This window comes from Brienomyrus brachyistius, chromosome 15 (genome assembly GCF_023856365.1).
Source record: "Brienomyrus brachyistius isolate T26 chromosome 15, BBRACH_0.4, whole genome shotgun sequence".
Lineage (NCBI taxonomy): Eukaryota > Metazoa > Chordata > Actinopteri > Osteoglossiformes > Mormyridae > Brienomyrus > Brienomyrus brachyistius.
This window is the reverse complement of record NC_064547.1, coordinates 6694721-6983078: the sequence shown is the minus strand read 5'-3', so window position 1 is coordinate 6983078 and position 288358 is coordinate 6694721. Positions and strand designations below refer to the sequence as shown.

The 288358-nt window shown below is 41.8% G+C and overlaps 5 protein-coding genes and 2 long non-coding RNA genes across 13 annotated transcripts in view; 4 read left to right on the top strand and 3 right to left on the bottom strand.

The window, feature by feature from the left end:
- LOC125708726 (catenin delta-2-like) overlaps positions 1-28509 on the bottom strand; it is a 260750-nt gene extending 232241 nt beyond the window's left edge. For both annotated transcript variants that reach the window (XM_048976476.1, XM_048976477.1), the window contains exon 1: positions 28263-28509. The gene's annotated coding sequence lies outside the window, so the exon portion shown is untranslated. The remainder of the gene's footprint in view (positions 1-28262) is intronic.
- Positions 7717-12428, top strand: LOC125708742 (uncharacterized). The gene is made up of 3 exons (XR_007382536.1): positions 7717-7817; positions 8748-8819; positions 12412-12428. It is a non-coding gene; the product is annotated as an uncharacterized LOC125708742 (long non-coding RNA).
- Positions 28510-37239: 8730 nt separating the features above from the next.
- LOC125709339 (DNA-directed RNA polymerases I, II, and III subunit RPABC1-like) lies at positions 37240-38357 on the top strand. The gene is made up of 3 exons (XM_048977659.1): positions 37240-37249; positions 37476-37670; positions 38152-38357. Exons 1-3 carry the CDS (start codon positions 37240-37242, stop codon positions 38187-38189), a joined length of 243 nt encoding a protein of 80 aa, XP_048833616.1. The 3' UTR covers positions 38190-38357.
- An 8103-nt stretch (positions 38358-46460) lies between these two features.
- Positions 46461-53302, top strand: LOC125708554 (uncharacterized). Of its 3 annotated transcripts, none has more exons than XR_007382498.1 (5): positions 46461-47468; positions 49404-49543; positions 49746-49826; positions 51078-51200; positions 51281-53302. It is a non-coding gene; the product is annotated as an uncharacterized LOC125708554 (long non-coding RNA). The 3 variants fall into 3 exon arrangements; XR_007382500.1 differs by having other exon boundaries at positions 46462-47030; XR_007382499.1 differs by having other exon boundaries at positions 46462-47382.
- A 145-nt stretch (positions 53303-53447) lies between these two features.
- Positions 53448-223614, bottom strand: zc2hc1a (zinc finger, C2HC-type containing 1A). 2 transcript variants are annotated; one of them, XM_048976163.1, is made up of 11 exons: positions 223611-223614; positions 63575-63609; positions 62609-62682; positions 61867-61983; positions 61659-61694; positions 59871-60012; positions 58938-59089; positions 58729-58834; positions 56181-56286; positions 55589-55699; positions 53448-54551 (listed from the first exon to the last, which is right to left on the bottom strand). In XM_048976163.1, exons 2-11 carry the CDS (start codon positions 63588-63590, stop codon positions 54413-54415), a joined length of 999 nt encoding a protein of 332 aa, XP_048832120.1. In that variant the 5' UTR covers positions 63591-63609; positions 223611-223614; the 3' UTR covers positions 53448-54412. The 2 variants fall into 2 exon arrangements, with proteins under 2 accessions (XP_048832120.1, XP_048832121.1); XM_048976164.1 differs by lacking the exons at positions 63575-63609; positions 223611-223614 and adding an exon at positions 71630-71747.
- On the bottom strand, positions 148946-261649 carry LOC125708550 (rootletin-like). Of its 3 annotated transcripts, XM_048976160.1 has the most exons (24): positions 261383-261649; positions 260849-261016; positions 258782-258931; positions 244473-244640; positions 243762-243881; positions 213973-214152; positions 210155-210238; positions 209568-209735; positions 208848-208931; positions 204263-204493; positions 202546-202776; positions 201457-201582; positions 200659-200943; positions 198627-198873; positions 187660-187849; positions 185295-185418; positions 175525-175683; positions 168908-168970; positions 166843-166952; positions 165251-165325; positions 160104-160197; positions 159073-159143; positions 154511-154613; positions 148946-151063 (listed from the first exon to the last, which is right to left on the bottom strand). In XM_048976160.1, exons 2-24 carry the CDS (start codon positions 261014-261016, stop codon positions 150899-150901), a joined length of 3396 nt encoding a protein of 1131 aa, XP_048832117.1. In that variant the 5' UTR covers positions 261383-261649; the 3' UTR covers positions 148946-150898. The 3 variants fall into 3 exon arrangements, with proteins under 3 accessions (XP_048832117.1, XP_048832118.1, XP_048832119.1); XM_048976161.1 differs by lacking the exon at positions 148946-151063 and adding an exon at positions 152171-152848 and having other exon boundaries at positions 260849-261649; XM_048976162.1 differs by lacking the exons at positions 148946-151063; positions 154511-154613; positions 159073-159143; positions 160104-160197 and adding an exon at positions 163439-163762 and having other exon boundaries at positions 260849-261648.
- Positions 261650-261700: 51 nt separating this feature from the next.
- pex2 (peroxisomal biogenesis factor 2) lies at positions 261701-269486 on the top strand. The gene is made up of 2 exons (XM_048976165.1): positions 261701-261765; positions 268416-269486. The coding sequence occupies exons 1-2, from the start codon at positions 261762-261764 to the stop codon at positions 269309-269311; spliced, it is 900 nt and encodes a 299-aa protein (XP_048832122.1). The 5' UTR covers positions 261701-261761; the 3' UTR covers positions 269312-269486.
- Positions 269487-288358: the final 18872 nt, after the last annotated feature.

The window sequence follows — 288358 nt, the reverse complement described above, 5'->3', positions numbered from 1 at the left end:
ACACAAAACACCCAACCTTCTGTACAGTTAGATTGGGGTAATTATTGTACTTGATTTTAACTCAGATAACCTTTCAGTAGTGTGCAGAAACATATATTTACACAGTATGAATCCCTCTGCGTATTGGATAAAAACAGTGTATCAAGCAAACGAATCAACAAACAGCAGAGAAAATCAATAGCATTTAAGGCAGGTTGTGCTTATATATTTGTAAACAGCAATCTCTAAAGGCATAAAAAAAATCAAATAGACCACCTGTAGAGCCAGTATTTGGTTTACTGCCTTAATAAAAACTATGCAATGTCTCAACACTAAATGGAATATTATTCCACAGTTGTTTGCAAAGACAAATAACCTGAATGATTAAGAATTTCTCTCCCCGCTCCTCCCTCCCCCAGTCCAGTCTATCCTGGTTTTCACATTCTCGGTTCCCCCCCCGATCCTCTCTCCCACACCCCAAAGTATCCCGTGTTTTACATTCCAGGTTCCCCCCAGCCTCCCATCCTGCCTCCCATTGCTTGGTCTATCCCATTTTTTACATTTTTATGCCCCCCCCATGCTCAATGCGCCGTGTGTCGTGACACATTACTTCAAGGACCGTCATTGAAACGATCTCCTATTTGTGTCACAGTGGCCCTTGTGTGGCACAACTAGCCCGATGGCCTTATTCACACCCCGCATTGATGAGTCCTGGTCGCTCGACACCCTGTCAGTGGATCGCGGTGTTTCCCTCTCATACTCAGCAGGGACTCTCCACGCTGGACCGTGAGCACCCCACAAGCCTTGCTGTTTTGGAGAAACTCTGACCCAGTCGTCTGGCTATAACGATTTCGCCCTTGTCATAGACTTTACCGCCGTCCATCGCTTATACATTCAGCATGGTAACGACGACGGCAAATGTTAGCTTACCGTTTGCACCATCTTTACGAGCTAGTCAACATTATTCGGTTCACATGGGCATACATGTGTCATAATGCTTTAGCTCATTGATTATTTATATATATATATATATATATATATATATATATATATATATATATAATTATATGCATTTATTTGATTATTACTTGTTAGCTCTTCACAGTTAGCAAACTTAGTAAATAACTAATTAATCCTTCTTCAGTTAAATACTAATCTGTTCTACCACCCAAATTAGAAAGCTGAATCATGGTTAGGAACTTTGAGTAATTGTTATCTTAAAAAAATTACTTTGTATAGGTTCCTGCCCAAGCTAAAGCGACTACGTGCAGGGACAGTATCACAGAGTGACACTGCATCCACATCTATACCACATGTTGAAAATACTTCAGGTTGTAACCATTAATAGATCACATGTTGTGACACATTCACTAGAATTTAGCAGCAGTACTCCCAAGCTTAAATTAATTAGAGGTCACTCTGATTGAGAAGCAGAATTCACAAAGGGCTGGGAAATCAGGCCTGAAAACGACTGATCTACTTTGGGTATTTCTGTATTCTTACTGTTCACAATCTCAAGCTGAGGACTTAACAGAAGACAAAGCAGAATCTGATTCCCCAATGCTTTGAGTTTATTCTTCTTGCGGTTCTTGTTAAAGTAAATAAATATTGAATATGTCCTGGATGCTTGTTAATTTATTGGATGAGTAACTAGCTGATAGACATTTGTATCTGGGGATAGCTATCAACAGACAGTGATTAAAAAGATAAGGATTTGGCTTTATCTGGTTACTTACCAACTGAACGGAATGTTCCAATGGCTTATTCACAGATCGATTATCTAATTCGATAATTTATCCCCATCTGCATCTGTCGTACTTAAGGGAAGACGATGACAGCAGAGGCAGCCCATTGGCTGATCGACTCGATAATTGATTAACTAGTTAAGCCAGTGTTAATCTTATTTATATGGAATTTGCAACTACTTCGATTTTCAGTGATCCAGGGCAACTTCAGCATGTCAATTTGGCTACTGTAGACAGATTAATCTTTGTGACAGATCCTGAGAAAGGTAGAGGATACGGCAGTAGCCACAATTTAGCATAAGATAAACAAAATGTGAGCCTTTGAACTCAACAGGCTGGCAGGAAGATTAAGAGGAGAGGAGATTAGAAGCTATCTGTAGAGTAGCATAGCTAGCCGGCATGCAACTCCAGCTTCTGATACTCTTAGCTGGCATGAGCAGCAGTTCAGGCCAGTTGTAGGTAGCTTCAGGCCCCATAGGATCCAGGGTAACATCTCCTGCTTTGTGACAGACACCTGAAATGTCGGGAGGGGTGGAGCTTATTCTCTGTGCAAAAGCAGCAGTGACCCAGGGAAGACCAACCCCAAGGTCTAGTTGACTTTTGCTTTCTTTAAAGGGACGGTACAAAATAAAATGTTAAGGAAGAGATTCCAGCAGTGCAGCTCACTTAATTGTGATTGGTTATTGAGAAACATCAGATGTGTTTGACGCAAATGTGGCATTGTCATAAGTATCCATCCACGTTACAAACCTGCTTATGCAGTACAGGGACGTGAGCCTAGAACCTATCCAAGCCAAAGCAAGCGGCAGAGCAAACTCCAGTCCACCCAGAGTAGGAATTAACTAATACAATACTGTAATAGTGCAAATATAAATTACTGCTTAAATGGTTGATGCCCACAGGTTCTTGAGACAGTGTATTGTTTAAAAACTGCCGTAACTGTTATTCAATAAAGGGCCCATTGTAAATGAAGGTAGATGATTTTTTTGATGGACTATGAAAAGTAATTATGTATGGTGAGACTTTAAAAAAGCTGCCCCATTGAAAGATTCACAAGGCAGCGCATAAAGCGGCAGGCGAATTACAAAGTTGCACATTACCCAACACGTTTGTGTGAGATTCATTTAAAAAACGCTGCAAAGTATTAATTAGCACTCACCATTCTTAATTAAATGTCACGGAATCGCTTTAAAATTTGTTCATAAATTACATGAACAATTACGTAGCAGGTCAACAGATTCCAAAATATGCAATTCAAATGGCCCACTTATTATTATGTTCTATTGAGCTAGTAAAAGTGGCCTGGACACTAATGATCCACCAGATTCCCAGATGTCCGAGCACTAAGGGGGCTGCAAAATGCGTGTTTCAGGTTTTACTTCGCAGGTTTAATGGGACTCACAAAAGCCACCTCAACTCCACATAAGCAAGCAAAGCTTAGGGTTCCAGGGTTTTTGGGTTAGGCTTAGGAGACCGGAACCACTGCAACAATGTGGACGGCGAGTCCCTGGCTTTGCTGCCTTGTCCCCAGTAAAGTGCTCAGTGACTGCTCTAGGGTGGGTTGTACTTCATAACAGGGTTGGGGCCATTCAGAAATGCAGTCCTCAATTCCAATTCAAATCAGGACATGGAATCAGAGTTGGAATTTAAATTTGCCAGAAATTCAAATTCAGTTCCAATTCTGTTCCCCATAGTTTTTTTTCCAATCCCAACTCCTGTTCCATTTCCTGATTTGGACTGGAACTGATGAATGCATTCCAGAATGGCCCTAACCCTGCTTCAAAACTTGTTAGCCATTTAATGTGAAACAATTGTATATCCAGTAGGGCTAGAGCCCAATCAAGTAACTCCTGGAAAGATGTACAAAAACTCATCTAAGCAGTTGTTGGTCTGTATCATATTTTCTATAGTTATAGCATCCATCCATCCATCCATCCATCCATCAAACCACTTGTCTTGGTCAGGGTCACATGGGGGCCTGGAGCTAAGGCAGGGGTGCACCTTGGATGGGAAGCCAGTTCATCACAGGGTACACAGACAACAAGCATCCAGTCATTCGCTGCAAGCAATTTCGAGATGACAGTTTACCTAACAGCACATCCTCTGACTGCGGCCATATTTGAAATACGGTGATATATCAAAACCACATCAAGAGCTGTATGCCTATGCATATGTACACACACATATATCTGCAGAAAAAAAAAAACGTAAATGTGAAAAAAAAACAAAAGTAAAACGAGATTCATCACATCAGTTTGACACAGACAGGCATCCTTACAGTGTCTTATTAGGGGCAACATTGGAAATAACATAAGCATCTCTCCATTTCTGTTGCCGGCTAACTGGCTCCAAAATTAATATTTCTGCTTAGAGAACCGTCTGGAAACTTCCGCTAATGGGCTTACTATGCCAATTTAACGCAGACTTAATTGCCGCACCACCGTCGTGACGCTTGTGTTTTATGGGCCTCCTTCCTGGCTGCTTTAGCCGCAAGGGAGACTGTAATTCTCACACACTGCGCCATCAGTTATTTAGAGGGTAGTAACTCCTCCGGACAAAAAGCTACAGCAGTGGGATACCTGATTGAAAATGGTGCGTTAAAAACAGCAGGAGCCCCCTGGTGGGGGACTCGTTTTATGCGACACGTTGCTCCCGAAGCAGCAGGTTTACAAAAATAAACTATCACTGTATCTAGGAAAAAAAAAAAATAATAATAAGAAAGAAAGCAAACAAGCCAGCATCACATGAACACATTCAGGGAACCAGAAGGCGGGCAGGTTTTGACAGATTTTTTATAAAATGAAGACAGAAGGTGAGGCTCCTTCTAGAAGGTTCTGGTATATTATATATAGCAGCTGCCATGAGCACAGCAGACAGGGCTGCACTACCTCGGAGAGCGGCGGGTCCCTGCAGGGACTGACAGTGATCCGCGTCCGGCGGATTGTGCCCCATGTCCCAGTCTGCCCGAACTCCCCCCTCCGATCCCGAGGCCGCTGGTAGTGTGGACTGACCACCTGCTCCGCTGACAGTTCCCGCTCTCTCTCTGCCGACAAGGAGCGGCCCGGAAAGCATTCTTCGGAATGTCAAAGTCGCCGGAGCACGCTGTCAGGGCCATTGCTAGATTCCCCTGTCCCCCCAGGCCCCCCTCCCGCAGCCTCGATACTCTGGAGAATACCATGTCTGCCATTTCCAGTGGCAGAAATCCTCCCCCTGCCCCCCTGCTGCCTCAAGCCGCCCCCAAAAAAAGTCCATCTAATTCCCCTCCTCGCCTCCTCCATCGCTGGAACCTTCTAGAAGGAATTCCACCTCGTTGTCACATGTTTATTCCAACGCACCAGGATGACGGTATTCAAGATCTAGCAACTGTCCGTCTGTATAAAGCGAGAATAACAGAAGCTGCAGGTGTAAAAACACTACTCCGAATTTCAGAAATCGCTATAAAAGAGGAGCTCCCAGTAGCAGCATGTGTGCATCTGGGGCTATAAACCTGAAAGTCTCTGTTCCTTTTCCTGTTTTGTGTTTCCATTTTTACATATTTACTGCCATTATATACTCAGGAACACTTTTCTTAAGGCCAGGTTTTTAATGATTTATAAAAAAATAATAATACACTCATAAAGCATTATGAACAAATATTTATAAAAAGGCATAACACATTATAGCCATGTGTATTATGCATTATGAATGCTTTATGAAGCTCTGAACTATAATGCACCTTTATAATGCACTATAGATACCTTTATAATGCACTTTAGATATCTTTATTATATAGTCAGTATAAACACTAAGGATGTTTTCTACTGCATTATGAAGGTATCAACATGTATATGTATGTGTGTGTTACGCCTTCTTATAAATATTTATAGCCATGTTTATAATGCTTTATGAATGCATCATAACACATTATGAATGTTTATAAATTACTAAAAACATGGCCTTAAGTAAAGCGTCACCATAAGTTCATTAATCTAGTAAAATAACCTAATGCAGGTTTGATCTCCATAGTTTTATTCTTAACATAAAGGAGGCATTCACAAATACATTGATAGACAAATTACTCTTCGTTCTGGTGGAACATTCTCGAAATGGAATAATGGAGAATATTCTTTTATTGAAAATGTATTTGTTTTACTTCTGCCTTGGAATGCTTAGACTGCAATCCACTGTGAGCATTTCACAACAGAAACAAAGGACTGTTTGAGCAAACACAATACAGCCCGAAAAATATTAACAGATGACACATTGACCATTTTAAAAAAGCAATCTGTTTGTTTCAATGCCACCTCTAAATACAACCCCCCCCCACCCCACACACACAAAGAACACATTTGGTTAAATAAATAAAAAAATGGGTCACAGAATAGTCAGAGCCACACAAAAATGTGACCTTAGAATAGGCCAGGCCATTTCTCTCTGACGGTGCATTCAGTCGTGTCCTTGCCACCGTGAATAGATTCCCTCAGCTAGCTGCACTGTTTGTATGATGAACGAAATGCCCGGTTACGCTTTTGTGGCCCGTTCAGGCCCAGCTATCTGCGGGAACAAGGCTAAGCACGGACGCATCCGCCAGACCGTTCCAGAGAACTCGAAACTGCGCAGCCAAGAATCCACAGGGCGAAGGACGTGTTCGCAAAAATGAAGCGAATAGCTTAGTCATTTATGACACATAACGTAAAGAGAATAAACCGTTCAAACACTTGTCACCAAATGCACAGAATGCCTACAATGCTGCCTGGGATAAGCTCCAGATTCCCCTGCAAGCAGGAGGAGCTTCTAGAAGGTGCATGGACGGATGAATGGATGGTTGGATGGAGTAATTACATTTTAGGCCGGTATAACCTTCACTGTGCTACCATAAAATGGAAGGAAAATTGAAGCTCTTTTAAATTACATAAGACTTGTTGGGCTCAAGGTACAAGGGGGTAAAAAAAAACTCTTGTATTTTGCTTGGTTATGGTTAGGGCTGGGTAGGGGTTAAGGTTCTCATAGTTAGCGTTAGCATTTTTCTCATAGAAATGAATGAGCTTGCCCGAGATGTGTGTGTGTCTGTGTGTGTGTGTGTGTGTGGTTATATGAAAGTCACTGTTTCCTCAAACTGGCCGAGCTCTCCTCTGCAGTGGCCACACGACGGGCAGTTTGGAAAAGAAAAAACAATAGCACCTCCTCCGAAGCGGAAAGAGCCAAACCAGTGACAGGCCTTCATTTCCATTCCCCGACTCGGCACCTGGGAGCTCGTGTTTTGTCGGAGCTGAGGAAACACGCTGCCCTCAGATCCATGTCACGGACTCTGCCAGTCCTGCTTTTCCCACCTGAGACGTGATGGACTGTCCCCCTCTCGTCATTTAACCTGTCAAAGCAATAACCCCCCCACTCCACCCCACCCAGAGCTACACTGAAGCTGTGCTTTGTTGTGCTTCTGAAAAATCTGATAAAATTCCCGGAAGCTATTCAAGCCATTTGTGTCCCAGGTCAACTATGATCAAACGTATCTTCACTGTCCTACATCAGTAGCCGTATGTCTAGAACTGTAAGATTAACCGGCAATTTCTCACCAGGTTGACATCCAATACTAGCAATGTTACATGCAACTTAACCTCAAAAACACACATAACGCAATTCCCACAAAAATTCTTGAATTAAAGAATATAAGAGCAATTTCCAGCAATATTAAATATAACAAAAGACTTTCCGAAATTATTATATAGTTATTTGTAAAATATCTACTTCTGCTCTATGAGATGAGGCTAGGTAAGGACCTGCAGATTTGTAGAGTATGTTCATAATGCCTGTTTTCTCTAACAATCATGTGTCCCATCGATCTAGAATGCTATTTCTAGAGTATTTGTGGTTTAATGGGCACATTATCCTGTCAGTGCACTTTCCGTTTTTGCTGGTGTAAAGACTGAAGACACACAGCACATCTTGAATATCTATACAGCACCAGGAAATGGAGCCCTTACGAATAGGAGATCCAGCTGGAAGGTGGTGATGAGGTCGATGTCAGCCTGAAAGTCAGGTCCCCCACGCCCCTGCCCCTCTGTAATAGGATGGTCAGCACAACAGGGTGCCTGGAGGTTTGCAGGTGGGATCCAGGTGATCACCGCCCTCCTCCAAGCTCGCTACGTCAACACAGCAAAAGCCACAACACGAAAATAAGTGGGCGGCCGACAGCGTAAACATTCAAGGAGGCGTTTGCCAGCGTTCTGCCCTCCCGTTGGCCATTATGCGTTGGCAGGGAAACCTGCAGTGAGACTGATTGGCTGTCCCACATTGGGAGAAAACAAAATAAAAGTCTCCACCTTTACACATATTCTTTGCTGCTCTCTTCAATTACAAGCCCGCTCCTGCTTTGAAATCTTTGAAACCTTTTCAAGGCATAATCATCATCATTTACATACTCTATACTGAACGCATAATTATGCTGATTCTCACTGACCTACAGAAAATGATGTGAAAATATCACCACATTAGTATTTAAATTACTATTTACAGAAAATACTGTCACAAAGCAGCAAGGTTACAGAAATATTTCCATTTTCGTAAGGAAAACAATAAGAAATTATTACTTTAAGATTCCAATAATAATCACACAGAAATAAAGAAAGATCATTTATTATAAACTACAGTCCAGCAATGTTTTCTAAAACATCCAGCCATATGGTTTGGGGTTTTCAGCTTTTTAAAATTACCCTCTAAAGTCCAGCAAACATGAGCTGCTACAAAGATAGATGGATGTAATTTAAAACTACATAAAATATAATATTACCTGTGAATAATACATACATCTATACACACACACACACACACACACACATATATATATATATATAATCTCAGCTGTCTTGGGAGAAAAGGGATAAGCTGCTGTAACAGATGAGAAAAGCAGCCGTTTCATACTTAATTGCATTTCTTTTTTGACACTCAATTCAACTCATATTATGTTTTTAAAGCACGAGTATGCCAATACTTCATTATCCATTCTCGTTCCCTAATAATTATATTTTTCATATTTCCTCTCATAAGAAATCAAAGTGGACGACAGAAGGCAACTGTGCAAATAGAGAAGCAAGAATCGGGAAGGATAATTCCTTAAAGGTACTAAATCGCAATCCCCGGAAAGATAACAGGAAAGACAAAGAACACATTACGGCAGCATCTACTAAGTCAGTGACAAAGAAAACAAATACGGAAAAATAAGGAGTGTTTTCCAGAAGGTCCCAGAATCTACAAAGATGCTGCAGCCTCAGGTGGCCATGCTGAGGGACTTTAAATGATCACATGATGACTGATGGAACAAGGATCAAGCAGATCTGGAAGCAATACACAGAAGTCCTTTATAGCAAAAACATCAACAACCAAGATATGTTTAATGAGGTCAGATGCATGGAGGCAATACGAGGTCATATTAGCCTTGAGTTCAGTGCCAAAAACAAAGACCATGAGGATCGATGGAATTCCAACAGAAACATTACAAACGATTAAAAAAGACCAAATTATGCAAAGTTATGATGGCTATGCTATTATGCTTATGTTGAAAACAACTAAATGTCTTGCTGTTTCAAGAGATCAGTTGATATTCTAACCCAAAGAAAACAGGGTGATTGAGTGACGCACTGACAGAGTGTACAACCTACCTCGCAATTTCCCTCATCTCACATGCCAGCAAGATTATACTTGACATGACATATCAAGTCCGAAACACTTAGGGCCTGCAAGGAAGGTACCCCCAAGCTCACTCATGTAATGTACCCTCCCAAACATATGGGGGACCTCTCGCCTTTTCTTTAGAGCAGTTCTGTGGGGTATTGCTGTGGTACATGGCTCTTTAAGGAGTTTACGTTCAAAAGGAAGGGGCTGAACAAGGAAGAGGGAAGTAAAAAGTAGGAGAGTTTCAGAATTTGTGTAGGAGAGAAATCTGGAGATTCCTTATTTGTTATACTTGTTCTCTGCTGTTTTCTGTTTCTTTATTTAGTTTATCATTTGTACCATCATCATTGTTCATTGTACCCGTTGTTATCATTGGATCCCTTAACTTTCCACAACTATTCATCCATAACAAACTCTACCGGGACAATATGCCATCCATTCCTTTCAACGTTCAAAGACTGTTTATTTAATAGTTCCAATTAAGAGACTCCCCAGAAACCTACCTAGACTGTCGACAGATGGACTGGGTATTTGAATGTCTGATTTGAATATTTGTTTACTGTGTTAACTGAGTTCGGTTAGCGTCTTCTGTGTATGACTGTATCGTTCTACATATTGGAGTATTAATTTATATTCAGCTTCCAACCTTTACTGTATATAAAACTTGACTGTATAGCTTGTCCCTGCATTTAGTGCCTTGATTTAGACTAACCTGTGTATATATTGCTGCCTGGTATGAATACTCATAAAAGCCAATGCATGTCTCATTTAATGCTAATTCAATATAAAGTAAAGCTGTAAAGAGGAAGAGAACTGCTGGAAGTAAAAGCTGGATTCAGCAAAGTGAGCAATGGCCTAGAAATGTCCAATAAAACGCTGAGGATAACCAAGAAATGTCTAATAGAATGTGGGGGATTCCCAAGAAATGTCCAATAGAATGCTGGGGACGGCCAAGAAACGTCCAATAGAATGCTGGGGCTGGCCAAGAAACGTCCAATAGAATGCTGGGGATGACCAAGAAATGTCCAATAGAATGCTGGGGACAGCCAGTAGAATATTCTCTGGAAAGTGGTTGTACCACAGCATTTTCCATGTGAAGAATTCTTACAGTGAAGGGAACACATGAAAGAACAGTGGGGACTTGAAATAGAGAAACTGATTGATTCCGTACTGGTAAAGAAGTTAGACAAGGATGCACACCGTCACCGTCCCTATTCAGCTTACACACAGCGTACAAAAGGCACGAAAGTGGACTGGAAATAAACAACTGTGGATTCAGGGTACCTCCGGATTGCTGATATGGACATGAAGTAGATCTGAAGACAATGATATAAAAAGTAAAACAGGATAAAAAAGCTGAAAACAAATAAAAGCACAGGAATTGCAGCCAACATTAATGTTGATATTGCTAAAAATTAGGTTAGAGAGCATTTTTAGTACTTGCAGCAATGATCAGCAGCAAAGGAATCAGAAGTTAAGAAATACTGTGCGGGGTGGTACTTATCAAGGGTGCATGGAGCGTGCTAGAAAAAATAAATTTGCCAGGACTCAAAGATGTAATAAGAAATTTAGTTTGGGATCGTTTATAATTTGGCACTTCTTCTGACGCTGTATGGATGTGAAAGCTGGACCATGAAGTGGCAGGACATGATGATCACTGACGCTGGCGACGACGTTTAAGAATACCGTGAACCGCAGAGAAAACAAGCAAGTGGATTCCTAACCAAATCAGGCCTGAGTTTTCACTGGAAGTACAAACAGCCAAGACTGCAGCTGTTATTTTTCATATTATGAGAAAATCCAGTGCATTGGAGACAATCATTAGGACTACGTCTATACTGGTGTTTCCCAATCTGGTCCTCAGGGACCCACAGACAGTCCACCTTTTTGCTCCCTCCCAGCTCCCAAATGTGGACTGTCAGATAGGGAGCTCAGAGGGAACGAAAATACGTCCCCGAGACCCGGATTGCGAAACACTGGTCTATACGGTTGACTAAAGTCAACATGAACTCAACAGCATATAATGAAGAAGACAAGGGAGAAGATGGTCACTGTTCAAATCAGAAGTAATGAAACATCAGCGTGCCAAATGCGAAACTACGACGTCAACAAAGCAAGCTGCCATGAGCAAGACGCATCCCAAAGGACCTGGATATATCATACAATCACTCTAAACAAATAATCTAGATTTGATTTCATATGTTTTCCCGCAATAATAACAGCTGAAACACTGATCACACTCTGAAGGAGATCCACAGAGTACACTCTCTCTTTCCCATGCTAGAAGAGCAATAGGAGAAAGAATAGTCAGATTATCCATAGTTTGAAAAATTAAAAATGCATTCACAGCCCATTCGCCTCGGTTTGATGGCTTCTTAAATTACTATCTGGAGTCCAAGTGGCTCCCCTGATGCCCAGCAACCTCCCGCAGAGTAGATGAAGCTCATTACAGCGACCTATTACAGCAGATGTAGCGATGATCAACAGGACATTCCCCGGGTTTCACCGATGCCACCTCCTGCCTCTCCCATGCCTGATATGAATACAATGCTGCATGTTTCCGTGGGTCTTCACATTTCATTCCATTCATTGTGCTACTGTATGCGCCTTATTTGTGTGGAAATGGGTTCATAGGTATGAAGAGGCGTCTTATTTCCATTGTGTGCCACTCATGGTTTAAACACATGTTCAGCTGTAGGTTCTCTCGTTGTTCGGTGACTGGCTTTTGCTGTTCATACTGCTGTCACAGATCAGAGCAATGGTATTCTCATTTGAATAATACTTACACCAGGTTCTTGAGAAATGTCCCTTAATATTTGCACTTTATCCTACAGTTTTAATTTCTTAAGTTTAGCACTTTCAGTACTTTCCATACTAAGGCTGAAGTGATCGACGATCCTGTCTGTGACACTCTACTGTGACTCACTACTGTGACTCTCTACGCCCCGTATTCCTGTTTCTGATGCACTGAGCATGTTAATGGCACGAGAATTTGCCTCGGGATTAATAAGGTTTTTTCTTATCTTATCTTCTTTATCAGAAACACCAGGAATACAGGAATATAGAAGTGCTCGGGTCATAAATCCCCTTCCGCACCATCAAACAGCAGCTTCTATCGAAGATTATAAAGGAGATAAGTCATTAATGTTTCTGAACTTGATGAAAATGACTCTCTGCCTTCAACAGTTACCAGAGCCACCTTGAAAATAGTCACACCTCATACAGGAAGCCTTTTTCCAAGACATTTATTATGTAAAATGAATACTTACACACAGAAAAGCTCTCCGTACGCCACCATTACGTGACAAACTAGCATGAAATTGAATCACTGGAAATGGCACAGACAGGTTTTCCAAGAAACAAGACTCCATTAAAATGTTCCCCCCCTTAAGAGTACAAGACTCCTGTGGTCAAACAGATGAGACTGCCATGGATATGTGAAAATGTCTGAGAAGTTTGTTAAAAGTTTGCCAAGCTCTTCATGCATATCCTCTTATCACACAAAAGGAGATCTTTTCCAGTGAGTATTTGGGCCATCAGAAATTTACCCATTTGACATTAAACTTACCACATACAGAGCGCGGTAATGAGAAAATTACCCTAATCCACTCATGCCAAGCACACGAAATGTCATTAGACACATGCAACTACATCACAACCATTGCACCATCTCCCAAAAGTAGGACAATGTACTACCTAGCGAAATACCGGATCACAATGTCCTTTGATTTCTGCACTGTTTGTGAGCTTGAAAAATCTGGGAAGCGCTGTGTCTGTAACCGACAGATGCTAACTGTCACTCCACTGTGTTCTCAGCGAATGATAGGTAGGGGACAGTCTATAGACAGTGGAGCCATGACTCATTAAGCAGACAAAATTCTAAATGAACGCAAAAACTGTTTTGTTTGCTTAAACAAATAATACACTGGCTTCAAAAAATCAGGGTGAGGGGGGCTTTAAATTTGCCCAGGACTCTCCATTTCATCATTAATAATCAGGTAACTAGATAATTACTCACTAAAGAAAACTGAATAGTTAATCAATAAATTTAGCCTTAGCCTTGACCTTTGACTGATGTTCTAAGTTCAAAGCCTTGATTCATTCATTTTGATTTAAGTAGATCAGTAAAACAAAATCTGTTTTCCCAGGCAGCTGCCGACGTGTTCAGAAGCAATGATGTCAATGACAACTGATGTGCTCAGATTGGCAGATAATATCCCAGTGTCGCTATTTAAAGTTCTTTAGTCTTATAGTGGTATATTAATAGGAAATAGTCAAGACGTTGAGAACTGACAACAGAACATCCACCTGCCAGAATATCTTGTGTCAACAATCACAATTATAATAATTACAATTACATGAGGCTCTGTGTGATTCTTTACTTTTTGGTATCATATTTTAAATTGCAATTGTACAAATACAATATAAATACAAGAAAATCAACATTTTGACGGGGCTTTCAAATCACTGTAATACAGATTTTTTTTTCTTGACTCATGTTCCTACTGACATCAAGATGAATAAAGATTTAGCGTATCCTTAACATGCTCCAGTCTCAAAAAGATGCTTTAATACTAGCTAATCAATAATATTTTGTTATAACAATGCCATGGTAATAAGGGATATACTGTAATAGGTTCTCCTCCATCATTCACATTTTCATGCCAACTAGACGATTCAATGACACTTGAATTAACAGATAGCAAAAGCACAGGAACACAAGAAATGTTCACCTGCATAACTGCCGACAAAACCACAAAGCATGGAAGGAGGAGCGTAATGTTAACTGCCTGCAAAAAAATCTATTTGTCAAAGAATGTCATAAGAATGGGCTTTAATGCAGTGCAGAATGTGATTCTGGGTATCCTTCAGGTCAAATGGGGTCTAATGTGCCTATAAACATACCCAGCTATCAACACAGTGTTTCTGTCCATCTATCCTTAATGTTTCTATAGTAGTTTTTTGCAAACGAATATTGTGATCAAAATATCCTCAGTAGTAGCTTTTTTTTGGCAGCTCCCTGCCAGACAATCCACATTTTTGCAGCTGAGGAGGAGCAAAAAATGGACTGTCTGTGGGTCCCCGAGGACCGGATTGGGAAACGCTGCTTCTGAAGACTGGGGTAAAGTCTTGACGCAGGCCATTGCCAGCAGGCTCACCACATTGCAGTGAAAAGTTGGATGACAACCACAGAAAACAAGAAAATCTCAAGATATAACAGATGATCACATTTCTACCTGAGGTGTCTGAATGAATCTTATTGTCTTTCAGTGAAGTAAGAGAAAAAAACTGGATGCTTAAATGTGCATTTAATATTGCAAATTTTGGTTTGGATTAATTCAAAAAGTCAATTACTGTTTTTCAAGGTTTAGCCATTACAAAGCAACTAAGTGCATCTAAAAGTTATATTCATCAATGCAGAATGTTTTTCATATTTAATTTCTTTCTGCTTATTGTATATGCTGTCATTTTGAAAATTTATATCTGTTTAGAAGAAAAATAAAAAAAGAACAGTCAAACTGCAACAGACATCAGCCATGATGGGAGTTTCACAATACATAAATCTTAACATCGCATAAAACACGCTGTAAAATAAATCTCACTATCATCCCGTTACTATTATCTTACTTGCAGTCTACGCCACAGTGTCTGCAGTGTATCATTTGTGTTTCACTAAGTGACAGAGCGAATCAGGAAATCAGGATGACGAATTCCACAGCTAACAAAAAAAACTCCAACTTATCAGTCAAATTGCCTGTTGGGTTTATAAAATTGTGTTTATTCATACTCCATCAATATACCCCACTACAAATCACACTTACTCCACTAGTGGTTACGTGAACTGTAATCAGGGAACCTCCACACCATACATCCATGTTCAGACTGCACTGTCATGTACAGAACAGCTGCTCGCTAGATAAGCTGGGTGGTAGCTACCTTTTTGTCAGTTTTCCCCTGATAACGCCGTTCTTGTAGAAGGTAAGGTCACCCACCTCACAACACATCGGCTTCTCACCATTGTGGGTGATATATTACGGTGAAACGGGACAGGATTTCATCCACGTGAAATATAACAAGCTTGTCTCTGTTTTTGTTTTTCCTTCTTGTGACTGCATGTGTAACCTTTCCTAATGCATAGTTACAAGGCACGTTTACATGTAAATAACAAATGTTAGAGCAACAGAAAATCTGATATTTATAGCAAATTAAACAAGCGTACAATTCACTTAGCTTCCCAACAATAAAAAAATAACTGTAAAAAAAATCTGCAACAATCTTTTTTACTCAATATGTATCACATGATTCATAAATACAATTAGTCATATCACATTAAGTGTAACCTCTGATATTGCCGCATGACCACGATGAAACCAAACACATCCACAAATATGCAAATTTTTCTCAATTTACCCCCAAAGCTATAAATCATGTACAGCAGCACAACATCCTGCTCCAGACATAAATGACTCCCCATGCTTTGCATTAGCACACAAACATCCCATGAAATGTTTTAACAAAGTATATTATCTATTTGTCCTGAGCTGTGGAGAACCATAATCAGGTCCTGCATTATCTTCAAGGTCACCCCATTTCTGCTGCTGAAAAGATTGTGTTGTACCCCTGAGAATGAAGCAAGGAGTATTCCCGCCTTATCACCATGTGAACACGTCCCTCCAGACAAAAGGGACAACAGCCCAGAGAGGTCTCTATGGACAGAACGTCGCCACGGTGATAACGAACGGGCCTACTGCCACAATGACGACACTGTCCGGCAAGGCCGGAAAACAATGAACCGTCATTCACTGCGTTTCTGGAAGAAGCACGAAGATCGACAAAAGCTCTGTACCCCTAAATAGTACGAAGCAATTTACATAAGGTGTGAAGGTGGCTCTTTTTCCAGTATCTCCTAATGCGTTTGGTAGGAAAGTCTGCAATTGGCTGCGTGGCTCCTAAAGGGGAAAATGTGTCATTCAGTGTGCTGGGGTACTATGTCTGTAATCAGAAGGTCACCAGTTCAAATCACAAGAGCTGTAGAGTGATTTCACCATTGCCTCTATTACATATGTTTAATACGCCATGTATAATACAGGACATTGGTTCAAATCTCAGGGTCTACAGAGTGGTTTTAGCATTGGGCCCTTAACCACTAATAGCTCCAGGAGTTGACTCGGCTTTCTCAAAGATGTACGCCACTTTGGATAAAAGCCTCTGCTAAATAAATAAAACTTGAAGTCACATCATCTAGCAGAGAACACCAGAGCACCCAAACCTTGCAGCGATTAAGGGACTCCCAAAATAACTTCCTCAAAGGAGGTCTGGGCGTGACACAAATGATAGAGAATAATTATGCGAGGCTTGCTGTGATCAAACGGCCCCGCTGCTCATTAACTTTCTTCTCTTAAGGCTGTTTTTCTTCCCCTCATTTCTTCTCTTGCAATTTTTCCAAATGCACCTTATTGTTCACTTCCAGAGCTGAGGCCCCCCTCTTTGCTAACGTCAGGCTTTGCGCTGAATTTCGTGATAATTCACCACACTGCAAGTTCCCCTTTAAATACTTCTCACGAATCACTGATTTTAAAAAGAACTGAAAAATAACACATATGCATATATGTAAGCTGTCTCCCACCATGAAGATACAAATTAAAAGCCAATTTTTTTCAAGATTCAGCTGAAATTAAAGCTATTGGTTGAAATGAAACCATAGTGAAAGGTGTAACTAAAAGCAGGAGCATGACTACAACGAAAAGTTTTCTATTCATACAAGAATCGGTTATAAATTTTGCAGCGGTGAAGCATAACAATGAATTCTAAGTATATCATGTAAATGAAACCTTTGATTATATAATTTAGGACTATATAGTCTTTGTAGAGCTTGAGAGATTGGGTATCATTCAAGATAAAACTGGCCTGGATCAGACTTTCATGTGCATCTTCAGAGAAGTGTTAGACTACAAAAGCACGATGGGGTTAACTGTTCTTAAGAGGCTCAGTTCATCACTGACCTCCACATGTGTAATAGAGGCAGAGAGGAGATGAAGGAGGATAGAACTGGGATTCATTGGGATTGTTCACTGCGGATCCCTCCAAAGGAATGAATTGAAAGTGTGGCTCCGACCGAGGATTCACAAGCTAGTTTCATGAGTTTAACAGTTTTTTATTTAATCTTATAGATGCACGACATACAGGTTAACTTGTCGGTATTGGCTAATGTTCATTTCAAATCAAGATATTGGTCCAGACCTGGTCGAAATTTAGACTTTAGTCAAAAGTCTTTGGTCGAAATTTTGTCAATATTCAAAGTTAGCCGCACCAGGGCTAATGGTATAGGTCTAACGACTAAAACAACGGAAATGACTGAATCGGACAATCTGCCATTTTCCAGCATGGAGGACGAGGGATTTTAGTGGCTCATTCACCACTTAAAGTTTCGCTACAGTCTGCCACGTTGGCACTACTTGCTGATGTATCACTGGCATTACATGTCCTTGCTGTACACAATCATGGCATCTTAAGAAGTTACATTACCGACATCAGTTTCACTACATCTTTGTGGAGCCCAGAAGTTAGCCGATTATCAGTATTTTATATTATATGACTTTTACCTATATATTGGTAATATTAGACAAAAATGTACCAGTTCTCAGTATTAGTCATAATTTCCATATTCCACAACTTAATCCTCGACTGGACAGGAGCTAAACTCACCTAGTTTTCCTGGTGTCCCTCAAAGTCCAAACTCACTTCACAAGCTCGAGAGCGACAGCACACACACACACACGTAAATATCTGGCAAACTGGCCCAGATGATTATGATAATGGGTTATGATACAGAGATTACAGGAGAAACACTGGTTAATGAACTAGGTTTTGGACCAGAAGTTTCCAGCTGAAATATCAGTGTCTGTATGCTTGAGAAAATCCATTCCAGCAAGCAGCTTGCTAGTCTCCAGAACAGTGTCCAACATATATGACCTAATTTGAATGTTCACAGGTTATGTAAGCGCCCACGGGGCAAACAAATTTTCTGAGCAAATATGTAGTATCTTAATTTCCTAAGCCAGTGTTTCCCAATCCGGTCCTTGGGGACCCACAGACAGTCCACATTTTTGCTCCCTCCCAGCTCCAGGAATGAAGCAAAAATGTCTGCACTGTCTAGCAGGGAGCTCAAAGGAAGCAAAAACATGAACCAACTGTGGGTCGCAAAGGACTGGACTGGCAAACACTGTCCCAAGCAACCACCATACGAAATCCTCATCCTCATTCTCTCCCTTTCTCCATCCTGACCTCCGTCACAAGTCACACTCAATTCGGCTCTGTCTCTGGCCGGCTGGTTCGCACTGTACCTGTTCAGGACATCTGGGTATCAATAGCTCACAGTTCTGCCTCCATGGCCAGATGGGGGCGCCATAATATACAGTGCAAGCTGCCCTGGGGAGGGGGCTGAAGATACCGGGGGCACATATACTGTATCCCATCTCCTCTGCAGAGAGGACCATCTCAGTGCTAGAAAAGCTGTTCTTTTCTTAAGTATGAAAATTAAGGAACAGATTACCTCAGGTGAGCTGATGATCAAGATGGAAAAAAACTTATATTGCAATATTATGCCTTTTTTGGCTCGATTTAAGTAGCTCCAACACACCCACTGAGATTCTATTTTTCATTTTCAACTACTACAAAGAAATCCAGCATGATACATTAGCCTGCCGTTCAAGGAAGTCATGAATCAACAGAACCCAGAACAACATTCTTTAATAATGCGGCCCCTAATTAGCATTTCTCAAAAAAAGAAGATTGTTTTCTATAGCGCGTTCCGCCTCCCCTGAACGCTCCAACGTTACCCGTGGCGAAGAGAGAGACCCCTGCCTGCCAGATCATATGGCAGAGGGGCGTCCGGCGGGGAACAATCGGCGAAGGAGAGCGAGGGAGCTACACGATGTCTGCCCTCCATGAGCTGCCTGTTCCCCAGCCTCATCCAGCCCTGGCGAACACCATGACCTTTACGTCAGAGGGCAGCACGGCGCAGGGAGGACGATCTGTCTCATCCAAAGGCAGGTGACAACTGTTGGGGATCATTAATCAGTCATTCATATTACAGCAGTCGGTACTTTTTTTACAGCTAAATTTTTTTTATCATAAGTGAACACTGTGATTTTACTAATTAATGCTCTGTGAATTCCGACTGATTCCAAAGTCGCTGCCGCACCGAACATTAATTCACGGGGGAAGTTTTTTTTTTTAAAAAAAAAAAGAAAAGAAAAGAAAGAAAAAGCATAATTACAAAGGCACTGACATCATGTTCTGCAGAAATTTCCAGAAGCTGCTCTGAGCCGCCCTCAGCTGGAACAACCTAATTTCCGTGGGATAAACTCCAGCTGCCAATCAGGGAGGGTAATTGTGAGACAATCTTGACACCAGGCCTCACGCCGTTTTGGGATTCATGGGAAATTAGAAATTGCGTTCTAAAAATAGCGCACGACATAATGAATAATGCATTCTTTTATATTATAAAAGTTAAAATTGACTATTTACAGATTAGCATACTTTTATAGGGTTTATAAAAAGACTAATGTTTAGTGGTACAACTCTATTCAAGGAGCTACAAATTGAACACATTCATTTTTAAATGAAACATTACAGTTTCCGTTTATTTTACACTGTTATGAAGAATATTTCCTGAAACCTGGCTTTATAATAGTACTTATTGTTGTTTTCTGCTTTTCTGTGTCGCATAAAACTTACGTATCAGACAAGTTTTGTACATTGCAGCAGATGTGGGGGGGGGGTTGGCCCAAAGCAACGCAAACATAAATTCATTAGCTAGCTTGGCAAGGCGGGAAACTCTGGGCAGGAAACAGGTAATGGGTATTTGGACTGGTTTCAGCTCTGTGGTCCAGATTAGCAACATGGGAGCAAAAGAGAAAATGTTAATATGTGTAAACTGCTGAGTCTAAAGGGACAGGCGCGGCCTAATTCAAAGGGCCTCATTTATATATACCAGAGGCTAATTGTAATGCAAACGAGGGCATAGACGGAAAGTACACACATCAGCGGACACGTCGCACATTGTTTGTAAGCATGCAAAGTGGCCCGTTAGTGCACATGGCTTGAAACAAAAAAAAAGTGAACATGAAAATAGCCTCAATAATTGTCTGTATCCACTCAAACGGGCTAACATAGTCCAGGGAGACAAAACAGATTAGCCCTAATCCCTTATACTGCCATATCAACAAAAGGATTCTCTGCAAAACTACGTGTCTAGACTAGAACAAAAAGGAATGTTTTTCTGCCTCTGCGCTTAATTAATAATGTTGATTCACAAACATGGAAGGTTAACACGTCAGATACGAAACAACATACGTAAATCTGTTTACCATACATGTTACAAGCTTAGCATGGCAAAAAATATGGATAGCCAAATAGTTCAGAGTCTGTTGAGGTGTTTTTCGTCTCTCCTCTGAGTTTTGTTGACATTGCCACAATGTCGTTTGTCTTCTTCAGCATTAACGGCTGATATGTCTTAGTGATGCTCTCCGCGATGTGGTTCAATCGAACATAAAGAAAGTACGTTGGGAAAGGTGTTATAAAACAATTAACGAAAGTAAATAAGGAACCCCACAAATGACAGGAGGCCATTCAAAACACACTGCCAGTTTCAATTCCTCAGCATTCACATAAAATTAAATGCCAGGAAAAGAAGAAAGCAAAAGATTGTGCACAGCTCTCTGAAGTAGCTCTCAGAAATGCTTTTCATTGCTATTATGAAGATAACGACGTACAGCCGGTTCATTATGCATTGTCTCAAAGGACGGCAGAATAACAATATCCAATTTACTGAGCTAATTTTAAGTCAGACAAAGCCATATTGTTTTTAACTCCAAAAACAAAAGCTTAGGATCTAGCAGGGCCACAGACAGGCTTGAAGGTTTCATGTTTCAGAGCGCTCCATTATTGTTGCTGAAAATTCACTCTTCGCCATCCAGCTCATTCCGTAGAACAGAGAGAGGGGCTGAGCGCTGCGGCTCCGTGGAGAGCTACCAGGAAAACTGGCAGAAGTGAGCCTCAGAGTCGCTACCGGCGCCCACCCCACCCCCTGCCGAATTGATGCCATTGCGGTTAAGTGCTTAATTGCGCACTGGCCAACCTCCATTCAGCCACTGGCTCACTCTCTCTGCTAACTGCTGAGGCTCACTGATAGTGGGGATGAATATAACAGACCTGCCTCGCTAAGGAAGCGTAAGAACACATTCTGCTCCTCGTTATTACATCCATTAAGGTTCTACAAAGGATCGTAACATTAAAAAAAAAAACATAAAATGTCAACAGAAAAGCCTACCTTCAAATCCGATAATGTCAATGTTTTATCTCAGACCGTAACAATCATAATACTAAAAACAATACAATAGACAGTAGTTTGCACATTTATACCTAATTCCAAGATACTCCTTTATTTAACACAGCAAAGTATCCACATGTCTTAACCAGTATCTTTCTGCTGACAGCAGACTTGGGACTTAGTGAGCGATGACCTTTAGTTATCGACGGCCGAATTCATCCTCTGGAAGTGTCGAGGATGCTGGACATGATGAACAACGTGCAAACCGATCAGATACACAGATCGTGTAAAAACAAAAACCACACCAGTAAAATTCACCTTTTTTACATGGACGGTGATACATTCGGAAATTAATCTAAAGGCAAATAACAACTGCCCATAAAGTAGATCAGCTACAATGAAGAACATGGCAGCATTACCAAGTAACCTTTGAAACATCTCTCTTTACAGCCTGAATAAACTTACTGAAAATTATTGCAGTAAAGGATTTGTATTAAAACAGCTGTTCACAACACAATTGTTATGTCGTTCCTCTGGCAGGTCATTTCTGTAAAGGAGCTTGCAGGAACTTGAGATGCATGGAGGGGAAAATACCGCGGTGAACGAACATAAATGGTCTGAGTTATTTGCCTATGTTCCTCCAGCACACATCCAGGATTGCTTTGCACACATCCAGGATTGCTTTGCACACATCCAGCATTGCTTTGCACACATCCAGGATTGCTTACATCTACACCATCCACAGCATGGAAGCAAATCTGTAGTGATCTCTCTGCCTGAGATACCTCCTACCTGCTCCAGAATGCACTTCATTTAGGCTGCTGTAGGTCCCACCCCTCGACTTGCAAGTGAATGTGTTCATGGTGCAGCCCTACTCCCATGGTGCATTCGGCTCCTAGCGTTTGTGTGGATTTTGTCGTCTGTCAATCACTATGTGCCGGGCCAACATCTACACTCTCAACTGCCTATATTTAGTATCTCCACAGTCCTGAATTCCCTCTGGTGTGATTTAATTAAAATAAAAAAAAAACGCAAACTTCACCACGTCTGTCATTACATTACTGACACCTGACGGCTTCTAATTTTTCGGAGACAGAGGTTGGTACGTAGTAATCCTTTCTTTGTCCTTACTCACCTACTATACCTTACAGAAAAATGTATTCTATCTTGTCTTATTTTGTTGTTAAACTCCTGCCAGGACAAAAACTGTACTGTACTGTACATGCAAATTTACTGTGAACTGTTACTGTACAATGTACAAACTGTACAAAAATGGCCTGTACAACCTTGATGGATAGAGATCTTATTCCAACCGTTTTTAAATCTTGCATAAAGTAGGATGTAAAGAATTTAATCCTGCAAACTGTCATCTGTTTTACATGGCAATGCATCAAATTGGATAAGACCCTTCACCCTTCGACACCCTTCGAATGGCAATCCAAGCCCCGTCTCATGTCGTAACTCTCTAAATCTCAATTAACTTCACTATCTGCTATTTTTCACTCAGCTTTGCGAGGTTTTTTTCGACCTCATGCTATTTGGCAACTGCACGAAAAGACAAATGAGGGCATTTATTTTTTGAACTTCCTTTCAAACTTCTTTCAACTTGCCTCATATCAGGGGAAAGCTGTCTCAAAAGTACTCTCCATCTGAACCCCTGCAACTGTTGGCCTATCGTTGCCAATATCTGGTAACTTGCCAAGAAAGGAATGCCTTCCGGAGCAACGTTACCAACTACAACAAAGGGAACGCAGGGAATTTGACGGGGAACAGCTTGGAACTCGAGAAGCACCTATGTTCTCATTAAGGACCTCTTAATGAGAACATAGGAACATTAAGGAACATTGGGAAAAAAAGGAATTTTTATCTTCAGGTCAATTGTGTTTGAGTGGCAAAAAAAAATGACTACACAGGCTAATTACTACAGTTTACTAAACCTGGTATTACAATTGCACTTTATAGAAGGTGGCAAGATTAACGTGCACAAACACGAGAGTAGTGTAGCCTTCCACACACCAGACAAGAGACACGTCCAAAAATCCATTCATCGTAAAACTCTAATATTAAGCAGAATGACATGAATTATTAACGTGCAGAGAAATTATGATCACCTGGGCTTTTAAACCTGGGCCTCCCAGGATGGTCAATTAGCTTACAGGGACATTGATAGGCAAACCGATTATTAATCTCTATTATGAAAGTGACGACAGTTACAAACAGTGCGGCCACCAGTGATGTATAGCTATCACTGGATCCACACTGGCACTGACGCCTCCCTCCATTTGGTAAAATGCACCATTTCAATAATTAATGATAATTACAGCCAGACGCAACATGTTGCGATTTTGTCACCGATCTGCCGATCTGATGCCCTAGACCTGTGTCCATCATACCGCATCAACGACAACTATCAGGGGGTACGAGCATTCATGAAATCTGTCTGCTGCTCGCCTGTTCAGAAAACAGTCCCCGTCGGCCCTGGCCTGGGATCTCACTGTCATGGAGCTGCAGGCTGAGTACTCTGGTGGTCGTTTTTGATCTACCAGAGTTGTTAAGTCCTTGACTCTACTAATCATTCCTCATTCTGGGGTGAATTACCCTTTGCCTATGGTACTGACATCATTAGTCGAGTTTAAGAACTAGAAAGCTGTCAAGAATCCCACTGGTCCACTGGGACCATAACCAAGGCAGCCAGGCACAGGGAGATCTTCACGACGGAGTCCAGTGAAAACTATAAACCAAGGAATTAAGAAAGATGTTAAGCTGTTAGGCAGAGAGAGTAAAAAATGATTACACTTCTTAGTTTGCGAGCGGAGAGTTTAGGGGTAAACATCACAGCAGAGATAAGTATTACACAAATCTCTGTGGCATCCATTAATTGGAAAATAATGTGTATTTTCAAAAAAGTTAATAATAATGATTTAGTGCTTACAACTGAAAATCAAAGGAAATCATTAATTTGCCCAGTAATTTCTGAAGTCACGCAAGAGGTCTGATTTTCTGCAGTCCGTGTGAAGAACCACTGGGACCATGACAACAGTCACTATAAGCAGACTTGCAGCATCACATCTGAACCATGTGTTCCTCTTTATCAGCTGAGGGCAGGTGTAATGTCAGGCATCGACACACAGAGAACCGCAACAATGACATCACAACAATGACTGACCTCTGTATTGGAAGCCTAGAGAGAATCCTTAAACTCGCCCAGCCTCAGAACCGTAGATGCTGCAGGTATCTAGGCCTACAGGGTGTGGCCGGTACCCACTCCCTTCATTTAACGGATCACCTGCCAAAGTCAGCCGCCCCGAGAAAGTCCTGCACTGAATCACATCAAATAATGCCACGGCGCTGGGAGCAATTAAAAGGAGAACGAAATTACGTTACAGCACAAGTCCCCAACCCTTGATGGAGGCACTTCCAGACTCTTTCACGGTGGGATGCACAGCATCTGAGAAGAAATATTTGCCTACAGAAACTGTCGCAATGTCCTTAACGTCGGAATCCAAAACATTATGCCATCACGCAGGTATTTACATCAAGGCCTATGAGGGTGTTGCACATTTTGCTAAACCTGGCAAATGAGTGCATGCAAGAGAGAAAAAAAAATGCATCCAGGACACTGTTTGGACGTGTGAAAAAGCAGCGATGTCTGCAGCAGACGAGGCTCGCATCCGTCGAAAGCCCGATCTAATGCATTTATCGGTATGATCACATCGCCAGGCCTGATCGCCGACGATTTCCCCGTTTGCCCAAGGCTCTCGTCCATTCCCCATCCCCTGCGCATTTGTGTGACCAAATGTGCTTCTCACGAGGTGGCGGGAGTCTTTTAATAGCAAATCTCTCACAGTCGGGGAGCATCGTTCATCGCCGCGCTCCTGGAAGCGCTAGACACTCTCTCCAGCGTTAGCTCCTGTCAGCAGCCACTTTCAATCAATAGCTCATCCCCCTAATGCCAGATACCTTCAAATACCTTCCAGCCGAGACCGGCTACATTCTCCCAGCTGGCCCTTAACTCTACATGATGCGTTCCATGAGAAAACGACACCTTTCCAGTTAACAGCCACACATCGAAAAAAGGTCAATATTTCAAATTACTTAAGGACTACATTAAATGAGCTTTATATTGAACTTGAACTTCCTAGCTTTCACTTATCAGTCCTCACTCTGAATTTATGTGTCAGCTGTTATCTGTACAAGATTTAAAACATTTACGTTCAAATGATACGATTAACTTTGGTCGTTTATATCGAGAAGTGTCACTTCGGTTACCGTTTGTAAGAGGTGGGGTACAACTGTCAAGGGAGGACCGAGAATTCTGCAAGGCGTCCACAAGCTGGCTAAACGCCTCAAAATCCAATTCAGCTGGAGCTCATCCGGGATAACAAAGGGGACCGAGAGCTTAGCCAGCCTGAAAAACACCTGACGCACGGGAACAGCGCTGGGGACTAGACGTGAGTCTATCAGAGCCTCCGGTACCCTTATCCATCTCCATGATGCCGGACGTCAAGTGGTGGAGTGGTCAGTATCATTTCACGTCTCTGGTGTATGTAGGCCATGCAGCTGCAGGAGCTGCTAGTGACTACATCCCCCCCAGACTCAGATCCAAGCCAAATATATTAGGCTTTCGCCTGAATAAAAAATGCCAGGTCAACTGCACCTTGAATACACAACGTGGAAAACCTCAAATTGTGCACTGACTTTGCGTCTGTCTACCTTAAGAAACCAAGTCTGGCTTGATCCCCAGGATTATTTCACACAAAGGTCACAGAAGATGCCTGTATTGTGAGTTAGCTGCGTCACTCTGAGATGTGAGAAAAATGAATGAGATCTGTCAGTCTAGGCTTGGACTCCGCTTGTGTTTGCAAATATGTCCTTCCTGAATAATAAATTCATTTACGAAGCACGTCTGAACCGTGCCAACGTATTGAACGGCTCCCAGAACTTCCAGTTGGCTGGTCGGCGCTCCTGTATTTTCATTTTGTGAGGAGCCGGCAGTGTCTAGCAGTGGGAATTTATTTTGCCACACCAAACACGAGAGAGAGAGAGAGAGAGAGAGAGAGAGAGAGAGAGAGAGGGGGGGGGGGGATAGGGAAAGAGAGAGGGAGAGAGGGGAGAGAGGGTGAGAAAGAGAGAGGAGGAAGAGGAGAGAGAGAGGGGGAAGAGAGGGAGAGAAAGAGAGAGGGGGAGAGAGTGGGGGAGAGATCTGAACCACACAAGAAACAAATGCCAACATCTCTGAATTCAACATTCAACGCTTGACTAACTATGAATTTTAAATAGCCACTTAAACAAACTGTGACCAGTATAGAAGGTACAGCGTGTGATCTGCGCTTCAAGAAAGACCGAAATCATTTACAGCAGAAGGTGTGATTATAAAGAAACCCGAACAGACCAGCTTTCAGCTATACAAGTAATCAAATGAATACGTACACTCTTCAGTTTATAGCAGATCTGATTCGCAACCTCCACTCCTTTAAACAGTCGCCCATGTGGGGAAAACATTTTACTGCATAAAGTGTTTAAGGAGCAGGTTGCTCAGAAACTCGAAACTTGCGTCTTGAGCATTTTTAAATACCTGACCAAAGTGTTCATTGTGAAAGCCGCGACGCTCACCTCCACGCCCTCACTCGTCAGAGGAGCCAAACGGTATCATCTACAAATTGTCACCTATTGTATTAAAAGAAAGCGGCAGTACCGCAGGTACAAACTCATGAATATGAGCTTATAGTGGGACTTTAATGCATCAATTTCCAATAAAAAGAAAAATGTGCATTTAAACAATATTCTGCATATTTCTGCGAAGTCAACAAAGATGGACTTCCAGTCATATCTATTTATAATCTATACAGTGTCAATGCAGTTATTTTATGTCAGGCGACTTTTGTCAAATATATAAAATATTTAAATACTGAAGCCCCCAAACTCTGGTGACAAATTTAAGCCTGCTACTTTAAAACAGACGCCCGGACATTATAAGGCGATAAAAATAGCGCTTCTAAATATCATGCCGTAAAATATGTACCCCTTCCTACTAATATATTAGCGAAGCTTCATCTTTGCCAATATGCATGTACGCACAGTGCAACCAATCCTCACTTTTACAAAAAAAAAAAAAAACGGCAGCTCGTTATTTATAGGCAACCGGCCATTATCCGTGTTCGATGCACCCGTATAAAAAAGGACCGAAGGGTCCAAAAAAAACCCATCGCCGAGCCGAAATTTGGGTCACAAGGCAGGGAAAGTCATCGGCGTTTCTTGCGACACTAGACCCCCGCCTTGAACGGAGGGAGTCAGAGGCTCCGGATCCCGAGAAGCAGCTGCCCTGCCTTATCAATGCATCCGATCCTACTTCAAATGCGGCCATTAAAAAGAGGGGAAAATGCACACTATCCAACATGGGCAGGAAAGGGAGCAGGTATGGTTGCTGTGCATAAGCGATGCGAAACGGCCGCCCTGCCCGGACCAAGCATGCACGTCGCTCCGCTATCCCAGCACCCATGCAGCAGCAGCAGCAGCAGTCTCCCCCTGGAATAGTACCGGCGTGACATTGCACTCACCGATTGCCGTCCCGCACCCTCCCCTGCGCTTTCCCGGTCAGATACTCAGCAGCAGAAACGACACGCTTTCATGCCCGGCGTGGAGATGCGCAGATGAGGAGGCATCAGCTGGACGGCGGCTGGGAGAGCGAAAGCGGCATCAACCGGACAGGGGTTGAGATAGAGAGAGAGCAGGGCGGGCTGGCACGGAAGAGAGATGGGGATCGCTGCACGGATAGAGAAGCGGCGGCGGCGCTGCTTGTGGCTCTTCTCCGCTCCTCTATACTAGCATCTCGGCACCTGCTCTGCGATTTTTTTCTTTCATTGTGTTACTGAGAAAGCGCAGACCGACATCTGCTGGCAGAACGGGGCAACGACGATTCTTCGTTCCGCTACCGCGGGATCCTCCGCTACAATCCCAGTATGAAGACCAAGTCCTTACAGGATTAACATCAAGTAAAAATAGGCAGGTCCCGTGAAAAGTCATCTGTCATTTTGTAAAGATTGTGGGAAGCGTCCACATATTTATTTTGTGGCATAAAGTTTTCACAGTGGGTTCAGTCTGTGCTGTTTTAGGTGGGCTGGCACCCTATCCGGGGTGGGTTCTGTACTTTCAGGGATAAAGTATGCTTTGGATATTCGGTTATGTAAAATTAACGAGTGTTATATCACCAAAAGCTGAACACTGTACTACATAAATGGTGCCACCAGTGGGCAAACATCATAACTAGGGTGACCACCTAATCCATGTCAGGAGGGACACTATGAGCTACTTCAGATTTTATAAGATACTTTAAAACTAAAAGGCTCTTGTGCTTGGCTAAATTGTCCAGTTCATCTTGTGCTTTTACTGGTTTATTTCCTTGACTGAAAGATGCATCCAGCTGTTTCATATTAATAGTAGCGACACATGCATGATAGGGGCGGCATGGTGGTGCAGTGGTTAGCACTGTTGCCTCACACCTCTGGGACCCGGGTTCGAGTCTCCGCCTGGGTCACATGTGTGTGGAGTTTGCATGTTCTCCCCATGTCGTCGTGGGGTTTCCTCCGGGTACTCCGGTTTCCCCCCACAATCCAAAAACATGCTGAGGCTAATTGGAGTCGCTAAATTGCCCATAGGTGTGCATGTGTGAGTGAATGATGTGTGAGTGTGCCCTGCGATGGGCTGGCCCCCCATCCTGGGTTGTTCCCTGCCTCGTGCCCATTGCTTCCGGGATAGGCTCCGGACCCCCCGCGACCCAATAGGATAAGCGGTTTGGAAAATGGATGGATGGATGGATGGACACATGCATGATTATAGGAGACTGACCAATCAGCACGCAGCAAGAACTCAGTGCTTGAATGAAATCCAGGCCCTTTTAATTGAGTAGGTTCAATTGGTATTTTACAAATCCTGTCATAGCTCCCTCCAGACATGGATTAGTTGGTCACCCTAATCACATAACCTTCTGTAGCTTCTTATCCAGTACAAGATGACAGTGAGTCTATAGGCTATCCGGAAGGTATAGGGCAGGGAACACCCGTCTGTCACACAGTTCACAATCACAGTCATATTATGCTTGATTTAAAGTTACTCCAGTTAACTGTGTATTTACAAACTTTAGTCAATCATATGAAAACTTGGGAATTACATGTAAACTCCGCATAGAATGAGCTGGAAGCAGAGGCACAGTGACAGGACAGCTAATGGCCTGGGGTCCCGAACTGGAAGGGGGCCCCCAGAGGGGGGATTTCATAGCACATTTCATCGACAGGTCTGATTTATTTGCGTATTCTGTTTATACAAAAGTGAAAATAAAGGTCTTGCGTTTATGAAATTCGTTTTCTTGGTATTATAAATGTACACTTCACTGTAAAATTCCATCCATCCATCCATTCATTTTCCAAACCGTTTATCCTACTGGGTCGCGGGGGGGGTCCGGAGCCTATCCCGGAAGCAATGGGCACGAGGCAGGGAACAACCCAGGATGGGGGGTCAGCCCATCGCAGGGCACACTCACACACCATGCACTCATACATGCACACCTACGGGCAATTTAGCAAGTCCAATTAGCCTCAGCATGTTTTTGGACTGTGGGGGGAAACCGGAGTACCCGGAGGAAACCCCACGACGACACGGGGAGAACATGCAAACTCCGCACACATGTGACCCAGGCAGAGACTCGAACCCGGGTACTGTAAAGGTAATAAATGCTACCATGCTGGGGGAGGGGGAGTCGAGGGACCCTGTGGAGTATTTTGCCTAGGGCCCCCGGAGTGCCTACCATCGCCTCTGGCTGAAGGTAGTTCTCAAACGTCCAACACCGGCAATATGAGCTTGCAGTGCTGCTCATCAAGCCACCATGAACCATTTCTGTTTGGTATTGCACAGAATTATGGTCTTTCCATTGAAAGGTTCCTGTGCTGGCTCTGATTGAGTCAAACACCCATCAGTCTTGACCCTATCATGCTTGATTGTTGATATGAGGTGCTTCCTATAGGCGGCTCACAAGGTTTCTGCCAGACTTAAGACAACCCGGACTAACCTGAAAGTTTGTTTTATCTATAGGTGCTTATGTTGTCATATAGATGTTTTTCAATAACCTCAGCATGGGAGTCTTTGTTCTTTCCTGAGCAGAAGTTTCCATCCTGTTACTCTGAAATTTGCCCCAATTTTCCCAGCGACTTTCAGATGGTGAACTTATGCACAATGACCTATTCAAACAACCCAGGACGTGGGAGATGTATTCACATGTTGGATCAAAGGCCATTCTGTTCCCTTCTGTTCAGTTTTTTTTTAGGCATTTTTATGCAGCAGGTCATGGAATTACTGTGGGGGTATAAGGCTGGTCAATAAAACCAAAAGTATACTTTATAAATGCCAGCAATAATCCCGGAATCAATATTTCCAGATGGTCACATGTGACCAAGTATAACTTTAAGTCAGAAATGGTATTTGTGTGTGTTGTTGTGCAGCTTTTGAAAATTATTTTTGCCTTTCACTTCTCTGCAGGTGCATAAATGTGAAAGTATGTTTTTTGCTCGTTTCTTTCCGCAGGAGGGCTCCGGAGCTTTCATCCGATAGCAGAAGCCTTCTGTGACTTCCTTTTATTTCATTAACTTTCCAGGAGTTTGTGGAAAGCAATGCCACGTACATTCTGTTTCATTTTTAACCCCGGTGGGGCTCCTGTTATTCCTTTACACCTTTAAATAATGTGGGCAGTAGCTACATGCTTCTAGTTGGACAGGTTTCAGACTAATATTTAATGAAGCTTCTGGTCTGAATCTGGTTTAACTCTCACACATTTTTCCTCCAGGTACTCCGGTTTCCTCCCACAGTCCAAAAACATACTGAGGCTAACTGGAGTTGCTAAATTGCCCATAGGTGACGTGAATGGTGTGCGAGTGTGCCCTGCGATGGGCTGGCCCCCATCCTGGGTTGTTCCCTGCCTCGTGTCCATTGCTTCCGGGATAGGCTCCGGACCCCCCGCGACCCAGTAGGATAAGCAGTTTGGAAAATGGATGGATGGATGGATGGATATCAAACTAATGTAAAACAGCTGGACACAATCGGGGAAGCACGCGTGGTCGATTGGGGGAGCATGGTACACAGGGGGGCTGCAGATCTGGGCAGGACACTCAACATCTGAACTGCAATCTACCTCTGGGTTATTGCACTTTTGAGTTTGCATAGATCAAATCTGAGGACCAAATTGCCCCCAAAGTGCGGTAAAACCTGAAATTTCCCTACTTTTGTGGCCGTCTTTTGGTCCCCATTTGGATAACCTCAGTTTTATAAAAAATCTATGAATGCAATCAAAAACTTAAAATGCCACAAGTCTCATATTTTGTTTGGTTACTTACGGTTAAGGTTAGAGATGGGTAGAGGTTAAGGGTGTTGTGATTGAGATTAAGGTTTTTCCCATAGAAGTGAATGGAAGGTCCCCTTTTAAATAGGTACACCAACTTGTGTGTGTGTGTGTGTGTATATATGCATTTACTAAATATATTCTTCATGCTTGCTTTTATACTTTATCCTTCTCCCCTTGCCTTGAAATTTGTTTTAGTTTAGATCAGCTTTAGTTTTTTTGTTTAGTTCTATGTGTATTAAGAGTGCATACTGTACAAGTGCAATTCTTTGTATGCATGCATACTTAGCTAATAAAACTGATTCTGATTCTGAGTATAAACAGGTCTGTGAAGATTCCAGAAAGTCACTTACAATCGTAATATACAAATATGTGCAGTGACCTATGACAAATTGTCACTTGTCTCTCCTGCACTGCGTTGTTGTGTACACAGTCTGCCTCTTTGATTGTGAATTGATTTCTTAATAGTTTGACTACCTTGATACATTGTTGACTTGTGTATATAGTTTATTTCTTTTGTACATTATTCACCTCCTGCATGTGCTGTTTGTTTCATATTTGTAATTGCATCAGCTTTGAACGTTACTAATTGTAAACTTGTTGTTTGTAAAATAATGGTACAAAAAATATTCATAAGGTCATAATTTCCATTTCAAAGTTCTAACCCAAGCTGTGCATGATTCCTTTAACAGTGACAGTGTTTTAAAAGTTTCAAAAAGCCTTTGTATGCTTTCGGGGTGAGCAGATAGTGAGTATCTTTTATATAAAGTTATCTACAGTATAAACAGACCGATGAAAGGTCCTTGCTTGTTCTCTTTTATTTTAACATTTGTGTTTTTCATCTCACAGATTTAATGAAGAGACATAACAAAAATAGGGGTAAACTTTACTCGAGGGGGCATAAGTAACTTAGCAACTCAGTTGCTACTCAAGTACAAATCCTGAACAAGTACAACTGCATGAAATACATGAACCATTATGACTGCTTAATGATGCACGGACATGAGATCATTATATGACTAACACTTAGTTTTTGGTTGATTAATACATTATGTAAGAGTGTAATGCTACATTATTTGTGCCTCCGGTAATATGCTACCAAAACAGGAAAGTAAGAAATGTGTAGTAAAACTAATTTCTTCTGAACTACAGGCAACCTCGTTTGTAATTTTAAAGTCAAAAGGCAAAAAAAACATAAAAGAACTTATTATTCATGCGAATATTACAAATAATTGTCCATAAGTGGAAATGCATGAGAAATGTTTTTGACCTTAAAGAATATATTGAGCTGATATAATTACAGAAGTACAGTAACTAATATAGTAACTGCCCGAGATAAAACATCTCTTGATTGATTAATGAATTATCATGACAACAGTATGTAACTAAGACTTAGTTTGTGGTTAATTAATGCATAAGTAATAGCATAATATGTACTATATTATTTGTGCCCCATCAAGTAAACTGTGTGGCTGGGAAGATGTATGTCAGAATGTTTCTGTTCTCAAAGGAGTATTTGTGAGATGTGTAACACTGGGATGCGTGAGTGGGCACTGTGCTTTACACCACGCCTGCCTGGCACTGCATGTTCAGTCCTTGCATTTTCCCCCAGTACGACTTCTCTCACTGTCCAAAATCACAGAGATGATCGAATCAGTGTCTGCAAACCGTCCTTGTGGTATGAATGCGTGGGGTCCTGAGAAAGGCAGGCTTCCCTTCTGGGGTGTCCTCCGTGCTGCCTGAGATCCAGACACATTTCTCCGTCCTGAATGAATGGTTTTGGAAGATTGATGGATGGATTTGGGCATGTGGAAAAAAATTGCAAGGTGCAGAAGATAAGCAGACAGAAGAGCTATGAATGCGTAAGTCACTGGTAACTGTTAGACAGCTCGAAAATGAGCACAGATCCCCTAATCCTGTGTCATGGAATCATCCCACGCGTCACATGGGGCCAGGCGGTGTGACTTCACACTCTCCCAAGAAGGAGGCAGGTTCTCCAGCTTCCCATGAGTCTATCATCAGTGGGGGTCGCTGCCTGAGATGGGGGGCTGCCCAGGGAGGTCCCTGCTGCCTGTGGGACTTGGTGGGTCACCCACAGTGCACGTCACCTTCTCCTGTCCATCCAGACTGTGAGGATCACCCTGGCTTCCTCCTCCTGCCAGTTTAGGGTCGCCGTCCGAGTCCAGGAATCGCTCACAGGAGTCCGTGCGGCCCAGAGGCTCGCCTTAAACGAGCACGATTCTGACGTTAATCCGACTGCATTACCAGCACAGCCAACAGGAGGCACTGCATCACATTACAACAAACACTCCCCATGTTGTTCTAGGGCTTCTTTGGTAAATTACACTGCTTGGGGTTAGCAGATGGCTGCACCAGTACAATGAGCAGGACATGATGAGTCACTCCAGCACCCCTTCAGCATCTGCCGCTGACCTGCATATCCCATTTCCCATCATCAATCAAAGAGCCTGACCAATGTGCATTATTAGTGTCATCGGAATGTGACACTTCATACCCACTGAAAAATGGCAGGTTACGTGGCAGGATGTAAGCGGGACATTTGCCCTTAAATCTCACCACATGGATCTGTGTTAGTGACGCAACTGTGGATCTGGGAGGTGGGTTGACTCGAGTCACCAGATCCGACCAGAAAGACGAAGATGTAGAAGACCACGAGCATCTCCACGATGCGGGCCTGGTGCGGGTAGTCGACCAGCGAGGACAGCGTGACAGTGGTCCCAGTCTACTAGCAGCTTGTGGACTTTTGCCCGTTTTAGATGTTAATTCTCCAATAAAATAGTTTGACTTGGTCCAATGTATTTTTAATACAAACAATTACCACACAAAGCTGCTAGTAGACCGTGGGAAAATAATTTTTACATTTTCTTGCTGTGGTGTACTGGCTGTTTAATATGCTACATCTACATTTTTTTAGTACAATAATCAGTTTTTTTTTCACTCTTTATACTGCCGTCTTGTAGCCAACTTTGAATACTGCAGTTTGAAAACAATTAAATGATTTCTTCCCGAAATTGCAGTACCTACTTTTGTCCACGAGATGGCAGCAAGAAAAGTTAAAAATTATTTTCCCACGGTCTACTAGCAGCTTTGTGTGGTAATTGTTTGTATTAAAAATACATTGGACCAAGTCAAATTATTTTAATAAAGAATTAACATCAAAAAGCTGCTAGTAGACCGTGGGAAAATAATTTTTAACTTTTCTTGCTTCCATCTCGTGGCCAAAAGTAGGTACTGCAGTTTGAAAACAAATGATTTCTTCCCGAAATTGCAATACCTACTTTTGGCCACGAGATGGCAGCAAGAAAAGTTAAAAATTATTTTCCCACGGTCTATTAGCAGCTTTGTGTGGTAATTGTTTGTATTAAAAATACATTGGACCAAGTCAAATTATTTTAATAAAGAATTAACATCAAAAAGCTGCTAGTAGACCGTGGGAAAATAATTTTTTACTTTTCTTGCTGCCATCTCGTGGCCAAAAGTAGGTACTGCAATTTCGAGAAGAAATCATTTAATTGTTTTCAAACTGCAGTATTCAAATTTTACCACAAGGCGGCAGTATGAAAAGTGAATAAAAACGAGATTGCAATACCTACGTTCGAACACAAGATGGCAGCACAATAATTTTTCTATTTGCTTGCTGCCATCTTGTGTTCGAACGTAGGTATTGCAGTTTGAAAAAAAAAAAAAACGAAATTGCAATACCTACGTTCGAACACAAGATGGCAGCAAGCAAATAGGAAATTATTGTGCTGCCATCTTGTGTTCGAACGTAGGTATTGCAATCTCGTTTTTATTCACTTTTTATACTGCCGCCTTGTGGTAAAATTTGAATACTGCAGTTTGAAAACAATTAAATGATTTCTTCTCGAAATTGCAGTACCTACTTTTGGCCACGAGATGGCAGCAAGAAAAGTAAAAAATTATTTTCCCACGGTCTACTAGCAGCTTTTTGATGTTAATTCTTTATTAAAATAATTTGACTTGGTCCAATGTATTTTTAATACAAACAATTACCACACAAAGCTGCTAGTAGACCGTGGGAAAATAATTTTTACATTTTCTTGCTGCCATCTCGTGGCCAAAAGTAGGTATTGCAATTTCGGGAAGAAATCATTTGTTTTCAAACGGCAGTAGCTACTTTTGGCCACGAGATGGCAGCAAGAAAAGTAAAAAATTATTTTCCCACGGTCTACTAGCAGCTTTTTGATGTTAATTCTTTATTAAAATAATTTGACTTGGTCCAATGTATTTTTAATACAAACAATTACCACACAAAGCTGCTAGTAGACCGTGGGAAAATAATTTTTAACTTTTCTTGCTGCCATCTCGTGGACAAAAGTAGGTATTGCAATTTCGGGAAGAAATCATTTGTTTTCAAACTGCAGTACCTACTTTTGGCCACGAGATGGAAGCAAGAAAAGTTAAAAATAATTTTCCCACGGTCTACTAGCAGCTTTTTGATGTTAATTCTTCATTAAAATAATTTAACTTAGTTCAATGTATTTTTAATATAAACAATTACCACACAAAGCTGCTAGTAGACCGTGGGAAAATAATTTTTACATTTTCTTGCTGCCATCTCGTGGACAAAAGTAGGTACTGCAATTTCGGGAAGAAATCATTTAATTAAAGAGTGAAAAAAACGAAATACTAGCAGCTTTGTGTGGTAATTGTTTGTATTAAAAATACCTTGGGCCAAGCCAAAACAAAATATTAAGATTAATAAAAATATATCTTTTACAAGCTCATTGTTTCGCACCACTAAACCAGGAAAAGATCAGGTTAGGCTCACCTGATGCCTTCCATGGCAGAGAGGGTGTCAGTCATGCCCAGAAATCCAAATAGGTACTTTTCTCAAATTAGATGTATAAACTTTGAAATGCATACCATACCCGTACTGTAAATTCGACATTGAACACTAAAGTAACCCGTTATTGAAATGATATTAAAACTATTGCGTTAAATTGTTAAACTATACGTAATCTAATACAGCTAAAGCATCAGTGACTGATTTCTCGGTCGTCTCTTAAATACACCAATGGAAAATGTCACTTCTGTGTCCGGCATCTTATTACTGTTTTGCTTTCCTCCGGTTCTTGCTATAGTAGGAGAATAGAAAGTAGGCCGCCATGGTTTTTGGTGGTTGAAATATAAAAATAAGACTCACCTGAACGTGTACCAGTGTAATAATTCATTTTGCTTTTTGTAACAAATATGAATCATATGCAAAAGTATTAACACGTATAAAGGCCACATGTATAACTTTTCTATTATTAAATTAGTTTAAGTAAAAAGTATTATATCTAGAAATACGTTGACTCTGCTGTTAGAAGCTGCAGAATATGACTCTCGATCATAATAACAGATTTTGTCTCTGTGGTTCAGCTGTGCCATGACCGTGGATACCTGGTGACCCAGGATGAATTGGACCAGACCCTGGATGAGTTCAAGGGCCAGGTTGGTGACAAACCCAGCGAGGGCCTGCCCCGGCGCACAGACCTCACTGTGCTGGTCGCCCACAACGACGACCCCACAGACCAGATGTTTGTTTTCTTCCCTGGTATGTCAGCCACTGCATTGCATCCTGTGACATGGGCTGTCTGTCGACTTGCCAAAACATTCATTATGTTTATGGTGCTAAAACAACCTTTGCAGACTTCCTGAAATTCACAGGCAAATTTCTTCCTGCACTCCTTTGTTCTATGGTGATTCTCATTAACAGAGAAAGGCAATTTACATCTTCTTAATTCCACAGGGTATTATTTGTATATCTCATACTTTCCAAGCTTTTTCAGTCTTATGCTAGGGGCTACAACATATTGATATTTTGAGCTATGTTAGATATTCAGCCCTTCCACTTTCTAAACTCTCACTCTCCCTGGAACAAGTTGTAGTGCCAGGAGTCGAACTCGCGATCTCTTGGTCCAGAGGCAAGCGTCTTAACCACTAGACCAGCCACACTTTTATGGTGCAGGGCTGTCACCCACAACTGGTAAATGATAAACCAAAGATCTAAGACAGTTCTATTATATCTCCCGCAGAAGAGCCCAAGGTGGGCATTAAGACCATCAAGATGTAAGAGGAGAATATCACACGAGCTATTATCGTGGTGCAGATGGGAATGACGCCTTCGGCAAAGCAGGTACACAGGCTCTGCTCTGAAACATACGTCTCATCTACTCTCCACAAGGATGCAAGATGCATCTCTAGTAGACATGGCTCCCAAATACATCCTGGAACAGTTTCTCCAACAGAAGCTTCTTACCAACATCACAGAGCACGAGGTAAGGGGGTGACGCACACTGCACCCGCAGTGACGTTTATATAGACACATTCTTTTCGATTTAGTGTCTGCCCTGATTGTTCAGGCTCACGCAGTTGGTTTTTGTGTGGCGAGAATTAGAATGAACAATGGTATGTGGATTGGGTAGCACATGAATAGACGATAAAGGGGGCAGGTTTTCATTCTTGGGACTGGTCTCCGATTAGTCCAGTCCTGTGCCGACTGACACTTAACTGGTTCCACTCAGTGAGGGCTGAATGAGTTTTAAAAAGAACAGCAGTTGTGTACCAGTGTCCCTCCCCTTGAAAGTTTCATGTTTATCATTCACTTTGCTTTGAGAATTGTAAAGGGAGAAGGATTCCATTGCTGAAGTTTACTGCTGTCTGAACATTGACAAAGAAAACACTCAGCATATTTTTTTTTCTGGAAGTTAAACAGGCTTTTATTGGAAAAGAACGCAGTTTGAAATTTAACAGTATTGCCGCTCTTCAATCCCCAATTCATACAGCTGTTGTCGGCTCTCTCTCTCTTTGGACTAGGATGTATTGGAACAGGCTCAACTCCTGGGCTGGAAGAAAACAAAGGAAATGCTTTAAATGATGGAACAATTATAGAGAAAAAAAGTGAGACAGTGACGGCTTGGAACTGCTGTGAAAACGCACCATTCATGACACACATGTGTGCAATTAGAATTGCATTTATACAGTATATAACATATCACTGTATATTTTTAGTCATGAATGAAATACGTGGAATAAATCACCATAAACAAACCTGGTCACATGACTCGCCCCCCTCCCCCACCACTGACAGCCAAACCTCCTTCTCAGAGAATCTTTTTTTCAAACTGATGGCGACTGAGTACATTCAGAATATGTGGGACGCACGGCATTATTCAGCATTTCAGTTTTCAGCTCATGATACGTTCCCCCATTCCAAAACCGGTCGTCCGTGTGGCACCCAAGACAGGCTTCACAGCCAACACCCCCTCCAAGACAAAGTGAATTTGACTTGCCAAGTCGATGCCTGCCTCAGAAGATGGCGCTCTAGGTGGCCGTCTAGGTCTCCTAATGGGCTGACTGGCACTGTCCCATCCAGTGGGTAGCCAGGAATTGTTCGATGGGGGGGGGTGCATACCATGCATATCCAACCTTTCGCTTTCTGGTTCCCAGTGCACCCAACTGTGGCACAGCCCACAGGTTTTAATCAATAAACTGTCTACATTTTAAATGATAATAATGTGCATAAGGCTCCGGACCCTCTGCGACCCAGAAGGATAAGCGGTTTGGAAAATGGATGGATGGATGGATGGATAATGTGCACCCTTGTGAAAAAATAGTGTACTGAAGTGCATCAACAGTGTGATCACTCGAAGTGCAATAAAAATGCATTCTCTTTACACATATTTTTTTAAATACATTGACATTATACTTTGTACTTTTAGAAAATATATTTTGCATTTAAACATAATTAAGTACACTGAAGCACACTTGAATAAAAGTATGTCTGCAATCAAATACACTTTAGTACACATTTGTATAAATTGCAGTAATGGGCGTTGTTAGGTCCGATCACTCTGGGCTATAACCCCAAGCAGAGGGGCGTTGCTAGAGATCCTGGGCCTCATGAAGGCATATTGTATTGGCCCATAATCTTCCATCAAAAAAGAAAAAAAAAGTCAAGCACCAGGTAAACTTGACTTAATCCTCTGACCTTGTTAATAGCTAGAATCTCCCCTGATTCCGTTCTAGGTGCATAGCTAGAAAGTCTGCCCCCCCCACAGAATGTCACTTAATTCCCTTGACCCCACCCCTGAACCTGTTCTGCCTGGGACTATCCAAAATAAGCAGTTTGAAGATGGATAGATACCTCACTGTTATGGGTACATCATGAGTGGTTTTGTCTGCTTTGGGGAATGCATCATGTCAGTATTGTGATATGTTGCTGAACCTTGATGGGAAATCAGATGTCTACAGAGAAGCAGAAGGACAGAATGTGACTGATATTGTTAGGCTTCACCTTTCATGAATCACAAGTAGGATCAAGTTTATCTTAAGATTTTTCTCCTGCAAGATCTCATATCAAAAAAATTGTAAAAATGTATGATAATCTTCTGCAAAAATATCTAAAATGTTAGTCCAAAGCACGCACAATCTTTGAAAATCAATCAATATTGGTTCTTGAAGCACCCTGAGAGAGTACATATAGAATTGGCACACACTGATTCACGCTTCATGTCTGAGGATAATGCGATCCCTGCATTTGCACACCTCCAGCCCTAGATGGAGTAATGAGTGACTTAAAAGGTTCCTGACAGAGACAGGATGTCGACCTGGACCTTTCAACAATCCGTTCAAGGCCTGCATCAGTTTCATTTTTAGGGATGGCGTATCTTTCACTGGTAACGTGCTCAGCCAGTTCAGGTGACAAAAAGAAAAATTGCACATCTTGCCTGGACAAGACCGCACTGGAGGAAGAGAAGGACACGGTCGATAGGCTTTGCTTTGTTATCCTTTCACTTTTATGTAAGAGTATAGTGTGCAGATACTGTAAATAAACCATATGGCATGTGTTAACAATAAATGTCCTCTACAGGGCTACGGTATTTCCTTATGAGGGAAAGACACATTCAGGAACAGGTCCTCATAAAATTCACACGAGGTCATTCTGGGGATCTTTCTTCAGAAATGTAACAAAACCAAATTATGTCACGTCTCCATCAGTTGAAAGCGAAACACACTCTGTATATGGTTTGCAAATTCCACAAATAACAAAAACGCAAGAGATACATGTTGAAATATCAGCGCCAGTCAAACGCATAGCACTAAGGTGCCTTTTGACTAATTGTCAGATATCATCCGAAAGTATGATCCACAGAATAATGGAAAGCCTGAATTAGCCCGTTCAACACCCACAGCAGTTAAACAATCACAGCAGTTAATTTGTGAAAACAGGTTTAAAACCAAACAAGATTAAATCTATTCAGATATATAAATACAGGCCAGAAGTTTCTCAAGCAGACAAATTCATTTTGAACACCCATCCAAAAAAGTATAGATCTGTAATATATATATATATACACATACATACATACATCACTAAGCAATTTAGAGTCAGTTCTGCTGCTTGCCTTGTATTATATTTGTTTTTTACTTTTATTAAGTTTTATTCAATATTTATATTTGTGTAGGGATTCATCTGAGCCTGACTCTAATGATTTTAGTGTCAAGATGCTTGTGTCAAGGCAGGCATATGATACATAAAGGACTTTGGCAGAATTTGGTGTCCTACGTTTACACACCCAAATTATTGGCATCGGGAAACTAAACAGCTCATGGGCACTTTCCACATTCAAGAAACGTTCCATACATCACGTCACTAGCACTTTTTTTTTATATAAAAAAATGACACCATATTTGGCTGATAGTCGATCTGCTGTGTCTGTGCTTTGCATTGCAATCGTCTGTCACATGACAAAAGTTCAGTCCGATGAAGTGGAGGGAACATCAGATGCAGGCAATGCCGCAAAATAAGTAATGAAGATGGGGTGTGTTTCTATGTGTGTATGTGACGGTATTATTTGTAAAGGGATAAGTAGTTTAACGCCAAATCTATTATGGGAAGAATTATACAATAATACCATGATTATTGCTTCCCACGGAAACCTCAGAACAAATATGGCCAAAGTATGAAAACCATTAGGAAAAGTAATTTTCCCATCATTAAATTGGGTTCTGTTTCCGTTTTATTTTTTTATTTTATTTTTCTAATTTTATAATAACAATATACTTGTTCTCTGGAGATGCCCATAGAGCCAGAAATCTTTCACTTACAAAGCTCTCATATGACTCCTCTTATTAGCTGCTAGCCTGCATTATCATCCTGTTTGAATTAGTCTTTATTAGCTTTCCATGAAGAACATGACATAAACTTGCACACAGGATTCGTTGATTTTTATTTTCAAGCAGCTTAAAGGACCTCATCTTAGAGGATCTCCAGCTCAGAAGAAGAGTCTCTGTTACTGTTGATTCACCAGGAAACACTTTCAATTGTACTGCTGATATTTAAGTGTATTTACACTACAAAGTGCATATGAAACAGCCAAATAAAATATCTGCGCAATAATAATGCCTCACTTCAAGTTTATGGACGCACAGGCTATCGAACTGATTGATGATAGAGGATAAAACTAAAAACACCTTTGTCTAAATGTCTAACTCTGCGGAAATCTGGTATGCTAGCTAATTTAACACAGAGAGACGTAAACTGAATAATTGCAGATCAAAAGTGGTGGTCAAGCTGACTTAAAAAGGAAGGTATTTTTAATTATATAATAATTATACAGTAATTATATTCATTGTTTATATATAAACAATATCATGCTCGAAGAATATCTTGGGGCACTTGATTAATTCTGTAACGATATTGCAGATCTATTGGTTTCATAACAAAATTCCATTGACAAGCAATGTTTAATGTATATAACATATTTTTTGACTGACTCGTTCACTTCTGAACCATTTCGCAATTAATTCCAATTGTAGTCATTAGCTTTCAAAGGGATACTTAACACAAATATTCCTTCCATATCTGCGTTTCCAATGCAAGATTATTACTGGGGTCTATATAAACAATGTACTTTTCAGTTACAACAGATCGATTACAATAATTTTTTACAGTTGACTAGCATTTTTCTGCTGTGTAGATTTCATAGGCCAAGAATTCAGTCTTTTGAGGTAGAATGTTTTCAACAGAAAATTTAGTCAGTTTTTTTACAAACAGGAAATTCCATGATAAAGCTACTGCATGATCAACGGCTCGTTTTACTGGGTCTAAAATGAATAGATCTGTTATCAAAACAGGTATAAAATATCATAATTTATATGAAATGTTTTCTTCTAAATCGCATAATTTTTGTCTCCAGTTTTTAATGTTATAATTAACACGACACACAACCTAAGTGATCTAGACATCAAGGAACATCTGCTGCTGTTGTTTGCTTATTGTGATAAAGAATTTCTTTGATATAAAATATTCAACAATTTTTCCATGTGATCTGCATTTCATGTGAACATTATTACATGTACTTTGAAAAAATCTACCAAAGTACAGCTCTGGAAGAAATTAAATAGTCACTCTGTATTGATTAAAAATCCACATTTTATAATCCTGGATTAATCCTGGTTTTGCTGGCAGAAGGCTACATTGTGAGGGAGGCTGCATCCTGACTCAAAATTTTTACGACAACAATACACAGGAAAATGGTGAAACAGGAGACACTGGGAACGACCAGAACCCAGCCAGGTAGAGGGGGCGGGGCGGACTTCTAATGCCTGAGAAAACCTGCAATTTATTCAACAATGCTTCACAAATCAGGATATGACATCAAGTCTTCAAAAGGAATGGGAAAAATTAAGTGTAGGTGTGAAGTGCACTGCCAGGACAGTTAGCACCGCGAGATAAAGCAAGGATGAAATCCTTCGTTAATGAATGGCTGGGAAGAGCCAGGCTGGAGTTTGCAAAAAAAAAGTATATTTTACACAAATGCATTCTCATGAAGTGAGAAATAAGTGAAATCAAAAATGTTGCCGTGGTCTCTAAATATTTTCCAGCTGTACATTCCCCTCATTCTGAAATATCCTAAATCTCCATCCTAATACCTGCGGAATATTTTGGAGGTGGAATGTACAGTAGTGCCAAGTCGTGATTCTAGCGAATTTTAAAAAAATGTTGATATCTCACTGATCTTCCAGAGATCTGCACTCCTTCCTGCCACCCCAATCCTCATCAGCAGGTTCACTCATTGTCCCAGACGTCAAACTCTGGGCACTACAGTCTTTTCCCACACCGAACCCAAACTCTGGAACTCTCCTCCCCCTCTTATCCATCAAGTAGGCTCTACAACGCAGTTTCTAACCTTTTAGGCTGGTTACCTGAAAGCACGTGACTGACTTCTTTGTCAAGCTGGATTTTATTGGTGTTACTTAGTTGATGTTGTTTGTTTTCTCTGTCAGGTGACCTTCAAGTGTCCTGAAATGTGCCTTGAAATAGGTATTGAATTATTATTAATAATAAAAGTATGCTGTTGCACAATATTCCTTTACATATGACACATATAAAAAATATTTAAGAAAACATATCCAGTGTGAGGTTGTCCCATTTTGACATAAGTGTCTATGTCATTAATGCATTCTGAATCTGGCGGTATAAGGTAAGTCACACTACACTTAAATGTATTTTACTTTAGCTAGTTTAGTTTTAGTTAGTAAGAGTGACACACTTGAAAAGATTATATCATAATTGCCCCGAACGACACTAAAACGTGTTTTCACTGCTAATAATGCTGAGCATTCAATCGACAACCCATTTTTTCCCTCTAATAGTATATCAATGAATCATATTTTTTTTCTAACCTAAAGACAAGAGCAATCTTGCTCAGTGAGTCATTCAGGTATTTGTTAACTGAACCTCAAGCCAAACTAAACCCTCAGACAAACCAAAGTAACTATGACACTTTTTTCCAGATCGCACACTTTTCTTACCCTGGCATGATTAACGACCGAATGAAATTAGATATTTGGGGAAAGGTTTGGAGGTTCTCAGTTTGTATTTAGTTGCCAAATCTCATACTGTACACAAGGGGAAAAAAAGTACGATGAATTTTAATTTCTCGGGCCTGTTGTGACCATTAATTATGGTTTTGTTCTTTCGTGTTAATAATTTATTATTATTTTTTTAACTTAGGCATCACTTCAATATATTATTAGTTATTCTTAATTAATATAAATACTAAATAAATACTATTTATTAATTACTCTGAAATGTAATTAGAGGAAGAATTTTGGAAATGTATTATTTTTAATGCTAAAAGCATAGCATTGAATATAGAGAGAATAAAAAAAAACATGGTAGAAGAATCTATGCAAGGTTACAGGAAAATGTCACAGAATGGAATGTCGTACGTTCTGATTAAAGGGGCCCACATTCAGATAACAAACATCTGGAAAAAGCACACAGCTATGCTGATAGGCTCCAAACTCCACATCTGAACGGAACGATTTCACTTTAGCACTAGGAAACTCTCATAACCTTACAGATTAAACTAAGCCGGAAGCCACTGCAAAGCAAGTGTCACACTGTATGAACTCACTTGGGCTACTCCGTACAGTCTACGCATAAACTACACGTTCTTCTTATTATTCGCAAACAAACAAATAAATAAAATTCTATTGCTTCACTGAGATTTTGGGAAGAAGACAGCAGGATGCTTATATTCACATTTTTCCACGCGTGGTTCCTCAGACTCCAGGAGCGCCGAGTTTGAGCAGCGACTTGACGTAGCTCTAAATCATCAATATCATGCGATAAAAATCAACAGATTTCAGTGCACGTAATAATATAACTGTGGGTCCATAGAAGTGACATAAATATGTCAATGGAGATAATAATTGCACAAGGAGACACTGTTCTACAACGTTTACATAATGCAATCTTTTATTTCAGGTCGTATTTAATTATGTGTGAAACCTTGAGTACCTATTAAATCTTGTAGACTAACTGCACAAATATACTTGGTCATATACAAATCTCAATGTGTTAATATGTTTTTCTGCCTAGGCCTACTTAAATGAATCATTGAATCGATAAATCCTCTAAAGATGAATTATTATTATTTATAAGTCATATAGGGTTCTACACAAGTAACATATATTATTTTTAAGCGTTATTACATTGGTATACAATTACAAAAAATTGCTACACTTAGCAAGATTCACATATTGGCCAAACAAGTCAATATGGTTTAAATGTTTTAAAACTCAAAACACCCAGGTTTTTAATTTGTAAATTCATTTTTAAAAAATTATTTCAATTCCAACTTGGAACTCAAATAGTCCACGATCGATTTCGGTAATAAGTTTATCTCCTGTTTACATACATTCACACTATATTATATGATACGGTTAACTTCATTATAACACCTGGGTTCAGTTACGACTTGTTTCTTAACGTTAAGTGGATATTTTAACATTTCACAAGACCCGAGCTAAGAAAGATTAGGAAATCCTTGCGACACTTAGAATTACCCGCATTGACCCTCTTATATATTCGGGATATGATTACATGGAACATCATGTTCAATGGACGGCAAATGGGAACCTTTTAAGGTATTGAGATGAATGATTTCTGCTACATGAACCCATCGCTGGGGAACCACGCTTAAACGCTTCCTGAGTATCTACTAATCACGTTCATATCACCGTTATTGTAAAACGCATGTTTCGTAAGTTTGATTTAAAACATTCCCCAGTCGAAGGACGTTGTTCTCAGCAAGCTACAGGAACATGTTGCAGATGTGATCCCGGGACGAGAAAGTGAAACCGACTGCGCTCAGTGACGGAAGTCAAAGAAGTCGCTGGAACAGCGACTCCTGGGCACAAACTGCGAAAACCTGGATTTTTTTAAAAATTCTCAGAACTGTCCAAAAAATAATAATAAAAAAAAAATCGAGAAAAGACGGTTTTGTAACAAATCCTTACAACAATTCATACATTAATGGACATCGCTCTAACCAGTGGGCGTGGGAATGGGAGTTTCTGGTTCAGTCAATTAGGAAACATGACTTGAAAATGACAAATGGTAAGTATGCCGAATAAATGGGTTACAGCGAGGAAGTTAAAAATAGTGACGTACCTTTACCGACGCACCTCGTGAAGATATTTATTGAAAACGATTTAAAAAATGTGAATAGAGAATTTAAATCATGGATAATGTTGTTATAGACCTACCGTGGTGGGTTTGCGCTTCCATTGATCGCGGGAGTTAAGCCGGTGTAGCGCAGGTTGGCGTGCGGAGTCTATAATGGCACTGCAGAAATGGCTATATATATACATCATAGGGGGATTCCCGGATTTTCCTAATGGATTTCCTTGCAGTCATAAGGAAACTTAAGAGAATTTACAAGAAATGCGGCCTCATTTGGAAACCAAAGGTACACATACGCAATGAGCGAGACGGCGTTATGGAAAGATACTGTTGATTGTAGTGGTGGTGGCGGCGAAGTAGGAGATGATGATGGTAACTGATTTATTTTTACATAAATTACAACGTAATGTTGTCAAAACTGTCATTTTAATGTTACCCAGCACTGTGAATAACAGGCCTTGGGATAAAGCAGAATTGAGAAAGTTTGCCTGCTACAAATGAATAATGAAGTTACTAAAAGAAATAAAATTAAAATAATATAAAATCAGGAAGAGGCGTATATGCTACCGTGATTCTGTGCACACAGTGTCTCTTGGATGATGACAGTACTAGATGTTTTACATTATTACCACACCTTTGCAGTCCTATCCCTGCTGAATGAGCAATTCAAGCCCCCGGTCAATTTTAGCAGTTTTTTCCTTTTTCCTTCTTGGTTCTTTCGATAGGTTTTCTGACGTGCTTTAACAGTGCAGAATGACAGAGTGCAAAACCAAGCATATGGGGGCGCTATATTGAACTGCAGTTATATTAAACACGTGTGTAACCTGCTCAGTGTAAAGCTCTAAAATGTTTTATCATGGTGCCCGTTTTTGCAGTGAATACTGCGTTTTTTTTAATACCTGGAAAATTACATTTCCCTTATATTTAGGAGACTGGGGTGTCTTGGAGCAGCGGTTAGTACTGGTGCCTCACACCTTTGTGACCAGGGTTTGAGTCTCTGCGGAGGCTCCGTGTGTGGAGTTTGCATGTTCTCCCAATGTCATCTAAAATCAGCAGGAGTACAACTGAATTGGAGTTACAAAATTGCCTATAAGTGTACCCTGCAATGAGTTGGGGCCCCATTCTGAGTTGTCTGGCACTCCAAATGACCCAAAACAGGCACACAAAAGAGATTGATTAAGGGGGCTTCTGTTTCCATACTTTAATGAGATGTGAGTTAATAATTCTCTTTTGTTTTCCTTTATGAGCTGATTCAGTTTAGCTCTCTTTGTTGAGGGGGAAGGCTGATATTTTTATAGTTAATTGTACTGTCATTCTTAGCTGTTAATTCAGCTGCTAAAACATTGGCCAGTTGGTCAATAGATAACAGGACGGGCATCGAATTTGCAGTTCTTCATTGGTCACTAATACTCCAGGATCAGTAATGAAAAATATACATGTGCATACAAATCTCAGCACAAGAAACCAAATGAGATTCTGAGAAGCACGTGGGCAAGAAACATATACAGATAGAGATTCTACATATAAAAATAAAGAAGTTTGCCATCAGTCACAGGGTCCGGTGACTCATTGGATATCGAATTCATAAATGACAATGACTCATTTGCGCTTTGGGACCAATGAAGGAAACCTACATTTGGTTATCTTCCTCATAATCACCTTCGCACCTCAGTGCCAAAAATATCCATTCATTTTTATCGTCAATGGAATCAGGATTTCTAAATGATTATATAGGAATCATAATTGGAATAATTATATTGTCATATGTATATGGTGCTAGAAATATCTCCAAAAATACTTAGACAATACAAATCTGTTTGGTAAATATTCCTCAGACATGTATCTGAGTATTTTATAAAATGGTATGTGTTTAAATGTGTGCATGGCTTAGAATGTTATTCATTCCGCATTTAGCAGCATATAAAAAAGGTGAATAGTGTATGAAAGCAAGTACTGGGTTAAGTATTTCATGAGGAACTGGACTGGGATAAAATGATCTTCTGAGAACATGGAAAGCTACAGTAATCCTCTACAAAGTCTGGCAATGTCCTGAATGACTAAAGCATGCTTTCTTCAAGTTAAAATGCCAGCCCATTTAAAGTCGTCGCTAGCTTGTCCCTCTCACTCCAAATAACAATCGTAGCATTATTCCTGTATTGTCAGAAATTGTATTTGTAAGATATAATGTTGTGTTTTTGGTAAAAAAAAAAAAATTCTGCCAACATCGGTCCTTTGGTAGTTTACTGTAATTATGTGTATTATGGAAAAGGGTTGAGCTATATACTGATGTCTCATTTTCCATTTAAGCTTTCCAACAGATTTTTTTGAGGACTTATGTGTTGACACTTATTCTGCGGCCTCTTGTTTATTCCTGTGAAAATACACAGTCAATGAATCCCTATACAGAGGATTATAACAATATTATTTATCCCGTTCTACAAAAAGTTGTAAGTATGATGGATGTCCGTATACTCATTTTAGATGAAATTTACAATATAATTCAAGCAGAACAATAATGTATAGTGATTAATTTGTTGTTTGTACTGTATCGTGCCATAAAATGCTAGTTAACAGTTCAATGAATAATTTCACAAAACAATTACGGTTTGGCACATGACAACTGAATAATACTTATTATATTGTTCTTAGGAAAATATAATTGCAAATGATTTACAGAACGTGACCTGCAAGACAAAACAAACAACTGCACATGAGTGTGAAGAAAACAATGTAAGTAAGCATTTGTGTACATCATGTGCTTAAAACAAAAGATACAAAAAGAGCCTTCGTGGCCTCAGATATGCATTGCATTTTTCATAAATCCTGGCAAGTTACTTTTCAATTTATTTGAAACTTAAATGGTATTATCTTGATATGTATACAAGTAATTTACTACTGTATAAAATTAGATTTTTTTTGTACAGTAGGAAATTACTTATATACATACCATGAGGGAAGAAGGGACTGGAAGATCGACAGGAGGATCAGTGCAGCGTCAGCAGTTATGTGGAAAGTGTAGTGGTCTATTGTGGTAAACAGTGAGCTGAGCTGGAAGGTAAAGCTATCGATTTACTGGTTGATCTACGTTCCTACCCTCACATATGGTCACGAGCTCTGGGTAGTGACCGAATGAGATTGCGGTTACAAACAGCAGAAATGAGTTTCCTCCTCTGGGTGGCTGGGCTCAGCCTTAGAGGGGTTGAGGGAGTCAGACATTTATGAGGGGCTCAGAGTAGAGCCGCTGCTCCTCCCCATCGAACGGAGCCAGTTGAGGTGGTTCAGGCACCTGCTTAGGATGCCTCATGGATGGTTCCCTGGGGAGGTGTTTCAGGCAAGTCCAACAGGGAAGAGACCCGTAGACATATAATCAAGGTTATCTCTCTCGACTGGCCTGGAACACCTTGGTGTTCCCCCAGAGGAGCTGGAGGAGGTGGCTGGTGAGAGGAGGTGGTCTGGGCATCCCTGCTTAGACTGTTGCCCCCACGACCTGACCCCGGATAAATGGCAGAAAATGGATGAATGAATGAATCAATCAATGAAACAGGATTATGAAATTTCACTAGTAGAGATTGTGCAGTAGACTTTTTTAAAGTGACGAACATCACAATTCTAAAAGCGTAGGTTAAAAACATTGTGTTTTTGTGCGTTTTTGTTTCGTTGCTACCTCCTACCTTTCATGTGAATTGGAGTAGCATAGCAGCATAGCATCAAAGGCAACGCTTGTGTCTTTAAATCTGACTCTGCCTATGCAAAGCCTGCATTTACCCCCACCTGCATTCCAGATACTCATTGTTTATGTGAATTAATGACTCTGAATTGTCTGCATTGACTGAATAAGCACATGATGTCCCACAGCAAACCTTGCCTAAGACTGAAAGCTTCCGGGGACTGGCTCCAAAGCAGATGGATGTGCTATTCATGTGTGAATTAAACTTATTTCCTGACAAACGTTTACGTTCATGTGTGTTTCGCCCCTTTTAGGAAAGAAGTTCCATTCTTAAAATGGTTTCTACCATCAAACTAAACCTAAATAATAAGAAAGTAACCTGTTATCTAAAGAAACTCATTAGTCTTATAAACAATTCCCTTGGATGTGACGTAAAGGTAAGAACTTTTCATTAAGAATCAAATTGAGAAAAAAAACAGAGATCAAAGCTAATCACCCACTGACTGTTCCTTCTAAGGATGAAAACGGAACACATTCTGAATGTGCCCACCTCCCAGGACAGCGTTTGCCAAAGAGAAGAGACTGCAAATTTTGTAGACTCTGCCGAGCGCAACGTGTCATTAACGCGACGCGCTTATGCTACGCCAAGCTGAAGGAGAAGAAAGGCTGAGAGCTGAGCTTGGGGCGTGTGGATTCAAGGGCAAACCGCTCTCTTTGGCTGATGGGGTTCCTGCTACCCAGGAGCTTTCAGACAGGAGCAAAGGAAATGAGCTCAAGTGACAGGATTCTGCAAAAAGCTCTGCGGGCTACAACCACTGCATTTTGCATTTTTGTGCGTCTAATCATATTATCCTAACCACAGACATCAAACATGACATGTGCTCTGCTACCCTATGCAGCTAACTCACCGAAACATGACAATAGAGATTTCGACCTTCTAACAGCATGGAGAGAGGTAACGAGTGCAGGTCATGGGCAGCGATGACTTGCATCGGAGGTGGCCTTTGGACTGTTGTAGGTATGACATCTTGTGGTTGCAACCTGTAATGTGATCCGGGCATATCCAGTTATGCCACGCTTCAGGTGGTGTGAGGCTTCATCGGTTTTTAGGCATCGAAGGGAATGAGGCCTTCAGAGGAACGGCTCTTACAAGCTTCCTTCCGCATAAAAAAAAAAAAAAGAAGAGAAAAACCTTGTTGCTTATCCCCTGCAACCAGGTGTTTGTTTAGTTTCGTTTTTAAATACCTGCCTGTAAATGGACATAACTCTTCTCCCAACTACAGTTATGTGTATCACGATATTTTATCATGTTTGAAACTACATAGTCAATTGTATCCAGTTGTAGAATCACTATCAAGTATACGATACTTTGATATAAATGTATATATAAAGTATATGCTGAATTCATATAATGGCCTTATCTCACAGTCAAGGTGACTGCATCTGTGACAGTACATTTTGTTTAGCCAGCAAATTAACAGCTGTTTTTATGAAGGACATTTCGCATGATCTGCATAAATATTAGAGGGTTATGTGACGCCGTTTGGAACGACTCTCACTGTTTATCCTTAGTACTTCGGGCACCCTGTGCAGCTTATAATGGCGCCTTTAGCTAAGCACCTTACAAACACAGTATTGTATCCTAAGCTAAACTAACGGGGGATGGTGCTCTTACTTTCCTGATTTCCCCAACGTGTGCTTCTGTAACTATGTAACTCAGGCACATAGATCAGGGTGGCTGAGCAACAGAACAGGGGGACAAACAGAGTCAACTATGGATCTTTGGACTGGTAATGAGGTTAGTGGTGATGAAGAACGCCAAGGGAGAGGCAGTTCAGGTCAATTTTGAGTTGTACTATAATAAGCTAATACTTTATTTAGTCAAGATGATGAATTAGGATCTGCAGTGACATATTACAAGTCTAAAGCGGATTCCAAGGAAGGAAAATTATAGTAATTTCCAGCAAAACAACAGAATCCAACTAAATCCATTCCAACAAAGTGAGAGCTGGCAGGTGACTTCTCACTAATTTACCAGAATGGAATAAATGACTAATTCATACTTTTATTGTAGACAGGAACATTCTGCTGATTATTTCATAAACACACCATGTGTTCAAATTATCCTTTGATGGTATTATAGTAAATCGTGATGTTTTCATTGCTCCACTCCCTGCTTGGTGAATTTTATCTTCATGATTTCACTACACCGGAATAACGTTGCTTTTGAAAACACTTTCAGAAACTGTGGCATGTTTCACTGGTAGGAAAAATTTGTAACTGCCTTAGCCTACTTCAAATCATACATTATTTCCTATGTAGTAGTTTTCCATGCTTCATGTGCAGTCAAACAGGATCAGCTTAACAATCATCTGTAATTCTTTAATCTTTTTATCTCTGCTAAAGAAAGGTGACAGCAAAATCTCTGAATCTGTCATTCATAACAGTTAATGGCTACTGCGTGAGGACAAAAGAACCTACTGGAACTATCAGCTGAACTGTGCAAAACTGTAGCCAATAAAGTTCTTACTGTGCTGAAGACTTCTTATTTACCGATCTGAAAAGGAAATGTTTTGGAGATGAACACCAAGGAAATGATGTAAAGAGCAGAAGCTTCTTAATTTGGGTGGGGTTTCATTTTTTGGGCATGCTTAGTAAAAAAAAAAAAAAAAACATCTTAGGGATTGGATGTCATACAGTTTAATAAACAGTGAAGAACTTATGTTAGAGTGTCATATTGTAAAGCGGTATTACAGCCTTTAAAGACATGAACATACTAAAAACACCTAAAATGCAGTCTATTCTGAAAAGATGAATTACATAGATACACATGTAGTACTTGATGTGAAACGTAGAGATTTATTAAGGTTAAAAACCCAAAACATCTCATTCCTATTCAGTGAACATCTACTGTACCAGATAATACCCATGGATTTTTAGTGAATCCAAATCAGAGAAGACGACCCATTATATATAATGAAACCATTATGGGTTTCTGACATGCTGCAATTTACAGAATTTTGTGAAAGTGAGACCAAGAAAGTTCAGAAACTATTATTTACATATACTTACGAAAAAAAAAAAAAAAACAGCATTTTGTACAAAGTGCACACGTTTAAATAAAATTGAGCACAGAAATATCGGTAGGTCCCTACAATAAAAAAAGAATAACTTAAAAACCTATCTGAAAATTGGGTGAAATAGCTTGGTTTGTAGAACTTATAAAAATACTCATTCAAATAAAGGAAAAACAACTCCCATGAAGATGTAGATAGTGGGCTGTTTTTGGGAAGAAATATCTGTTCAACAGTGAAACCATGATAACATTGCGGTAAAATCCTGCCTTTTCACGGTTAAATGCAGCAGGGCTATTTCGAGCTAACGGAAACACTTCCTTCCACTAATTCCAAGCCATTTCCACATCAATAGCACTGCATAACAAATAAAGGTAGCTTAGAAGAATATACATCCTTAAACAATGGTATATTTAAGGGCAGTTCTCTTCCAAGTAACAAAGTCTAATTATATTGCACTTAAAAAACACATCGGTGAGAGACGAAAGGGACTTAAGTGTATGTCATTCTCGCGTGTAATGGGTGGTCGTGTTTTGTTGGTATATAACAGCTGTGGTCATCTTGGACCTCGCTGCCTACACGCACATCCTCCTGACCCCACACTCACAACAGAACCTAGCGCTCTCCACTGGGTACCTGGTCCCACACTCATGGCAGAACTTCGTCAACTGTCCGACGGGGTGGTCCACCTCCACGCTGCCTTTTTGGTCATCCCTGCCAAGGGAAATAATGAGAACAAAAGAGAATTTAAAAGACCTAATTACACTAATATGCTGCTATTGCAGTAACAACCTTGCCACTCCAAAAATTGGTGATTGACTTGGCATGAATGACAAACTTAATATTATATAAAATGTAATACACACACAGATTTTGTGTGTGTATATATATAAATGTTTATATTCATATCATAAACAGCCAAACATAATAAGACTTTTCCTATTTTAGTTTTTTTTATTGCAGTAACAGATTATTATAAAATAGAGTTTCTACAGATATTTTTCAGTCCCCACAAGGTTAAAAAAAACAAACAAAACTGGTTTTTAATCACATTGTGGGGACATTTGGTGGGGCATATAACATATACAATCCCCCCCCCACACACACACAAACTTGTAGAAATTCAAGATGTACAGGAGTACAGGATGTACTTGTGACGATTTATTCAAAATATTTCATTTAAAATGCACAGAGGAAACGTAGCATATCCACAAAATATTAGCAATTAAATATAGAAGAAAACATTCAAACTTCCACTGCTCACAAATCCTTATGGACATTCAAAACAAGGAAATTAACACATCATATCTTTCTGAGGACAATGCCTTGGAGCCATCCTGGCAAAGATTGCAATCAAACCAAACTTACAAATAAGGAGGGGTACCCTCAGAGTACAAACCATGCCTCAAAATGCCAAAAACTTTCCTGTGTACCTCCATCAAACCGTTCTTGAAAGCCAACAGGGAAAGAGGCCTAATTTCTATTTGCAGAGGCCTAACCTTGACACGTAGTTATGGACATTGTAGAGGCCTAAACTCGGCACGTAGCTATCCAAGTTGTAGAGGCCAAAGCTCGACACGTAGCTATACACGCTGTAGAGGCCTAAGCTCGACACGTAGCTATGGACATTGTAGAGGCCAAAGCTCGACACGTAGCTATGGACATTGTAGAGGCCTAAGCTCGACACGTAGCTATGGACATTGTAGAGGCCTGAGCTCGACACATACCTATCCGCGTTGTAGAGGCCTTACCTCGACGTGTAGCTATCCGCGTTGTAGACCTTCCGCCTGTTGGGCCCAGCAGTTGAACTTGTGTTTTTCAAAGATCCTGGAGATGTTGGTGTCCTGGATTTCATATTAAGCCTATCCAGAGATCAAAGATGAAATAATTCTTGGGTGGGAGGCATCTTGTAACACTCATGAGCTTCCCTCACTGGGCATCCCATTGCTTTTGGACTATGACAAACATTTGCTTTGGCCCTAATGTCAAAGACAATATGATAGAGGTTTCTTCAACAAAACAGACACATCCTGTCAGACCATCAATCAAAATTTCATTAAACTTAAATTAGAAAAAAAACAAGCTACCATAACAATTATCGTTACCTTGATTTGCGTGAGCAAGAGAAGGTTAAAAATAATACCGCAAACTCTGGCCAACTTTTTTCCAAGACATTATCAGGAAAAAAAATGTAAACATCTTCTCCAGCAATTAGGACTAAAGCAGTGTGGAACCAAAGCTTGAATTTACAAAGCTAAAATACAAACATCAAACACCTTCAGAACCATGCGCTCAACATCAGAGACCCGCACAGACTGTTGACCCTGGCGCTGATCATCTTACCCAGACGGAGGGCTGGTGAGGCCTGAGGTGTTGGTCCGATTGGAGGAGTACCCAGAAGTGGTGCTTTTCACAGAGGCGGCAGAGGGAGATTTGCTGACAGGAATCCCTGTTCAGAACAAAGCAACTTTAAAACCGTTTCCCTCAGCACAACTTGAGCCAAGTGCTAGGTTCATATTTGAGGGTGCATTCCTAAGCATATTCAACAGAAATACCAAACTGCCAATAGTAAATAACATTCTTTGCAGACAGGATTTCAGCAACCAATTGGAAGAATGTCAGAAAAATATTTAAGCTACAGTACAAATCAGGTCTGTAACCTGGGGGGGGGGGAGGTGTCCAGCAACCTTATCAATAGGTTCCTTGCTGTACATTGCAAGGGGGGAAGAAGGCCCATCTGTAGATTTTGCCGACTATGGGACCTGGACAATATTTCTTTTTTTTTTTGGGGGGGGGGGGGGGGTTCAGTTACATAATTTTACCACCTGGCTAAGTGCCCGATCCAGGTTAAGTTACACATTTAGGAAACTCTCACTCAGCATCATTAACTGACTCAAATAATACAGACATCAAATTGTTAACACAGAATAGGGAAAACCTGTTCTTCAATACTAAGTCAATACAAATCTTGAGGTTTCTTGGAAACACGGTCATACGCACATTTACAGGAAGCTCTACAGGGTCTGGGTTACTGGCTGCCCACAGTAAATCTCAGACGAAATACACCTCTGAGGCTGGGTTCAGTGTGTCCTGTGGATCAGGGCACTGCTCCATTAGGACACTATTGCCAGTAGAGGAAACCGCATCATGAAAGGTACAGTAATGAGCTATATATATATACTGCATTAGTGATGGAGAGAAGCCCAGCCACACCAGGAGAGCCGGACTGCCAGAACGTTCCACCACAGGAAAGGGACACGCGAGCCAGTCTCTGCACAGGCGCACACACACACACACACACACACACACACACACACACACACACACACACACACACACACACACACACCTTGCCAGACTGCACCACGCCCATCAACATTTGCCTGTGCTGCCAGACTCAGGAACTGCTGAGGCAGGTGCCACAGGTTACATCACAGTCAAGAGGGTTCTTCACCAAATGTCTGTAATCACCGCAGCCAGAGTAATACTCCCCAGATCCAGCCAAGCATATGCCAGGGACTGGCCAGAGTGCCCCCTGCCAACAGCCACCCTAGATCTGAAGCAAGTCTGGTCCATGTGCGGTCAGCTCAGAGTGCGGTCAGCTCAGAGTGCGGTCAGCTCAGAGTGCGGTCAGCTCAGAGAATAACTCAGAGTGTGCAAAAGGCTTAAACAGTCAAAGAAAGACAAGTTTAAATAACCTTCATGTTGGCGTAAAACTACATGTCTGACAAATTGTGCCAGCTTAGCAATTTTTGACCCCCACTATTTGCAGCAACTGTCCAATATATCAATGTATTTCTATGACTGGACAACTACCCACCTTGTTTGGCTAATCAGTACCCCATTGAGTTATTTAACTAATTTATTATTAATGTATTTATTATGCTACTATGAATTTGCACATGTTCTAATGTTAAATTGTATTTTTTTCCTGAGCATATATACACTTACTACCCAGAAAAATAGCCTCAAACATTTTGTCTGACTTTGGAAGCCTTTTACACAGTACTGTACCTATGTTCTCAGTAGTCATTTACTGATTCAAATTCATTTTAACATTTAAGCTATGTAACCAAAAAAAAAAAATCCACAAACCTGAGCAAATCTTATTTGCAAAATAAAAGATTTATGTAGATATTTATATATAGTATAACAGATCATACAAGAAGTACCCTTCAAATTCATTTATGCAAGTGTACAGATGCACGCATGCATAATTATATGTGAGAAATTGAAAAGTAAACAGTGTAACAGTTCATGTGGTTATGTTAATGTTCTGCAAGGATAATTAAGAACCGTTCTGTGAATACCATATTCAAAGCAATTAGGCCACTACGACAAGTGAATTCCATCGCCAGAGCATATTCTTTCAGGGCTGCTGCTTCATTTTAAAAATTAAATCAATTGTTCTTCCCATACCGTCTTAAAGACTTCAACAAAAAAAAAAAAAACAGCATTTTTGTGTGGGAGAGTGCGAGCGTATCAGGTGGGATACGTAGCACTGTACGGCAGCTGCACAGGGCCACACTCAGCCCAAGAGAGCATGAGTCACACTATCGCATGGTTCAAAAATGCAAAGAAAATCTAGGAAGCAAAATGTTCCAAATGGGGGAGTCCCTGGGAGCCACCAGGCCATTCCAGGAGTATACATTTCACAATCATCGGTGGCACTGCTCTCCAGCTGAGATGTTCTAAAGAGAAAACAGTCCCACGTTTGTTCAGAACTGCCAGATCTAGAATTTTTTTAATGATCTACGGGAAGCTCATCTATGCAGTTAATTGTTCAACTGAGTAACTGGTCGATTACTGAACTCTTGATATGTTTATTCATCTTTACAATACAGCCCCTGGGGGTAACAGAGCTAGTCAGTGGGGTTCAGGCCAGGCTCACCTGCAGACGACCCCGAAGCGGAACGCTGGGGTAGGCGGGAGGAGGCGGAAGCTGGGATGGCCGACGTTGCTGGGGAGTTCACCTTCTTTACTGGGGGGGGCTTGTACTGTTGGACATAATAATGAGAAATAAGGGCATCCCTAAGGCAGAATTAGTCAGAACCCAGAGAGAAGCCCAACCTCTTCCCAAGGCACTGGAATGACACAGACCTGAGACCGGGTCGGAGGCTTGGCCTTGCTGTCCGTAGCCACCACCTTGCCCTTGTTGGGCATCCGCGCCGCCTGCTCCTTGCAGAACTTGATGTGCCTGTCAGCCGCATTCTCACTGAACCGCCTCTGGCAGTATGGGCACTGGATGTAGTCTGGAGCGTCACGAGCGAGTGAAGGAGAACACATCCGCCATCACAACCATCTCTCCACGGTTAAATGTTACATGGATAGTGACACGTGCTGGCTTCAGGAACCGTTAGGCCTGCTGAACCGTGTGCGTGTGTGTGTGTGTGCGTGTGTGTGGGGGGGGGGCTTTCAACTGAGTTACAACCTGGTGAGGTTTACTCTCTAAGAGGAGGGGTCATCCGTGCACTACACGTCTCACAGCACAATGTGTCGGATTTATGCTTGGATACTTTTCAGGGCCAGAGCCAGAAATAAATTTTGGGGTTAGGGTCTGGCAGTTTCTGAGCTGGGTTCAGGCTCATTGTTTTACTACCTAACTATGTGCCTGGTCGAGAACAAACTAATTACTGGGGAGTGGTGCCTAGAACTTCTAGAAAATTCTGGATTCATCCCTCAGCATACAACTGGTCCTGTTTAATCAGAAATCAGGATGTGTAAACAAGATAAAACTGGAACCCCGTTCAGCAGAGGGACCAGCAGAAGATAAACAAAAGTAAAATTTGAGAATTAAATATTTTATTTTTACATTTCATAGACATTGTGTGTGTAATATATTGGCAAGAAATGTGGGTGTTAATACAGCTGTGTTTCTGCTGTCCCTCTCCCCAGACTTGCTGATTATTCCAACATACCTACATCCTAACCCTAACCCGCAAACGACCACCTCGATGAAATAACATAGTGGCAGCACTGGCAGGGAGACAAGCTCGCGGAGAGCAGCCAGCCAGGCTCAGCGTCTCGGCTCACCGGGGTCGTAAGACGGGGGTGGGGGCGGCGGTAGAGGGCCACCCTCCTTCATGACTTGGGTCAAGCCTTTGGCCGCACGGATTGTGGCGATGAACTCCTGGTGCTTCCGGCGCCAGTTTGACTGCTTCTTGGGTGGCTCGGCCTAAAGGGTGGCAGACGGACAGAGTAAAGCGGACGAACGGAGGCGCATATCGGGGAGCGGGCTGACCAAGGGCATACCGCGGACCCTGAATGAGGAACACCGACCGCCAAATTAAATATTAAAATGAAGTCAATCAGCTTATGGATTATAATGGACAAAACTGTGGAAAACAAACAATGGTTATTTCCCAAGGGGTGATGTCATTGAGAAACCTGCACTTCAAAACCCAATCAGCTACAGTACGGGGCATCGAATTACATGATTTTTAGTGCTGTGAGATCAATGAGGAGAGTCAATTCTAACATCCCCTCATATAACCAATCATCCTCAAACAGCTTATCTTACAGAGGGTCACAGCTGGGAGGCTGGTTCTTATCCCATGCAGGGATAAATAAAGTTATTGTATTTAACACTATAATAGTTCGAGCATTTCAAGCAGCACCAAGATCACAAAAGCAGAAACTGCTACAGTCCAGTCAATATAACTGGCATTTTATCCATCAGAGCCTGGTCGGCTGTTTTGGGGGAAAAGAACAAAAGAGAAAAAGAAAACATGCTTCTAGTTAATTGATAGAGGCTGTTACATACAGGGAATAAATCTCTCTGACACTCACAGCACTGGAAAAACATCACGTAATATACTGCCTCAAATAATACCTTTAACTATGAACTTTCAGAAATCGATCCCTATATCTGTCTGGTACATGGAGAGAGGTATGAACCAACAGAAGAAAAGCACTCTGGATAAAATAGAGGAGAGAGAAAACTCACCAGCATTAACTTTAAGCTAATGCAGCAAAATTCTGACACAAAATATTAGTCAATCTTATCCTTGTTTAACAGCTGAAAACAAAATAGTAACAGGCAAATCAGAGCTACTTACTTAAACAGTTAGCAATTTCTAAACCACATGCTTTTGAATTTCCTAGAAGTAAGGATATTTGGAAATCCATGACTCACAGTCAGTTGGACACAAAAGGGTAAAATTGTCATAACCAGGGCTATAACAAGTTTTATTTGTCAATTAACCAAAACATTGACTATGTTGAACAAGAAAAGTTATACATAACTTTACAGAATTTATGTCTGAATGATAAGTTCAGGAAGCTATAACTGATAAACGTTCGACAGTGGTTTATAAACACTTCAAAAACATTGTAGCACACTAGATTCATTCGCCCCAATGATGCTTATTTTATTTTTCTTACATAACATGTTTATATTCTCTGGTTTAGTAGAATGATAAAACACTACCGTTCGTTTCTTTCAATCGCCACTATGTTTAATTTTAGCCCACTTTGATGAGTATCAAGAGCATTAGATGGCAATGTGCTTCTAGAAGAGGTTAATATCTTTGTGGCGCTTATTTGATATTGCTGGAACATGACTGGCAAATATTGATAAAATATTTAAAAAAATGGAATTTCAAGACAACATTTGAATAATTCTTAGATTTAATAAAGCAAAGCTTATAAAAAAGACAATACATTTTAAAAGTGATCAAGGAGTTCCCATATGCAAGAGATTTTTCTAAAGAACACCCATTTTTAAAGAAAGAAGACAAAAATTCACTGAATTTAAAAGTACGGACACAGAAAAAAATGTATACTTGAGACCAAAACGAAAAAGGTGTCGTTTCAACTTACTTTATCAGACTTAGAAGTGCTGGATGTACTGTGTAACTGAAATACAATCAGAAGTGGTTTAACATTTTTCTTTTTAATAATTTTTTAAACATTAGGGAGGAAGGGTTTAAAAGATTCAGCCCCCTATGAAGATACTTCATTCATACATCCCATGTAATGGGGTCATCTAAAAAGAAAACCCCATTCAGAGAGAGAGCCTCAATCTGACCTTTGGTTTGAGAGGTTTCATAGTGGGAATGTCTGTTCCCTCCGCTCTCTGTCTGCTGGAGTCAAACACCTTCCTCTTTTTAATGGAGGCTTTTTGGCAGATGGGTGTGTGTTTTTTCTACAGAAAGGAAAAGGAAAAAAAACTGAAATGTAAACAGCAATTACACAAGTCAAAGTAAGCCTTGACCCATTTTCTCTGTGTACAGAGATAGTTTAGAAAAAACCAAGTCGGCTGCATGTTTTTATAAATAAGCTGCTTCTGCCTCACCGTGTGAGCACTGGAAGTCGACAGGATCGTTACCTTGATAACTCCACGAAAGCAGATAAGCTTAAATCTTTAGCATAAACATGCACATTTATACAGCACTAACACTCAACCAAAACAATAAATTACATCAACAACATGCAAACCATGCTTTTATCCATCTAATCTCTGCTTATCATGGTTAAGGAAAGGAACACTGTACGTATCCCTGCACTTCCTTGTGCACTGTGAAAGACACCAAGTCATATCCACCGCCAGCGAAACCACTCACACATTAAGAGCAAAAGGAATCACCAGGTCACCTAAAGCTGTGGCTGGACCGTGGAAGGAAATCAGGGGTAACAACACAACCACAGAAAGAACCAGCAAACAGTGCCTGACCACAGCAACTGTAAGAGCTCAAAATCCAATCATATTTAACACACGTACTTCAATTCATCCAATACACAAGATAAACAGGAAGCACATTTTTACTTACAAGCACTTTTGCAAAAAAGCGCCTTCCACATATTTTGCAAGGAATGAGATCCTCATTGGAAGGAGTTTCAGAACCTGCAAATATGAAAGCATAAAATGGCAACTCATTGAATGCTCAGTCAGCTTAAATAAGAAAAGGAGGGAGAGTGATTACAGATTTAACATGTTCAGACCAAGATACCCGAGAAGTACCTCTAGGGATAAATCATTAAATAATGCTCAATTATGCAACAAATAAGAACAGCAACTGCCAAAAAGAAAACACGAAGGAAGTTCAACACAGCATGTTAAGTAGAGGAGATGGTCTCATGAAGGTCTGCAGTGTTGATGTACACGGGGTTTACATTGCTTCCCTGTTACAACCTTAAGTCAACCTACAGAACCTAAAATCTAAAGTAATTAAGACTCTGGCTAGAGCTAAAAGCAGCACACCCCAAGTAAGGTAATTACATTCCAGGGCATACAGACACAGGAGCTGCCGGCCGTCTACCTGAGAGAATAGCAGCCACCGCCCTCTAGCAATCATCAAACCAATGAAATGCTTCAGAATTCACTTCTGCCTATGAACGTACTTCACATTCAGACAGTCAACATATAAGACCATGTATTAATACAAATTAAATGCGAATTAATGTGAAATGTGTCTTTAAATATGTAGGGGCTGAAAAGGGTGCATCCCATCACCACCTGTCCCAGTTCCGTAAATTTAAACTGTAATCATTTACAGGATAAACCAAATATGTAGACTAATAACATAAATACTGAGAATATAAACACAACAACGGGGCGGGGGATTACAGCACGTAGGGGGTGGGGAGATTATTCTTCGGCCATCTAGCGGCTTAATAAAAGAAAGACGGTGCAGAGCCAAGCCCGAAAACCTAGTCAGCACCAGCAACAACGCCGTTACGTCTTCGGCACTGCTATAGTCGGAAATATAAATGAATAAATGTTGCGGGTTCCTCACCATCGAAGTCCTCCATGTTTTTTTCTGTTATACAGACGCCGCTACTGTAGCAACTAGCGGGGCTTGTCCCGCAAGAAGCCGCACCTTGATGTATCCGTGAATCTGATTGGCTGTTTTCTCCTCGCCGGAGAGCCTATCGCTGCACGCTATACTCTTTAAACGGCAGGTGGGGCGTGGGTGTAGATCTGTCTGTGACATGCGGTCGGCTCACCTCGCGGGGCGTGCACTGCAGCGCAAGGTGCATGAGATCCACATGTTGGCATGTCATTCTGCGGTGTGGCACTAAATAACTAGAAAGGTGTCTCAAATAGGAATGACAATGACCTTAGTAAATTTGCTCTATATCCTGAAAATTAAAACTCACATCCCGCATAAAATAGACATCTGCATTATGATGCCGCCCCCCCCCCCCCAACTTTCAATCTGGAAGCTTTATCTGGACACGATACTAGCAGCCTGTTCTCCCTTGAAAGGGGGCTTTCACGCGGGAACTCGTATAGCTTGAGCACATCTGTAAACCCACAGCAGCTTTGTGACAAGCAGACCACTATCAAATGGTGAATTTGTTCACTGCATATTTGTAATTTTAATAGCTCTCTGGAGTAGAGAGAGGACAATGATGGCTGTATATTCGGCGCTGGATATGAAGGGGGAATTTGGCAAATGTGGAAATGATGTCATATGTCAAACTGCACAAAACATAATATGATACTGTTAAGCTTTTCCCACCTCACGGCTTATATTTGGCTATTTTCATAGCCTTTTCAAACTACTGGAAAAGCTAGGAAAATATGCAAATTATGACAAAACAGAGCGAAACGAGCAGCTATAGTAGGCATATAGGCCTAAATATATGAATTTCTAACCATATCGTTTCCACAAGCTCTTTATCTGTCGTTCTTATCTGTCAATTTTAAGATCATCCGTGGTTCCTTTAATACTTTATACCCCATATCTCATGACACATACTGCATGAAGTACATTATTTGAAATGCTGTCATTTAAGGCGTGTTACATGCATCAAAACAAAATCTGCACATAGAAACTTGATTGCAAATATATAACACGAAAAACACGGAAAATATAAAATATATAAAATTTATAAATGATCGAAATTTACCAGTTTTGTAATGTATTGCTATATTGGATAATTAGCATGTGACAGTACGTGTTAATGTTTCCTTTAGACAATTTATATGTATATACACTTATAGATGTATATTGCAAATATTTACGTTAATTTAATTATTTCCAAAGATTAACGTTGGGCGTGTAAGTAACAGGATTGATCGGGACCCCCACCCCCATCGTGGGAAAAAAATCTGGAATCCCTTCGTGACATCATAGCTGGAATGGCTGGCGCTGGGAGTTAATGAGACTCCCGCTTCAGTTAAGAAAATGGGCGTTTTTCCCTTTTCTTTAAAGCATATTTTAAATCGTGATTTAAAATAAAAGCTTTCGACATAGCACTAAAGGTAAGCAGCGCACGTACAAATGTAACGCTTGCGAGATTGCTTGTGTTAAACATCCTACTGGCGTGCGATCGTCAGGCTCAAGAGCCTCCGGTTTTTATCTGATCAGAGCCTATGTCCGCTACCTACACCAAAACGCGTTTCTCTGCGTCTCTGTATGTCTGCCTGTTTAATTTCGCGTCGATTTATACAGTTTCCTTTGACATAAATCCACAACAGCAGCAACCGACACTTAGCAAGAATAACAGTCGCCCGCAGTGCTTGCCACTGCTTTTTTATTTGCGTGATTTTTTTTTTCGTGAATCAAATGTTTTACCATCAAGGTGTAATTTAGATAAAATTTTACGAATAACTAATTCGCCTGTATGACACCATGCAAAAGGATAGATCTAGATAGGCTTAGCTGTGTTGCAGCGATATTCTGCGAATCCTGAGCTGCAACAGCTGGTACAATTTATTCAAATGCAATTATTCGTGTGGCCTTTCGGCAAGAGATGAAAACATTTGGCAAAATACGTCTTTATTGTTGTTATTCATTAATGCCCGTAAATGCCGGACGCTGTATTACAATGACATTTTAACAAGTCTGAGATTAGGGCTAATAGAATTAGCTACAATCTTAGTGTAACTATGTAGCTTGTGAGAGTCTAGTCCGCAGAAGCAAATGAAGCAGAAACAATGTTTGGCCTTCTTTGAAAGGTGTTGAAACAGAGTAGTTGGTTTTGTTACGCATCAAAAATAGTCAGTTTTAGTATTGTTATCATGACTGTTTTCTTCATTGATGAGATATTTTGGAGCAAAATTTGCAGAAGGACATGAAACACTTTCGTGGCATTCCCGTAGAGAATAAACCCAGCGTATGTGTGCACCTTTCTGGGTGTGTATTTCAGTGTCATTTTTAGGTCAACCCGGTAAAAAGGTTTGGCAAGCCCACGAGACAATCTAAGACAGAGGGTGGAAGTTTAGACATGTTGCCCAGAACAGACAATACTTTATAGATGTTAGTACAAATCGTTATTGTATTGCTTCCCTTGGCTGAACCTCTGTGATATATAGCTAGTAGAATGCAGAGTCGCTGTTGCTTTAATGGTTTGAAAATTTTAATTTAGTTGTCTGGTGGTTTGAAGTGTGTGAAATTTGGAAGGTGCAGAAGGGCTAATGCTGATGTCCATGGTGAGATCTTCTAGATAAATGCATAGCAGCCTTTATTCTGCTTGTAGACCAGGGCCAAAGTCTTGAACCGACCAGTTAATCTTGAAATATTAAATTATTTTAATTTTTATTGTACGGTTCTTCTAATATAAGCTCTTGGATTACAGTTTTGAAGCATCTTTCATTTCTTTCCTTGTGTTCACAAACACACCTGCCCTAAATTTAGTTTCTCTTTTGAGAGGGAAAATGCTTTTTTTTGTAATATGGTGATGAACATTTTCCTTTGAAATGTCAGACCTGATAGCAAACCAGGCAGTCTGACAAGACAGAGGTCTCTAATCTCATTTGGTCTCTTAATCGGACCAGTGTTAAAGCTCTTGCAGGCAAAGCAGCCCTTGTGACGTTCCATAGAGGTTCCCTTTCAGTAAAGGGTTTGCCTGTGCATATTTAGCAAATTTAACAAATGACATTCACCTGATGTTTTCAGGCAAACTGACATTATGACTTGTGGTATGTGTGTGTGTGGCTGGTACACATTATGCAACGAGGGCCTGGTGTGGATCGGCCTTGACACAGTGCTGGGCGGAAGGCTCATTTGGTTCTCACATGGTGAAACCACTGCCCTCTCTTCCCCTTTTTAACCTTCCGGGAGCAACGTGTGAACCTGATCACAGATGGAAATGACTATGCATGTTTTAGCCTGGATGCCATTCTCATAACTCCAGGGGTGTCCATGGTGAAAAACAGAAGTGTTCCTAAACCGAATATTGCCACATTCTGATTTTGCAAATTGCTCCACCCCGCAGGCTGTTTAACAATTATCACTCTTTCCTTGTTTGGAGATCTCATTTGGTTTGTGGGCTGAGAACGATCTGTCCTGTCTCTTTGTTGACAAGTAATAAATTTATTGTTTGCTGTTTTGTTTTATTTATTTTCGCCAGAGATACATGGCAACCACCAGCTGACCATCCCCAACAAAGTCTGCATGTACACAAACGTTTCAGTTTATTTACAGTTTCTGCTCTAGTCCACTTGTAGTTAGTCAGTTGTGTGTTGTGAGACGTGCGGTTTTTCCTCCAAATCTTGTGTGTTTTCCCTTTTTCCTGGAGATGTGAGAGGCAGTTCTGCCACACAGCGGTTTTCTTTCCCAGCTACACCATCTCCAAACGTTTGCCAGGCCTGAAATTTCATACACAGAAATTTTGGAATGGTAGCTTTTTCCTTAAAAAAATCAAAGCTGGATTGGAACAGATCAGAAGAGTAGGAAAGAATCAGATCATGTGTTTTCAGAATTAGTCATTTGTAGAGACATTGTGTGAAGGTGTAGGACAAGTAGGAGCATTGGTCTGATGGAGTGGAAAGGTGCACCCTTCTGTTAACGTGCACTGCCTTCATTATATTTTTACTCAACAGTGGTAGGTTTATGCATGTTTAGCAACATAAACACGTTGGTCACAGTGCAAGAAAAACAGATAAACAGAATAGAAATATTAATGTGAAAGACACTTAAAAAAATACTATTTGACAGATTAACTATGATATGCTGAGGCTTGGAGGAAATACATAGAAAATTTTTCTCAATACCATTTAAAAATGTCTGCACACAGTTTGTCGCACAGCGTGCCAATGAGCATGAATGAAGCCTTCTTAGAAAAATGTCATACCCTGGAAATTTGAATCACCTGTCCTGAGACATGTTTGAAACCCCAAATGCAATAGAACGTGCATGTCCACAATAACCTGCCATAGTTTTCCAAGCTAATTTATAGTGACAAACCCTATAAAAGTGCGACATTACAGAACCACACCTCTATCATAGATTCATATTCATATCTATGGACTTCTAACTATGCGGCGACAGTTCATTAGACTTTGTATGAAACAATGAACTATTCTTAGTGTGTTTACAGCCTGTTTTGAAGCTATCTAGTTCGTCAGCGTTTTCCAGCTGAATGACAACACGTTGAGGGTAACAGCTGAGCGACCCTGAGGCAGGGCAATGTCGTTTGCCAAAAATAGCACCCGGGACTTTGCATTGTGGGAAACAGAAGCATATGCATGGACTTAAGGACACACTTCCAGAAGATTTGCGAATGGGTAGTAGTTATTTGTAAGTTACTAGCACCAGGGCTGAGCTTTTAACATGGTGCTGGAGGATCTCTATAAAATGTGTAAGTGTGTGTGTGTGTTGGCTCACTGTTGGCTCATTCTGGAAGGCCACTTGAAGCTGGGCTTTCTTTGCGATCGCTTTTGTTAAAGTTCCGCACTCTTTGGTACATAGAGATAAGACACTGGTTTCTCTGTAGGATTTTTTCAATATGCTATGTTGAATAGCATTTATTGATTAAACCATTTTGTCTTTTGGTTTTGGAAATCTGTATACTCTACTGTGCATGATCTCTGTACTGAAATGGGATTGGCTTTATGGTTCGAGAATTGCACATTTTACTTTTAACGCTTACCTGTAGTAACTTTTAACCATAAATACAAAATAATTACTGAAAGCTGCTCTTGCCATGTTACCATTTTTCAGGCTTTTATCGCTTAAAACTTATAGGTGCATCAGATTATGTTCTATAATGGTTAAAAAAAACCACAAATGAAAAGAGGTCATCTTTGTCTTCCCAGACGCCTCCAGTCTCACCTACAGCTGTTACTGTCTCATAATGAAGGTTGTGTTTGCTTGTAATTATGGTGCTGAGAGGAATCTGCCACAGTCTGGGTACCACTTTCTGTCTGGGGAAAGCACTTCTCTCCAGGCTGATTTAGTGGAATTTGCAGCTATACGACTCCATGCCATGTCCTTGAAACACAAATTAGGCAGGAAACTCTTTTCTGGGTATTTTGTTCTGTGGATGTTTTTTTATTTTACTCTGTTGTTCACAAATGGAGTAAACTAGTTTGGATTTTTATGCACAGTTTAATTAATTGAATAGAGGAGGAATGTAAAGTGTGTGTTCATGGGTTGTGTTTTTAGTAAATCATGGTGGGGCTTGCTCCAGTCGAGGAAATATGCCGAACTATGTGACCTGGGAATGTGAGGGCGGAAAGGGGTCCTTGTTTAGCGTCTAGGCTTAACCGGCTGTGGGGTGGGAATGAGCAGATGAGTTGCCTGTTTTGGGGAAACGGGGTTTGTCTTTTAGCCAAGAGTCAGTACAAATGTTTTATATTGGTGATTACCCTCATTTTGATTGGATGTCTTTAAAATTACCCTTAGTGTGTGATTGTGTGTGTGTGTGTGTGTGTGTATTGCAGTAGTCTGACATCCCATTCGGGGGTGTCCCCAGCCTGTCTGGGATAGGCTCCAGGATGACCAAGAGCCTGTACCAAAAATGGACACATCAAGTGGAGTGGAACAGGCTTGCACTGTTACAGTGTCAATCTGAATACACTGCTGTGTAATCCATCCATTTATCCTGGTCAGGGTTGACAGATCTGTGATGTAGTGCAGTAAATACAGCCTGCTACTCAATTGTCATAAAAAAAAATATTCAAAGCATTATACTGCAAGCTTGGCCAAGCCAATCCCCCATATCCCTTGATAACCCCAGTTGCTTGCCAGTGTTTATATCCTGGCTCTCTGTCCGTTTCCAAGGAATTTATGGCTTTTCTTTTTCAGTGAGAAATGTCTCCCTCTGCGGTCAGACGAGGGAAGCATTTTAAACACTTTCGGCATCTTAAATAGTTAACATTTTTAAATGTCTTGTCCTGTTCATACAAACAGCTGTATTAAACCTGAATATGTCTCATTTAATTTAAAAGTCCATGCAACATTTCTCCCCAGATTCCCCACACTCAACACACCCATCTTATAATGGGGAGTGGTGGCTTAATGACTAGGGAAGCACACTTGTAATTGAAAGATTGTAGGTTCGAATCCCTGACCAGCAAGGCACCACTGAGGTACCCTGAGCAAGGTACTGCTCCCCGGGCGCTGAATTAGCTGCCCCCTGCTACGTCACATATTGTCACATTTTGTATTGTGGTGTATCAACAATGACCACTGATCGCTAAATTCTAAATAATGATTTTTCACCTGCCATATGATTATGTTTGTACAGTGGTCTTTAAATGCTTGCATGATGTCATTCTTTGAGTCCATTTCTGTACCTTAAATTAGACTAAAACGCACTTTTACCTAGGGTACAATTGGCAGTCCCTTGAGGGTAAGTAATTGTACCCTCAGTGGTACAAATTGATACTTTTCCTCTGACATTGTATACCTCAGAAATATGCTTTAAAATGGCACTGAAACATAATATATACCCTATATACCTATACCTGTATAAACCTTTAAAGACAGACTCCTTATAATGCGCTCAATGCCCGCTCTGCAGGCCCTGCTATGTTGAAACGTGTCAGCGATGACTGATGTGGAATCGACCTATGAGGACTTCATCGCTTCGGGCAGAAGTGGCAGGCGCAACGCCCTGCATGACATCCGCGGCGACCCGGGCGACCCGGACCACGGCGGCGTGTCGGAGACGCTCTCTAAGATCGACATCAATAAAACAGGTGGGCGACCGACAAACGCACCGGCGATCCGCTTCCTGCACCGGGGCGACGTTATGCGGGAATGACCTGGCAGCCTCGGCGCATATTGGCATCTGGTGATTTCATAACACGCTATTAATCATCGTATCTTTGCGATCGTATATTTTACAGTCGGTGTCGCGGACGCCTGCCAGCGCGCACGCGGGATTCCCGTGAGAGCCCTGCGCTAATTGCTTTCGCAATTACAAAACTGTAAGAATGTTGCGGAGGAACCCTCACAACTTTGTGAAACGGTTCCACCCATGCCGTACGCGTCGTTCTCACCTCCCGTCTTTCCCTTTCCTCCTTCGGGTAGATCACGTATGCACGCGCACACTAATGCCTATGTGTGGATTTGATTGGCAGGTATACCTGTTAGTCAGAGGTGGTATGTCTATATAAATCAGTCAAGTTATTAACTTGCCTGATCTGTATTTGAAACGTTCGTTGTTATGCAGCTGGATATTTATGCTAGTACAAGGCTGTAGATCCTTTGAAGTAAAATTGCTTAATTAGTTTATTTATTTGGTTGTATTTTGGAAGGGTTATAGATTGGCCTAACCGCATAAAATCATGTAAATCTATTATTATGTGTAACATGTACCACAAATGCAGCGTTTAAAAACTCCAGGACCTGGTGCATAACAAAGGGGAAAAATGATCCAATGACCAAAGATTACACTTTCAGTATAAAAGCGAATATCCAGATACATGCAAGGAATATAAAAGCTCAGTTGATGAATAAGTGTTAGTGAGTCAGTCCATGTTGAAAGAAGCCAGTGATGACAGAGATATGGAATTTGCGGTAAGGCCTTAAGTGTTACTCTTCCTGTTGGGGTGCCATTGAAACGTGCAGAGACTGTTATAGCCAAACACAGCAAAATATGACCAGTCCTACCTTTGCAGGGCAACAATTAAAAACCACTTCTCCGGCGTCTTTTTTAAGTAGACTTTCTGTCCGAAAATCCAAGCAATTTCGAGAATGTAGTTGGATTCACTGCATGTCTTTGGATTGCAATGGAAACCTGGCATAGCCAGAAGATTCCTGCATGACACAAAGAGATGGAGTGGGGGAGGAAGTCGACCCAACACTCGTGCTGTGAAGCAACACTCCCTGAGAACACCCGGAAATCTGGAAAATTCTGGATAAATAGCTATGAGTTCCAGAAATATAAATGAACTAAATTACATAATGAAGGAAATGGAGGGATTCGTATTTTACCAGTTCCAGACTTCCTGCTCTGGAATTTGCCCCAAAAGGTATCGGAATATGATGCATTGCATATGATTGACATTTAAAAATGAGTTTGAGGTAAATAAGAATGACGAGAAGAGCTAGCCAGCTGGCTGCTTGTAAATATGTGATTTGTTGAGTCACAGCTAGAGCGGAGAACAGACTTGTTTTGTTTGCACATAGTGGATCTTTTAAGTACACACTTCAGGAATTTCAGATAAATGAATTGTTTGATGCTATAACTATAGTTTGACAGGGATAATGACTTTTGACCCTTAAAAACTGTTTGCTGGTCATTTGAAATGTCTTCCCATTATCTGACACATTCATTTAGAAGTCAGTATACTCCTTTGACTCCTCTGCAGTGGAATAATTTATGTTCTGAATGTACAGTAGGTACCTGTTTCACAATGCACACCACTCCTCAATATTGCCAGAGAACTGTCCTACCTATGTGTGGTCATTCTTTATTTGCAGTGACATCCTTCTTGCTGGCTGTCCTTGCTGGTGTTGTGAGGCTAACGCCGAAAGGAAAATTTCTCATGTTTCCTAACTTTGTTTTATTCTAATATGTCATATCCTGTTTTTTTTTTTTTTTTCTTTTCCCAGGTGAAGGCGATGATTCTGAGCAGTGTCCTGGCCCTGCCACAGATCCAGCACAGGAGTCCAAAGAGGGCAAAGCAGCAATTAACAACAACCAGGCCTGAGTCCCAGAGAGGGTGCCGGGTGCTGAATGGCCCTGGAGTCAACCACCGAAAGAGGGAACGCACACAACACTCTGAAGGGAGCTTTGAGAGGAGGAAGGGGTGCCTGGGTTTCCTGTGGCACCAGAAAGCACGGGCTTTAAGCATACGATCCGTTTTGGGCAGAAATGAGTGTGTCTTTAATAATGGGTGAGGGAGGGGTCACCAACCTCGTAGGCAGCGACGTTGAAATGCAGCCCAGTGTCATCTCAGTAGCTGAGGTAGGGAACATCAACATCCAGGTTTGATCCAAGTTGTTCCTGTTGACGGATCAGCTTCCGGGGTGGGGGGGTGGGGGAGGAGGGGGCTCATTGTACATTTTGGTGCTGGTGAGAACGCAGGTATTTGAGAAATCGTCCACGGTGACAGCGCTTTTGTAAAAAAAATTAAGCTTGACCTGCATACTTAAATGTTCCTCACAGCACCCAACCTCCCACATTTCTAAGGAGCCGACTATTAAACCTACAAAGGGTCACTTTATAATTTTGTTGTATTTTGTAGAATATGGCCAGTGTTCTTCGGTAACAGCAATGGGGCCATATGGAGCAGACGGTCAACTGCCAAGCGTGTAAGGCCAAAAACACTTTATTTTTTTTCTTTTCATATTTCTTTTTTTTATAAATCGTTTCAAGTGAACATACTCGTATTGGACATACTGTAATGTCAAAGGAACAACGCCCCGGGTTAGTATCCATCATGTTTACGTACTGTCTTGTTCCAGAAACTGCCACTGTTTCCCTCTGTTATGAGTTGCGCTGTTTGTATCAGGGATAGCTCATCGTTTTTGAATCTTGTGTAGCTGTATGTTGTGATTTGATTGTGATACATGATTAACTTTTAAGACCGCACTTTACTCAGTCGCAAGCTATGCTGCATCTCATGACATCAAAGCAGAATCTTAAGAGACAAGCCCATTTCTACTGGCTGTGATGTTAGTGGACACGTGAATCAAAGAGAATCTCGAAATTCACCCATATTAAATTCCCTGCTGAAATTGATTCATGGCATCAAAGACCTTGTATTGGATGGTAGCTGTGAAGATTAATTATTTTTGCATACTTCAAGAAAGACTATGCATGTCACCTTCATTAAAATTACGCAAGAACCAACAGGCACAGCAGTTGATGAACGATCATTAAATGGGTGGATGACTGATTATCCTTATTATGCAATACTTTTGCGTTACGCGAGTGTGAATGTCTGGCATTTTTGTTACCTAAATTCCCCCAACTTTTAGTGCTGGAATTCCTTGATCTGAAAAGTATTTATTAATTTACTCATACTGTCTGCTTGTAAAAAAACGGCATATTTTCTGTTTATTGACCCAGTATTAATATACTGTATAGTGATGTTTATAAAAGCACATGGATTTTTTTATTTTAGTTACTAGCTTCCTAAACTATTAATTTGCGTTTGGTTTGAACAAATATTCATTCATTTAAAAGTTTGTGTTTGCTGTACATATGTGGAGAAAATGTTATTCCCCCCCCCCCATTTACAGAATAAAATAAATTCAGTGATTAAATGTACATTGGTTTCCAAAATGTACAGTTGTTCACTCCAGTTTTTGTATTTTTTTTTCTTGGTTTTTGAAATATGTTCTCCAGCCTTAAGTTGTATTATTGTGTTCAATATAATGTTTGTTACCAAACAAAGAACTATCTTGTTAATCTAAAACTGAAGTTAAAGAAATGAATAGAAAGAATACTGTGGAAAATGTCTCCTCTTTGTGGTGATTTTGAGTATTACTTTCTTAGTCTGCCTGTTCAGGCAGCTTATTCTATGAATAACGTTTTTTTCCCCCATGTGCTTATTTACCCTCACATATGGCCTGAAATATACTTTACCACACAATGCATCATTATGTTCACAAAAATGTATTTTGAGTGACATCGTATTCAACAATTTATAAAATAACACCTTGAGGGCTCTTTACATTAACCTTCTTAAATCGGGGAAACCCAAAATATGTATAAATAAGGATTTACATGAGCGCATATGCTTTCACTTATGCATTGAGTATTATTTTATCCATCAGTGTAGCTCAGAGGGTTAGGATGCTGTGATCAGAAGGTTGTTGGTTCAGATCCTGGGCTGGGCTAGTGAGTAGCGATTTCAATGTTCGCACATTGAGCAAGGCTGTTAATCGTGATTGCTACCGGATACTAGCTGACCCAGCTTTCTCAAATGTATACGTTGCTTCGGATAGAAGTGCTAAAAAAATAACGTGTGCTGCAGTTCTACGCATTAACAGCACGCAGCTGGAATGGCGCTACAGAGACCGATGAGGAATTAAGCTGCATGGTCCCTAAAGTATCACAACCACAAATGCCTCTGTCCATATGTGTTTACGAAATTCCTGGCCTCTAGTCACTGGAAGTCAATCCATTCCTTTTTTGTGAACCTTTGGTGATCGCTAATTCACAATTGGCTGCTCGTGTTCTGGGCGGCTCGAGATGAAGTACCGTCATGGTATTGGCTGTCAGTCTCGCTTGTTTCCACTCTGTTGTTTCGCCCTCCCTAGTTATTTCTCAAATATTTCAGCACAATGAGCCAATATAGAAACTTAGTTGCACTATGTCTATTGCGAGCCAAGGATTTCTGTAAGAACTAAACGCAAACAGGATGACAGGTCCTACAATGATATACCGCTATACACAGAAGCCATTCTAGGGACTCTAGGGGCCCAAGGCAAAAAAAACACTACCATGGGGCCCCCCCAGCTCACCCTCCTCTGACATGGCAAAATATATTGTTTTATTTTAGTGTGAAGTCCAAGTTTAAAACATATGCAAAGAGAATTTAAGACACAAAAATCTTTCATTTTCATGTTTGTAAAAACAGAATACACAAACAAAGCTAATTCGTCATTGCAAAGTACTATGCAATCGACTGCCCTCAGGGGCCCCCTTCTACCTTGGGGGCCCCAAGCAATTGCATATGATGACATGGGCACATTTTTTTAGATATTAACATGTAAAAGCATATTGGAAAATCAGGTTTTGGCCTATATGTTAAGCTCCCCAGTCTTTTAGGATCATATCACAAGGGCAGTCAAGAATTCGTATCTTTCTCTTGATGTTGCCGGATCAATGGATTTTGAATTTTTAAAGTTGTCTTTTGAAAATCAAACCAATACTCGGGTCAGCGTTTCTGAAGGTACTTGTCATGTGTCATAAAAAACACTCTCCGTAGTCCAGGCAGAATTACAAAATTGCAGCTGCTTTCATTCAGACAGAATTAATAAAGATGTTTATAAAATCCCCAAAGTGCACAAATAAAGTCAGATCCTTCTTGATTCCTATAAACAAATGATGTAATCTATTTCAAATATGTGCAACAGTTTCACAAACACTGTAAAATTATTTTAAACTATAAAAAAGTGATGAGGGTTTTTGTAAAATGTATACCGTTAAGCTTAGAATAAATTTGAAGTCCATTAATGTTTAAACATTTAGTATCCAAAGCAGGTGCTGGTGCCAGTGCAGGTCTGACAGAGGGGCCCAAGATTTCCATGGTAGACGCGTGGAACAGTGACACGCACATCTGGGCAATGTGGACTCAAAACAAAACTCACCCCATAACTCGATATTATTAGGCGAATATATTGAATGTATTTTCTATAAAGTAGCCTACATGTTTCATTTTAAGTCAAAGCCACATGTGAGATGTCACCAACATTTTTAAACACGAAATGTGAATACAAGCTTTCCTTTCCTGTGTGTAAACATACAGCAATAACTATTCAGTACTGACATATTCAGCATTACACACAGAAGTCTCAAAAAAAAAAAAGCGAACAATAAATTATGCTTATATGGGTCCGATAAAACACTCTCCACATAAAGCCCTTTCACTTCACTATGTTTACAAACCGCTTTTTAAAAGACATTGACGTTGTCTTCAGTGTTTGTGAACAAAAAACTAAAATTTTAATCTAAAACCTATTCGGCAACTGGCTCCAAAAACAAGCCCGACAAGCACAGAAACTGCGCTTAATAATGGGAAAGTCCCTTATTTTGACTTATTACTCTTCAACAAAATAAAACAAATATCGCAAATTACGATTTTTTCAACCAGTGAAAAGTTTGTCATTGTTTTAAAACAGAATGAAGTAGCAATGATTCTTCACACTTCCTTTTCTCCATCTGTTTAATAGAGCCTGACAATTTTAACGTACAATAAAAGTATATTGATAAAAAACATATTGTGTCATCATATATCTCACTTTGAAAGTATATCGATATACCATAAAAATTCAATATACTACCCAGCCTTTGGTGAAGGTAAAAATGAAGCGTTGGATGAGCAGACATTCCATAGCTGACAGAGATTGGCACATTGGCTTGTTTGTATTAGGAAAAAGACCTTTATTAAAAAATAAAATTGAAATAAAAATGTCCTTAGTGGGTTGTGCTTGGGGGGCATAATGGCTCATTTAGGGGGCATGGCCCGCGAATGCCACCCAGTGGCACCAACTCTGGTTCAAAACAATGTACAGTGACACAAATAGCACATTGCAAATATTCATGCCATCAAGGAGACCACTAGACATAAGTACAGCTAGGCTGAGCTTATACTGTAGTGAATATCCAGCTAATAGTGCAAGCAGTTGTTGGGTTTGAGTTGAGATTTGAGTCTCCGCCTGGGTTACATGTGTGTGGAGTTTGCATGTTCTCCCCATGTCGTCGTGGGGTTTCCTCCGGGTACTCCGGTTTCCCTCCACAGTCAAAAAACATGCTGAGGCTAATTGGAGTTATTAAATTGCCCATAGGTGTGCCTGTGTGAGTGAATGGAATGTGAATGTGCCCATGATGGGCTGGCCCCCCATCCTGGGTTGTTCCCTGCCTCGTGCCCATTGCTTCTGGGATAGGCTCCGGACCCCCCGCGACCAAGTAGGATAAGTGGTTTGGAAAATCAATGGATGGATGGATAGTTTTCGGTGTGGTTTAATTAATTTTTATTTTAAAAATGTAAATCTTTTTAGTTGTTATATATTTTACTTTAGGTTTTAGTAATGTTATTTCTAGAGATTGAATGAAAGTTCTTGGACTTTCTTAGCTTCTACAGAGTGTTGCAACATAATAATGCTATTGGCTCTATCTATTGTTCAAGTGCAGTGCACAAGAGGGTCAAAAATAAACAAATCATTACTTTGGCTAAATTGTATAGCAATATTATAGTTATGGTAACAACAGTAATGCAAACGAAATTTGTTTTTATGTTATTTAAGTTGGTTTGAGAAGCAATATTTTTTGTTAAAGTTCTTGTTTATTTGTACTTGGTTACCTGGGGCATAGACACTAGAAGTAAGAACATTCACAATCGTCGCACTACAGCACACCCACTTTCACGTAAAGTAAAAACCAGTCCTGAGCATATCTGAGGGCAGCAGTTCAATTAGCAAAACAAAGGCAGTGTGTGGCCTTAGGGATTGCCTGCTCTAATATGTTTTTGTTTAGTAGCACAAAGATCTTCCGATTTAGCCTTCGGTCCACACTTCCACAGATCTTTTTTTCCCAGAAACGGAGAAGAATTTCACTGCTCTCCAACAACTAATCTTTCTGTAAACGCATTGCTGTGGACGCTCATAAATGAAAAATGTTGTTATGCCTTAATTAATGAGCTCCGATTGGTCCGTACTTAGCTCGTGACCCTTTCCGGATTAGCTCTCTTCTTTTCAATGTCTCTTTTCCCAATTGGTTATTCTTCACAGGGAAGTAAATCACGTAAACATGCGGGATGTACAGGCCTTTTGCGACCTGGCATATGTTGTTTAGCATACTTGTAAAGCTAAATCATGTTTTGTGTATATTGTACACTGTTCACAGGTACTATAGGGGCTCAAAACGATACTGTACCTGAGCCAAGTTGAAGTGCCACTCTAGCTTACGATAAAGACGTCCAGCCATCGAACATCAGAGTGCACTGAATTTGAGGGGATGAGAGTGAGACATGTAGTGACTAAATTTCTGGATCCCTGTGTTGTTGCAGTGATGGTTCCTTCTTTGTACAGCTTTGTGTTTGCGATGCTACAGTATTATAATATTTCGCTTTTGCCAAATAAAGGTGGTGGGCCCACAGGGGGACGAACCCATGTTACCCCTTCGGGCTCTGACTGGCCGGGCCCCATGGCTGGGGCCCCAGCCACCAGGTGCTCACATACGAGCTCCCATCCCAGGTCTGGGTCCAGGGCAAGGCCCCTGTCTCCCCAATCGGGGCGGGGTCACATCCTCCTTCATTTTCCTCATTATAGGGGTCAGTATGAATCATACTTAGTCTGGCCACTCAGCTAGGACCAATTTGCCTTGGGAGACCCTATCAGGTGCGATTGCCCCCGACAACAGAGCTCCTAGGTTCATAGGGGCACCCAAACCCCTCTACCACGATAAGGAGGCGATTCATAAAAACCAATCTTAATTACTAATCAAAGTCAAAACAAATTATTCAAATTATATACCTCGCCACTTCTAGAATTATAAAAAAAATTGGCTGGATAAAAAACGTGCAAATGGCATGTTATGCTCGAGCTACAACAAATAAATAAAATATAAAGTGTGCCACTTCTAAAAATATATTATACAAAGCTTTGGTTAAATCCACAAATTAAAATGTCAGACATTTTGTTGACAATGTTTAGACCTTTTTGTATTGCACCCAAGGTGTGAATTTTATTGAGCATTCTAGTCCAACATAGTTGACATGTGTCTGCTCATGTGGCAGCAAGATATAGAGTTATGGAAGAACACCAGCAGTGCAGTTTTTCCCAATCTGGTCCTCAGGGACCCACAGTCGGTCCACATTTTTGCTCCCTCCCAGCTCCCTGTGAGAAAGTCCACATTTTGCTCCCCCCAGCTATCTACCAGGAGCTGGGAGGGAGCAAAAACATGGAGGTCCGTGGGTCCCCAAGGACCGAATTGGGAAACATTGGAATAGTGTATATATTAGAACATACAGTATTGTTAGCCATCTATATTCTGTAAGTGCTTATCTATCACTGCTGGGCCTGGAACCAATTGCAGAAATCACAGGGCAGGGGACACCCTGAACGGGATGCCAGCCAATCAGGGGCCACACGCTCACACATTATGGGCAGTTTACAGACACCATTTCTCTGTGCCGTAGGTATTTAGTAAGCAGATGTAAACACACAGAAACACCACATACAGAGATCTGGGTAAGCAACCAAGCCCTCCACTCCATACCAGCAGTAGCAGGAACAGGAGCAACAGCAGCAGTAACCATAACAGCATTAAGTCACTCTTACCTCACATACATGGCTGGAATCCTGTCTCTGCTCTATGCGTGCAGTTTGCATGTTCTGATCATGTCGCGTGTTGTCTCACATGGCTGGAATCCCACCTCTGCTCTGTGCGTGGAGTTTGCATGTTCTCATCATGTCGCGTGTTGTCTCACATGGCTGGAATCCCACCTCTGCTCTGTGCATGGAGTTTGCATGTTCTCGTCATGTTGCGTGTTGTCTCACATGGCTAGAATTCCACCTCTGCTCTGTGCATGGAGTTTGCATGTTCTCGTCATGTTGCGTGTTGTCTCACATGGCTAGAATCCCACCTCTGCTCTGTGCATGGAGTTTGCATGTTCTCATCATGTTGCGTGTTGTCTCACGGGGCTGAAATCTCACCTCTGCTCTGTGCATGGAGTTTGCATGTTCTCATCATGTCGCGTGTTGTCTCACATGGCTAGAATCCCACCTCTGCTCTGTGCATGGAGTTTGCATGTTCTCATCATGTTGCGTGTTGTCTCACGGGGCTGAAATCTCACCTCTGCTCTGTGCATGGAGTTTGCATGTTCTCATCATGTCGCGTGTTGTCTCACATGGCTAGAATCCCACCTCTGCTCTGTGCGTGGAGTTTGCATGTTCTCATCATGTCGCGTGCTGCCATCCCACAGCCCACAGATATGTGGCTAAGCTAATTGGAGCCCCTAAACTGCCTGTAGTGTGTGAGTGTTTCTGGCATCCTGCCCAAAGTGCCCCCCCAGCCCTGTGCCCTGTGCTGCCTGGGACGGGCTTCCGGCTTGCCAGCTCCCACTGTTCTCTTTCATGCCCAACAGAGGCTCGGCCTTCCAGCTAATGAGAATTTCGCCTGGATGCTGCAGCCCACGCGCTCATTAACGAGTGGATCCCACTAATGACTACATTCGCCTGGCCCGCCCCGCAGCCCGCTGTGATGTGGAGTTGGCCACAGTAAAAGTGCGGCTTGTGCTAGGATCAGCTCCTCTGGGGTGATAGCCGGGGGGGGGGGGGGGGGGGGGGGGTGTCAGGCATGCAGAGAGCAGACAGTGTGGATCAGGCCCAGGATGGGGTTGTCCTCGCAAGTCAGGCATCTGCAGGTCTCACTGTCCTGATCTTCGAGATCAAGAATGTCTGTAATTAGACTATGACAGCAGATGACGGCGGGGGGGCTGTAATGAGGTTGGAGGGGGGCCTTTTTATGGAGAAAAGGAAATAGACAGAAATATATATATATATATATATATATATATATATATATATATATATATATATATATATATATATTCATTATTATAAAAATATCCTTGGTGGTCTGATGAAATCTTGTCGTTATTCTACAGTGTGCTTCTAAACATAAAATATATCAAATGAAAAGAAGAGGTAGGCAGTAGGTGAAAGAGAGCGAAAACAAAGTTTTGTCAGTTGTTGAAACTTTTCGCCATTACCCTGGATTCCCTGCAGGGCAGAGGGGGCGGCACTATCACTAAGGACATGCGCTTGTTATCCTTCACTGCTTTGAGCCCAACTTTGTTTGTTTAGGTGTTTAATTAATCAGAATTGCTCCACAAAAGGAGGCACCTCTAGGGTTAGAGGGATGAATGTCAGTCCCACTCCAAGGGTGTTGCACGGGTTTCCCCCAGGCAGAGGTAGCGCTAGAGATACTGTCATTCAGGGGCCCTTGGAATTGTCCCTTTTTGGTCTCCCTGCCAACCGCTTTCCTCCTTCAGTTCCAAACCAGTTAGGCTAATTATCGCCTCCAAATTTCCCACACTGTGAATGCATGTGTATATATATATATGCCCTGCGATGGACCGGCATCCCATCCAGGGTGTACTCCTGCCCTGCGCCCTACACTGCCTCGGCTGAGCTCCAGACTCATCACAAACCCGAGAGCATCGTGGACAGTCATATAGTCAATAGCATCTCCAACTGCTATTGCTGCATGGGATAAAATATCTAATCATAGTGTCAACCTGGGTGACAACTTGTATGACACAGAACCAGAGCCATGACAGTTTGTCTTCACCCCCCACCCAAAAAAGCGTTGGTCCAGTGACCGGCCTGATGGTACTTCTGAGAGTGGAGATGAACAGTGACCAAGAAGAAAGCGGCCAACGAATAAGCTGGGAAGACTACGAGCAACCTTCACCGCCATCTACAGTACATTTCGACTAGGCACTGGATCTTCTTCAATGACCTAATTATACTGAAAATATTGATTTCTCATGTTATTATCCCTAGCATAGCATGTTAGGTATGATTAAAGAATAGATGATATTGAGAGTATGTCACTGCAAAAATAAACACTATTTTTTCAATATTACTGATTTGCAATACTTGATTGCAAGTAAAATCAAGAAACAAATATGATGTCAAATGCTGTTCTTAAATGCATAGCACCCTCTGTAAACTAAGACATTGTTTCATACATATGACTATAAGTACTGAATATGATGTATATATGTGTGAATATACCCCCATACATAAGTGCATCGGACTTAGCGGGAAATTAGCTTGTGTACTGTGTCCATTTCAGCACAAACTGATAACTTTTATTTTTCTCCCCCCAGACCTAATTTTCCCAGAGAATATTTGCAATGAGATTTTTCCAGACCCCAAAATCCAGGTGGGATGTATAACTACAAAAAAATCTATTTCCCTCCAGCAGTATTTAATATATGAGTCCTTCCAATGCAGCGCCAAAATGCAGCACTGTATGCAATTTCTGTGATACATGCATCGATTTAGCTTTCCAGCCTTCCAGCCTGAAAATATTATTTTCAGGCAAATTACTATATTATTTATATTTATTAGCAGTTAATATGGCAATTTTTCTTATTTACCTGTCAAGTCAGAAAAAAATGCATAAATCAAACAAATAGCAGTGCAGAGACTTAGATGATAAAATTATAATTCGGGTTTTGCCAGGTTACAAATATATATAATTTTGTTATAGCATATTGCTCATTTTAGGTCAAACTTTGCATAATTGTAACTTGTGACCTTTGACAGATGTGAAAACAATGTGTGATTATTGCTCTTAGTTTTTGTTGCATTCACATGTCCAACTGACATGACACTACCCACTGTGGTATGATTATTACGCGGGATTGAACCTGCACTGGCTGTTTCGTACGTCTTTAATGATGTATAGAAAGGTGACGTGCTCAATTAAAAGCTTACTGCTTCATTTGTTTCACTGGTGCACTTCTGGTTTACAACATAGTCTCTACTTGTATTCAGACATGGCTACGTTTTTTTTTTGTCTGGCTGTGGGATACGCTACCCTCATAACTGTGGTTAAAGACAGTTTCCAGTATAATATATAATACCAGTGCTTTGAATGAACATTAATACAAATCCATTTTCTTTCATTGAATGTGACAAGGTATGATATCCTTTGGTGTTTTATACACACTGGTCCTCCTCATGTCATTTACACTTTGATGACCTTAAAATGTCTATGACATGCACTCAAACTAGAACTCAAATAACATATCTCCTAATTGCAAAAGAACAAGAGGTTTATTCAGGCATTATGTGGAAATCACACAGATTGAACACGTGCTTGATTATGACGTCATGGAGGTCAGCATCTTCCTGTAACCCAGAGCTAATACTCTACTAAATGTTACGTTCATCTGACATATAATATCCAAACATTTTTTCGGATGAATGTGTTTGCCTGTCTTTTTTTTTGGTCCATTAACCTTAGGCTGAGAAAAAATTGTTTAGCTTGTGATCTTAGTTTAACTGTAAAACGTATATTTGTCTAGATGGATAACATTATCTTGTCTTTTGACGGTAGGCTTCAAAATTGGAAAGTTAGGGCTGTTGAAAGAATATGAATTAAAATCCCGTCTTTTCTCAGTAATCATTATGGTTCTAATTAACGTTTCGCGCGGCCCAAAGGTGAGAAACACATATCGTTTTTTAACCCTTACAGGCTAAACTATTCGTAACTGTGCCAGCAGGGAGCGCTGTTGTATTGCCAAAAATTCAGCAGACCCCCCCCTCATTATGCAGCCGCTAAGCTTCATGCTTCTGGACTGTAATATAATAAATAAAATGGTTTGTCAAAACCATGCTACAGTTTCAAAAACCAGTTTTTGTAGATATTGCATGAACTTGATGCACCTGCGAGTTCTGAGTAACACAGATTCCGGAGTGAAACTGGTCCCTCCGAAAACGGTCAGGAAGAGAAGCCGGTTCACGGTTCTGTATTCTTCCGGGGATCGCGTCCGTGTGAGGCGGGGGATGATTGATGGCTTTTAAGTGTTTCACTATTAAAGTTCCTTTATCGCGTCGCTTTTTTTTTTGGTTCTCCGAAAAGGAAATAAATCAAAACTCCCCAGGAAATGTCCAACTTTTTAAGCCGTTTCAGGTACATTCCTCTAAATACTAGCGCCTGTGAGAACAATCAGTTTTCAATTAGGATGTGTACGGTGTATTTTGTCATTATATTTTTATACAGCCTTCAACTATGAACTTTTTAATTTTCCTCTGATGTTTATATAAAAGAATTAGGAAAAGATTGAGAGTAAATTTGACCAAGTGAATAAATGTGAATAAAAAAATAAGATATGATAATAAAATAAAAATATTGTAAAAGAATATCTGGCTATTCGTTTATTATATTATAATATAAAAATTATTATAGTTATATTTTATTGTTTATCTAAAGCATAGCTAATGCATGTGCCTTCCCTAGTACAATAGGTTATCACTTTTTTAACATTATAAATATTGGTGTGATATACGAGTACATCAGCGAAGATCAACACACTTGTCACTTGTCTGTTCACATTGTTTCATTTACTGTTGTTTTGATGGCTTCCCGCTGTTATTCACTTTGCTTTGGACGTCTTGCATGTTGGCCCGCTACACCACGACATCGTGGCTGCCAGCTGGGGGCCCGAGACCCCCACTGCCGGCGGTCCCGTGGTAGTCCGAACATTGCTCGCTAATGCTTCATTCATCCAGATGCATCGGACGCATTCCTCCCTCCGTAACCTCTTAAGAGCTCGCCGGTATCGATGCCAGACGCCAAATCTGGTTCTAATGTAGCTATGGTCTGGGCTGCCCCACATGTGTAATCGGGGAGGCAGCGAGAGTCGGGAGCTATTGCCAGCTATCCTCGTGGCCCCCCCAGGCCGCCATTCTGCCCAGAAGAGTGCGATCCCCCCGGGCTCTCTCGGCCCCAACAGGGCCTTTTCTGACCCCCGCTATTTCCGCTCGGCTTCCTCCGGCTTCTACTCACCTTCGCTTCACCCGGGACGCAATGAGGCGAATCGCCCCAATCCCAATCCCCCCCCCACAATTTTCTGAAGGCCCTCTCGGTCAATTTATGTGTGCGTGTCCCAATCTCTGAGGAATTTTCAACCTGCTCTCACTCGCTGTGTGTTCCAAGCTTTTTGGCCAAATTTCTCAGAGTCAGCACCACCGGAAGCAGGGCCACCCCCGTAAAGCAAAAATTGTATTGTGGGAGCGCAGCGATTTCACACCTCCCACGACGCTGCCATTCAGCTCCGATCTTCATCTTGGACTTCTGACGTTCCTCTCCCTCCTGTTTTGCATTTCCCCCAAACACAACAGCCCATGTCGTACATATGGTGGTGCCGTTGACACAATTTCTTTGTATTGCAAAAATAAAGTGGAATGAGGCCATCAGGCAGTATGATGTAACTCGTAACACCTTAAGGAAAATGTCTGCCCAACCACAGTTAAACTTGTCAGTGGCCAAGATAAATGAATCGAAATTAATCACCACGTGTTTTGTAGATGAATCAGCTTTAATCGTTATGTGTTTGGTTTTATGAGGGCACATTGTTGCAGCTGTTTTCTGGAATTATTAGGTTATGAAAATAAGGATTATTGACCAGTTCAGACAGCCTGGCACGGATAAATGATTTGCAGTCATATTCAGGATTTCAATATTTTATCGTTAAACGTTATACTCCTCTTGTGATGTATTGCAGTAATTATGTATGCTTCTGGACGTGTTTTTGTGCTATTCAAATTCAGATCAGAAATAAGCCCCTCTTCTGTCACTGTCGTTAGCCACATGTGGTTTGTTAAATCGGTCGATTGTTAAAGAGAAATTTGATCCGTCATTTTCCCCCCAAAAATGGAACACAATAGCTCTCCTCCATCTCTCCCTCTCTGTCATACTTTGTGCTTCCCTGGGCATCCATCACGCACTGAAACGTTGCGATCTGCAGAATTTCTGCAGTGCGTATTAAAATGAATCGAGAGTGAAGCAGAATAGAAACATGTCTTGGCGACATTCTACTTCACGGTAGTTCAGGACAACTTTTAAGTCATTATCCTGCAGAAAAAATGGATTCCCTAAAAGTGGAGGAATATAAGACAAGTCAAGGAGACACAAATGACATATTCATGTCATAAATGTCTTGAAAAATATCAAAATTATCTATCTATCTATCTATCTATCTATCTATCTATCTATCTATCTATCTATCTATCTATCTATCTATCTATCTGGTTTCAGCCAGTTACTTACAAAAAGAGTGGAAAAATGTGGTAGTCTTTTGTGAGATCAAAATAGTAGATTATAGCTCAATTACTCATTGAATAACAAGTTTGATGGCAGGAGTCCCGGAGGTTTAAAACATGCACAGGAACATTCCGTAAATGCATAAAGGAAGTTAAAATGAATGCACCGGGGCAAATTCATCCATAGGTTCTTAATCATTTGGGAGTGAAATGATCTGGCACCAAGCAAAGCCAGCGATCGGAGTCATACAGCTTCCTGCTTGGGATTACTCATTGTGCCTTGAGAATGAATAATCCAGCTTCCCAGCTGAAGCCTCTGAAGGAATGGAAACACGATTTTCCTCTCCCCTTTTGTCGTGTCGGGACTCCCTTTGCCTGGCCGACTCTCAGACATCACCAAGCCAAACCTTCATGGTTCTGGCCTGACAATAAAAAGTAGCAATGCTACCGGAAATGCCTTCCCCTCTTGAAATTCTCCGGTAGTCCTGAAGCGGTATGTGACTCCAAGGACCAACATTTACAGAACACAATACGGCATTTGTCTCTGTTGTGTGAAGGATGGAGCGATATTCTAGGCAAAATGAAAGACATTCCATGTTGTCAGAGTGTAAAACTACTCCATTTGACAGCAATTTGGGGTTGCCGCCTCTGAACAAATCTATGAAGCCGGTCTTAAATTAACAGATTTGTTCAGCTCGGTGGAACATAATTATAAGTAATTTGTTCCTTGTAATTACATATGTTTGCCTTGATCGCGGCTGTCATAGTTGAAAAATGGAATAAGGAGGGTATGGTGGGTGGTTATGTAAAATATACATAATAACAAATATAATCCAAGTGTATTATGGGAATGTGTTCTTGCATTCACTTGGGTTTTCACTGGGTACTCTGGTTTGTTCCGACAATCCAAAAACTTTAGCGGTTAGCTGAACTGGCATCTCATGCTGGTGTGTATGAGTGTGAAGAGTCCTGTAATAGACTGGCACCCAGAGTTGGAAAGTTCAGGTCCAGAAAGTACAAATCCAGACCAAGGTTTTGTTTCAGTTAATTAGCTGAGTAAAAATAATCATACAGTCAAACAGTTCTCAACTGGTTATCTTGGTATGGATTTGTACTCTCTGGGCCTGAATTTTCCTCTCTGCTGGCATCTATTTAGGAATGCCATGTGTTTCTGAATGATAGCATCCAACCCCTTGTAACCATGTTCCACAGTGTTTCCTAATCTGCTCCTCTGGGGGCAAAAACGTGGACTGTCTGTAAGTCCCTAAGGATGGGACTGGCAAGCACTGCTGTACTGCATAAGCACTCATGAAAGATGGAATGGAGGAATGGAGGAAAGGTAGGCATGAAGGCACGGACAATGTGAAAGACTCGGTCCGTCCATAGTTGGCGTCCACCTGACTCAATCAGTCACCCTTTTATTCAAAAGACAAGCCCTATCCGCAGTGATTCCTGGCAGCTTCTTTGCAAGCAGACGTTCGACCCCTAACCCGATTTCTGCTCTGCACTCTCGGGAAAAGCGGCTCCATTGTTTCCCAGAGACGTTGCCGGACTCGGAGAGACAGGGAGGTGGGACTGCGGAGTGAAAAACCAGCCGGTCAGAACAAGGGATGCCTCGTTGCCTTTAAGTTATGAGGAACTCTCAATGGGTGAAAGCCCATAGCTGGAACATCTGATAAACAGATAGAATGTTCCAAAACTTCTGAATACGTTTCTTCAGACGACAATTAAAACGTGGGCTTTCCGCGCAGTGGCCTCCTGCCTGCACCGAAACCGCAAGCAGCACGTTGGAGCTGCTTCAAGCTCTAATTCATAGCAACATTCCTGGCAGGACCGATACTCAATAATTCATCACTGTGTGAGACTTTAGCAGACACAGATAGCGCATAGCGAAAAGTAAACCATGTGTACAGACGGCGGGGAGTTCGTTCTCGCTGGCGATTATGAAATAAATATACAAAGACGCATAATAACAGTGTGTGTTTCAGGCCCGTTCCACTGAAGCGGTTAAATGCTTGCCAGTCGCACACACACGCAGCCCTGTACTTAACACAAACCACAGCCGTTAACCTGCAAATGACCACTTTCTGTCAGAATCTGCGTATGACTATCCATAATCATATGTAACCAGTTTGATTTGTTTAATGCGGCTTGGCGCATAATTGACATTGAAATTTAAACATGGTGCCACAGTAAACCGATTTGTACGGACGCGTTGGGTAACGGATGCCCTGAAGTGAAAGACCAACGTTTGCAGCCGCGGCCTTGTTGTTCTCTCGGAGCAGATTTCACGTAGACAAGTGTTAATAGTTCCCAATAAATGGCCCATAAAAGAGACTCACGCACACAAACACACACTCTTTCCAAAAAAAAACTGGCTTCCTCAGCACTTCCGTGGAAAAAGGGGAAACTGTATTAGGAGGAGATGATATTTTCAGGTGTTGGGATGGGCGGTGGAGGCGGGCGGCTTGGTGTGCGTGGGTGGAATCAGGACACTGGTTAGCGAGGGAGCTCATGAGACAGGGCAGTCTGAGCGAGAAGGGGGTCATTTGGGTAACGAAGCGGACAGCACCCCAGTTAGGGCTAGAATCACCCCCCCACCTACACATCCTGTGTCCAGGAAGAGACCCCCCTCCCCGGGCCCCCAGGGATGTGTCTGTGGTTAGAAATGCACGCTGTTGATCGGTCAGTTAATTCCTTTCCTCCCCATTATGTACTTTTTCAGAATCTTGAAATCGCGATTGGATTCACGTCACTGGTAGATGCCACCTTCTGAATAACACACCAGAGAAAGATGTGCTCATTTAAAACTCCAAATTCACTGAAATGTGGCGGGCAAGAAAGGAAATAGTTTTCCATAAATCTGGCTTCATTTAGAGAAGTTTTCAGATTTGACATTCATAACCTCACATGTGGACAGATGCAATCCTCCGTGTTTCCACAGTACTCTCGATTCATGTCTTGTGATTTCAGAGTTTTGTATTAACTCATGACTGAAGATGGGAACGACCAGAAAGCAGCCAGGTAAAGGGGCGGAAGTGACTTCCTGATGCCAGAGACGACCGGTAAGTTATCCGACAGTGTTTCATGAATTGTAGGATGACATCAAGTGACGTTCAAAAAGAACGGGAAAGATTAAGTGCAGGTGTGAAGTGCACGGCTAGGACAGCTTGTATCAGGTCTGAAGTCCCATGAAGCAGGAATAATTCCTCCATTAATGAGAAACAGGGAAGTACCAAGCTGGCAAAAAAATTTGTGAAACAAAAAATTGTGCCATAATTGTGCCACAGCTGTAGATATGTATCACGGTGTCAGACTGGCTATTTAATTATTTGTACTTAATGCACTCAAACTTTAGCTGGCTAAATAAACATTTACCCGTCATGCTTTTTTTTTCTAGCTCATATTATAAACAACCTTTTATATTGGTTAAATTTGTGTGATTCTGTGTATTACACTATTACTCATTAGACTTCAGGAAGCAAAGGCAAACTCTTTCAAGACACCCCTTCATTTGATGTGTGACCACATAGATGGAGCAGCAGTAGTTTTCCTTTGAGGCACAAGAAGCTACGGGACCCGCAGAGTCAAGGCCAAAAATTCAGTTATCAGCACGGAGAGGCGGGTCTTGTGGGTGGAACGGTGGGGAAATTAGAGCGGGGAGGGGAGTCTCAGCTATCGTCGGCGCGTAAGCGGATGACTGCGTATGAAAGGTAACGCGGGATAAGATTCGATCTGAAGGCTGTTCGGCAGCGCTGAGAGCCGGGTGACGATTCTGCATCACCTTGCAGCCACGTCTTCCTCACTCATTATCAAAGGCCTTTGATAACGCACACAGACAGCTGTCGTCTCCCCGCACCAGCAAAACTCCCGCTAAACACGCACATCCTGAAACAAACCCCGGTATCGCGAAAGGGATGTCACCTGTGCCTCATTTGTGCTCCGATTGATAATGTTTGTCGCACATTTGCGCATGCTAATTCGGTGAATGCGCTCGGAGGTTGATAGGTTCTGATTGAGCATGCGGATGACATCCCAGGACGCTGTCACACCGCGTGTGAGACACAAGGGACGCTCCCTCCCCCTCCTCCTTTTGTCTGGATACCTCAAAAGACTCCCTGCGTCTGGCTCTTGACGTTCAGCCCCTGAAGTAATGCTGATTCGATTTTAATTAAAGCATTTGTTTGCATAATTTATAGATTATAATACATGATAATGTGCATTAACGTTAAGTTTCCCTATTAGGCAGCTAATTTGTCCTAAGAATGTCTGGAAATATTAGTTTTTATGCCATTTTCCAGAGTGTCCTGTACTTTTCCCAAAAATGTTTTATGGAGATGGTTTCAAATCTGTGAGTCTCGTGCAATTATGGTTAGAATAAATGACACACTGTTATTCTCGTCTTCTGGTGAACATGAAATAGGAAGAAAATAAATCATTTCCTGTACCTGGCATTTGCAATTAAATCGTGATATGTGTGTTTTTCAGATTTATGTTTTATAGTGGTGGTTGAAATTATGTAAATGAGGTTTATATTTTGGCAAGGACAAAATATCTAAGTAATTGCCTAACCGTTCTTTCCACTGGACCATCTATTTAGAGCAATCAGCTAACGGTAATTTTACACAGATTTATAGTCTGAGAAACCTTGGAGAGGGTTGTATTACTTTGAAGGGCAATAAATTTTTAGTTGTCTCTTACCAGGAATATTAAACAGGTAATCAAAACTTGAAAACGCCTGTATGAGATGTTTGGGAAGATCGGGCACATAGATGGACTTCATGAAATTCATGTGAGGACCCCCACGGTACCTCCCCATCACTTTTGCTGCAATAGTTGTGGAGCAAAACGTTTTCTCTTGATCTACAACGACGTAGCATACAGAAAGTGGTAATCTATGCCAAAATGCAGCAACAATATATTATGAATATTCTGTAAAACATTTCTATTATATTTTTGAATTCTATGTGGCCATATTTGAGATGGAGGCAGCACAATGGGTGAAAATAAGAGTACAATACAGTATGTGATATATCGTGTTATGGCAGGAACACAGGTAGCCTTATGCTTATAGTCATGAGACCGTGTGACCAATTTTTTGTCCAAAATACAAAAATGTGCAAGATGCAAAAATTTCAATGCGTAACATTAAAAAGGCCTCGATAAGTTTTCCCAACAGTCGGTTACTAGCTGTGTTTGTCACAATGCGTTTTTCAGTCTGAACGGTCTCACAGCCCTCGGGTCGTTTTTACAGGAGTCATCTCAGGGCCTAATCTCACTGAAAGAGGGTAAGACGAGCAGTGAAGCAGAACAAGTGGGAGGAATAAGCGGTGGGACCCACCGAATGTGATTACCCGCGTGAATTTAGCTAGCGATTTGCTAGCTAAGGGAGTTGACAGACGGAAATGCTAACATGGCTTGCCGGCAGCAGCAGCAACATCCTTGATGCTCTCTGTGCTTTTATGTTGTCTGTCTGTTTACGGATTGTCATGTCATACACCACACAGCAGCCCAGACATCAATAAGCAGGAGACTCAATATCCATGCACAATGGGTGAGCTATTCGTCCTCTCACCAGATTGCTCAGTTTGTATAAATGTAGCAGGTATGCAATGTAGCGGCCTTGGTTAACATCACTGCCGGCGACAACTGTCCGAGGCAAAGTGAAACTGGGGCCTCCTATGTCGCTTATAGGATTGACCAGTCATGTATGATTCCAGCTGGGGATCGAAACTACATTGGTACAGCTGACATAGCTTTTTCCAGGCAGGGGAATGAGTCAGCTTAACAGCAAAGTCAAACCTTGCCATGCGTCTGATGAGGTGATTCACAAACAAGTCATATACTCTTCTATATAAACCAAGAAAAAAAATGGCCGCTCTACCCTCACATTTTCTAGGAGCATTTGAGTTCCTTTCTCTGCCTCCACACAAATGCATCTTGCTTATTTTATAAATCCTTTTGGATGCTCATCATACCCGATTTCATAACTTTAATGCAGTCGCTTTACTAGTGGCTCTAAATCAGTCTCACACCTGGGCTGTTGCATCACTTCCTCATTGAAGCCTGACAGGGAGGCAACAAGCACTACTAGGCCACACCGTAGAGGGATGAAAGGCTGCTGAAGACAGGCATCAAGGAAAACCTGGTCTGAATTTCAGAACCACCCATTCACGTCAATAGCAACATCTCATCCCCGTGTTCTCATCTCATCGTTGTTAACGGAACGTAAAAGCGTACATAAGAACCCTGGAAATAAATTTGTGGGAGGCTTGCCAACATATGGCACAGACAAGTAGCTAATGAAATTGTGTTCCGGGCAGTGTGTGACTCAGTGGGCTAAGCCTCTGCCTGTAATCAGAAGGTTGCTGGTTTGAGTCAGGCCTTGCCACGTCCTTGAGCAAGGCTCTTAACTCTCACGCCTACCCTGGGGTCAAATTGACCCCAAAGGCACATGTCAGGCAACCTCTCGTAGTAACACAATTATTGTAGGAGCGTGTAAGAGTGAAACCCTCAGCTCTCTGGATGCCCCAACACATATCCGCCCTTCATAGCCAGCCTACTCTCACCTACAAAGAGAATTTGGGGGATCAATGATGTGTCAATTATCATTATTATCTGGACAGGGAACCAGCAGAAATGTATATTAGAGGCATAATGATGCGTTGCATTTGAACTCGTAACTCATAAATTCCAAGTCCCTAGTCCCTAGGAGAATTTAACTGGAACCCCAACCCCCCCAAGATGGAATTTCAACTCATGAAGTCAGAGGAATCTTCCCCGACCCTTTATCAACAGAAGTTAATGCTGGAGTTTTATCCTCTTTATTAGGAGTTACATCTTATTTGTGGCTCATTAAATCAGTCTGTCCAACTACTATCTGTGGACGTGTTGCTACGGTGTTTCCATGCACAAAATATCACATAATGCATTGTCAACTGATGTCAACTGATATTGCTAATAATGGCTCAGACTATTAACTAGGCTGGAACTGGGGCATGTTTCACAAAGCAGGATTTCTTGCTTAACTGGAAAATGGATGGATGGATAGTAAATAGCTTTCCGACTTGCTGTACTGGAACATGGTTAGCTCGTGCGTCATTCCCAGTTCTGAGTTTCGACCTCCGAGGTAAATGGAACAAATCATAAATTCCTATCCAGTCTTATAGATTTTCATAGGTGGGCATGTTGTTGTCTCTTGTGTTTGAAACAGCAACAACCTCCAAGGTTACAGAGTGCCGAGGAGGTTGGGAAACGTCAATCCGCTGCTTGTGGCTAAGACTCAGTCACAGAAGACAGTTCAAGTGCCGACACACCACATTTTCAATCCTATTTAGTTTCGAGTGCTTGCCGAGGAGTCAAAGAGCATCCACAGTTGCTTGGCACCAGTACCACGTTAATTAGCTCATTTATCACATGGTTAACTAGCTGCTGGTTAACATGGTTTGAATGTTCAACCCTGCTCATTCTTGTCTATTTTACCATACCGTCCTTGCAACACTGCATTTAAGAGGTTTCTTTTTGCTATGTGATGCAAATAAAAGTATTAGAGACCACTCAAGCGCTTTTTTTCGAATCAACGTGAACTTTGATCTCTTAAGAGCATGTATTGCAATTACGAAAGGCGACCCTGTTGTTCCATTTCGCCGAGGCACACAGAGTGCAGAAGAGCTAGCTAACACGTCACAATTCCAGTAACTGGATCTCTATTCTCACTTTATGTATATCAAGGGCCATCTTGGAGGACAATAAAAGCCTGGCAAACAAATTCCACTTTCCCATGGAGCCTCTGTGTTGACTAATAAATGCAGATGCGATTGTGAGAACATCACCGCTCTAGCTTCAGGAGCTTTCCAAACTGTTTTAATTATTTCTTCTGCCTGTAATAAAAGCAGAAGAGGAAGAGTACAGTCCTTAATTCATCGGCTCATGAGAGATGGAGAAATCTGCCTCTTTGTTAAGAAATGTGATTTTGTACTAGAGTGCAGTGTAATTTTTTTCCCCCTGCTTGATGGGATACACGCCAAGTCCTCTCGTCTTCGCGCACCATGATTGTCCCTCTACATGCCGCTGATGGTAAATACGCCGGAGGTGAGGGAGTCTCGGCGGTCGGAGAGGCTGTGTTTAATCACGGGTGTCTTGGGGAGCTCTGTCCTCCAGTGCAAGAAAATGCAAAATAAGGAAGTCATGTCCCATCAGAAGCTGATCTCCTTAATGAGCCCGAGGCTCACATGGACTTAAACATGAGCTTCAGCGTGAATTTTTGATTAAATACATTTTTTCATTATACTGAAAGGACTCCATGTGGCGGAATCCCATAAATAAATCGGAATTGTGGCTTTTGTCAAATATCATATATGAGGACTAAAATTCAGACGAAATCTTGAACTTTCTCTCACTCTGGTTTTATGATGTATAAGTCAAAGATTATTTGTTACAGATTCACCCAGCCACAAGTAGGCAAACTGATTTATTTTTGCTGCAGCCTACAGGAGAATAGCAAGCACCCAGTCCCCTCCAAAACAAGGACGCGCCCACTAATTCATTAAACACTATGCTGCTCCCTGCTCAGCCTTGAAGCTCGTGTATTGTTTCCAAGTCAAGGCATCATTGGCTCGGGTGTGATTCTATGCTTCATGATCTTTGGTCATTACCTAATTTTGGTTCTTCGCCTGTTCAGATCCCCACTCCTTTCTTGCAACTTCGTCTACAGCTTCCTTATACTCAGGCTTCTACCCTTGAGTTCAGCTTAATTCTGAGTTGCAGTCCATTGGTTGGTGCTAGAGACTCAACTGAAAGTGACCGCCCATGACACCAAGCATGCAGGGTTCAGTTGGTGGCAGCTTGCCCTGTGTGTATTGGGCTATAATATTTATAAGCCATTAAAAGAGGAGATGACATCACTCTTTTTGGACATCCATTTGTATACTTTAGCTAACAGTTTTTTGGCTGCTACACCTCGCTCCATCCACACTGAGCTTAATTACATCCAATTCGGGGTAATCCCACACCTGCCGGAGGTATTGATTTAGGACTTGAGCTGTGAGAACCTTGTGAGACTTAGGTAGAGTTCCTTATCCGGGATCTGCACTCATCTCCTCCCTCGTAGCATCGGGCATCGGGAGGGAAACAGGGACTATCACACCCAGCCTGGTTCTTCAGTTGTCTTTCAGGTCATTGCTTCTGTAGTCATCCTGGGGAGAACTAATGACGCCGTAAGCTCTAATTGAGGAGTTGAACCTGAAAGTGGACATGAAGATGGGACAGGGTGGAGCGGGGTCAGGCAGGTTTGGGCTGGGGCAGCCATGTGTTTTTTGAGAGGCGCACCTCCTGCTTAATAAGCCGCGATGGGTGGAACATTCACAGCCCATTAGCAAACTCTGCTGAATGGCTGGGTTTAAAGGGCCAGGCGGATCTTCACATTAGCCGCTCCCACAACAGCACCGCCATATGTCATCTCACTCAATGCAACCCTCCGTCACTGTGAGCTTAATTCTCATTTTCAGAGTGTACCATTCACACAGCACGGAAACTGGTCTTCTGGAGTTAAATTGGCCTGGAGCGTATCCCAAGGAGAGTAGGGTGTTACAGGAATCACACATGCACTGTCACACATTAGGGGCATCTTCTGGGATCACTGGGTAGTTGGGATTTGGGAGAATCTATATGGATGCAAAGAGAACTTTCGATTGGTGTACATATCCAGCGCCTGTGGATTAGATCCTGCCTCCCTGGAGCTGCACCCCAAGCCACTAGGTCACCTATAAGCACTTGTTAGTGGCAGTGATTGGTACAGAGAGTCTAATCAGAATAGACTTCCGAATGACGTGATCCACATCCGCAATGTTGAAAAGTAAACCAACCAACATTACCTTGATCAGGGCCGAAGGCCCAAAGTGTTACATGCGAAATAATCTGTTACACATTTATTTTAGCAGTCACTTTTATCCAAAGTACTGTACAATCCAGAAAACAGGGTCAGCAAGGTTAAGGGTCTTGCTCAAGAGCCCAGTGGGAAAATCACTCTACTGACTGCTGGATTAGAATCTTCCAGGCATGGGCACAGTCCAAACCTACAGGGCCATATACTACTGGAAGTGTGTTCACACCTGTCTCGCAATCAGTGCCTAATTTTAGGAGGGTGGGGGCCCTAACAACTAGCTACAGCTCAGGTTAGCTCATGCAAAAGTCCAGCCTTAATTGTACCATAAAGATTAAGAGTAAAAAGCATAATATGATGTCTGAAAAAACCTCTTCAATGGTACGATGCTATACATCGGCAAAACATCTCTTTTCATCCAAATTCTAGAACGGGAGAACTGAACCAAACTAACAGGGCACCCAGAAGCCAGAGCCAGGCAGCTGCAGCGTCTGTCCTGGGAACACGATAACAAATGTAGGACATGCAAAGGACGCACCCATAGACAGGATGCAGAGAAGACAGAAGTACTTTCTGACGACTGGAACCAAAATAGAACACGATCGATTTAAAATGCCATTCGGCTCACACCAACAACTGGGTGGGGCGACCTCCCTGATGTTCCTGAAATAGCATGAGAAAAAATTATGGTGCTGAGTGGTCAGCGGTCAGCGCAGAGAGAGAAAGTACCGGCACTGTTTATTTTGATCTTCTGGAATGGTCTGTTTCGAAATGCTGAAATTCAACTCTGCGATGGATAATTACACGCCACCTCGCAGGCAATAAGTTCAAATTAACATTCCCCCCTGCCAAGTATTTGTGTAACATTTACTTCTTAACATTTGGCGTGTGCCCAAATGTACAAGTATACTAGAATTTATGAAGTTATAATTAGAAGCCGCTGCTGTAGCTAATGCCCACATTGAAATATTTCCACCAAAAATAATTGTATGAGAAAAGAATAGATTAAGAATTGCATTAAGAATGCAACATTTGCAAACCTGCAGGTGTTTACCAGATAATTTTTCCATCACACACATAATTTTAATCTACAGCAGCATGGGGGGGCGGGGTTTCCCCGGATCCTGCACTGGGGGGGTCCCTCCCTATTCGGCAGTATGTTCCGAGGGGGCCCAAGGTGACATTTTGTCAGGGGACCCAGAGTTCCTTGCTACGTCCCTGCCCCTGTGCCCCTAGATCATCTGAACTCCCAAATAATCAAAGGCTCAAAACTGCTAATTGTCAAATGGCCATTACGTGTTAATTAATGTGATTATGGGCCCGGCAGTAAGGAGTCTTTCAGTGGATCACTTCTGGTACTGAGCCAGCGAATGGCAGTAACCCGTTAATACAGAATGGCAGTTTGCTTATTAAACTAGTGTTGGTGATTACGGCAGGCGGTTTTCGTGGCACGCTGAGTGGGGGCCGGGTGACAAGTCAGATTCACGCTCCGCTGTAATTAGCCGGAGTAATTGAGTCTAATTTATGATTCGTCTCAACAGGCAAAAGAGCAGCTTCTTCTAATTAACAAGGAATCGTATGAAGTGTGGTACCACGATCACAACCCCCCCCCCCTAACTCCATGGCCAGAAAAATGCAGCAGCATCACATAATTCCGGTATACCGTGCCTTTACATGTCGGTGAATATTCTGTCCTTTCTGGAGTGAGCTCAGAATAGGACACTCGCTCTAATCAGGATGACAGGCTGTTTTTTTTTGTACTATACACAGGAAGGTATGTTTGTCAGTGTGGGTGCAGTTCCCTACGAGGCCTTATTACAGATTGCAGGATGTGGGCACAATCTGACCCAATACCTACTTAATCATTTAAAACAAGGCACGAACGAAGCTACATAAATGGATCTGGCACGGACGGTGTTTTGGTGCCGGTGGACATGATGGAGGTGTTGTGGGTTAGTGTTAGAGAGGGAAGATGGAGGGAACCGTAACAACAGGGCGAGGAAAAGGCCACGGATGAAAGAGGGGATTTACAGAGGAGTGTTAATTGTAGAGCAGGTGTTGCTTTTGCCGGAAGAGCGACGTGGGCCGGGCCGCAGGTGCGCCATGAGAATTTCTACAAACGGTGAGACTGTCACTACGCTTCTGTTTGCCGGTATGCAGGAGAGGGACACTCGGTGGCAGATCCTGGCAAGGGCAAGATGGGCGATAGTGCAGGACGGCATCTTCTGAGGGGACGCTGACTTGGCAACCCAGTGATCCCAGTCGACAACTTTCGCTGTCACCACCCCAGTCAACAACTTTATCATCACCCCCCCCACTACCTTCCCACTGTCAATAACTTTTATGCTAGCTGCCCCCTACAGTTGGGTGGGGGGAGGGCACTGGGGGTGAAGCTTGCCTAGGGCACCATATGAGCTTCGAGCACTACTAGGGACACACAGCTATTACTCTAACAATGGATGAAATATTTAATGAGCATCGCTGGTGGATGGAATCGGGGGAAAACAAGTTCCACTGTGGACTGGGTAGACTTGCCTTGGCAGAACTCTGGGAGACCTGCTCCCAACTTTGGGAACCGAGCTGTAAAATGGAAATCCAGGTCGAGGAAAATGTCTGTTCAACACAGACTAGGTTGTGAAGGACACTAATGTTCAAAAATCATCTGGTGCATAAATTGAACCAGACCTGCAGGTGTCTCTGCTAAATGGGTCCCATCAGTTACACCATCGAAGACATATTTTTTACAAATGATAACAGCAAACATTAAAAGTATATTTTGGTTTTCTGCTGTAATCTATAGGTTTATTATTTGATATTGCTATACTGTAGCTTAAACTGAATTATCTGGGATGATAATCAAAAAAAATATTCATTGTGAAGGATCTGGTGATTTAAACGAAGTGTTGCTAGCATGAATAGAAAATGGTTATTTACATTTTTTTAATTCATATTAAGAAAAGTAAACTAAACAACTAGATCCAGAGCAAACATCAAGTCAGTGTAAATCTCACAGGGTTACCGAACGGCACGGAATATGAAAGAGTGGAAGAACAGACCCCATTGAAATGAAAAGTAGTGATTTATACCTGTCATATCTGAGGCGAGATCAAGATCAAGGACATCAGTTTACAAGAGCTCAGTTAGAGACTTCAAAATGTCTCGCAAACCACAAATGACTATTGTCAAGTTATCGCCAATCTACGCCGTCGGTGAGGCGGTGTCAAGTTCAGTACAAACAAATGCAAAGCAAACAAAATTAGACGAAAAAAAAACAGCACAGGCCTGACTTATCAAAGGCAGCTGTGCCTGCATGATCCCTCTCATGCAGTAAGAAGCGTATCATCAAAGTGGGATGGCGTGGGGTTTAGACATCACTTCCGCAGGTTAAACCGCAAAGTTGGGGGGGGGGGGGGGTGCTGGTGGTGTCAAATTAGACAGCCCTGTAGTGCATATCCACGCCTGCCCATGCAAACACCCCAGGTGGCCTGCCAACAAGCTAATCACAAGGGGGGCCAGGAAGTAATGATCATCCCAGCTGAGCCCCCTCCCCTCCTCAAAGAATAAATAAATAAACACATCACATGTCAGTGCCACTCACCCAATCAGCACCCTGTCTGGCTCCGCTTACCCAATCAGCACCCTGCCTGAGTCCACTCGCACCCAATCAGCACCCTGTCTAGCTTTCATTGCCCCTCAGTAGGAAGAAAGGGGAAAAAGTTGTTTTGTCACATATTTATTATACAAATCCTCATTTTTTCTATGTGAAGGCACCAGTATCCTGTCAGAAGTTCTTCCTGTGCTAATTCAAGCTGTTATCCGTCATGTCAGGTGTGTCTCCTCGCAAACTTGCCACATTAATTTTCTGTTGTGTTTACCTCAAGCCGTCTGCATTAACTTTGTAAACGTGGCTTCAGTGTGACAGATTTCAGGCTAAACAGGCCCTCAATGCGAGCAGGTTTATTTCGGTTGTTATTGGCAATGGCAGACGAGGAGTGCCAGGCACGCTCAATGAACAGATCATTATTGATTTCACCTCAGTGACATGTCGGGTGATACATCCTCCTGGGATTGGCCTCTCTGCTCTCCTGCCCCTGACCCTCCTTGGTGACCCCCCCCCCCCCCACATCCCCCCCACCGTAGGCTTCATCACTGCTGAAGGTATGAAATATACCCTTATTGATCAGTAGCCCCAAAGGTCACCCCCCCCAACCCCCCAGAATCTGCGTGGGATCCAGTTAGTGCCGTTTAAATGCTGCTGTTTACCAGATAAAGAAGAGCCACCAAACATGGCCGTCTGGCCGCCCAAGAAACAAAATAGAAAAATTTTAACCAATCATTAGTGATTTAATAGAATTGCTACATTGTTAAATTAAATTTTACGATCCCCCCCACTGAATTATTTTTACTGTTGCCAGCTGCCCTCCCCAATTTGAATACAAATGGCAATCTCTGCATGGTATCCTGGTCACACACTGCTATCGCTGACTCTGGCCCCCATTGTGGATTCATACTGAATCTTAAAGCACACTGAAGCAGAAGCCTCTGCCTTTTACGTCACCTTTCAAGGTGCGTCCGCGGATGTGTTCAGGTCCCACTGTCGTGCTCTCTCTCTCTCTCTCTCTCAGATAACAGGCCGCTTTAAGCACCTGGAGCCAGGCTTATGCGTTGTTTGGCCAAGTCGTGCAGCAGGGGTGTCGCCATTTAAAGAGTCACAGCTGGACTGCGCCGTGCAATCTCGCATCGCGGCCCTCCACGCGCATTAGCGGCCGAGTTGCGTTTGATTGGCTACTCACTGTTCAAACGGCGCCGAGAGGCCACGCGGCTTGCATCTCTTCTTCAGAATAAATGGAACAAAAAGTTACGGTTGTTTTTCCTTTATTTTTATTTTTTTTAGTGAATAGGATGAAGCCTATTCAAAAAAAAAACAACAACAACATTCGGTCAATTCACCTAGTGAAAATGTACTATTTGTGAGGAGGAAAATGTGCATTGCTGTGCCCTTTATCCAAGATGAAAGCAAAGAGAAGCTGTTTGAAAGCTGTTTGAAAAGGACAAGACACTGCTAATAGCAATTATTAACAATTGTGGTGCTCAGGGAATGGTTAAAAGTGTGAAGGAAACAGACAAAGAGACAAACAAACAAACAGACAGGCCAGATAGCAAGAAAGCAATGATTATATGTTATTTATGTAGTACATTCATTATCATCTATTATGATTTTATTACTATACGTTTTCAGCACAGCAAAGTGAAACCTGTGAAGCTTGTGTGAAGCTACCCATTATATTAAGGATCTGAAAAACAGCGATTAGCCGGTAGCAGAAACCAGCCCACACACCATAAAGATTTTATGTAAATACAGACATCCATAATGTCCGAATAGGGCGAGTACACTAACCATTGTAAAGAAGGTAGGACAGGCCACTGACAGTGCATGTGCATGGATCCCTCCTCCTCAATTCTTCATAAGATGGCTGCAAGTTCCCTGCGGTGGATATTCCTGGCCATCTGGCATCCAGAACACCTCTCTTTTCCACATGCAAGATAGAAATATTTGCACAAACTTGCCCACATTCAGCCAGAATATTCATTGGTGTTTTCGTCACTTTCATTTCGTCAACGAATCCCACCTTGAAGAACGACCGAACGTCAAGGCTTTCGAATGCCTTCAGTCTCTGCTTTGAGTATGTCCCCGGTGTCAAAATCAGGTTCACATAATTCACTTCAATTTCATATTCAAAGTTTTTATTGTCATTCCTATACATCAACACACAGTGCAAAAATGTGTTTCCTCAAGTCCCAGTGCGCAGTACAAAGAAACAGAGGGAGATGTAACAAGTAAGTTAAAGGAATGGATTTAAAAGTAATAGAATAATTTAAAAATAAAAATGAAGGAATAATAAAGATATTTAAAAATACAGCAAATTTTACATATACTTAGAAAGTGACAGTTTAGCTTGAGTGCAATGACGTGCTAAATGAGGAGACTGTACATAGCACACATACTGCATAAATGCCAGGCAGAGGTGGGTAGTTAAGGTCCAGAGAGTAAAAGTCCAGACCAAGATTTTGTTTCAACCAACCAGTTAAGTACTCTGTGACTTCTTTATGCTCAGCTGATTGGTGGGAATAAAATCACGTTCTGGACTTCTATTACCTGGACCTGAATTACCCACCTCTGATGTCAGGAAATTCCTGGTCACACTTCAATGTCCATGGTCCACTGGTCCTTTCGCAAGTTGGACGGATCCCTGTCCAGTCCAGTTGCTTTTAATTTAAGCCGAGAATGGCTTGGTTTGCAGTTTCCCTGACTAAAATAAGTCATGTTTCTGCATCTTTTGCCATTCAGTCTGTTTGATGGGGGCACATTCCGGCGGGAAGTGATGTCAGTCCGTATCCTCAATTAATCGCCTCTTACAAGATAAACATCAGTTAAATTAAGTACCATTTGCCTCAGGCTGTACACTTCCTCTTCCTTTGGGGCGATTCCATCGCCCCTTCCACCTCTAAGAGGATCTTACTCTTAAACAGTAGAGTAATTAACAAAGCAGATGTTTTCCCACGAAACATCCCACAGCCTGAATGTCAAAACAGAGAGGATTTTCTGGGGCTTCTGCAAGCTTCTCAACCGTTTTCAGTTTTACTTAGGGAGCTGTCTCGTCAGCCTGCCTGCTTACTTAAGGAGTCACGCTGGTCTAATCCAGGAAAGCCTGCTGGTTATGTAACCTCCACTCTTTCAGCTGGTAGTGCAGGAAGAAACGAAAGGACCCTTTGTACCAGAACAAGGCAAGGGAAGGACATGGAGAAACATCTCAACCTCTCCCATCAGAAAACTCCTTATGAGCGCAATTCTCAAGCGCTCTCTTATGCCATTTGCCAAAAAAAGCTGAACATAGAGTCTTACTTTACCTTTCAGGGGCTTAATTAAACTTTTATTAAACCATATAAACTATGCCTTTATGGTCGGAGTAAATGCTGCATTGACTGATACAGTCAGACTCATTATTTGACTCCAAAAGTGATTAACTTTTTAATGTAAAGCTTTGAACTGCATCCAAGTTTATTCTTAATACCTATGTGGTATAGGAGAAGCCAGATCAGGGTCCTTAAATTTCTAAAAGAGGCTGCTCATTCTTTGGGGTTTTAAAAATAAAAGAGCATGCATTATCAACACTCACAGGCCGTTACACCCATCTCCTGGATGGGATTAGGATTTTTTTAAAAGTTTCTCCCTATGTGTACCTCATTTACATATAAGGCATGTTGACGGGATGCGGGTGGCCGTTTTCCATTGAAATAGCAGCGGGACGACATCTTAAGAAGATGCTCATTTACGCAGAGAAGTGGGACACCCAGTTCCTGGAGGATCACCGCCATATCTGTGGCACATCCTGCCATCAAACGGACGGGTGCGATTTCCTTCATTTTTTTAAATTCTACAAATTTGTTTTCAGATATCGCAAATGTGCACACCGGGGAAGATCCACTCAAAGTCGCCCATCTATACGTCTGCTTCGCAGAACCGCTTACGCCATGCAGTACAGCAGGTGGTACGTCGGGGGGCCTTGTCCCAGAAAGCGCAAGGGGGGAGGGGGGGCCACACCCGGGACGGGATGCACTAAAGAGCCAGCAGGGAAGTGAACCGCTTCCTCTGCATTACTGTGTGGCCCCTCTACATCTTCACACGACGGTAATTTGCCCCCATAACCTCCATCGCTGGAAGGAAGCAGGTGGAAGCGGAACAACTTGTATCCTTCATGGCTGTGGATCAAAATGTCCTGCTGAGTTATGCAAACCAATAACAAATTTATGTTTTTTAATTAGTATCTCTTAATGATTATATCAAATTTGTAGAACGTTTGTAGACTTTGATAAGTATTCTGACAAGTCTTCAGACCCCCCTTTGAACACAAATAAGTGAAAATTATAAAATATATTACTAGGCCGCTAAGCATTTATTACTGTGTTATCTGTTAATATTTCAGTGTGGATAATAGTTGGGAGTCTTGGACTCGAATCGGGAATGGTTTCTAATTTTGTCCTGCTGTTATGAGATTGCATGTGGTATTCTGGTTTATCAGTAAGTACACCTGCACCAGGCTGAGTAAAATGTGTGCTGTCATTTTGAATCTGCTAGCTAAAACCTTCACTTAGCCTGGCCGTGTGAGATTCGGGGCTGGTATGGTGGACAAGAACATCTCCGCTGTCATCCCAAGGCCTAATGTCACTGTCCGCTGTGACCCTGACCTCCATGACTCTGATTACCATCCACCCCCTATCCCCCCCCCCCCATCGTTCTGAGGCAGGCCGACTACCCGCTGATCGTTCTGCCCGCATGTCGCATCTGCGACTTCCACAACGAGATGCTCCCCTGTTTCCTAGATATATTATTTATGCAGGTGGCGCCGAGCGGTTCGTGCTGGACGGTAGAGACATGGTAATGAAGTCAACTGAAGCACAATCAAAGGAACTCACGCAGTGCCGCTCAGAACACATGATAAGGCGATGTGCGGAATCCCGCAGAATCCTGCTCCCACGTTTCTCTAATATCCGCTGGTGCAAGAACAAACTTTGTATTTGAGTAAAATGGTATGACCCATTAGGTAATGATTTAATGCAAAAATGATTCTTTATTCACTGCTATTTTCCCTTTATTGATGGTCTCAAGGTTTCTAAATTTTAAGATAATGATCCAACACAATTAATTTATTTGAATTTATGCGATACTTACTTGCGATATTGTGGAAATACGCTCTGGTAAAGTTGGCTTATCTCGGTTTTTTTTAATCAATGTGATATAAAATAGCAAATTCTGGACCGAAAAACAGGATAAAAAAATGATTGGACCGGGTATTGCTGCAGCTAATTTTAGATATCTGTTTATTGGGACCTTCATTTCCTTATGTATTGTGAGAAACTAGCACTGGCGTTACTGTAAGCAGTGATGATTGGGTGTCAACATTTAATAGCTGAACACTCAGATCCAGGCACCAGTGTGCAGGTCCAGGTGTTTTGTGGGTTAGGTGAGGCTGGGGGTGGTGTGGAATAGCAAAGCAATGTTCCTGGTGCAATGACTAGGGATCCTACAGATATAGCTGGGACTGTATGAATAAGAAGGGTGTAGGCCAGTCAAGGACCTTGAAGGTTCCTGATGAAGATGTGGTAGTCTAGCACCGAGGAAGGGAGTCATCCAGACTGGTGTAATCCTGGGGAGAGGATCAATGCATGAGGAAGACCACGAGTCTCACCTGGCTGATGTCTCCGGAACTAGAGAGCGATCCATTTTTGTACTGCCCCCCCCATGGGGAAAAAGTGGACAGATGCGAGTCGTCCTGTTCATTCACTCCAACCTGTCTCCCTGATGCTGAAAGAGGCTGGAGGTGACATAGCAGATTAACCTGGTGCCCACTCTCAACAAACAAATAAACAAGACAAACAACCAACAAGCAAATGGTACCCACTCTCAACAGATAAACAAGCAAACAAAACAACCAGCGAACAAACAAACAAAATCAAGTGTGCCTATAAATACCCTAACGTTGTGGGTCACAAGTAAAAAATTTAAAATATTTGTCCATTTGATGCATTTTTTAAGACAACCAAAAATATCAAATAGCAATATCTGATTGTACAACCACACAATTGCAGCTGTTTATATTCACTAATGCCCGTTATATGTGCTCGTTTCAGAGAGCAAACAAAGAGCAACAGATATGTGTTGTTAATTAGACTAGCTAGAAGGCTTACATTGCAGTTTATCTTATTGCTGATGATTCAGATGAACATTTGCAGTCCCTGCTTCTGTCCGCTGGATTGATTTGCCTTATTAATTCAAATCTTACTCTGAATGCCCGCATGTCGCCGGGATAATTATTAGAAGAGGAGATCAAAGGGAGCACATTATAGTCCCATTCCATTTTCTGCTGATGTGAGTGATCCACCGCTCCTTTGATGTTGTAAGCTTTTTAGGTTAATGTACAGAGGATAAAAATACTACAGCATGTAATCTGGCATTTATCCCATGAGAGCAGAATTCCAAAATGTGACACATGTCTGGAACCAAGAGGGCAAAAAACACACGCAGGAAAAACTTGAAAGAGGCAGAGATTTAGTTACATATTTCATTAAAAATAACCAAACCTATAAACACATTTGGTTGCTTTTTCATACACACATATATATATATGATTTAGATTTATATATATGGTTTTACGCAAGGAATAAAAATAAGCAAATAGCAAATAAAAATAACAGACATGATAATTCTTGACATACATTATATGTGTGCTCATTACCTATGTTCTATTCATCTTGAAAGGAGGTAGAATTTTCTGCTTTATTTGGTGTGTGTGTGTGTGTGTGTGTGTGTGTGTGTGAGAGAGAGAGAGAGAGAGAGAGAGAGAGAGAGAGCAATATATCTTCACCCTGGCCCATGATTCCAATTTGGATTCTGTCAGAGGAGAGTGATGGGGAGCAAGAGCTTTGCAAAGGGCAGTTTTATCCTAGGTGGGCTCGAAGCCCCGCCCCCATCACTCAAGTCCTGCCCCAAAGTGGGATTCTCTTCACGACTAGTGACATCACTGTGGCAGAAACAAAACCATCCAAGGATGCAAACAGCCAAGCGACTGTCCAAACACTTGGCTGCAGGGAAACTGGACTCTAATGAATATGATGAGGCCTAGATCATCGATGTTAATATTTAAAATTATTGGCAAACAGGAATACAATCAGTGGAGGACATTGTACAAAAAAAATCTGAAAAAAGATCTGAAAGTGATCATTGAATTACTTTTTTAAAAATATATGCATTGAGAATATAATTTTAACTTACACGGAATTTATGGTTAAACCATTAATAAAATTGAACAGCTATGGATTTGTAAGTAATTGTTCTTTGTTGTTAAACATGTAAGAATTAAATGACAACACAAATAAAGTGAAATGCTACATATTTTATGGTATATAATAAGGTAAATAATGCAAGTATTATTTTTAGCCGTTACATCATGCTGAAATGGGTACTTAGTGTTTTAAGAATCATTATAGTTTATGCAGAATTAGACAAACTGAAATAATACTTTGTAAATTAAAAAACTATATGTTAACTGTAGGGTTGTGCCCATTGCTTCCGGGATAGGCTCCGGACCCCCCGCGACCCAGTAGGATAAGAGGTTTGGAAAATGGATGGATGGATGGATGTTAAATGTAAAATGCAGCTTCAGAGATTGGAAATTGACTGAAGTGTTGCAAACGTTTAAGGGTGTGAACATGCCCTCATCTGTTGTGCTGGAGGTCACCTTCTGTGCGTTAATTGAAAAAAGAATTCCTCTCACATTTCAGGGAATACGTGACAGCCAACTGAAGAGCAAAAGAGGAGTCCGAGTGAGTGAAAGGAGATAAAAAGGACCAGACAAGGACAACTTCCGCAAAGCACACATGAGAGTGAGGTCACCACTTGATGAGCTTGACCTCCTCAAGGTGGTGCCATGGAGCAGGGTGCAGTGGGCGGGGCCAGAGGTATTGGCCAAACATGGTCACCGTGGAAACATGCTGACTTCTCACTCACTTGGGTCAGATCCACATTGGGGGTGTACTGAGGCGAGCAGACCTACTTCTAGAAAGTTCTACGATGGCATTCAGGGCCCTGTGCTGTCACATTCGACCACGCTTGGTGACTAGAGATACTAGAGATTTTGGACCCCTTGAAAATGTATCATATTGGGGCCCCAGTACAGACCAGTCCAATTATGTTCCATATTTTTTACAACCCCTGTCACTCAGAAGCCCTTAGAATGATCCTGACTGTACCACCGTTACGGCTCCTCTGTATGGCGAGAGTCTTGGTGAGAAGCAAATCTCACCTTAGACAACAGGTCTTTTCCAGTGGCATCTCCTACATAAAAAGCCTTCAAGCCAATGGCTGCATTGCTACACAGGCATCAATTTCATTTCCTTTCGTGTTTAACATTTGAAACACAGCTACCATTAAAACTTTACAAATGCTCAGAATTTAAACGTCAGCCGCTGAGATTTTTAGTTAAACAAATGTATTCTTTTTCAAATTTGGTCGCATTAACATCAAATGCTGTCCTATTCCTTACAGTATCCAAAATGCTTAGATATGATTTGTGAGATGGGTGGGGGTGCTGTCGTTATTTCTGGCCTTTGTGCCCCCCCCCCTCCCCCACTGCCAAATAAGGCTGGCAGTGCAATCATTTTCCCCGATAAAGGACAACTATAAAGGGACATCTGAGGTCTGGGAATGAAACAACAGCAACTTGTATTTATAAGTGTCAACCATTTCAGATTTCTGGTAATGAGAGTAAATGACCATCATGTGCCCAGAGCCCATTAAAATGAATTCCTTTCATGCACATATGCGACATTCCCCCCATTTATCAATTAACTTGTCTGGTCATTTCTTCGGGGGGTGTTTGAGCATTGGTGGCAAAGGGTGGGGGGCAGGATGGGGGGAGGGATGGAAAGACCAGGGGGAGTCGTCTGGTGTTGACGGCTTTTTACCAACTCCCCGACTGAAGCAGAAGCCCTTAGGCTGCGTGGCTCATAACTGACACATTTCCTAACAGAACACGGCGACGCCCCCTGTCTGCCGTGCTTGGGCCAGCGGCCCAGCTCGTTTGCTGCTGTGAGGGAAGACTCCCTGTATGCCTTGTGTGTCAGGATGGTGACAGGCCTACGGTGTGGAGCCTGGCCTTCAATCCCACTGCATACCACACATACACACACATATACACACGGGTTTGTAATTACGTTTTTGTGGGGACTCTCCGTTAATCTCTATGATGAAAACTCTAATCCCAACATGACAACATAACCCCCACCCAGCCGTAACCTTAACCATAAGTAGCCAAACAAAATACGAGACTTTTTGGCATTTTTACTTTGATTGATTGCATTCACAGATCTTTTTAGGGACTCAAAAAATGATCCCCACAATGTAAAAAAAAACAGGTTTTTATTATATTGTGGGGAATATTTGGTCCCCACAAAGTAATATAAACTGAATCCACACACGCACGCACACACACACACACACACACACACACACACACACACACACATTGTATTCATATCTTTGTGGGACCATGCATTAATTTCTATCGGAAAAACATACAAATATAAATACTAACCCCCCCACACATACAGTCCACAAATTAAATTCAAATTCACCATTTTGCAACTGAATATTTTTACTGTATATTCATCCATCCATCTTCAGTTCAGACCTGGGTTGCTTGGAGTCTATCCCAGGCAGCACAAGGCAGAGGCACACCCTGGATGGATGCCAGTCCATCACAGGCCATACGCATGTATGATCACCGTGTGATCACTGAATTATGACCGAGCCTGCTTGTAGAGATGGGCCTGGGTGTGGTTCAGTTGGACTCGGATACAGTACACTTCATGCTAACTGTGCCAAAGCATGAAATAAAGACATGACATTAATGATGCAACCGGCACACGCATGCGCACATGTGTACTGTAAGTTACCTGGATGGAACGGATCGAGGAGGCTGTACAGATCGGATAGTGACAAACAGTATAGCAAAGGGATTACTTTGGTTTATGGTAGCGGTGTAGTGCTTGCTGGAAATTCAGGCTGACAGGAGTATCTAAGAACAACTGGATTCAACACAGAAAAACTCCAAGGTATTTGGTAAAATAGGGGTCTGTCTTCTTATATGTGCGGCAGAATTAACTGAAAATCGCTGCATCGCAGACTGTTATCGCACCCAACACGACTCTAAATAAGACAACAAAATAAGAACAATAATCAAGGACTCCATTGTGCTGTGCAGTAGCGAACACAAAAAGCTACATGATGGTGACGAAAGCGTGCTCAGGCCAGGAATGTTAAGCTCAATGTGAGCCCTTACAGATCCCAGTTAGACTAACTGCTTGTCTTTGGACTGTGGGAGAAAACCAGTGCACCCAGAAGAGACCTGCATGATGTGGGGAGAACATACAAACCCTACACACTTACAGACGAGATTCGAACCCTGAACCAACAGGTGTGTGACTGCAATACTACGCACTGGATATCATGCTCCCCTGAAGTACAGTTTAGTTAGCATTTAAAACCCAGTTACAACGCGAATTTAATGCTGACAGACTCGACTTTCAAATATGAACTTTCCGAGTCCATCACTGTCATCCTTAATGACCTTAATTTCTCTCTAGTTGCTTGCGTTTCTCCACCAGACCTTCCAAGTCACTCGCCAGAGCCTGGAAGACGGTAATGGCGAAGAGCCCAGCACCACTAACGAGGGCGATTTACTAACGGGACTGTAAATTTACTACACCGCCCGCTGCTGGCCCTGGGCCACAGGCAGGGTCTTGCCGTGTCGACGCGCCGCTCGGCCTTATTTACCGCCCGCCACTGGCCTTTCCGCGCTGCCAGCGGCATCGTTAACCTGCGTATTTCAGAGCGCGGCACTCGCTCACCCCAGCGCGTGTCACGCCGCGGTCGCCGGCGCGCAGAAGCGCCGCTTCTTTTAACGAGCTTAACGAGGAGGAAGGTGAAGTCTGTCCAGCACACCTGGCGGAATCCGTTCCTCTGTTATGATGCGGCTGTGCACAATTAATCACTCTGGCATTTATTACTTTTCCTGGATGTATTAAACTGTTACTCTGTACTGCCTGCTCTGAGAGTGCAGGCTTCATTATAGCTGAACATTACTAGAATTCCTGTTTATATATAAATACAAACAACTCCTCAGACTATAGCACATATAACGTGCACAGAAACTGTGGCAAATGATTTGGAAATTGAGGACCTCGCAAGAATTTGTATAATAAACTTTGCCATTCTCTTTTTTTCCCCTGATAAAAAGAATCCAGTAGGGATATACAAAGAATAACGAAACAAATTAATTATTCATGTTTGTTTGTGATCCTGCTCTTTTTCTGGGATGGATTAGTTTCACTTAGATTCCTTTTTTCATTTTGTTTGTTTTTTCTTTTTCTTTTGCCAAAGACGTTGCTCATTAGCTCATACTGAGCCCCCGGCCACCCGGCCGGCGTGTCGCATTAAAGGTCGTTAAGGAGTGTAATGCGTACAGCACCAAATATGTAATCACACCGCACAACATGTGAACTAGGCGAAGAGCCTCGTTAAAGCACACGATGAGCGAGAACACGATGGAGCCAAAAAGCCTGCTTTAGCACCCTTTCACATACCGTGTGGATTTGTGATGGAAAAACCCCTTATCAGCAATTAGCCAGCATTTCCTTTTAGCCTTCTCACCTGCACCCCCATTTCCCCCCCCCCAAAAAAAAAACTGTGCACACACCCACATACACACACCCTCGCCCATTTTCTTCGGAATCCCCTTTGCTGGCATAGGAAGGGCACTGTTCGATAATCCGAGACAAGCCACGCAGTAATTGGCAACCCTGAGATCAAACGTGGTGCATCTGTGATGTAAAGCTGGCTCTGGGCAACTCAGGGGGCACGCCTCCCCCCCCCCCCCCCCGCCCCCCAGCTCCCAGACCGCCAGCAGTCATGAGATAACACGGGTTCACCAGGAGACAATTGCTATTAAGATTTTTTTTTTTCATGAATCAGGAGGCGGACAGCAGGGACGTCATAGTGGCATCTGTCATGCAGCTGGGGGTGGGACAGTCTCCTATGACGAATGCCACAATCCGCACCATCGGAAATAAGGACCCCCGCTGATTTTAATTGTGGGAAGCGGGCGCTGACGCGTGTGTCACCACTGCCGCCGCCGTGACTGTTACCACACACCAGACGAATTAACAGGTGAAAATAACTGACGAGCGTCCGGTGTCAGAGATTGCCATCCTCGTCGGCAGGGGCGTGTAATTACCACCTGATAAATGTCCTGGGAGGCGCCAATGGGGGCAGTGTCAGACAAGCCAAAAACCCATTTCGTGCCACTGATGAATGTACCATCGTCAACTTTAATATAGATTTATCAGCGGTCTAACAATGGCAGTGAAACTCAGATCTCCGGTGTGTGTGATTTAAAAAAAAAAAAAAAACATTTAATTAATACATTCATTTAGTTTATCTGGTGTTTATTGAAAGATTGACATAATAAACATTATGCTTCTCACCGTGCTGGTAAATAATCTCTCGGTTCACCTGGACATTACTAATGAGGATTTTAGAGACGCCCGCGATGTGCTTTAGAGGACGTGGTCCGTCTGTGTGGTCCAAAGAAAAGGGCATTCATCTCATTTCAATGGTGCTACCTAGGAGTGCGTCTGGAGATCCGAGGCCACAAGACAAAACCCTTAAACAAGATAAATAAATTCACAGGAAGTCTTTGAATGTTGGAGATTGTGGGAGGGTTTGGCTGGGGGGCGGGGGGGGGGGTGGCTGGGGGTTGTCTCAGTCAGATGTCGTTGTGTACCAGGCAGAAATAAAACAGGCACAGAATGATCAAAATAAGCATAAATTATTCTATATTAGTTAGTAACCTTAGATAATAATTACTGTGGCTGAGGTTGGGTCACATGCCTGATCTGGGCGCAGGACCAGGCAAAACAGAACCCAGCACAGCATGTGGGGACGACCTAGGCTGCAGAAACCAGTGTCTGGACCCGGTTAGCAATTATAAAGTTACATCTTTGCAATTTGCTTGCACCTTTAATTTCAGAGGGGGCTCCGTGAGCCAAAGTAAACCCAAAAACTAATTGGCTAATATAGGTTTCCAGGGCAGCAGACTGATGCTGTAAAGAGCAGCGGGAACGCAGAACAAGGTTTTTGTGCAGCTTCAGAGCGGCTCACCAGTATAAACACTCCTTTAGGTTTCCATCGGCATCTCAGCTTCCAGGCATCAGACGCTTCACTGGATACGATCGCCGGAGATTCTCCTGCGACTGGCAGAAACGGACGTGACGGAACATGCTCTGGCAAGCGCAGTATCGATATGACGAGCGATTGGCCGCCAGGCGGTATACTGAAGTGGGAGGGGCTGAGATTAAGTCCACCCCACCCTGCAAAGGTGCTGGAGAGCCTGAGCTGCAGGTCACGGGCCTGTTTTACTCACCGGCCGAGGAGCCAGAAAAGGACACACCTGAGTGGCGATTTCATACGAAGCATGTTTCAGGTTTCAGTCCATCAGGACAGATTCATGTCCAGTGGAAGGGACTGAAATTACACTGCTGTCACCAACCAGTCCTGCAGACGTTTCCTATCTGTTATACCAGGAACGGCCCAGATCCTACTCTATAAGTTAGATTTCATATCTACTGTATACACATTTGGGCTCAAAAATGATCAGGAAAGCAGGACGTCACACAAATACTATAAAATACAAAGAAAGAGGGAAAAAGTGTCCTTTCTGGTGAACAATGCAATGATACGAAGCTCCTGTTCCCCCCAGATCATTTCAGTATTCATTACGTAAATGTAAGGTAGTACACATCATCCTCCTCTGCAAAGTACTCTGTAATTAGGTCCACAATTATAAAGATATTTGAAATTCCACCTCGAGAGAGCTAATCCATTTTAAAATAATATTTTTTTTATTGATTTATGAGATCAGCATAATATATTACATCTTATAATATATTCTAATATATTATAAGAAATACACTTACAAGCTGATGAGAATATGAGGTACTATCAGTACCACTATCGGTGCTATTAGGATGAAGATAATGCATGGATTTTTAATTTAGGGGGGTGTAATTTGTAATTTGTTACTGTGTATAATGAATGGTGACCATCACTATAATTACTATAATATATATTTTTTATTCAGGCATAGCGGACTGGTTGACGGATCGTTCGTTCGTCATCCAGGAGCAGTCTAAGATAACGATGCCACAGTTTAATTATTACTGTGACATGTGTTGATTGTCACAGTGAATGAAATAGGAACAAACAGACAGAACGGGGGAGGGTTGGATTCCCACTAAAATGGAGGAGAGACGAGGGGGGGGGCATGAGGCCAGCCTTTACGGAACCTGGATGGAGGTGTGAAATTCCATTACAGTGCGTAGAGCTCACCTGTCACAGGGTGACGTCATTGTCCCACTCTGCGTTCACGCATCGCACATCGCGAGCTCTTTCTGAGAGCTAGCAATTTGATCAAACTGGTTTAAATACAAATATTTATTATATTCATCACATTATGTAACTGCAAAGGGCCTTAGGAAAAGCTGGATGCTTTAAATTACTTAAAAAATCCATATTTAATGAAAAATGCATCATTAAAATTTATATCTGGTTTGTAATAACGAATAAAGGAAAACCAAGGCATGTCTAATTATTGAGAATATGTGCATTTTTATGCACAAACGACTTGTCTGACCTTATTTACATAAATGGATGTTTTCAGAAGAGATGAATGCATGACTATGTCCCCATCATTGTCACAGGTCTACAAACGACATGCATTTAAATGCATATAAACGTTTATTTAAATCACTTTTAATTGTTAGACGCAAGTGACTCTCACATGGGGTTGGTTCTTGTTATTATAACTACTGAACTGTTTTCCCTAAAAGGTAATTAAACACCAGGAGCCTCATATATTACCCAAAAGCCCAAAACAGTCAAACAAAAATGTTGGGCAATAATCAAAATTAATTAAGGGCAAAATTCTCAGTGGCAAACATTTGAGACTCACTAATTTTCATGTGAAACAGAACCTCATGCTGGCAATGATTTCAGAGAAGCTAAGTATTTTTAGCTTTAGAGAAAAAAATGCATAATTTGCTCTAAAATACATCCATATGGCTGTGGATAATACTGTAAGTGTGGTTGTGCACGTTGCACTGATGTGTAAAAACAGTCTGTGATATATGTTTGAGTGTCGCGGGGCGGAGTCTGATAGTGCAGCCTTAAAATACAAGTTTGCTGATGTTTGGATGGTGGATGTTCTTGAGGGCCTGTGTCTGTGTGTGTCTGTATGTGTGTGTGTGTGTGTTGGGGGGGGGAGCCACAGCTATGACGTGGGGTAGCTGTTACTTTCAGGCTTAGAAACGAGTCTGTCATCAGCTAAAACGTTTGCTGGAGAAAGAGAAACCAACTCTCAATTGTTTATTTCTCTTTTCTACTTGGGATTCTTGGTGGTTGTAATATCATCAGAGACACACACCTCATACCCCCAGGCACCATCAGGGCTCACACCAGGCAGGCTTCCTTAGCATGTTCTCCCCGTATCATGCAGGCTTTCTTAGCATGTTCCCCGTATCATGCAGGCTTCCTTAGCATGTTCCTCCCGTGTCATGCAGGCTTCCTTAGCATGTTCGTCCCGTGTCATGCAGGCTTCCTTAGCATGTTCTCCCCGTATCATGCAGGCTTTCTTAGCATGTTCCCCGTATCATGCAGGCTTCCTTAGCATGTTCGTCCCGTGTCATGCAGGCTTCCTTAGCATGTTCCCCGTATCATGCAGGCTTCCTTAGCATGTTCCTCCCGTGTCATGCAGGCTTCCTTAGCATGTTCCTCCCGTGTCATGTAGGCTTCCTTAGCATGTTTCTCCCGTATCATGCAGGCTTTCTTAGCATGTTCCCCGTATCATGCAGGCTTCCTTAGCATGTTCGTCCCGTGTCATGCAGGCTTCCTTAGCATGTTCCCCGTATCATGCAGGCTTCCTTAGCATGTTCCTCCCGTGTCATGCAGGCTTCCTTAGCATGTTCCTCCCGTGTCATGTAGGCTTCCTTAGCATGTTTCTCCCGTATCATACAGGCTTTCTTAGCATGTTCCCCCCGTATCATGTGGACTTTATTAGAATGTTCTCCCCATATCATGCAGGCTTCCTTAGCATGTTCTCCCCGTATTATGTAGGCTTCCTTAGCATGTTCTTTGTGTATCATATTGGCTTCCTTAGCATGTTCTCTCTGAATCATGCAGGCGTCCTTTGGTTCTCTGGTTTCCTCTTACTGTCAAAAGATATGCAGTTTTGTGCAAGGGATGCACTTATACCCAACAACTGACTGACATCCATTCATCCAGTGCGTACTCTTCTGTCATGCTTGGGAGAGGTTCCAGGCCCCCCCCCATGACCCTACTCAGGGTAAGCGCTTGCAAGATTGATGGATAATTTCTTTGTTAACTGAACTTGTCTTGCAGAAATTCAAAATATAAATGCTGTTTTGATGATGTCAGTTAGTTAAATTAATAATAGTGTTTCTGAAGATATAAGTACTGCCTATAGTTCATTAGAAGTAAATTTTTAAAGTTGAATCTCTGTATACTGAGAGAGCACACAGCCACACATCTGGGATACAGAAAGCAACTAGAGAACCACAAGTCATATGCATCAGTCTGCTCACACTCCCCTGCTTCAGCACCTGGGACACCTGACTATGATAGCTCACCCGTGTGAATATTTATATAATATTTACGGATAGATGCTTTCTTTATAAGCTTGGAAGCCTTGGATGGATCATGGAGTTTTTTCCCCTTTAGTGGTGTTTCATGGTTTTTTTTTTGTATTTTAATTCCCTTTGGGAAAATTACTGCAAATCTCAAAAGGTTTGTGATGAAGGTGCTTGCAGAAATGAATGGAATTTGATTGATTTATGTCATCATTGCATATTATTCCTATATGCACCTTCCTGTTAATGCTTGTTAAATTAACCGTACCAAAGAATTAGAAGGAGGAATAAATAATCCTGCAAATTACCAGTGGTTACTGGGATCCGTCCATTGCAAGACCGCAATGCCTCTCCGACAGTCCCATGTGATACCACTGCTCATCTTCCCAAGAGACAAAGGTCCAGGTGCATGGGCCTGTGTGATACTGTCCCACTCATTTTTCCAGCTAGAAATCACTCTGTGACAATCATTGGGTATGGACACATTTATTTAATTGCGTTTAATAGATGGCACTGCCAGATAACTGCAATTATCACTTTCTATCCCAAGCAACAATACATACCTAATGTATAATATATATATATATATATAGACAGATTATTGTTTCCATTCCTATAATGATATTTCAGGAATAAATAGAATCTGGAATATATTCTGGATTATTTTGCATAGATTTTGTTCCACTGCTCTTTTTCTGGGATATTTCCTATCAAGTAAAAGACGTTTGATAGTCTGAAAGTGGATACAAGACAACAAAGAGACTTTGATGGCTATTGTGTTGCATCATGACGCACGGCACCCTGGGTAGTTTGCTCAACCTCACAAATCATGCACCTCTAGCCTGAGAAGTGGTCCTCACCATCATTAAATATAACTAAATCACAAGCAGCCCAAGTACCTCTGACAGAAGCTATGTGCCACTTCAGGCAGTAACTGGTAAAATACCTTTTGAAAGAAGTCATTGCCCACTTTTACAGTTAATTGCAAAAAAATATTTGGACTTCCTGGTGTGTCGTTACACACTCGTGGTGTGACGATGTAGCCTCTTGGTGCTATCTGGTCCACAGAATGCCAGGATTACCACACAGCTTCATCAGCCATCGTGCCCCAACAAATGTCTGAGGATTGTATTGCTGACTGTGGAATTCCTCCCTCCTCCATGCCACCAAATTCACCTGCTAAGGCTTGGCGATATAATGAGAAATGCAATGAGCTGCTAATGTGTTAAAGTGATGAAAACTCATAATTATGAATACTGTATGGATTTTAATATCGTAGGGAAAAGAGAAGCCATTTTCATACACTAGTAATATCTTGCAAGTGTAGTTGGTTTTCATTAATACTTAAGTGTAATAATGACAATAATAAAAACTATGATAGAATGTATCAATTTGTGTAATTGTCTGAACAGAAGTAAATAAACTGTGACAAAGTACTATGCCTATTTTAAATTGCAACTTTGTTAATCAGGCAATTTAGGTACAAGCAAATTAACGACATACTGCAAGATAAGGTATATTTGTCATCATCAATATTATTATTATTATTATTAACAACGATAATAGTAATAGCAATAATAACTGTATACGTGTAAAGTATATGTGTCCTGGATGTATACGATGCAAATAAAGTCATTCCACTTCTGATAAATTTTAAATTATTATAGCATGTAAAGTATGTTTCTTGTTAATTCATTTCATGTTAATTTATTTCGTTAACAAACAATTTTTATTGGGGCATAAATGAATTATTACTGGGTTATTTTGCATGCCTTTTTAAATAAGAATTACACAAAAAAATCTATGAAAATCAGAAAGCTGCCTGAAGACTAAACAAGGGAGAATACATTAGCAATAATAACAGTGTATACCATTGCTGGAACAAGTATGAACATGAGCAGAAGAAAAGACAATGTTTCAAGTAAATATCCACAGTGATTTTGTATGGCTTTTTAAGTTGTTTAGAATTCGTTAACATTGAGTCGTTAAGTCAATTCATCTTCAAAGAGGATTATCGGCTTGCTGGGGAAGACAAGGTGGTTCAACACCCACCTACATCAAATTTTGATAGATGAACAAACAAACAAAAAACACAATTAGACTCCAGCAAGACAATACCTTGCTTTTAATCTAGCGTTATGTGAACTTCAAAACAAAATGGATGTCTCTTTCAGAAGAAAAAAAAATGCAAGACGCGATGTGATAAAAGGTGAGAAGTACTGTTGTGTTTTAGATTGCTCTTTCAATAAAAAAAAACCTAAAAGGTAATTTCGTGGATAAAAAGGACTCTAATGCAGAGTGGTAATGTAGCTGAGATGGAACAAAGGCAAACTTTCATCTCTTTAAGCTTGGAAGGAGAAAACCTTTGATGCCTTGAAAATGATAATAATAATCTCCAAGTCGGCTGCAGAGCACAATGCAGCCTCCTCCCCCTGCTACTTAATATGGCCACCCAGGCCATCTGTGGGGGCCGAAAAAGCCTCCAAATTGTGGCATTTGGACCCTTAAATTATCCCTGAACAAACACAAAAGTAAAGGGAGTAGAAAATTTTATTATATCAGAAATTACCCAAATCCTGAGACCATTAAGAAATTGAATTCATGCTAAAAATATATCATATATTATATATTGCGCTAGCAGAATAAAGTCTTAATAAAAGAAGACAAGACTGTTCAAAGGGCAATAGGCAAAGAGCTATAGCTTTATCACTATGCATGTCATTTTCCCATATGTAGCTCGCAGCACCACTGAGGTAAGTTGAATCTCCTATAAGCCCTCCTTCTCTTCTGCTTTGGCCTCTGTGAGTATTAAACTGGGAAATTAGTCCTGGCACCTGAAGGTGAATGTGACATCATCTCACTTGGAGGGGGACAGAAATCAGTAGCTGCCCGCCCACCCCACCGAGTGCAGCTGCTCGAGATGTCAATCCCAGAATGCACTGAGATGTCCAATAAGTGTCATAATGCTTTTAGTACTTTTTGAATACCTTTTCGGAAAAACAATTTAATTTTTGATCTGAGATTTTTCTTGCAGTTTGCTTGAATTGTGCCTTTCCCTGAGAAGACAGAAAGGTTCCGGGCCCTGGTCCAGGTGTGGCAAACATAAGTGGTAAAACAAATGATGATTCTCATTTGTTCATGCACAACTGAGACATTTTCTTAACAGAGCCTGTGAAAACACAATAAAAGCCCCCTTTTCCTCTAGAAAAGGGCCTTTTATAATATCCAATTGAACAGAAAAATGCAAGAGATGTTTATCTCCATTCTGCTTGTCGTTAATTATGTATGGGGAGCAGCGGCAATTCATGTACTTATCAAGATGATAAATGAAATTAATATCTTAACACTTCAGCGAAATTAACCAGGGGAAAATTTTCATTTAGTAAGTCCAGCAAATTAAGGGTGGATGGGGGGGGGGGGGGGAGCTTTGAAATCTTTAATGTTATTCAAATATATTGTATCATCTAGAAGAAATGACAGTATAATATCTCTCTTAGGTCAAAAACATTGTCAACTACAGCCATTAGCAGTGTCATTATATTTGAAATGCCAATGAAACTTGAGGTTAAGTGATACTTTACATAGGTTCTGAAAAAGACAGAAAGGAATAAGATACATCAGAGGCTGCGATGGTGGCACTGCACGTGCTATAGCACAGTATGCTGTATGTAAGATTGATAAATAGCAGCTGTACCACTAACCCTATTAGCTTCCCAAAGTTAGCATGTTGCAGGCTGGACATGCTCAGTATGACAGGAGGAAAGCTCAGACTCGAACGGCAGGCGTACAGCTGCCATTGCATCCTCCAGGGAGGTATTTGTGAACAGCATATATCTACGACATGACAGATTGTTGTTTTTTTCCCCCCATTTCAATGTACTTATCTAGTCTTCAAAAGCTCCTAAAAAAGGACTTGGCATAGAGACTGAAAAATCGTAACTCCAGAATAAAAACTGTCATCTTTGTTTTGTGTACTTGCTGATTAAAAGACGTCCATCCATCCACGATTAAATACTTGTCTAAAGGAATTGCGTCCTGCAACACCAGATCAGTGGATACTGTGGCTTAATCATTGTGATACAGTGGGTGAATTAGGTAAAACATCTCCCCATCTACAAATAATCTAAGGTTAATCAAACTCATAATCCAAAAAGTTCCCTCAACTGCAGATCTTGGAACAGCACATAGACAAAACTTTTACCTGAAAATGAAGACCTTCAGATGTCCGCCCACATTACCATGTGGACACAGTACCTGAAACAATAAACCCTTTGCTCGTTATAACAATATTAGAAGCATCATCCACTGCTTAGATAAAAACGACTCACCCACATTATATACAGTAGGTGGCAATCTTTCACTTTGCATCTCCAGACCAAAAATAACTGACCGAAAGAGGTACAGTATGGGGACATCTGGGGACAGTCACGTGCACTCTATGGGGGAGACCACAAAGAGAAACCACAGGAACCAAATCTAAGGCACATGGACCTGAATCAGGAATACTTCAGAATGACTCTATGAGCATGTGACATAATATTGTTGAGTGTTGCATGATGGTATGTGCAGGGCATTACTGCTCAATACAGCAATATACTGAATTAACTTTTAACTGAGTTACAGGGAAAGAGCTCCACACACCATTATGGACCTCATACCCGAAACAAGAGTTCCAGTTAATTTCCCAGGGAGAACCAAAACACCCAGCTGCCTTCTTGTATCAAAGGAATATAGTGGTGATATTCCGCAAATACAGTTCGAAGATTCTGGAACAAGTTTCAGGTTCATGGGCTCAGACTGTGAAGTGTGAATGCGGAAGGTCGATGCAAAACACTCGCGACAATATCCATCCATCTTCCATAATCACTAATGCGGTAGAGTGTCACGTTGAGCCTGGAGACTGCACCAGAAAGCAGGGGGCACAAGGCTAGGGACACCCTGGATGGGATGATCTGTGGCATCATTATATATAAAAACAGCAAACAAAAAAAAAATAATCAAAAAACAAAAAAGAGCAGTATGTAGCGAACAGCATCCATTTGCGCAGTTCCTACGACTTCCTGTTGTCAGGTGACAAAGCTACCAAGTTCAATTGTCATAGCAGGAGATGGTAAAGATCAAGGAGCAGAAAGTATGTGGTATTTGAATGAAAAAATTTTAGATTAATTTATCTGTGATTTTTATTTATTCCCATACAGCTGACCCATTCCTCACATACATTTCAGTTCCAGGCATTTTCTGCAGTCATAGGTCACTCTTCCTCTGATTTTTCTTAATTTAAAAAAATCATGTGTATAAAATACTAGATAGTCCATGTTTCATGGGTGACCTCTTTGCCTCATGTCTTGGTGGGGGTAATAGTGCTGGTTTTGTGATGTCATGTGACACAGATTGAGCATTTTGCCACATACTGTATGCTTAAAATACAGAAACAGCAACCAACAAGCACTTTCTATGAGGGAATGAAAATGTCCACAGAGACATGAGCAATTCACAGAAACGGAAGGAGCCAGCTGAGGTGGTTCGGGCATCTCGCTAGAATGCCTCCTGGACACCTCCCTAGGGAGGTGCTTCGGGCATATCCTACCGGGAGGAGACCCTGGGGCAGATCCAGGACACGCTGGAGTTATTCCTCTGGAGGAGGTGGAGGAGGTGGCTGGGGAGAGGGAGGTCTGGGCATCCCTGCAAACCAGACCCAGATGAGTGGTGGAAAATGGATGAATATCAGAGTACTTAAAAACACACAGCGGTACCTACTAAATTTAGCATAAAGAATGCAGTATCGTTTGATCATTCTTAACTGTTTCAGAAACGATTCTGCAGCCATACTACAAACCCTCTCCAGCTCTGCTGAGGTTTGTATATGCGGTCAGTAGCTTCCCTGTCCTCAAAACATTCATGAACAAAGAAGTCCTTCTGACAGCTGCAACCAAACACAGGAAAGCGACTCAAATTGATCCTTTGAATCATTTCAATGCGGAAACAAAGCTGCAATGCAGACCTTCTTCCCATTTCTAAGTAGATTATTGCTCATATTAACCCAGGAAAGAGGTTCCCCGGAGGACACATCGGCCCCATGGTAGCTAGACGTTGGTGTTTCACTAGAAAGAAATAATTGCCCATTTGAAGAAGAAAAAAACAGTTAAAACCAAAGTTTTCTCTTCAGCATCTTGTATTTTTCCGTCAGCATGCCTGACTGTTTTATTATTTAAAAGTCCCACATTCTGCCACCCGTACCTTCAGTTATTTAGCTCATAACTGATGTTTTTTTTTTTTTTGCAAGAGTCATCAAAATACTTACAGCCGAGCATCTGGAATGGGACATTAGTGGGATATTCTCTTTTTAACAGGATTTTAAGAGGAAGTTCATAGAATGTAAAATAAATGAAAAACATATAAATTATTTAGTCGCTCCTGATACGATAAGTCCATTAGGCAGATATGTTCACTTCCACTATTATCAGTTTCAGCTAGTGTATAAAAACGTCTGTGATTCAGTGGGCTGCAGGCCTCGATGTCAGCCAAACCAGACACTAAAAATATGCCTGTAAGACAATCAAGAATGTGCCTGTGTATGGAAAATGGTATTTTTTATGGATATGCTGACAGTTTCATCTGCAAAACGCTTGTTGAAGATCTCCCAGAAGTTAAGCTAATGTTTAGCAAACTCCCCCCTTTTCAGTCCAGAATGGACACTAAAATGAAGGGTGCAGATGTTCTTGTTCAAACTCCCCCGTAGCTGCTGGGAGTTTGTTGTGGGAGAAACAGCCAGTGTAAAACACAGTTTGGCAATTAGCATGCTGAGTCCTAACCACAAAGGCAGAAAAGTAAATTAACTATAGACGCGCACACACACACACACACACACACACACACACACACACACACACACACACACACACACACACCCACACACTCGCATATGTCGGCTATCCTTATGGGGACCACTCATTCACTTCTATGGAAAAAATGCTAATGCTAACTATGACAACCTTAACCCCCACCCTGCCCTAACCATAACCACAAGTAACCAAGCAAAATACAAGAGTTTTTCCATTTTTAGTTTTTTCATAGCAGTCACCGATTTATATCAAATAGAGTTTTCCCTTATGGAGACCAGGAAACCGGTCCCCATAAGGGAAAAAAAACACATTATGGGGATAGTTACAATGGGACACTTTCTGAAAATTTGCTTTCTGGAAAATGCTTTGAATCCCAACCGGATACCATAAAGCATTGATAAGCACATATATTAACTGCAAACTTTAACTGTCCCACTAGATACACACATGCAGATATAGATGTACACACACACACACACACACATATATATATATACATATAGAGTGAGAAAAGGAGTGAGAAAATTATCAGTGGCGTGTTTGTGAAGCTTAGTACGTACCTCCCTTCACTCGCTTGTCTCCATTCCTGTAACTACCCTTCCTCTTGGCATGTGTGCCTTCCTGACACAAACTAACCCCTTTTAATTGCCCTTGAGGAGGAGAGCTGCAGAGGTCTAAGGCTGGCTAAAATAATGCATTATTTATTCTCCTACGCTGGGTCCACTCTGTACCTCTCAGCCCGGTAATAGATTAATGAGGGTCACATTAGCATTCTGCTCACGGTGCCCGACACGGGTATTGTTGATAAAAATGAGATTAAGCCTTCCTAGATTAGGCACATTTACTCAAAAACATGCCCAGGTACTTGCCACTAACTCCATGTAATGGCGTTTCACCATGCATAATGCATCTCCCTTTACAAGCTACATTAAAAAAAATCTAATAACACAATACAATTCACGTCCAAAAAGTAAGAAACACTCGCCAAATGCATTATTATGGCCCCAAATGTGTGTAATTTAAGACATTAAGGTAATTTAACAGTGTCAAGTCGAACGTGTAAATGGCTTTGATGGATTTCCATGCCTCATGGTTTCATAGCTGGTAATATTTTTATAGTCTCTTCTTGTGTACTTTAGCCATTTACGAGCTAAAATGCAAGAAAATTGTATGTCAATTTGTCAGTTATTTCTCACTAACTGTTGTAGCACTTACTGTCATTTACGGTGATCAATGTTTAATAAATTAGGATTTTCACCCCAGTTTAAGGAATAAATGTTCAGCACCTACTAAAACCTCCAGGGAGTCTGAGGTACTAGAAGCTTCTTTCTAATTTATGAAAAGTGAGGAACTTGGTTGTCCAGAGGTGCAGAAGTGCTGGCATTTCGCAAATTGCTTTTGTAAATTCACTTGAGCTGAAATAGAACTTAACCTCAACTTTCATTACACGGAAGGCATTAAAAAAACACACTGGGGAAAAGAAACTGCCTCCGGATTCACAGGCTTGTTTACAGGCCGGAGTGCAGCACTATGGTGCATTGATGACTGGATCATGTACGCCGTAATTGCACTTACCGTATTGAATTAGCAAGCATAATGTCAATGAGCTTGCATTGCCGGGTCACTCTGCCTTCCCACCAAACCCAGTTAAATATGCTGTTAAATAACGTAATGATTTGCTACCCATTCTTAAGCCAAACGTCCTTTCATTATTAGCGCTTACAGATGCCATTATACGATATTCTGGAAAATGTTTGCAGGATGGCACAATTAATTTACAACAATAACATTTTTATAATCACATTTTCATCGTCTATTAGTGGTATAGCGTTTGCTTCTCTAACATGCAGTACTAATGAATCCATACTAGGCAAGCATCATAAAAGCTCGTTTTCAAATTGCAGCACTAGACCTTTTATGTTACTCTCTAAACCCTTTCTCATAAAATTAATTTCATTTCATCTTGAGGACAGCGGTGATAGCAGCCAGTGACAAAATGCCACAGCTTCAGCAACGTGTTTTTACCTGTTCAATGAGTCCAGTTTTGCTGCAGTTGTGTCTGAAGTGGGTCGTTACTTGACAAACAGAATTACTAGCGGTTAAATGTGTAAGGACGTAATTTCTGTAGTGAGGCCGGCTAGCGGTCACCCTGTTCACCTGAGCAGTGATTTACCCGGACAGGTTGTGGGATCTCCAGCAGAAACAGCTTCCCAGCAGACCCAACAAGCCACCGGGCTCTGCCCTTGTCAGGTCGCTGCGAGTGGCAGGAGAACAAGAGGAGAAGCAGGTGCTCCAGGGATGGAAAGCAAGGTGACCCCCAGCAGGTGACATGGACAGGAGCTACACCTAGCAGCCAAAACCAAGGAGGAGCCAAAAATGCTTCAGTTTAATGGGATGCAGAAGTGCTAACTGAATTTGGCTTCTTCTTAGGAAATCCACTTAATCTCCAAAATACCGCAAACTTCACATGGTGAAGATTAAACTGTTCCTCGTGTTCTTCCAGCGCAGACTCAGGAAGAGAGAATCCTGTCCCCCGTATCCAAACCTTGCTTGGCTAGGGTTAGGAACCAGAAGGATCTGCCGTGCTGAAGGCCGACGGCTTTTTTGGGCTTAAACCCAGATTGGATGTAAGTCTAAACTTAATGGGATATATTTAGCTTTGCTGTTCTTTTCACATTTTACATGGATGCAAAGAAGGTCATTTAAAAAGAACATCAGTTGTCACAACCAGGAAAGCCGTCTTTGAAAGGTTCGGGAAGATGACGATTGTGATTTGACTGGTTTCTTTATGATCATATTTTGACTTGAATAGAGTCATAATAACAAATGTTTGGAGGAAATCAATACTAAATTAACACCAGAATATGAGCTTAAAGGCACTGATCTCACCTCGACTCGACTTGCAAGGTACCGAAAACCTATCGTAGGGCTGCAAATAGCATGCCTGGCTCGCCCGTCAAGTCGTGTTCCAGCGGGGGATAAAAAAAAAGGTGTTCGAATCACCAAAGGGTGAATCGGGAGTGGGTGTACATACGTGTGTGTGTGTGTGTGTGTGTGCGCCGGGCATCTGCAATTTACACTAATTTTCACCTTTTTGTTGTGAGTGCGCGTGGGCTGGGATTGGCCGGGGAGTGCTGGCTGTCCTCTGGAGATGGAGGGGGGGGGGGGGCGGTGTGACAGGACAATGGGCAGACGCATCACACCTGCTGTGAGAATAAATAAGACGGTGTGTTCGGCAGCGCTGTCAGCCGCGTGTTTCACACAGGCCCCCGGCTCGTCACTCTAAACAAAGGAGGGAGGCAGCAAGAGAAATTGCTTCTTCTGAGGTGCAATGGAAGAATAATTCTGAGCTTCAGAAATGTACAATAACCTCCTTTTTTTGTTCTTCACAGCAGCACAGCACAGAAACAGATTTCCTGTTTTCTTTGTAGCGGCGCAGCAGTGGCAGCGGAGAAAGAGATACTAAGATTTTATGCATTTACATACGTTTAATAATTTCTGTTGAAGCAGGTTAACGGGTTGGATAATCTTGTAGGGCAGAAGGCTGAAAGTGCAGCTTTAAGAAAGCCTTTTTAAACCACAAAATTTAAAGCTAATAAAAGCTGAAATATACAAATATATGTGTGTTGTCTATAATCCCATGACAGGTTAATTATTGACAGAGCCAAAGTGCTTGAGGTTTTTCACCAATGAAGCACAGACTGCATCATTCATCCGACTGACCCATCATTAGGAACATAAAATAAAAGATGTGGTCATTAGAGCAAGTGGACAGTTGACTTCCCGAAGTCGGAGGAAGTCTATTAAAATGCAAACCAGCTAAAGTGGCACGATTATACCATAACATATTTAATCTATCAAACTTGTGCCTTATTCCATAATGTCGCCATTCTGAAACTCATACTTTTTGAAAAGTACAGGTTCACACTTGGATAGCAACATACTCCCATCAATGCTGTCTAGAAATGATTTGTACTTTTTCTAATTAGAAACAGCAAATACGACATCTTGTACCCATTTTTACGTTAAGCATAAACAAGACAAGCAGGACAGGTTTGTGAAAACAGAATGAAGATCTTACTTAAGCAAATGTATCACACATATGACCAAAGGCTGTCTCAAGCCCCCCCTACACTGTATGTCCCTCCAGAGACTACAGAATGAACCAGGTCTGCCTCTTTTGTTTCCTTCTTTTCAGATTAACTCACCCAATCTCAGAAGTGTATAGGTGTTTTTTTATGGACAGGGTTTTCACACGTTCAGTGTCTGACCAAGAAAAACTAGCTCACTAGACAGAAGGTCTTTATTAAATGAAATATGCCATTAGAAACCTGTGCCAATTGTCTGGCTAACACTCAATCATCCTATCAATCCATTTTCCAAGGCTGAGAATTCAGCGTAGAGATGCAGAAGGCCCAGATGCTTGCACAATAAGGATTATTCGGGTGTTTGGGGGGCAGGAGTAAGCTGAAGAACCAGAAAAGAAATCCTTCAATTATGAGAGAATATGCAAACCCTGATTGCTCAGAATCGAATCCCGAACCAGGGATATTTGGGTCCGCAGCCCTTGCCATTGTGGTGCCACATCGCCCTGTCACTTATCAAATAATATGTAGCATAGCACGCCATTTAAAAACGATTCACTATAAACTGGGTCTGAGGCTGTGACCACAACGAAGTTAGCAGATATAAGACATAAGTACGCTTCAACTTGTGCCCATCTTGTCTTCCATCCTTCGAATCTTACTATATTCCTCCTCACCAAGCACAAACACTTTTTGGGGACTTCATCCAGTAGCATGGTACCATAAAATATGATGTATTTTGCTATTGATCTAAAGCCTTGATAATTAAATAAAGTCTTCTTTTTGCTAGGTTTAGCGGGCAGCTCGACCTGTTGTTTACTGATTGACTACATCTCCTTTCACCCGACTTTGGAAAGAACTATCTCTTTGCGGAAGAAGAACTGACTCCAGTGATTTGCCATAATCCTGGAAATAATCTCTTTTTAAAATTGCAAAACCATTTATAGCTGAAGCCCTCATGCTTGTCTAAGAAATATACAAAATAAAGATGCTAGTCTGTGCTCATGGCAGCAGACCAGTTTAGGACTGGGAGTCAAAATATGAAGACATTGAAATGATTTGGGGATATAGCTATGGAGATGAAGTATTTTCTTTCCCATCTGGAAAAAAATGTAACCTTAGGTTTTAATGATTCCGCACTCCTGCCCTGAGTGTTTGCATTTGAAATCGTCTATGTGGGATTCAGTTGATATGAGTTATTTCAGCGTCATGTCTGTCATAATCAGAGAGTCTTCAGGCAAGTGCTAATGACCAGTGGGAGCATCGCAAATGCAGGAAGATTGTTCTGTTTTCCCAAACAGCTCTTTACTCGGCTCCTGGGGGCCAACAATGATGCAGAAGTCAGGGTTCAGATTTTGGGGGGGACAGCGGGGGGGGGGGGGGGGGGGGGGGGTCGTCCTGAAGTTGTTGCTTTGGGGGGGGTGGTGCGTGAAGACCATGACAAGGATCATACTGCATCATGTCGCTTTTTCGCCTGCCTCCAGTGTACCTGAGCAATTAAAAATGGCTGGGGTCAAAGCTGTCATTTAAAGTGGCAGGCAATTTATTTCACTGATTTCCATTATAGTGAGCGTGTGTGCGTGTGTGTGCGCATATGTGTGTGTGCATGTGTGTGTGTTTTTCCTGTGTATTTTGCTGTCCAAAATATGCCCTCCTTAATTTGACGGCCTCACCTGCCGTAAAAGGCCACATATTGACAGGGAATCTTTTATAAAAATGGAGGTAATCGCTGGGCTTATTTCGGGCTGAGTTTTTAATAAAACTAAAAGCCTGTATTAACACATCGTATCATTTCCAGCATCGTGCCAGTTAATAATATATAAAACCATGCATAATGATCCCTTAAAACGAACTGTCATCGGTGTATTTTATGTGGAGAAGGCATCTAATTTTCTTCAAATCACATTCATAGCCTGGGACAGCAGGGTACCTGAGGAGTGTGAATGTATGTTTCTCAATAACGGAAAAAAGACAGGGTCCTGGAGACCTAGCCTGCGAAAGATAGCAAAATATTATGCTAATACTCTCATCTTTACATTGAGGGCTAATCACGCTGACCCTGAATTAAAGGGGCGGATAATTAATTCTAGAGAACCGGGTTATCAACCGGGGTTATTGTCTAGGAGAATGAAAAGAGAAAAAAGAGACTCATCCTTTTGTGTGCGTTTAACAAGGAAGATAAGGCCGGTCTGAACCTGTCCGTTCAGGGTTCCTGGAAATTAGAACAGCAGCGTGCGAAAAACCCCTCTACAGAACTTCTGAGGTGGAAAAGAGAAGAGTCACACGCTGCAAATAAGTTGTCACTTTCTCAAGAAGAACGTGCTTCGATTGCGTGTTTGGGCAAGTTGCAGTACCGAATCTGTAGGCAACAGTGATAGCGCCTTGGACTAATTCGCAACCTGTTGAGCTTATGACTTTCACTATTATTTGTTTTTTACTCCCTGAGCCGGTAAAGGTGGACTTGTTCTTCATTTAACTGCAATCGGCCAGGTTTAATCACTCCCTCCCCCACCCTTCATGCTGAGGGGCTTTCGGCCGTAGACTTGTGCAAAGACGTCCTCTGCCTTCTGGTCCTCTTTGCATGAGGCTTGTCTGCATCGATTTGGGCATTGATCTGTAATGATATTTACACAGAAGAGGCGCTCGCATCTGTAATATAAAAGTGCCATCGTAGAGGGAGGGGGCTGGGCCAGGCGCAAATTAAGAGATACACAATATTGTGGAGACGCTATATTAGCTGTGGCCAAATTGTCAGACTTCATTCAGATCTGTCTGCCTTGTGTAAGTGGGGCCTGTGCTTTCTGATGCTCTTTGACATTTTGGGCCCCATATACACGCTTTCATATGAAGTGGAATAAACACTTTCCTGACAAACAAGTGTCAGAACATGCAGATTTAAGTCTCTCTTTTGTATTGTCTCCTTTCAGCCGAACGCCTCCCCAGCACCGTCCTCCTTATTTATACCTTTGTGTCCGTTAAAGATGCTTTAAGGTGTGTAACTCCCCCCCCCCCCCACCAAGAAAGTCTTTGTACAAAGACAATGGAAAGCTTAGAGTGCTAAATAAAAAATAAAAAAAACACCGTCCCTTTGTAGCCGCTTAGATCTGTTACGGAATTGTGCTCTAAAAAACTTTTATTACAGTGAATTCTTTAGAAAAAAAAGAAAGAATATGAATGGAAAAAAAGAAAAGAAAAATCCTGAGATGCATTCAGGCCAGCTTGACGGTTAAGTGATTCCAAGTCTTCCGCGTCTTTCAACTTTTTCAAGGTGCGGTCGGAATGCGCCTCTCCAGCTTGGTTGAAATAGGAAAGAGATGGACACCACCTCAGAACAAAACTTGTATATATATTTTTTTCCATTTCATATCCCATAATGCGGATTCTACAGCCCAGTGAACGTACACCGCAAAAGGATCCACACCTGCGCGGAATCGAAGTGAATTATTCATCGGAGCTATGGGGTGAAAAGTCAAATAAGCCCATTTTGTCGACGACGGGCAGCACGGGGCGAGCTGGGGGAGCACGGCATGCTGGGATAGCCACTGCCGCCACTGTCGCCGCCGCTGCAGCGGGAGAGAAAATGAAATGTAATGAGACCCCATGCTATGCATTATTCATGAGGGGGAGACGACTGCGAATGGAATGGGGGGTGGGGGGGGGGGGGACGCAGTGCAGATTTCGACAAGGCATGCCTGAAATCACACATTATTCTCCCAGAGGAATCTCTGATAACGCCGGTCAAAAGCCGAGGGTTATGGATGCCGTGCTCAAATAAAGCTGATAGGTTTTCAAATGCAATCGAATTTACTTAAGCGTCCGAGAGCTTAGAGAGAAACCCAACACTTACACCTACTAATGTTGCTTAACAGGTATTTACTTTAAAATATCTGCATAGAATAGCTGTCAGGGGGAAGAAAAAAATAAATAAAATGTGGCACCGAAAGTCGCCTTTAAGGCGTATAAAAAACACATTACAGTTTGATAGGTGTGCATTACTCGGGAAATTTACATATGTTAAGCGGAGCGAATGCGGTGTGTTTCCGCTGACTTGCCGTAAGAGGATTTAAAGATGGAGTGGTGGGTACGGAGAGACGTTTCCGGAACGTCAGCTTCATGAAAGAGCATGGGGCCGCTGTACGGGGGATCAAAGCAGGAGAAACAAAAAGCACACGAAAAAAAACAAATACTGCCCTTCTGTCCATAGCTACAGTGAGCATGCTCTGCAAGAATGGCAGGGACGAGCCTTAGATGGTGAAATGTGGAGTTCAGCAAAATAGCCCCCAAACAAAGGGCCCACTATTGGCTCTGGTGACACAAACATATCAGTTAAAATTAAATCGAAGATTTAGGCCTGTGTTTATTAAGTGCAATATCATACATTTTAATAGATATACAATATGATATAAGTTACTGAAAATAATCATTGTTACTATGATCATCATTAATAATAATAATAATAATAATAATAATAATGATATTGCCAGCTGCCTTAATAACGATACAAATACAATTTAAACACTGTAATGAAATATAAATGTGGTGTATTATTTTTAGTGAATATGGGTTTTTATAGTGTTTCATTCTGCTTACCTTTACTTTTATTTTAATATTAAAAATATAAACAGATATTGTGCCACTGGTGTCCTACATCGGCACTCTAACAGCTACAGAGATGGCCGCCGCTGCCGCGTGCCTCCCACCCTACCCGTCACCCTCACCGTCCTTCTCCCGGCCCGTTCTTGTCTCCGAAGTCCATCTCCGCCATTACCCGTCTGCCGAGGAAATGGCTACATGAAACTGAAGAAAAAAAATTGTTATAATGACGAAGGGAGGGGGGCCAGGGGGCTGTGAGAGTGTATACATGAGAGGAAAGGATACAATGAAAAGAACGTCAATGGAACATTAATAGAACATTAATGCAAAAAAAAAAAAAAACTTCCCTTCCGACAACTGGTCTCATACAGGCCTGTTTATTCAAACCAGAGTCCCAAATCTCCCTTTTTTCCCTAATTGAATGACTTACGCCGCGCTAATACACAGTGATGTCATCTTAGGAGCGGCCCATGTGACCTGCCTCATCTTTGCCAGTTTGAATCACATGCTTCGAGTTACTGCACAGGTGCGCTAGCAGTATCGCTGCACACCCAGGCGTATTTCATCATCTCCCTCTACCAGACTATGAATATCTCTTTGTGGGCTTAGTTGAGGCCTATTTTTAATATATCTGCTTACAAGTATTTGACTAAAAGAGCCTTTTCGGGCTGACTTTAGGTGGCTGTTGAGGAAAATCTGAAGTTCACCTCAATGGAAAAAGCAAAGAATATAACATAATTAAGTGTTCTTATATTTAAATTCCCTATGATCAATCAACCGTAATACGAATAGCACTTATTCAGCGGCAGCGCTAGCTGTGTGCTATAAGGGAGGTCTATAGTGGAAAGCAAAGGGGATCTTTTATAATAACCAGGCAAACGCCAATAGCATATGGCCAAAAGAGTCACAAATGCTAAAACTGCTGAAAAGATAACTGATCAGAACCAGTCCTCCCCCTACTCCCCACACACCAGTATATCTCCTTTCCTTTGATTACATATATCTTATATAATACACATTTAGGTCAAGCCTTAAACTTAAGAAGGACGTTAAAAGGTGTTCTTCAAAGATAATGGAATCAGAGTTCTTAATCCGAGACAGATTCCATCTGGCTCACATTTGGAAGATACAAATTCAGTTTGAAAAATTCGTACGTTTCGAAAGCATTATCCGCGGGTTTTTGACCGGACAAAAGCAAGAAGCTTTATCGCTTTGGGTCCATTCCCTGATTATATACCAATTACAGCAAGTAAGATACTGCTTTGGCGTCCCTGTGTGAGGCTGGATGGATGGTGCGTTTTATCTGAAAGGGGAAGCCAATGGAAGGTAAGGGTAGGTCAAGAAATTCCCAATAAACAAAGTTCAATGAGGTTAAGCAATAACTGACTCTTAGCCCTCGCAACATAATCATCTATAAGCATTCATTTAGATTTCCGAGGCTTTCTGATTCCTGAGAGTTTAACCTTCCTAGCTACATAAACATGCTTATTTAACAGCATGACAGGGGTTCGATAACTAACATGTAGTCAGTCTATTTTCTATAGTATGGTTTTGAAACAGGTCTGAAAAAAATCCAATGTGAATAGAACGTGCTTTTTATGGAAACAGATTTTGACTAATAAAAAAAGGGGAAAAAAAACAGTAGAGTGCAGATATAAAGTTTCTCTTTCAATCACACTCAAACTTTTTTTTGAGTTTAAATCATCTTTTTTAAAATGAATGCGAATCTCTACCTGCAAAGTTATTCTTGACTTATTTCGAGACTGTTCGGTTTCCGTTAAAACTGTTAAGAACGATTTCCTGTGAAAGTGCAACGTGGGCCTCAATTTAACCGGTGTTTTCACTGGGGAAACTGAGGCAGAAAACAAAAGCGGAATGAAATGTAGGAGATATCATGTTGCCAACAATTCTCTAAGTGATACATCACTTGGAAGAGAGTGCGAAAAAAAAAATGTCATTACAAAACCTTCCCAGCTGTTAAATCTCATAGCAACAACAAAAAAAATGGGGAGGAAAGCCATTATGGCACTTGTGAAATGCCGTGTTCATAATGCCTGAAATAAGGGCATCTGTAAGCACAGTATGATATGACATGCATAATATGAGGGCCAATCCATTGAACACCACTGTAAATGATACGTAAGTGGACTAGTATGGTTTCGAAATAGTCTGATGTTGTTAGCTACGCTTTATGATGGCTCTACGGGGGATGCTCTGTCAGATCTGTGAAAAGCAGCTACTGCTATTCCTGTGGTTTGTCTTAGGTTATCTTTAGTATGAGCAGCAGTGGAAACGCAAATCACAAACTGCTGCGGCCATAATTTTCAGCCATTCATTTTGATAACCACGAACCACACTGAGTGCTGCTCGGCCCATGCTATGATTGTATGCTTGCGTGATTCAGCAAGCTGCAGTGTGAGCTCGCAAACAGAAAAGCTTCACTTAGACGCAGTGGCACAGTATAAACGTCACTTCGGCTTCGCCCTGCCTCTTGATTGCAGGAAGAAACCGGAATATAAGCCGGAAAGCCAAAAACACGAGGAAAACATTCCGGATGAACTGGGAAAACACGAAATACACACAGGGAGCTGTTTTCCGACCAGCAACAATCTCAGAATCTAAGCAAATAATATATTTTTTTTAATTTGCATCCATCTATGGAGGAAGGTGACTTGTATGGCCCTGATGGACTGATCCCAGGTGTAGCTTGCATTACAAGCTGGGGAAGACCATAACTCACCATGTCCCTAAACGGATAAAGCATTCATAAAATGGGATGGATGGATGGTACCTTGTATTTGCTATGATTGCAGATAGCCAGCAGTAGTAATACCCAGCAGGCTCACCCCACATTTTCAAAAACATTAAATAGCAAATTTTATGACCATTCTACTGTAAATTATTAAACAATGAGCTGGAATAATTACCTGGTTTTGGAATGTTTTGGATCATCGGAATGAACGGATCGCGGCAACTTAGACAGACAGATCCTCCATTTAGCAAACGGAATATATATAAATGAATCAATGGTTTATGATTTTATCATGCTATTGTTTTCCGTTGCCAAATGAACAATACACTCTGTAGGCAGACACAGCTCAATTAGTGGGCTTATGTGAGCATGAGGTAGACTGCAATAACTGAATACTAATGTTTGTTCATTCACCCTAAAGGTCCTAATTTCTTTACTGGGCTTACAGGTGAGTTTGCTGCATTACCTGGCCTTTAGCATGCTAATTAAAACACATTATGTAAAATCTACAGGACTCTAGTCCTCAAAGACCACATTAGGCATCCTTAATTCACCTGCTGTATTGACACCTGCACATTAACCTCATTAGTCCTTTCATATAGCGGTAGCATGCTGTTCTGGCATTGATGCATAGGAAGTTGTGTCTTAGTATCATAGGCTGGCTGAGTTGTCATTCAAATCTTTAAACTAAAACAAACCAATCACATTCAAGCATACCCACATCCCACATATGACAATACACATGACATGAGAGTCATCTTGACAGCAGGGATTGCCACTTACTGATTGTTTAGAGCATGAATAATACCTAAAGTTATTGTAAAGGAAAGACAAGTGAATACACTGATGCACTTAGGTCTAGAAAACCATAATATTGTCTTACAATGCATGAAATTAAATCACGAAGACCAACCACAAATATTATACATAAACATGGAAATCTCACAGGAGACTATATTTCCAGCCAACATTACATACAATCGTAAAGTCTCTTACATAACACTTCATGAAATAATCATTTAATCAATTGTCAAAAAAAATTGAATTCATTTTTATTGTTGTACTCAACGGATTCTGTTCGATTTTGCAAAGAGTCAAGGATGAGATATTCAAATTACTGTCGGCGGTCGTTAATGGGTGCCGCACTTTATAGATGAAAATGTAGGAATTCCCAGAACCCAGAACTCCATTTGCAAGATGGAAGTTATGAAATAAATGGGGAACTTTTGCAAAGCAGACCGGGAGACACATGACACTCACGTGATCAGAACAAAAGGGCTAATTTTGTCGATTTTACCCACAGTGCCAAAGTGTATATTATGTGATACTCTGCCTCTCTGCAACATTCAAAGAGAATTTCAGGGGTATTACAGCATCCTTGACCTAAATGGGAGGGTAAGTCGATTTTTGTTAATGGTCTTTGGCACAGGAAACTGAAAAACCATTCATTTAAAACTTTTCATCTACTTTCTGAGCATCATTGCAAATGGTGATGTCATTCTTGGGGAGAAATTTGGAGGGGAACTTAACTTTCCATGAATTTCCAGTACATAGGTGTCTTATAAATGGCAGGTTAGCTTGTCCACTCCTGCTTTCACCCCTGATGGTATGTGGAGTTCACCAGAGCTATGTTATAGGGTGCGGGTACACATGACCCGGACTCATTAGAGGATAGCATAATGAAGTAATAGAACATCAGTGATTGCTCTTAAACTCCAGGCTGTGAGGAACGACAGGATTGTGCTGGCGAGCCCAGGATTGAACAAGGGAAGTCTGTAAGAGAGTCAAAATTAATAAAACACACTAGGAGTACATAATGTGATGCTTAATAATAAATATGTTTACCAAGTAAATCATTTTCCAGGTTTTACATTTATACATTTCATTGTTTTTTTTTAATTGTATGGAAGGAAATTTGGAAAATGACCCGACATAATGACACATAAGAAAACAAACGCTTATTGTGCATCTTCACTCTACCACACACGCCGCCTAAAAGGTCGCCAGCATCCAGGAATCCCCAGATGCGGATTCCGTTTGAGACACATAGCTTTGGCTTGTCAAAGGTGAAAAACTCTTATCGATTCATTTGATTTACAATATTACCTAAAACCCCCCCAACCTTGACCTGGAAAAGTGGCTATGAGATGGATGGATGATGGGATGGATGGATCTTACCTAAGGCCATTAACTTTAGCTATGCCTTACCACTTAGGCATTTGATTGGGCTAATTACTTCAGTAATTGAACTCATTTGACTTTCTACCTCACTGTATGGCTTGGTGGTTGTTTAAATAGCTGGAAGAAGATAAATCCTAGTTAAACGGAAGGGTCAAAAGCAAAAGATTAAGCTGGTCCTCCTGATGCTGCGGGTCTCTCACCAAATATAGCCGTACTAAATAACGTTTCACAATCAGCGCGGTGCCAGCACAGTCCAGACAAAGACAAGATGCTGGGAAAGCATGGTAAAACTGCTGACCTAGCCTGCTCTAGACCCGGTAGCTTATAAACACTGCTTGAGTCTTTTCCAAAGCTCCTCGGTATAGATCTGTCACATGGATCAATACTAGACAACTGCACAGAAACCCAGTAAGTAGTACTCTGTTTCTTGAGTGAATATTATACTGAAGTGTCGAGACTTTAAACGGTCATGTCATGATGTCGGCCAAAATATAGGGAGAATTCATAAAGTAAATGAGTCTTTATTGATAGAAATCCTATTCGCTTTTAAAGCAGGAGCCCCAGTTGTTTAGCAGGTAAGCGTAAACATCATTCTTGGGCCTGCAATTTGGATGCATCTCTCACACTCACACAGCTGTTTTACGGAACTATATTTAAAGCTAATATAAATGATTATCCTGTGTACGACGGGTCGTAGGCGACGTATTGAGCAGACTGTGTTTATCACTGCCGGAATCTCGTCTACCTTATGTATAATTGCCTCCACGTGAGTCACATCTTCAGTAAATGGCAGGCCATGTTGCTGTAGGAGTAGGTGGAATGACGACTGAAAATATGTGCATCAAAAAGGTGATTCCACGGAGGGAAAAGCGGGAAGTTCTGTAATTATCAGCGGCCAGGGAGACGGGGACATAAACTTGGGAATCGATAGAACTGAAGGATTTTCAGATCTCTGAGAGGAACTGCTGAACAGAAGCACAACTCGAGCTCACTGTGTTGCAAGCAAATGGGCAAAATGTAAAACAGACAAGCATTTCTTTGATTGGCAGTTGCATGCATTGGCTGTAATTAAACATTATAAAAGGGTAACATTGCAGCAAATTCCTAATTTCTGCTTACTTTCAAAGGCTAGTCACTGGCATTCCAAAGTCTCTAAAGTTATCAATTTGAAACATGTTATTTTGTGAAGTAAAATCCATTAATTTCCAATAACATTACCCGGTTCTTGAGTAGGCATTGCTCATTATACTCATTAGAATCTTGTTGCCAGCATTTTTGATCTGTGCTTGCTTCAGTAGAGGAGTCTTTCTCTGATGTTGACCTCAATTCTTTTCGTAGGACATTCCTCGGTCCCATTCATTGGTTTATCCTATACATATCTCTCGCACTCTCATCCCATTACGTCATCATTTATAATGCCGATCTCTCATTGGCTATTCACAGAATATGTAAATATTCTCATATCAGAAGGCGGGAAACATTGCCACTGCTACAGGCACTATTGCTAACTCCCATTCTAATAAGTTCTACTGAGAATTACAACGAAGCATATATACTACAATATTAATACCTTAATTAACGCCAGGTTTATTTCTCCAGTGTTTGACTGTTTCAAAAATACATCAAATAAAATTTTATAAAGCAGGTTCCCTGCGAAAAAGAGGAGGATTTATGACTATCGTAAGAATATTTTAAGAAGACAAGCTCAATAATTTAACCGAAAACTTTATTCTGGGGGAATTCAGGAAAACTCTCGAAAAAGTTATTTTTATGTACATGATCAAGACATGATTCGTGTTAATATTTTCACAGTTAAATGCTCTTGTATTGTGATAAGGCTAAATTAATATCTGATGCAGACACAAAGACTCAATTAGAAAGGAACAGGGATAGAAATCACATCACTGACCAGTGCATGATCGCCAAACGTATAATGTCTCTGAACTTCAAACATGAGATTCAAACAGAAACGTAAAAAAACCTAAAGGACAATATTAGCTAAATTGGGGTCAGATTTAGAAAAGATTTGCAGGCAAAATCTGTACGTTGGTCCTACCAGCACATTCACTCCTGAAATCATTTCGGTCATTATGCCACAGTGCCTTTATATTTCTATTTTCTGTCAGTTTCTTATTGTTTAGAAAGACCAGTTAATACGTTAAACCCTCGAAAAGGTCGCACAACACAGCAGAGCTATCCACAGCAATTGCACGATATAAAAACGCTCTAACTGTACTTATCTGCAAAAATAAACTTAATATTTTTATTTAAATATACACATAGGAAGTTTTAGATATGTAAAGAATACGAGAACACTTGACTGACAGTAAGGGATGCTGAAAAATTTTCGGATAATTTTCCGTTTTAAACGCATCTTCTTGACTTGGTTTCTTGCCAGCTTTGGGTAAACGTCACCGATTTTCTATTTGCGTTACTCATTTCAAATTTGAATTTTTGTTTTCGTATTGCATACTTAAGGGACAGTATAAAAAATAAATCATGGTAAAGAAGTGTGAGGTTTTATGTCACTGCTGAATCCCCAAGGCAAATAATATTCTATAAAGTGGTGATATCCTTAGCCAACCCCCTCTGTGAATTCCTGACAGCCAGCTCCACACTCCTACATGCAAGGATAATCTTATGTATACGTCTTTACCACCGTTAAACTCCTAACAATTTGATTGTTACATTAATTATATAAATATCTTGGAGTAAATTACAATTATAATTACGTTTTTACATGAATTCCTGTTGTCAGTAATAATTTCACTTATGTCTAATTTAACTCATTACAGCAATATCAAATTACAGAAAAGCACGAGTTTCCCTGCCCATCCCCTGAAAAGACACCTCCTGAAACGTAGTTACGCAGCCACTAAATATATCTTAAGCCGGCAGTGACAGACAGAAGGAAATCCCAGCTCTGTTTATCCAACAGGGGGCAGCAGATGAGAGGAAGAGGAAGAGAATCGGGAGCGAACGCGCAAAAGCGAGCAAAGGAGACAAGGAGATTGTCTGACTGTGGTGACAGCGGAGAGAAATACACATTTGGGTTTTGACAAGAACAAGGCATTGTTATACCGAGATTAAACATCCCAACATGCAAATCCTTTTTATTAACTACCAATAAAAGCGTCAAATGCAGCTATTTCTGCCGCAAATCCCACCACATCATCCCAGCGTCTTCATTTGTTTTCTCCTCCTATTGTAATTTTAATATATGGCTTTTTTTTTTGTATATACACGGTAATCAAGGGGAAATACTTTTACTTTATCTGTTGCATCTTAACGCTGGACTCAAGAGTCCCCAGCACAGTTACAAAAAAAGATGTAAAAAAAATCATCTACGTTGTTATCCTTATTTACTTGTTCCCTTCAAATAAATAGATGAATAAACTGCTTGCTTTTTATATGTCACGGATAGACAAACGTCACTAAATAACAGTGCTGTTAATAAAATACATCCTGAGAGCAGGTTTTAGCTGGAGTGATTGTCCCAGACGGAACACCTTTGCCAGAACATTAGAAATCGAATATGTTCCTTTGATACGTTATTAAAAGGAATATGATATAACAGGAATTAACGTCGGACAACAATTTCCACTGTAATGCGGGTATCGCAGAAGCGCGGCCGTCCTTATTCATATGAGATAGGGAATATTTTCCTTCTATAGAGGGAAAAAGTATCCAGATGTGCAAACATTCAACTGAATGCCACTTTTATTTGAGTTTTGGCCGTCGTTCAGAAAAACCAGTAGACAAGTTAGCCGGCAGTCTTTTTCCACCCCATTTACATAATTTCATGCATATTTTATACCCCAGTATTACATCTTTTAGTAGTGGTCATATTTAATTTGAATATTTTGTAAAACGTAGCATTTGTTTTAATAAATTATTCTGTTGCTACACGACCACTGAGTGGGTTCCAACTGCATATTAAGCAAATGCAGTATACAGGAATTAGTCTTTACATCTAGGGTACGCACCGCGTGTTCATAAAAAATTCAGTTTTACATGTACGTATTGATATTATTATAATTACTATTTAATGAAGCAAGTTTATTGAAGGGAATACTCCGCGGCAGCACTTTTGGTATACATACCGTTTTCCCCCTCTCCTATACCTGCGTCCCAGCCTTATACCACTACATACGCACATGCGTACACACAAACATGCGCCCGCACACACACCGCTAACTCCCTCCTTCACTTCCACTCTGACATCTGCAAGCATTCTCTATTCAGTTCAAATCCCAATCTCAAAAGTAGAGATGGGTATAAGACAGGAGACCTGGAACCATAAAAATACTCCGTCAATATTAAAAGAAAAGATGGGATAATCCCGATGGAAAATAAAAATTCAGCACTAAGCCAATTAAAAAGAATTGCGGGACACCGGAGCATTTCACCAGCAGTGGATGGATCGTCAAACCGAGCGTGGAGGAACTGGGGGGGTGTGTGACAGTAGCCCGGGGCGAGCGAACTTCAGCTGGCCCGTTACTTTGGCGGTTCGAAGGCAGTCTTTGCCATTCACGTGTGGTGTGGGGGGGGTCTCTAATCCACAGACTGACCCCTGCCAGGTGACATGTCGGAGTCCTAATTCCACAGCACATGATGCCGAAGGGCGGTGATCGAACTGTAAGCCAGTAGGAGCCGTGACCGAACACCCCTCCCCCACCTCACAACTACATCCCAGCGGTGCAAGTGCACCTTATTCATAACCTACACATCCCCAATCATTACGTCCTGGGCCCCTGCCAAACCAAACTCTTCAGCTGTGCCAGGATTTAATGCCCCCCCCTTTTGATATGTGGTCCAGAAATCTCAGAGGTCTTTCCAGGGTCCACTAACCCTATATCATTTACGGGGATTTTCACTGCCTCTGTGTGCACCTATTCTCTTGGGTAGATCACAGCAAAGCGATACCACTCCATATGCCATTGGTACTCTGCATTATCATAACAAGACAATTACTACTTTGGAACAGCATGGAAATTTTGTGATGATTCGTTTTGTTTTTGGTCCAACGTTCCTTGTAAATTGCAGTAGACGGAGTAAAATCTCTGCTCTCTTAGCTTTATAAGGGGAAGACAGTGTTAGTCATTTTAAACGGCTTGTTGACATGCAGCTCTGCTTACAGGCGCCTGAATTTCTATATGTGGCCTGGTATCCGTCTCAGCTAAGTCTGAGTTTAGATAAAGATCTGTAATGGTCACATGGGTGTGCGGTGACGCTTTCGTAACATCTCCTTCGTCATGTATGCTTTTCTGCTTTGTGCTGTCTTGCACCTGTTAGCGTAGCATTAGAATGGTATGCTGGTGTAAATATCTATACATACAAGTTCATTATAGGTTTGGGACAGGGAGTGACTCAGTGGGATAAGTGATTGGGCCTGTGATTGGAATATCACCGGTTCACCTGGCTTCAGCAGAACAGTCAGATGTCCATGGGCCCTTGAGCAAGGCCCTCAATCCCCAGCACCATACACTGGCTGACTCTGCACTGTGACAAAACCTCCCCCCCCCCACCCCAAGCTATTTATCACTTTCTTATTTTATACATTTATATATATGATCCTTGCACTGTACTCAGGACACAAATTTACTTTCGAAATCAAAGTAATACTTTTAAGGCTTGCCACGGATTTGCCCCTTGCTGTCTATTTGACCTTGTGCATCCCTGCACCCCCAGTCCGTACACTAAGATCCTTGGATTCAAAACTCCTCCCGCTTCCAAAGTTTAGATTGTTTTCTGTCAGTGGCATGACATTTAGTGTTGTTGCACTGATACTCTGGAATGCCCTTCCACTGTGTTTGTCAAATGTACAGTGCATTACATCACTCAGGGTCCGTATTTGAATCATTTTGTAATGTTTCTCTTGCCTGCTTTGCCTGTTTTCTATATTACTATTATTACATAATTGTTCAACTGTTTTACATCATGTTGTATTAGTCTTTACAATCAGACCACACACTGCATGTTCATGAAAAAAAAACACTTTTTTTGTATTGGTAGATAATTACTATTTCAGTAAGCAGTATCATAGAAGGGAATATTCAGAAGCAGCACTTTGGTAAACATATTGTCTTTTTTTTTTTTTTAATAAATAATTACTATTACTGTATTTCACTGTGCATGTGCGCAACAAGAAAAAAATCTGACTTTGACATGAGATACTGCTTATGGAGAGGCTGGCCGGCGTCACGCGTCTGCTCATTTTTCAGATGGCTGCATCCGGGATCCCGCATATGCCCGCGAGTTCTGTTTCACCTTTGGTTTTATATAAAACGCATCGCTGTTACCCGAGGTGCAGCTGATTCTCCCGCTGAACAAAACGTCAGGCGACATGGGAGCCGGTTCGTGAAAATCAGATGTTCTCAGATGCTTTCCAGCATTCGTGAGGGTTAAACAGACCTTCAGCGCTTTTATAGCTTCAGGTAAATTTGAAGCCCGGGTATGGACTGCTGCCCGGTCCTGGCTTATTCCGTGCCTTCTGCCCATAGCTTCCGGAATAAGCTCCGCAGCCAGGCGTAGGACAAGCAAATAGAGAAAATGGATGGATGGATATTTCAAAAACTGTAGCAATGATATTTGAAGGAAAGAAACTGTTTTACAATCAGGGTTGAGACCAGGGCTTTGCGCTAAGGCGAGCTAGGGGGCGCTATGCGGCTCAGCGAGTTAGGCTTCTGTGACTGGAAGGTTGTTAGCTTGAATCCCATTCCTGGTAGTATAGTCACATGTCCACTAGACACTTTAATAAGGCCCTAAACGCTCCAGGGGCACCAAATAAATGGCCTGACCCTGTGGTCAGACTCCAAACTTTGTTCTCAACCGTATTTATATCTCAGAACAGAGCAAGATGGGGCATGTGAAAAGTAGGACTCCAATGTACTTGAAAATAGCAAATAAAACATCATTTCATTTCCAACGTAGTGCACTCCTGTCCATGCAACTGAATTTCAACTGACCTCCCAAAAAGGCCCTGGTTTCATCTGATTCTGGGTACTGTCGCAACTACAGCTGCAAGGCCTGCACAGATGCAGAGGACATCCCCAGCAGGTACCTGCGATTTATCCGCGCTGCGCGGGGTACAGTGTGACAGGCGTGTCTGTAATGAAGCCAGAGACCAGCGAAGTCCTCCAAAGTTCAAACGCTGTGCGCTGACACCTCCCTGCAATAAGAGAGCGGGAGCTTGGGGTTAACACATGGGGAGGTTTCGGGATCAAGCGTGATCATCTTTGTGATTGTTTAATAAGACATTCCAACAAAGGACAAAATAAAAATCACTGATTCACCAGGGTTTAATTACCTTGGCTGCACCATACCAGGCTGTGTGCAATATTTCAGTTCAGACTGAAATTATCGGCCAAAATGCTAATGCAAGTTTATCTATGCTAATGCAAGCATATTTTATTGCATTTTTGAAAAGAAAAGTCATAAATAATGCAAGTTACTCAACGCCACAAATTTGGAAGGCCACAGACATGTGGCTGATCGACACTGTCATTTAAGAAAATAATAATAACAATTGGAAATCTAGGGAGAAAAAAAAGAGACAGAATAAGGTAGAGTCTAAATTAGAGGATTTGTGGACATGGTTAGTTTCTTTTCATAATCTGCCTATTAGCACTTAACTACTTGCAATTCACAAAACCATGACAGGGACACTAATAGTGATGAATTCACAGTACTGGGGCTTGTGTCCCTAGAGGAATAATTTTTTTCATACTCCCTCCTAAATCCATTTGAGCATACCCAGGAAGATAACATAGACAGGAATAACTGTACTGCAATAATAGGTGTGAAATTTTCATCTTGTGGCAAGTATATTCTGTATCGGTGTAAACTTTAAAAGAATCTTATTTGATTTTAATTCTGCCGAGTGCCATGCTGAATTTCCTGCCTTGTCACTTAATATACAGGGATACTGAGGCCTACAAGTGGGTTTGTAAACACATTAGATACTTTGTTTTTGACATTTTTATATTTTCCTTTTTTTTATTCTCGGTACTGTAAACTTGCATTGTTAGTGTGGAAACATCAACAACAAAAAATTTGCTAAATGATAGCTAAGATGTGAATAAACTGGGATTAGAGGCTTGTAGAGTATCTTTCGCAAAGACCTGGCAGATTTTCAACATTTGACGCATACTGTTGTACTGCTCGCAGTGGAAACATGTGCAATACCCTGGAATACACACTAATAAACCAAATATGACAACTAATGTCACATAGTGCTTTTAATTTTGATTTTATAGATGTGACAGTTGGGATCCACATCACTCCTCCTCCATTCTACTGCAGGTGACTGTTTCCGTAGGAACAGATGCTGGGCCATAAACGACAATCAATCCCACTTCTTCCATCAAAAAAATAATCAAAGGCGAAAGGAGACAGTTACTGAAGCAGGAACCTGCTTGGTCACCAGAATATCCCCAAATCGTGGAAATCTGAGCATTAAAAAGGAAAATCACTGACAGATTCACGTGACAGGGCATAATTAAACCAATAAAGAAGACGTGGAATGGCAAACTCTAGCCAACTTCACAGAAAGACATTTTCCATGTATTTATCCTTATCGTTGAAAAATTGGATCACGCTATAAATAAATAATAGCTCTTCTCGTCCTTCTGGGCTGAATGCCAGTTTTTTTTAAACATGTAAAGGACAAAAGCATGCGGTAAAGACAATTAAATAGGAAATACTTGTCCTAGTCTAGTCCCAGCAGCCATTTTCATTTATTGGGTATATAAAACCACACTGACACTTCCCTTTGTCTTATTAACTCAGCGTGTGGCTTCACACCACAATCAACCCAACACATTACAGCTCTATCATTACAGTGTTGTGCTTTATTAACAAACACATTTTAAGGTAGGACACGATCTACTGCAACTAAAGGGTTTATATATGAATTGCGCACCGTCTCGGCCGTTGTCTTGGTTGTATCACTGGCTGAATCACACTCGGTGCCTGGCGGTGCACACAGGTACAAGAACACTGACCCACAGATGATTCGGGCAGATACCTTATTGATACCAGAGGGCAGCAGGTCACGGAGATAAAGCTGAAAGCCTTCCAGGACATCCAGGATCACCATCTTGACCCATATTACTCGATGCAATCTGCTTGTATTTCAACGTAAATTCCCTACAGTAAAACTGGCATACGAGCTGGGATACACTTCCCTTTTAAAACAAATCTGTGAGACATTACATACAGTATATGCAACTTATGGGGCACTGTTATCAAGCATATTGCATTCCTATGGCTTTGGCTGCTCACATAGCTATTTTTTTTATAATAATGATTAAAAATGGTAGAAGAGAGTTACGATGGCATCGTCTGTCCTGGGACCTGAACCTGGAAGATTAAAATCAAGAAGTCCAACTTCCTAATTAAGGGAAGTCGCAACGGTTTATCGCACAATTCGATATTCACACTGGTGACTTGCACGTTAAAAGGCTGTTAGACCGCTAGACTTCCATAACAGAAGTTTGTTTATTTAATCAGCGTCTGGGTACCGCTGACAGTTTGATGAAACATTCTATCCCTCAGTGGTTTACCGTGCCATTGACCTGCCACCCTGTAGGTTGTGTCGAGAAAAACACACTTTTAAAACGCATCAAACGGCGCCAAACCTACAGTTTACAGCACGGGTGCGTTTTTAAGTCAAAAGCAGGCTTGTTTCCATTTCCCGACAGGTCCTGTGAAGAACCCGCTATAAGTAACTGCAATTAGGCCGGCCTGTGAGTTCTTAAGCGAGGATTAGCTCTTCGGCATTGATGACTAACGGGCTTTTCTGAGATGTCATTAGCAAAATTGAATATTATTATTATTTTTTAAACGTGGAGAATAGGCATACTGATCTACATTTTCTCCCCCCATACTGTGTCCCCCCCCTGAATGGACTCCAGGGATATTTTCTTATTCAGAAAGAACCTTTCAAGGTTGAATAAAAGAAATGGCGACGGGGTCCCTGAGAGCGGGAAGTGATCATCATTTTCACCTTCAACTCTTCTTTGATGTGGCAGAGTCAATTTTTAATCAGCAACCATCACACTGGGCTTCATTTCTCCTCACAAAGTCCCATTACTCTGGCACTTTCTGGAAGGGGGTGATAAGGACAATGCTCTCCTTTTTCTCCCCGTTCATAGAGCCCAGCGTATGAGTCCCTTTGGAGGGGATTGATAAAAAAAAAAAAATGAGCACGTAAGGAGAAAGGTCACCCATCCGCCAGGGTTAACCCTTTATCCACAAAAGGGGGGGGGGGGGGGGGGTGGGGCTGCTTGTACCCAAGGAAAGGGGGAGACAGCATGAGGAGTTAAAATGTTACGGTCTGAACGTTTCTGTGTTTCTCTGGGGCGGAGTCACTGTAGAGCTGCGTTTTAAACAATGCTGGGAGGTGTGTGAATGTGGAAACCCAGCTTATTCTATTAGACTTCATAAAGAAGGAAGCATCCCCCTTTCCTCAAAAAGCTCAATGAGTTCATCGTGCCCACTACGAGCAGCGCAGAGTCGCCGTCTTGGATGGAGCGTGTGATTGGGTCTCCTCCGCTGCCGCCCCGCGCCTCGGGAGCGATCGGGTTTCTCGGGAGCCTGACCAGTGACCCGGTTCGGAGGTCGTGCCGAAACGCCCACGGATCGTTCTGGCTAATCAGGCCCGATTTGAGCTGGCATCCCCCTGTCCTCATTAGCGGCCTAATCGGGTGCAGATGTCGCTCACATTGTGTACTTTCTGTTTCGGTTCTAAAGGCCAATTTGGGGAGTACGCTGCCGAAGCCATTCCAGCCTGGTCGCGGATGCAGAAAGTTTACATTACTGTAAGCTGATGGGGCTCGTTTACATCGGGCCTCATATTCTGACAGTGTATCATGTGGGCATTATTACATATTGAAATAATGAGAAATATCTGAAACGAACCTTACAGCCTTCAGTCTATAAACCATAAAACTTGACAGCACCTCATGGATAAAATGTACGACTCTCAACCCACAGTAAAAATCAAAACAAAATATCGATAGAAAACAATTATAAATAAATAAAAAAAAATAATCAAACAGCATGCTTTAAATAAAATGACCAAAACATCAATTAAAAATCAGATTAAAATGCTGCACAAATGCAAACATATACACCATGCATGTATTTATAAATAATAATAACTTGCTCCAGACCTATAACACTGATGGGCTGTCACAGGTATGTGCACTTAGAGGAGGAGAAGGACCTCCGGGGTTTATATCATTGGATAAAAATACCAATTACCTTCCTGCAACAGAACAGAACCCAGGCTTTGCTGTGTCTTATAAGTCATCTTTTAGTCCTGTCTTTAACGACAGCACTGTAAGGTTAAGGAATTGACATACACAGTGAATTCTGGGCAATCGAGAGTCCTGAGAGCCTTGTTTTAATGCAGAAGTAATTATCCACTTACTCTTTTGTGTAATTGTCAAAATCCCCTGCTTGACTAAAAATGTGTACGGTTCGCATGAAGATGCAAATTCTGGATGAATCCACAGCACCGAAGCTGCGATTTTTTTCAAAAGCGTACTAACATTTTCCAGAGGACCACACGCGCAAAACCACACGTTCATTAAGTGAAATTACTTCAGGAAGTTAAGAATGAGAAAGATCCCAGTTTTGGTCTCTTTGTATGAAAAAATGCAATCCTTGTTGAGAATTACAGCTAGTCTTTGGCAAAAGGGAGGATGGGGGAGGGAGGGGGGGGAGTTGGCTTCACATTAATCTGCTAGCCAAGCTAAAATGAGTTTAGCACACATCAAAAGCATGCTTATCCTCAGAAAACCTCACCATGCTCTCAAGGACAACAAATGATCATTTTTGTGATTGTTTCCGATTTCCTGGCTTAAGTGCTAACCCTAAAAAGCAGTGACATTTAATTGCCTGCATTATGTATCTGTATGATTTTTTTATTATTTTTTTTAAAGAGTTTTGCAGCAAGGGTGTAAATGATGAATCCCGCTAATGAGCCCTGCCTCTCCTCATTAAAATGTATAATCCCTCGGGAAAAAAATGTCACTTTCTTAATGTTGTCCTGCATCCTGGGGATAACAGAGGGTACCACGTTAAAGCTTCCAGATTTCCTAACAGTCTGTCATTAGCACGGGAAAAATAGCCCCCTTTGCAAAGGGCAGAAGCATTTCACAGAAGTAGCATTAAGGTTGTGCTATTTAATTGTACCTCGTATTTTGTTTTGATGTATGTGTCGGTATATAGACTACACACATACTACAGACTATACATATGAGAAGTCCGTTCAAAGACGATTCCATTAGGGCTCTACATTGCCAGAAAGTCCATTGGAGATGTGGTCTGAGCAATAACTCTTTTTTGGTGGTTGAAGCAGGATTATAGTACATGTTTGTTTTTTTGCGCTTGCTGCCTGGTTCCTAGGTCATTAACTCTGTTGGTTTGCTGATTTATTTATTAATCCACAGGCTCGCAGCTACACTGGCAGGCGAAAATCATATTGCTGAAGCGGGACTCATCATCATTGTCCTTGTCGTTTCATACAGCCACAGGAGTTATTAAAGTTATTAATAATTCCACTTATATGTGCCTTTAAAATGCACTTGCAGACAGACAAGATGTGTTAACACAACACCTTGGAATCCAATCTGATTTTCGACAAAATACTACATAGTTAGAATAAAAACCATTTGACAATATTTGCAGTCTAGTTAGCAGCTATACTATACATTTGGACAAACCAATCTGTTATAATCCTAGATATATTGCTGTATATTGCTTCTATTCATAAATCTGTCATCAACATACAGATGTCACCAACAAAACTCTCACAAGGAAAAAACAGGCATAATTTTGGAAAAAAAAGCCTACAGCAATCACAGATCCAGAATAATAAAATGGGCAATAATTTCTGTCAAGGGTATTAATTAGAAACAGGGAAAAAAAACAATGCGGTGAATCATCACTTTTGGCAGGGGAATGAAAATGGTAGCGACAAAGCATAAACTCGAGAGAAATGAGGGTTTATCAGAATGTGTGACAAGGGGAGAAGGTGATTCATTTTCCCTGCTATTTACGAACGGGCGGGATCTGCGGACAGCTACGGGAGCCGATTCCCTGGCAACACCGTGCCCTCGGGGCCTGTACAGATGCCATGGAGAAACAAGTGTCGCCTGCCTTCAACAAGGCAGAAAAAATGTCGCCGGTGTGACCGCAGGAGGGGTACGGTGACAGATTACTGATCCATGCATGCTGCACACGCACAAAGGCCTACGGTATACATATACCAAAATCTAATATTTATAACAAGAGCATCAGTAAAAATATATATATATATATATATCAATGAGTCAGTGATTGTCACTTATAATGACAGTCTGTTCTTGCTATAGAGAAGCTGCATTTAAACACATCTTGGTTATTTAAATGCAATGTCAACAAGTCATTTAGCACCGTCGGCGATTTATGCCACGTTTTTCAGTCTCGTGTTCATTTTAATTATTATTTTTTGATTGGTTTTCTTCCATAGCTGCACCACGCACAGCCTCAATCTCTACGGCGAGCTGGCTCATCTTCTCCGACCAGAACTCCGAGCTCTCCTGGAGCTGTACAGAGAGCTCCCCCACCCGTTGGATCCAGTAGGACTTATCCTGTGCCTCCCCGGGATCCACTCTCGTTAAGTTGCCTGTCGGTTCCCATTCAGCAGTCAAGAAGGGCCCTCGTCGGGGAGTGGGGGGCCGATGTGAGATGGCGGCCGGGTCGGGGGGGCCAGGCTCAATGCGGGGGGGGTGTGAGCTGGCAGAGAGGAAACCTTTGTGGAAGAGCCCTGAGGGTGAGGTGTCCAGCACTCTTTAACCTCCGTTCAAGCTGTTTACGTTGGGCCTGCTCGTCCTCCAACTGCCTCCTCTGATCCGCGTTCTCCAGATTCAGAGCGCTAAGCTAGGAGAAAGGAAACAGAAGTAGCCAGTGACTAGGGCATGGAAATGCTCTTTAACTGACTGCTGCATAGCTACTTAATTGAGTTATTTACCCTACAAGGAAAGCCAGACGTCCTCATGATCAGGTTTCGCTGTTTCCATCATATTTTGCGTAAAATCAGTACAGACTTCACAAAAGAAAACGAATCCCTCATACTATGATGAAACTCTAAGGGAGCCGACCGGACAAAATAACATTAGTTTCAAACATGTTTGAATATTGTAAAAGTTTCCTTTTCCAAAAGAAATGTTTTCATTGGTCACCTTGAAGCTTAGAGTTGCTGAGCGCTATGATCGAAGGCAGAAAAACTTCTGGGTGTCCTCCTTGACTCGTGACTTTGGGGTCATGATAATATTGCATTCGTTGCAGAGAAGGATGGCAAATACGAATTTTTTTTCAATGTGTAAAAACACAAAAGCACTTTTCAATCCATGCAGGAGTAGACATGAATGAAAGAATAGCAAATCAAAGTCAAATAAAGGCTATACAAAAAAGTCAAACATGAAATAGAAGGGACAAGTTCAAATTTACCGATATGACCAAAAGAGCAGATTTTTGTAAAATCTAACACAATTCACTGCAATTTTTTTGCAATTCAATTTATAATGTCCAGCTACTATGAGACTTTTACCTGATCTAAATGCAGGGATCCTGTAGGATCAGATCCTCCCTGTAATATAAATGTAACATATATATAACAATGTTTGAGAAACATTGGCTGTGGTATTGTACCTCGCAAATGTAAAGGCTTTTCTGAACTGATGTCCTCTACGTGTTTAATACAAGTGCGTGGAAAAAAATACAGCAGTACAATTTTCACATGAAGAAAACCTACCCAAAGCATTAGAGACAGAGGGTTAAATACATTTTTCCAAACCATGAAACAAAACAAACTGTTTCCTAATGTGTTTAAAACCTGCACATGGGCTTATTCGAGCTGGAAAAAATGGACAGAATTACACTAGACCAAAAAAAAAAAAAAACAGAATTACCAGGGACAGAGGGAAAACATAATTATCTTTTATTTTTGCACTATAATTACACTTTAAGTACAACTACATTGTGGGTTCTACACTGACAGGAAAAATAACATGAATTAGAACAGCGGGGATTCAACTGAATAAGGTCACAGAACCATTTTTTTTGTGTGTTTGTAACTAAAGGAAAGCCCTGGCTATTTATTTACAGCAGCTGGTCTGGAGCTGCATGTCTGCCACTATCACCCGCTTGCGGCAGCAATAAGGGCAGAGGGGGCTCGCACCGCAAACGGCCAAAACCAGACGGAGGCCGACCGGACAGCTTTCCGCGAGGCGTTCCGCGGCTCAGGCACAGAAACCACTGCAAGTTTGTAAGTATTTTGTTTATCACCTGTACTCCAGCTTGGACAAACCGTCATCCCAACATGTCAGCTGAAACAATTATCTACCGGATGACTCGCGCTCATCAGCTCGCGGGAAGCTATGGTCCAAAGATGGCAGACGTGTGGGTGGGTGGAGCCCCACCTCTGGCGGGCGCTGACACGCGCAGCAGGGCCGCGGAGGCACTGGGGCACGTTCCAGCCACGTGGGGTTTCAGGATGGGCCCCCGTCGTGTGGCTGCATCCCCCGACAACTGCTGGGCGCAGAATCACCTGATGACAGGCCACGACTTTACAGGTCGTATGGTGGCATTTTACACCGGGGCCGGTGACATCGGTGAGAACAGGGGCCCGCCGTCAGTTCCAGGTGTGGACAGCAGAGCTTCCCTCTTTAAATTTATAAAAATAAAATGGCAAAAAAATGAAAATCTGCTCATGGTAAAAAAGAATAAATAAAAATGTGTCCCACTGTGTGATTAACCGCATCGTTGGCTTTGTGATTTCCTCATTCCTGGGAACGTTTAAAAGTGTGAAGAATGATGTTTATTTATTTTAAACAAAACTCCATTTCAAGGAATAAAACGTATAGACAAAACAACAGGTAACTGAACAACCCAAACAAACTGTTATTGACATTCATTCATTTTTAAATTTATGGTGATTCAACTGATAATTATACAATGGCTGTAAAACTGTCATACACAAAAGTCAGAAAGCCTTTTTGTCCAAAATGAATCACCACATTCCTGTTCATCTGTGTCGCTTGATTTAAACACCACTTTCACAATTATGTTACTGTATTTAAACCCCCATAAAAGCCTAAATGCCCCAACTGTATTTTACCTCAGTTATAAATCGTGTTCTCTCTCATCTCAACAAACTGGCACGATACAACTAGACAAATGAGTATAACCAAATAAAAGCGAGTCTCTTTAGATATATCATACAATTCCACTATGAAATAAAGACTTTTTTTCCCCTTCCCTTTACTATAACTGAAAGTGTATTCACTCCATCTCATTTCATTCATACTTGAACATCAATTACGCTGTTATGAATCACAGGCATAGAAATTAGAAATCAAATCCTATTGAGCTCCATTCTAGACAGGGAAATCTATGCAGATTAGACAGGGGCAATTTAGCTTTGCCTTCCACGCTCATTTTCTTACCATTACTTGGAAATGAAGTAAGACATTCCATTATTATTTGGACTGAAACATCAGCACCAGAGTTGCTGAAATTACCTTGATTTTTTTTTTTTGCTTGAGCTAGTGGAGTCATTATTTCAAACATCTTAGTCTGAATCAATATCAGTAATGATTCATTCGTTTGATTAAGAAGTGAGTCCATCTGTAGGTGTCAGGTAATTACCAGGATGACCTATAATGAGAATATTTCACAATCCTCTAACTTCACCAGCTTGTTCCCTCAACAGCGTAATGACTTCCTGGTCAGCTGTTTTATAACACTTTTATGCTTCTGAGGTTTTGCTCAAAGATCAGTAGCTAGAGCTTGGCTGCTCTTGCTGTTTTTCTGGGAATAAAAATTTCTGTGGAAACGCGGGTGAAAATAGGTGTGAATTCAGGAGATTGGGATACGTTCCACTTAATGAAAGAGGGTTCAGAGCGGGCAACAAAAACCAAGCTGTAGCATTTTTAGTGATGCGGATTCTCCACACGCTGCTACTTTTCAATGGCATTTACTCGACATACTTTGCATTTTAAAGAGCGTTGAAGAGATGTTTTTCGATACACAGGAATGCAGCGATCTCTTTCATAAATAACGATCGCTAACCAAGGTGTACGCGTATACATATTTTGATGTGGAAAGTAGAACGGGGAGGCGATACTTTGTCAGGCTTTCAATGGAACTATAAAAATTTGTTAGACACTTGTTATGGGAATTTCTCATACAGTAGCTGTCAGAAATTACTAAACTAGTTTGAGAAGAATACATAAGTGTTTTTAAGTATGGGGAACAATTCTGGTTCCTGTTTCAACCAAGGGAGTTCTGTGGAGCATCAGTTCAGGCGAGGCAGTCAGCTGTTACCTGTTGGTTCAGCAGAACGATGGATTCCATGCTTGCTTTCAGCTTGGACTGCATGTCTTCCATTCTGCTGAGGTTCTGGGTCACCAGGCTAACCGTCTTGCTCCTTGAGGACAAACAAAACGGCCTACCATTAGCACAAAGGATGAGAGACTCATGGGGCTTCTATAAACGCTGCCAATCGGATGCGACGTGACTCTTTTAAGAAGGTGGATGTGAGGAAGACCTTGAGCAGGGCGACTTGTTGGAGAACAAACCCGGTAGCTGGGTCCCAGCTGCACTTCATTTAAATTTCTTAACTAATGTTAAAATATGCAGCCTTGTGTCTATATATAGGCGACTGTGGAGCATTGAGATGTATTACTAATAAATTTCAACTTAAGAGAGCACCATATTTAAAAAAAGAAATGAACTGTCAAAAGTGACAGTTTTCTGACTTTATTCTGCAACATGAATAGCTCAATGAGTCATTCCTTCTTTTAAACAAACTTTTTTTCAAACTTCGTCTGGGCCTATTTATTTTTTAATGTTAAAGACGTTCTTATCTGCGGGCCAGGGTGCTCTGATTAAGGCAAATGTTGAAGCTTAACATCCCGTTTTGCACATCTAAGTAATGACGATCACGTTAAAAATACGGCACCGATTTAATGTGTAAAACTATTCCTTTGTTATCAAGAAAACATGTCAGACGACGAGGCACCTAAGAGTGCCACAATTCAATGCAAAATAAGTTCTGATTTTCTTAAATTAACTGCTACTAACAGATATAACAGATGACTTTTCAGTTATTAATAAAAACAGACATAACTTATAACACACAAAACTAACAAATTACATACAGCTTTCTAAAGACTTGGAAACAGCCATTTAATAAACAACAGCAACAATTACTAATATTCTAATACTACTATTAATAATAGTAATAATACTACAAATAATACAGCTACTACTGCTAATAATAATAATAATAATAAGCAGTACTTGTGGAATAAATCAATGTCTATAGAGGCCTCCCCTACCACAGACTCACATTCTCCAATATGACGTGTGGTTAGACAAACTGGTGTCTCTAAAATGCAATTAGTTTATGATTTTGCAGCAAAGTGTGCCCTGTGATAGACTGCCTCTCGGCCAGGGTCTCCCCTGCCCTGAGTTCTGTACTTCCAGGTATAGGCTGCAGGCTTTCAGCAATCCAGTGTTGGGTAAGTGGTTATAAAAGATTGCTGGATGGAGCAGTAATATAGTACTGATGGAATACTTGTAATTTTATATACAAATGATACACAGGGCCTCTGTGTCTGGGATCTGTTTAAACACGGGCTGTATCACCAGCCCAGCCAATTACCGTTTATGAAGCAGCACAGAAGGTTAATCTTCTCAAAGAGAGACTCAGAGGTTTTCCATGATGCTTGTATGGAAAGAAGCCGGTCATGCCCGAGCTGCATATTCATCGGTGGCCTAATGAATTCCACCCCCTCCCCCACGCAAACTTTCCAGCCTATTAGCGAGAGCTTAAAACACACAGCCGCGGATGCTAAGTACCCATTACAGACCTTCACAAACAAGAGACAAACATTTTCCATGACATGCCCCTGAAATGCCCACAACTCTCATCTGACCTTTTCAAACCTACTGTACCAATATGAGCGTTTCATTCCAGAAGAATAATGAGGGATTGTACTAAAAAACATGTCAAAAAAGTGTTAAATGAAAGACATAGGAAGTTCCAGGTCATCATGAGCCAAATATCGCACTAATTTCTCCTGTGTCAAATGATACGACATTTCATCTAATAAAATAAAATTTGCACATTTTCTAAATCCAAACACACACACTAATGAAACATTATTATTATTTGTAATAAACATTCTAGTTGTATGTGTTAAAATAAAATACCTGCAGGTCAAGCTCAAGTTTTGTCAAATCCAATTTCTACTCTGAAAAAAAAAGTATACCAGGAGTGAAATTTCTCCAGCCTGCGCCCGATTAGCGCTTAATATCGAGCCGCTGTTACGGTAACGGCTAAATTCACGCCAGTAATCACCAGGTATGTGCCAATTAGGAGGGAAATGCCGGCCTGTTTTCTGGTCACGCTGCTGGTGCTGACAGCTCATCACGGGCAATACGGCAGTCAGAGTGAGAGCAGCTCAGTGGCAGGACAGGGTCAGTCGCCTTCGAAGCGTCCCTATCTCCTCACCCCCCCGCACCCCGATCCTCACTGCTGCCACCGTCCGAGTGACAAAGGGGAGCAGAGGACAGATGACCAGTGACACATAGCTCTGAGCCTGCAAGTTGCCTAAACTGTCCAGATACTGCTACTTAATTATTAATATAGGACATTTTTATTTTCTTATTACCGGACATTTGGATGCATTTTTTTTTTTAGACCCATAAACTGCAGAGTTGCAGTAACTTTGCGTTTTACAAAAAAAGGAAAATAAAGAATGGAAATAAATCACACCTCAGGGCTGGGCTTTGTGTGTGTGTGTTTGTGTGTGTGTGTTTGTGTCTGTATGTATTTATGTGTGTGTGTGTTTGGGGGGGAGGGGACTGGGCTATGTGTATATAACATTGTGGGGAACAAATGTCCCCACAATGTGATAAAATGTGTTGTCTTTCTGGTCCCACCAAGGGGAAACTCAATTTCATAAAAATCTATGACTGCAGTAAAAAATATATATATTTTTTAGGGCTTCTTCCCTAGCCTGTCCCTGTGCTACCCGGGACAGAAACCAGACCCCCTGCGACCCGGCACCAGGTAAGTGGCAGAAAGACGGATGAAATATTATTACCGTTATTAAGTACTTCATGCTCAGCAATGTAGCGACTGAGTTATTGAAAAGGAGGTTTCACTTATGATGGACACAAAAGTTCAGAAATTACTATATTCGGTTATAGCAGATGGAAAGAATCTTTTCAGACCGCATTGTGCTGAGTCAGCTGTGATGTGCCATAGGAGGGAATCCATTCAGATGTCTCTGAGAAATGTATAATGTTATAATTTGGGTGTACGAGCTATCTTACTAAAGGCTGATTTGCATGCAAATAAAACAACTTTATCTCCGTAATCCACAATATCCATATGTGCCACGAAAATGCTTCTCAAGTTATAAAAATCACCTTTATTGGGTAGAAGGCTGAAAAAGAAGCACTACAGCACCATAAATTCAGAATAAGAGATGGAGACAAGTAACAAACAAAGGAGAGGGACTTGATTGAACACCCTTATCTCAGTCCAGATGATAATACTCATTTTATTAAAGCCATTTAACATCTACATATAAACTTTTTTTTTCAATTACTGAAATGCACAAAAGAAGCCATCCATCTCGCAGCCGCGTTTTAACGTGGCCATTAAAATGATTGACAGCCGCAAGCCCCGCGAAGGCAGCAAAAGTCAGCGAACAGATGGGTTTAGGGTTAAAACCGAGAGAAGCAAGGTTTCATTACGTATGTGGATCAGGGACAGGGGGCAGCAGTGAGCCTGAGAGGGAGTGGGCGGGGCGGGCAATCAGCAGTTATACCCTTTAATGCTTTACTCCCTTAGCAGGATTAACAGATCACTGATGAATATTATTCGACAGGCTCAGACACACAGGTTCATGGATTCTTTATTGCACAAGACAAAGTTTGAATTATTTATCTCGTATGACCCCATGGCTGATTCAGGTGTAGCTGAAACACACGTTTAACTGTCAAAATGGCTTGCAGTTGTTTTATTTTAATAATTTACTTTTTCTTATCAGTTATGTGGTGCTTAAGAATCTCCTTTCGTAAGTATTAGCTTGGTTATCTGACCAGTGGCTAAATGTGTTTGTTAACCATGCAGGATCTGAAATAAGAACAAAGTGGAATTAAACTTTTAATAGTGAAATTTAAAAAGTATTTTATTCGAACCAGCTAACTGCTGGTATTAGTCACAAGCATCATGCTTTAATTACAGCCAAATGCTTCTGTATAAATTAACTTGTGCACTATTTTTGTCCTTCAGGAGTTCTTCCAGTGGCGTGTTTATGGGGACAGTCCAGAGTATGAATGTGTAGAATGTGATCAAGTTCCCGCTCAGATTTCTTATCCGCAGTGCTGAGAAAAGCCATACGTCTACAGTGTATCTCACCTCTTTGATGTCACAGAAGCAAAAGTCACTAAATCGTATAACACCGAGCCTTAGCAGTGTGTGTATGCGCGCGCGTGTGTGTGTGTGTGTGTGTGTGCATTATAGCTGAGAATGCGGTTCTACTAAAACGACGTTTGACTGAATAGTGGAAAGCATTCCTCAGTCCACCTTCAATGGAGATCTTTCAACCAATGAACAAAGAACGTGCATGATCCATGAAGTGCTATTTCATGGAAGACACACACACACACACAGAGGACCTTTACAATCACTTTACAAGAAGGAATTCTAAATTTACATTTTTGCACTGAACAAGCAATACACGCAGGGACACACACGCACACACACCAATAAAATAAGCCCGTGACACTTGCAGACGGTTACAGAGGTATTCAGACGCCCTCTCTGGTATGGTCGCTGCAGACACCACGCAAAGCAGGGTACTTACTCGTCCACCTCAAGGTGACCTCTGGGCTGATTGAGAAGTGCTTGCTGATTAGAGGAGTGACTGTCCACGGCCTGAGCAGGACAGGGGGGGGGGAGTAGACGTTCATTAACTCTCTGCACATTAACAGTGATGAAAAGCAACAGAAAGCTTACACATTCCTGACCAGGCCGATTGGACAAGGGGTCCGGTTATCACTGTGAAAACGATGAGGGAGAGCTACTGTCCATCACATCCTTCAACCTCCGGCGCCACTCGGCTCGGAATAACATGCGTTTGCAACTTGTCGCAACCTTTCTTTGCGACAAATCCTGAACCAGCACTGTAGAGAATTCGGAATACACATATCTCGTCTCCACGTTAATATAGATATAACGTTCGCATCACATCGCCAAGGTCTCTCTCGAACCGAGGTGGGCCCATACGGTACTGACACTTTGTGGATCGTGTAGGTCCTGCCGATTGAAAGTCGCCCTTGAGAAATGTGTTACGTCCTCTCAAAGAAGGATTCCGGAATACCGGAGTTATCTGAGAGAGGATTTAAGTCATACAAAGAATGTCTATTTAACAGCCCCTTTTAAAGAAGGAAAAAAAAACTTAAAAAAAAGTGGGATATTATTTTTTTCCCCCCAGATACTCCTCATTTAAAATCTGTCCAGAGGCAATGCCAGTATAACCATTCATTTGCTCACCAATCTCTCAAGCACACACTTCAAGACTTTAGTGTACTGCGAGGAAAAGCACACCTTGGGAAACAGTGAAAGACAGCAAGAATATTTCCAGGGCTTTGCATGACAGATCGGTGATTGGAATTAAATAAAAATTCACCCCCAGCATTTCAAACTCAGGAAGTAACGTGGATCACGGAACGGAGAAAAAAAAAAAAGTTTAGCACTGAACTTTAAAATGAGAAATTTCAGTCATACTTAGCAGAGCCTACGTGTTTTCACACCCCCCTCGCGCACCATTAACCAAAGCAAATGTAAATGGAAATAATAAGACCGGCTTCTTCAGTCCGATTCACTCGCCTGTACCTTTAAACGCTCAATCTCCCTCTGCTTTTCATTACTCGTGGCCTTCAGCTTCTCGAGTTCCACCTCCATCGCGTCTTTGGTTTCTCGCAAATGGCTGCAAGAGCAAACATGATAGGATTTTACCGCCAGAGCATTTTAATGATGTCATTTAAAGGAAGCGGTACTACGTGATGGCTAATGACCACCAAATCCGGACTGGAACGAGGGAGCCCGGGAACATCACCCAGTTCAAGACAGGCGCTTGCCGGATGGTAAATGGGTCACTTCTAATTTATACCATTTCATCTTTCAGCACGACGGTGATCTAAATCTTGACAAACTTTTTTATAGTTACTTATCATTTAATTGTACCATACCAGACAATCAGAGCGTTACATTAATCATTATGGACAATAACAAGCACTTTCTTGCAGTGTTAAGAAGTAATGCAGAATGGCAAACAGGGAACCAGAAATAAAAGCTTAGAAAGTGGTGCCTTGCACTAACAGCGCAAAGGCTGTGGGTTCAAATACCAGGGAGCGCACATAAATTGTAACCCTAACTTCTGTAAGTTGCCTTGAATAAAAGCATCAGATAAGTGAGTAAAAATGTAAATATGTCTTAGAATGGAAGATGGTTGCATGATTGAAATGGTGCTGCTTATCAGAACAGGAAATGTACGGAACTATACAATGTTTTTAGGGTAAAAACACATTTATTTATTGATTCTTGACAAAAAAAGTGTTTAAGGGGTGTGTTTGTCATCTATTTGCTACCTATTTCATTTATGAATAATCATATATTAGTTTTAAAGAAGTCTGATGTCAGAGCATGATTTTTCAGCCACATATCTGTCTATTTATCTATCCAGCCATCTTCCAAATGCTTATGCATTACAAGGTTGTGGGGAGGTCAGGACCCTAAGGCAGGCAGCAAAGAACACAAAGCAGATGAAGAAGCTCACGCAGTACAGGCCAGTGTTTCTCAAGCCAGCCCTTGGGGACCCCCAGATGGTTCACATTTTTGTTCCCTCCCTGCTCCCTGCCAGACAGGCCACATTTTTGCTTCCGGGAGCAAAAATTTGGACTGTCGGGGGGGTCCCTGAGGACATGGTTGAGAAATACTGGTAGGAGCCACTTGGAGATACCAATTTGCTTCAATGCATATATCTGGATAGCAGGAGGAAACCAGACCATCTGGAGGAAACCCAAATGATGCAGGGAAGACATGCAAACTCCACACACACAGCATGGAGGCAGGATTAGAAGCTCTGACCCGGGAGGTCTGAGGCAACATGCTACCCACTGAGCTACAGACAAAAAAAAAACTAAATAATAAAACTAATGAAGTATACATGTATAATGTATTATTCAAGTACAATGATATATTTATTCAATGACGTTAATCCACCATTTAAATTTTTTTCTCTGTGGTCCTAAAGAAGATAGATTTGGATATATATACTTGCCTAATCAAACCCTATCTTGAATACTATCAAATTCTGGCAGGCACAGGAATTTTCTATTGTCTGTGGTGTATTATGACAAATTCCTGCCAAGTAAAAAAAAGAAAAAAAACAACAAATAAAAATAGCAGCATATTGTAAATCTTGCAAAACTGAATATGAGATCAATGTTTGTATCCCGTGGCACCACCAAACAATAAAACGTGCAACTTCCAGCAAACATCTGCCAGCTATTTTAAAAATTAATGTGCTGTTATAGATTAATGTCATATTAATCAGTAAGTCAGCAAAAACTAATTCCAGCAATATTGTATTTGAAACTCCCAGTGTAAGTAAAAAATAAAAGGCAAATCATGAATTCGCATTATTTTAAGCTGCCTGCAACAGCTAATGTCATATTAGGAGGGTAACAGCAGTACAAGCACATTTCCGGAGACTGTAGCATCGCTCACGCCACGGAAACGCTTTATTTTGCCGCACAGCAACATTTTGCATAATCTCTAAGGAAGCGAAGTGACAGAGTATATGGGAGCCGGTGCGCCTCTGCCAAATGCGACCGCGCGCATTTCCAATCAGAGCCCGCGCGCCTGACACCGTTAATGAAACATCAATGAAGCCAAGCGCGTGCGCGCCTCCCTAGTCAAGAGCCGCCGTGACAGACACAGCGTGGTGGCGGATTTGGGCGGGGAGTGGGGGCTGTAAGCGCCGGGCGTCGCTGGGGAGTCAGGGGGACACGCCGCTTGACAGGGGGGCTCTGGAGAGGACTTTGATCAAGCTTCGCGACGCACGGGACACGTCGCAGCGGTGAAATAGAGCAGCCGTCAGTCGAGCTCGTCACTCTCGGTCGTTTACATCCCGAGCATCGAATTAAAAGATCTTTGTCAGCGTGTGATTAGAGACGCCCTTCTCCTGCAGGATAAATATGACCTATTTTGCAGGCATGGATATTAGGATAGCTGTTTTATGCCTACTGAACGCTACCAGACGTTTGTCGTGAACAAGTCAATCATTAATGATTTATCTAAACTTTCGTATTAACATGGGGGGCGCGTCAGCCGCGGAAACTTTTAATGCTGTACCGCCATGCTGCTCCGCCGACAGAAGTAACGACTGCTCCATATTTAAAGACGGACGCAGGTTGCGTAACTTTCGAGATCCTGTGTCGTTAAAGATCTACGTTTTGTAAAATAAGGGCAGATATTATTGGAAATTTAAATCTGTTTTTAAAAAATGTAGCAATAATGTGTCTGTGTATAACCGTGGTGTGGATATAAATGTCTCCCGGCCTGAGGCCCACCTGTCATCCACTAATGATTTCTATATATTTTTGATGGGATTAGGGTTAACGATGATACACCCAATGATAAAGGATATATGTCAAATCCTCTAATGGATCGTATAGGCCATCTTATTCATTGTTTTGACATGATTAACAATTTGTTTTAACAGGCATGATATGCACTGATAGGATCTCATTGTTCCCGCGTACGCAAAGTAAACACAATGACCATCCTGTAGCCTCAAACCAGTTGTTTAAATCCATTAGGCATATGGGTTATTTAAATGAGCTAATTATCTCCTGTTAAATCATGTGTCAGAAGACGTATGTAAATGCGTGGGACTCCCCATTCACAAAGACCACAGAACTGAAGCCCTAGGGATACGCTGCACTGTGTGTGACTCCTCATACATGCATTCTACACCGTCCAGGGCTAAAGTACTACTGCCAGACTAATAAGTAAGCATGTTTTTACATCTACGGCCCATGTGTTTGAAAAGAGCGAGATGGACAGTGTATGATAATTACATTCAGTTTTCAGGTATCTTCATCAGGCTCTGTGCCGATTAATGAAAGTCAGTGTGATTGGCGGTCTTCCTCGAGAATAAAGACAAGTGGGCTTTTAGCGGCCTTTAAAATGTTTTTTTTTTTTTTAAATGCATATTCAGAACATTTACGCTTACTGTAATTTGGGACATGGAGAGGGATAGTTTTCCTTATGAGAGGCAAACGAGGTGTCGTGATTGTCATCCTGTTCACACTCTTCTCTCCCAGGGGTGCAATTACGTTCTGGGTCGATGCCAGCGACAGTTCTCCTTGCTCGGAACAGGGAGGGGGTAAAAACGGACAAGCTCTCCTTCCGAATCAGCCCAGAGTAAAGTTATCACGTCTCACGTTATCGCGCATGGGGTCTCTTCATCATGCAGCGGTGGGGGGCTGCATTAAATAGATAAAAAGCTAGAGTAAGTACAGTAGCTCTGGCTGACAGGACAAGCTACCGATTCTGAAAAAAACACACACTTTGTTAAATAAAATGGCCTATAGCAAGGCAATGTTCAAAATATATGCAAACGTTCTGTGAAGAAACACTCTGTTATGAAGTACCAACTTCAGTTTTAATTGTGAGTTGCTGCAAAGACCCTGAAATTCATTCTACCTCAAGCGTAGTAATTATTTTGCTTCATGTTAAACTTGATGTTTCGGTTAACTTAACTGCTTTTGTGGGGTGGGTACTAACTAGCCTGTTGGCGGGGTTAGTGAAATATGAGTGTGAGTCATTATATCTAGAGTCAGATGCATCTCCAAAACTCTGATCTATATTAGGGATCGCCTTTTGTTCAGAGTGCTGCAAATGGTGCTTTGGGTTCCTGGAAGTAGTTCTCCAACAATAACAGACATGGACGTATTAAAATACCATCACTAGCAGTATTAACAGTGTGCAGGGTGGCTTTGGGGAATTCATATACAATGACAGTACTACAATACACAGGAAAAGATATTATAATATTACTGAATGCTTAAAGATACACAGAAAAGACAATTTACTGTTGTGTAACATAGAAGGGAGAGTAGTGAGTACATGCATACTTCAGCTGATAAAATATTAAATGTTTACATTTTGTAAGTCTTAACCAAGTGAAAGTCATGCCATGATTTGAAGTTTCCAAATCTCATGTAATTATGGAATTGTAAAGGTTGACAACTGACTCACAATTGCGTTTTCTGTCAGTGCTCTTAGTGCCTAAGTGTAAATAGCTCATTTGTCATGAAGGAGTAGTGATTAGAAATGTTCCGCTTGGGCTTTGCCGGTGTGAGTGGGCATGCACACGTGCCAGGTTGCAGCCCATCTCCACAGAACAGGAAGATGTGGTACTGCTGTCCGATACAGCTCATCTATGTTTCTAACAGAACAGATGTATCTGGTCGGTCTTCTGATTTGTGATGTTTGTTTACCTGCTGAGACGGCGGTTGGCTTCAATCAAAATAAAGCCAAGTTAAGTACGTATCTTGCATATTACGTAACAAGTCTGTGTCCTTTTTTGTCAGAATCATGTTGTGCAGAGGATTCCCTTGTACCTCTTCATTTTTTTTGCATTTTTTTTAATACAATTACCTTGATATAAAGTAGGTTTGGTGTAGCTAATATTTCTGTGTAGCTTGTACTTTAATATGATTGCCTTGCCTAAGCTTTGCCGATTTAAATGAATATAACTAAATTGTGCTTATCAATATACATGCGCAATAAATTTGATTACCTTTTTTTTTAACATTGTATTGCAGGTTAGTTAATAAATAACTGGATCATGCTGTATTAGTGTGATGACACAGTTCTTTTGTGCATAAACTCTGAGAATACATACCAACCAGATCACATCATTCAGACATAGCACAGTACTGCAGGATGTCAAAGGCCTTTTTACTCACTCCTTTTCCATGCTGATGAAGGACAGCAGGGTGTTCTGCTCCTTAATTTTGCCGGCGAGGCTTTCACTAGCATTCCTGTAAGAGGGCAGACGCTGAGCTTCACCAACCGATAGTGAAACGTAGCACCAGTTTCAACTGTTCCAATCAGTACGGTGCAACAAAGTGACTGCTGTCACTCGAGAAACAGACATGACTTGATCTTCAGAGCAAGCATTAAATGTGACACACTGATCATTAGGAGTTGCTCTCAGTGCTGAGGTACAGTTGCATACTAAGTGAAACACCATTTTCCGACAAGTTTGTTTGAGAACTTAAATAAAAATATTAAAAAGTCAGAAATCACAGCCAAATGAAAGTAACCATAGAGCACATAAACTCAGTGGAAAAGCCTAGATAAAGTCAGTAAAGTTTCAGGCTTGGGTCCAAAGACCACACAGCACCGGGGCAAACATTAAAAACATACTGTACATCTGAACCCACTGGCTTAATGGTTTCACTCCACGTACAGCTGTTGACATTTAAATTAGCCAAAATACAGGCATGAGATTTGTACCGGGCTAGCCAAGCGCTCCCACAGCTTCCAATGTGAGCTGTAACTACAGTGAAACGAAATCTGTCCGCTTTGTATTTAAATGAGAGACAGGTGCAAAAACAGAGTGAATGTTTAACGTGGGGCTTAGCGGCACAGCGCCGAGCCCAGCGTTCTGGGCAAGCAGAGACTACCCACGATTCATTTCAACTTTGATAAATGCCTTAGGCGCAAAGGACAAGTTGTTTTTTTTTTTTTTTCGTTGCACAGTCACTTAACCCAAATCAGATTCATTTGCTTTAAATTATATTATGAAGAAGAAAAACAACAAAAGAACATAGCGTTTTAGTGTTGTGGGTCCTCTACATTCCATGCTCAGCAAATATATAGTACATGGTGTACGTTAAGATTTTAGTAACACAAGCTTCACAACTTGTCTTTGGATGTAGGATGAACAGGATTTTTGAAGAAGCGGCAGCCAAGACGAAGACTGAATCTTCATGGTGGTTATCCTTACATTACACCAGCGATAGACAGGAGACAAGGCAGACAAGCTTATCAGTCAGGAGTCACTTTATTAAGACTCTTTTCTAAGAGTCACTGCTGACTCTTGAGGTGAAATGGATGGGAGCAGCACCTATCCTTCTGGAAGCTGTCTGAGGAGAACGTGCATAAACGTTCAGCTCCAGTTACTTCTTTGGTTAGTCGCGCCCTGCAAACGGGACACATTTAGACTGCTGCATTTATGGGTTAGTCATTTCTTTTCGAAATGAACCAAATTCAGTCATATACTTTATTATTTAATCCGTTCAATTAGGCCGCAAGATGTGGGTGGTCTCGAATACTTTCTCAAAACTATGGTGCACAACAAGAGCAAACTGCTTATGTAAGTATTACCTCACGTCTTGAAAGTAAAAAAAAAAAAAAAAAAGGAATGATCAAGCCTTTTCTTGTTCTGACCATCTTGAAACCGGGCCTCCTGGCATGTTAGGAGATTTGCGGCCAGGGAAAGGGGTGAAACGTCATGCTCCAGCCTGGAGCAGAGCTCACAGCTTTCACCCACCTCTGCTTGTCGATCCAGATGCTCAGGTTGGTTGCTAGCTGCTCACAATCGCGCTGCAGATGGGTGGTTTCCATACGGGCTGCTTTTGTGGCCTCTTGCTGTGTCTCCAGCTTGGCGAGACAGAGAGTTGAAGATGAACTGGTGATATTTCATTATTACTGCTTTAATTATTGGGGGGGAGGGGGGGTCACACTACTTATAACAACACTGCAATAGAATAACAACACTGTTCCATAGTGACAACTTGCCTTCTCCGGTACTAATAATAAACTTCATGACTTGTTGAGGGTAGAGCCATTTCTCTCCACTACTTCAAATAACTGAGGTTTCCTTGAACATAGTATTAATTGATTCCGTATGCTGGCACATGGGCCTAAAGCTTTCCCATGTCTTAGATTAACCAGTTTGTTATGCTGACTGTACACAAGACACTTTCACACAGGGCATAATTCTAATCAGGTTCCTTTAATTAAGGACTCTTTGGTGCTTTTGTTTTTTTTCCTGGCACATGAAAATGCTGCCGATTGGTGTCAACTTGAAACTCTCAGAGGGGGTGTGCGTGGAGAAAGGAATGCAAGTATTTTACGTTTGCCTTGAAATGGTCTTAACAAGTCCAGGATTGCACTTAATCAAAGCCAGAGGACAGGCTAGGGTGTAATGTTTTGCAAATGTGTTCGGGGGAACAAAGTGAGGACAGACAAGTGTCTGGGGGAACACAGTGAAGATAACAAGTGTCTGGGGAAACACAGTGTAAAGGGACAAGGATCTGTGAGGAACAAAGGAAGGAAGGACAAGGATCTGGGGGAACAAAGAAAGGAGGGACAAGGATCCGTGGAGAACAAAGTAAGAAGGGACACAGATCTGTGGGGAACAAAATAAGGAAGGACAAAGATCTGGGGGGAACACAGTAAGGAAGGAAAAGGATCTGGGGGAACAAAGTAAGGTGGAATAAGGATCTATGGGAAACAAAGTAAGGAGGGACAGGGATCTGTGGAGAACAAAGTAAGGAGGGACAGGGATCTGTGGGAAACAAAGTAAGGAGGGACACTGATCTGTGGGGAACAAAATAAGGAAGGACAAAGATCTGGGGGGAACAAAGTAAGGAAGGACAAGGATCTGTGGGAAACAAAGTAAGGAAGGACACTGATCTGTGGAGAACAAAGTATGGAGGGACAAGTGTCACAGAGGTGTTCACATAGAACCTCGGCAGTAAGCCGGAACAGCATGGAATGATGAATACTCTGGATTAGATAGTTACCATTTAAAAAATTGCTAGTTCACTCTGCCTTCCATTAAACACCAGGAATAATATCCCCTGTCCAAATCACACATTCTCCATCAAATTAAATCACAATCAGGAATATGTCTGCAGGCCAGGCGCAAGCCCTACAGGGGACCATCTGTTCTGCATATTAACACAGAGTGTGAGATTTCATAGCAGCACAAAGCTGATCACTCCTGTCCGTATGATCAGCCTAGACATTTGCTCGTCTGCACAGGGTTTAGCCATCGCACTGAACACATCCTAATGGTGCTTGTTGTAATTATGGATTCCCAACTTAAACTAAGACAATGACTGAGGGCCATCGGCAGTTTTTTGTATTATATAATATTTTTTCTGCAACCAGTTGCAAGTTGAGACATGTTCTTTATATATCATTCCATGCTGGCTCACACGATATCTGCACAGAAGGTCCCTCTTAGGACTGTACTGTACATGTAGACTTTTCTGGATTTATACATGTGTAAAGTCATACTACAAACGGTAAACAAAGCTAGTTCTACTAAGCTGGGGGCGAGCGGGATGTGATGACATGGCTGAGGGGAATGGTACATACGACTAACTGACACTTTCAAATATGAACGGTGTTCTGCTGTCTCAAGTTATCTTGAAGGATCGAGGCTGTTGGTGGAGGGGCCTGTATATACCACATGTACCTTGTGGGGCATCTTTAACCGTTTCACTTTTAGACTTGGTCTGACCAAGCATTCTGCTCAGCCCTCCAACAAAAACAGTTGCTGTATCAATAAATTGGGAAATATGGCTTTAATTTACAGCACTTACCTCTGCGCTCACAGTCGCCAGCTTCTCCTTCAGCGCATATTGCTCCATTTTCAGACTTTCAACCTGTTTTAAGAAAATGTGGCTCAGAAGAGATTGAAGTAGCGCAGCAAGCAAACATCACAATTACAGAATATTATAACAATCACATTATAATGAAATAAAGACAAAGCAAGGGATGGTCAGCTGTCTGGCCACGGAACTGGCCCAGGGGTTGTCACCGGTTCAATTGATTCAGGCCTCATACATTGTCAACTTTGCAGCTTCTCCTTTGGGGGGGGGGGGGGGGGGGGGCAGTAATTCTACTCTCAGCACCACCAGCTGTTTTTTCTTATTGGCCTGATCCCTAACACTGTCCCAGCACATCCCCTACATTTGCCAGCTGTGAGATTTAAGCCTCGAACTGGAACAAGGTAATGGCAGCAGGACCGGGCGATGTGGAACCTCTGTCGGCCTAGCTACGGAGAGAAACCTCTTCTCCCTGCTCCCTCAATGTGTATGATTTTTGTCTACCACACCAGCTGAATTGTTAGCCATCAACAGCTAGGGGGAGCGCATTATTAATAATAACGTGCAGCGTTTGAGCTACCTATGGCGATCAAGCCCCCCTAAATTCAACTACGGCCATGGAAGGAGTCGCACAGGCCCAAAGTACGTCATTATCAAGAAGCGGTGTGACAAAGCACGTTCCATACACGGAACCCAGATCGCAATGGGCTGCCTTTCAAAGCTGTTAGGACCCCTCTTCATCTGGCACATAAAGCAACGCATTAATTCAGCATTAATTATAGAACACGTCAAACTGCGTTTCAGTCAAAGCTCGCCCGAGGTCTCTGGAGTGTTCTTAATGACAGTAATTACAAGTCATAAAAAGGCTCATCTAAAATTAACATTTCTCTTTTGCCTTGATAGGAAAAATGTAAATAGCTGCGTGGTACAGATGTTATGATTAAGGGGGGAGAAAAAAAATCACACATGGTTCTTTTGTTTCTGCGTGTGTCACGGCGAACAATGATAACTTGACGACAGCAGCAGCGGTTTAATTTCTCTGAGGGATGCGACGCAGAGCACGTTAGGAGGTGTGAACCTGGTTAACATTTAGATTGTTTTTGCCCCCCCTCCCCCCATAAAGAACCTCAAATATGTGCTCAATAAGAGGGAGTATGAAGAAAGTGGAAAACATCGTCCTGACTAATCAATCTCACCAAGCCGATGATAGACAAAGACACGAGTAGCAGTGTTTGAAGTATGGCCGGATGGTATCTGTTACTCTGTTACTGGAGTTCAGATGTGCATCCACACACCGATTGCGAGTCGACAGACACCTACGTTTTGGCTTATCTGCACCTCATCTGAAATCTCCATTTCATGGTTAACAATGATAAATACTTCACTGGACCCAATGCAGACATTACTTTAACAGGCATTGTTTCCTTGAGAGGGGGTGGTGTGGTCGCACTGCGGTTATCACAGTTGCATCACTCCTCTGGAGACCAGGGTTTAAGTTTCAGTTTGCACGTTCTCCTTGTGCCAACGTGGGGTCCCCCCCACGCAGTGAGGTAATACTTATATAAGCAGTTTGCTAAGGTGAATTGGAGTTGCTAAATTGTCCCAAGATGTGAATGGCGTGTGTGTGTGTGTGTGTACTACAGTGCTGTGTGTTGATTAGGTTTACATTACATTGTGGGGACCAAATGTTATTTTGAAGTTGTGGGGAGCATTTTTTTTTAGGTCCCTACAGAGATCTGTGGATGCAATCAAAAAAGCAAAAATGCCAAAAGTCTCGTATTTTGTGTGCTTTCTTATGGTTAAGGTTAGGGTTGGGTAAGGGTTAAGGTTGTGTTGTGATTAGAGTTTTCCCAATAGAAATGAATGGAGAGTCCCCACAAAGATATAATTACAAATGTGTGTGCGTGTGTGTGTGTGTGTGGCTTGGCAGTCAAGAGGGTGGAGGCAGTCAAGCTCCAGTCGATGTGGCCGCTGACGTCGTGCGTTTACCGCACCTCTTCGTCAGGGAACCTGAATGCATTCCTGCAGGGTTTTTCGTGCAGCTCCTTGTTAATTTTCCATTTCCTTCCTCTGGCCCATCAAGCTCCTATCGTTCGGTCACATCCGCCGTGGGAGCTGAGAGATATTTAATAAAAGGGGAGCTCCTGGTTCTCCTGCCTGATATGCCCCTAACCTCCCAGCTACGGTGCCCTGGCTGCTCGCAGGGCGGGGGCGTCACTCTGTCAGCCGTTATAACGCTTGACAGCTTATTCCGCCACACCGAGCGGGGTGCAAAATTACTTTCTCTGCACCCATTCTCGGTTAATAACCAAAAGGCAATAACAGCCATTCTGTATACAGATATATACAGAAAGGCAGGAGAGGGAAAGAGTAAAGACCGCCGATTATGAGGGGGGAGATCACGTAGGTACATACAAAGCAGGAGATGGAGGGAAAGAACCCTCCATCTCCCCCCCCCCCCCCCCCCCACCCCCACACCGCCTTGCGGCCTGGTACAACGTTTCAATTATAATACCATGCAGAGGGCACCGCGTAGCACTTTAGAGAAACCCTCTCCACTTTTCCGAGAAACACTGGGGAACATTGCTATTGTGTTTACACTAGAAGCTTTCCTAGTCTATTTCAAACAGATCAACATTTCAAATTTCCTAGTGGAGACAGCTGCTCGCCCCCCTGGGGAGATGTGGAGACACAGCCTTCTTTGTACAGGCATGTAATTATTAATTTCCCCCCCCCCCTCCATCTCAAACTCTAGGTTGAATTTATTGATTAACAGATATAGTTCTTTCCCCTGTTTTTTCACATTAAACCAGCATTTCAGTGATTTTTTTGAGGGGGCAACAAAAACACTGATGTTTTTTTCTCCTCAGTTTAATCATTTCCAACTGCTTCACAAGTTCTTGGCATGAGGTGCAGGAGGAGGGGGCAGAAGGTGTTCTCCTAAGACCCACTTCCCTGCCACACAGCAATAGATGATTGGAAGAAACCGATTACCTGTGGTGACCTGGTAACACGTTACAGACCAATCAGGAGACAGACAGCCAAGGTAACCTGGCAGATTTGAGCCCGCCCCCTCCTACAGTACAATAAGTGCTTCCATCGTTCTAATGCTCTCAGTTAAAAGCGGGTGTCTGAGCTACAGGACTCAACCTTGGCTTTTAATCCTTTTAAACGAAATATTACTTTAAAAAATCACGCATGGTTTCCTTCAAAAAATTATAATAATAAAAAAATAAACGTTAAGCAATGAGCAAAAAATGTGCATCATTTCTCCTAAAAGCCTGGCAAACAACTGAAATAAAATGGTCAGCCCAGAACACAAGAACTGTTCATTTTGTAGAAAATAAGAACTGAAATCTTCCTGTAACCCCTTTATAAATACCTACACCAATTTAGTACATTAATCAAATCTGTAACAGTATTCATCTTCAGTACTGTACATTGTACCATGTAGCATGCTGTGATTTCTGTCCTTGACTGTTCGGCGGCTTGGAATGTTTGGGGATCCCATGGAAACTGCTGGAATCCTGTGCAGGTGTTTCTAAATCAGGGCTCTTGATAGTGAAAGTCAGACAAGACATGTTGCCTTATATCGATGGCCCCAAAATGTTATAAATCGGACTTGGGGGCTTTGTGACAGACTCTCTGTCATTACACTGCCTTAGTGTGATGCCTAGGGGAACTCGCCGAGTATGGCACAAATGTTCGTATAAATCCCCGCCCACCCCCCAAAGACACGCCGTGGTGATTTCATCTTTATGTTAGTCAGATGGAACTTTCCGAACAAATGGAGGAGCCAGACGATGGCGGCCATGTTTAAGTAAAGAGCAGCTCTCCTACAATGGGTCGACTCCCGGTACTTGGCTATCACAGATTAGTGCCCTCTCCTTTTTGCAGGGCAGGTTTCATCTAAACATTGATTTAGTAAAAATCTACATTAAAAATTTGGCCTTTACAAGGACGATAAGAGCTGTAAGTCTTAAAAACTAGCCACTTTACCGAACATGGATGTCTTCATCATAAACAAAACAATAATAAAAGTGAATATGTTCACAGAGATGTGTGAAGCACCATGCTCTCTCTGTGAATGTAGTCTGCATGCTTTCTCATTTTGTGTGGCTTTCCTCCAGGTACTCTAGTTTTTTCCTGGAGTCCAAAGATATACAGTCAGAGTAACTGCCATTTCTAAATTGCTCATACTGTGTGCGATGGACTGCCATTCCATCCAGGGTTTAAGTGTCCTATGCTGCCTGGGGTAGAGTCGCAGTAGAGAAGCAGTTGGAAGATGTATACATATATATATATATATATATATATATATATATATATATATATATATATATATATATATATATATATATAAAGTATATATGTGTGTGTGTGTTTGGGTCTGTGTGTTGGCCAATGCTGGTAGTAGGATATCTTGAAGGTAAACACAGACCTTTAGGAAAATGTGTCATCCGTGCTGTTACTTCACAGTCTGCTGGTCTTCCTAAAAATTCAAAATGATTTTTCTAATAATTCAAAATGATAAAATTGCATGTTGTACCAAAGTACAATGCCTCGCAGTCAAAGTGATGCTTGAAACACCAATAGCTACTGACCAATTTAAATTCACATATTTATGACTGACAGGTCCTTTATGAAAAAGAAAAACGATGCCACCATATTCTTAGCCACTTAGCGATTTGCCACGCTACGGGAGTGTCTGGCGAACACTTACTTATTAAGCTGGTTTTCACAGGAGATTCGTTATTAATTAAACTAATGGATATTCTAATTGCGGTGGTACACATGCACTCGTTTCATGGAGAATAAAATGAACCCACTAATGCCTTAATAACGTTCATCCGACGATAAATAATGGAGACTACCCAGCGAAGTCAATTAAGGGCATATATATAAAAGGACCGACTTGTCTGCTGGCACTATGCTCAGAAATTAGGCAGCATAAACACTCTTCACAAAGTAAAGCTCGGCTTTCAAATGGCGGCCCGAATCTTTCAAGTCCGGGACTTACCACACATCAAGCATCCTTAATTGTACTTCTCTTCTATGTCAAATTTTTATTGGGGGGCATTGTGGGGCTTGGCCAATCAGGCCTCTGTGCCTGAGATAGGAAGGTCACTGATTCGATTCCCATCCTCCACAGAATATTCACAGCTCTGTTGGGTCACTGACTAAAGTACATAACCCCCCCCCCCCCCCCCCCCCCCAAATGATCCAGGGACACCTGAGAAATGGACGACCCAGCACTTAACTGTATGGATGTGTGGGTATGTCTCAAAGAAGGAATATGTGAAAAGATTCTATTGCCATGTACCTGTACTTCTGCAAATGTCAAATGAAGCATTGTTTCATTATCGGTTAGATCTCATAACTAGCACGTTGCATGTGCTGCAGTAAGTCAGCTGTGTGAATGTCCCTGCTGCCCTCCCGTCCTCCCCCACAGATCTCCCCTTCATCCAGATACGGCACATATGACACAAATAACGGTCCTCATCACTGGGAGGCAGAGGAGATGCTGAGAAGCTTTTGACAAGGCGAGTGAGCATAAGAGTGGCCCCGGACATTCCTGTCTGCGAACACATGTGGGGTGCTGCTTGTCTGCCGCCGGTGCTGTTGAACCTTATACATGCAAGTGCCCTAGGGCTGCCCCCCTCCAGTCTCCTTTGGAGTGGCGCTAACCAAAAGATCCTGTGCTGAGCTGCGGCATGGATCCGGTACGTTAGCGCTCGTCACAGTTTTAATCCGGCGGTTGCTGCAGATCCCACTTAACCATGACCCATGACAAGGGCTGTTGGAATTGGCAACTGATTCGGAGGAAAGCCAGCCCATAAAGAATGGCGATCATTCGCTGAGAGGCCGCCCTCGGCTTCAGGCATCGCATGTCTGCTCCAAACCAGAAGCATGTCACGTACTTGTCCTCTTCCCTGATTGGGCTTGTTGTAATCCCTGGGAGGGTTAGGGGGGTCACAGACACGCAGTTGTACAGTAAGGATAAAAACTGTTTTTTTTTTTTTATCCTTACTGTAATAATAATCAGTATGTGACACTGAATAAGTTTACGATGGAGGGATTCCAGAATTCCACAGATAATGAAATGTTTTGGTTATAATTATGTAACAATAAATTGGTTAATACAACATGACCTACAAAAGGTGTGAAATGCTTATCGCATATTCCTCTTCTGTATTTCTCTGCAGTAGACAGGTCCAGCTGGAAGTCTGGCATTGTCTGCTGTTAAAATGCTCCTGCTACAGCCTCTGACTGAGTCTTTATCTATGTGTGGTTTCGCCTCATGTTTTGCTAAAACACACATTCAACTTAAAAAATAAAGGATGAAAGAGGCATATGATTATGCATGCATCACTCAATCAAATGACAAGTTGTCGTGGTCAGAATGGGTTTAACGAATATGTGAAAGAAAATCCAAACACTATCTCAGTTACATATAGTTTGGAAAGATCCGAAATGGTCTTGAGGTATTAAAGGTACAGTATCACGTTAAAGTACTTGTGCTGGCATTGTGTTACTTAAGCTGTCAATGACAAAGTGTCTTCTTGACAGGATGGAGATCCTTTCTCCCAAGCCATTTTTCCGACTCGTACCTCTTCTCGAGAGTGATGCTCCCTTTGCATGTCCCCCGGAGCTGGGCTCGCACTCGAGACCTCCAGACGACTCTCACTCTCCAGTGTACCCCCCTGTTTGTCTTGGATCTTGTTGGGATCATCCACCGGCACCAAAATGTGACTCTCTCCGTCGTTCGGCTGTGGACACGAAGAGTCATTTGAAAAGTCCTGTGAATGAGGCCCCTTTCCTCTCGCCCCGGTGTCTCAAATGACCCACAGAAGTCAAGCCTAATGAGCTGTGTGGGATGGGAATAGGTCTGATGGTGATGAGGGAGACACACTACCATACTTTATAAAACGGAGGAGTCCACATCACGAGGGGGGAGCTTTTATTTATTTATGTTTTTCCACAAGAAACTTTTCATACCATTAAATCACAGTCCTAACTGTCTATTTGAAGTGACAGTACAGAAAATCAGAATATTACCCCTTTTTTAAGTCCATCTTGGTCATGCTATAGGAATGAGTGAAACCGATCCTGGTGGAAAACCTGCTTGATTTCTTTTTTCCCTGTTTAAACCATATTAAAAACAAATCCGTTAACAAGTGGTACAGCGATAAGTTACGCGATGGGTCATTCGGGTCCAGCTGTGTTTCAACAAAACCTGCTCTGACGAAGTCTTCCAACGGCGTGACTTAGAAAAGCGCAGGCCATCTGGTATTTCTTTGTAGCATCTGTACATTTCTCACACATATCAGAAAATGTGTTTAAGCAGCCAAATAATTAAAATATTACTCTTTCAATTACCAATAAATGTGAGTCATTTTGAGCTGCACAGTCAAACAGAAAACAGTCATCTTCAGGGGCAATTCCAAAATAATTTAGCCACACTCAAAATCCACTTATACGATACATCAAGTAATGGCTTTGACCTGAGCTGGGGAGGCCATTTCAAACCCAATTTCCTTTGGTTTCATCAAGCTTGACCATTTCTATGCTCAAAAGAATCCTCGGAGGAATAAAATGAGCTAATGTCATTAAAAGAGCCTTGCTGCAAGAACAAAGACCCAGCTACTATTAAAACAATGACCAAACAAACAAGGGAACAGGCCCGTCCTGGCCGTGACTGAAGCCGGTGAGGCCTATTGTTACTGCGGAGGGTGGAGTAATGAATCTTCCAGAGCTAAATATCACAGCATTTCATTTTACCCATTCTGTATTCATCTGTCACAGGAAAATGTTCATATAAAGCTGGTAGCATTAATATTTGTGAAACAAGAAAAGCATAAATAATACAGCTCTGGCTAACATGTTCTAAGCTTACGATTGAGCTTCCATTTGTCTAGTGAAATTGCATGTGTGTAAGGTCATAATAACGAGCAGTTTCAGCATCGAGCGCTAATGTGAACAAATTCAATTCGGGTATAACATATCAAAACTCTACACAGTTCCAGGGAACCGAAAGGGAACTTTGGCAAAAAATAAAAAAATAAATGAAAATTCAGAATTCATTAAAAGTTAACAGACCAACAGCTCAAGATATACAGTTTTAATAGGAGAATATCAAAATTAATATTAATGACTATTTTAAGGCTTTTTAGCAAAGGGATAGCTTAAATTCTGCAAGACCAATTATGAACTGGCATTAGTGTGTCATTCCACGGCTGCTAATGAACGGTTACTTTGATGCATGCCTAGCGAGACTCTCGAATTGGGGCGGGGGGGGGGAGTAGGGGGGGCAGCACAGGGATCTGAAGATTAGAAAATGTCCATTTCCCATTGCATAGGTAACACTTATTCTCGCTATTTTAGGTTTCATGGCCTGCATTTATCACAGCAATGTCATGTTCCTGCAAGGTTACGTTTGAAACTAGTTATGCAGACTAATACAGTACCTACTGAACTTGGAAAACAACTAGCAATAATATCTTTGGTGAACGTGGAGTCAGGTGATTAAGTTTATTTGTATTGATTTATTTGCTCCACCTGGCCCCTCAACATAGTGTATAAACTGGTGTGCTTGATTTGATTTGGACCCCCCAGTAACCCAGACCAGGTAAGAGACTTGCAATCTCCCCAAGTATAACCCCCAAAAACCCGTTCTGCTCAAGTGCCAGTATCATGTGGTTCTGTTCCCTGTTACAGACAAAAACAATCTCACAGCTTGGCTCTTACAATAGTCCGGCATGGCGGGGTGGGGCAGATGGGTGGCCAAGGAACAGAAACCAAAAAGACAAAGTGACATAGACCTATGTTATTTCATTACGACAACTTCTTTTGACTGCTCCATTAGACAGTGAACTTTTTCATGACGTGTTACATTCACAGCTCCTTCATAATGCCTTTATAATACATTCGTAGAATATTAAGTGCACCTTCATAATGCATTCATAAGCAGCATACAGTAAGTATACAGTAGCATGTCTTAAAGCAATGCATTAATAACATTTTCAATGAACAAGAAATGACAGCTCTAATATACATTACTAACAAACATAATTACACAATCATATAATAATTAATGTATATAAATGCATTATAGATGTATTATGCATTGTAAAGGTGCAGTGAATGTTTGATGAATGCATAATGAATGTATCATAAAGGTGCAGTTAATGTAAAGCTTTACCAACTTTTTGCATCACTTAAATGCGACTTACGTTTTTTTTCTGTGAAAAAAAATACATTTGAAGATGTGAAAATATGTTTGTGATGGTGCAAAAAAAAAAAAAAAAAACTTTCGGTGAGGCATCTTTGAAATACTATGAGGGATTTACACATAAGCCTCTAAACAAGCTAACAAGCCACAAATAAAACTACTGAAAGCAGCAGTCTTTCATTAAAACCGGCGCCGGACATAAACACGAAGCATTCCTGGTAACGAAGACGAATAAACAAATGAAAAAATTATCATCACACATTTACGCCAAAACATTAAATGCATTTTTGAAGCTTGCTGGCAGAAGCGCGTGTTGTTTGATTTGCTCGGGATCCATGTGGAGCAGGAGGGCATGGAGAAGTTTGCAAGGTCGCCGCAGAACTCGCTACTCTCCCACTTAGTTTTTATAAAAGACCAATTTAACGACCCGTTACTGAGCGCGCTCGGAGGAGTGCCCACGGCCTCTAATTGCAAACATTTGCCAAAAGCAAAAAAAAAAGAAAACAGAAAACCTTTGGGTCTCTAACTTCAGTTTTCATTCTGGAGTAATTTTTGCAGAACATTGCAATGCATGTTCAGCATGTTCAATTAAGGTTCCTCCCTGAAATCTTGTTAGTGACTGCGGCTTTATATTTGTTATTGACGCAGGAGGGGTGTTGTCGACCAAGGGGGTAAACTAACAAATTTTAACAATAAACCCCAGCTCATTAACTACAAATTTTAGCATAACCATGCAAAGTTTGACCTTAACCATTAAACAGAGGCAAAGTCTGGCTCAGCATACAGTATATGACATACAAACCATTGAGAGAAAAAGACGTTTTGGTTTCTTATTAGTTAATTGTAAACTCCATTATTACCACTAATGACGTATAGAGGCACCATTTAATTCTTTTCTTATAAACCAGAAATGCTTGAATAGATAAGACCATCTACAGTATGTCACATCCTAAGAAAGGCTTCCCTTGCTTCAGGAAAAGTGTGAAACCAAATCTAATAGAATACTTGGTGGACTTGGATAGCCAAACTAAACTACGACCCCTTTACATATAAACACTCCTATGAATACGATTTCTCTGTCGGAAGTCCAAAGAATGAGTGTCCATTCTTTTGACACCACAATCAAGCAAGATCTATGCGGTTACACAAGGCCCTTGTTCGGGGGCTCTTACACTGAGCAATACAGGATGGCTTAACATCAGAGATGGTTAGTAGATATCAGTCAAACTCTTTAGCGCAATAAAACTGGCATGATTTAAAAATATACAAGTATGAAAAGATAAAAGCACTTTGTCCGTCAAACAGCGTCAAACGTTTCCTAGCTGGACACCAACCATATCAGAAAACTGCAAATGAAATTCCATCTTCAAGGAATCAAACAGTCATCAGGAAGCACTTGTGAAGTTATTCATTATAGTGATTACATTATAAATACACATCAAAACTGATTTCATCAATATTCCGTGTTGTGATGGAAATGGCAGAATCAGAATAACGGATAAATTCAGCTAAATAAATATATAAATAAATGTATATTTAATGTGGCCTAATTTTCTGCTCTTTCCTTCCATCTCCTCCTGGGGTCACAGTGCAGACATGGAGATTAGGAGAAAAGGTGACTCTACATGATCCTTAAAGTGTGGCATTGTGCTTGAGTGACCGCCAGAGGGGCGTTGACTGATACCCTGCACTCCCCGAAAGCAGTTAATAAAAATGGATTCATGGATCTGCAGATGAGCAGGCTGTGTTAGTAGCCAAGGAACCAGGACAGCGCAGTCACCACCAGGGCGTCACCACCAGGGCGTCACCACCAGGGCGTCAGCACCAGGGCGTCACCACCAGGGCGTCACCACCAGGGCATCAGCACCCTGCCACGCCGTAAGACCACCCGTCCCAGACATGAGCCACTCCCAGGATTGAGAAGCCACACCCCCTCCTGCTGCAGGTACAGCTCATTGTGCGCAAAACACGGAAACACACAAAGAGACACTCATCAACGCACACGAGAAAAAGTAAAGGACTACAAAGAAATGAAAAAGAAAACTTACATGAGACAACAGACTGAAGACAAAGTACTGTTTTTACTTTTTAAAGAAGTGTATATTTCACCTGGTCCTTTGTAATGGGGAATGATGCAGAACCACAAAGTAGGTTGTAAATGTTTTCACTGAACTACACTCCATAATACTTATTAAAGTTATAAAAATAATCTCCGTGGTGCAAAGAGGCTAGCCGAAGATTAACACCTAATAAAAGCACGATATAAAAGTTTATTACATTCCAGCCAAGACAAATTAAAACCCCAGTCCCACTGGAGACACGATAAGAAAACTGTCGTCCTCTATCTTTAAGGATTTGCGAAATTAATATTAAAAATATTATATATATAAAAAGAAACTAAAATAGAAATCTGTGAACAAATGGAATGGGGTGTTAGGAATCACTGCAATCCTTCCTGCTTGCCGGAATCCTTCTAAACCATCCCTGCATTCTGCATTCCTTTATGCGATCATAAGAAAAAATATATTTATATTGTAGTGGCAGATCTCCAACCCATAAATACATCAGCAGCATGCAAACCAGCTTTGCACAGGTAAACATACAGATTCCTCAAGCAAATGAGGTATCAGTCTAAAGAGGTGTGTGAATATTAAGATCAGGAAAAAAAAAACCCAAAAACTTTCAATTCAGACCATGCATGCTAAAAAATGTGCAGAGGTGCCAAGAACTGTCCAGAACACCTTTCTTGAGATATCAGGATCGATACTGTCACTCAAACAGCCAAGACAGACAGGCAGAATGTCCGTGTGAGTGGCTTTTGTTTTTGTGGAGCATACAAAAGTAGAGCTACTGTTTGGTAGAGGGGATATTTTATCTTATTTATGCTGCAGGGATGGCAAGCAGTGAGCAAAACTATATTCAAGCAGGCGGATTTGTGGCCTGAAGTTTCGATTCCCAAGAGGAGTTTGAACATTTTCGGCATGTACCCGGCTCTGTTAATGGGGGAGAGGGGTGTTTAAATGGGAAGCTCGGGAAGTCACCCGGAATAAGCACGAACACTAAGCATGTAAATAGGAGCATGCAGTGCGTCAACAGTAAGCGTTAAACCACAGCACGCAGCGCACTCTGGCATCCGTGCACCGAGCATTCTCATGCACACCTGCACACAGCCAACCGCGTTATGTGCTAACAATAAAGGCAATAGATTTGAATACAGACGGTCCCTCGTCTCCCAATGACACGCGCTCCGTAAACCCGGATAGCTAATGCATTCACGCTCGTTCTTATCGATGCTCTCTGTTTGCGCGTGGCACGTAACGGATGCGCTGCGTTCAACCGCATCGTCCCGTCCCTTTCTGTGACGATACTCCGGCTCCAAGATTCGGCAATGTATCAAACGTGCTTGTCTTCTGCTTTTGACAAGAATAACCTCTTTCAAGTGTAAACAAACCATCTTTTCCCCCTGAAAGTATACCCTACAGTTCTCAAAATACTTTTTTTTCCCTCCTTGATAGGGGCGGTTTATTCTAAATAATGTTGTCCTCCTAACAGGGTTAAAGGTAGGATATGTTCTGCTTCCTACAGTATACTTTGATTGTTATGGATCCTGCCTACACACGTGGATGGAAGGTGCTGAAAATCATTACTATTCCCACGGATGGGTTGAACGTTGACGTGCTGACCCGGAGGTCAATGCACTAAGGGTCAGGCAAGGTCAGAAAAGGTCAAGCAGCAGTATATCCACAAATCTCCACTGACGGATAATAGATACAGTCAGGAAGGCACAGCAATTAAAATACAGATGGGGAGAGTTAGAATGCAGTAGTTCATAAGGCCTGGAGTACATCTCCTACGTCACTAAATCATTTTACATTAATCCGATACTGCATGTGAGGCCCAGGGCCCCGATAATGGTGCTGTCACACAGTAACGAAGGACCCCTGAGCGACACCTGCTGAATTGATTGGGAAGCCTTTGACACTATGTAGTATATCATAAACTGCACAGTAGGCTGTAAAGCAAGGACAATCAGGTGACCATCTGCCACCCAATCAGAACACCAGCAGTGTATAAATGCTCTCTCTCTCTCTCTCTCCCTTCTTTATGTCACCTGGGAATATTTCTCTTCATAGTGGAAGCCTATAGCATGTAAAATTAGCAAAATTCACTGATTTGCTTGATTTTTTTTTGTCTGATCTCAATTCCGACACTCAGGGCACGGGTTCCTGTTTACCTTTGTTAACATGTTAATAAACGTTGTTACATGAAACATGTTCCTATTTCGGGACATGAAAAAGGGGCACAAGCTACTTAATGAGGTTTATAATTATCAGTTTCCAGAGAATATAAGAAAAGGTACACAGCAGTCTGGATGACAGTGAAATGCTCACATGACATCTCAAGTTAAAAGCAGTAATGAATAATTACCAAAGGTTGTATTAAAAAAAATGCACAATGGGTGAAGGTTTGTACGTATCAGATCTTGCGGACGGATGTATTCATTAGTTCACAATGAAGCGAGTGGAAGTGGCCAGTCATCGTTAGCTAAGGAGTGCCGTGGCCTCTTTGCGATGCTTAAGGTTTCCGATGCAGAGCTCTTTTCAGATGACGGCTCGGAGGAGACCTCGCTGAAGCTCAGGCGATATCGATTTCCCGAAGCATAGCTATCCCCTCCTTTTTGTGCACTGCTGCTGCCGCTGCATGGAAGTTCAATGCAAAGAATGCAGGCGCTCTTCCAGGCAAAACGGTTTGTAATATGGACTTGTTTTCAGTAACTGACAATAATGGCACACTGTTTTATTTACGGTTTGAAGCTCTGATTGGATAACTGATCTTTGTCGTCTATTATCCCATGTGGGAGAGGGTATTATTTTTCATTGAAAGGTCCCGAAACATGCAGTGTTTATAGTCTATTATGTTCTCAAACTGTATGTTTAGTAAACAAAAAAAACCAGAGAACAACCAGTTTACACTCTATCGGACCAACCTGAGGAGTATTCAACAGATGAATGTACAGTATGTGTGATTAGAAATTAATATATTTCAATATCACTCATGTTGTTTTAATAGCTTTTTTTAACCAGGGGGCTTTTTAATTCACTGTGAATAAGGTGAAATCCTTCCCGCATAAAATCATATCGAAATACAGGTAGTGTGCATTAAGCTATGTTACTCCATGCACCCAGGTACATTTTCCAAGCAAACTTAAACGCAGCCGTTTTGCATATAGACATTCCCGGGTTAATCATGCGCTTCGTCTGCATATCCGACACACGAACGCGGCATGCGGCTAAAGCGTTCACGCATGTTTTAGGCTTCGTTCATTGCTTCCTCTTTCCCGTTTATGCACGACACACCGCACAGTGTGGGCTCCCTACGCAATTCCGTCGCACCCGAGCAACTTAACACTTCACATAGCCACAAACTGACATGGGGAGACCGTTAAGCATAAGTGTGCTTTTTTAATTTGCCACAGCAAGGGACGTGGCCGTATTACTTGCGGCTGGTCAGTTTGTTTCCCGCTCTACTAAATTTTAACCAGCCAATTTCCATTATTTCCTTAACTTCAGCAGGTAAGACAGTTCGTTCTCTTGGGTGGTCCTCAAAATAATGGCACTATCACATGTTGCAATTAGTGTTTTTCGCTCTGTCCTCAAGCAAAAGGTACATGAAAATGATAAGGATCTCCACCATCCGCCGGGCTTAAATTGGCTTAAGCTCGAACTCGGCGCCTTTGTGTCTCGCGGCTTACGTTTCAGGACCCGCATATATAACCTTATTATACAGTGTAAAGAGAAAGGAGGATCTTGAATTATTCAGCACCCTGGTTTTCGGGCGAGAAGAAGTTCAGCAGAATTTAAATGATCTCAAAGAAACTCACAAGAAACCTGGATTAATTAGCTCACACCTTTTGTGGAGTAGAACCTGACAACAGCAATCCAATCTGATTCCCACATGTTGAACATTATGAAATATTTCATGTTGGAATTAAACTCAGAGTACCTTTTCTACATTTAGCCCTTCAATTTTGGAAGGAGATAATTCCCCACTCTGTCGTTCGACACTCTTGGCTAATCAGAATTTCGAGCAGGTTAAATCTGTCACGGGGGTGTCCTGGGAGGGGAGAAATGGGCGCTGACAGGAGTCGGGCAGGACGGGTAAATAAACAAACACGCACCCTCCGTGCATGCGACGGGACGGGCCATGAATTATTGACACACACCTGCCACAAAGTCAGAATCAGGACACGCAGCTCTGCCCGCTGCTTCTGACAGGGCGTCTCAGGTTTGGGGGGGGCTGAGACAGGCTGGAGGCTCTGGGAGTTGCACCCCCCCGTCCCCCCGTCCCCCCCACCGTGGATTGTCTCACACTAGGTACCTGTTGTCTGATTGCACCTCTCTCGGTTGCCCTTACTGTGACTCTGAGGGTCTCCCTCACCCCGAACAGTTACCTGTACAGTGACTCTCAGGGTCTCCCTCACCCCCCACAGTTATCTGTTGCATCTCTCTGAGGCTTCCCCATGGGTACTTGTAGTACGACTCTCAGGGTCTCCTTCATCCCCCCTTGGTTACCTCTAGGAACTGTGAGGGTCTCCCTCACCCCCAACAGTTATATTTTGTGACTCTGAGGGCCTCCTACACCCCTGATAGTAGTGACTCTGAGGGCCTCCCTCACCCTGCATGGGTACCTGTAGCATGACTCTAAGGGTCTCCCTCACCACCCACAGTTGTGTTTTGTGACTCTGAGGGCTTCCCTCACCCTGCATGGGTACCTGTAGCATGACTCTGAGGGTCTCCCTCACCACCCACAGTTGTGTTTTGTGACTCTGAGGGCTTCCCTCACCCTGCATGGGTACCTGTAGCATGACTCTGAGGGTCTCCCTCACCCTGCATGGGTACCTGTAGCATGACTCTGAGGGTCTCCCTCACCCTGCATGGGTACCTGTAGCATGACTCTGAGGGTCTCCCTCACCACCCACAGTTATGTTTTGTTACTCTGAGGGCTTCCCTCACCCTTGATGGTAGTGTGAATCTGAGTGCCTCCCTCACCCCCCACAGTTACCTGTAGTGTGATTCTGAGGGCCTCGTTCACCCCCCACAGTCACCTGTAGTGTGACTCTAAGGGCCTCCCTCACCCCCCCACAGTTACCTGTTGTGTGACTCTGAGGGGCTCCTTGTTGGCCTTGTGCTGTCCCTCCAGTATCTCCTGCTGGGCTTGCAGCAACAGCTGTTTTCCTGAAGTGGAGTCCGCCTGTAGCTTCTGCACCATCTGGCTACGATGTGTGTGTACATGTGTGTGAATGGGGGGGGGGGTGGGGGGTGGTGGTGGTAACGACAAAGGACAACAAACAGAAAACTCCAATCACAGGGGCTCAAACAGAGAACACATGTTGCTGCAGCTATCTCTGATGTACTTGAAATGCGCTGATCTGTAAGTATGCACCCTCATACACAGCTGAACCTCTGGCCAGATGCATCAGGCATTGATCATGGGCCGGCTACCAAGGAAACTGAAGCAGCTAGCAGTTTGCCATCCCTTTGTTTATTCATGTACATGTCCGGTAAATAATGAAGCCACATTAAAGGAAGAGATCTCATCAATCTTTCTTCATGCGTATATTGCCAGGCTTAATAAGAAGATTCCTCACCAAAATAACAGCATTGCTTTGGTTCATTAAGCGTTTGAAGCAAAGTGTTCATTTGAAGTATTATCATCAAACAAAAGTCTGTATTTATTAAGTCTCGGCCCTAATGTTTCCTGATATTAATGCAAGACAAATTAGGCTAGCAAGCTTAGAAAATGCCTTACACAGAAGTATGACAACCAACGCAGAGAATTCTCCAAAGCACTAATTTAAATTATAATGTGCATCCTGTGCAATGAAGAAAAAAAAATAACATTCAAACACAATCGCAGCTAACTAAATCGGTATTGACTTTATTGATGTGGTGGGGAGTGAGTGAAGACGCAGTTTTCATAATACAGTTTTAACGAAGGGCAATTAATAAAGGACTGAAAGATGAGCACAATAACTTTTCTCTCCCCATTTGAGAGGATTCCAAAGGACACTTGGGCCTCATGGGAGGCAGGACAAAAGCCAAAGTGCTGAGGGAAACCTGACACCAAATCCTCAGAAGTGCGATGCTACAAGCTAATCAATAATGTGCCTATTCCTACCCCTAGACAATGGGACCTGGCTGCAGCTGCCGGCTGATCGATAGTACAAATTATTACAATATCCAGAGCCTCAGCTGGACAGCCTGTTCTGGGGACAGCAGCAGTGGGGGCCGCAAACGTCACGCACGGTCGCATGCACAGCAATGAACGAGGGGATGTAGGGAGACCGGCAGACAAAAATGCAGGCGGATAGAAGTACTGAAGTCTATCTGAGCCAAGTTGTATTTCCTGACTGTATAGTTTACATCCATCGTTGCTCATGCACGCAGACACAAAATTGGGGGCCAGATACGCACGTATAAATATAACGGCGGAACAGAGCGCGTCAAGCCGCATTACAGCTAGCTGCTGCAAGACGCGCACCGCTACAACGTTCCGCAACGTGGGAGCCCGGGTTACGTTTCACCGGGAGACATCCGGCGAGATTTGTGCGCCCGCTTTCAGAGTTTTCTTGGCATGGAGGCCAAGAAAATCATACCTGTGACTACAGTGGGGAGAAAACAGGAAGGGGGGTGGAATTCACATGTGATGGGCTATCTGGCTACAGGTAGGGCATGGGGAGATCGGAGAAAAAAAGTTCTAAATCATACTTGGTTAATCATTAACACCTGTGGTGGAGGTTTCTAATGCAAATGCACGGGCTGGCACTCTGGCAAGTTTGAAAGCTAAAATCCTTCCAGATAAAGTTCCCATATTAAACTCCAATGTACCCAGAAACACATCTCGTTCATTTATGCTGAGTCTGGGTAAGGACCAGCTACCACAGAGAACGTGGTAGCGAACTGATTTTTGTAAAGAAGACATCAAACGAAATGCAGGACGCTGGGAGAAGATTTGGCTTCCCATAACAATTGAAGACTCTTTCTTTAAACCATTTTGATTATTTCTACAGCATATATTTAGTTTTGCCCATCAAAGCAAACTAGGAGTGACTGTGTTTGTGCCATTGGCTGATTTTAATAATTTAAAAAGTAGCATTTGAAATAAATAAATCGTACAGTAGGAAAGACAAAGACCGAGGAAATTCCTCATGGGAAGATTTGGTGGAAGCTGATGCGGGACTAAGTTCCGAAGTCGGGTGTGAAGACGCCACCCCAGCCCCGCCTCCCCAGCCCCGCCTCCCCAGCCCCGCCACCCCAGCCCCGCCTCCCCAGCCCCGCCTCCCCAGCCCCGCCACCCCAGCCCCGCCTCCCCAGCCCCGCCACCCCAGCCCCGCCTCCCCAGCCCCGCCTCCCCAGCCCCGCCTCCCCAGCCCCGCCACCCCAGCCCCGCCTCCCCAGCCCCGCCTCCCCAGCCCCGCCTCCCCAGCCCCGCCTCCCCACGGTGTCCCCCTTACTTGAGGCGGGCGAGCTCCTCTGCCGTGTCGCGGGCCCTCCCCTCGGCACTCCTCAGCTCGGCGCGGGCCTGCCGGCTACCCCGCTCCTGCCGCACGGCCTCTGCGGTCTGTATGCCGAGCTGCTCCCGCATGGCGCTGAAGCTGGCCTCCAGCAGCGTCGTCCGCTCCTTGTGGTCGGACAGAGCCTGGACTGGGGGGGGGGTGAGGCGGAGACAAGCCAGTGAGATGGAGAACCCCGCCGCTGCTCAGCGCTCAGGCCGGGAACGTGGACGAAATCCATTTTGAGAACTCCGTCAGAAAGGTCTTATTATTTCAGCAAAAGCTAAATGACACGAGTCACCCTTGGGTACTGAAACTACCTGCAAAAATAACTACAATGCAGCAGCTGAACTTAATTATGAATTATACCAGAAGGAAGATTTGCAAAGGAAACAAAAACATCACTTAACAGAATAATTAAATACTGCTATACTCGACACTGACAGACTGGAATGCATGTTAACATGTTAAAATATTTTAAGACATGTTAAGAATAAAAAAAAATAAAAAAACCTGTGTACCACCCATGGAACTAGAACCTTTGTTATCCTGCTGAACAAAAGAACAGCTTCCATTTTTGATCAGTAGATGGCACTCTCGACATGAAGCCACTCACAATACCAGCTGCATTGAGGCAAAGTATCTTTTATTTAACAGGAAATGAAATCCCCTTGTTCTGCACTTAGTACATTTAGTGCAAAGATTATATATGTAAAATGTGCGGCTCTGGTGTCCATGTTGACGGAGCGTTGTGGCTTCGTGCGCTCGATTTTAAGCAGGAGATGATGCTGTAACGGTCATGTTAGCTGAGGGAGCTTTCCCCGCCTATCTCTCTGCTCTGCGTAAGACCACCGGCATCCTCCGTAACCTCTCTCTTCCTGTCGTACAGATGTAGGCGTCACGGCCATCCAGAAACATAGCCCGCTTTGAAGCGTGAGGCCTAGCACGATGATTGCAACTTTTAAGCACTGTTGCATTACACTTGGACTTTCACTGCCATGGGGGTGCTGGGGGGGGTCAAGGAGGCAAGGTGGGGGCAAAACATTCATAGTAGGATTCAGGGTGAGGGCATGATTAATTTATGGCATTACAGCAACTCAACTGTTTAAATAGGAGCCTCGGGAAATTGCATAGCTAACTTCAATCACTAAATATTTAATGCACAATCATTATTTCCAGCCCATATTAAATAGATTACACTTTGTTTCATGTGTAAAACTTAAAATAAAAAACACAATTGCAACTTTGAGACGGACAGCCAACGAATAAACACAATGGAGGCATTCTAACACCCTGCTGGAGGAGATCCACTCGCGTCGCGCACCCCTCTCCGCCTGCTTCAGCATCCAACGGCACCCTGAGCGGCCGGCCCAGTCACTTGAGAAAAGCTCACATCGAATGGGCTATACAAAAAAAAAAAAAAGAAAAGCCCATAGCAATGACCCCACTGACCTGAGATCAGGTGGCCGCTGCACGCAGCGCTTTTAAACCAGGTTTCTCAGACAAGGCGGACAGAGGCGGGGAAAGTGGGGGTTAAAATGGCACTGAATGGAGTTTACCTTTGCTTTGGATGGGAGCCCAAGCTGACTCACAGCCAGAGGCACCCACAGCTGCTCCTTTATTTACAATCCCTTTGGCAGCCTTACAAGTGCCCCAGGCTGTAACAGAGTGTACCTAATGTTAGAGCTGCCAGGTAATCTTATGTCAAACATACTCCTTTGATATAAAGTGATCAATAGATTCTTGTAAAGAAGTAATTTCTCAGATGTCTCAACCAAGATTCTTTTTTATTATAATATATTCATATATGTGTTGTTATTATATTTCTGAATGAGGTGGGCTTCACACCACAGCCTTGCCGTGCCAGGATGCGCCTCTGAACTCTCTGTTTAGATGCTTCCGATGCGCCGCCATTACAGATCGATAGCTCCGCACGACACAATTATCTGCAATGATCTGGTCGCGCTGGAGATGCAGGCTTTCTGAGAACCATTTGAGGTTTTTGAGACACGAACGTGAAATATTTCTAAGAATTCTACAGCTGGAGTTGGAGACTTAATGGGCAGATTATAAAATTAAGAAATTCTTAGAAAAAAACAATACAGAACAGTGAAAAATATTTTTTAAAAAACACAATATACACACACAGTATCATTAAAGTATTCAAAGATTATAATGCAAAAACTACACAAATATTACTGTGCTGCTAGTTATTATTTGATTAATTTATGCTTTCATTCATGCTTGTTTATGTGAGAAGATCCCGATCCAGCACTGGTTTGCTGCTACCAGAGTCCTCATTAACGTAGAGGGAGCATTGTATTCTGATCTGAATCTTCTGACACTGTTCACCATATTAACTGTTAGGCATGCATCATATGAAGCCCTTTTAATGGTCTGCCATTACGGCAAACCGTTTGACCCACTGCATAAAATATATCACCGCAACCCACCCACCCCCTAGCCGTTACCCTTTTTCAACATTTGCATTTAGATACTTGGCCTCAGAAACGACTTTCTGAATTCTCCATCTGAAACGCAACGTAACTCTAGCACGTTCTCCCAACCGCAGGCCTGATGGACCTATGAACCAAACTGCCATCAGCCAATCAGACGGCTCGACTCGGGTTTTTTTTTTTCCCATGAAGCCCTATTCATGCAAGACATCATGTGTTCATATATTATGCTTCTCTCAGGGTTAAGCTGAAGGTTACAAGATTGACAGACCTAAAGATAGCCTGACAACCAGGGGGGGCTTTGTTGCATCCAGCTAAGATAGCTAATTACTAACCCTGATCACGGGCGAGGTAGCTAATAAATTAATAAAAATGTCTAACAGGGTAGCAATTGTGCTTCTTCGTTCTACAAGACAGCGGGAGAGCCAACACATCTAATGCAGACACTTGAGGCTCAAGAGGGAACAATCAAAGCTACTTTCCACAGCGACCTCCCTGTGTACGTCACTATAAATCGATGGTGCTCAAATCATGCATTAAAATTAACACTGCACATCGCAAAAAGCCCCAAAGAACCCACACATCACCAAGGGGGGTTGGGGGGGGGCTGTTGTTCTGGAGTGTTTTGGGGGCAAGTCGAACTCTTAACCTCAGTTCTTCAGTGGTGACCACAGGTTCTTGAGACCAACAGCTGACACTCGTTTAGCCGACATCGTCATCTACTGCAGGTCAATCGTCCACTTAAACCCATGGATCCTATAACACGCTCCCGGTCCCGACCAGCTTCTGTATCATTATTTCTGTTTCATTTATTTCATTGCACACTTCATGATAAATCTTTATTGTGGTTTACATACATTGAACACACCCTAAAAATTGTGATTTTGATGTGGAGGAAGTGCTGCTGAAAAAACTTGTCCTAACAAAAATGCTCAATTATATACTGAAGAATGAACTGTATCGCTAAAACCTACAAATAATGGCAACCCAAAACTATTATGTAATATTATGTAAGGTTCCAATTTATGATACTCAACGTTTAAAGATTTCCATAAGCTTTAACAGGCAAATTCAAATGCTAGACAACACACTGGTAAAGTTCAGTAATTTAAAAAATAACTAGCATTCATAACAAGTATTCAGGAAACAAATATTCAGCCTCTTAAGCTTATGATGCCACTGAGGGAAAATGGAATGTTTAATAATAATAATAATAATTTAAAAAAAAATGTCATTTAACATCCTTAGTTTAAGAATCTTACTATTTAATAATCTGCAAAGATTTTAGGAAAATGAAAAACTGTAGGTAAATGAACCCGCTCCGCAAGGTCGACATCTTCAGTGTTATGCTTTACATTCTTTGGCATTTTGACTCGCTAATAGAAAGTTTTGAAATGGCTGAAATGTCAAAAGTTAAAATTTAACTGAAGTTCTGCTGCTTTAATAAAGGCAGGGTATGAATCATCGAATGGTAAAATCATACGTTCACACTTTATCTTTGAAGAGCACCTCCAACCATCTTTAAAAAGTGTCCTTCAGATTCGGAATGAGAACCAAACACTGTCAGAGCCTCTCAATCCCAACGATTACATTCGAAGCCAGTTTAGTCCGCTGTTGTTTTCGCTTTGCCAGTCAGTTGTCAAATCTATCATATCCTAAATATCAACATGACTCTTCAAAGAAGCATTGCCTGGAAAGAAAATGGCTGATTTTATAACATATTCTAAACTTCTGAGTAAGTTAATGCAGCAGTCATACAATGAACATTGGCATTAGTAGCAAGATTTTTAAAAAAAATTATAATTAAAATTTGATGACAGAAAATGTAAAAACGTGTCAGTAACTGAGATACAAATGCAGTTGCCCTGGTCACATCCTATGCCTGTAAACCAAAGGATTTACACCCTGATTTCCAGTACAGGGGATATTATTTATAGACGTATTCACTCTCGAGGTGTCAACGTCTACTATGATTTCTGAAAGCTGCACTGTGTTTTTTGTTAGAGTAGGAACTGAATGGTATTGCTGAACCTGTCATGGGGCAGATTCCATTACTATTCCAGGCAAGTTAAGTATTGCCAACTAGTGCCACTATGAACAACTACATACAGGTAAAATCATTAATTGCTATTTGAGCAAAATGAGCGAAGTCATGCAGATACCAAGCAACAGGGCAAATCGGTGTTAGTCAACCCGATCTTCAAGCATCTCCAGATGAACCACATTTTTGTTCCCTCCCAGTTTTTACTCCTCCGGGTCCCTGAGGACTGGCTTATTTTAAATATCTTTACGATGTTTTTTGACCTGTCAAAGCTAACAGCACCCAAACCTAGTTGGCCGTGCTTGGCTGGGAACGGGTGATTTAAAGGTAAGGCAGCAACAAATGGGGTGGAGGCAAAATTTAGCCAAAGCAAAATGTGTTTTTATCATGTGGACGTGAAGAGGGAAGAGGTTGCATGGCCTCGGCATTGTTGCTCTGACACTGCTGTGGTAACATGCAGATATCAAAGGCCAGTAAGAGCTGATCTCAGTAATGGATATTTCAGTCCTGGGGAAGGAAAATGGGCCTTTCATATTTTCCAAGAATTTGTCTTTTGCAGTTTTATTTCAACTGATAATGGGTGTCGCACTTTATGTTTTTATTCCACTAACAGCAGAGCAACATGAGCACGCACTGGTTAGAGAATAAGTATGTGCTTCTCTATAAGGTAATGATTCTGCTTCCTATACTTTTTGAATAAACACACACATATACATATATGTGTGTGTGAATATATATATATATATATATATATATATATATATATATATATATATATATATCAAATGTCAATGTCAAATAAAACCAAAACAGGATTTTTGAGGGTTTTTTTCTGCAGGCATTTGCAGAAGGGAGATAAACCTTATATCTGTATTTTCTGCATATAATGATTGCATTATGCAGAATATAAGAATTTTAATAAAATGATAACTTTAAAGTGATTCATGTGGTTTAAAAGGAGAATTACAGCTTAAAACAGTTACAAAAATTAATTCCCCCAAGGAAAGTTAACAGGTTATTGGGCCAAGCTATCCAAGCTATTGGTAACTACCTATTATGACCAGCACATTTAAACATAACAAGATCCAAATTTTAGTTTAAATGATCATAAATATGTAAAAATATAACCAAACTTACAATTCACTTTCTGGGTGAAATGAACAAGCAAATTTCCATATTTTTCCATTAATACTTTATATTATTATTATTGCTATAAAAATAATGAGGGAATTGCAATTCCCCCCCCTCCCCTCAAAATCCTTACATTTATACTACAATTTTTATGATTTAATTTCCATTTTTCCACCATGTATGGTTAGCTATTACAGAAATCCATTACTATTAGTTAATATGTATGCAAATTTGAACGTAAAACATTAAATCGGAGTTCCTTTGGAACTGCTGCACCAGTGACATTACACATTATATGTTTAATTATGCAAAACTTGGAAAGTTGACTTAACAGCGCACAATTTCCCACCCACAATAACACCTTTAAATCATTCCATATGCAGCTGCAGAGAGCGGTGAATAAAAACTACTCGCTAAAACACAGGAAGCTTAAGACAAGAGAGAGAAATGCTGTTCTTAGGAAGAAATCGAACCAAAGTTTTAATTAATATTAAAAAAAATACATCTTGTGCCACCATTTGTGCTGCTGATAGGAAATCCATGGAAGGGTAGATTATCCGCTTTCTCATTAGGGATATCGCTCCCCTCTGGTTCATATCAGAGTAAACGTAGGGGGTGTCATATTTTAAAGAAATAAAGCCAGGTGCCTCCTCATCATTAGTTCAAGACATCTTTCGTTAAGAAGGAAAGTTCACGATCACTCAGCCTGCGTGGAAGCGAGTGCATGTTTAATAAGATTCCATTACTATGCCAGACAAGTTAAGTATTGCCAAAAAGTAAAATAAGTCTTTTATAAGAGCAGACACTGTGGTGTATAAAACAAGGCCATTTAAAACTGTCTTTCTGTTGAATGTTATGCTAAATAATGACACCAGTGTAACCTAACGTGCAGTTTTTAACAATCCAGACCGAGTTCCGGTTCGGTGCGGAACCGAAGATTATGAGTTCAGAGCAAAGTCCAATGCGAAAGGCGTGGTTTCTGAACCGTAGGCACCGTATTCAGGGTGATGATTATATATCCATCAGGTAATAGGCTGTGAGCCAGCGAGGTGAGATTTACTGCCTGCCGTATCAAGCCTAGTTTAGCTAGTGTGATTTTCGTCCGGCATTAGAGGGAATGGCTTTGCAGCCGAGGCCGGAAAATTAGGACAATTAGAGATTAATCAGGACAAGTAGGAGACGTTTGTCAGCCAAATTTAATTTCTTTGTTTATAATTATATTTTGTGTGTGTATACAAATTTTAAAACAAAAACAATCTAAATTACATAATGCATGATGTAGTTTACAGCATGCAAAGGTCCCTACTTGTTTTCTGGTTTTCAATGATTTCTTCCCCCATTATATGAATGGAAACATGGTCGGTGTATTAAACAAGGCCGAAGGCATTTTAACGCCATTGCGGTTTCGAGGGGACGCGAAAGTGGCCCGTTGAGGCAGGCGCACTACGGGAAGATCATAAACGTGTCTCAGCAGGCAAGGGGGGCCGCGTCGCTCTGGCTGATCGAGGAACCCCGAACGGAGGCAGACCCTGGCGGGGAGACGGTCCCCTGGCGGCCGCGGGTTGCACGAGTTAATTCTTAATGAGACAAATCAGCATGGGAAACAGTGGCGTCACCCCGGAGGAGGGGGTTAGGGATTCAGGGACTCGGATGGGGAACAAAGGCCTCCTCTACTGCATATGATGAGATCTCCGCAAGGGATCCACCAGCGGGAAAGGTGAATCATTACCAGGCGTATCTCTGTATCTCACGCAGTGGACATGGCCCCATCATTAAGGTGAGGGATGCTTCCAGCGCTCTGACAGAGACTGACAGCCTCTGTGTCCAGGCACCTGTTACGGCACCGGCTGGGGGAACAGGGTGAGGGTTGGGGGGGGGGTATGCTGGATAACAGAAAACAGCGCTTGTGAGGGGCACGTACTCGCAAGAGCCATTGTCTTCCGCGAATTTAAACAGTGACGGATAAAGAGCGGCGGAGCTGTCGTTTCCTCTTCCTCTGCTGGTAATCGCGTCTTTCAGAGGAGAAGCTTCTTCTTCTTTTTTAAGTGATTTCTTTGTGCTCTTCAAACTGACATGCAGGGAGGGGGCAGAGTGATCTCAGCGAGTCCCTGGAGGACAGCAGGTGCTATCAGAGGCGCTCATCTCAGACTGACTCATCGGGAGATAAGGATTTTACTCTTTCCACTTAATTAAAAATTGGTGTGAAGAATTCCTGAGGGGCAAGGGGCAGCCAAATCAGACAAAAAAACAAGAGAATTTATGTTAAGATTTCACAAAATAGTCTTATTACTTGCCTGTTGCCTGCAAAAACACATAAAAAATATCAACAAGTTAAATAACGATCCAGAAGCTGGATAGTAATGGCGGCTGTCAAGAACTACTAACATTTATCTGAAAAGCAAGTATGCGGACTTAGTGGTTTTTAATATGTCTTGCAGGTACATGGCCAGGTGACTCTCCTAGTGAGAGAGGGCGCAGGCGACTCGTGAGCAGGTGCACGCTGGAACTTCTGCAGATGGTATCCCGGGGCTGGGCCGTGTCATCATGGAGCTTGACCGCCAGGGCAAAATATGGGTTGGCCTCGGGCCCAGAAACTTTGCAAGGCTGTTAGAGCTGCTCCTCTCTTAACGCTTAAATAATTCACTCCTCACGTTCCAAATGACTTCAATGGCGACCATATTCAAATACGCACGTAACGTAAAAAATATAACCTGAATTATCATTTTAAATTCCAAAGTGTCATGCCCGGCTCGTCCGCTCCTCCTGTGTGCCACGCCCCCAGATTATCCTCCTGTGTGCCACGCCCCCAGATTATCCTCGTGTGTGCCACGCCCCCAGATTATCCTCGTGTGTGCCACGCCCCCAGATTATCCTCGTGTGTGCCACGCCCCCAGATTATCCTCCTGTGTGCCACGCCCCCAGATTATCCTCCTGTGTGCCACGCCCCCTGATTATCCTCGTGTGTGCCACGCCCCCAGATTATCCTCGTGTGTGCCACGCCCCCAGATTATCCTCCTGTGTGCCACGCCCCCAGATTATCCTCCTGTGTGCCACGCCCCCTGATTATCCTCATTTATACTACGGGACCGTTGAATGCTTGAATCTGATTGGCTGACGAACGTTCTGAGGTGTGCAATTATTTTCAGATAAACGCACGGCGAACGTAGTTCCAGGTAGCTCTCTTGACCGCATTACAGTTCCATATCACTTCGCATAGTTAACTGTAATAACGGAAATTAGCATACAGTACCTATACAGCACACAGGACTAACAAAAACAACAACATGACTGACGATTTTCCGAAAGTAAATTTTAATATTTACGGTGAATATGAAACTTTCAACAACTGGGCTGCAGCAGTATTAGTTAGCCTAGTGTACCAACTTAAAGGCTACACATGACATTTCTCACTAGCGAGGTAATAACAGCGCTGCATCTTAAAGCAGACTTACAGTTTAGAGACGGTGCTTCAGAACACTGTTGAGGGACACACGGAGGTAGCCTAATTCATACAAGCTCTCTCTCTCTCTCTCTGTTTCTCTTTCTCTGTCTCTCTCGCTCTCTTTCTAATAACTTCATTATTAACTGCATTAGTCTGCTATCAACGGCTCAAGCCTCCATTGCCAGCTTTAAAATGACGTTTTGGAACTAGCAAAAGAGTCGTTGGATGAGATGCGGAAGAAATAATCCTACTCACAATAGCGATTTAAGTAGAAAAACCGGACGAATCCCTTGAAATATATAATCTGATCAATGTCTTGAGGTGTGGCAACCGTAGTATAAGCGGAATAATTGACTCCGGACCGTTTAATTATTAGAAAATAATGCACACCCGAGGTGTAACGGCCACTCCGCTTCGCGTCGTGGCCGCATTACCACCTCGGGTGTGCATTATTTTCTAATAATTCAACGGCCCGTCGTCAATTATTCCTTACGTGTGCCACGCCCCCAGATTATCCTCGTGTGTGCCACGCCCCCGGATTATCCTCGTGTGCTTCCCCGATCGTACCCAGCTGTGTCTGATTATTTTCGCCCAGTCTTGTCTATTTCAGTCCATGTCTTGCCTTGGTTTTGGTCCGTCATTGATGTTAGGTGATGTTAGTCTATGTCTGATGTCTCCTGGTCCCCGTACCTTTAATAAATCCGTTTTCCCCATATTCCGCCTGCTTGCCTGCTTCCTGCCCGCTTGCCTGCCCCTTCGCCTTACCAGCGAACCTGACACACAGAATTATCTTTTACGTTTTAAACTGTTGAACGGCTTCCATTTCTTGGATGTATATCCATCATTACTGTTGGTAATCAGCAGTATGATTTGATATTTCAATGCTTGCAAATAAAAGGTATATAAGCTCAAAATTACATTTCATGCACTTCACCCTGAAGATAAAACAATATTTATAAAATGTACGACAGTACCGTTTTCAGTTTATAATTCTTGCTCACAGAATATCTCTACATAATTCAGGGATCCATTGTGCCTTAAAAATCCAGTGGATATAATATAATTCATATTAAATGTAAAACTACAAAAAAACATAGAATGCCACATGGGTGACCAAACTATATGTACATTTACATTTTACATAATTAGCAGATACTAGAAACGACATGCAACTGAGACAAACAGCACATCGCAATCATATTTGCTGTCCAGGAGTCAACTAGGCCAAAGTGCAGCCAGGTTGAGCTTCCAGTGAATGTCCAGGTACAGGTGCAAGCAGGGCTGGGGCAGGAGCTACAAAACAACATCTAACAAAGCAAGAACCTAATAAGACTATTCGTGGACCTGCAGTGCAACGTAAGAACATGGGAACCTAATGAGGCATCAGTCTAGAAGAGAAATTCTTGGAACAGATGGGTCTTGAGGTGTTTCTTGAAGGTAAAGAGTAAATCTGATGACGAGGTATGGTTCAGCATCCCATCCCACCATTGAGAAACCACACAAGAGAACTTTAAGCTAACTAAATGTACGAGCAGTATAAGTTAGTATCTGCCTTTTACCTGCTCATTCCCTGATTGGCACTAACAGATATTGCTGGCATGGTCTCCTATGCCCTTTTGAGCTGATGTAAAGCACCCTACTGACTGTACTTACAACACACTATACACCACCAAACGCAATGCAGACAGACACACATTTCATCAGAATTAAGATTTACTCTGAAGTCTCAAAAACACTCATGGCTGTCAAGGGTCTCGCCTTAAATGGTGAGGGTGGGAGACTGCCGATGTTTCAGGGAGTTACATAAGCGCAGGTAAGCGTGGGATACAAACTGCCAGGAAGCGGAAGGGACCCTCACCACTCTGCCTGTGCTGCCTGTGGAGCTTCCGCATGTGCTGTTGCAGCTGTTTCACCTCAGCCCGGAGGGACAGATTTTCCTGCTCTCTTTGGCTCCTCTCTTCCTCCCAGGTCTGGGCTTCTCTCCTCAGGTCTGCGATGGTGCGTTCCAGGGCCCGCCGCTCCAACTCCTTGCTCCCAAAGGCCTCCCTGGCCTGGATGAGGTCGGCCTCACACCTCTTCAGGAGGTCAGCTCTCGCCCTGAGAGCCTGATGGACAGAGGAGATAGCTAAAGAAACTCCACTCAGTTGCTGTAAACAGGTTTGATATATTTTCCGTATTATTATACTTGGAATTTCTATCGACTACATTGCCTCATGATCCGATACTCCTTTAAAAACAGGTTTTGTAATTCACCATAGTCGCATTTTAATTGCGATACATCCTGTGACACTCATTGTCTTCATTTTCATGCTGGTTCATGCCACAGTTATGCTCAGGTTTCGATGTTCTGCCTAAACTTGGGCGATATTGAGTACGGTATACTGTTGTATTTTGGGTATACCGTGGCATTTTGAAATCGTCGGCAAAATTAGCCGAGCAAGGAGCTGAGAGACTCCTCCCCCTTCAGCAAATTTTATCGTCAAGATTTCAAAACACCGCAATGGCGCTGCTTTTGAAAATACCGCCAAGATACCGTACACAAAAGTATAATGTCTAGACGATTCGACGGTACGCAAAATTTGACACCACTCAGGCCTAGTTCTGTCACTGTTTGTTTTACCTGCTGTGTCAGTCACAGTGTCAACAAAGTGAATGAGTGAATCTGAGTGGAAAGAAGCAGCATGTGTGGGAGAAATGCCAGCATGTTCAGGCTCTCCCACGTGGTTCGTCTCGACACCCACGAATGCCTGCCTCGGGCTGGCACGCTTCCACCACTCAGCCCCCGATCATGTCCTATCATGTTCGCCCTAATTTGAATGCTTAACGTCCTTTTCGTGTCTTAATTGCGGCAAATTGCATTCTCTTGGCACGGCTCCCTTAAAACTGATCCCAGAGTAATTATCTCCTGTCAACCAATGAGAGGCAGATCTGTCTAGTGAGGGCCTCCCCTGTATTTAACGCGAGCCTTTAATTACCCACGCTGGCGTGCCACATGCTCCTCAACGGCTAACCAGCTCTGCCCGGGAGGTCGGTTCACGTTAGCCAAGGGACGACCACCAGATAACAACCAACAAAGCCAGACAGAAAAATACAGCACACTGAATTATTTTACCATCCTTGGTCACTATAACAAATTACATTCTAAAAAAATTACACTATAAAGAATTACCTCCCCATAGTTCAAGCCAGAATTCAGCTTGTACTATTGTAATGTAATTTAAGCACAAAGAAAATACAGATTAAAATGTAATCTAAAAAAAAGGAGCCCTTTTCTGCAATTCCATTGTCAAACGGCTCCTTTTAGAGCCCTGAGCATGACCAGAATTCAATATTTTATTTCTGTGGCCAGCATGGCCCATTAATTAGCGGGCAGACTCGTGATTGTCAGGCTGTTTGTGTTCCTAGCCTAAGGATAAGTCTTCCCATATTACACATGCAGAGGAATAAGCAGGTCTTGGGGGCACAATTTATTGTTTTTCTGCTTAATCTTATGAAATACTTGTTATTCATCTTCCTCACTCACATGTATCCACAATCAATTTAAACCACCGCAGTATTTCTTTATTTATTTATTTTGGAAGAGTGACAGTTTTTGCTGTATGACTGTATCTGTGGATGCATTAGACCGTTTTGTGCGTTTTGCATGTGCTGTGCAGTTGCGCATGACTAGCCATGCTTTTCCGCATTGCTGGATAGCGGAGAAACACTTTAAGGTAACCTCGGAGCCTGTAGATCGTGCTCTGCGACGTGTGACGTACGACATGTGACACGTATACACAGATCATCCATACCAGTGTGAGCGTGCCTACGAGCTACTAGAAGCTAACCTCCCACTAACGCTCCGAGTGGTAAAGAGAGATAACGAGCTTTGAATAAAGCGAGAGCGTCACCTGGTCCTTCTGAGCGCAGGTTCTCCTGGAGTCGGCAAGGTCCCCCTCCAGCTGGGCCACTTCCTGCTCCAGCCGGGCTAGCGCCACCTTGTGGTCCTGGTGGGCCGATGCAGCGTCCAGGTGCAGAGACTGCAGGGTGTGCTCGAGGTTGCGGTTCTCGTCCTCGCGCCTCCGAAGCTCCGCCTCCAGGTTTGTGGCGTCGGTCTTCAGCGCTTGGAAGTCTGTCTCGAGCCTCACGGCCCTCTTGCCCTGCTCCATGTACTGCCGCTGCAGAGAATCCAGATCCTGGGCGGGCAAAGAACAGGAGCAAAGTCTTTCCCCCTGATCTTAATGAAACCAAAACCATATAATAAAGGGTCCAGGGCGGAAAAATAGATTCATTCTTTTTTTAAGTACTTTAACTAGGATGCCAAGATAACCAGGCTGCTCAAGGTAATGTAAACGGGTAACAGAGAGGCATCATGGGAAGAAAAAATAAAAGCGCAGCAATAAATCAAAACTACTAAATCAGTAAATATTTTACTTGCTATTCCAATTTAGTTATAATACAGCATCAGAATGTCAACAAAATAACTGTTAACCATTAACATCAATGCAACGCTAAATAGTGAAGGATTCTGAAATGCAGTGAAACTACTGAAAGAGGACAGAAAGGCAAATACTACTGAAATAAATTCTGCGACTCTGCTCCTAGAGCTTCTGAGCAGCTGTCCTCAGTGCTGCGGGACGGCGGATACCCCTGCCCGGACGGTGTGAGGGATAGAGGAAGGGGGACTCTCCCCCCGCGAGAGCGCTCACCTTTCTCAGGAGGTCTCGTTGTTGCTGTAACTCTCCGTACTCCGCATCGGAGTGACTGTGACTGAGTCGTCGATATGACACCGAGTCCGACTGAAGATCCAGAGAGGCCTTCTCATGCTCTAGGAGCTGGGTCCATTTATTCCGAGGAGGGGGAAGAAGCGAAAAACCATTTCCACAATTTCTCTTGTATGCATATGCAAAGCAGCTTGAAGCAGCCATCTCTGATTAAAAGGTAAATGATTAAAGAGGCATATGTGTGCCTTTTGGTCAGATAATGAATTCAGTTTCACCAGTAGGGTTCAACTTTTCATACGACATCTCACAAAAAAGAACCTGAGTGATATGAAATCATCAAGCCATCAATTTATGAACAGAGGATTTCCCAGCAGACAAGTAAGAATGTAAAAATGACGGCACGTTCTTCTGTGTGAGACTTATTAAAGTAAAGTGTTGCAAATACTCCCCTTAACAAAACCAATAAATTCAAACTCATTACTAAATGTAATAAAGTATCAGATACAGTAAACTCAAACTGGCTGATCTTTTATAACATACAAATTGAATTTTATTTGATTAAAATTTCATTCTGCCAGCCTGACCTTGTAGGAAGCAGTTCATACAAATTAGGTCTCGCTGCAATAAAAAAAAATCATTCATCTATTGCCGCACATGGTACACATCCTTGATCACGCCAAAACCAAATATCAAATGGGACACTAGCATCGTACCTGGGTGATGTGCTTTAATTAATACGAAATTCAGTAGTAGATATTTCAGAATTCTTTTGGATATTGACATTAACTAAAGAGAAAATGATTATATATTGGTGTATGTGAGTATGTTCAAATGCATAACAAGATGTACAAAAATTGTTCACCTTCCTCATACTTCGCTGGGATAGGCTCCAGTGGTTTGGATAACAGATAAACAGTGAAAATGAAAATAGACCAATACAGATTGAACAATTTTTCACTAAACGTGAGTTATTAAATGACACTGATCTGAGTGAATTCCACGGTGCTGAGAGTATGCAATGAAACGGCAGGCAGCAGGGGTACGGCCTTCCCTGCCGCTGGTGTAATGTCTCACCTCTTCCTGTTGCATGTGTACTCGCCGCCCTAGCCAGCTGATCAGCCGCTCGCACTCTGAGACGCGGTCCCTGCTGACCTTCAGGGCCTCCTGCGTCGACTGGAGCTCCTCGGCCAGCTGGTCAATGGCTTCTGCTGACTTCTCCGCATGTCCACACTTCTCGCCGTATCGGCGTTCCAGGCTCAGGATCTCCGCCGTCAAGCCGTTGACCTTTTCCTGGGCCTGACAGACCTTCTCAAAGAAAGACATGGCAAAATCAGCAGAGAAGATTCTAGCTTAAGTACATGCACAGCTAAGAACAACATACTTCTGTGATGATGATGCTTTGTTTAGCATTTGTTTGGCACCACAAGTTTTGGTTTGGAGGCAATAAAAGATTTCTACGGACACAAATTGGTGGCCAAAACATTGCCTTGAAAACACAGCTGATGAATCCTACCCTGACAAACTTGAGCTTTGGATAAAACTAAAACCATCAGCTCTGCTTGTATTTCCTGTCAGATAACAAGATACCAAAACAGAAGTTTATTTCTACGAAACAACACCCTTCACTCTCCCTTTGAGAACTGCTCTATATGATTTTAGTTTCACAACCTTCAAGTGCATCATCACGTGGGAAATAAGCAAACGGTCAACGGGTACAAATAATCCCTCTCTCTCTTCTCAGAATCCATTTTTCAGAAGACATGCATGTTTTGCAAAAATCTATAACACGTGTTAAACATCTGAGTGGCCCAGATGACAGGAAGCTCCCGGAAAAGAAGAGTACTGTGCATCCAATATCGTAGCCAAGAAAATCAATACTTGTGATCATTTAAGTCTAATAAGCAAACATCCAGATTAATCAATCATGCAGATCACAATCAACACATGGACACACCAGTGCAATTATGGTGCTCTGCTATCAGCAATGGCACACATTCACCCCTCACTGTACAACAGAAGGGACACTTAAAAATGAAAGGATCTGGACATATATGCAAAGTAACAGTGCAAGGTCGTGATCAAAGGACAGGGTGGAGGAACAAAGAGAACTTGCAAGTTCATTCACCCTCTCAATCTTCATGCGAGTCAATCTACAGGAATAATCGACTAAGAGTATTACGGACGGCACTGGCCTGAATGCTAGCTCATTTGGGGAGAAGGCCATTTCAATCATTGTAAAATCAATACTCAAATTCCATGCAGACAAGGAGGTGGCACAGTATTGTGCGCTTTCGTATATTTATAGCCTTTTGTTAAGCTTTCACAAGTGTATATTTTTTTCTCGGAACAAAAAATAGATCAGAAATAAAACAAAAAAAAAATCTAAAGTAAGTAGTATTTGGTAACACTTTACTTAAAGCAGTACCTTCATAATGCATTATAATGCATTCATAAACACAGCTATAACAATTTATATAAAGGCATAACACATTATAGCCTTGTTTATATAAATACTATCAAGCTCTCATCTAAAATGCACTATAAATACCTTCATAATGCAGAATAAAGCAACCTTGGTATATTGAACATTATAAGGCATTATGAAGGTATCTATAGTGCATTATAGATGACAGCTTCACAGAGCATTCATAATTGTCATATAGCCATATTTATAGTACTTTGTGAATGCATTATAATGCATTATGAAATTATCTATAGCTATTAAAAAAACCTGACACGTGCAACAGCATCAATATTGCACAATGAGAAGTGCGGATGCAGAATTACGTACCTGGACTTTGGAGTAGCAGACTTCCTCCTCGAGACCCGCCATCCGGCCCTCCTGTAGCTGAACCTTCTCCATGGCGGCTTGGTATTTCTGCCTGAAGATGGCTGAGGCCGATTCATGACCCTTAGCCGCAGCCGTGCTGTCACCCAGTTCCTTCTGCAAGTCCCTCTGCTGCTGAATTAACAGTGTGGCTTCGATGCTTTTCCCCTTTGCCAGCTCGTCTGCCTCCTGGACCTGTTGGCGAAGCAATGCTTAGGGGTGCCGCTTAGCGAAGGACACCGGAGAGCTGTCACTTCATCCTTGTTTTAGCCGAGTCTATATTGCAGCTACACTGATTATCTTATCACTATGATATAAAGGCCATGGCTTGTTTCACACTGTCTATGGCTGCATGCTACGAGATGGAACTGTTTGAGGCCTGTATATTCTGTTATACTAAAATGTAACAAATGTGGAAAAAAATAACATCTTGCCATTTCCAAGTGTATTGTCTTTTGAGAATATTATAAATATATGTCTGCGACGGGCTGGCCCCCCATCCAGGGTTGTTCCCTGCCTCGTGCCCATTGCTTCCGGGATAGGCTCCGGACCCCCCGCGACCCAGTAGGATAAGCGGTTTGGAAAATGGATGGATAAATATATGCATGTGTGTGTGAGTGTGTGCAACACAAAGAAATCACAATCATCACAAAACAGAAACATTACAAAACAGTTCATAAATGTCCCCCTACCCCCTGCCCCCAAGAAAAGACCACATTTCAATGATGTCTTTTAAATGCTACCCAAACATTTTAAATTCTTGCTGCAATCATCCCTGTCCTATTCAGCCTTTCTGTTTCATTCGGTCAAATATCATAAGAAAAATCAGCTTTATATTCAATAAAGACAGTGCTTCTCAGACTGAATATGGACTTAATCTGCAACAATTCAGATTTAAAAACGTTTTTAGGAGTGGTGCTATATAGCGATTCTTGATAAATTACACTAATACAAAACAAACCTGCAAGCCATGAAAAGAGGTTAAAATTGGAGTATATAGGAGTTTTAAGTGATTTTCACAGTAGTTTACAGTAGTTTTGGGTATATAAGCACACAGGGGTGAAAGGATCTACAGGCTCACAGAATGCTGGAAATGATGATAATGGAGAATCTATTATTGATGATTCCTTTATTACGCACATTAGCAATATTTGAATGTTCCCATATAAACCCTATTTTACAGTAGGGGGAAAAAATCCTCAAAAAATTTTCTCAGGGGAAAAAATATAATTAAAACATTTATTCTGCCCTTTTATGAATCTGATACCTCAAAAGAATTAGTGACTTTTCAAAACACTCCTAGAGGGAATAATACAACATTTCAAGGCACCGGCCCTAAGTGCAGCTACACAGTGAAGAGTAACGTTTATGCTCTGGACTGTGAGACGCACAGACTTGTGGGATACATACCGTGGTATTACATCTGCATTTTCGACAGGCAGGAACGTGATTTATGTAAACCGTGCAGCTTCTACATATACACACAAAAACACATTTTTTTTTCTTTTATATCATATATATATATATATATATATATATATATATATATATATTTTTTTTTTTTAACTATTAGTTAAGGTCTTCAGCAAATTTTACCTGCCTGGGAAATTCCCTCAGTGGGAAATGGAGGAATAACAATTTCAGCCGTCACTCCATTATAGTACACGAAATTGTACTGCCATGGTTTATATAAGGTTTCTGTGGTCAGAGAATTTGTAAATTCTTCTAAGGAATGGAAATGAAACACTCTGCTGATATACATCTACTTCAAATGCATTAAATTGCAGATGGAATGAAGCAGTGATCCCAGCGGTGAGAGAGAGAGAGAGAGAGAGAGAGAGAGAGAGAGAGAGAGAGAGAGAAGAGAGAGAGAGACAATGAGAGATAGTCGGTTGTGTTAGTGGCATGCTGCTTTACACTGGACTGTGCACTCATTGCGTCAAATTGAGATTATTCAAAGCCAGGGTAGAAATTCTGCCAGATCATTTTTTCATTTTAAAACCAAAATCCGGCACAATTTAGAGCACAAAGGTTGAGATTACTGTGCGATTGAAGTGTGGCATAGAAATCTTTCCCTACATAGAATCGATTACTGGATCTCCAGGCCTGCTCCACTTTATGAATGAACAGTCACACTATTGCTATAGTTTTTCTGACGGGCTTTAATATTCAATTTAAATTGCTGATATATAATTATAGCTGCCTGACTTCTCATAATGCTTGGTTGTATTTCATATTCATTCCAAATTTATATGGGGAATATAAAAGATATATCATTTAAATAAAGTCCGAGAGATACACTGCTTAGGTAATATGTAGTTTAAATGGAGTAATGTTGAAATGCATGAAATTGTTTTTAAGAGTCCTGCTTAAAATGACTTTTTCTGCTTGTGACTAATAACGACACTTAAACCATTAGAGACATGTAGGGGAGGAAATGGAAGATTCTATCTGTAGACCTTTATAATGTCTCTCACATAATGCATAAAATCACATTACAAACTATTCCATCCATCCATTGTATGGCGTATCCTGGTCAGGGGCCTTCAGGGGGCCTGGAGCCAATCACAGGCCATCCTGAGAACAAAGCAGGGGCACAAGCAGGACGGGATGCCAGCCAATTGCAGGGCAAGGGCACATAGTCACACTCCACGGGCAGCTGAGGGACGCCAATTAACCCGACTGCATGACCCCCCTCCCCCCCACCAACACCACCACCACCACCACCGCCGCCACCGCAGAGGTGTGAGCCAGCCATACTACCCATGGGGGCGCTACCCATTTCAGTCACTCCATCTCTAAATAAAAAGGATTTTGTCCTGCTTTTGCATAATTGACATTTAATATCACACTTTAAAATTTGTAATATAGCACTTATATTTGCATTTTTTGCAAGAAAAAATTGTAAATGCTCCTGATACTAAAAAAAATAATGATTTTGAAATATATGCGGGCAGCAGGAGAAAATATGAGAGCACCAGTGTGGTCTGGTGGAGAAAGAGTGGGTGCCGATAGACTGATGAATGAATGAATAAGGTAGGGCTGAAGAATGGGGTACTGAGCAGACATCTAGAAGCTAACACAAGCTAACGCAGGCTAACATGGGCTAAAACAAGTTAACGCTGACTACCAAGAGGCTGACACAAGCTAATGCAGGTTAAAATGGGCCAACACAGGCTAACACAGGCTAACGTAGGCTACCACAAGCTAACGCAGGCTAACATGGGATAATACAAGCTAATGTAGGCCGACATGGGCTAACACAAGCTAACACAGGCTAACATGCACTAACACAGGCTCATGTACACCCTTACCTTGTCAAAAATAGGCAGCAAAGAGAAGGGAGAGAGCTACAGTGAGTAGGATTCATCAAATAATTATGTTAGACCAGAAGTGTCTGATTTCTCCATCCATCCATCCATCCATCCATCCATCCATCCATCCATCAAACCTTTAACCAGTACAGCATCCTGGGAGATCTGAAGCCTATGGTCCATGCGATGAGGTCACCTGATGCTGTCCCAGTCCATCACAGGATCCGATTTTGTTTTATAATTGAGAATGGCATTGTTTTGGAAGACAGAATTTTTTAAAACTCCCTCTTCTGCACATACATTGGGACGTGGTGAAAAATGGTAAAGAAACTGTAAATGGTGCATGCCTCCTGTCTGCCTCTAATCTGATGATCTTTTCCTTTTGGAAATGACTTAAATTTTCGGATGTGTTTTTTGTTATTTTAGCCTGAACGTTGCAAGAGCTCGCGTCGTGCTCCACAGCTACGGCCAAGGCCTCCAGATGCATAACCTCGGTGTGCTCGACCTTGTCCTTCAGAATCCTGATCTTCAGCTTTGGCTACTGAGCGCCCACGGAGCAACCCCCCCCCCCGCACATGTCGGGTTGTAGCAGAAAGCCGTGCACTGCAATCACGTCACGCACTTTCAAGTGCCTAAACAAGTTACATACGTTTTCTGCGACACCTTCTTAGAAAATGACGGGAAGGCCATTTGTCCATTTGTATTTTTTTATGAAAGATGTGTATAATTTTGTGCACATTAATACACATTTAATGAATCTAGATAACTGAATAAATAAAATAATGCATTAATGAACTGATTCACCAGTAGTAAAAAAATTGCCAAGATGCTTACGCCACCCTAGTTTTACATTCTCCTGCGTTAGGTTTTGCTGGGGGTGACATCGCACATTTGGCATGAAAAAGTCTCTCTGCGCTCGCTGCACCCTCATTTTCGGGACACCCTCGGGAGGGGCCCTCCTCCTGGATCCAGTACTCCCCTCCCTCCCGGAACCGCCGCTAACACGGGTCATGCGGCTTGGCCCGCAGATCCCCCGCTCCCTCGTTAAGCCCATCCACCTTGGCCAACTGAGGGGTGGGTGCCCATATTGACAGTGCTCCCTGAGTCTGGAGCCATCCGTATTCATAAACCGGGGCTAAGTCTCGAAAAACATCCGCTTTTTTGCGAGCAGCCGACTCATGCATTTTGCATGGGCCAGTAAACAAACCGCGCCTTGGGGACAGAGGTTCACGCACCCCCCTCTCCGCGTCCTGCAGCTTCTCCTCCGTCACTTTCAGGGTCGTCCTCAGCTGCAGAATCACTTGATCCCGGCTGTTCACCTGATTATGGGAAATACACAGAAACAATAATAAAAAAAAACACCAGCAAGTAAAGAAAAAAAAAAGGAAAAAGTTTCAGACGCGCATAATTAATGTGTACAGGAAGCCAGGAAACAGGTGACAGTCCATTCGTAGGGGGGGGCTTTACTGCACGGGCCTACCCGAGCTGAAGTCCAGCGGCCCCCCTCTCTCAATCAACAAGCTTTACCTACAGGACCATTGCAGAAAATAGCAGGATGGCCTTTGACCATACCAACGTGTCCAGGTCCATGCGGTCCAAACAGAACAGTTTTCCGTATAATTCTGGACAGATTCAGACCCATTTTCTTTTCACAAGGTATATATTCTGAAGTACTTCATACCTGATATGGATTTGACACCACTGTTTGGCCCCTAAGTGCCCCCCGCCCTGGCACACAGAGAGCAGGCCGCACATGTTCACCAACAATCCGTTAACAGTTTAGGCTCGGGAATGGATAGTACGAAACCGTTGCCGTGAGCAACCGGGTTAGGGCTTCTGCCGTCGTCCAGCAACCGGAGGGAAGCCTGATTCAACACGCATTAAACGGCGAAGGGCGTTTTGAGAAAAAAAGCCCAAAAAGAACAAAAGGCTTCCCATGTCCTGCCCCGCGCTACCTCTTGTCGTGCCGTTCTCTGCTTCTCCATGACAACCGTCATCTCCCGTTCCAGCTTCGTCTTCTCGCCGCTCAGCCTGCTAATGTCCTGGGACTGCTCTTTTATTTGGGCTGTCAGCTGCACGGTCTCCTCCTTCAGCTTCTGCAGGAGATCTTCCCTGAGGAGTAACTGGAAGCAAGAAGAAATAAGAAAAAGGAAAAAAAACAAGGATGCGCGACTCATTTTAAATCACTTAACCCCCATCTTCAAATAGTTTATCTGTTCTTCCTTGTGGCGGCACCTTAAACGTGAGCAAGAGAATCGGTTCTGTCAGAACGAGGCATGAATGAAACCACTTTACAGAAGGGAAATTTAAATAAAATATACCCAAAATGAAAAATAAGTATACCTGACAACAAAGCTAAATCATAACTGAAATAGGGAACAAATGGACCGAACCTAACACTGTGAAATTGAAAATTTTGCATGTATTTTGAAAATATGTGCATAAATGTGAAGTGCACTCTATGAAGTGTTTTTTATTTGTTTTAAACTTTTACTACATGCATAACACTTCAGATAAAAACTTTATGAAGTGAGATACTTACCGCATTGTTACATTCAGAGTACTGCTTTTGGACGTCTAACAACTTCTTCTGCAACAACTCAAGTTTGTTGTCTCTTTTAGAAATCTGTAGATCACAGAGAACCATAAGGTCTAAGTCAAACTTTGGGATGTATCAGAGAAGTGACACTGGCAATATCTGAGCCATCAACAAGTGCTCTTGCATGGGCAACACAATGTGGTTTCTTGATGTGTCACATAACTAACATCTTTACATGCTGGGTGTTTATCCCTGGCTATATTAAAATCTGCAGTCTTCTGATTTAGGAAAAGTAATGGAAAAAGAATCAAAAGAAATGTGAGATTTTTTTTAAGCGATATTAGTTTCAATCAGCATGCGGGGTGAATGAGCCATTTAGAAAGACCTCAGTGAAGTGGCTGCCTGCGCAACATGAAAAGCTCTTATGTTTCCCGGTCCTCTAAACACAGAAAAATGCATCCCTCCAATTCAGAATATCGAATGTCTTATGGAAAGTGAAAGGTCGTTTGTAACTGTCCATAGGATTGATGGAGTTAAGATAGCTCCTTGACCTTCACCCTGCACTCATGAAGAACGGTCTCAGATGACAGAGCATCGGGCAACTTTACACACGATCTCTGCATTTATTCCAAATTGCATCTCCTTCTGCCGAGCTCTACGCGCCACGCGTGCGACTTAACGACGTGCAGTCCCGCTTCGTTAAACGGTGGCCCGTCATTCGACACCGTGCACTGAATGTTTGCGATTTGCTTTAATTCAGCCTCTGCCGCCTGCTTTCGTCTGTCCTCTTAAACCCCCCCTCCCCGATTGGAGTACGATTGCTTTCGTGGCCTAGATAAACACTGTCAAGGTCAATCTTGACGTAGTAGCGTCAAAGTCGGGTCATATGCCTATGGTAGAGTCAGAGCACTGGGTGATGCTAAGGGCCTCGCACACCTGCTCCGCATCTCTGGACAGATGTCAGAATCAGAATCAGCTTTTTTGTCATTTGAAATAAAAAAAAGAGATGTACAATATTGCACATTCTTCTTTGTCATTGACAGGACACACAGTCTCATCCATGATTAGCAGCATGCTTGTTTACTGAAAAACATCTACGGCATCGATATCTTAAGACATAACGTCCCAGCTTAAGCTAGCATTTAATATCCTAATTAGGACTTCTTGACTAGCATAGGAAAGTCACAATGGACCAGAGTTTTCCAAATAATTCCAGGGTAAGATTCTAGTGGATCGACTGGTGCTTACTGTAGACTATTTAGCCTGTGGCCCGATAAGCAGTTAATGGGGCCTGTGGGCTCATGGGCATGAATGGCTCATGAGGGAACAGTATCTGTGTATCTGTACTGCATAATGTCTGTGTTTGTACATCTTATGCGTGCATAATGCTACAAGCCGGCACAAGTCCATTTACCAGGCTCATCATGGAGGAACTCCATAGCAGCGACACCGGACGTGCTCGGAAACCGACATTAAACTCTTGGGAAAGCCAGTGAAAATGGACCAAAACAAACGAGGAGCTAGAAGACAGGCGAAGCTCCCGCTGAAAAGTGACACATTAGAGTAGCTTTGGATTCTGCTAGCATTAGCTGTCGCGTTTAGTCGGCACGCAGCTTCTCAATTACTTTTCAACATTTCTGCAAAGTTCAGCATGTTAGAGGCACATTAATTAGCACACGTTTTTGCCCAAAGTGACGTATAAGTGAGGCAGGCAATGCATCATGTCAAGGATCCGACTCGGCATAAGTGCATAAGTGCAGCTAGGCTGAGCTTCCAGTGAGTGACCAGTAACACGTGTAAATGAGCATCGTCACAAGAGCTATACAAACCATACAAAACATTATATGAACCGATCAGAAGAACTATTTAAATAAAATGTCATGAGGACTAGTTTCCTGTTAGATAAGTGCAAGAAGAGTTTGCAAGAGAACATAACCAAAGAATAGCCAATGAAGACAAAGCAGGTCAGTGATCTGAAGTGTAGCAGAATTGTTCCTGGAAATGATGTGTCTTGAAGTACTTAAAAAGACAGAGGAAACTCCCCTGGCATGCACACTTATACATGCCTGTGTCTGTTTTCATTAAAACCAGCTCAGTGTCACGTACACAGGAAGACCATGAATATTGTGGAAGACTCACATATTCACATAATGACTGCACGCATATGTATTATATTACAATAATATTTAGAAGCAGCAAACATAATGAGTAATAAAGAAAAGGGACAGGAGGGAGAAAGGGCAGTAACCAGCCAATATGAATTTCCTCAATATATACTAAGATGATCTGTAAATAAATTTAAATGTACTATAAAAGCCCCATGACACTGAACAGCATAAGTGGTTTGAAGATGGATGGATAGATGGATGGATGGATGGATGGATGACTGTTAATCCCTCCCTACTCTACCCATGGCAGGAGAATCTGAACTGACAGGCATATATAACAAAAGGAACAAACAGAAGAGAGGAGAGACATGGGAAATAGCTTTTAAGTAAAACTTCCTTGCAAGACACAGGAGGGTATGGAGGGGTCCCGCTAGACCCCACGCTCTTTTAATCGAACCCTGAACGTAGATTTCTTCCTGTGTTGTAGGATCAGCACCTGAATGGACTGACAGGGGCGAACGTTGTCCGACAATGCTGCCCAAAGCCCCGCCCGATTTGTGGCAAAGGCTCCTGGGATGCCGCCGCTCTCAGCCAATGAATTCTGTCGAGGTGTCTGGCTGGCTGGGAGCCTAAGTGCAGCCAGCACCATTGTCCCCTCCACGTCCTCCAAATGCACCGGCTTCACAGCACAGACTTATTTTTGGTGATGGGGGCTGGGTGGGAGGGGGGCTTGCTGAAACATTCTGCCCCTCGACGCTCTTCGTCTTATTAGAAACCCAGCAGCAATTAGAGCGTTTTTGTTTAAACCGAAACTGACCTCTGGGTTCCTTAACAGCCTGAATGAAAAAGAGACACCATCCGCGAGTCGACACAGCTACTCACAAACAATAAAGGGTCTGGATATGAAACTGCTAAGACTGTATTACAATAAACGCGAGAAACGGGCTCGGCGGAAACAGCTCGACGTGTTTGTTCAGCTGTGCTAATGTTAGGAAAGTTAAGAACAAACACTATTATTGTCCAACGCGTTCTTTTACAGGAAACAGACAGTGGCAAAAGCTACAGTAGTTCAACATATGAGATCAGAGAGATGGTTTTTACAGTAAACTGGATCCAGATGCTGGAAAAGACATGGGAAGCCGGCAAAAATTAATGGCTTTGTAAATCTTCAGATGAAAGGGAAGGGGACTGGCCAACACAGCTCACACTGTCTGCCATCTACCCGATCCAATAAACGCGGGTTCAAACAGACGGCAGGTCTCACGCATGGAGCGAATATTACTGCTGAGTTCCGTCACAATCTCAAAGTTGCGGTCAAAAGCGCCACTTTATACCTTTCGCTGTACCTGAAATTCATTTCATTTGAAAATGAAAAAGACTGCTGTACTGTATGAAAAAAAAAAAACATCTTTTGCCTGGCAAATCTAAAATACCAGCACAGTTTTCTGAGATCAAAAAACTGACTTTTATCCTAGTTATCGCACAAGCCGCTCGCATAAGGCACGGCTGCCTTTAATTTTAATGCACGGCAAAGGCAAATAAGGAGCGAGAAAGACCAAAATTTAGACAGGACAGTGTGAAATTAGCGCAATGGAAAGTGTTCTTCCAAACAGCATGTCCTGGGAATTCTTCATCACAGGGGGAAAGTAGGTTGGCAAAGAGACTTTTTTTATTTCATAAAGAAAAGAAAAAAAGGCTTCCTTCGCTTTTTACCTTACTGCCAGCTGCCTTCTTTGTGCTTCTCAGAGTTTCGGTTGCCCTACTTAGGGCCTCCTGCTGTTTTACAATTTGATCTTGCAGCTGTTGAGATTGTTCCGTCTTCTCCTGTAATTTGGACTTCAGTAGACAAACTTCTAAATCCAGGCTGTTCACTTTGGATTCACTCTCCTGCACCTACGGTAGGAGGGAAGGCAATTACAGAAATGACAATTGTAAAAATTACAATTAAAAAAAAGACAATTACAATTACTGAAAGAGAAGCTGTGAACATGCCTACGTAAAACATAACGAGGCCCATTTGGGTTAAAAACATTTGCATCATTTGGGAACACATAGATAAGACACATCTAAGCCCATTCATCCATATATCAGAACAAAATAAGTATCGACAAAATTACAGAAACTCTAGACACATTGTTGGAACTATTATAACAATAACAGATTACATTAGCCATTAAGTAATGCATTAGAGTTACACAGAAAGCCTGAAATGTAATATTGTTCCTGCCTATTATTAGTGTGTGGATATCTAAAGCAAACATTGTCAGCTCTAGTTGTTCATTGATTTGGGTACAATTACACAGAAAAGGCCCTGATCCAGAACAATTTTCCCATAATACACCTGTACTGGTTCATTTGGCTTATTGGTTTGATGCCGCCCCTAACTGTATATTGAAAAATACTCCGTAATTCTTCATTAGGCTACAATATAAATTTGAAGCCTGGCTGACTTCATGCAATCTAGGTGTGACACAAAGAGATGCCATATTGTTGGTGGCTATACAGTTGGCCATTATGTTCAGATTCAGCAGAACTCGCGTTACGATTTGCAAATGGTAGCGTGCCAGAAGATTACACTGCTGCATGTTCCTCGCCTCAGGCAGGGAAACAGAGCACACTGATTTGACAGATGGTTTTTAAAGGGAGATCACTTTCAAAGGTAGGCCTGTCATATTTTCTCATCGACATCAGCCACGGGCCCCCGGTAGACCAAGGCCTGAGACCCACGCGTCCCCAGAAGCTCCAGCAATAAGTGCAATTTCAAGGCTCGTGGGTACAACAGCAGGGCCCGCGCTGAGATCCAGACACTTGGCTTCTTCAACGCATGACACAGGTCCAGCTAAATAATTCATTAAGCAAAAATGTCAATAATAATCCAAAACCTCTATGAACACAACGGTAATGTGTAATGCACTGATGTGCTTACCTTCAAATTCAGGCAAAACTATTACAAAAAATAAAGAAAAATAAAGAAAGAAAAAGCAAGTGATTCCACAGGAAATTTAGCGACAATTATTCAAACTGCTCAAGGCAGGTAGCTACATTAATCCATTCTGGCATGCGTGATAAATTATTTACGCAAACATGCAGAGCGGAACTGGCCTTTTTTCGGAGCACTCTGCTGTTTCATAGTAATATAAAGCCCAGCTGAAAACAAAAACACATGTAGCCGATCAGTGGGTCCACTGGCTGCCGACATTTCCCTCTCGAGCAAGGACACGTCCAGCCCCATCAGTAGGGATTCGGGAAAGTTATTTGAAAGAAAATTTAACACCAATTACATTCATCATTAGTATGCTTTGTTAATGTACTCATTTACTATTAAATAGCACTCATAAAAGGTAAAACTACATTTTACATTTCCTGCTAAATGAAATTTAAATCAACCGAAATCCTTCATTTATGCACCGTGCCCAGCAAATCCTCAGCGTACCCGAAATGACCGCATTACAATATTGAATATCAGACGTAATAAACTCCACCGGACGATTAAAATGAAAGCGAGTCCCAGCTCCCCCATTTGCGATTTCATTAAAAAGTGAAATGTACCTTGTTTCTGCGGCACTCCAAGGCCCAGCTCGCGTCGGCACACTCCGGGGAGGGCCCCGTGTTAAAGCGCTCCTTCATTGTCAGTGTCCTTTTCAAAGACTCCTGTGTGGCTTTTGCTGAGGTCACATACAGCTGCAAGTGCCGCGCACTTTCCCCACCTTCATTTATCTCAATTGGGGGAAAAGAAAACAACTGTCGACCTATTGGCGAATTTGTAAAAAGGTTGTTTTTTTTTTTTTTTCCCTGAGACAGATGCGACCGTAGTCACACAGGACGTGGATAACAATAATGAAAAAGTGAAAAGCTGGAAAGGAACGTCGTTTTTACTCTGGCTTCTTTTGTTTTGTGCCATCAGAAGAAATGTGTAAACAGGGATCTGTGCAAGTGGAATTTGAGAGGCTTCAATCATGTGAAGCCAAGGTTTGTGTCGCACGGAAGCTGAGGTTTGTGTCACACGGAAGCTGAGGTTTGTGTCACACAGAAGCTGAGGTTTGTGTCCCCTGTGGCTAAGGTTCGTGTTACACAGAAGCTGAGGTTTGTGTCCCCTGAACAGTACCTGAGGATTGTAGTACCAGAAGCTGAGGTTTGTGTTACACAGAAGCTGAGGTTTGTGTCCAATGAAGCTGAAGTTTGTATCACCTGAAGCTGAGGTTTAAGTCACACAGAAGCGGAGATTTGTGTGCTCCAAAGTTGAGGTTTGTATCACCAGAACCTGAGGTTTGTGTTACACAGAAGCCGAGGTTTGTGTCCCCTGCACCTGAGGTTTGTATTACCTGAAGCTGAGGTTTGTGTTACATAGAAGCTGAGGTTTTTGTTCCCTATAACACAGGTTTGCATTAACTGAAGCTGAGGTTTGTGCTACACAGAAGCTGAGGTTTGTATCCCATGAAGCCGACGTTTGTATAATCTGCAGTTGAGGCTTCTGACACACAGATACTGACGTTTGTGTTCCATAAAGCTGAGATTTCTATCACCTGAAGCTGAAGTCTGCCTCAGGAGAAGCTGTGGTTTGCCTCATACGAAGCTGAAGTTTGCGGCATGTGATGCTAATCTTTGAATCACAAAGCTGAGATCTCCATCACATGCAAACCGCTGATAAAGTGGTCAGGCCATATCATTCATCATTAAAAAAAAATAAATCAAAAATCAGACTACTACTGAGTGTAAACTCCACAAAGAATGGCAGCAAAGAACAGCACGGGTAGCAGATGATGAATCCAGATTTATGAAAGCGGCTCAGTATACAGCAAACATGGACACGTGAACAAAGATGGCCATTCATACTTTACATGTCATACTGAAACTGCGAGACAGGGACCCATCAGCTACAAAAAAAAAAAAAAACTAAACAAATGCAAAGCCCCTAGATGGGAAATATCCCTGCAAGACAAAGGATTATGTGCTTGTAAAGTGCACCGACAGGATTAAAATGTAAGAACGAGTGTTTACATGCACAAACTGCATCGTGCCAGCATGCTAGAAACTCACATGTCAACGGCAGAATACCCAGATCATTAAAAAATCAACAGGAACCCAAGGCATCGGAAAGTGGAATTCTCACTCGGAATGACAACTCGTGGTGAACGAGAGACGGAAGATGGGGGGGGTATCGCATTCTCTCCCATTAAACGAATACCTGTGGGAACAGTTCCAATAGCTTATTAAAGAGATTTGCCGGGGTATCTCTGTACCTCTGGCCAGCTTTAAAGAGCGGCCTGTCAGGACACGTTTGGCCATTACTCGGCCGATGCCGGGCAGAAGAGCGAAACGTCTCCTGTTATCTGTTCAATCACGGGTCGAAACATGCGACGGGCGCAAATGGGGATGCAACCGCTTCTCAGGCGGACCTGTGCAGTTCCTCACTCGGTTTCATTTGAATAACAACGTCTAAGGAAATGGAAGCACTGCGTCTGAAGGTTGTTCTGGGGACACTTGGGCCTCCTCCTTTCCGCCTGCATGGGGAGGAAGCAGCCCGACAGCAGCATTCAGACATTAAGGCAGACATTATAAGCGGAGTCCGTATTATAAATCTGGGAATATCGCCCCCGCAGCCCTGGGTCTGAGGCGGACCCTGAAGACGCGTAAAATGTCATAGCCGAAGGGTGATAGTGTCAAAATATGGTATTATTTTACCACACGGCAATGAGAAATTCACCTTTTCCTTAGAAACAGAGGCCAGAAGAAATGCCAGACCGGCTAGTCATGCCTCATGTTTTCAGACGGGCACCGTGATAGATGGACATCTCAACAGAGATTTGAGAGGAACAAGGATCCAATCCCGCTTCATATCACAACCTTATAAATTCGATCCCCCTGAATCTCACGTAAACTTAGTAATATATTAAAAGGAATTCCAAGTTATACTTAAAAAGTCAATGGGTGCTAAAGCTGAGACCACACAGACATGATAAATAATTACTTAAAAAAAAATCTGACGTCAAAGTGAGCTGGGTGTAAAGGGTGACGCACAGCATGGGGAGTTTTCACCCTTCGCAGGTCAACGCTGGAGGGTAAACAAGGCAGAAGTAATTCATTTTAAACAGAGGGCAGCAGAAAACCATGGAACCATTAAGGTCTTACATAAAAATGAACGCCCATCGGGGCACCCCTGTGTGCCAACAAGACCTGGGATGCTGGCTGAGGATTATCGGGGTCTCAGCCACTTGTGTTGGCACACAATCACATCCCTCGATAACTACAGGGCGTCCAAGTTTCCATTGGATTATTTAATTAAAACCGCAGTTTGGCCAAAATATATCACCATCATGTTTTTGCGGGTGTCACAGGATCACCTTCCAGTTGAGAGCCAGTTTTCACCTTAAAAAAGCAAGCTGGCGGACAGTGACTTTAATTAATCAGTTAATTAATCGCCAGAGGGAGCCTGGCTGCCTTATGTACTAACTCCCGCTGCAGGGACAGTGACGGATGTTAAGTGTCCTTTGCAGACGCTGGTATTCCAGCAGCCGATTGTGAGTGAGGACATTTATTTGCCTTACTGTACCATCAGGAGCAGCCCATCAATCAAGGAGGGACAGCGAATTGTGGTGTGGTGGTGGGGGGGGGGGAGAAAAATCATCGAGAGAGCTGCACACACAGCAGCTGCCAAGACGAGCGAAAAGGGCGACGGAGGAGAAAGGACGCCATGGCAATTGGCCCGCAAGAACAAGGCGAACCATCCCCAGAACGGGTGAGCTTTTAAAGCTCCGTTTGTCCGTCAAGCTGACCTCCACGCCGCAGCTGACATGACGTGGCGCCCCCACACAAACACAAATCCCACACATCCACGGAGACCGGCTGCCCCGTAAAGCACCACGTGGACGTTATTAATATTTCACGAATGCAAACAGCGTGTCCACTTCCCGCGTACGACACAAACTCACCTCACTGACAGCATCTTTGCCTGAAACCTGTGACATTAAACCCCTTTTCCAGTGAAAGGACTGGCTGAAACTGTTTTAACTTCACTTCCCGCAGAAAGGGGTTTTACCTCCTGAAGTAACTCTGTCAGCGATGTGCGATGCACATAAACCAAACAAGTAAAGCGATGATTAACTTTTCAATGACTCAACATTTTCTTTTTCTCATCAAAAAGGACTGTTTTCAGCTAAATCCAGTATACTTAAACTTCAATGCAAAAGTGCTGTGACTATAACTCAAATTGGGGTCACAGAAAGCCAGAGGGTGGGGCAAGGCATACCCTGGCTAGGATGGCAGCCCATCACGGGTACCGAATACCTACCTATAGCTAATAAGCACCTCCACCTTTAATATCACGTCACCATGTCAACTCTGCCTTTTCAGAGACCTCAGCCAGTGTTATCATCATTTTTATTATGTGTCTAATTTTTATATTATTTTCAATTTTCATCTGAAATCCAGTTTACTTTTAGTTTATAGTACGGTTTTACCAGTTTCTGTTAGGTATTTTAAATGATACTCCTGTTTAGTTTTTATATATTTTAGTTTGTTTAAGGTGTAGTGATTTTATTTCTAAAGACAGAGTATGAGCTGTTTGTCTATTTTTATGTGTGTTTTATGTGTATTTTACTGTATGTGGTAACAGAAAGTATTTCACATTGGTTTTTATTTTATTTTAGTCACGTGTGGAAGCAATATTTATTCATTTCATTGAAGTGTTCTTTTTACATTTTATTTTTGTATCTCATTTTATTTCGTTTTTACAAATATGTTTTCTTATCATTTTTGCCTTTGTTAATGATAACAACCCTGACTTGAACCATCTTCTTCCAATCCACCAGCCTCTGTCTCCATAGACAAACATCACCACGCTCCACACAGGACCCATCTCACAGACCAGAAGTCTCAATAATCCAAATTCATTATCTCCCAGAATTAAAGTGCATGAATAAACAGAGAACTGTTCCTACTGTCCAGGCAAAACAGAAAGACTGGGAAGTATATGTGAAATGCACAAAAAATCCGAATCTAAATTATATACATATTTAAAAAAAAATTTAAAGAATAAACGTTGTTCTTAATTAAACTGACGTAGCGACATGTGCCCTGTAGCATCAGATATCTCCACAACGTTAATGAGAACTGCTCACCACAAAGAGATTGACTTAGTCCAGGACTCGAACTGAGGAATGAAAATTAAAAAAGTAATTGAACATGCCATCCTTAGGCAATCTGAATGACACCTGAGAAAGACTTATCAGAAAAAACCAGCAAACAAACAGGAAACATTTAAATCGAGAATATAAATTGGTGTTTTAAACATTTTTCTAAGAATAACTTTAAATACTCTCCTGTATCCATAATATTAATATGCTTTTCTTTAATATTACTAAAGATAAATAAAACCATATTTATTCTTCTTTAACTATGCGTTGTAGGAAAGTAAGCAGGCAACAGTGAATTTACTATTTTTTGCAAGGATGTCTAAATGCTGAAAAAAGGACACAAAATGGCATTAAATAAAAACCAAGAAAATACTGTGCAATAAAGTACTGTAATAAAGAGGGACTCTAACAGCTCTTTCTGACAAAAAGGTACATGCACAGCATTGCATAAGCTTGCCTGATAACTGCCTGATTCCACTGCATTACCACTCATCAAAATATCCATCTTAATGTTATTCATTAAATCGATAAATTCCGTTCTGGATTTGTTTACAGCGCTGTAAATGTTTTCTTTCAAATCACCGCGTTTTACATGCTTTCATATTCTAAACGCGCATTAAAAATCCCTCACCTTTGTGAGACTGAATAAAATATACTGAAATTCTGAAAAAGAACATTTATTCCCAGAAATAACACGTAAATTACAGTTTTTTTCATCAGCTGATCTGAGCACTTAATAGCAAGATGAAATCTTCACACTAGGTAGTGAGGTCAAAATGCACTGCATTCTCACCATGGCAACCTACCAATTGGCATTATAGTACACAGATAAAAAAAAAATAAACCAGATGCTACATGTTTGTTTTGCGTGTACGCAGGTGTGAGCATGTCTCTCGAATTAGCAGGGGAAAAATGACATCCATGCAAATATAAGCTAAAAGCCCATCATTACATCGGCCAATCGTAAATTAATTACTTTTAGTTATTTCTGGCGCAGCGCTTCAAAATGTAGGGAAAGAGGATCAGATTCCACATGTTTCCTGTCTGCTGTCAATATACGGGCCTCAATCCCAGGCCTAAGACCCGATCACTTTCAATTTGATGATCCATTAGCTTTTCCCATGGGTTAGGATAAAAGGGGATTATTTAGGCTGCATGGACTCTGAAGATGACCCAGGTAATGCTTTTTCCCGAAAGCCCAGCCAGCTGCATTAGATGGGGACGAAAAGCTGTTTTAGTTTTTGGCATAAATGAGGAAAAAGGTATCGCTTTAAAACATAATATAATCTGAGGCGACAGTAAAAACCCGCCCCCCACTCGTCTGTATGTTGACGGATGGCCGAGGCGCAGATGCTCTCAGTCAATTTCTACTGAATTGACTTCTTCCCATAAACTCAATAAAAATGCCATTCCTCCATTCACGTTCTTAAAGGCAGCAAAACCTGAGCTGAGTGGCCAATGTCCACTGAGTAGGTGCCACAATGCAATCGAACCAGATATGATATGTATATGTTTTTTTTTTTTTCATTAACTGTTTATAGCTGATGACATTTGGCTTCATAAATCAGGGCTATATAAGCAGCCCCAGAATCACCCCCATACACCGTTACACACACCAGGATAAACCCAAAAGCCCAAGAACACGTCTTTAAATCTCCAAAGCAAAACTATCCACATAACAACACAACTACTGACAAACTACAACGTCGCTCAATCTACAACACGTTTACATTTTCTTTATTTGACAGCTGCTGTTATCCATACAATCCAGAAAACAATGTCAGACGGTCCTTGGAGAAACTGGGGGTCAAGGGACTTGCTGGGGGCCCACCAGTGAAATCACACAGGGATTAGAACCAGTGACCCTCCGACGACGAGCACAGGGTTCTAACCCAGTGAGGCACACACGACCCGAACATGTTCAGATGCAAATAACGAAACTAAAATCATAATGCAGGAGATATCTATAACTGAATAGCTATAATGTAAACATCAGCACCACATTAAGGTATATGAAGATAAAAACAAAGATTCACCAGAACTGATGCAGTATTGATGATTAATATGCCTTACAGCTAATCTGTTATTACAAAGAGGATGGCTGTTTCTCCACGGCTTGGACACTTTCGACATACTGCAAGCTCATCAGTAATGCTACTGTATGTCACAAAAGCATACAAATGTATTAGAAAGTGGATCATATAATGCAGAATTATACATTATCACGCCATGTCTTACTATGCCTGATGTACTGCAAGGGCACGTGTTTTCCACAGCCCTGATATCCTACAAACCTGTTGTGTTCCACTAATCAAGGAATTCATGAAGAGCCGATTAGCTGAAACAGACGGTCTAGAGAGTCTGAAGCAAAGGAACATGTGGATTTGCATGCGGTCTCCGAGGACAGATTTGCGAAGCCAAGCCGTATGGTACCATCATTAAGTGCGTGATTTATACCCCTTGCATATACAGACTTTGACTGCGCACATTAAGCGTGTGACATATATGCCGTTACATACATATGTAATGTGCGTATCACGGCCGTCCCAAAATAGCGGAAACGAAGCCCGTGGGGGGGGGGCTTTAAAATGAACAACACTGGGGGTCAGGGCTCTTTATTAAAACAGTGGATGTACCACGGTAACTCAAAATGAGCGTGTTGGGATTCGGATCCTTACCCGACCGGAGCATCAGGGTCTTTCGGGGATGGCCCTGGAGAATAGTATACAGAGGCCGAAAATGGACACGGCAGAGCTCCGCCCCACTTAATATCAGGGGGTATTGGGGGAGGGGCTTACCACAGAGCCAGGACAGCGACCTTCGACTGGAGGAGAGCTGAGAAATGCAGGGAGCGAGCAGACAGGTCCAGACTGATGGATGTTCAGAACCATGGCTTTCTGCACTGAGCTGCCCCTCGATAAAGACATCTTTTAATGCTGCATTAGGAAAAACACTGTGATATTTTTGCACCTTTAAATATCAGATACCTTTATCGCAATCAACGTTGCATTTATTTAGCCGACACTTTTATCCAAAACGATACACATCATGTTTCAATGGCCAACAGGTGAAATCTCTGTGCTGATCCTGGGACCAACGACCCTCTGATCACACACACAGTGCCCCCCCCCAAACCTAACTTCCTGTTATCAACCCCAGTTGTTCCCTTACGAGTATATTTTCTTGCCTATGTTGATGTTGTTAATATGGGAATGGCTTTACATCCAGCTAATTAATCGCACTTGCACAAACGAGCTATAACTAACGCATGCACACGCTCCAAGACGCATGGAATTAGAATTCATGGCCTGTCTAAATATAGCTAGAGCAGGTGATGTTCTCTGGGTGCGATTTAGTGCAAATATTAATGCGCGGGGCCCGATGTGGCTCTCTTTGCTTAGTGTGCGGGCAGCGAATTAACAGCTGCCACAGATTTCATCAAACACGCTGAAACCAGAGGCAAAGTGAGACATGAGATAATGAGGCCCACCAAAATGGGACGGGCCAACAGACAATTCATTAAGTAATTAGGCTAATGACTTCTTTACTCAAGCGCTCCCTCCCTCCCCCCATTTGGCTGGTGATATGAATTAATTACAACGGGTAATTAAATTAAGCAGGTTATAATTTCACAGCTACACTTGGGGGTCCTCTTGGCCCACGTTGTGTTAATAACACTCGAACTCCAGGTGGGGAGGATTGCAGGATTGAGGCATTGACATCTTTCTCTCCGACGCCCTGACGCCTTACTTCACTTGGGAACACTGGAAGGCACAAGGCCCTGTCCGTATTCGCCTGTTCCATTAGCGGCCCAGCTTGACATTCTGGACAGGAGAGGGGTTACCTGCGGACAGCGGGGATGTTTACCACGACTCAAACTACTCGAGGGCCACAAAGTCACTACACTAAATATTAAATAAATACATCCTTATGTAGGAGATGCTGAAGCAGCAAGCTAGGATCTTCTAACCCTACTTGCTAGCTATACATTCAGTTTTTAAAACAGTTCACGGGGATGGGGGGGAGTGGCTTTTTGAGTAGGGCTGTAGAAACAACAAACCTGCCCCCACTAAAGCAGCTTAAACGACACGCCGACCACATCCCGTCTCTTACAGGGAATTTTACTCAACTTCAGGCTAAACAGAAAAATCCATTTTTATGCTTTTTTTGTATTACATATACTAACTATCCTTTGGTATTGTTATAATTTGTCCATCTGGTAATCTCAGAAATTAAAGAGCGATTTTCAGGGCAAAATGAACATATGAGTCACAAATAAGGAACTCCAATAAGGACTGACCTTGAGTGACTTTCTCTCCTGTCTCCTCCACTTAAACTCCACTCGTTCGACGCCGACATAAATTCTCTAAATGTCATGCAAGAAGACTATCTTTGATTCCATTTCACAGGGAAAAAAAAGGGGAATGGGAACGGAGGGCGGAGATATTAGATCTCTTCGGCGACGTGTTGGAAGGTTTGACGTTTGACGAGTTAACTTTTCGCTCCTTTCTGGCAGAGACATGCTTCTCCCTGAGGTCGGCCGGCTCCTCATTCATCAGTCTCGTCGTCGCCAGTGCCCTTGCGACCCGCCTCCGCGCTCGCCGCCATCTTGGCTTCAGTTTGGGAGACGCCGCTCGTTTGTAAAGATCCTGTTTATGCGGCTAGCTTTAAAACAAGCATGTATTATGTATGCGGGATGTCAGCGGCTGGGAGTACTGGCTCCGGCCTATATGCGCCGGGCCGCCCGTCGGCCAAAACTCATATTAGTAGGGGTGGCTGGAAACGGACTACAATATGACAGGTAGGGGAATACTGTATACATAAGTAATGATGGACAGATCATCATGAGCTGTATGGTTTACATGTAACAAGTGTTTCACCCCTGACCTCATGCACGTTTAGACGTACCCACAGAAACTTCAATCACAAACAATAAATACAATGTTAATAAAATATACAAAGAAAGAATCACCACTGTCACAAAATGCTAAAAGAGTATAAAATGTCTCGCAAAGTCCCCTCCCCCCCTGAGAATCCATACAGCATTCCAAACCAAATCTACGCCAGTCCGCATGTTTTAAGATAAGATAAGAATCGTTATTGTCCAGGCACAGAGCAGCAAAATGTCATGCAGTGAAACTGTCCTCTTTGTTTCAACTTCGTCTTTCACTGCAGGCCACTGTCATTTTACTTATTGATAATTTTTTAAATGCTGAGCAGTACTGTACTGTGTGGACCGGCTTTCTCTTCTGCCATCTGTGATCAGATGTGTCCAGATTCCCTGCTCTAGTTTCCCAAAAGTCCGCAATGCACCATGAGCCCACCAGGAGGCGTCAGTCACAGAAACGGTTGCCCCGGGATGCACTGCGTGCTCTGCCGTCGAGCACGGTGGACCATTCGGTCCAATCTGAGTGAAAATGAGAGATTAATGGGGGAAAGGGAATCGCCTGGCAAATCCACCAACTGTAAATCACGTCTAAAAGAGGCCAGCATTCTTTATTCATTTACCAGACAGACATCACTGCCGCCATCCTTGCGCATGGATGTAGACGGAGCATTTCCAGATTTACAGATAGCAAAGGGAACCTTCAGGTCAAGTTGGAGTGTAATCCGGCTCTCGTCATGATTTGACGCGTATTTTCCTTCCACTTCTTCACGACTGCATTTGGTAGCGATTTTGATTACCCAACTATCAATATCTTACAACAGCCTATTGTCTTTAATTCAGTTAAATGTAAGATTTTCGTAATTTATTTACCATACTTGTCATTTTACCATGAAACGGTTATCTGGCAGTTAGCTCATGCGATCACTCTGGTTTTTCAACCCTCTGCAAGAATGAGATCATAGCAGTCTCCCTAAAAAGTTTTGATGATTACAAAGAGTAAAGAAAATAAATATTTAATTATTTGATGTGATTGATTAACTGTTTTTCCACAGCAGTCTATCTTGACTTCTTCTCGCATCCATTTTCTAAGAATTCATTTTATTCTTGTCCTTTATATCAATTTTGATATACCCTAGTGCCATTTTCTCATCATTTAGGCTCTACCAAGAAAAAATAAAATAAAAAAACTCCTGCATTTAGATTTACGTTCCGCCCCTGTGGCTTGATAAAGAATATAATACGTCTTTGTCGTGGCGGCCATTTTGATTCGGTTAACGCGCTTTGTTTTACGGCAAACCTCTAAAAGCCATCTCTCTCTCACTCATCGCAGGGAGGGAGAATGAGCGACGAGGAAAAATGCTTGATTGTTTCTGAATGTCTTGTGTTTCCGTCGCGTTGGCTATCCTCTCGGCGACTTGAGCATTCGACAGAGGCTTAGGACTGCGCGGCGTCTCCCCGCGCCTTCGGCACACACACACACACACACACACACAGCGATGATAAACCTGCCAGTAATTGGAAGCTTCGATTCGGTATCTTCCACATCTCCTAGGGTATAACTCAGTCAATATTCCTACAAGTTTTTCTACTGTATATATAGAGGGAAAAACACCAACAACAAAATGGCTGTATTGAACAGAATCTTACTTCAGTTGCCTGTCACTTTATATATATTTATAATGCTATCGACAGCATGGTTTTATTTAGGCCTGAAATAGTGGTTTGTCTTTTATTTAAGTACGGGGAAAAAATGTGTTCTTTTTCGAGTGGAAGAAAAAAAAAGAAACAGTCTGAGCGTATAAAAATCACCCCAAGTCAAGGGAAAGAGGAAGCCTTGATATGAAGCCATGCTCAATTCTATATACTCACAGATAGATGCAGACAGTGTCATTAGTCAGTGTCCCCTCGAAAAATAAAATCCCCTCTTTTACTCCCAAAAATCTTTATACCCCCTTGTGAGTTAATTTATACTATCCCCTGGGAAAGTCCTTTTTCCATCCAGTGACATACTGTGCATATAACCTTTCCCAGTCTACTCAATGAGCTAAAATGCTATCACTGGTGTGTGATTTGCCCCTAAAATTACACTCCCGCATACCGTTGTGTATAGGGAGAAAAACACCTACAATACGAAGCAGAAAATAAAACATTATGTAGGTCATTAGGCTGGCATTTGTGAGTTGCTGCAAACAGGCAATAATCAATACATTATCTTAATGCTGTTAAAAGAACCTAAAACATTCAGGATGATCAAATAACTCGATTTGGTTGGTGAAAAACGGGAAGGGAACCTTTTGTTCTGCTCAGTTTCTTGTACTAAACCCCGTACCCCAAATGTCGGGAGGACATTAATGATGGCAAAATGACTTATCCACATGCAAAAGCCGATCGTCTTTATTGATGGACAATGTCGTAAAGCCATCGTCCGGTTTATAGACGTTTAATTGAAGACAGCATAAAACGATAAACTAAAAAACATGCATGGTTGACTCCCCCGATTCAAACCATAAATCATACTGATGTTCAGACAAGTTGGCCAGACACAAATTCTGATGATAGATGACCCATTTAACTTTGATTTTTGAAAGCAATGAGCTCGCTAGCAATACCTCACACTGACTAATACCATGTATGGTCATGGAAGAACTCATGAAAAATCGCTCCCCCACCCCCCCAGTAGGGATGCAAAAATAATCAGGCAAATGAAAATCAGTACAATGCAGCTAGAATGTTAAATGTCATAAATACTGAACATCTAGGGTGGATGGGGATGTCTGCAGGAGTGAAATGCCTTGTTGATTTGTTTATTACAAAAATGTCACTTAAAGGCACATCTGTCTACATATCTGTCCAAAGATACGCTTGCATAAGCAAAAATAGGTATGAATACAGAAGCCATACATCAAACCCTTACTAAGCATGAACACTCTCCAGGAGACAATGCAGATTTACAGAAGCAACCGAAAATGATAGTGCATTCATATATGGAAAGACTGAATTACAGCAGACTGATAGAGTTCACAATTAATGCAATTAAAATGCTCCGAATGAGCAGCTGGGGCGTCGTTATATGCTACGTGCCCCTCTAATGGGACAGATGCCTTGTGCTGATTGGATGCCCTGAATGATTAACTCCCAGCATGCAACGGCAGTCCATTTGACACAGGTGAATTCGCCAGTACGAGTCTCTGGAGCAGGAAGCTCCAGCTGGTGTCTCTCTCTCACTGTCTGTGCTGCCGGGCGCCAATCCGGCGGGGGGGTGGGAGGGGGGGTATTAGATGGACACGCGGCTCGGGCATCCTAATGCGTAGGATAGGGGCGTAGCCTCCCTGGGGGCCTTTTTAGTCACTACACCATGAGGCCAGACTCTTCGTCTTGTTAGTAAGCAGTCTGGGCGTAAGGGGCTCCAGGCACGGTAAACATTAAATTGCATTCATTAGCAGAAGATGCCATATTCAGGCTAACGGAAGAGCCCTAAACTCGCGCATGCAGAGACACACACGAGGATTACCGGACAGCCCCCTCATTTATTGCTATTGTTTTTTTATTTCCCAACCCACTTTAACAAACCCAAGAATAACTTTAATTATTTACACTGTTGTTTTCCCCCCTTTGTATCTATTCCACCACACCCAGGAGTGTGGGGTATGGGGGTCATACCAAGACACCCATAATGTCTAATTAATCGTCCAGCACGTTTTACCGAAACTCCGCCCCTCGCCACCCCCCACCCCAACTGAGTGACCTCAGGAAAATAGAAAAGCACTCTGTATACATGAGCAGAGTGCAATAGCGGGGAGAACACAAGGATGGGGGGGGCTGGCCGTAGGCAGGGCGAGGGCCATATGGATGAAGAAATGACCCGGGTTTGGTCAACGGTGACAAGATGCTCTCATCCCTCGACCCGGAAAGCCTCGCACCGTCTCCGAGCCCCCGCCCGCTCAGCCCCCACCCCCCCGCTCCCGCTTGGTAGCACCCAGCTGGAATAAATGAAAGCGCAGTGATATTTAGATGGATGACTTGCACACCGGGAAGAGAAAACTACCAAACACGAACCTGAAGCGATCCCCTGTCTTCACATGCTTGATTTCATCCCTTAATTAGAGCCATTAATCAAGAGCCCGGAGATATGAGGCTTCGGAAGGGCCTGACAACAGTCACCTCACCACCTGTCAAAATTACAGCTTTCGGTTCAAACGCCATTCCTCAAGCGGTTATTTTCTACAAGCCTGGCTGCACCCTGCCGTTGGGCCGTTCCCCCATGTCGTCCCGCCTCGAAGCGAGGCAGTGGGGATCCCACTGAAGGCCACGAGGAACGGCGGACAGACAGATGGACACTGGGCACTCCGTATCGCTAACTCTAGCAGCGCCTCCAACATCAGTTCTCATTGCTTTCAAGTAATTATTATTAAAATGAAGAGCAAGCGTGTGCCTCCGATATGCTGCTTAGAAAAACAGTAATTGGCATGTCACTTATCGCAATAATAAAACCACTGCAGGGTTCATTTTTCACTGAAATCCAAAATACACCATTACATGTGTAATATTTTTAGGCGTCAGATGTGTTTCCTCAATTTCCCCCGTTTCCAGCTAAATCTCGACCATGAGGTCTTAGCTGCAGAAAATCAGATGAGAAAATTATCAGAAAAAGACAGTAATAGCTGCAGCCAGCCCACCCCGTGCATCAAATTTCTTTTCTGATAGATCGCCATCAGGTAAGGCATTATTAAGTGAACGCCGATGGACGGTTAGCATGATCCTTCAGGATGGGCCGCTCAAGCCGCGCCTTTTCGGCGTCCTTCCACACATTTTTGTGACAGATTCCTAGCATTAAGGCACTGAGTATTACTCACCCCATGTACGCAGTAATAATTTCACAGTAACGCATAATAAAAGGCCTGCGAGAATTTATGCGGCTAGGTATCGTATATAAGTCTGCAATGCAATATTTGGGGGTGAAACTGAAAAAAACTTGGTTTCCTAGCCCCATAAAAACGCCGGAAACCATCCCTAATATGTTAAACAGTGTGTCAGAGCAGAGGGAATATGATTTTATTTCATATCTGAGCTAAATTTCAATGCATGATTTGGATGCCTATTAAAATAATATATATGTATATACAGATTATACCTACAGGAGCACAGAAGCAGATAACCAACAATAGAGATTGGGAGTAAATCGCTGCTTTCCTCACCCCCCATGTGTTAAACGTTGAGGTGGCTCTTTAGAGGGTTGTGTGAAATCAGATTTGGGAGGTATAAAAAAGCAGCACGCCAGTAGGAGGCGTCATCTGGGAAGTCAACCGGCCGTCCCCAGAACAGCACCCCCTAGTGCAAAAAAGGGGTTAACAGTTTTGTCATAAAAAAAAATTAAAATCTTCACTTTTTGTACCGAAAAAATTTCTCGGGGCATTAATCTGTAAACTTAAAAAAAGTTCTCTCTTCTCCCTGGTAAAATCCTGCTTGCTAAATATGTTTTAGTGTAAGTGAAGCAGCAAAGCAAATTAACACTGTGATATATGTTTGGAGCACAACTCAGGATTCAACCTAAAGATACACACATTTATATTGGGTGACAGTTAATTATCTTTTATGAGCCCGAAAGGTAAGTAAATTTAATACTCCGATTTAAAAGATATAACACCTTTTTAATAATGCGTCACAGCTCAGTGAATTATGGGGTCAGAAGCTCAGTACAGCTAGCAGGTAGCACATTGGTAGAGTGGCTGACCATGTGACCAAAAGGTTACAAGCCTATTGGACCTCAGAAAGCCAATAAGAATCACTCCAATAAAACGTCTTGCTGTACAACTAGGTGATAAGGGAAGCTATGGCCTTCAAGTGCCTTCAGATGCTTAGCGACTTATTTCATGAGCTACAACAGCAGATCCAATGAGACACATTGTTACATGATGTAATGAAATTACGTCAGCGTCAGGAATAAATCAAACGGGTACGCACAAAGGAATGCAAGTTTGCGCATAACAAGAAAAAAAGTTAGCAAAGTATAAATTTAAAAGCTCACTAACTACAAAAGTGATATTAACGTTGAGAAAGATGGGCTATTTATGCACAGAAGTGGGTCCTGCATTTTATTTAATATTACATAAATGACAAACAGCTAGCCCTTATTACTCCTGATGGTTATTACTTCTGTTATTGTGCCTATAATTACTTTTATAAATTGCTCTAAGGAAACGTGACCATTCAGTGGGCAGACGATATTAATACACAATTTCAGCTAAACATTTCCAACCATCCTATTAATCAGTTCAGTTATTCACATTAGATCAAAGGACGTGTAACCTCAGGGGGAGGGCGCGAGTGTGTCTGTGTGTGTTTGGGGACGGGGGCGGGGGGGGGTGGGAGTTAAAAAAAGAAAAACAATTTGCATGTTGCACAAGCATAATACTTCTCCAAAAGCCAAACAGGCCATGTGAGTCAGGCTTCCCTTTGAATTCGGGGGAATCATAAAAGTTTTAATTACAATATGATCTGAATATCCATAGGAAAATCCCAGAAGTCAACATAGAGTGGCTTAAAGGAAATGACCGGATCAGATTATCCAACAGGAACATCCAAACACAAGATCCTCGGAGTGATGTTAGTGGGGTGGCATCCTTCCCCATATAGGAATGAAATTGGTAGGCCTACTATGCAATTCATAAAGCCCAGGCAGTGTGCACACATTTTTCACCTTCAATTTTATTTTTTCATTAGTCTTGGAGCCACAAAGCAGATTCAATTAGGTTTTCTGATTGGGGTACTGGCATTCTGTTAGGTCACCCAAAGGTTAAATAATTCAGCGCTACAAACATGATTATGCTACTGTAGCATTTGATCAAACACACCGTTTATCATACAAGCCGTCTCAGTTTTGAAGTCTCGAAATAATGACATTTTTGAGATTCCTCTGCAGGTAATTGGCGGGGTATTTTATATCTTCGATGGCTTAACTACCATCATTTCACATTAAATAAATTCATAAGGAGAAGACGCGGAAGCACCATGGGGCTTACATTACAGAGGCACAACGGCCCCGAAAGCCTGGGGAACGCGCTAAATCACTTTTACGCGAGGAAGACAACATGTGCGGCGGATAACTTTGGCTTTTTACAAGCTCGAGGCACATAATTAGCATCCTAAAAATTCCAAGTTTGGTGTCAACTCCCAGCTGTAATTTAAAGGTTGGGTACAAGCGCACCCTGAATCATATCTAAATCCAAGGAGTGCATTTGCATATATCTGTACAGCAATCTAATAATTAAGCAGACCGTAAAGCTTCAGAATGATGTGACTGCTACTTTGCAACACATACAAAAAAAAAAATGTAGACCTGGCACATCAACGACCTAGAAATTAGCTATGCGTTCAGCGTGGATGTGGCTGATTTTGTTTCTGTAAAGACATGCGCTGCACAAACCAGATGTATATTTAAATATAGAATTGGCACCGCATAAACTGCAGGAACCCTGCAACGTTAATTTCCTGTGCCTTCCCTCTCGTGCCCTTAGAAGCCGAATTCCTCCCGCCTTCAATGATTGGTACAACACATATGCGATGACAACAGATTTCCAAACAACAAGGGATAGGTGAAATCCTGAATAATGTATGAGGGACTTTAATATTTGGAGTGATGCTTGTCAATCACCATCCTCTCAATCAAGGAGACAGTACGGATCATTTCCATTTCAATTATTGGTTATTCAAGTCTGAGACACAGCTGAAGTATTCTGGGTAACCAGTCAATCTATGTATTTGTAAGAGATCCCAGGCTGTACTTCAATTACAGCATGAATAAAAATACACCAGAACTCTGAACACTGCACACTAATTCAACTTATAGATTTAATATCTGTATTTACATGCCAACATTACTGAGCAAACAAGCTCATTTAAAAGTTCATATGCTAATGTGTGACATTTAAAGCAAACTTTACACGAGAGGAGGACATACAGCAATGGATTTTGATTCTTTTCATGTCCCTGAACTTATGCATCTTCAATATTTATAACTTTAAAACCATGACACCTTTGCAAAAGAATATAAGGTGAAAGGAGGACAGTCTGATTGTGCATTCAGTAGTTTTTGGAAGGGAAAAAAACATTTCCATCAGAATTTTTATACCGAAAGGGGCAGGCATGAATAGTTTGACAAAGAAAGAAACTAGAAGTTTTACTCTACAACCCGAGAATTCCAAAATGTGCTTTTTAAACCCTTATATTTGATTTTGTTTTATAATTACCGCCTTAATCTTAATTATAGTCAGGTACAAACTGGACCCCCCAGTGAAGACCAACAGAGGCAGTTCAGCAGGGTGGCCTCTGAGCGTAACACCCAACTTGTCCCACTCCTGTATCCTCTGCTCCCAAGTCAGAAGCTACAGCTAAGTAACCATAAAGCAGGCTCTCAAATCACAAAAAAAAAAACATTTTCCCAATCATTTTTTTGTAATTATTTTGCACCCAATGTGCCCACAATGCCAGACGCATGCAAAATAGCAGCAAATGTCAGAATGCTGGTCACAGGGGTTGCGGTATTTAGCAAGGTCCATCGCAAACCTATTATTTGTCTATTATATGTCCATTAAATAACATCAATAAAAGACTATTGTCATTATTGTTCTTATTATTCCAGAGTGTTGACCAGAAAGATAGAGATATTTTAATTATTAAAAAGGAACACATTTCAGATCTGCTGCTAGAGTCACAGACAGTGGTCGATTCACTATCTTGGACCTGATTTTGTACCTCAGACCTGAGTTCAGCCTCCTCGCATTTGCTTCTCCGTGTCTCCTGAATGCTCTCTGCTCCAAGCTGCGAGTTTACACACAAAAGAAAACCACAATGCCAACCAATTGGACCTCACTTAAGAAACCTTGATGATCGATCTGCAAAGCAGAGGCTGAACAGGAGCCCGGTTCTCCAGTATGGTGTTCAAACTGCTCATTCATTAAAAGATGCTCTTTCTTATTGATTTCGGCTTAAGTAATGAGAAAGCTTATCCAAAAATCTTTAGCATTTGGGTTCGAGTTAAGGAAATCGATGCAACCATTTCCCATTTTAACAGCATATGTGAATTTTATGTACAAAAGACAAGACAAATCCAAAATCAGATAAAATCAATAAGCTTTGTCAATATAACATAAAGCTGATAAATGGCATTTTTAGGCAATTAAAGTGAGCTGTAAACATGCAAAGGCTAATCAATTCAGATGTATATCTATTATCAGTAGTTAAACACAGATTTAAAATATCCATACAGCCATAATTCTATTCTAAACGTCTCAAAGGCCACATTTACGGATATGCTACAAAAGTGCATTAAAATCTTATGGCCTCGACTTTAGCTTAATAAAAACATAACAGTGCAGTACATTTTTTGATGTCAAGTGTTTCTCAGATGTTTTAAGTAAATAGATTGGAAGGCTTGAATTTAATATGTTTGTTTTTTTAAACAGAAGTTAGATTCGGATCAAGGTGCAAAGCGTATTTGGAGAAGTCCATGACTTAGCAGCGGCAGAGCGAGTGGCTGCTCGCTGCAGGATAGTAAACTTCCATGACATTTCCTGACTAGAAACATTGCAGGTGTCCACGTCTACATTCCCCTCCAAGCGTAAGAAATTACGCAAGGGAAAAACAAATGATTTACAAAGACTTTAAAAAATCCATTTCAGAAAGAGCTGGCATATCTTAAGTTCCAGTGCCAAAAGTTGGTGCTTCTTTTTGGGAGATTTTCAGTCGTTAACTCTGAAGCCTGTGAGTTTCGAGTTAAGAAAGTTAAAAAAACTACAAAAGAAATGATTTCCCAGAGGGATCCACGTGCTTATTAATATTCACCAGATCCTGATTTTACATCTGTGGCATGTTTAGTCTCTGATGTGCCGTATTATCTGCCATCTGTGGAATTCACACCATCTACATATGCAATAACCACATAAAAATCTATTAATAATAACCAAGGGAAAATTCTTTCTCAGATAATTTAAAGCGCTATCGAAGATTTTGAGAATTCCATACTGCCGTTTGTTCGTCGCGTTTTCAAGTTCTCCAGTCACAATTCTGTCTTACAGAGGTGGTTTAATCACGCGTACAAAATAACTAGCTTCTCTGTTCGTGAAGCATGACATTTCAATTGTGCAGCCAATAAACGCATTACATGAAGAGTGCTGAAATGATTTACTATCTGGAAAGCCTGACGACCAAGGTTACCATGGTGAGCTACCTTTTCCACGTCTACAAGGTCAAGTGAGAATGACCTATCAGTGTACAAACCTCAGTTTCACACATAATAATATGTTTTCAAAGAACAGATTGTTGCTTCCATGAATTCTCATTACTAATATTTCCAGTTTTATGCAGTAAAAAATATACTATTGTGCATATACATTTACTCCAATGAAGTCCAATGCATCACTGATAATACAGACAATTATTTGATTAACAGAATTGTAGGAGGATCTGCAAAAAAGTGGGTAATAACAAAACAGCTTTGGCAGCTCAGATTTTGTCCATTCTTACCTTTTCGGAGCTATATGCTTCCCTGCCTCCTGATGAAAAAATGCACAGCATAACCTCAGTTTTATATAGTTACAGCATTTAATTTTTATTTGACTGTATTGTATTTTTAAGTGAAAATATAGAATATGCTACTGCAAAAAGCAGAGAGAAATGGAAGAAAGTGGTTCATTAGTTTGGAATTAAGTGAAATTATTTATTGTTATGGTTCAAACCCATGTAAAGCCCATTAAACAAATTATCACATATTTTTTAAAAAATGTAAAAATTGAAGTGTTTCACAAGAAGCACAATCCCTGATAAAGGTATTCTTGGTCTTTTAGAAATGCCTCCCAGAAAAGGTCTGAAGGATCTGAAGTCAGAATGTTCTGTGCATAATGTTTAAAGGCAACATGAGAGATCACACAGTCTCTATGAGGAAAAAACAGGCAAAAGTGATGAACGCTGCTTGGATACTCACAAATACACACAATTACTACCACATACTTTACATGTAAGCATGTATCAATACAGTATACCTGCTACAGGGTCACAGGTTTTATTATAATTATTGTTGCTATTGTTGTTGTTGTTGCTATTGTTGTTATTACTAGCGAATATTAAAATGCTTAAAAGGTTACCAAAAAATTACATTAAAAAATACTACTACAAAATGCTGAATAGATGTATCATGAAGATTTCAAATTATAATTCTGAAATATAGAAGAATTCTGTAAAAATGGATTCAATATGATAAATACGGAAGTCTACCGAGAAAAAAAAAAATCATGAAGCATTCCATTGTTTTTCCGGGACTGTGATATAATTAATTCATCCCTAAACGATTCAATCCATTCTTATTCATCCCAGACAAACAATAACCTAAAACACATGAACTATTTATGACAAGAACACAAATAATGACTCTCTACTTAGGTAAAGATCAGTTTCTCCAAGAATGGAAAACACAATAAGGATTTGCCTGCGGCTTCTTGAACAAAATAATAATCTGCTTCTCCAATGGTAAGCACACTGCGAAACGGTTGCTCTGTGGTTTAAAATAGGCTGAAATTACACCCTCTTGCCAAAAAGATTTACTTATGTCCTAGGGCTTGTCATGGGCTGAAAGAAATATGTTCTTTTTTCACAAATTACATCTTAAAAATAACTCAGCAGACACATTCAAATAATTAAAGCAACCACATGAGATGAGAGATGCTGTTTGTACTACAGCCAACTGAGGGACGAACTTTTTAACATTCTCTAGTCAACTGTAAATCTTGCTAAATATACAAGAAAAAAATATGTAAGCAGAGCTACAATACTTAAAGTCAATGGGCTCTCGCACCAATGTACTGTTTTATTACTCCTATTTTTTTTCCCATTACAACCACATTTATCCATTTAGGGGATTAACAGTTTCAGACAATATTTTTCAGCTGGGTGTCTTACAGGAGTAAACTGGGTCAAGTACTCCACCCATGAGTACCACAAGAGACCCCCCCCTGGGATTGGAACTGGAAGCATTAAGGTCACAAATTCCATCCAAGAGGGACAGGGGGAAAAAAGAACTAAATTAACAGTAACTTACCTCAAAGAATAGCAAGAGTTGTATTGAAATAAACCAGATATTCAACAAATATTTCTGGGGGGAAAAAAGCTGCCTTCACACTACGCCAAGACATGTGAAACAGTTACTGTTTTTTTTATTATATATTTCTAAAGATGCAGCGCAAAGCTACATGGCAGGTGCGGATTTGTCAAAGCCGGCATGTGACTGTCTATTTCGATCTGGTGAAGGGCAAGGAAGAGCGTCTGCGATGGGAAACCTGCTGGTAAATCAGACTCATGCCTCATGACAACTTTGTCTGTTGTACCCTAATGCTGTGTGTGTTCTTGGGAGTCACATGACCTTCTGTAGCCATATTCCCAGGGCTCCCACAGGGTGATTCACGCAATGCACAAAGCCTGTGTGACACAACAGGAAGTGACATCATCAGAAACGTTTTCCACCGATACTGAAGCTGGCTTCCTCTGTCCTTCGCTACAACAAAGCCATTTTGTTTCTCCACAGATTTTATTACCCCTTTAATGTGCAAAACCAAATTTAAAGGCTACACTGCAAACCACACGGGTGTCTTTGTTCCACATGTAACCAGCGCTCGACCCCGAGCTCTCTCTTGCAAATGCTCTTTCTGAAGAACTGCGGGCCACGGAACTACATCAAAAAGCCTTCAATCTATCCATTCCATCCATCGGAAACAGCGCGTTTCAGAAGGTATAAACCAAGAATGTAGGATAAACTCCACAATCAGAAAGTCACATAAAAATATTCATATACGTAAGATGCATTTATGTATTGTATATGAAACGTGCAGTAATGCATATAAATTTTATATTTAGAAGCAGATCCTGCAGCCCCGTGACCCGGCACAGGACAAGTGGGAATGGAAAATGGATGGATGGATGGATGGATGTAATGAAGAATTCAATGTTTAAAGCTTTAACAATAATCAGCTATTAAAAAAGAAAGAAAGAAACAAACAAATGAATAATAATAATAAATAAAAACAAGGCTCAAGGAGCTACTGGTTTCTTTATTTATGAAGCAGAGTAAAAGCAGATCGATTCTGAAGAAAGAAATTCTCAAAAATGTCTTTTTCTCTCCATGCCTAAATTAACAACACAATGCATTGAACACGCAATCTGTCTTCATCAATGTCAATACATCAAATGCCAGTATAAATGACGTATTCCAATGAAAAGCCTGTGTGATTATACTTTTCCCTAAGGAGACACTTGTGGTAATTTTTGTTGGCATCTTATCTCAGAGATGGACAATTGAATAGCCCAGAATTGCAGGTACACTATGCATGCACATACAGAAACACACACACGCACACACACACACACACACACAATAATTAGGGTTAGAAAAAACACAAACACCGCAGACCATAATGGGACGTGGAAAAGTACAGTATGAATTAAGTTTAACATACCAATGTTAACGTTTTATGCAGAAAACCGCAAAATGCAGCCAATCAATGGCACAAATCATTGTCAACTATTGCCATCTCCGACAATTATCGATGTTATAGATTAGTTGTTGCAGCCCTACTCATAATTGCTAATTATCCCACTTCATTATAGGTCACTCAACCCATAACTCCTACATCAACTAGCGAGTGTAGAAGACCTTCGCCATCCTTTCTCCGCCACCCGCTACTAGCCACTTTGTGGACTTCGTCGAGTGACATTACGCGCCTGACAGCAAGCAGTTTGATTCTACTCAGAGCCCCACTGTGAGCTCCAGGTCAACAGTGGATGCTAATCCAGATCTCTACGGCGGGAAGTGCCTTGGTTGACTGCTAGGCTACACTGGAGAGGCCTACAAAGACATCATTTGAAAGTGCTCCTGAGTAATGCAGCTGAAGGTTAGTCAAATTAACACAGACGGATGAGCAAGAAGGAGATACTACAAAGTCATGCGGGATTTTGGATGCGAAAAGCAGGAACGAACAATCCCTGCAACATTTTACGGCGAAAAAGTCACAAATCTATTACAAGTTACTGTCGAACCATTGCCAATATGAAACTGAACTGCAAAAACATCACGGATGCACTTCCTCAAATTATCTACCCTTTCAATAACTTTAATTAATCTACCTTATACTGGCACACACAAAATTTATTTTTGCATCCTGTTCTGATGACTCAATGGTTTGCTGAATTTCGAACGATGCCCAATTTGAAGATGAATATTTTAGATAATTAAAACTTTCAGTAATAAAATTTTAAAGCTGTGGCACTTTAAAAATCCAACTCAGGGTCCAGATTGCTAGGACTGCCAACATCAAGGTGACTTCCCTAAGCACGGTCTGCCTGACCCAGTTTTCTGCTTGGAAGGATGTTGTGACCTTCCATAGGGAGCGTCTTGATGTTACTGTTCACCATCCACTTCATAATTATTGGCCAAACTGTTAAAAATAAAAACAGAATTCACATTTGAGGTCCTACTTCCAATTCTGCTATTGCTACAGCTAACCAACATCATCTCTGGGAAACTTTGACGGCTCTTTAATTTTCTCATGGTTGAATCCCAGGTTCAGAATTTCCTACCAAACCCAAAGACGCTGTAAATAAAGGTGCAATTACATGTGAGGCCATTGTTACTTTGGCCAGAGCCTGGACAGATGGCTCCTGTTACCTGGGAATGTAATTTCGAGAACCTGAACTGATTAATATTTACCGTGGCAAGGGGTCTAAACACTCATGCAATCAAATCTGTTTCAATTACTTTTAAATAAAAACAGATGCAACAGATCGAAAGATGATTTCTTATTTATGATTACAGAGTCTAAGGCAATAATTAAAAAAAAAAATCAAAAACTACTGTGGATTGGGCATCTACCTTTGACAGCCACACGTACACCTACTGCACTGGAATGCAAAGCATCCTTTATTTTTCCCAGCCTGCACAAGCCACAGCACCTTCCAGCATCACACTGACATTACGGCATGCGGCACATCCCAGAAACCCACAGAGAGTTGCACCCCGACGCCATGACACCAGCAAGCGCAAGGCGATATCAGCAAATATGCAAATGTGATTAGCTCTCCCAACAGAGCACATTAGAGGCAGATTTGTTTTTGGTTTTTTTTTGGTAAACAGATTATGCGGAGGAGAAGGTGCATCTGTTTCCCTGTGCCTTGAACGCTGGTGGGGATTTGGAACTATGCCATGCACTGGCAGTCGAGGGGGGGAGGGGCAACTGAAAGGCAAGCTCACCAGAAAACATCATAGAACCCCGCATTATTGAGTAATTAGGACAACAGCCCCCCAACCTCTTCCCAGGAGTAACCAGGGCTGTCTAATACATTGTTTGGAATATCCAGTTCCAAGCAACTGTAAATAGGTAAGATGGATTCATTCTGTCACCTTCCACAGACAGATACACGGAGAAGGAGAGAAAAACAGAGGACGACAGAGATATGCTGACACATAAACACCCAAAATATCCTAAATGAGCTGATGACTAATAGTTCTACTCACTTTCTGTACAAGTACCATGTTTCACCATGGGGTGCTAATTAGGCCAACGCTGACACTCTCCACACTCTGCTGATTTGCTGTGGAGTCGTCATCTTGTACTGAGAAAAAGGTTTTGGTGAATAAATACAACAGGCAAGAAGCCTGGGCAGCATGCGACAGAGACCAGTAACCTTTGGGATTGTTCAGACTTTTTTCAAACAAGGTGAAGTTGATGGATCTTCTAAACTCTCTCTCTCTCGCTCGTCTTCAGTTAACATTACAAAATTGTGGATGTAATTTTATTCAGTTTTAATGAATATAAACCATGCATAACTACTGTTCTGTAAATGTGGAATATTCTGAGAATAGCTGTGTATGGTAATTACTTATATTCACTAGCTAGGGACAGAAAGCAGTGGTATTTACTACCACTCAAACCACAAATTTGCATCTGAGTCCCAAGGTCACTACAAACAGTTACTTCACTAAATATCAAATAAGTGCATTCCTTATTTAGGAGATGCCGAAGCAGCATTCTACACAGCAGATAGCTAGCTGCAATCTGCTGACTCTACTCGCTAGCTATTTAATGTAGTTTTAGAAACATCAGAGAAGACTTTTTGAGCAAGACCCCGGAAATAACAAACCTGCCCCTGGTAACAGAAACAAAACAGCACACTATAACAAGCACCGTGCACATTTTACCTAAAGAAACAAATCGAAATAAATTGACTGTTACGTAATAATGTAGATTCTTCATTCACCTGCTGCTCATGACAGAAATTGAGCCGAAATTGAGACCGTGATATATAACATCGCATGAATCCATCTGCATTTACACGAATGGGTCTAGAATTTACGTAGTAAAATCATACTGTTTTTTGAAGTATATCTTAAGATTTTAAGCTTCCATTTAAACATTCAGTGTTGCGTAAATAGCACTATGTGTGATATACTGCCAGTTCTGGGATATAAATATAAATGCAACTGAAAACCTTTGAAATTTCACTTTTGTATTTTTGGCTACATTTTAAAAACAGAAGCCTGTTTCCCTTGCTTTGATTGCAACACGTGCGGCTTAAGCAGAAACACGGCAGGCTTTCAAGAGACCCTGACACCCTGTTGAGGTTAACAACATTATTCGAGGAATCGGCATATTTAATTAAGCTCCCTGATAAGGGTAAGTACTGTTTATTCAATTTGCTCCATTTTGTAGCTGGCGCGGATTCAATGGAAATCACTGAAGCAGATGGAGACTGTGTGAAAAACAATTAACGGACGCTTATGAATTCACCAAAACAGATGCTAACAATCAGTTGGGTTTTCAAACGAGACCTCTTCAGGTTCATTACAATTAGTCTATACCCGGACGGGGCGGCTGCGTGTGCCAACTGTGCTACACGTGGATCATCTCATAGCAAAGTTGCTGGGGTAGCTAGCTACACTTAATGAATCTCCACCGACGGCAATGTGAATTTTTATAATGCAGTTACATTTAGTTACAAGACACATTTCCTTCTAAGCCAGAAGCTATTGGACTAATAAATTATTCATCTTCACTTTACAAATGTACATTAATTAATTAGAAGGATTAATATATTAAACATTGGAGGGAGGAAGAAGACCTTCCGATTAATATTCACACGATTGTGTTTCAACAATTTGAAAACAGTATTTTTTTTAATAAGAGTTGCAATGAAAAGCATAAAATTTTAATCCATCTTGATCTGAGTATGAAAAAAGAGTGATCAGATTCATCTTCACTGTAGACTCTGACGTGTGTTAAAACATTCATATGAAGCTCCGTGTAATAATTACAAAATAATGCATCTGTGGTTTTCAAAAGAAAATGAATCTTATCGTTTGTGTTTATTGACCTCTGTCTGCCTGTAAAGAATACCTCAGTCTAGTCTGGTTGTTGCTGAAACCAACAACGCACAATAAAAACAACGAAAAAAAACTGTGACTTCACATCAAGTACTTCAATCTGTTGGTTTCAAAGAAGAAACATGTGAAGAGGTCTGGTTTCTTAGTAACTAAGTCATCTTCATTGGATATATTCATAGCAGACCTATTCCGAATAAAACTAACCGCTAACGTGTGTCCTTGCATTTGCACTTTAATACTTAACATTCGAATAAAATTGCAATAGTTTCCTTTATTATTCATATTTGTGCATTCAATTGTAGTGAAGTGCATTTCACATTGGTAAATCTTGAATTAGCAAATTTTCGCTTTTGTCTTACAATTCTGATACGCTGCTGTTCCTACGTCCTCAGGCTGGGTTGATGTTCTTTGAATTCCTTGGCAACTGTCCAGCTCTCCAGGTTTGAGTGGAAAAAAATGTAAATACACCCCCCACCCCCCCCAGGAAAGAGTCTGACTCCAACTGTCAGTATTGTGATGCTCGCTCAGAAGGCTCTGTCACTATTACTTCCACCCAAACCATAATTTTGTGTGAAATTCCATCCAGTCACGCCGTAACATGGTACTCATTAACACAGTTACGCAACCCCAAGGCGGCGGTAAAAATAAAAAAATAAATAAATAAATGAATGAATGAATGAATGAATGAATGAATGAATGAATGAAAATCTCTCAGCGCCGCCCTGACATGAATTATTAGGCTGCACCCACCGCTACAGGTGAGCAGGTGCTGCTTCCAGCATATTCCACCATTTATTTCATGTCAGCTCCGCGATAAATAATTTCGGGAGGGGGGGGCAGGGGGGTTGCTGCACTGTTTTCACGGCAGTTTTCGCCCTTCTCCCGGATGTCAGCCACCCGTACGGGGGCCGTGTCTCTGCGACGCAAACTGGAATGAACGGACAGTAACGGCTGCAGTGGGGGGGTATATATTAATGACCTCCCCCATCCACATGTCATGAAGTGACAGTGGAAATAAAGCAGGAAGACAGAGGCTGCTGTGAGGCGGCCAGCTGAGACTAACCTGGGCCGTCAGCTCCGCCACCTCCTTCGCCAGCCGTCTGCGTGACTTGAGAGGGGCCTGGCCCCGGACCTCCTCCACAGTGGCTGTCTCTCCTCCTAGGTTCCCAACCTCCTCCTGCAGCTAGACAAGGTACAAATTTTTATGTATTCCCATTTCTTAGGCAGAATAAATGCAAGGAATCCTTTCATAATCATTTCAGCAATTAGCATAGTCTGTAAAATGCTGTAAAACGCTATGGCGCGGGGCTGGAGCTGGGGGGTGCCTGAGCACCTGCCCCTTTTGCTTGAATGAATGAAAGTGCCCCCCTCACCCCCAAAATGTTCCAAGTGGCCTTTTTTAATAATTTACTGAAAATCATGCTAAATCACGTACCCCCTTCCACCAAACGCCCCCACTCCTGGCCAGAAAAACGTAGTGGTCGGCCACACCCCCCTGTTTGAGCATGTATTCCACAAAAACTTTGTGCATGTCACTGCAAAACTGGTGGCCATGATCTGTGCACGTGCTCCCTGTGACAAACTGGGCATTCCTGCTGAGGTGGAGACTGCTGTTACGATTAATGTCCCAAGTTGCTTGGTCTGATTCTCTTTATGTATATCCCGGCCAGAACACCACTTAAGGCCCATGGATCCTGATGAATGCTTATTTATTATTTTAATTCCAGTGCAACATCCTTTCTCCAGGCCTCACATACACCTGCCCAGTAATCACCTTATTCTGTGCTGCCCTTCCATCTCTCCGAGTGATCCGAAGCTCAGCTCTCGACATTCCGGCTTCGATATCTCCATCTGCTATCTTGCTCTCTTCCTCCATTCCTGCATTATGAAGAGAGCCCTGCTTGCTCCGTAGAATCACAACACTGTCTTCCCTTCCAGACAACTGAAAGATAAAACAGACGTCCAAAGATTTTTAGGGTCAGTGATCAAATGCATCAGGCGTGGCATGCCAAATCAGATAAACAGGCCTTTAAGAGTTACTAACTAGTTTACTAGTTTTAATGATTAAATCTAGCATGTTTTACAGCATGGGAAATGTAGCTGTCAAAAGTTTCTCTAAAACAAAAATAAACAATAAATAAATTATATCAGGAATTAGGAGGGTGGGGTGGTTTAAGGACATAAAATAGGGTTTCTCCTGTAACCTGCTTCATTTGTAGAGGTATAACTCATAAACACTAAGAGAGCATAGTTCCTAATTTGGTATGGGGAGCAGAAAAACTTATTTTCAAACATTTTAATACTTCTAACCTCCAGGACAGAAGTGCTTCTGTTATGTGCATGTGCAGAGGGCATCGTTTAATACGTAACACGTGTGGATGTCACGACAGCAGCAGCGGGCAATATCATCATAACCATGACCACGGCTAAAAGCTAAGCTGTCTCCCCGTGGTTAAGAAAAACACCGCAGCTCTCTCCTACTCTGCACACTTTCAAGTAAACTTCTCTTAATTTCCTCTTTGAGATCTCAAATAATCCCGTCTTCGGCCTTCGACTGAGACCTACGATTATCGACATGCGGCTCCATAGTGTCGTCTGGCTTATGGCTGCAGGGAAGATAACCAGTGGAATATTAACAACTTCAAAAGAAAAGCCCTTAAAAGCCCTTTAAAACATCCTATGTTAAATATTATGAAGAAGAACTGAATATTATTCTAGAGAATTAATTCAATGATAAAACTAACTGCTGCAGGCAAAAAAAAATACAGTATAAGTAAAACATAACTACATAACTGAAGATTATGTATGACAATAAAATTAGCAATACCCAAAGTGGGGAGGGGGAAAAGTATTTAAAAAAAAAAAAAAAAAAACTTAAAAGAAATACCCGTTTAGGAAATGTATTAATGATTAAACACAATAAAATCTGCAAACAAAGTATACTATCTGCAACCAGTTGTCAAGTGAACAACAACCTCACTAAGTAACACAATGAGGATAAGAAAATGGACGTTACTATATAATTTTGTTTTGTTTTATAAATCTGGAAAATCTTAAAACACAGAACTGGCCATCTGTAATTTTATGGCAAGGGAAAAAAATACCCACATACAGACAATATGGTTAAATATAAATTCCGGAGTCAACCGCTCACTCTTCAGGCTGGAAATCTGCATTGGCAGGAAAAAAATGTACAAAAATTCAGAAAAGAACTCATTAGCTCGTACAAAGATAGCTCAGACCTATGTCTACAGGCGGTAGTGTAAGGGCGGCGGCTGAAAGACTGCAATCAGTCAGGGGAGCCAACTCTCCTGTTGCTCATCAGAGGAGACAAGGAAGGAACGTAGCAATGAGAATTGGACAGACTTGGGATTTTGGGAGAGACTGTGACAGGGCACAGCAACAATGGGGCCGTAAGTGGCAATAGCTTAGGGGAGTTTGCAGCTGTCAAAGTCTCAGATAATTCCGGAGACATTTCGGCAGTGCTAAGACAAAACAGCTTCCCTAATAGGCATGACAAGCTTCTGGACACTTAGAGCTGAGATGAGATTCTCAATTAGCCGCTTAGCGGTTTTGGCTAGGCAGGTGTGAAACACAGAGGCATGTGTCTGAATATATTAAAAATATATATTGTTCCTTAAGGATTCAGAGGAAAAGGTGATGTGGATCCTTTGTTTGCTAGCTGGCTAGCCCCAGCCATGAATTTCTTGTTTTGGATGATCTACACATCGAACGAAAAACAGACACGTGATCACATGCAGGCCTACCCGCGGTGTCCCAGCAAAAAGCCAGCGTCTCATCTCAGAGGCACAAACAAAGAAAAGGCAAGGCCAGCAATTTACAGGCTTCAGTATAAATATGGCATTAAAAGGAGGAGCAAATTATGTATCTCACCAATCAGCCGTCTGCCGTGTCATTTTTTATTTTTTTTTTTAATGTCTCGATACCACAGCAGAATTCTGCATTGACAGCAGTTTTTTTCATTAAGAGGCATGTGACATTTGTCAAGGGGGGGGGGGGGGGGGGGAACATCACGGGGACAAAGGCATCTTTGTACGGACTTCCTGCCGTCAACGCCGATCCGGTCATGCGCTACAAAGGTGATTTCCTGTGAAGGGCGGCTCACCGCAGAGGAGGGTCCACTGGGCTGGGCTCCCGAAGCCCCTTGCCGTTGTTCACAGGGGGAAGCAGGTCGCTAACAGGCAAACGTCCTCCAGGGGGCGGTGATGGGGGTTGGGAAAGCGTGCACAAATTGCTGCTCCGAGGCACCGACACCCAGGGGGTGCCCATTTACCCTATCACTTCAGACGCATGTGCGGATGCCCCCTCCCAACTGCATCACACCGCCGTCCCGGCCGCACTGCTTTACACGTTGCCTAGCTAGCCTGACATACAATTAGAGATTGATCGTCTCATGCATATCTTAGCGAGAATATTACAGAGTTAGACAGTAATTGCAACCAGAAACGTCCTAAAATTCAAGGACACGATACTCCGTTTCTGGCTATTTCTCTTAACCCTAAATATTAATCCCATGCTTAATGCGTGGAATATTACTATTAGTGCAAAATAGCCTTAATATTTCAAAGCGACAAATACATTAAATGTCCTTCTTCATATTTGCTGGCGGAAAATTGCGGCAGGCAATCTTAATACATATGCGAGCAGGTATCACGTTTAAATGATATTGCTGTATTTTTTCATGTTATAAGTTAATATATAGGCCTCATTTCACAACAGTCATCTGTTTTGTAGTATAAAATGAAGCCCATGCACTAAGATAAAATTAGAACACTTTATAAATTACATTATGTCAGGCTGACAAATGGTAGGACCTGTTACATTTAGCAACTAAGTATCTTAATGATCATTCAGCATTCATACGGTTGGAAGGGAAGTCAGCCTTGCTTTGCTGGCTACAAAACAGCCTCTCGATTTTTCATACTGTCATTCTGCTCTATTAGCAAAGCCTAACACAATTACTTATGAATATGCAGTAATAACATGCAAATCGTCCCCCCCCCCCCCCCACCCATTGCCCCCAGGCAGTGGTCCCTCCCTTTCTAAACCCAATTCTTTCTACATCATTACAGCAGCTTGGCATCATTCATCAGAATTGTATTTATAAAAAAAATAATAATCACATGACCAGGCCTTATTGCGTCGGCTTAGCGACCGTAACCGTCAGCGCCCATCAAGGGCCTGGCGACGACAGCGATGTTAACCACACCGTCCCAGAGCCCTGCCACCACGCCACTTGTACGCGTCTCCCCAGGGTGATGTTAGACACTACATTTGCGCCCGCCAGAACAATTAACCCCTCCGTTAATTAGCGGGGAAAAATGTCAGGCGCACAGATGGTACGAGCTGGCATTCAGCCATCCCGCCAACTGCCCACCCCACCCCCCATGCCCGCCCGCGGCCGACAGCTGCTCAGCCACGCCCCCGCCGCGCCAGCAGATGTCAAAACTTTGCAGCAGAGGACTTCAGAGGCGGGGCGGGGGGTGGGCACGTGCGTGTATGGGGGTGGGCTCTTTCGTGCTCACAGGCAGTGCCAGCTTCTGAGTACGGAAAAAAGCAGCCCGTCATGACACGTGTGGTGCACGGGGCCCCAAGGGCAGATTACAATCCACGCCATGTTACCCATAAACTTTGCTGTTATCACACACATTGTTGCATTAGGTTCTGTCGACAGAGGTACTAATCAATGGCCCCGCAGCTTAAAATATAAATATTAATTTATTAATAAATAAATATTTATTAAATAGTAAATATTTTTATCATCATTATTCAGAATTATAATTTTTACACATTATCATGCATTATTCATTTTTACTACAAATGAAATTGTTTATATTTTTTGTCCATGCAGGCATGTTTTATTTTTTTCTTATAAAAGATCTTGAAATTCCATATACGTGCCATTAATTAAAATATTGACTAATCTACCTGAATTGGTACTGAGCTTTCCATCAAACACTTTAGGTCATCACTGTTAAACCATTTTAAAAGTGCTATGCTGGTCTGATATCACATTACAGCTTTCTTCTGCATGCGAGCGCGACAGACCGCTGCAGAGGATGAGGCGACAGCCGTGGGATTTCCTAAATCACTAGTGACGGCAGGCCTGGGTCGCCACCCGCACTCCCTGGTCACCGTGTAGTATATCGATTTGTTTGCTGCACTAATAGGAGGGTGGGCTCGCGCAAAGCAAGGGCCTGAAACAAGTCAATACAGGAAAATCGGATGGTTTAAGCCAGAATGTCCCTGCCGGAAAAGTAAGTGTGATTGGGGGGGGGGATTTCAGGTGGGAGATCGGTACTGATGTGCAGCATTGAGTCTATATATAATTATAGTTCACACTAATTCATACTTATACTATGTAGCATACTTATTTAATCATTTCTATGCATATATAGGTATAGATATTTTATTATATAGATTTTAGAAATAACTACACAGTTAGCATTTAGTTAAAAAGCACAACGAAAATAAAATGAAATATTAAGGGAAAAAAGATCCTGTTTACTAAAAAGGATCTATTTTACATCCAATGAAACTGTATTACAAACAAAACAAAAAAAACTCCACAAAGCAGCGATATTAATAAAAAGGGGCTGATTTCTGACTGATTCCGCTTGTGTTAAAATATATAAATAAACATATGCGTAAACAAAGCAATCACAAACAAGAAAATAGATGAAAGACTCCAAACTTTGTCACCTACCACAGTGATAGCACCCCCGGGGGTAATTTCAGTCTGCTCCTTTTATAGCCAACCCCAGTGGCACGTTGCTGACTAAGTTTTTATATTTTCATCATTAAATTTCTCCCCAATCTCTTTAAGTGGAGTTTGTCTGAACAAACTCCAGGGCCAGCTGTGAAAAAATAAGTACAGGACAAGTCAAGAAAAAATTTGAAAATAAAATAAAAAAATAATAATGATGATAATAATAATAATATATAAAATGTGCATGCCGTGGCATATTTTGCCGATACCTGTGAGGAGATCGGCTGCATGTGGCAGCACATATTGCTTTGAACGTACACCCCCCCAGAGGATCGCTCCTGTGCCCCGGGCGAGTTAAGAAATGCCTCGGCATCTCTCATTAGCCCCATGGGGGGGGGGTGGGGGGCAGATCTAAAGCCAGGAAAAGTTTTCCCAGACGGAGTCGAGCATGGCCACGCAGATGAATGAAGATACTGACTGAAATGGGCTTCCTCACTGATTCCTTGTAGTTTGGTTACATATTCACTGAAATGACAAGATTCCCAGAACAGCTACTGGGAAGACAGGATGGAAACTGGACCCGGCAGAACCAAAATATTCATGTGTTGTGATGCTGAGACATCAGTACAGGAGGGGGGGGGGGGGGAACTTCCACTCCCCCCCCCTCGATGTGAAGCTCTACCACTTACGCCTGTTCATGGGAACCTGAAGGCTGTGAGAACCCCCCCAGAGAAGTGGTGCTTAAGTCGGCTGCTGAAACCTGTGGCAAAGAAAGATAAGAGCTTGGTGCTCCGCTGTCATGCAGAACGCAACGGCCCAGCTGGACACCGCGGTGCCGGCGGGCTCATTACCGCATGCGGGATGGAGCAGAGCAGAAGTTACACCGCATTACAGCTGGGTGACAAATCAACACATAGCAAAACACGCATGCGTCAGCTATGCGAAGGCTGTTCCGTCGGCACTGCTCTCTGCAGTCATTAAAATACAGGACATGACTAATATTCTTAAAGTATTCTAAAGCAGCAGTTAAAGTACTTATTTGTTTCACATATATACAGTTCTCCACAAGATCACTTTATGCACAAATGATGATAAATCTCATGTAAACCTGACAATACCGTACTTTTCCAAGAACAATCGATTGGAGTTTGAGATGCCTGACATTTTTTTTTTTTTATTAAATACTCATACTCATATATAAATACTCATATATAACAACACGGGCTCAGGATAACCTGCTGTAACCGTTTTCCTTGTTCACCAACCTATGGCTATCCCTGCAACCTCTGGGGCTGCAAGGTCCCGGTTCCAAAAGAACAAGCTACTCCTCGCCAATGGACAACAAAGATCCAGAGAGAGGCTGGGGAATGGCCTGTCCAGGAGCACCTTGGTATGGAGGGGGTGGGTCAACACAGTGCAGCAGCAGGAAATGTGCAAGGCCTGGGATCAATGTCTCATACTGACACTGGAAGTCAGGCCGGAAGCATCAGCCCAACTCGCCGCAAGTGATGGTCCAGAGGGAAAGAATTATAAAATAAAAAAAAAACAAACAAACATAGTAGCGGCCAGGAAGCCCGGGATCACAGGCCAGGAAACAGAGGCGTTAAAGGAGAGAAATTAAATACTATCCGGTTGATGCTGTTGCCGGATGTTAAAAACAGAGAGCAGAATCGATTTAAATTTTAAAAAAGGGTTTATGGTCGATATAAAAGGTCGGTAGCACTTGTTCTCAAAGTTTTTCGTCCCAAGGACGTGAACGGCCTGTGCGAGTGATATATGGCGAGAGGAAAGTTTTTCATCCCGAGGAAGTGAACGGCCTGTGCAGGTGATATACGGTGAAAGGAGCCGTTGAAGCAAATGGCGATAGGGGTCACTCAGGGAAAAGAAAATCAATGTGGATGTTAATTACTCACAGGTCAAGTCACAGTGGTATCAAGACTATTTTTCTTCATGACCTGTTTCGGGTGCCCTTTCAGCCAAGTGTGTGCCCCCCGCCACCCCTACCACCTCCTCCCACTCCGTCTCTCCTTGTCAACCCCCCTCCCCCCACCACCCGAATCTGCTCAGCTCCCTGTGTTTTCTTTGTCGTCCTAACAACTTCTTCCCCCGCAGCCATTCTGGCCTGAAACGCCCAGCGCTACCAGGACATGCTGCTCGACCCGAAAAGAAACCGGACGTTCCCTGCCTCCCCCCCCATGCAAAAAGCGAGCTTCCCGTTGAGGTTGTTCTTTCACCTGCACCGATGCTCGACGTTCCTTTTCTCAGAAGTAAAAATAGGGACTGATGTCATGTCACAGGCATTTCGTGTAGGACGCACGTTGACAATTCTCCCGCTCATTTTTTCCCCAGAAAATAATAATAAAATTCATCTGCGAGAAATACAAGGCAATTTTAAATGCATCTCGAAAGATAGTTCAACAGGACTGGCACTGGCATGAGTTTGTTTAGTTCTTTTGCACTGTTATACAACAGGAAACTGACGACATTCTATATTCTATACGATTTCTTCATTTAGCTACTTTAACAGCAGCATCCGGTTTTGAGATTTGCGTTTGCATTTGATATTTGAAAGGAAAAGCAGCCCAGAGTTCCAAACGCCATTAGCACCAACTGCACTGAAGCACCATGCCTTATATGCCTGTTGTAAATAATAGAAAAAACACCAAGCTGATGCGTGTGCGTGAGATTCTGCTGAATGTGCATAAAGCCAATTAAGAGGGACAAGCCAGCTGTAGGAAAGCTGCTCGTTCAGCCCAGAGAGTTACTATTATTACTGCTCAAAGGAGCTGGGGGCAGCTTCCGCAGGAAAATGCATTGAGGGAAATTAGATTGAAAAACAAACAAACAAACAAACAAATAAATAAATAACAAGGTTTTGGACTGAGCCATTGTTGATTAACAGACTAAATGCTAGTGTGGTCTCCTGCCAGGGAAGGTGGCACAGAAGAAAATCTTTGAAAAACAGCAACGGGGAAAAACAACGACCGAAAATTAATTCAATACATCATCCCCTCTGAAACCCAGTCTAAACCTTAATATAAGCTAATTATGCTTATCGGGGTCTGTTTGTGCTGTGTTCACTGTTCTCACTAATTATGGCAAGAAAAACAGTGCTGTTTAAAATCTACTTATCAAAGGCATTTGTTCGTTTCTGCTTTCACTTCTTGGAAAACATAACCAACGTACTAAGGAGCAAAACGCATAACGAGAGAATTAACAAAGCACAGGTGTATGAAATATTTACTGAAATGTTCACATCAATTTCAGAATTGACTCACCATGATTCTCAGTCTACACATGATGTTACAGCGTAATCAGATTGTAATCCAAAAGTGCTGTTTTTTTTTTGTTTATCTGAATGTATGTTCTTTCCACTTATTTCACAGTTATAACAGAATTCACCAATCTACGACTCACTCTGGAGCTGAAAAGGATCTATTATGCATTAATTATGCACACAGAAACTGGACAATGAAATTTTTAAAAAGATCAAATCAATTTATGCAACACTAAACATTATTCATGAACAAAGAGTGAACATTTTGTCAAAAATAATACTTAGGTAGCAGCACAAATTGGACTGTATTCATCACAATTAACCCCAAGTTTTAATTATGACCATCGAAAAAGTTATGCCGATTATTATAACTTTTATTAACTCTGCATGTGACAGTGGTTGTTATAATACTGCATTAAATTATTTAAATAAATCCACCGAAAGAAAAAGATTATAAATAATACAAATATAAAAACATTAGTTGATTAACTAAGTATGGGAAACCAGGGTTGTAACTCACTAGCAGGTCTGAGAATGTCCTGAATAAGGTTCCATTTATGACCGGTCAATGCGGCTTTCAGGGTTTATGGAAACACACACAATTAATGGTAATGAGTTTTTTGAAGGTTATGACCACGCTAAACTAATTTGTTAGAAGAACGTCTAAAGCCAGCCCCGAACACTACTCCATCATCTGAGCTGAAGATGGGGGGGGGAGGGGGGGGTAAAAAAGGAAACGAAAACCATAACGGTAATGGTCAAGTAGCCCACAAAGTAGTGATAGCCCCCCCCCTCCCCTCCCACATCACTTGGCCCACAAAGAAGCGATAGGTCACCCACATCACTTTCCATAATTGTTGTTTTGTGAATCACTATAAAATATCAAAGAATAATGTGCAAGGACATGAAAGCACACATCCCTATTTCGGAATTCCCCTCTAAATTTCGCTGTCCAGCCAGGTCTTGCCCTCGATCTAGGCCTCCAGCTACAATCTGCATTTCACTCAGTAACCAATTGAAAACACTTTAGTTATCTGACTAACTACCAGGTGATGGACTAAAAACCAAATGCAGACTAGCTGGAGTATGAGATGAGATGAATTAACTTTCAATGAAAATACAGATGTGAAAATGTAAGGCTCTGTGAAATAAGATGGATGGAGACCATTTAATAGTGTTGGGTCCAAAAAGTACAAAATAATTGCCAAGTACAAATCTAGACTTAGGTTTCCTTTCAACCAACCAGTTGAGTATGAAGAATCACAGAGTATTGAACTGGTTGGTTGAAACAAAACCTCGGTCTGGATTTGTACTTTTTGGACCTGAACTTCTCACCTCTGTTTTTAATGGATTACTTTTGTGAGTAACTTCCCCAACACTGCTGTGTAAGCATACAGTCAGATTACCTTTATTTTGTTGTATATGTCCTAAGAGATTCCAGATCAAGTTCATTTTAGAAGTATAACACACTGATTGTTTCTGCAGCATATTAACAAGATGCTAACAAGTAGATCATCAAAACCTACGAACAACAGGCACCTCACATGGAAAATCACCGGACCTGAACCACGACCACGACCACTTCGCTGTGTCTGCAGCATTCCGATCATAGTGTTAGGTCTGTCAAAGACCGTTTATTCTAGCGCATTTAAGCACTGAACATTTCTACAATAGAAAACACCAGGACATCTAAAAAGTTGCCTGAAACAGTGCCATTGCAAGCATTTCAAGTCAAAATCCCCTTAGTGGGGGTCTTTCTACACCCCCCTGGCTTTTTCCGAATACCTTATATTCCCAATAACCTTTCCCTTTAAAAGGATACTGAGTTTTTTAAGTTATAAAAAAGGTCTAATTGAGATTGCATATGAAAAGCACCTTCATGGGCTTTTTGAGGGGTGGCGGGGTTCCCTTCCAGGTGGTAATTTAGCCCCGTTTATCCAGGTGGGGGTGAGATGGCAGTCTGTGTTATTTTATCATGCACAAATCCCCTCATTCTTTCACAGTATCAGTGCTGAAAGAATAAAATACCACGCACACTAAAAAGCTCCCCACGGCCCATCCTGCTAATGCACTCTCTTCTTAATGATAAACAAAAAAAGGTTCTCATCATTTGGGATCGATATTGTCAAAGCCATCACTCGCAATATAATTAACGCGCTGCTGATTCAATTAAACGTGTATAAAGTGACTTTTATACAGCCTAGTGAAAATGTAGTCTCACCGCACCAGCGATCTGCAGTCCTCACCAAACCCCTAATTAATTACAATTAATTAGACTGTTAATTCAATTTTGACCATAATTTGACCTATCCTGACATTTACCAATTATTTTGAGATATTGCAAGTACTGGAGAAGGAAAAAAAACTTCGAATAATATAGTGCCAAAAGTAATTGCAATAAATAAAATATTTAACCATTAGATTACTTAATAGATCACAAGCGCTTAAATAATTAAGTGACTGACTAATCCTATTAAATTTGCAATACTGGGGGGCGGGGGGGGGGGGGCAAAGTTGTACCAAAGTTAGTGCATTTCAAAGTTTATATAGCATTATTGCTATGGAATCAGTAACTTTTATTATGAGTAACATCCAGATCATTATTCTTAAGCAGCTATGCATCATGAATTAAGTTGCGCAGAACAAAAGCTAGCGCACGGTGGGAGGCTGCACCCTCATTTATAGGTGTCCATCTTGAGAGGGACGCCACTCTGATCCCAGTACACTGATCCCACATACAGGATGCCACCATCTGCTGTCCAGGCCTGATATATTAACATGGGTTTACAGGGGCACACAACTACATATGTAAGTTTGCCCTTATTGCTGACCTTACAATGCACTTAGTATCTTGTACTTGAATAATGCTGTCTCTGCTACTACAAGCAATTTATTCTAACTAACGACCGTCAGCCGTTCATAAATCAGCGTTAGATCCTCTTTTTTCCACTGAGCTGGTGATTTCTTGCCAAACGCAGATAGAGACCACATTCAGAATCCTAACCTTGTATTGACACCTGTATTGATTTTAATTACTCTAATTAGTTCATTATTTCAAAAATCAAACAACGCATTTATTACATGGCTCCCAATAGTGGCATATGATTAGGGAGTTAATACGGTAATGAAGCAGATCAATTATCGCTCAGAATGAAGTAATTATCTCTGTCTCACACACATGGTTCATGTCCCGGTCCCCGAAGTCACCATGACCCAATGGACCACGGTCGCAGACAGGCTTGTCATGTCCCATAGTTCTATCTTAAAGGCTCAAGAGAAGCTTTTTTTTTGTTCAATCACAGCAGTTCAGCTTACAAAGTATACCTTACCCAACGCCACAATGTCATCCATGGTCCTCAACACCACATCATGCTCCTACATGCTGGAGGCAGCTTTTCACGGCCCGTCCATGGATGATAATTACTCAAGGTCACATTTATTTGTTTACTTTGAAATGTCACAGTTAGGCCACACCCCTACATCATGACCGATCTGATCCGCAGCAACAGTGTCCTGCGTTTCTCAGCTGCTATCAAGGACAGCATATGGTTTGAGACCTTGATGATGACCTATGTGGTCATCCTGGATAAGGATACCTTCTAACCTTTCATATCAAGTGCAAATCACTTGCAGAAATTATGGTTATACAGTACCAGTCAAAACTTTGGACACACCTACCCATCCAAAGGTTTATTTGTAGAATTCTCTACATTTTAGAATACTTGTAAAGACATCAAAACTATAAATTAATAAATATGCACTGGCCAAAAAAATCTATTTTTTGAGAGTGGGGTAGCTATGCAGGTTGAAAATCAGAAGGTTGCTGAGTCAAATCCCATGGTCAATGTGATCCCACCACTGGGTCCTTGAACAAGGCCCTTATCCCCAATCGTATATCCTGTATATGGAAAAGGAGAAACATTAGGTTGATGGCTGGAAAAATAAAAGATTCTGGTCCTCAATCTACAAAAATAAGTTCATATGAAAGTATGTAAACCTGAAAATTCAAAGAAAATTCTGTTCTAAAATGAATATCTGCTGTTTAGTATTTTATCTATTAAGATACAGCTCATAATTCCACATTATAGATATTTGAACAACAGGGTTTTTACTGAAACAATTAAGGTTAAGGGAATAACATCAGAACCTTCCCAGAAGATGACAATGTTTTGATTTTCAGTTCCCATCCAGGCACAGAATAAAGGTCTGTTCTTTGTTTTATGGTTAAAAATAATTACAACTTTTTTGTTTTTTTAAGAGAGTTGACTCCGCTAGATCTCCACATAAGACAATATTGCCCTTCATATCCAAGTTCTCAACTCCATCAACTATGTCAAAAGTGTCCTCTAGAAAACACATCTGGTGGCTCAGATGCATAAGGACTGTATACGGTGTTTAAGGATTAAGTCTGCATCCCGGCCGTCTGTTTGTTCCAGGTGTGCTCTTTAAAAGTGCCTTCGAGCAAAACAACCTGTTCACTACAGCAGCTTATTACAATAGCACTACTGGCCCCACATTGAGATGAAACCCAGGAAAGTATAATTCTTGCACGCTTTTTTGTTATGCTTAAAACCCAAAATCAGAGCAAACTGGATTGTGCAGGACCGGCCTTGGAGAAAGCTCAATCAGCTATATTACACTGGGTCTATCGAAACCAGGAAACCAGCAATGCACGCAAGAGGTAAGAGGATTCTCCCTTATAGTATGTTCGTAAATGCAAACCACAGTAAACCAACACTTGGTGTTGCCTTTCAAAATAACGCATTTGAAAATACTGATGGTTAAATAAAAAAATTACAACATTGTATTAGTGTCTCATATTACCAACTGCAGTGTGTTCTTTGTAGTTTCAAGAGGTACCAAAGTAGCTTTTAATCCACTGAATCGGATTCATTTACAATTATAGTCATTATAATAATGTTTACCAGCCAGGGGACAATGTGATATGCTTCAGAAGCAGTCAACCACCGTTGCTGACTCCAATCTAATTCTTGCGACTCTAGCTACCAAAGAGAGATGTAAACAAACCTGCTTCACTGATGAATAACTCGAAATAGAGTGCACTATCCAATAAACTCTGCAGTAATATAATAACGGCCTCATTTATCTTAAGCTCTAAAACTTAGTTTTCGTTGAGCCCTACGTAGGCTGTCATTCATTTCTATATCGTTAATGAAAATACAAGATTTTTTTTTGACAATTTAGCAATGACCAAATGCTGACTATCAGCAGAAATTTTCGATATGCACTAATATTTTATGCATTTAGAAAACCATTTTATTTACACACTGAACATTTACCACTCAGGAGTAAATAATTTAATGTGAGTAATAAATTATTAAACAACTATCAGCACAAAGAAACAAATCATACTTCTATGCTGGAAGTTGCATTTGCAGGATACAGGTTGGACAGTGGCTCATGATAATACTGCACATCAAAAACATAGAGCTTTTGTTACTGATATGGTTCACAGAAAACATATCACCTCTTTTCATAAATATTTCACAAATATTTAAACACAAACATCTACTACTAAAGACACAGGCAAGAACCTTAAATGCATTCATCGTAAAACTGCTTTGAAAATTCTAAAAACCTAAAAAAAAACATATCTGTATATGAGTGATATATTAAAAGACGATGTAAGTAAATATCTGACCATATGTAAAGACTTATGCTTAAAAATCTCACATCTTTTTGATAATAATTTTCTCTTCAATATTTTCCCCCATCAGAAAATATAGAGTTTATTACAAGCATACATATTTGCCTTCTTGCAGTCTAAATGCCTTACAATTAGATTATATTTCTTTAAATCTACTGAAAATATCTTTGCACGGCACTGATTGATAATGCTTCCTTTGTCTTTAGACTAGCATGGTTATCTCCCATCATGTGTGTTTAATCTAGCGCCAAGACTTTAAATATGCTTTTTATTACTTCCATTCCAGACTTCCATAAACAAAACAGTAGTGTGATGGGTGCTTCCTCCCGTTACTACTCCTAAGAGCAAAGAGAATGACATAAACCAACCAAAATGGAAAAGATGGAACAGGAATTTAAAAAGACTTACCGTAATCGCCTGATCAGAACTGCCAATTTTTGCCTGCAGAACGGCCAACTTGTCATTGGCTTCCGTCTCAAGGTCTTCCACTGTCCGAACCAAAATCTGGTTTTGGTCACAAAGATCATTCACGTAGGATCGCAGAATCTGCACTTTCTTCTGGAAAAAAAGAATAATCAAGTGTGAGACACTAACGTCTACATGCGTAACCTTGCAGACAAATTGTATATACGTTTAGCTGCTTAGCTGACAGAACGGTTTTGTTTGTTTTACCCATTTTTACAGTGAGATGTTTCACCTGAACAATTCCTGTTAAGTACCGTGCTCAAGGGTACTAGACCAAGACCTTGCTTGCACTTGAACCAGCAACCTTGAGGTTATGAGTTCATAACCACTACAGTACATACTTGCTCCTGCCCTATTATTGGCCTTAAAGGAATAATTGTGCTCGATTAGTAAATAAGTGTCTTAAGTAATACACAGGGGGTGAGTTCTCTCATCTATTTCCGCCAATGCGACATTGGAGATATGCTCGTGACATGACACTCTGCTACAAGACATGGCTCAAGAGGTGCGACATTCCATGCATCTGCTCCCTGCCCTGTTTGGTTGGTATCCTTGTAAGCTGCATGGTAAACGGCCCACTTCACTACACCAAGGATGAGGCACACGTGGGAAAAAAATGGTGTTAGGCTTTGACCACCCTTGTCCCGAAAAATCAATCATTACTTGACTTATGCTCTGCCGCAATATGACTATTTGTGTACCTGGTATTTCTGCATTTCCCTGAACACCTCGAATGGGCCATAGACCATTATTATGCACAGTCTGTCATTGTTTTTTAAAACAATGACAATAAAGATGCATTCTATTTTATTATTTGAAAATGACAGCCAGACTAGTATAGATAGATAGATAGATAGATAGATAGATAGATAGATAGATAGATAGATAGATAGATAGATAGATAGATAGATAGATATTAAATATTCAGTATTGTCAGATGTGTTCTTGGAGGTTTGAATTGTAAGGGAAATTATCGTAGACCGCTGGATGTCACTTAATTTAATTGCTACAAAATCACCTTGTAAACATGGCCGCACATCAGGTAGCATTGCAAATATCAACTGCCTCTCATATGGGTGAATCAGCCAAGCATTACTTTGTAAACTTCATTACAGTGGTTTTGATGTATAGGCTGGGATTTCAGCATGTAACTGAATAATTTCACATGACAATTTAAATGATTTGGAGCCTTTTAAACGTGAATCTAGAGGAAGATACTTTGATCCATGCCGCAGGATGGGACCTTAATGCAATTTGCCATCTGATAAAAGTAAGCTGCTTCTATGGATCTACCTTGTGATGTACTGTTAGGGAGCGTAGTTGGAGCTACTCATGGCATTTGTGTAGTCGTAATGAATATTTGTGACAAAATGTAAGCACTGCACCTACCATATTGTTGTAAACCCATACCCTCTCCAAAAAAAAAAAAAAGATTACCCATGTCTACTGGCGAATTTCTGTCAATAAAAGTAAATGAATCGTGCTACTTTCCAGCGTAATCTGAAGAATTTTGTACCCAGAGTAGTATGTATAAATCTACATGCTGCAAAGCCGTAACTCTAATATATGTATATATGCCCGCCAATATATATATTATAATTACAGCCTTTGTAACCTCCCCCCTCAATGTTGACTCCATGGCTACGGTTACGATATGCTGGCCTCTTTCTCCTGCAGTTTCTACAGGATTGTAACTAGATTGTAACTTCCTTCGTAACATCTGGGACATTGTTATTTATTTTATGAAGGGTAAATATAGTTAAAGTGCTTCATCAGTCCGCTGAATGTCACCTTTAATGACACTTTGATTCTGGGGTCACACAAAAAATACATAGATTCCCCCCTAATAAGAACACAGCAGCAGCTTCGGACATGGGTGCAGTTTTCCTTTCCTCTGTACAACAGAACACCTCTCTGGTTGGGTCGGAGAGTAATACTTTTTAAAGCCGCTGGTTCAGCTTCTTGCAAGGCGTGCGGAGACGGGACGGACCACGGGGGACGCTCCCTTACCCGCAGCACCTCTTCGCGATCGCCGGCTCTCAGCTCCTGCGACTCCAAGCGCTCCAGCTGTTCCTCGTATAGAGTTTTGAATCGGTGCAGCAGCACTTGCATGTTTGTAGTTGCGGATCTATTGGCGACCGTGCACGCTTCATCACCGCTCACCTCTGCCGATCTCATCTCAAAAGTTAATACATTACTTTTATCCATGTTGCCCTTTGATTCCGTAACATTGTTGGTTTTAGTATCATTCTCTAATTCAAAATAACATGTTAAACGATTCCCGAATACGACTAATTAACGTGGTTATGTAATTAGTCAAAAGGCTTAATTCTGTTGAATAATATATTGAGCAGTTGATATTTATCTTATAATATTAGCAAAACAACTTGTGCACAACAACTAATAACTATATTTTCTTTTTTGATTAATGTCACGTAAACTTGTTCTTATTCAGGTATAAATTTAGTTTTCAAACTGTATGAATTCCATTTTTTTATTATATTTTTCATTAAGTGTTAGACATAATTTAACTGCACTACCTACCTAATTCAAACAGACAGTTTACAGTTGTTCAATCTAGTTTGCTTGTCTCTGCGGCACGCCCACCGCCAAATTCGATTGGTTCTCACGCCACTAAAACTCTGACATTCTGCGGCGATTGGTTTAAACGCCCGTACCGAACGAGTGCTATGGTGATTTTAATAAACAATCTGAGAGAATTTGGCGCTGAGATTTTCGTTTTTGCCTCCCTGAACAGAGTAGCCTGGTCGGCAGAAGGCGATTGGTCCCAACTGATCACGGGTTCTAGTTACGAATGATTTTATTGGCCTACTTTCACATGCCTCGTGACTGCTACCACGACCCGGAAATTAGGTTTGTTTCCGCACCGAAAGGATTTGCATTTGCTCGTGGGATATTTATCATGGGTAAATATGTATTTGTATTTTATACATTTCGGTAAATATTATATTATGAAAGCTCATTGTAGTAAACTAAGATGGTGAACCAGAAGGATATGGATTGTTTTGCGTGCACGGCAAGTTCGAGTAATGATTATGGGCAGAATTATTACAGCTCTTGTACTGACATGACAGATCAGAGATCTAACTTCCAAACTTCTGCAGTTCGTAAATCATTTCATCGTTATTTCGTTAATAAAATCATGCATATCAAGATCTGTTTTTCCATGAACCGTAAACAAGGGTGAATTTTGTGACATTCGTTTCTTATTACTTTGTAACTTGCATTTTGCTTTATTTTTGTCTTAAAGTATAATAATATGTTTCGGCAACGAAGTTTGCTAGTACATCAACAATAATCAAAAATAATTTTACCACCGAAGATGTCAAAAATGTCCTTGATAGATATCTAGGTTATAAAGCGATCGGCGCTAAAGTCTTTCGTTTCATTTGTGTTTTGTTTTGGTACTTAAAAAAAAAAAAAAAAAGCGAATTAATACCCAACTGCGTGAGGCATTTCATTTTTTTGGTCAGTGCATTTCGTCCCTAAATGCACCTCTCGCAGTTATTCTGCGTATTAGGATGAATGTCATTCCGATGGAGTAAGTAAGTCCAGGTTATGTCAGGATAAGCTCTTTTATTTGTAAGCAGGACTCCTTGCGGGCTCTCAAAGCACACATGCGAACCTGTTTACTGGGAACAGTTATGAACGATTTGTTGCAGCATATCGCTTTGCCTCCCTGCTCACATGTTTTAATGCTTTTCGACATGCGAGCGGTTTCATTTTTCCGGTGTTACGGCCGATCTGTGCAAAACAGCCTGATCTGTAGAATTTAGTGCTGTAGATTGAAACGGGATGATCATAGCCGACTCTGAACTCTCCTGCTTTGGCCTGAAACGCTCTTGTCACCGCTCCAGATTAATACACAGGCATCACTATTTTGGGATATACAGATGCCCAGTTCTGCTTTTGGATACTTGTCTGTACCAGATATCAGATCTCCACTATTAGGATTCTATTGCTATTTTAGTATTTTAATTTTTTAGTTTTAGTGAAGGGAAACATGGTGAAATTGTTCTGCCTACTTCAAAGTCATCAGTGTCTCATTGCTGATTAAAGCCATTCATGCAAAGTGTTTGCTAGGAGGTGATCTGCATAAAGTCTATGCATTAAAAGATTAAAATGTGTTTTAAATACTGTTCCTGGAAATTTTCAAAAATATTTGCACACCCACTTGTAGAGCAAAGCGTCAAACAAGCAAAGATTAGAGCAACTGGGGTTAAGGTCCTTGCTGAAGAGTTCAATAGTGATACAGGTATTCTATTGGCTATGGGATCTAAACCATTGACCTTCTGATCTTTCACACAAAGCCTTATACTGCAGTGACAGACTGCTTATACTGCAGCAATTTGATATGTAGTAATGTTCACTGTACTTTGCAAATGGTGATATGTATTTTTTATTGCTGACGTTATTATACTGAAATCCTCTTTCATAGAAAATGTTTATTTTGTATAGTATTATGTAACTCACTATTGAAGAAATATTTTTAAAGCTACTTCTTGTGTTGCTTCTGAACACAAACAATAGTATAGGGATCAAAGTTAATCTCGATACCCCTGTTAGTGCTGGAAAAACACTAGGACTTGGTTGACATTATTGATTTATAAATATTAGTTTCCCACAAACAATCTGCATAGTTGTTCCCTCATTCACATTCATTCAAAACTTTCTGTTCTTTTCAGATATTTTTGGTTGTTACCTTGTTGAGAAACAAACAAATTAGAAAAAATCATAGAATTGTATAGAATTTAGAATCAAATTGAGCAGAAAAATAGAATATATAGCACAGTAATCAAAATGTTTTACTTTTAAAGTTTTGGGACCTGACTTTTAAAGTAATTGGTCTGTACAGAGGGAAGCGTGATCTTAGGAGGACCAAAAGGTTGTCTATACATTGGAACAAAAAGGGGCAAAAAAAAGGGAATTATTTGAACGTTACGTTGGCAAGGAATTCCATTTATTTATTCTGCAGATGTGCTGTAATGTTTGTCTTGAAAGTACAGGCAATGACAGGTTCTTGCTTCTTTTCCAAAAAATGTCTCAGGGATGTGCTTGATTTGTTGCATGTGCAACAAATGTCTGTGAACTCCAGATTCCAACAAGAGAGATGTAATGCTGTCTGGGTCATATGAGCTACAGCACTGTAAAGGTTTGGGCGGAACTTGGCAAAACGATTCCCTCTATAATTTGTGCTTGTAACAAATGGTGCATAAATAATCTTTTTTTTTTTTTTTTTTTTTTTAGATCAATTTACACAGCATTTATCTGGACAATTGTGCATTATACAGTTGGACGTTTTTAGAGATGCAATTTTGGATAATTACTTTGTTCGAAAATAACACGGTCCCAAGGATCACTGGTTAGCAGATCTTTCAGATTGAAGTGTGAATTTGCCTGACCTGCTATTTGACAACTGTAGCTATGAGAGAAACCCTGCATGGTTCTGCAAAATTCAGGGGGCTTTTTTTTTTTTTTTTTAATGCTGAGAATTTGTAATTAAATAATACACTAAATAATAATGTTTTATAGCAGGGATATTAATTACCACCATAAATTAGCTTCATTAAGCCAGACACTAGGAATTAAATAGCACTGATGAAGATCAAGGTTTGCAAACAGAAAATTTAGCTGTACTCCCATTGTATTATCATTCAGTGCATTGATCTTAACATTTGCCGTCTTTTCATAGGTTCTGTGTTCTGCATATTGATTGGAAGCAGACAGTTTCTCGTGGGAGGAAAAGGTGTTTGGCAAACAGTCTTCTTATAACCCAAGTCAGTATTTTATTTGCCTTGCCATTTTAATTATAGTGGCATTTAGCACTGCATAACTGCCAACTAAAATATACAAATTGTATCTCTGTCCTTGAAGATTAACTTAGCAGAATATATGTTGTTTGGTTCATTCAGCAGTTTTTTCCACTGTACGCATTGGCCCATTTTAACGGAGAAGTGTTTGAATTAGTTAAATATGCTGACACGTTGATATTGGTGTGCCGTAAAAGTTTTGCACTCGGTTTAGCGTGTTCAGACCTTACTCTCCTCTCATTAAGTTTCTTTCCCCTCCTTTCTGGGGTTGTAGCCTCAGCCGTTAAATGTTTCATGAGTCTCTAAGCTGTTTTCCCCGGGACGCTTCTGTTCTTGTTAGTTACACGGGCCTTGCATCTTCCACCTTCCAAACTCACAAAATCAATTAATTCCTTTAAATAATTTATCTTCAGTGCAAACCAGATTAGGCGGGGCACATATCTTTGTGTCAGCTTTGTTTTAAAGCATGTTTTTCAGACATTAACTTCCTGTATCCCCCCCCCCCCCAGGCTTTTAGAATTTCTTTTGTGATTAGGGATATGGGGGCCGCCCCTTATGAAGCATTAGCGCGCGACAGCAAAGTCTTCAGACACCGGTGCATTTAATCGCATTCATTTTTCATGACTTGAACCTATAACAATTAGCCAGGACGGTTTCGCCCAATGGATGTCAAGAGACAGATGGCTGTGTGTCTCAGTCAGCCTTTGTTGCACGTTGCTGAAAGTTTAGCTCTCTTTCATTTGGAAGGCGTCTATCTTCCTCCTCATCCACGGTCCTCTCACTTCCCTGCCTGTTCAGCAGACCGGTGACAGTATCGGTATCAGACAGCCCCACAAATATCCCTAAAAGTATGTCGAAGTCTCCTGTTCGTGTTCATATTAAGAAGAGATATCTCTGATGGTTGGACACTCAATTGGCAGCTATTTCACCAGGTTGATCAGTTCCCATTTGGAGTTAAATTACACCTCTGTTAAACAAGCTTGTAATAATTATGTGTCTGATTGGAAGGTCACCAGTTTGAATCCCGTCCACGGCTGAATAGCCACACGTCCGTTGGGCATTTGAACAAGGCCTATAACCTCCCCCCCAAAATGCTTCAGGGGTGCCAAATAAATGGCCTGAGCCTGTGTTCGAGCCTAAGCTGCACTCTTGGTTGTATGTGTGTGTGTGTATGTGTGCGTGCGTGTGTGCGTGTGCCGAGAACATGGTGGGATATGTGAAATGAAGCATTCCAATGTACCTGTTTTTGTGCAAATGGCAAATGAAGCATCCTTTCATTATTACAAGAAGCAGTCGATAATGAACGCGAGGCACCCTGTCCACGTCATCTTGCCAGGTGAAAGGACCGTTACGGGTCCTGGGCATTGCGTCACTTTTCCACATTCACTGTTCTACCTTTCATATTTCTTTGCCTTTTTGGACCCATCTGGAGTGAGAGTTTGAACGGCTCACGGTCTGACGATGGACCCGGTCATCCATGCCGCCTTCACGCTTGGCGGGACGTTGAGGGCACGAGTGCTGCCCGTTTTGACTCCCTGCCAGCCTCTTTTCTCTCTCTCTCTCCCTCTCCCTCTCCCTCTGCTTTTTGGACTCCTATAGGTATGGAAACTGGAATCTTCCGGGCCCCCTGACTCATCTTGGTGGAGTCAGCGAATCAAGGAAACTGATGCATAAAGTATATCAGTTATAATTACCAAACTCCATGCGATGGGTTGCTGTCCCATCTTGGGTTGTTCCAGCCTTGCGCCCATAGCCCCTGGGGTAGGCTCCAGACCCCCTGCAACCCTGAATAGGACAAGCAGGTTCAGAAGAGGGATGATTACTAAACTATCTCACTACTAGTCAGCATATCTCAGGAAGCACAGGGAAAAGTCAGGGGTCACCCTGGCCATAGGTAAACTAAGTAGAGATATCAGATCCCCAAACTGAATGTTTTTGGACTCCATCCACACAAACATAGAAGAACATGCATAGAGGGAACTGAACCCACAACCACACATGCTCTAAACGCCTTTTATATATGAATGTCTAAATAAACTCTGCCTCTGTCATACCGCATCTCTTTCCGTCACCTGTATTGCACAGCCATCTTTATGCTCGAGGAAACTACACTGTACCTCAAGTGAGAGATGGTTGGTTTGTCATGCTCTCAGTCAACCGGAACCTTCCATGTGTCATCGGTCTTTTTATTCCTTCCCCAAGCAGCGATACAGATAGGTGAGACAGACGGGACGTGTCTATTTTCCAAAAGTGTGTGTGTGTATATATAAGATACTCTAAAATGAATGAACCTGACATGTCACAGTCTGCCAATACGACGCTTCTCTCGTGCTGATAGATGTGAGTGGATTTCTAAGTCGTCGTGCGGATGCAGCATCGAGGACTTGCTGGTATGCGCCACGAAAGGCGGCCCTTTTTGTACACACTGGCAGCAAACATAGTCATCGATTACAAGTTTCGATGACTGCTTAAGACCATGGATTTTCTTTTCTGTGGCTGAAGCCTTGTAAATTTCAGCCCTTAATTTTTATAGGCACTGGCCATTGACGGAGGAGTCTACTTGTTATATATCTGGAAGCTACGCTGAAGTCTGAAGGGACCTGTCGATAGTAATCCTGCTATCGACGGCCGCTCTGTAGGAGATGTTCTTTGCCCCAGCTAACGTCTGTGTGATCTTTTAAATCATAATTACATTAATATTGACAGGTCCATGACAATAGTCACATTACTATTGATGGGCCCCTGTCAATGATACGTGTCCAAATAAAACATGTTCATTCATAACTTGTAAACTGTTCAATAAACACTTTGGAAGGGATATCGAGGCTTTCCATCCCCGGAGTGTAGGTGAGATGCCATTGTTTTTCTAGCCTGGCCTCGAACACCAGAGATAGCCGTCGCTGAATTGGGGCTTTAATTCCAGCTGTGTTTGTCTTTATATTCGGAGATAAATCACATTGTCTCATGCTGAATATGCATACAAATATGTATGCCTTCTGTTCCCCCCCCCCCCCCCCCCCCCGGACTGTTATTTATTTATTTATTTATTTATTTATTTATTTATTTATTTTGTCTGTCTTTTCCATGTTAAATAAAATTCTTCACCACATTGGCATGTTAATAAGGATGAGTAGTAAGTTTACTCTCATTTTCTGTTTTTTATGTCCAATTCCATACACGACAGCTTGGGTCCTTGTTTGAACTTGTCACATGTCTTTTTTGAAAATGCAGTGTATGTGTTAGAGAGCCAAACCGGCCCCCACCGTTCATGCCAGACGCGGGTATATAATGAAAGGCTGGGATGCGTCACGCCGTCCACGCCGCCGATGTTTACTGCCCCGCCGGGCCCATGCATTTCGGATAATAGTTCCGTGGGGCGATTTTCGTCCAGAAGCATCCCCGGCCTGTATCTCACGAGCTCTAATGCCTAGAATACACCAAGTTCGTTTTTGGCCGTCAAAAGCTGTCAGGATGTCGATGAGAGTTGCTGGCTGTCTGTTGGGGCAGTGTACATGGCACTGTTGGTCCGCGTCAGTGTTGTTTTGGCTAATTTAGGCTTGAAGCTAGATAGTTAAATTCTTTGATTTGGTTGTTTGTCTACCGTCGTGCTGATGTGTTCCAGCGCAAATTTTCTCAGTCGTTAATCGGCCTTGGTAGGGGCTTGGTATTTTGCTGTTGGTTTGTTGTGTAACTTTTTTCAAGCTGTGCTTTGGGGGTCTGATGTCCGAATAGCATTTTCCTTCCAGATACACAAAGACATGATGCTGACGACGTGAGCGCCTCGACTCCGGTGTTGCGGATAAGCCAACTTGACGCCTTCGAGTTGGACACGGCACTGGAGCAGCTCATCTGGACACAGCTGAGCCGATGCTTCCAGTACTTCAAACCAGGATTCCTGACCCCCTGCGAAGCAGAGCTGAAGGCCCTCCTGCAGCTCCTCCTGTGGAGGTTCACCGTCTACTCCCACGGCGCCACCGTCGGCCAATCCTTGCTCAACATCCGGTACTGCAATGACTCGAGCCAGGCCCATGGGTTCCGGCCTCTGATCCAGAGGCAGAAGCTCTGGTTTGGTTTGTGGACAGTCGGAGAGAAGTGGTTGAAGGAGAGGGCGCATGGGCTATTTCTCAACCGACCCTCCGAGTCACCCCTCCTCAAGGTCAGACGCATCTTCGCCATCCTCAGCGGTGTGGCCAAAGTGGCCAACCTATTGAACTTCCTGCATTTCCTGCGGCGGGGTCGGTTCCCCACTCTGACGGAGCGCCTGCTGGGTATGCGGGTAGTTTTTGCGGGATCACCAGGAGCCCATGACGTCGGCTACCAGTACGTGAACCGCGAGCTGCTGTGGCACGGCTTCGCGGAGTTCCTTATCTTCCTGCTGCCTCTCGTGGGTGCCTGGCGGCTCAGAGCCCGCGCCCTTTTGGCACCCCCGCAGCGGGAGCCGGGCCCCCTGGGCACCGAGTGCGCTATATGTGGGGAGTGGCCCACTATGGCGCACACGCTGGGCTGCTGCCATGTCTTCTGCTACTACTGCATCAAGAGCCACATGATGGCGGAGGTGAGCTTCTCTTGCCCATGCTGTGGACAGGAGGCCCAGGACCTAGAGCCAGTTAAAATCCAGATGGAGATGACCAAAATCCAGTGAGTGCAAGGAACCTCTACAGACTCTCCGAATAATTACAAATTCACCTTAGTTTTCCTGGATTTATGTTAAAATGTACAGGTTATAGCTCTGCGATGGGATGGATGGATGGATGTACAGGTTATATTGTATATTGTATATTTCTGTATAATAATAATAAATACTGTGACCACCAGTGTGTGTTCGCCTAGAGTGGTATTAATTGATCCGCATGATGAATTTTAATATGTATTGCAAGCCAAATTAATTAATGTGCCCCAAAAAGAATTCCATATTCATTCATTTGTTGATTTGCTGTATTATCTTTCCTCTCAGATGAAGTTCAAGGATGAGTGTCAAATCTGAGGGCTGTCAAAATGATCAAACAAGATGGGGTGGGGGGGGGGGGGGTGGAGTAGAGGACTATCTGTGTACCCACACCAGGATGGATTTCTCGAATATGGAGGTCTGCCCGCCGCGGCGTAACGAAAGCTAGCAGGGTGGCAGGGCTGGGTGCCACGTTGCACGCTAACACGGCTAATGGCCGCGCGGATCGTTATTTATCCTGGCAGTAGCCTTCCCGCGTGAGCCGTGCTCCAGGCGACGTGCACCCGAGCGGGCCCAGAACCGCTGGAGAGTGTCAGGCCTTTTTTTGATCGCTCCAGCTTAATTACAGATCAGCAAGGCAATCAATCTCGTCTCCCTGCATGATGGACTTCTTTGATGGCACACACATGCAGTGCTGAACTAACTCCCCCCCCCAGCACCCCTTCCTTTGGCCTGAATAGGCAGACACATGTACCAAAGTGGTAAATATGTCCATGTAATGTCTTCATGTGATTCATGCCTGTGCATTCAGTAGCCCTGTTGTGGCATATAGGAAAATGAAAGTGCATCAACTGCCCCCCACCCTTTTGAATTTTATTATTTTTTTTAAACAAAAGAGGCTCTTGTGGGGGGATAAAAGGGTTATCGCAAACAAACTTGTATCTTTGCAGAGATACATTAGTGGAAACGGTTTTGTTTTTGTCATTCTGATAAGTGCTTTTGTTCCACGATGAGGAGATCCGTTCTCTCCCCCATTTCCCCCTCGTTTAATAGTTACCGCAGAGTCTCTCTACATTCGTTTTATATAACCCAATGCACACTTGCATACTGCTTAAGGCTGATGATGTCGCATGCAGATGAGGTACCGATTTTGTCAGCTCCAGGAAAACCGGACGTGGAGAAGCAGGGTAGGGTGGCTCGGATAGGGCTGGGTGAACCTCAGGACGCCACGCAGTACCGGGAGAAGCTGGCACATCAAAAACAAAATGCGCCCCTGATGGAATGGGACCCTAGAACTTTCTGGGAGCCAGGCTTCCCTCCGCACAGTGATTTTGACAGGTGCGGCGACATGAGCTCGGCAAGCGCTCTGAGTACTGAACAGTAGCTGATTGCAGCTGTAAATTTAGTTTACATTTTGTAACAGATTTAGTGACGGATCCTTGATTCATTATCACATGAATGTCACTCACAATATAAACAACCACTATCCATTGGCTTTGTCCATATCATGTCCATTCAAGAACTTCTTAAATTATACTCATGCTTATATTTACAATATTATATTTACAATTATACTTATACATTCATGTTCACCCATAACTTTAAAAGATGAGTCTTAATGTAGTGAAGTTTTAAGTAATGATGCCGAACCATTTTATTGTCCTACATCCCAGACTGATTAATAGTTTACATAATCGCTTTAAAATATAACTAAAGTACCGTAAAAAATAGGTCTTGCAGCTGTTCGATATGGCTGCTCCAGTTTGAGAAAGGTCCGGACAGGAAACTTTATAATTATACATGACATTGTTGACTTTTTTTGATGTATGCCTATAGTCATTCCCATATGTATAGCATGAAATGCCAGAAGTGTGCTTTTATTGTATTTTGTGAATGTGAAACTAATTGTCTTTCCACTGCTGAGTATATTTATGAATTATACATGAACATTTTATCATGCGGTCATAAAATGTACATATGATTTTTCCTTTTTGAGGGGAGGCTGACTTTAAGATACATTAGATAGGTGATGTTTGTTGTAATGGATTTAGAACCGCATAGACAGGATTGAGCCCATATGGGGAAGGCAGGCCTTGCGTGCCTGTTTGCCCAGACCAGTGAGTCGTTCATTCCAGAACCATGCAGTACCATGTGTCAGGAGACAACAACAGGCAGTTACTGGCTCTCACAGCCTGAGGTGAAGCAGGCCTCTGCCGAGTCCAAAGCTCTCACTGCATTGATGTCTAATACACACTAAATTGCAAATAATCTGCAAACATCCTTCCAGACGTCCCCTCGAATTTCCTGAAGCTTAAGCTGAATCAAACTGCTTTTAAAGTTTGACTATCTTTTAAAGTTGGTGGAGGTTGTAGACCATTTCATTTGGGGGGGGGGGGCAGACTGGGGCTAGTTGTTCTGGCAGGGGAGGGCAGATGCATTTGACCTTAATGTCTTCCAAGTGTTTCATGCACTAGATTAAGAAAACAATTTTGAAAAGTTATTTATGCAATGCATTACAGTCACATTTTTACAAATATGTAACTCACTCTGATTTTTTTGTTTAGACTGTCTTGCTTCCACTAGCTTGATTTCTTTCTCTGTCATTAACTTCGCTTTTCACCAACTGAAGCAACTTGACCACCCTGCCCACTCGTGTTAATAGTCCATCAAGAAAATGTGCTTACGTTTGTGTGTCGCCTGTTCCCAGCACGCTAAATTTTAGACCACATATATAAATGTGAATGATAGTAGTAATGATAATATTACATTTGTTTCAGACCCAAGTAGCATATGTATTTAGGGGGGGCTACGAGGGGCCATGTATGTTGTCATGGGGACACTGCTCTCCGTAGAACCACCCCCCAGAGTTTAGGTAACTTCCAATAAAACAGGGTAAAATATGGGATGTGTTGTCCACTGGTCTCTGGTTTCCTAAAGACATGTCTACAGTGATTGTCAGTATTGTTTCTTTGACTTGTTTTTTGCCTTTAATAAGGCATGTTCCTTATAGCTCACTTAATTCCCGTTAATGTGGCATCTGTTGCCTTGGTTGGTATATAATAATTAATTATTTGAAAATGCAGTAATACATTTAAATGAGGTAGTATTGTTTTGTGAACTATTTTAAGGGGTGATATTGAAAAACGCAGCCCATGCAGAATTTTGATACAGATATTTCTTTTTTTTCAGATTAGTTTGTCTCATCAGCATTACTGCAGGGTAAAATTTGGAAGAAGACGGTATATAAGACAGTATGCAATGTGTTTCCCGGCTCTTAGGAATATTCACAAAGGCAAGGTTCAGGTGGTGAGGAATAAATGCAAAAATCCTATCAAAGTAAAATTGCCCCTTAAAACGGAGATGTACGAGTGCGAGTCTGCGTGTGCGTGTGCAGGTAGTTAGTGCGGCTGCACTGTCTGGTTGTTAAAGCCCTAACTGCACTCTCCTGACTGCCGACTGCAGTGTCCTGAACTTCACACTGAGATCTTCTGTTTTGTTCCTTCTCTTCCTGCACAGCCTGATGAAACATAATAACCTGGGCTGGGATTTAACAGCTTGAAATTACTGGAAACGAGAAAAGCAGCATAAGATGGCAAAAAGCAACTATTGTGGTTTTTTGTGGGCTGCATTTAGCATTTTCACTATATATAAATACACACCTAAGCTATTTTTTGTCAATATATATGTTTAATTATGTGTTTTTAGTTGCTAAATTTCTTTCTTTCCACTGCTAATAGCCTTTATTTTTCTTTAATGATTTTATATTGGCCAAAACTGGAGAGGACAATACTGTGGAGTTACTAATATTATATTCATGCATAACTTGCCAAAAAATAAAACAAATGAACCCACAAGCCAACAAATAACTGTGGCTGGAAAAGACTACAATACAATTGCACTCTTGTTATATGTGAACCAAAACGTGAGTAATACTATAATGCACATAAAATGACAGGACACTTGTGCATCTCTGCACTGAATGTTGTGCTAGCCGAGAAAACCATTTTCCCGTTACCATGGAAACCATACTGCAAATGTGCCCGAATCTGAACTCCTCTTGGAAATCGGTGAACCGACATGTCTACACAGATTAACCTGCGCAACAGAATTTGTTCTGTTTGCAAATGTCTACGCAGAACAGGCAAAGCGTGAGCTTACAGGCCTGTTGAGTATTTCGTGAAATATTGAATAAAGTTGCTTATTTATTAAATGATTTTCATTTCCATACCAAGGGAAAGAAATGTGTGTGTGTGTGTGTGTGTGTGTGTGTATCTGTAAAATATTGTGTGCATATATATGAGCAAAACATTTAAACAAAAAAATATGTAAAACAAAATTATACTATGACTCAAAATTAATTTTATATTATGACATTACTTATCGTTGGTTTCATTGAAATAAGAAATAAAATGTATTATCTGTTATTTTTATATTTTATGGTGTCATTCCATAATCCAAAAAAAAGATGCTAACTGAGTGAGTCTGGTTATTCTATTACACACAGTCCTAAAACATTTTCACCAGTCCAACATTTGTCTGTCTAATGGGAAATACATATTGTTAACTATTTCTGACAATTAGCATATTTCACAGAATGATCAAGTGTAAGAAACTATGGACATTTTGCCTGGTGAATCATAAATAGCGTGCACTGGGCTTAATATGACCTTCCTGTCACTCCTGAGGAAAACATGAAATTCATTAAGCAGCGAGCCATTTCTGGTCTTATCTGTTTTATCCCTCAGGCATTTCTGCCATCAAACTAAAGAGAAATCCAAGACACCACATGATGTAATTATTACAATGCAATTACTGCCTGGGTACTGCTTTATTCAGGTTTGTACATAATGCCGGAATCTTTGCACATGAAAATGAAGTGCTTGCTTTATAATAATAGCAATAACAGTACAATTCTGAAGGTTGGGCTTTGTCCGGCGTGGTTTCATTATTATGCAAACTGAATGCACATCACTGCTTGAAAATAAAGGCAATTTCAATTAACTTAGGAGTGAATTACTTGGGAGTTCGTTATTAAATGATGAATAGAATCCAGTATCCTTTCATGAAATCCTGTACAACAAAGAGGAACACAAAATCTCACTAATCTGACTTATTGCTAAAATCGTGTACTCAATACTCAATGCCCTCCATATTAATATTCCAGCATTATTAGTCTGAGTATCTCGCATGAAGTATGCACTTTAGCCTGTACGGTGCTCCATTTCACTAATTTTGCAAATCACAAATGAAGCACTCTTCATAATCTTCGGTATGCTATTTCAGGTTATATTACCAGGAATATGGTTTCCACGCCATATTATAATAAATGCAAAATATGCTCTTTGCATTGATTTATGCATATTTATGTGTCCATGTAATTAATAACCGTGAAAATGAAGGATCATTTGTGGCTGGTGGACCTGCATCACAAACGTTAAATTAGCTACCGATACATATATTAATAAGAAAAATGGTTAATCAGAGATTATCAGAGAGATACATATAGGTACAGTAGCTTATAATGTTTTGTGATTCTCGACTTCCTTGTTTGCTGTGTGATGCAAATCTTGTCACTGTTCTAAGAGATTACCAGCTTTTACCTGGTAGTGTGCAGATCATTGGGAAATGTGGATTGTGAGCAGGGATTGTGGCTTCTGAAATTCCTCGCCTCCGTTTGATTTATGGTTTCTCGGGCAGTGTTTCGGGCAGCCTCACCCAGCGCGCTGGACCGACTCCCTGCCCAGAGCCACTTGTGAATTTAAGCCCCAGCGAGCCGGGCACTTCATCAAAACCAGAGACAAGGGGCAGGATGAGCGCACATCTGCCGGCATCCCAGTAGTTATTTTCAGCAACACGGTTTTGATCTGGTGTTCCTGAAGCGCCGTGGCACGCTATCAGCCACGGCAAAAGTGAACAAAGATGTGTATTTGCTATATTCCCCATCGGGTGCACCTTTCTGTCCCTTGGTGGCGAGTATTTGGTTGTGCCAGCAGCTTAGCTGGACAGGAAGGTGCAGTTTTAGTGACATGGCTGTGCAGAAAAAGAAGCAGCTACCTCAGCTAGGGTCAAGGTGAATGTTCTATTTCCCAATCTAGTCCTCAGGGATCCATTGACAGTTGGGGGCAGCAAAAATGTGGACTGTCTGGCAGGGAGTTTGGAGGGAGCAAAAATGTTTACTGGCTGGGCGCTCACACAGTCCTATTTCCTCGGGACGTCACTCAGGTACGTAAAGGCTGAGTCCGAATATCACACCAAACCAACAGCTTTGCCAGCTGAATTGTCTGAATGAGTGTCCAGACTTAATAGGTGTAAAACACTCATGCTGATCTCTTTAGATCTCTTCATAAATATTCCATCCATATTTGCACCTTTCTATATCATGTTACCGCTACAAGGTCACCAGGCACCTAGGGCCTGTCCCAATAAGCAAAGGAAGCAAGGAAGGGGAGACCCTGGATGGGAAGCCAATTCACCACAGATCATGCACACAATCACACTATTTACAGAGACCATTTCAGCTACAATTTCTTGGACTGAGAGAGGAAACTGGGGTAACGAGAGTGTGCACAGGGAGAGTGTTCACACTCCACACACATAACTCTGGGACATTTCATGCATTTATTGAATATTCTTTTTAATCACTTAACCTGAGTTTCTGTTCTGCTAACTGGTTGCAGAGCACTGGTCTGAATCTAAAGTGTCAGCCTTTGATTCTTATGGAGCAGCAGAAAAGACACACATGACCAGTGTGTTGGTGCCAGTGGTACCAAAAGGTCAGCTGTGCGCTGGGAAAACCTTGGAGACCTGCTTGTGCTTTTTGGTCTAGTCAGGAGTCTGTAGTTTTCAGCCATAGCTCCCCATTGCGTGCTTGTCATGAGTACTGTAGCTATGTAAACCTCCAATAAATATTTGATAGCATGTGTTTTCTTAAATGAAAGCTGTTGCAGATTTTATGAGCATGGTGACATTAACGGCTAGATTTAGTTTATGTGTGTATCTTAAAATGCTGTGGGGATGATTTGAGAAATAGATATTTGTCAGGGAAGTGATTGAAATGTAGTCGTGTCACAGGCAGCATGCTGAACTATCTATTATGGATGTATGACCTGGGACAGCCTGCGATAGCCAATGAAAATATCCATTCAGGTGGTGTGGAGAAAGACTGACCAGAGCACTAAATGAGGCTGTCTGCCATCCATGTAAAGAGGATAAGGAACAGCAGGCCAAAAAGGAGGAGCACTTTGCAGATAACCCCCAGGGTGGCAGCTTCTGTTGTCATAAGGAATTCCAGATGTTCATGTGCTGCGTGAGACGGAAGAAGCCAAAAGCGAGAACACCAGCAGGGAGGGTTGGTACGGCGCACAGCTGCCGAGAGACTCGCCAGGGAAGCTTGACTTGGGATCCGGCGCCAACAGGGCACTCTCGGTCACATGGACAAAATAGAATTAGCAGGAAGGATTCCTCCGGTCTCCGTGAAGACTCAGAGACTGCAAGTGCCTCCACATCCAACATCTCACAGTGTACGCAAGCCCACGAGAAATCCTCGTCAGTGTTAGATTCGCGACGTTCGCCGCGGTGATGTCACCTCATACCCGGATGGGGTCTGCGCCATGGGTATAACTGCAGTGAGGAATGAGGAACATGTTATCAAAAGGAATTAAAGGCAGGCAAGGAAACTCAAATAGCTTTATGCGAAATATTTCAACTTTTTTTTTCCCCCCAATACCAAGAGCGGCTATAAATCACTGGAGCGTGAACAGAATGAGGTTGTGGGGAAAGGAGCACTTTCCACGTGGATGTTCTGTTGTGTCTGGAAGGCTTGTGCTTGGATCTATAGAGTCGTGGCCAGGTGACAGTGCGTCTTCCAGACCTATGCAGAGCCATGTAATTTTATTATAACCGATACATGGATTAAGGAAAGCACAAGAGGTTTGAATCTTAAATAAGAAAGAGGCAGCCTACAGTATATTATCTCTGAAGCATGTAAATTATATCTTCTGAGGGTTTACATTAATAACCTCTTAAGAAATGCAGTGCGACAAGTTATGTAAACACAAGTCCCCATATTACATGCCCCCTCCCCCTCCCCCCCTTTCTTTGGTCAGTAAATAGAGCAGTGATTCGTCCAGTTCAATAATTCATTGTTCAAAATGTTGAATTCTAGATAACATCTATTGTAGCTTAAAGTGTATTTTCTTATAAACAGCAATCTGTGGCTCATAAAAATGCATTATTTGATGGCATAAACAAGCTGCTCTCCTTGCAGTCATAGGCAGTAAGGGATCCATCAGTTTTCCCCAGAAAAGCAATTTCATTGCAGATGTTCAGTAATTCCCAGTCACACTAGATTGTAGGGCCCATATCACACAACCCTACTGCAAGGAATGTAAAAGGAAAAACGAGAGAAAAGGCTGTGTTTGAGGGTTTTTTAATGGGACCGAGAGTTATTTGCTGTTTCATCAGTTTTACGAAATAACTGTAAGATAGTCTATCGTTTAACGTATTCTTTTAGATGCCTGCCAATTCCTTTTTCTTGTCTGAAAAGTCTAGACAGGCAGAAATTCAACTTTTGACAGATTCTGTTTGGAATAAATGTCCCTTTCATGCATTAAAGGCTGAATTAAAGCGATATGCATTAAGAGTCAGGACTCCGAGCTCTGCATTTGAACTCCGTGGTTGGAATTTAGTCACAATAATGAGATGACAACAAAATTACACCAGCATGTTTTATAACGTGTGATTAAACAAACAATGCATGTCATTTATTTTTTGAAGATGGCATTGAGGCTCTGCGTGTGTTTCTCTCCAGTCTGTGTGCAAGCGAGGCGTGTGAATATGTGTGCGCTAATGCACAAGCTAGAGTAAGTGTGGCCAGTGGTGGTTTAATGATTAGGGAAGTGCCCTCGTAATTGAAAGGTTGCAGGTTTGGATGCCCGACCAGCAAGGGACCACTAAGGTACCATGAGCAAGGTACTGCTGAATTAGCTGCCCCCTGCTATGTCACATTGTCACGTATGGGTTAAATACAGAGAACACATTCTGTTGTTGTGCACTGTGTGCTGTGCTGTGGTATGACAACTAATCACTGAATTATGAAAACGTGGATAGAAAAGTAGCAAAATGGCTTGTTCCAGCAATTGGTAATAAAATCAACAACTTGATGGTGGAATCAGTGGCACGAGGGCTGTGGCAGACTACTGTTGTTACAATGAGTTGCGAGAGGAGTTTCCCTTTGTTTTGCAAACAGGGTACCAAGCCAAGGTCTGACCATATTGCTGTTATAAATAACAGCTCTCCCTGTTATCACGTACCAGTAGAGACACACGACACTGACAAATAGGCTTTTACAGGTGAACTAAACTTGAATTAAAAACATGAACGACAACAGCATGAAACAGCAACAAAATATTCACAGTTCATTGAAAAATAATGTGATCTCAAATAATGAGAGAGCAAAATGATAGGGGGAAGAAAAGGATTCAAAAGGCAGATTGTATACAAATGAAACAAAGAGGCAGCACTTAAAATCAGTTCCATTTGTATGGAATTTCTCCAGTAACAATATGATAGTAAAATTAACTCTGTAAGGCAGCATTTCTAAATTCCACCAGATTGTTGAGGTTAAACAAAAATCATCAAAACACAATACTTGAGATTTAAAAAATTCCAAAAAGCCATCTTTCACATCAACACAATAAGCACAGAATGAAATTGACCACAAATTTCATCTTACAATTTTATTATGGAGTTCATTGAATGGTTCTGCATCAATGAAATGTATGCATATGCATGTGCAAATACACTGATTTGCCAAAACATTATGACCACCCCCACATGACATAAATAATTATTTTGTATAATCAGATCATGTCAGGTTCTGGGGTACATTAGGCACAAAGCCACATGTTGAATGCAGAAGAAATGGCCAGAGATGAAGACCTGAGTGACTTTAATAAGGGTTGAATCGTTGTGGCCAGATGATACGGCGAGGCTTGTGGGGAGCTTACAGTCAGTCATGGTGAGTATCTACTGAGGGCGGTCTGAAGAGGGAAAAACCACCATGCGCCGACTGGGTGTTGGGCCACTAAGACATGTTGATGTAAGATGTCAGTGAGGACTGTCCCGTCTTGTACAAACCCACAGGAGTGCTGCTGTTGCACATACTGGAGTGTGTGGTTTGCAGCTCAACCAGTTAGAACCAATTAAAATCCTGTGACCGGATGGTTGCCGGTTCGAGTCCTGGCCTAGCTATAACGGTGACGGTAAATCTCCATCGGCCTCTAAGCAAGCTCCTTAGCCTCCAGCTCCAGGACCACTGCATGCTGGCTAACTCTGTACTGTCACCCCAAGGTTCTTCTAACCTGTTTGTATGTCACATGGAGGGTAAGATAGAATAGGTGAAAAAACCATTTCCCCATGGGGATTAATTATCACTATTCTATTCTAATTTACAGTCATGACATACAGTACTTCAAGCCCCACTGCGTATGGGGCTATGTATCTATGGATTGGACTCGTTGGTCCAATACATCCCCCAGATGATTGACACCTACCTAGCCATCCACATAAACATGCAACAGAAAATGGGATTCCTTGGACCAGATGACCTTCCATTTCTCCAAGGTCCAGTTCTGGTTTTTCCATCCTCCAACCATTTGGTCAATGAGCTAGTTCCAGTTATGCCCCTGTTTAGTTATGGTTTTCTAATAGTTTAGTTAAGCTTAAATAACTAACAGTTTTTTTGCAATAAAAACTAGCATGCAAAATGACCCGGGGTGGGTCACTAAGCTTGGATTTAAGAACACTGAAATTTTTACAAGCAGAATCTTCACCCTGTAGGAATGTGGTTTTCTGAGTGCCAAACATTGAATTTATTTCTTACCAGTCTTCATGGTGCACGTTCATAGACTGACATTTTCGAGATGTTTGTTAATGTTACTTACACACAAACTCAGCGCATTAGCCTAGTTTTCATTTGGGGAAATTGATTTTCTGTTCAACGGACAGTTTTAACTAGCTGACTGTTAGAAGCAGTGCTACACAATTACCTGATGCTTGGGTGTACTGTTGTTAAAAGATGTATCGATTACTCATAGCTAAAATGCGATAGCACATGTTCGACTTATAGCTTGCTCTCGTCTCCTTGGTTACTGTTGCACGCCAACGAGATTCAGGGAATTTCAAATGCTTCCTTGATCTCCCTTCATTTCTCTCCACTCATCTGTCACTACTGTTATGCACTTATACATACCATACAAGATCATTTTACTTTGGTAGTTCAGCAAGATAATATATCATTTCAAAGCACTTTTATAATATATATTCTTTGAGATATTATAACACTTAATAGCATTTTATAATATGTTTCACTATACGTCTTCATCTGTTCTAGTTCCATAACCACTTATCCGGTACTGTCTTGTAGCAACTGTAAATTTTGCACTACGAAATGATATCATGGCAACACTACACCTTACAGTAGATGTGCAATTTCTTATTAATGAGTGTCTTCTGCAAAGTAGAGGGCTCTCTAGACAATGGTTTTCCTCACAGAAAGTAGTCAGGTGTGTATCCGTTTTGTGCATGTGGCTTGTAAACTATCTTTTAACCAGCACTTGGAGTCAACCTTCAACTTTCTTCAAACCATCCGGCGCAGCGTTAATCTCTCTGGCAGGATTTGCACACAAATTGCACCCTTATCATTTGGTCTTACACTTCCCGCCTATGGTTAATTTTCCAAACAGAAAGCCACTTGTAAAATTTTCAGAACCGCAGTTGTGAACTCTGTAAATGTAAAGAGATATTATAAAAGGTGACATATTTATTGCCGTTACCATGGTTTTGTTACCAGAGGACAGAACAAATTAAATGTAAAATGATGTTGTGGAAACCTGGCGTAAATTCTCTAGACCCCCAAATGTCTATGCTCACAACTCATTCCTGCATGTGATTTTACGTGCAAAGTAAATAAAATGTTAGCTAAAGCAAAACAAAGGATTCAGCAAATGCTTCTGCACTCCCAGCTCTGACACTGATGTAAGATGTAGGGTGATTGTTCTTCACACAATAACAGACCTTTAACATATCTTACAATCTGCATTTTTTGTATTTGTCATTTTCACATTCTATTTTACAATACAATATAACATTTAATATAATATATGACCAGATGAACAAATCATTATAAGATGAGTGAACAGATGGATTTGTATTTTCAAGTAGACTAGCCTGTTTACATTTTTTATTGATAAACAGGTGATTTTTGGTATAATATTCTGTAGCCTCATTTAGTATTATATATTAACAAGTGTTTGGATACATTAACCTTATAATAGATCGTTACATTTTCTTCATGTTTAAATAGTTGTCCGCAGCTTTTAAAAGACAAATTTCCATTTTCTCCGACAGTGGCCTTTTATTTGCACATCCCTCCCTTTTATTACCGCCTCGGACATCTTATAATCATCGTTTGACAATGTGCCTCGCCGGATTGTAAACAAAACTCTCGGGAAAGTTTAACCTCCTTCATTCCCGGAAGAATAAGCGCGGGGCATCGCTGCATCTGCCAGCTGTGTCTCCATCTATCCGCCGATTCTGGCGTCATTAGAGATTCAGACGCTGCCGGGTCCGCAGCGAGGCGCGGGCTGACCGCGAATGGAATGGCGGCCCCACCGCTGACATCCAGAAATTGCACATTCGTATTGAGATCGTGGACAGAGGAAACATTTATATTTATATCAAAAAGCGCATCTGCTGTTGATTTAAAATACCGAGAAATGAGCGGAAGCGCCAAACGCAAACAGAAAGTCGACACCATGGGGAGACGAGGTCGGCTTAAGAGATGTCCGTCGGAACAACGAATGCGACAACACATTTGCCTTGCGTTTTTCATGTGAGGTTTTCGTTGTTAGTACTAATTCCCTTTCAGAAGATCGCTTAAAGAGCTCTGCAAGTGAAATAGGTTTTCTGGGAAATGTACTCTAGCCTACATCTATCAATGAATCAAAAAATCAATCAATTTAAAAGCCCATAATTGTAACAATTACACACTTTTTGAGATTAAGGTAGTCCTTAGCTTTTTTTGGGTAGGACAATGAATAATCTAATAGTATAAAGCCAATAATATGTATTAAAACATTATGAAACAAAGAATATGTACGTTCATTGAAAGTGAATCTTTTCTTTTGTTACGAGGAAAAATATTCTTCCTCATGAGCAGTTTCTCTGCGTAACCGGATTTGTCTGTCTTAAGCAATTGTCTCTTCCTTCAGCTCTAACCATTTGGGATGCGTATTTCTCTGAACATATTGAAAAACAGAATAGAACAATCTACTGGAGAATTCCCAAAGGGTTAAAAAACCTGCATCTTTTGCAAGCATTTGCTAGCTTTTCTGTAACAAGTCACTGAGGCTTACTTAGATATTCACCCCAGTCTGCCCCTACATATATTTAGTTGTTGACAGTGCAGTCTGCAGTGTATAGAATAACAATACTATGGGCATGCTTCCGTAGCGATGCAATAATACCTTTGGTGTTTATCCTCTCTCCTCTCATCTGTTTTTGCATGAGCGCATGCTATGTGGACAAATATCTCACTGATATTCCAGCAACTGAATCTTTGTGGGAAAAAAAATTATGTACAATCTATTCCACCATGTTGATGGCTGAGCCATGGGATTTTTTGGTGGAAGTTATTCAAGTCAAGTAGACTTCTGGTCCTGGGCAAGTCTTTAGTCCAGGGTGTATGAATAAAGTATACTGTGTGGTCAAAAGTGTGTCAACACTAACGTCTCATTCTAAAACGAAGTGTATTTATATGCAGTTTCTATAATGGCCTCCCACTCTTCTGGGATGGCTTTCCATTGGATGTTGGAACATCGCAGGTAGGATTCTCTGCCATTCACGGTGGGTATTGATGTTGGGTGATCATGTCTCTTTCTGCAGCTAAACTTTCTCCCAGATACAGTATTACCACAATGGCTCCACTTTGCAGTTGACCAGGGCTGAAATTCTGAGCTCTGACTTGTTAGAAAGGTGGTGTCCTATAATGCAGTGTTTCTCAACCTTATTTTCTGCCATGGCACACCAACTAAAAAGCACCAGTTTTCATCCGGTTGAAAAACCGTGCTGTAATGGTGCCAAGCGGAACGTCATTAATATCTTCTGTACTACAGCCCATCCTTCTGCCACTGTTTGTTGCTAGAGGTTGCATGGCTGTGTGCTTATTTATACACCTGTGCCAGCAATAGGTGTGGCTTAATTCCTGTAATTAAGTGGGTGAACAAATTCTTTTGGCTATATAGTATAAGTGAGGTATTACAACAAGTTGTGCTGACACATACCAGGGACAACACCGAATTAGTATTCTCATTTTGTAAAATGATTCGATCAGACGTCTGCCTTCAGTGTCAGGTCATGTGAAGTTGTCGCTACACAGCTGATGTGACACCCTGGCTTGTTCGTAGTAGGTGTCCGTCCTGAATGGCCCATGATCGCATCATGGTGTTGAATTCACAACCTTTCTCTTCACCTGAGAGAAAGTGCAAGGCCAGTGGGTCTCAAGGGAGCAGGCAAAAGTACTAGATTCTTTCCTCTACATTACCCAGCTCTCCAGGTGTTCCTCAGTAAATGAAACGCAGGTGTTTAAGAACGTTGCCTGTGTGTAAATCATCAAGCCAGCTATTAATATGGACCCCTCTCCTGATTAATTGCCACAGGAAGAACAAAAGGAATAAGTATATAAATCTGCTGATGAGTAAACAGGATCGCGAGAGTGTCGGCAATGTTTGCTTAATTCGTCCATTGGAGAATAGCCCCCTGAACCATGCCATGGTTTTCGGGGAAGATTGCAGATGAAGGTTCTGCAAGATCCAGTGGGCTGTTTAGTGATGAAAGATCCCATAGTGCTATGTCCCACACTGATCATTTATTTGTTTGTTTTTTTATCTATGGTCTTATATTTGAGAGTTTGCGGTCATTCGCACACCAATGTCTTCTTGGGTCGAGTTGAGGCCGTGCCAAGAATATCAGCTTCTGCGTAGCCTGCAGAAAATGTATTTTTTGAGGATGATGTGATGTTTGGAATGGTACATTAGGGACTAGCACTAAACGATACCCTCCCCCTACCCTATATCCATCCATCCATTTTCCAAACTGCTTATCCTACTCAGTTGCAGGGGGTCTGGAGCCTATCCTGGAAGCAATGAGCAGGAGGCAGGGAACAACCCAGGATGGGGGGCCAGCCCATTGCAGGGCACACTCACACACCATGCACTCACACATGCACACCTATGGGCAATTTAGCAACTCCAATTAGCCTCAGCATGTTTTTGGACTGTGGGGGGGAAACTGGAGTACCCCACGACGACATGGGGAGAACATGCAAACTCCACACACATGTGACCCAGGCGGAGACTCGAACCCGGGTCCCAGAGGTGTGAGGCAAGTGATAACCACTGCACCACCATGCCGCCCCCCTACTCTCTATGCAGACCTTAATTAGCATGGAATCAGTTTAAATTTAAAGTCTAGGAAGCAGTGAGCCTAAAGTAAGAGCTACTATTCTGTCACTTACCATCAGCATTACAACAGCAGAACATGATAAATGAATGAAAAAGGCATAGCAACAGAGGCATTTGAAAGCATCACATCTAATTCCACAGTAATGTGCTACTTCTACATTACAGTATTACTTAGAACAATGAAATATCCCCTGAATCATTATTCAATGGCCTGTAATGAATCATGTGTTGAGTAGCAAAATGATATGTATATTTACTATTGATAGAGAATGTTGCTTTCCCTATTAATAATATTGACATCAGTTCAGCCATTATGTTTTGGGTGTGTTTCAAATTCATGAGAACCTTATGTGAAGCATATATCACGTCTTGAGAGTGTGTATGGGATTTTGTTTTCTAATGTTTTTATCCATTGATGTATATGTACAACTGCATCTTCATATGTGGAAATGGATATTCACACACACACACACACACACACACACACCAATGTATGTGTATATGAGGTAGCCTGCTATGTATTTACACAATTATTTCGCAGCTTGACTTGATTAGTCAATTTCACTGTCTGATGAGCAGAGAAAACCATTCACACGGGCATGAATTGTCACCTTTCACAGCTGCTGGGAAGATGAAGACAAATAATCCGGCAGATATTGACAAGCTAAAAAGAGCCAAGAATTATCGGTTATGAATGTTGGGGGCGGGGGGAAGCAGCTGAGTGATATCAAGATTATTCCCCCAGATCATCAATCACCAAGGGACACAATTTAGAAATGAAGATCGCAGTGAGCGATGTGGACAAGCGTCTTCGGAAAAAATGACCAGCTGGCATTAAAACTCTGTGATGAGAGCGATTTACTACGAGGTATATTTATCAATATAAATATACTACACTGAGATCCTGTAAAAATAATAAATGTCCTTGGGTTTTTTTCAGTCTCATTACTCGCAGTTCACAAATGGCCAAATAATTACATTTACGCAACCTATCGTTCGAATACCAAAGTTGTTATTCAATCTGCTTCTATTTAGCATTTACCTCTTGCCTCTTCAGAGTCAATTACACTGCTGACGAGGACGTCCCACTTGTCGTGCATACATGGCACACTGACCCTATGTGGACCACTTCCTTCAGACAGGAAGAAAAGTGTCAGGATTCCGACGACTCACCCAAATCCAGAGGGACGTGACGGCAAAAGTGTGCATGGACGTCTCAGTCTGACAAAATCACGTTTTTTATATTGATAAGTAGACATAGTTACGCTTCTTGGCCCTTCAGTGAACGGTGACTTTCAGGCAGCAATTCGGCTGCAGAAATGATCCATCTCCCGGCCGGAGACTCTAGGGCACCTCTGCTGGGACGTGTCAACCCGAGCCCGTGCTATCCTGAGAGCACGACCCGACAGTCATGGAAATAAGAGTTGCTCAGGCACGATGCTCATGAAGACTTGACAAAGTCATATACGCATACAGCAGCTGGGACACTGAGGCCATGCGTGCGCGGCCCAGAGACACGTTTATTGCGAATATAAAACAAGATGAGAAACCAATAGTGTTGTCTTTGTAATGCATCTGCAGCTGAAACTAATGCTAATAATCTTGAGCTGAAACGGGTCACTGCAAACCTCATTAGAGTGAAATGGAGTGATGATTACCAAAACTTACAACCTCATCATTTCTTATCACACTACATTGTAGCCTAGGGGATTAGGGCACGCCGTTCCGAGGATGGATATTTTTGTGCTGCTGAGCAATGGATGTTTATGACGGTACATGCATTCAAATGTCAAAATTAACTGACGCTTTCCTACTGTTTAAAGTCACATTGCAAAAGTTTCAAACATCACATGCAAATGGCAGCAAAAACATCTAATTTCAACATCTTACTACAATGAAAGGATTTTCTTTAAAACTTTAGTTAGAACTTATTCTAAAAAGAAATACAGGATTAATTCAACTGAAGCACATATTTGTTTCTATAATGTGGCAATAGGTTACGGCATGCATTAACTTGGCTAAATATATTTTCACCATAAATTAGGCTCAGGTTTGTACAAATAATGTAATAGCTTAGCATTCAGGCTTGTAGCTAGCACAAATATGTATTTACATATATAATTGAACATTGAAAAGAGTCTACTTTGCTTACACATTGACTTCCGTGATGTTAGTCTGTGAGTGTAACTAGCCCAGGTCCTGCTTGTGGAAATGGGGTGGGACACCTTTAAATATATCTGGATTACAGTTTGCTACAGTTAAGCTGCATGCACCAGTCTTTACATGCATTTGCTCTACACATCACCTTTAATTTAAGGCTCCCAAAACCTTTTTTCTCTGAGCTCCGTACCATGCAGTTGTATGTACTGTCACATTCAGGCTAATGTTTTGCGTAAAGGCAGCACTACAGCTGTAACGATTGACCTCGCAGTGTCGCCTCGTATCAGCAGGGCTGTCAGTTTGAATCTGGCGCCAGCCGCGCCTTCGAGAAGCACTTGCCGGTTTAGAGTTTTGGGTAAACCTGTAACTCCAAATCGCCAGCGTTTGCTTGTGTGCGTTTTTTTGCCCTGCGACACACTGGCATGTAACACAGCGTAACATTACTTACGCCCCCAATATCATTGGACCACCACAAACCCAAATGGATTTAATGGATAATGAAAACTGATGGATATTACATTTAACCAAAGTGGTTTGCATACTGTGTGTATATATATATATATATATATATATATATATATATATATATATATATATATTTGTTTTAAGTGTGTCCAATTTAAATGCCATGAAAAAAGGCTCTAGCGATATAATTCAACAAATATTTATTAGACTCATTTGTACAGAGTATGTACATTGAATCCATTTGCTTTAATCAGCATAGGCAGTCCTGTGTATATGGTACTTTTACACCTCTCATTCAATGCAGCATAAAAAAAGAGAAAGAAGCTTACTCAAAATGATTCTTTACAAAGGTTTTCATTTGCTTAAAAAAAAGAAAAAACCCTTTTGGTTTTATTTTTTATGGTACAACAAAATGTATGCAGCCACATGCTTAAATGCATACCAGAGATGACAGGAAGAAGAGGGGGAGGAAGAGAAAGAGAAGATGGAGGAGAAGTAGAATTGCTAATATATGCAATTTAGTCATAAATAACTTAAAAATAACTATAGATTGATCACATCCAAAGAAGTGGTTTGCAGATACAGTTTTTAATGTATCACAACAATGAGCAACAAACATACTTGATGAACTATTTCCAGAAGTTGTTCAAATACCATCTACAATAAACGTCATTTCAACTATGACAACAGGTCTGTGACAAAATAAAAAAAAAGTTTCAAAACCATGTTATTACCGTAATACGGTACAGTTGAGACTTCAAACATTACAGTAACAAAAACTAATGAGACTACTCTCTATATATAAAACATCAATAACATTTTTGGTTTAGTTTATTTAAAGTTTTAGCCATAGGGGCTTTTTATTAAAACCTCAGGG

Bases quoted from the DNA above. Each gene is read 5' to 3' on its own strand.
- zc2hc1a (XM_048976163.1), bottom strand. The intron at 59,090-59,870 runs GTGAGCCGAGAC...GTGACGCTCCAG, and splicing joins ACCCCCGTCTTACGACCCCG to ACTACATCCAGTGCCCATAC. The intron at 58,835-58,937 runs GTCTGTGTCATT...TATGTCCAACAG, and splicing joins AGCCTCCGACCCGGTCTCAG to TACAAGCCCCCCCCAGTAAA.
- LOC125708550 (XM_048976160.1), bottom strand. From the start codon at position 261,016: ATGAGATCGGCAGAGGTGAGCGGTGATGAAGCGTGCACGGTCGCCAAT. The intron at 210,239-213,972 runs GTAAAAAGCGAA...TGTGATCTACAG, and splicing joins AGAAGGCAGCTGGCAGTAAG to ATTTCTAAAAGAGACAACAA. The intron at 159,144-160,103 runs GTACAGGCGAGT...TGTCCTGCTCAG, and splicing joins GGGAGATTGAGCGTTTAAAG to GCCGTGGACAGTCACTCCTC.
- LOC125709339 (XM_048977659.1), top strand. The intron at 37,671-38,151 runs GTATGTCAGCCA...TATCTCCCGCAG, and splicing joins GATGTTTGTTTTCTTCCCTG to AAGAGCCCAAGGTGGGCATT.